The sequence below is a fragment of the Tachypleus tridentatus genome, chromosome 8, assembly GCF_004210375.1.
Source record: "Tachypleus tridentatus isolate NWPU-2018 chromosome 8, ASM421037v1, whole genome shotgun sequence".
Classification (NCBI taxonomy): Eukaryota; Metazoa; Arthropoda; class Merostomata; order Xiphosura; family Limulidae; genus Tachypleus; species Tachypleus tridentatus.
In genome coordinates, this window is record NC_134832.1 from 6,801,292 (window position 1) to 7,073,273 (window position 271,982).

Here is a 271,982-nt window from a genome sequence, read left to right on the forward strand (position 1 = left end):
GTTATGGTTTAAAATTGTTGCACTAAAGTGATATATAACATTTGAAGCACCGATCGTGTTCCTGAGAAATACGCACTCATTTCCACAATCAAACGCTCTCGAAAGTAAAAAATTTCGTTTGTATCAGTATGAAAGTATATCATATTGTGCTCTCCAGTGGCGCAGCGGTATGTTTGCGGTATTAAATTGGGTTTCGATAACTGTGGCGGGCAGAGCACAGATATCTATCTCACTGTATAGCTTTGTGCTTAATTACAAACAAACATTATATTGTACCTGTATTTTCCTGACATGAGTATTGTGAAGTTCATGTAGCTTAGTCTCTTGTTCTGTTTAATTCTTATTCTTGAAAAAAATATATTTATGGAATGTAATAATATTGCTTTAGAGAGCAGGCGTTATAAAAAACAACATATATTTCTTAAAAGCGAATTAAACGGTTTAAACTACCAGCAACATTATACAGTCAGCTACATCTTATTATTATTAGGACCAGATGCGAATCAGAAAAATCCAAGAATCGAGCTAAAGTGCTACTTAAAACACTCTGCACTGGCAGTATTTTCATGTAAAACCGATTCCCCATAAGTATCAGATAGGAGAACCCGTCAAATAACAGTAGCTTTTATAGAAAAAAAAGTGTTTTATAATAAACAGCTTGACTGAATTTTTATTAGAGTAAAATAACGAGTCCAGTAAAGTGTGAATAAAGCAACAAAATGTTTATTGTGTCAAACAAACAGAATGAGCACAATGTGCTTGACCCGTTATCCGAGGGTCGAGGATTCAAATCCTCGTCGCACCAAACATGCTCGTCCTTTCAGCCGTGGGGGCGTTATAATGTGTCGGCCAATCTCACTATTCGTTGGTAGCAAAAATGATTTCAATTAAGCTTAGCTACATAGCTTTCTATCCTTCAGGATTAATCCACAAGAATCTAGAATACAATGTTCTCAAAATATGTCCAGTGTTTCAACAGGATTGGCTAACTAAATAAACGTAATATAAATTCAACTGGTAAGTTCACTTTCTCTGGCAAGTCGACAACGTCATCTTGTTGCATACCTCCACAGCATTGGTCGAATGTTATGTTTTGTCAACATGACCCAGTCTAACAAAGAATATTACATTGTAAATCACTTCAACTCGGATGCTATATATTACTCCAGTAGCCTTTTTGGCAGAATTGATATTGCTCAGTATAGAGGACAAAAAAACAAAGCAGCTAGGACAACGTAATCATAACAACTGTCTAGAACACTTGTTCCCTTAGCAGCCTGGAAACTAAACAACCAAAAATGTCTTTAAGAATTCCAATGTAACTAAAGAAAGCAGAAAGCATACGATATGCTTATATATCACATTTTATTTCTTTTTTCAATTCCAGGAACCAGATAAACACAACTAGCAGTATTCACAAAGTTAACTAAACATAGAAAAGCACAACCTCAGATCTATATGAATGGAACACTCCTTCAGACTGCTACATCTGCAAAATTCTTAGGACTCACGTTTGACTCAAAACTTACGTGGGTAAACCACATAAATAACATCAGAACAAAAATTTGGCGAAGAACAAACTATGCTAGGAGTCTAACTTGCAGAAACAGTGGAGCTACGGCAGACAACATCGTAAAAATATATAAAACATATATTAGACCCGTCATTGATTATGCAGCCCCTGCATGGATAAATGTAAGCAAAAAACTACTTCAAACAAAACTACAAACAATTCAAAATACATTACTCACAACAGCTTATAAAGTACCCAGAACAATATTATTAGAATTCATGCATAAATACACACACATGGAAACAATAGCATACAGACTCCTACATATAAACTATTTAGACAAAAATTGGAGATAAAATGAACTAGTGAGCGAACTTGAGAGGTATTGTTTATATGGTGATGATAGACCTAAGCACCTTTCCCCAGTGAATATGTATTTTCTAAATGAATAAAATAAAAACTAAAAGGCCACCTATTAACTAGACTCCACATTAGATTAAGGATTAATTACAAAACATTTAAAGAGTTTTTTATGTAAAGTGCAAATAATCTATGAAACTATAAGAGAAATGTTTTATTTGCACCAAGTGTGTGTATAGATTGTGCATGGACATTGCCCTGAAAGGGACCTGAGTAAGTGCGGGTTACTCTGGTCGTCGTGTACCATATATAAATACACTTGACAGTTGTAAAACCAAAATTTGAAGGAAGGAGGAGGAGGTTAACGAAACCTGACCCTCCCGGGTAGATGAACATCAATACCCAAATACCCATACACAGAGAGAGGGGTAATAAGATTAAATATGTGATTCATACATTTTGTGTGAAATAATTACGGACAAAATTTGACAGTAATTTAAAGCTATTTTGTTTTAATTGAAATAATTTTTTTTTCATTAATGGAATGGCTGTATTTCATATAACAAAGAAAACTTAAGATCGAATTTAATAATTGAACATCAATATATATAAGTAAAAATTCCGAATACAAAACAGAAGAAAAAAGTTTGTTGGTTACCTTTTATTATAATTCTCTGGAGTAATATTTTGGAGTATGCAGCTATAATTAATTTTCTTTTCGTTTGTCCGCTGTTAAGTACAAAACTACAAAAGAAGCTATATATATTCTGTCCATCTAGGAACAACTAAATTTCAAAGAATTAAAAAAAGACTATGTAATAACTGGACCATTAACACAAAAAACGTATTTAAATCTGTCGTCTAAGTTTATAATAACAAACTCCGTAAGTTGCACATTTCTACTTCACATAAATTTTTCCTTTACTCCACATTTAATATTATTTCTTGATTAAATAAAAATAAAAAATAAAAATTCACGGTTTCCTATATCTTAACAGCGTTTAACAAAAACAGAATTATGACTTCAGTCTGAACTGTGTTATCTACTTGTTTATATGATTAGATTGGCGCCTGTTAAAAACAGAAGCTGTCTGCAATAGACATTTTACGCAAGACGCAGTAAATAACAATAGCCAATTGGCACTTCAGTTCCGATCGCGTGACAGACTTACCAGCCTTCATATATGAAAGTTTAGAGGCTATAGTGAAACAGAAAGAAACATGTTTTCGACGAAGAAACAAAATACTTTCCTCCAAGGTATAAAAAACACAATGGAAAAAATACACAACTTTCATAATTTTTAGTTAAAATCTGGCAGTTACACAATACCATTTCGTACATAGAATATACCGATTAAAAACTACTTTTGATATAGTTGAACAATTTGCAATCTTTTTAAACAAACGAAATAAGATGGTCAAAAAATTTCAAAGGTTGATAGTGAATTAAATATGTTGTTCCCACTTAGGTATCGAACCCCAATATTTAATAAAATAATTTGTAAAGTTACTGTTTAGTTACTTGAGTATTCAAAAGATGGCGCAAAAACTGTATTACTATAAACTGTAAAAAATAATATAACCAAATATTTTATAGGTGGCTTCAAAAATGTATTATGTTCTGTTATGTCGTACTTATAAGAAAGACTGCAATTCGCATTCGTAAGGCCTGCCATGTGTCCATTACAAGTTTCTTTATTTTGAATTCCGCGCAAAGCTACTCGAGGGTTATCTGCGGTAGCCGTTCCTAATTTTGTAGTGTAAGACTAGAGGGAAGGCAGGTAGTCATCACCACTCTTTTACCAACGAATAGTGGGACTGACCGTCACATTATAACGCCCCCACGGCTGAAAGGGCGAGCATGTGTGGTAGACATATGACAGATTTTATAGGTGGAATTACAGTCTTCTTTGTAATGGAGATGGCCAAGCATGTTAAGGCGTTCGACTCGTAATCCGAGGGTCGCGAATTCGAAGCCCGGTCGCACCAACATATCTCCACTATAACAAATGGATTAACACAAGTTTGGTTTCAGTTTTGCTCCCACATTATAGTATTGGTTGTGGGAGACGGGATTCGAGCCTGCAACCTTCAGAATACGAATCATCTGTTCTGATCACTTGGTCTAGCCTCGCGCTTCAAGGATAGTATTTAAATGGCACGTCAGTATTAGTTAGGCTTAGAAGTTTGATCACGTCTTCATTGCAACTGGGATTGCAATAGTTACGCGTATGACCCATCGCATGTTCAGTGCAAAAAAGACAGCAATTCCCATGCATTTTGATTAGATTTCAATATAAAACTGTTTTTAGTATCAGTTTGTTCCATCTTTTTATTCTTTCTACCTACGCTTAAGCACTGACGTATATATATATACATATAACTTTCAACTGAAGGGACGATGAAGCTTTTTATTGACAGACTCTATGCTAAGCCTTCTGTGTTATACAGTGTTACATACAACGTTTATCCTTCATTACCTGTCGAATGGAGCTTTTTTGTTGTTGTTGTTGTAAGGTGCTTCAGACAAAGATTCTCGTCCAGTATCAAAGTTTAATAAGCTAGTTTTAGTTGAAACACTGTGAATATTTATAATTTATGAAGTGTACCAGAAAAAAGATAAATGCTGTTAAAATTATCAACAATCTTACCGTGACATGACTGTCTTATTTTTTTTCTTTGCAGCGTACATATAGTGGGACATCCTAGACAGCGTTTTAAGAGGTCCATCTGACCCAACTTGTGGGAGGACCACTTGTGACATCTACCGAGAGAATTGATACTTTCTAGAATTAATACTTTCTGATGATACTCAGAACTAGAACACGTAAGAGCATTTGTGAAATACATAAAATTAATTCATTTGTTACAAAAAGCCTCTTAATACTCAATTACTACCCGTGTTTACTACGTAAACAGGACTGGCGTAGCAGTCTTTGGAGCCATATCCCGTTGAAATTTTACGAAAAACAACCGTAAGTATGATTTATTTTATATTTTAGTGCGTTATTTTATTTACATAAAATATAAGGGCTCTGCTGTGAGAAAAGGGTTAAGATATTTTTAAATTAGAGCCTTCAGAGGTAAGTACAGGAGAAGTTCATTTTAGCCAAAATAAATTGGCTAATACATTTGCTAGTAATCGATTGATTGACAACAACATGTAACAGGTTGACTAACTGAATGACTGAAATATTAACCAAGTGATTATAGTATATTATCACAATTTTTCTTTTTTTCAGTTTTTTAGAAAATTTATGGCGTCAAGTCAAATATGAAGACTCGGGAAATTTTTAGTGTCACACTTTATCGCTACGTCATGCTAAAACTCTAGATAGAGTTTTAGAGCTAACAAAATATAAAAAAGTACGTTTGAATACGAAAAGTACTACATTGATGTATTTGTAAAGAAACAACAACAAACAAATGGTTATTTTAGTTTGGTTTAATATTGTTAACAACGCATTCATTTTAATTTTTTAAATTATTTATCCAAATGCAAAAGATTAATTAATTAAAATTCAAATATGTTTAAAAGAAAATCCGAATAAAATGATATCCTTCTGAAGATAACTTTTTAAACTTTCTAAATTTCATTTCAACGAGTGAAAACTAAGATATACCAAGATTCAAAGTCACATCTCTGCTGAGAAGTTAGAAAGAATGTGGTTTTGAATATATCTCTCGGTATTATCTTCCCTCTCATTTCATTTACAAATGTAATACATAATTATCTGTATCTACCGGCCAAAACAAAATAAGAAGAAAAGAACGTGTCTGTTCTGTTGATGAAGTTTTTATTTACTAAACAAAATCAATATCAGGTCTACTGTCTATGATATACACGTAAAACTTCGATGTTTGAATGAATTATTTCATTCTTGATCATAAATGCACGAGTTATAAAATAGGGTGTTTGGTATTTTCAGCCTTAAACTTACTTTATACGAGGTAAACTACATAGTTTGTTTCAGAAGTACTAAGAATTCAGAAATAACTATTCCTAATTCAGAAACGCTGACCAGAGGGAGGGCAAACACTCAACACTACAAGCCGATTACGTGGCTGCTTTTAATGAAATACTTAGATTGCAGATCACGTTCAATAGCATATCCTAGCTCTATACTTCAACCTTGCACCCCGCAGCCTAGAACGTTAACTGCTAGACAACGCCCATCCTTATGTATGATATAACGAATTCTTTCAAAAGTACAAATGTGGTGTTAGTTTGACTAGTTCCTCGTGCATCAGTGATTGCCTAAAAATATCCCATTCTTCTAATGAATTAATTATTAAATATTTAAAATAACTGACTGATAATTGATCGCCATATCACGATTTATTTATATAGAGTGTCAGGAAATTGCGTTTACAAATATGTGCTAATATATCTGCTAACGTAATTTCCGCACACACTGAAAAGTGACATGTTAGTTTGAATCAATCGTGTTCAACCCCCTTTCCTTAAGCCTATACCACAGAAGAAACGCACTTCGTCCAGTATTAACAAAAAACTAGCAAATTATTTTACTTGTATTGAACGTTGACAATCTTTTAAAGATTTCAATTAAAAGTCACTAGATGTGAGAAACTGCACTGTTATGATTAAAATTATAATAAGTAAAACATCATTTTTTTATTCTTATACCAGTTGTTAAAACATATACATTGTTTGCATTGTGTTTTGAAATCTCTTTTAGCCACAAGCTTTGCATTTTTTAATTTTTAATGCATATTATTTGCTGTGGACTCTATACAGCTCATTTTAGTTTGAGAACCTATATATAAATGTAATAATTGAAAGTACAACTTTCTGCCGCATCTACACCTCCACCTGTCCGTTTTTATCTGAAGATAATATTATTTTATGAAATTAACAATCCAAAATTTAGTTTTGCTTAAACTGTCAAAGCTAACGATTTTTGATGGTTAACATGTCAAATATATAAAAGGTTGGTCTTGAATAAATGTTAAAAAACAATTTTTATGAAATCACCTAGGGTTTCATATGTAGTCGTGAGAAGAAAATTCACTTATGTTTTTAAAACTTAGTCGCAACGAGACATTTTTGTTCATCGCTTCGTCTTACAGGACATTAATTTTCAGCTCAAGTACAATCAGTATGTGATTAAAAAACACTGTAATTGAAGAATTCTAGTTTTTCCTTTATTTCTGTGAATGGAACATTAGAATCCAGCGACATCACGTGAGCTTGAGAAAGTGAAATATACAGAAGTTCTATATATAGACTTGTCTGAAGTCTACTTATGTTAGAAACTCGCTTGAACATTTGATTTTACTGACGATGTTCTGCCAGTGGATTAATCTTATAAATCACGAGGAACGATTTCCCGCACTAGCCCTGAATCGTAGAATATATAGAGTTTTTGTGTTTGTTGCTTTTCTGTTTTTATGCGCTTGTTTGACATTATAAAGTATGTAACCTTCTGCTAAAACCTATTTTAGCATAAAATTGTATAAAGTAATTCAAAGCCATCTGATTAAAATAATTAAAAAGCATTTCATTTGATCTTATTAACATTTGCGTATTTTTTCTAGATGCTAATTGCATACTCTGTCTTGTAGAAGTTAATAACTGACTCATTTAATTGATCCACCTTGTGGTACAGCAGTGGGTATGTCTCTGGACTTACAACACTAGAAATCGTGATTCGTGATGGGCAGAGCACAGGTAGTCTATTTGCACTGAATTAAACTCCTAGCAGGTTTAGAACTATAGCGTTACTGAGTGGTCTCTAGTTTATGAAGTACCAAACTGCTGAGCCACTGGGGGCTGACGCAGTTGTACCAAAGTCCTTACACATAAAGATATATTTATATTTACATTACTGCCATATTTTGCATTGTTCTTAGATTGTTTTCCTTTTTAAATAATTTGTTCAACTGATCCTTGTTTGCACCTCATCAGTTTTGCATAAGACGTATACCGAAAAAAGAAGAAGAAAAAAAAGAAAACAAACATTTACGTCCATAGATGTATAGTAGGGCACTTCTTTATTGTTTGTGTTAGATTTTCCGCTCATAGCTACACAAAAGGCTAAAGAGTATGAAGCTATTTTACAACGCCTATCGTCAACTCTTAGGCTAGTCTGATTTGAAGGTAAGACTTAACCATCACTTTTATAACGTACTCATTGCCTCAAAGTGCCAAGTGTAATTTGCAGTAATGAGACGCGTACCAAGGAACCCTACATTAATAGCACTGTTTCGATATTCAGTGGATATTGTGCTTTGAGCTCGAACAGTGAAAGTGACGTGTAACATCTTAGAAACAGCGGATTAGAGAGTCCAACACGGAACACAAAGCCGAAGTCAGATTGACATAGATAAGTTTTAGTAATTTAATTCTGAAAAACAAAAAGTTGTACAAATATGTTTACGGCAATAAACATTAGGCTTAGGAGCCGAATAATAGTTTCATTCTTCTGGAACATTCTTTAAGAAGACCTCCGATCTGTGTCTCATGTGGTAAAGAAGCTGACAATTAATCACTCTACAGGAATTATTCTTAAAATTAGTAAAAGTCAAACAGTATGAATACCATTGCGTAAGTATTTGGCACTATACAGTAAAGTCTGAATAAACGTTAGGGCCAACAACTCATTTTTAGGAGGACCTGAGATCCTGCAAGTAGAAAGACTTATCATAAACTTCACTGTTTTTACATCTTACTTGTTGGATCTAGAGGTGACAATGGGGCAGCTTTAAACTATTTTACACGAGTTATTTATACATCTAATAGTTACAATTTCCTTCTTCATATATGTCTATATAGCTAATCTTGTTTCGTTCTTAACTACTAAGTTGTGGTGTATATCAGTCCATGCAATTTTAATTTAAAAACTCATATATACAAGACTTATAAATTTCTCTATATACATCCACATCATTTTGTTCTTCTTTTCAATGTATAAGAGGTCTATCAGTGTTTTTATGCATTGCACTGTGGGGGAAAGAGATATTATTCTGTTAATTGTGCTCCAGCATGACCAGGAGGTTACGGCACTCCACTAGTAATAATGCTCGCCTTTTCAGCCACGGAGGCGTTATAATGTGACGGTCAATCCCACTATACGTTGGTAAAAAAGTTGGTGGTAGATGGTGATGATTAGCAGCCTTCCCTCTAGTCTTACACTGCTAAACTAGGGACGGCTGGTACAGATTGCTCTCGTGTATTTTTATGCGAAATTTAGAAAAAAATAAATGCTGTTAATTTTTATCTGTCAAATATTTCTAGATTTATTGTTCATCCTTTTAACTTAATAATTCCCAATTGCGAGACTGTGGTACCACTTTGGAGTGACGGCAGGCTCTGGTGGGTCGAAATTCATGTTTGAGCGGTTTGGAAATTTATGAAATGGAGTCGACCCTGTTTGGGAACCGCTAATTTAACTACTAATGTTATTTTTTTAGGTTTGATCACATAAAACCGAAGCACATTTTTTAGAAAAACCTGTATTTTGTATTCATAAGCTTTTACGAAGTATGACAATACAAAAGGCTCAGTATTAATAAATGAGTTATTAATAAAATGAAATTGCTTCAGGTGTTTAGTATAAAATTCTTTGCGCACTGCTATATATATATACGTATGCTACCACTAATGTGTAAATAAATGCCAGAAAAGTATGTTTTTTTTTTAATAGCAAAGCCACATCAGGCTGTCAGTTGTGTCCACCGAGGAGAATCGACTCCCCTGATGTTAGCGTTGTAAATCCAAATTACCACTGCTTCACTGGGTGGACACCACAAAAGACAAAAATTAAAGTAGTTTCACTCTTTACGAGCAACTATTGTGGTTCATCTGTTCGCGAATGTCTATCCGTTCAAATATTATACACTTGAAGTACTTCATGAAACTACAAGAGACCCAAATTGCTATTGGAATTACAAGTAATTCCCCCTCCCTCCAAAAATAATATTCTTAAGTGTCTTAGCTTTTTTTTGGATGGGGTGGAAATATTAGTTTAGAGTCCATTAATGTAGAATAAAGCCAGTATATATTAACTCAAGCAGAGTAAATTACACGGATTATCACATTTAACAACAATAGAGACTATTTCCGTTAATCCCCTAAGCGCCACACTTTGTTCAGTTCAATTACTTACCATTTGACATTTTAGTTTTCGAGCTATCACGGCGTAAGTATGAATGGTGTCTCTAACTTAGGCCCTGAAATAATAAACTGACAAAATTCCTTCTATCGACCGCCGTTGCGAGAGAGCAGAGCTTTATTTCCACTCTTGTAAAACTTACGCAACAAAATTCAAATTGTATATCATGTGAAGTATAAAGATCTAAAGAGCCTATGTAAGCTAACTACCATATTAATAATTTGCATACCGGTGACGTACATGTATTTTCTTTACTTAATACAACTCCAAACGAACAACTATGGCTTGTTCATTCCAAATGAAAATTTAGCAAATTTTCGCATAACCACTGTGCTCTCTACTCGTGACCGTTTATACATATAGTGTTCATTTTAGTATGATATTTGTTGATAATATCATATTGTTATTAATTATATTGTTGAACTATAAATAATAATTCTTATTTGATTCAAATTAGTCTTCAAACACAGTACTTCAACTTTTAAGACTATATACAATTGTAGTGGGGGATATGATTTGAATGGTTTGTAGGTTGTAGTCAGTTCCGGTGAAACAAAATGTCCAGAAATTTTAACATGATATTGGCTACGTAAGTCAGCAGTAACTGAGGAGTCCGTTTGAAAAATATTTGTTAAACCTCTTTTGTTCACCGTACATTTGCAGTTCAATGTTTTTTTCGTAAAGCAATGTGAATTGACTTGCTGGGTGATGAGCAATCTCGACATTCACTGTTAATACAATCTGTGGATACTCTTCTTGTCACCGATCACGCACGTCCTTTCAGCCGTGGGGGCGCTATAACGTACGGTCAGTCCTACTATTTGTTTGTAAAACAGTAATTCGTGACTTAGCGGTAGGTGATGTTGGCTATCTGTCCTCCCTCTAATCTGCCACAGAACGAAATTCAACAAAACAAACAAGTATATCTCATGTAATATTTATCTTTGTTTTATTTTTGTTCTTCAAATAAACTAAAACACATTTACTGTTGAATTAATCGCAATGAGGCCTGGCATGGCCAGGTGGATAAGGCACGCTGAGAGTCTTGGGTTCGAATCCCCGTCAACCAAACATTAGACCTTTCAGCCGTGAGGGCGTTATAGAGTTACGGTCAATCTCACTATTCGTTGATAAAAGTGTAGTTCAGCAGTTGGCGGTGGGTGGTGATGACTAGCTACCTTCCCTCTAATCTTACACTGTTGAATTAGGGACGGCTAGCGTAAACAGTCCTCGTGTAGCTTTGTGCGAAATTCAAAGCAAACCAAACTAATTGCAAAAAACAGACACAATAATTAAGTCTAAAAAGTCTGGAAACGAATTTCTTTTTCCACTATTTTGTCTTTTCTTATCAAGATAGTGTATTCCGAGTCCAGTTTGTTATATACTTATGGACTTTCGTTTATTATATAATTTGTTGTTTGCTTTTGAATTTCGCATAAAGCTACACAAGGGCTATCCGCGCAAGCTGCCCCTATATTTTTTTTTTGGTATGGGTATTAGCATTTTAATTAGAATAAAGTACAGAACAAAGTTTCGACCATCTTAAGTCATTAACCTGAAGATGATTTAAGAAGGTCGAAACGTTGTTCTGTACTTTATTTTAATTAAAGTTATAATACCCATACCAGCTGTCTTAAGAATACATTTTTACTTCATGTGGATTTCTCGCCATCACAGGTCTGTGACTAGCTAGCTATCACGATACCAATGTCATATATTCTGTTGTTGTTTTCCATGCCCTTCACTCACACACACAAATTGAAGTTGTATCCTGACATCTAGGTTTGACTGTGGTATAATATTAGTTCTGGTGACAATGATAGAATTGTGGCATTTATTATTATGGTGTTTTTTATCTTAAATCTTAATATACCATGATTTCTGTCTCTCTCCAGGAGCACTGAATTGTATTAAGTTATTCTACTGCTATTATACATTATTGAAATGATACATTCAAACGAATATGTTTCATTTTATATATTGGGGCATATTAGTTTCGCACAGGAAAGAACTTATGTACCCGAAAGAAAAATATTTTCTTTAAAGATGTTTTTGTGTATCTTTCGTGTTACTTTGTTACACAGTTACGTTTAGAGTGTACCAATTGTTTATTTTTTATATTCGTTTAAGCATACGTTGGAAGAGCAGATAACTGTACTAATGATAATTTAGTAAGAGCTGTTTTACTGTATGTTTCTGTATAAACGTAAGCCTAATCTGGTGCCTACTTTATCGCCATTTCTAAACTAAAAATTGGCACGCCTAGTATTGATTGGCTGCTGGAGAACATCTCTAAGAAAAACTGGTTTCGCTCTTAAAATTATTTATGTTACGCGTTCTTTATGTAACTTCTTCTTTTTCTTGACATACTTTCTCGCAAACGCCATCTTTCTTTTTCAACCTCCTCATTTCTTCAAAATTTATATTTTCTTTCGTAGTTTACAATTCTACATTTCATTTTTCTCTTTTGAGTTTTTACTTCTTAAAATCGTAGTGATTTATTCAATCAATGTCATGCTCAAACATTTTTTCTGACTTTAATTTCATATTTTTCTGCTCTTTCCTTAATTTTTTCACTCTCCTTTTACAGTTTTTATTTGGTATTTCCATTTAATATTTATTACATATCTTGTAATTTTATAAATCAAGCATCAGCTATAGCAACTATTCAGATTTGAAAGTTATGTTCCCTTTAAGTGGTTAATGTATTAGGAACCAGTACGGAGGTACGCCGGTTTTGTGGGCATGGCATGGAGTTAGTGGCATTGATCGTCATCACGGTGAGGCTATACAGCTACTGAAACTACAATTCTTTAAAACGCTTGATTAGAGCAGTTTGTTCAAGTAACTGCACGAAACATTTTGGCAAGAAACTAAAGATAAATGGGGAAAACATGCTTACCTTCTGTAGAATCTATGAGATGAAAATTCTCTTTTTTCTTTTTAGCTTTTGCGAACTACAAAAACTGCTCCACTCAACACCCCTGATGTCGGCTTCAGCCACCAACAGACGAGATCTGTTACAAGCCCTGCTTTTGAGAGGTACTAGGTTTTTATAAGAATAGCTATTGCCATCTAGGGGCATTGCTAATAACTTAAATTTGTAATGTGTATAATGATCGCAAGGTTTAATTTAGTATTGTACAAAGCGTGTTCTAGAATTAATAATATTTAAGAGAAATAACATAATTCGTTAACTAGTGAAAAATATCTATAAGATAACATCGATTCAAATAACATACATGTAACAATGACTGTTGAAATGGTTTGTTTCCATAGTAACATAAAGTTTTGAATCTTTGTTTGTTATTCTACTGTTATTGAATAGCAAGTATTAGGATCATGTATTGAAAATCATATATATTTATTGAAATACTTTTATATCTAGATAAGTCTTGATAAAAACGAAACGAATTATTATGCATCAAAAAGTTTACAGACTCTTATTTTAATAGAAAACAATAAAAGCGTACACAAAGAAATAATGTATTTCAACAGTTAGCAGCATCGTTGATTGCACATTAAACAAATAAATTTATTATATATATATCCCTATTTTTAATATCTTCAACTATTTTTCTCTTGCAGGAAAAATAATTATTTTTAGTCTGACAAAACTATCAACGGTATTTCTTATAATGGTTGTAATAATACAAGATCAATATACATAGCACATCTAAATTATACTGCGTTAAACATTGTCACGACAGCAATATTATAGAAGGAACAATCTAAGCCTTAAATGTTATTGCTTCCTTAAACTGTGCTGTTAAACTATCACGTACGGGTATAAAGAGTGTGCGCTTCCCGCTGATACAGCAGTAAGTCTACGGATTTACAACGCTAAAATCAGGGGTTTGATTCCCCTCGGTGTGCTCAGCAGATAGCCCCATGTGGCTTTGCTATAAGAAAACACACACAAATAAAGAATGTTATTATTTATTACTGTTTATTATTTTAAATTAAGTTTTGTGATGTAAACAGTCAATGGATATTTTAATAATGTTTGGACCGACTATTACCAATGGTTTCACTAAGTTTTATTGTTAATGTATATTGAAATGGGTTGTTGTTTTTTGTTATTAAGCACAAGGCTACAGAAAGGTCTGTCTGTGCTCTGCCCACCACGGGTATCGACACCAAGGTTATAACAGTGTAAGTCCGCATACATATTACTGTGCCATTAAGGGGCCCTCAAAGGGAACGATCCCCATTTTTTAGAATATTGAAAAAAAAATTTCAAAAGTTTGACTTCTTTTATTGTAAGCAATAAATATCAAGGCTGAAAGTTCTTAAAGTTCGCTAAAACTGGAAAAAGAACAGGTGGTTCCCAAAACTCTTGTACAGTTAGTGAATTTGTTTATATACTATCGTTTGTTTGCAAAACTAGATTGTAGTTTAGCAGCTTGATTCTGGACTTGGAAAACTTTGTAAGTTGTAACTTGTAATTTGTTTCAAAATTATTATGTTCTTTAAAGTTTTCAATTTGAACACAGAATTTAACTAGATTAATACTAACTTTCCTTGTTTTGAAATCGTGCGCGATGTGTATTCGCTAAGTGGCAATTAACTAGCTATCTTGTTGGGAAGGTGTCAAATGACATCCAGAAATAGAAAGTTGTATTTCCTGTCAACAAATCCAGTAAGGATCATGGCAATCGAGCTCTTAACCCTCAGAGAATACAAATTCTGAGTGTGATTTGCATTTTATGTACAAAATTGACTTTGTGTGTGTAATTAGAACCATCTTTTGCCCCTTAATACAAAGTTGAGGGAAATTATTGAAGGATTTTAAGACTTCAACAAAGGCATAGATTTTAACTTTTTTTACCACAAGATCTTCTTTAGTTGAACTAATCAATATAAATAGTTTTTGTGACTTAGATAATCATAACATTTGTTCATGGCAGTTTTTGATTTAACTCAAATCATGAGTTTAACTTGTGAGATTTCGTTAGAATAATTTGTATTGGTTAAGAAATTTTTATCTTGTTAGAGTCAAAGCTTAACATGGATTTCATGCTTTCTTGTTTTAAGTTTAACTTGGAGTTCCAAACGAAAGTGATGAGCTTCTCAATAAAGTTTTCATCCGCTTTTATCAGTTTTACACGTTTAAAGAGGCACTTGCTCTTATTTAGCTTTATTTTGCATTGCATTGTGACTGTGTTTTTGTAAATAAACATTTGTGAATTTATGAGACTATTAATGTCGAGTCTTTCACTTAAATAATTCCAATTATGTACTAAAAAAGCATAATACTTTGTAGTCTGATATTCTCAGAACCTGAACTTAGCAGACCTAGATAAATGTTCTGTGTAAAAACCATTTTACTTAAATACCACAGATTAGTTTAAGAAGTTTAAATTTTGAACAATGAATAACTGTATTCTGGAATGTTACACTTTTTCTGAGAAGTTTTAACAGTCATATTTGAGCACTAAATAGTCCTCGTGCAGATTTTGAACAGTAAGTAGTATTCATTCTTTGATAGATTATTTAGGCAGAGAATTCATGATAAAACTTTGTAGAATGGACGGCAATTGCCTGTTGTGGAGACACAAGTGTAGAGGACAACGTTCCAAAAGTCTTCCGCCTTTCGTCTTTCTCTACACTTGTGTCTCCACAACAGGTAGTTGCCGTCCATTCTACAAAGTTTCATCATGAATACTTTGCCTAAATACTCTATCAAAGAATGAATACTACTTACTGTTCAAAATCTGCACGAGTACTAATTAGTGCTCAAATATGACTGTTAAAACCTCTCAGAAAAAGTGTAACATTCCAGAATACAGTTATTCGTTATTCAAAATTTCATCAAGTAGTATTCATGTTTTGGTCGTTCTACATAGATACAATTTACTCTAAAGGACAAACGGTGTACAAATTGGAGGAAGATGAATGGCCAGAGCGAAGTTTACAGGAAGAGTAATAAGACCTGAGAGAAGTCTTCTCCTGAATTCTGGACTCTTAATCGTGATGTGAAAGTCCATGATACTCATTAATCTGCAGCTGAGAGCTTGGGAAAGAGAAAAATAACTTGCTGGGGCATTCAGAAAATCTTTTGAAACTCTCGCCTATAAATAAGCCCAGCAGCATGGAAAGCTGTGCAATTGAGAATTGTCATTGTAGACCAAGGCCACAGAAGACCAAGACTAAGTGAGGTTATCATAAGAGAATACGAGTTACTCATTGACAAGAGAAATATAACCCCAGCTCTGGTCGAGGCTACCTGTAAGTGAGAGACATGAAGCACGGTTGGTCGACAAGAATTATCAACCTAAGTTGTTTTGCTAGCAGGTGAAATGACTAACACTAATGGACGACTAAAAATATGGCAGGGAAACTTCTCAATGTTGAGAGGTGACCCATCGCTGAAGTGAAATTTAGAGGTATGATTTCATTTACTGGCTAAAACCATCATTGTGAGCTGTCTTGCCTGCAGGTGGGAAACTATCCCCGTGGACTGGTAATTATGAAAGTTGCCAACCAGCTTAAATGGTCCTGCCATGAAATGGGACAGCAACTCCTGTTTGTTGGTAAAAGCCTCTAACATGAGGTGTCCCGCCAAGAGAATAGAGTATTTATTCCCATTGATTGGCAAAAATATACCAGCGTGAACCATCTCATTCTCGTGTGGAACAAATAATTCCTGTTGGATAGTAAAAGCTACTATCATGTGTGCCAATTCCACCAGTAGGTGGGACAGCAATCCATAATGAGCGACAAGAAGAGCTGGACACAAGGTGAGATGGTTCCAAACTAAGAAACAAAGTGCCATTGATGGTTGGGAGCCAAGAACAGAAGTTGTTTTGTCAACAAACAGTTGAGGAGGCTTCTAGGAAGAAAGGCACAAGCTGTTTCAATGGCAAAGACAGAAGTGCAGTTCATGGACAATTTCCACCCAGTAGCTACATTGCCACCCAAAGATGCAGCACGCCTGTAGAAGAGAAGAGCATCATCATAAGGACAGAAAACTAGCTGCAGAGGCAGGAACAGTTCACGTGAAAATCCAAGAGCTTGTACGGTAAGTAGACAAGGTGTATCAAGCAGTGTGTGGGATTGCAATCGATGCTTGTTCCAGTCTATGGTTCCTGCAATCTGTGTACTTGATGGTTTCATCATTGCATCAGCTGTCCATTCTGAGGCAAACCATGAGTCTGATCTGGTTCAAGTCGAAATGCAGTAAGTGCCAATGAAAAGCAGGTATCTCTATAATCATAAAATAGAGTTGCCAAGGGAGACCTTGACTGCTTCGTAGAAAATTTCTGGCAAGTAACTGTTCGGAATCTCAAGTACTAGGAGAAGGTGATACAGTGCCTTAACTAGAGTATTGGTGATTCAGCACTTATAGCAATGGAATACCTAACAATGTGCAATAAGCTGACTGAAATAGTGTCATGGCCTATTTGCACCAATGCTTAGATCTGATAGACAAGCGAGATTTCCGTTGGGATGAATTAAATGCATTTAAGAGAGGTCTATCAGATAAATTTGGTACTTTAATCAATTATTTGTACCACATACAAAAGAAGGTATGCCCTGCAATTACAGCTGTAGATGACTAGGACACCCATGTAAATAAGTCTGTGTTTCATTTAAGGACTTTTGAGTGAGGAAATGTAGCATAATCTGGACACTGGATATTTTACCCTAATGTAACCTGCTTCTGGGGTGACCACCTTAATTCCTCTCATTGATTGCAGAAGAAGAAGAAATTGTCAGCTCTCACAGCTCTACAACTTACAAATTATCCTATCCAATTAGGTGTTTCTTTTTTTGTGACTGAGCTTGAGGCAACTCAGCCCTTCACCAATTCAGAGGGTACAGTCTAGTTGGTTACTAATGAACTGGCATAGCTAACAGGGTATTATAATAGTATTTGTACCACAACCAATGCAACAACAGTTTCCTCCTGATGTTTAGTTTGTGAAAAATGGCCAGAGCTATTGCTATAATTGTAGGTTATGAAGATATTCCTGTCTGAATTGTACTTATCTTATCAGGCAGCAAAACCAAAAGAAAATCATCATTCTTATCTAACTGCTTATAAGGTGTATGAGGGTCAGGACAGGAAGATTCTGCCATCACCACGACTCCAAAAAAACTAATGCAACTCGAGTGAGATCTCCACTCCAACCACTAAACACTGCACTAGCTTTGGTAAGTATTAGACTTCCTAGATGAAAGGAGAAGCATGTATCTGTCTATACTGGATCACATAAATTATAGAGTGAATATGGTGATATAAGATCTCAGTTCTAGTATTTACATACTGAATATCGATATATCGAGAAAACTCACATCAAACTTTGCCTATGTAACAAATGAATTGAGTGCTGGCCAGAATAAGCCTTGTAATAGTAGACCACTCAAGCGTATCTGCCAGAGAAAATAAGAGTACCATGGCACATGAGATAATAATTGTAACAGCAATCTAACTAGAATCCAACAGCTAAGTCTAAGCAGCCATAACACTGAGACCAGCAACTCATGTCTGATGAAACAACTTCTGTGCAGATTACCCTAGATATTATGGATATAGCCAGCACTGAGATAATGTGGATGTTGAAAGAGGTGTTATTCAGCCTTCAGAAAGTGCATGATCATTTCTAGTTATGATAACTAAAAAGCAATTTAGCAATAACAATTTTTGTACCAACTTGTCAGAATGGATCTTTTCAGTTTTAGAAGCATTCGGATATCTGAATACATTTAAAGGCATCCAGTTTTTTTAGTATGTTAGACCTGTCCACTTGTACTGTCAAACTGATATAGATGATAATAACAGGGTAAAAACTGATTTTAGCATTGAAATAGGGTTGTTTTTAATTTAGAATTATGTCAATTAGCCTGTTTGGTGCTCTAGTCACTCCTAGGAAGATGATGATGCTTAAACTAAAAGAGCTGCAAAGGAAGAAAGGCTATATATATGTGTGTGAACGATGTATTGATATTTGGCTTAAAATTAACTTAAGCTACAATGAAACAATTCCCAGTTTTGTAGTACATATGAGCAGCAGGATTAATGTTAAAAGTCGGGAAGTATGCACTCAGATATAACAAACATATCAATTGACCCTATGAAGATTACAGGAGCTCGAGATTGACTCAAACCCGTGATGAAGTTTGAAATTTCCTTGGGTTTGCATTGTAATGTTTTGACAACAGTACTTCACCTTTTTCCACTCTTAATAGAATTGATACCTTCCTAATTGACTGAGAAAGGAAAGAACATGTTTGAAATGGTGAAGAATGTTATAATGGGAGCATACATACTAGCATATTTAGAACAAAATAGTGAGCAGATCCTCTTGATATCAATGCCACTGACAGTAGAATTGAGACCATGGGTGCAAGACAGAAATGAATATGCACCATTGTTCACGAGCCATACACTGACAACTTCTGAAGGCAGATGTTGCATCAGAGAGAACTGCTTATAGTTGTAGTATTCAAGAACTATCTACACGGGAGAAAACTCACTCTGCAAATGAATCATGCATCTCTGAAGTAGCTCACAAACTTTACAGATCCAAATGATATGATTACATATTCATGAAATTACAGGAATATTATGTAATCAAACTTCATTATCTAGGAATGCGGTATGAAAATACAGACAGACTATCGTGCTCACAGTGAGGATACGTCTGTTCATTAAATGCCCTGATCTAGGTAAACCGTTTACGTAAGATAATTATTTAAATGATTTCAAATATTCTACAATTTGGCTGAAGTCTTTTTTTCCCTTCTTACTGTATTTCAGAACTTTGCTCTGAATAATTACTTATAGTGTTGGATAAGGCAATTCCAGTGTTTGGTATTCGATACAGCTTTATCAGTTGGAAGGTTATTTAGTATAATCAAAAAGCATTCTGTTAAACAGGCAGAAAAATGAGTATCTTGTGATTCACTATTCAACACATACACTCTGCGATTATTTCTAATTGAGTTTGATTTACATTATGTAGTACCTTTTTCCCATTCTTAAATGAACGGTGTTGCAGAATCGGCCAACTAAATGGTTCAACTAGATTTGGTAGTTACATAAGTAGTGTAGTCCATCAGCATTGTGTTGTAACTGTTGGCGTAATACGTTTAGACCAAATGAGTTCTCTTATTCAATATTTTTTAATAAATGGTGTATTTAGTTGGAATTAAAAAAGAAGTGTGGCTTGTCTAATCTTTGGATTTTCTCTTCTGTTTTCCAGATGATTTATTTTGTAATTGGTGTTACTTCTCAACTCATTGATTCGTTGTTCTACACCTTAGATGTTTTATATACTTTACCTTTGCCTTCATTGATTTTTTTTATGTTTTTCAGTCTTGCTGTATATCTTCAATAGTTTTGTCAATATTATCTGCATCCATATTTAATGCTGTTTTTTAATTCTTCTTTCAATATTACATCTCTTACCTGTTGGTTTTCTTTATTTATTTCTTATAAGTGTCTTCATTCGTTTGCTTTATTTTATATTTTATTATACTTGGTCTTCTTTTAATTTTCTGTCATTTCTGTTTGGTCTTCTTAAGATTTCTTTGTCTCTCTCATTTTGACCTTCTTTTATTTCATCAGCTTCAATAAACTTGCAATCTCATTTCATGAGGTCATCTTGAGAGTTAAAGATAACTTATTATTATGTCTTATTTTTCACTAAAATAGTCCCACTTCTAATATCAGACAACCTCAACTGGTTGCAGGCTCAACAGATGCCTTACCATAGTGAATAACAAGGTTTTATCTTCAATCAATACTTTCCTCACACCATGATTGATCTTCAGGGGAGAACTTAATCAGCCATTTTGGGTGCAAAAGATTCAAGAAGCTCTCCTTTATGAGTTTGTGACAGCCATAAGCAAAAGTCGTGAACCTTTAAATCATCATCTAAAGTCCAACATACGGGAAAGGACTTCTCTTAGATCCAATAACTCTCTTTGACAACCATCTTCCCTCACAAGCGACTTTTACTCTTGTTCATAAACACCATGAATTACATGGAGTTTAATTGGTTAATTAAAATTTGGGACTATGTTTAGTGAGGCAATATAGTAGTCAAATAAATTCAGTTATATTTACAAATTTTAAAATTGCATTATAGAACCGAAATTAATCTATACATAGAACTGCATTGATCAATTAAGCTATTGGACAGTACTAAGTCCATTCTCAGATGAGACATCACTGCTTCACCTAGGGATGGACTGGATACAGTCTAAAAGTTTGAATAACCGACTAAGCTCCATGCATTCTTGGTTTTATAATATCATTTTGCAGAAAAAGCACTATCTTACTCCTGTTGAAGGGTTTTGAGTGAACTGGGCATAGAATTGAGAGAAATATACTACATCTACATGGGCACACATATCATTGTATTTAGGAAGCAAACCAGCTTTAACACTAAGAACTTTTCAATGGTTGGCAAATCCTAACACACGAACTTACTACTACTCCTAACAACTTATCAGCTTCTCAGTGCCTTTGGAATTGTGAAAAATGCCATTTCTTCAAACACAAGGCCTTTATAAACTTAGCAACACAGTGTAAAGGTTTAAAATGAACATACCCCAACAATCATGGTTCAACAACAAAAACAGCTTATTCACATTAATAACACTTAGAAATAAATTCAACACTTACCAAAATAAAGTTGATAAACAAATGATAATCAGGATTTCAAACCAATATTGGTAAATAATTTAGCATAAATATCAATAATAATAACGAATCAGGAAATAACGAAATAAAAATTATGATAGTACAGCAAACAAAATATTCTAATAATACATTTTAATATCAATATTGAGTGTGACGGATTTACTATTATATATTTGTTTTGATGTCGATGTTTGTTTCAGTTAAGCATATGTATTTAGAAATGCATGTAATTCGTACCGTTGAATGTGTATTGCAAAATTCCCGTTCATTCGCTAAAAGTGCAGAAAATTCTCGTGTGTAAGAATCAACAATATGTGTAGTACGAAGCACTAGCGTGTGTCAGTATTGTTGTTTTAGCTGAAATTTCCATTTTGGTAACTTATGTTTTTCAGTTCATTTGTTTCACTTGTTTTCAATTTTGTTTTATTATTTTCACTTTATTTTTTGGCCTTGTATGACCAAAACCCTATATTGAACTCTATCTGCAGAAAGATGGATTCTGGTAGAATGTAACGTAATTATAATATTTCTTGGTTTGTTAGTGTATTACTTTTGGTTCATATATTTATAATGATTCACAAGTAATTTGACTATTTGGTTTTAACAAAAAATAGTGGTTTAGAAAATGGTAACAATACTAACATTATAGGTTTGAGATGAAAGAAAGTAAAAATTAATACATTATTGTGTATAAAACAAATCCAAAACGTCTAACAAATGCTTCTTGTTAAGTGTTATTACGTTTGTGTTTTGGTTTATACACAATAATGTATTAATTTTTACTTTCCTTCATTTCAAACCTATAATGTTACAAAACAAGTAGACAGTACTTTCTTATTACAACATAAATATATACATAAGTAAATAATTCGAATATGTACTCAAGGCTTGAGGCTAAAGTGGGATAGTTAAAAATAGGTTTCAATCTATTGAATAATGTATGTTATTTACTGACGGATAAAAGTTTTTATATATAATGTTTCTTTCATAAGAAGTTCATTATTATGTTTGGCTGTTGAAACAGTTTGTGAGAGAAATCGTATGTAATATTGTGTTGATCTGCGGCGTTGATTTTTTACACCCGATGGGGGGGGATGATTTTTGTGGACTGTTCAATTTGCAAATTGGTAATCTCTGATTATGTGAATCTTATAGCTGTAAACATGCAATCACAGAGTAATCTTGTTGCCATGATACTTGCATGTATACTTAGGCCTACTGACTGATACTTATAAACTATCGCTTAGATCGGAAAGTTTAGAAGCACGCCTATATTAAAGATGTACATTTCGGCTACTTAAAAGGCCTACATCTAGGCCTAATTATGTAATTTGATTGGTAAGAACATGAGAATCACAAGAACAAATACACAATTTGTAGATCTGTGATGCAATAAAACAATTCAACAGACCAAACTGTAGGGGGGATGATTGTATGCACCATACCCCCCACCTAAAATGAAGATGGGTATGTATACCCTCCATCTCCCCCAGGATTTATGCCCCTGGTGTTAATAGATAGCAGAATTGGGAGAGTTTGTAACTTTTCTTCCAGTATTTATTGTTCATACTTTGAGGTGAAGTCTAATAAGTGCTTCCTGTTGTTATGTTCATGTTTTATCATTAAGGTACATTTTGTGAAAAATGAGCCAATTATTGTGTTTGTATGTAATAGTACTAGTAGTAGCAAACCATACAAAGATCCCTAGAGAAGTAGCCACCGAGTCAATGTTACAAGCTTGTGGGCATTAGAAGATGCAAAACTTTATAGCATTATTCAGTTTAATTTTATTTGTTAGTTCATGCAAGTGAATGGAATTTAACATTTAGTTGGAGATAAAAGTTTTTCTCTGAAAAATCTTGTTACTTATGCAAAGAATTTTTGTATGATTTTGTATATTCATTCCTACCATGTTTCATTACTTCTTGACATTGCCATTCCAACATCATTCTTATTTTTAAAACATTTTTTATGACTTGTTTCTCTCCTCCTCTTTTTTTTTTTTAATAATATTAATGAATAGCAGTCACTATGAAGGCAGCAATTTTAATGGTAGTTGCCTTGATAAACATCGTGCATTCAAGTTGGTGAAATTCTATACTGGTTTTGCACTTCAAGTTAAAATGCAGCATGTTTGTTTTGGATTTTGCACAAAACTACATGAGTGTTATTTGTACAAGCTGCTCCTAATTTAGCAGTGTAAGACTACAGGGAAGGCAGCTAGTCATCACCACCTGCTGCCAAATCTTGGGGTACTCTTGTATCAATGAATAGTGGGATTGACCGTCACATTATAATGTCCACACGGTTGAAATGGTTTGGGGTAATGGATTCAAACCCATGACCATGAGATTACAAGTTGAGCAGCCTAATCACCTGGCCATGCCATGCCTTTTAGTGTACAAATCATCTACATTGATAAACTAATCCTTCTGATGCCACAATTAAAATAATCAGAAGAACATTTGACTTTTATGCTACTTGCAGGTTCTCTACCTTAGACATGTTTTTTGGCTGAATTAATAGTATTAACACTTTTTGAAAGTTCAAAAACCAATGTTAGGTTTTAAAAAGTCTCATAGATTGTTATAAGAGATTTGAGACTATGATGAGCAATACATAATATGCAACATACATTGTTTTCATAGTTCATTCCTACATACCAAGCACTGCTATACCTAGTGATAATACTATGGTGCCTTTACTTAAGCTATAATAGCAGTAAGAGTAGACTGTCTTCATTTCTTGGGATGTAAAATTTGTGATCACATTTATTTTATTGTCAGAAAGCTTGATAGATGTAGGAATGTGAATTTTTATGTTATAAAAAAAACATTTGCAATTAACCTGATCAATACTTAATGGTGTGTGTTTGTTCAAATTTCTTGGTAAAATGATTTTGAAGTCCTAAAAATGTCAGCTCTTACAACACTTTGACAAACAAAATTCTGTAATTTTAAAATTACCTTAGTTTTTCTGTAATTCTACTTACTAAGTTTTCTGAACATCTTCAATTTGAAAATACAGAGAGGACAATAATATCTCAATTTTTTTAAAACATATGAGAAATAAATCATTTATGGGTAAATCTTTTGACAAATAAAATTTGTTAATTTATTAATTGTTGGACTCTTTTAATCAATGACTTTCATGAGATTTCGTAATTGAAATAATTAGAAACTTTACATTTGATTTGTTGACTATCTTTATTATTTATGGTACTAATTGATTAAACCGAACAACCTTGAATTAATCAAGAATAATAAGGAATAATTGTAATGAAAATTTTGCAATTTCTTGAATAATTAAAGTAATTTGTAGTATTGTTTTTTGCTGTATAAGTAGTGCTTCTTTGATTTTGTGTTTGTTTTCCTATTTAGTATCTGGGTGTTTTCTATGGTTATGTTGTGTTTTTTGATTTGCAGTGTTCAAAAATGTGAAGGTGTTTTTCTTTGTGTTCTTTGAATCTGGTTTCCTGTAGTATTGTTTTTATAAGTTGATTATATTTTAGTGACAATTAACTTTTCCTTAATATATCTCATGTAATACTGATTGATGGAGTTGATATTAAATAATTCATTTCATTTACAAACAAGTTTTTATTTCAAAAATGTACACACAGTGTAGCAAGAAATATCTGCTAACTCATTTTCCATAAGAGGAGATTATTTCTGTATATAAAATATTCATAAATGTAGATATGGGAAGAAATAATCTTGTATTAGCTTATTATTTGTTGTTTTCTAATGAGCTGGCTTTCCTAGATTGAAATTTCCCATAAGTTATAGGTCAAGCATCCTAAACATAAAAAGAATTGAACTGAAAAATTAAAAGAAGATTGAAAAATACTGTTAGACATTAATGATCCAGGACTCAATTATAAGGAACATTCCTATATTCTCAGTTGTCTGGAAGACTGTACTGGTTGCCCAAAAGAAAGAAAATACATAGACCTTTAAAAAAAATTCCAATTACAACAATATTGATGTGCAAAGACCTAATTACAAAACGTTTGATGTTTTAATATTTTATTTATGTCCAAAAAGTACAGTTAATGTTTAGTTGGAAATTTTTCATTTTTATTCAACTTATTGTTGATCCTTTATTTTCTGGATAGTGTTGTAACATTGGAAAAAAAAAGCCTAAACCGTGCTAATTTCACATAGTATATTAAGGAAACAAACCTGTGAAACTTTTACACAGAACAGTGATTGAATTGGAGAGAGGCATATCTAGCCTTATTTTATTTATTATTATTCTGTTTCATACTGATCAGAACTTACATAAAATCTTATTTGCAACTATGCTCACCAGAAAAAATTAATGATGAATTAGACAAAATAAAACAATACTTCATCAACATCAATAAGTTCCCTCTAAAACCGTAGAAAACATTATACGCACACACCTAGACAGAAAGCAAAATCAACCAACAAAAATAAATATATCTCATGAATCAAAAATCATGAAACCATATACTGCCGCATACCATATATTCCCGACATCAGCAAACAAATAACCAACATTTGGCAAAAACTAGTAACAAAATATGACATTCCAGTTAATACCAAATTTATTCAAAAACCAGGCACAAAACTGAGGTCTATACTATGTAAAAATTACACTGACAAACACCACACCAACATTATTTATAAAATACAATGTGATAACTGCCAGGACTTCTATATTGGAGAAACAAGTAGAAAAATGGAAACCAGATTCAAAGAACATAAATAGTCACCTTCACACGTTTTCGAACACTGCAAGTCAAATAAACACAACATAACCATAGAAAACTCTCAAATACTAAATAAAGAAACAAACATAAACAAATGCAAAATTAAAGAAGCCTTACTTATACAACAACTTAAACCCAAAATAAACCAATATAAAGGAATGCCTTTATACCTATATTAAATATAATAAAATGAAATTATATATTCAAACATCTAACACTGCCCTCTACATTCTGACACTCAGTTACACAACCCCTTCCAAACATGTGGTCAGCTTCCGGTCAGTTACCTGTCTCTTTCTTTGTGAACCTGACGATGACCAAAGAAGGTCGAAACATTGTTCGCTCTTCTATGTAAAATATTTTCTCAACCCAAACGAGCCGTTTTTGCATATATACTTATTTGCAACTATCATTGTTATGTTCTATTGGGTTTTCTCGTGGTAGCAAGGCTTTCCATATTTCTTTGATTGATCATGTCTGTCTAAAGTTAGTCATAGGCCCATACATCTGTAATCAAAAGGGGTTCATTAACTGTGAGAGCCAGTGATGGAAATTCTACATTTGATTTGGTGATTTTAGTTTCTACCAAATGTTTATTGGTAAGGAAATGAGATAGCCATGCTAGTTTTATTGTGTCACTAAAAATATGTGTTATCTGTTTTCATTTTCATTGCACATTTCTGCCTGTCTATACATATGTTTACAAACATTGTGCAGAACAATGTGTCATAGGGTAAGTGATGGTGTTTTATATGCTGTACATAGCTATTCAGAACTAGTTGAGCTTCACACAGAATTTACAAGGATAAAGCAGCACAATGGAACGTTTAGTGACTAAAATAGCATTATTAGCCAATCACAAAAGCAAACTTTTCTTAACATTTTCAGTCTCTTTAGGTGCATTGTATGAACATCATTTCTATTGTGCAAATACAACCTTTTTAAAAAAAATAATTGTGGAGGTTCAAATTTTTAAGTTTGTAGTTTGGGAATTAACTGAGGATTTTGGTCAAAGATCAGATTCAACATTATGTGTTTAATATGGACATGGATAAGTGTACAGTAAACTACAATTCTGTTTTAAGTAATGGGTCTGTTTTAGGGTACTAGTGGTCTGCCACATGAGTTGAATTTAAATTGGTTGTTCATGGAAATTTTTAGTCATCTCAGACAACCATTAAATCAATCCCTGTTAGAGCAAATTAATTTTTAAAATACACATTCTTCTGAGCATTGCTACAAAATACAAAGAAAGGCTAATTACCTACCAACAGTTATTAACCTTTAAAAATTTGGAAAAGAATATTCTCCACTTTCTGTGAAACTTTGTTGATTACTAAAACACATTCGGAGATTTATTCACTTATTAGTCATCTGTTGCATACTGCCCTCTGTATGCGTAATTTTTCCTTGCCATTAACCTTAATACTTTCATCTACCCTCAAGTGTTTATACTTGATAGGAGTGTGAAACACCCTTCTAATGCAACTTACTCTATCTATACTTAGAACCTGTGTTTCTTTTTTTCCAAAGGTGTTTATAGAACAACTATTTTCATTGTTTCCAACTTATTAATTTCCTACTTTATGTTAACTTGGTACTGGAGGTTGATCTGATGATTCCCACACTCAATTTAAAATATGAACTTAGTTTCAAGTTACAACAATCAATACTGTTGATACTACTGCTACTGATCCTTTACCTGCAGTTTTCTAAGCTGATGGATCTACTATTTTTTGTGAGGATGTTTTGATCTCAGTTTGCCTTGAGTTGGGGCCAATCATGCTGCCTGCTGTGTTTCCTACCTTAATACCAAGCATACTATTTCTTGAAAAATATGACAAGGATTTGGATACCTTGTTTCTACCTTCTTTTTTGCTGTGCAATCCTGGGTCACATTTGTCACAGTCCCAGATTTTCTTCTGCTTATCTCATTATGGTGTTCCAAGTATGTTACCTTTTGCCTGTGTTTCCTGCATCTTATTATTTTTTCCCTTCTGCTTTCCAGTCCTTTCTCCTATTATCTCCTTTTGCCCCTCATCACCATTCTGCATTACCTCTTCCTCTATTCATCTATCTAAAGCTATCCATCATTCCACTAAGGAGTTTTTGATTGGATACTTCCCTACTCTTGTATTCCATGTTGATGTACTTTTAACTCATGTGCCTGTCCATTTCTTATTTGAATGATTTCTATATTGTTCCATTTTTACACCATGAAGACAAGGGACTGGCATCCTGTTAAAAATCTCTTCAGTCTTAACTGTTTCATGAACCTTCCTCATTTTCCCATGGATTCTTTCCTTACTCCAAGTTTTTTATATCAAAGTTGGACATCTAAGATGCTTACCTTCACAATGCTATATCCCTAACATTTAGATGTTACCATTGTTTTTACCACAAAGTTTGAGTGTATTAAGTTTGCACTCTTCCATTTGGTGTGGCTTTCACACCCTACATATTCTGTTTGCAGTTTCACTGTTATATGGACAATTGGCTGTTTTTATCACCATCCCAATAAACATCTTATACATATTTACCTCTCCAAGAAGCTGCTCAAGTTGGTTAACTAGTCATGCTGGAAGAATCTTATCCAATACCTCATCTGTTTAGTAGTGTTCTTGAATTCCTATTTCAATCTGGCCCAGCCTTCTCCTCTCCAGTTGAGATCATCATCATTGTATAGTTGTCCCCTCCTGATCAGAATACTGAATAGTGCCTGTTGCTGTGGTGTACTCCTTAATTTAACTGTGAGTGTGTAAGTCTTTTTCTATTTCTTTAGTTCCATTAGAGTGGAACATTTTACATGTTGGATCCTACTATGTTTTGAGTGGTGCCTGTTCAGGTATATTAATACATAAATTGGTGCTGTACAGAAATTAACTCTTTTCACAGCATGCTCGTGCAATTTGCAGAAATCGAGTTACAAATTTCACTTGTACAACAATACATGTGGAAGCTCTGGTATTTCATAACTTATCCTCTCAAGATCATATCTTGTACACAAATAATGACAGTTGTATAACTATTTTTACTAAAAATGTTATTTTCTACTCTAGTTACTCACATTCAAGCTATTAACAAATCAAGTACAAGATAATTTTCATTTTAAGTATAAAAACGTTTTTTCATATTTGTATAATTTCTAGAATTTTCTGAAGAAATGTCAAACTTTTTAGGGTAAATGTTTATATTTTTATTTTTCATTTTCTTTGCCCTATCACTGTCTCTTATCAATGTACAATGCAATGAAATAATTAAAGTTAGGAAATATGTAGAAAAATACATACCTTTTAATTGTTTGTATAATATTTTCTAAAAATTTTCCTTTTGTTAAATTCATAATTTCATCTCTTCTTTCTCATATTTAGTTAATTTTTATAGTTTTGTTTTCCTTTCTTGCGCTTCATCACACATTATTCTTGGTTCCCTCTAGGCATATTATGTTTTGTTTTGGGACACATGCACAACCCTTTGACAACATTTTCATTCAAAACATATCCTAAGCCTTGAAAAAGGAAGCAAAGTGTGGTGTACATTTATAAAAATGTTTAAACCTTTTAATTATGGAACTAATACAAAATTAACTAAAATTTAATAGTAAGATCTAAATACAATTGAAATTGTATCCAACTATAACATATTTAGATAAGAAACAATCAAAGTGCCATAGTCCATCAAGCAGCCATCAGTACTATAAGTTAATTGAATGTAATCCATGATGACATTTATGCACTAATTTCAAAATAACCATTGTTAGCTTATAATGTAAAATAACTTCCTTCTAATGACAAGACACATGTTATGTACACATCTACATGTAGACTGTAAATCTCAAACAGATGTTGAAGGTAGGTGCCATGGCAGCTGTCAAAAGTTGAAAAAATTATATTACTTGTTTCAACTGTATTCAATGAGTGAAATTTGAAATGAGTGAGCCAAAAGGTTACATAAGCAATTCACTGTCTGGACATACCTCTATTTAGCTACTGAAGTGAGAACCAAAGAAGAGAACTTTCAGAGCTCATTGGTAACATGAGAATACATCTAAAGTTATAAGTAGTTTTTTTAAGGGTTTATTTTAAAATAAAGGACTCAAAACTTGAATAAAATAAAACTTTAAATCACAACACACATTGTAATATTTATTTCATTCACATACATTGATATTTAAGACATTTAATTAAATTTTAAATGTATCATAGAGTGACTTGTGCAGAAAAGCATTTAAATGGATTCTCATTATGAAAGGGTTAAGGTCTATAATGCTTACTGTTGAGATGGGTTTTTCCACAAGACCACTAGAGGTTTCTTTATGGTGTTTTGCTTCATAATTGAAGTACATTCCAGATCTTACTAACTTCTGGACTGTCATGTGTAAAGCAATGTTGGGATAGCTGCCCATCCCACTGATCCTGGTTAAGTGAATCAAGACTGGCCTGCTTTTAGAAGTTAGGTTTTTGTTCCCCCATTGCACTTTCACCAGTTTTGTATTTCTCCAGACTTTTCTGTTGTTTCTAAGTGCAGGAATCCTTGTGACTTACCAGCTCTTTGCTTCTGGTGTGATGGACCATGGAGGCTTCCTCCTTGGTGTGTTCAGTTCCACTCAGTTAAGAGTAGGGTGACAGTGCTTGCTCTGTCAGTGTAGATGTGTGAACCTTCCTACTACTGTAGAACAAAGTATAAATTCCCCCCACTCTCTGATTTTGGACTGGAGATGATCAACCACATACAGTTCTCTCCCTCAGCTGGGATTCCTCATCTTGTTTTTGCCTAGATATCATTTCCTTGGTGGTATTGTGTTAACCAACCAACAAAGCCCTCACATGTGGCTGGTAAAGACCATCCTAATACCAATAAATTCCCAATGCCACCAGGTTTTGAACTGGTGTTGACCCACTATTTTGCATTCCTCCTTCCTATTGTTGCCCTTGCATTGGGTTCCTAGCTGGCATGGTGTTGATTGTGTGCTGGTTCTGCACAGGATGGCAGGACAAAATCTGATTTCTCTTGTGCTTCCTAGTATTGAGATGAAAATGATAGGAACCCTCCTCCTGCCTTGGACCAGATGATACAGCTACGACGGAAAGTGTTCGTACCCCTGCTTCCCGAGTGGTTTTTTGCTCATAACTTAAAAAGTATCATGATTAGGCTAATAGAACTATAATATATTATGAATATTATACTAACACACATCTACATAAATTTTTGTGTAAATTAAACAACAAATAAACTATAAACAAATAACCAAAAATAGGAGGAGCAGAAAGTGTTCGTACTGTTCAGAACGTGTGAAAAAACTGATATTCCTGTAAATCTTTTGTTTAGTTTGGCAAATAAATTAGATTATACCATTCCAGAACTAGACACTTGGTTCATAATTATTGGAATTTAGCCAGCAAAAGGTGTACTTCCGGCAATTTAGCACCGTCTCTGTCATTATCTGCTTGGTTATCATGATGAACAGGAAACAACTGTCCAGTGATTTAAAAACTGAATTATTGTAAAATACAAGTCTCATATGTCTCTTTTCTCTGGTATTGCTACACAACGTAATGTGCCAAAATCTACTGTTCAAAGAATAATTACCAAGTTTAATCTTACAGGATCAACTGCTAACCTCTCTTGTTCCAGACGCCCCACCAAAGTTCCAGAGATAACCAAAAGGAAAGTTCTCAGAGATGTTAATAGGATCCCTCGTTTAACACGTAATGACATACAGAAACTGATAAGGGAAACTGGGGTTGAAGTAAGTACCTCTACAGTTAAGAACATGTTACGATCTTCTGGGTTCAAAGCATGCCATCCTCGTAGGACTCTGTATTTAAAGCCTGTTCATTTAGAAGCACGATTGAGGTATGTAAGAAAGCATGTAGATAAACCCTTTACCTATTGAAAGAGTATTCTTTGGTCAGATGAGACTAAAATCAAGCTTTTCGGCCACAATGATGTTCGGTATATTTTCCGTAAGAAGGGGGAATGAAATCTTCCAAAGAATACCGTCCCTACAGTTAAACATGGAGGTGGCTTGATCATGCTATGGGGTTCCTTCAGCTCTTCTGGTGTAGACAGTCTTCACCGCATCAACGGAATCATGAAAAAAGAAGAGTGCATTGATATATTAGGCACTTATATCAAGAATGATGCTCGGAACTTGCGGCTTGGGCGTCGTTGGATCTTCCGGCACGACAATGACCCTAAGCACACATCGAAATATGTGCAATCCTGGTTGCAGAGGAACCATATAAGCGTTCTGGAGTGGCCATCGCAGTCACCCGATCTCAACCCAATTGAAAACGTTTGGCAGGAGTTGAAGACCAGGGTACATCAGCATCATCCGAAAAACTTGCAAGAGTTGGAGGCCTTCTGTAAAGAAGAATGGAAGAAAATACCAGTCGAGTACTGTCAAATGATCATGGAGGGCTATGAGGAGAGATTGCGCCAAGTAATTCACCTGAAAGGCTACACAAATGACCATTAAAGTAGATGTACGAACACTTTCTGCCCCTCCTATGTTTGAATATTTGTTTATAAACAGTTTATTTATATTTCAATTTACATAAAACTTTATGTAGATGTGTGTTAATATAATATTTATAATATACTGTACTTTCATTATCCTAATCATGATACTTTTTAAGTTTTGATGAAAAAAATACGATGCAGGGGTATGAACACTTTCTGTCGTAGCTGTAAATACCTGATGCTGCCTGATTTTGGATCATAGTTGACCCATTGAATAGTCTTACATGCCTTAGCCACTCTATAATATTTGATGCATCCAATTATGCATTGGGTATGTATCTTTTCTGCCTAATTTAGTGATACATATTTTTACAATGGCAAAGAATATACCTGGTAAAAATGTGGTGTATTCCCCTACAAATTTGTCTCTCAACATTGAGGTCTCAAATTTCATGAGCTTTCATGGGTGTTCATTTATGTAAATTTTGTACTGATTTCTCCATCAGTTCAGTGTGAGATAAGGCATCATATTAGAAGTTATAATTTTCCTATACTGAAAATGTTTGTTTTGATAAATATTTACTTCTTCTCATGCTTTCGATTCATCTTTTCCACTTCTGATACTTTTGTTTTTCTGCTTCCTCTTGAAGTGAAGATTGGGTTTTAAGTATAGAGGGAGATAGCTTTGCAAAGATGGCTGCTGGATGCTTATTTGCATGTTACAATGCAACCTCACCACTTGTAAACACATGGAGGTAGGTGGGAGTATCAGTGCTTGTAGCAAGCAAAAACTTTGTATTTACTGGGTAGTACCAAACAAGAAAAGCTGTTATGTGTTTAGAGGTAAATGTTTATCAGAAATGAATTTTAAGTGTTTTAGTTTTTTTTAGAAAACTATATCTTGCAAGGTTTGAAAACTGTTTGAGAATGAATGAGAAAAAGCTAGAAAATGTGATATTTTATGTTAGGGTAACAAAGAATATCTGCCACCACTCCTAAGTGTAAACTGCTGACCAATTAAAAGTGGGATTGCCTGTGACATTATAACATTCTCTATAGTTTAAAGTTGAGTATGTTGGCAGCGGATTTTGTTACTATGTCTTTTGGATATACACAATTCATAGGGAATCCAAATTTGATAAAATTACCACTGTTGACAAAGAATGGAAGCAAAAATGATTGTTCATATGAAATGATTTTACAAGTAAATCTTTTTGTTATTTCCAAGGATACCAGTTTTTGATAGGTAAGTGCTAAAAAACTTGTGAATTTCCTGTACTGCAGCCTAAACTGAATTAAATGAAATCACTCATTTAGGATGATCACATAGTTTTACAATACTGTATTATTGAAATAACAAAAAGATTTACTTGTAAAATCATTTCATATGAACAATCATTTTTGCTTCCATTCTTTGTCAATTCTTTTGGGGGATGATCACATAGTTTTACAATACAGTTTTTATTGAACTAACAAGATAAATGTTCCTATTGTCAGCTATATTTTTCAGTTTTCCAATTTTAAGATCTATTGCTCTAGTATTAGATGTCATATACACCAAAGTGTTTGCATATGGTACCCTGTCTTGCATATTTGTTTAGGTAGACATTACCTACATATAGGCTTGTTTCACTTTTTGAGCTCCTACTTTGTTTTATTTCTTATGCAGAGTTTTCATCTTGCTCTTGAGTGAATTTTATATGCTGTTACAGAGTCTCACCACTTGATATTTGAATTTTTATACATTAATGCAAAACCTGCTTATTTTTATTGGATTGGTATGGCTTCTGGGCATCAAATCTGTATAAAAGAATTGATATTAAGTTATTGTGAAAGATTCTTAATCATATATCTTAATGCAGACTAAATGGTATAAGATTTTCATATTTTCTGTTCCTCTAGCCTAAGAGGAATTTCCCAGCAACATCAGCCATGGGAAGATCAAGAATTACAGAACAGAATGGCCTACATCTACATAGGAATGGCTTAAGAATAAGGTCAGTGTAATTCAGATCTAGTTAGTCTTGTACAAATATTAACACGTGTGCCAAATGTATAAGTACTTTTGAAAAAAGCACTGTGAACATATAATGCTCAATTTCCAAATTAAACGAGAGAGAAATGTATTTTCTAAATACTGCACATCGTCTCTACCTTCAAGCTGTCCTTAACTTTAGCATTAAGTCCAGTGGAAGAAAAGAACAGATAGTTAAATCCATGAACCAATGTTTGTGGCAAGCGTACTTCACAGCACAACACTTCACAGAAGATGTAATGCATGAGAAACAAAATCCATTTACAGTGTTAATATACATATACATAAGAAAATACTCAATATAGAAACTAGAACTTCCAGAACAAGCTCTTTCATATTAAGGTATGTAAACATAGGAGAAAAGATGTATGAACATTGAGATGTAAATATACTTATGAGATAGACTGGTAAACTACTTATGTTTCAATTTTCATTTTCTTTGTATTGCATTTTATGAAAAGCTCATTGGTAAAACATTATTTTACAGGAGAACTTTTAGCAAGACTTATAATTCTATCATATACCATCATCATAGGTGAATTAGAAGCAATGTAAAAGCACACCATACTTTCCACAGGTGTGACATGCAAGTCTGTATACTTGAATTCACTGCTGGAAAGTAATTCACCTATTTACATATATTCTGGTTCTGCCAACTTAAACATACTTTCCATTAAGATTAGCGAAAATACTGAAGACAGTGTTTTTGTTTGGTTTTATTCTGTTTACACTAATATCAGCAGTGAAATATTTGTGAGCTCAAATGTCTAAGTCTTACAGAAACAAAACATATTCCCTTTATGTGTGGTAAAAGCTAATAGTCAAGTTCAACTTAATATAGCAACATTTCAATATTATAACACCAAGTTTTTTCTAGTACTTAATGATTTTGCTTTGCACATTTTTTATTCGTGCAAATAATGAAACACATGTAAACAAGGTTGTGATGTCATAATACATGTGCATATCCACACATGTATATCCATACACATTTATATCTATATCTATGTGTTACCTTATTGTTTGGGCCCAGCATGGCCAGCTAACCATGAGGCACTCAACTCGTAATCTGAGGGTCACAGGTGTGTTTGCCCTTTCATTCACATGGGCGTTATAATGTGACAGTCAATACCACTATTTGTTGGTAAAAGAGTAGCTCAAAAGTTGGCAGTGGGGGTGATAACTAGCTGCCTTCCCTGTAGTCTTACACTGCTAAATTAGGGACAGATAGCACATATAGCCCTCGTGCACAAAATTTAAAAACAAACAAATATTATTGTTTATACCTACTGCCTGCCAACTTACTTATGGATACCATACAACCTAAAGCATTTTTTCACTTGTGTTTCCTTATGGATGGACTAATATATACTGCCAACATCTTCTGCGTGAGCCTCACTGAGATTTGACAACAAAGTGTCCTTCAACCTTTGGTTCATAGTCCAACCAATTTATGAGAGCTCTATCATGCAGTTATAATGTGTCAAGGTGCTTTTATGTCCCACATAACCATTGTAACTTGTATTTTGATAGATTGAGGTATTTGTGTACCACTATTTCACACTTAACCTCCTGATTCAGATTTTTCTCCTTTAGTGCTGTCATAAGATAGTTGTTTGTTTTGCAGTATGGTGAGCTAACTCAACTCCTTACATATAAAGTCATGAGTGTCAACCAGTGCAGTTCTCAACCACTCCACATATTCCTGTAGAAATGTAAATCATTTTACAATGTTCTTTTTTTTTTCTTTTGTTATAATCAGGCTTCTATTTTTACTTGATTATATATATTTGTTACTTTGTTGTACTTGTAATGAAGTTTTATTCATTGCCCATTTAAACCATCTTCAGACTTTATTAAAGTGTATTTTGCACATTGCTGAATAATGAAATCGAATATTAAAAATTATTACTCAGGCAAACCTTTAGGGCAAATGTCTCCCTTTTTTCATTCAGAAGAGACTAGAGGGACTTGCTGGCTCTCCAAAGTCAGTGTTGGCATAGTGGTGGAAACATCCACGTCTCAACACATTGAATTCCTCTTGCATTCAAGGCATTAGGGATATACTTATTGAGATTACATCTCATGCTGCTTTGAATTCATCACGAGGAGGTATTGTTGAGAGTGATTTGAAGAGCATTCGAGTCAGGGATTCTTGCTTGTTTCTCTACTCAAGGAGTTTCAGTAGTGAGGCGTATCTCACAAAGATGGAATTCGATGCTGACCGATATCTTTGTTCTGACATTTACATCACCACATCCACCTGCCACCATCAAGGCAGGTTACCTTAATTGCAGAGTACGGCCATACATTCCAAACCCTCCCTGCTTCCAGTGTCAGCGGTTCTGTTACTCAAAGAGCGTCATGTCGTGGTCCCTTGACGTGTGCTTGTTGCAGTGGCAAGGACCATGATGCCTGTGAGTGTGAAAGCGGACCATCATTGTGTCAGTTGCTGTCCACCACTTCATCTGGACGTATGCTGCTGCACTGCTTCCACAACTGCAGTGGGGCGCAAACAGATCTCTCTGTGCCTTCAAAAAAACATTCTCAAACCAAATGAAAAGTCTTTTGATCTCCATGGCTAAAAGTTGATGAAACAGTTTCAACACCCATCTCTGTCCCTCACATACATTCCAACAAATCCCAAGATGCACTTCCATTGGTTGCAAGTACAGGCATTTCCTCTGATATACAACCCAAATGAGCCGTTTTGCATATATATTTCTCTACAAGTGGGTTTTCTCAACATCACTGATTATTATTTCCTCTGATACATCTTCTCCCACTCCAAGATGCAAAACAATCATTTGCTCACATCTTAAGTCACTGGAATCTTCTTCCAACAGCAGAGACCTGCTCAATTGACCCAGGGCAGGACTCATGGAGGTCGATAGACCTCCCTTGAATAAGGACAGTAAGGAAAAAAGGCGTGGTTTTAAACAGAAGGGTTCTCCTCCCAGTTCACCTACATGTAAATAAAATGACCACCTTGATACAATGGAAGTTTATGTTCTAATCTAGATGACATCAAAACACTGATTGCTTCCTACCATCCTGTATGTCTTTCCTTACAGGAAACAATTCTGAAACCTGCTGATACAGTTATCTTTCGATGGTTTTCTTTGTACAGAAATGACAACGGGCTGTGTGATGGATGTAAGTGCATGAGTGGGGTGGCACTGTTGGTGACTGATGATGGTGGTTTTGTACTTACTTGCATTAGTCTTCCCTGGTGAGCTATGATAATTACAATTATGCTACAGAAAGTCCTTTTAAAACTTGTATTATTGTAGTTTTTCTCTTAATGTTGTACACTAGATGTAAACATTGAATTTTATACAATTTATGTTTTTTTTAAACTTTATTTTGTTTTTACCTTAATTTCCTTTTATAAATTTTACTAAATTTACTTTAACTTTTTACTGGATGTTTGGTGCAGATAGCCTAGCTGCTTTGTGCCATAAAACACAAAATCAACTAACTAACCAACCAAAGTATTTATGAAATTTAGATTTGGTTACTTGTTAACTTTGTGTAAGTGCGTGTGTACACCAATAAATGATTTGGAGCAAATCGTTTACTGAGTAACTGGAGGATACAATAAAGAATTTCCTTGTCATTTGCAAGGTGGGAGTAGTACTAACTAAATATCATGAGCTCTTAAAAAAGATGAAGCACTTTGCTTTTCTGTCAAAATATTGCTCATAGAAATGTACTGGATGTGTGTTCTATTATGTCTGTATGGTTTGAAAAAGAAAACATTTTCTTCTGTCAGATACTGCCTTTCAGTAAGTTAACAAAGAAACTTCAAGTACACGCTGTGAAAATCTTTTTAAAAAGTTCAAACTTAATTTGGAAATGTAAAAAGGTTCCTGTCATTTTAACAACACTTTGCTCAAGGCAACATGAAAATAAAACAGGGAATATATTAACTTCAGTGTCAACTACAATCTAATGAACAAAGTATACAGTTGAGAAAACTGTAATCATAGAAAACTGCAATTTTTCTAGGCTTGTCTTGAATCAATAGTTTCCTCATTTTGAAAGTGAAATGAAAGTACTAGTGAAAGTACTGGGCTTTACTCAGGTTAATAAGTTGATATATTCTAGGTGGCTGTGTCAGTATGTATATTATAAATCCATTTTAGCGTAAAATTATGTCATTTATACCAGTGGTGCACAAACTTTTTGAGTCAGGGGCCACAGACTTCTCGTAACCGTTGGGGGCCACAAAAAAGTGAAGATTAAAATCGCCCCACAGTTGTTTCACACAAGATGGACATCACATTTAAGAACACACAAATAATGATTACATCAAAGAGTTTGCACATTATTCTAAGAAATTTTCTGATCGTCAACTGTCACAAAGACAGTGTAACGGGATGGTGCTACATGTCATCTACAAGCTTAAAGATGTCCGCTTGACATTTGACTTTGAAAGATGCAAGACTGCTTCAAGATGATCATCAGTCAGCTGATTGCGGTGTTGTTTTTGTTCAGTTTCATATGCGAGAAAGCCTGTTCACTGCAGTAGGTGCTGCCAAACATGCTGGTGTGGACAAGTGCGTTCTCTTTCAGATTAGCAAAGGTATCAGGCAATGTTTTGTAGAAGTCAAGCAAACTGTTTTCTCGGTAAATAGCACGCAGTTAATCAGATTCCTGGAGATCAGTAAGTTCGAGCTGATATTCTGCTGACAAGTCCTTCACTGACACACTGAACGGATCAGCAAAAGTTTCATCAGCAATTTGCATTGGTCAAAGTCATGAAACCGCGAGTTGAAGGATTGAATCAAGGTATCTAGCTTTCCAACATAAACTTGTGTGTCAATGTCCTGATTCTTCTGTAGCTGTGACTGAAAAGTGCATGAAGTTGCCTGATGCTACTTGCTGCCAGAACAACTGCAACTTTGTCCTGAAAGCTGAGATGTGATTTACAAGCTGACAGACAAGCTGAATTTTGCCTGCAACTTCAAATTCAGATCATTCAAGTGTTGTGTCATGTCAACCAGAAAGGTCAAATCAGCTTGCCATGCTGGATCAGTCATGGAAATCACTTCTGTGATTTGTTCTTGCTTCTGAGGAATTCTATCACCTCATCAATCAACTCCCAAAATATTCTGAGCATCTTCCCTCGACTCAGCCAGCGTACCTCACAGTAATACACAAGGTCACCATAGTCTGAATCTATTTCTTCAAGAAGACTTTGAAACTGACAGTGATTGAGCCCTCCTGATTTGATGAAATTAAAGGTTTTCGTCACTTATGCCATCAGTGCCTGAAAACCAAGTTCTTTACTGTACACGTTCTGTTGGTGAATAATACAGTGCAACTTCACCAACTCTCTGTTCTGCTTTCCTCAATGCTTCATCAACAGTGCTACCAGCCTGTGGTCATGGCTGGTGCTCAATCAGTTGTCACACTTACCAGTTTTGTGAAATCCAATGAAACACTACTACACAGTCGTACTGTCTCCTCGAATAGAGCAGACCCAGTTGTCTGACCCTTCATGGAACTCATGCCAATTAGTTCCTCTATGATATCAAACGATGACAACGCACCACAAACAAAAACTAGAAGCTGTGCTGTTGAACTGATGGCAGTCGACTCATCTGCTGCCAAAGAGAAGTAGACAAAGTTGGCTGCTTTATTTGTAAGCTGCCTTGTCACGTCTGCTGAGAGGTGTGAAATTATTCATTGAACTGTCATATGATTCAAAGCCACCATCTGTAGCTTGCGAGCTGCTTCTGGACACAACTTTTCTGATGCAGTAATCATTCATGGCTTGACAAAATCACCATCAGTGAACGGTCGGCCAGAATTTGCTATCATCATCGAAATTTCATAACTGACCTCACATGCTGCACCTATATCTGCTTACTGCTTTGAGAAAACGTTTGCTGGTGATTCAGCGACTGCTGCAGAGATTCAATTTGAGCTGTTTGTTCATCACTGACAACATTATGGAAATCTTTATGCTTCGACTCATAATGACGCTTTATATTGGATACCTTCGCCACTGCTACTGTCGAATGACACAGCAGACAAATCACAGTATTCTGTTGTTGAACAAAACAGTATTGTGCAGTCCAATCATTATGAAACTGCAGGTTTTTGTCGTCAACATTTCTTTTACAATTAGCTACCATTTTTGTTACGAAATAATATCAAAAGTAAGTAAATCTTGAAGAACAATTGGAACTCGTGAGATTTCATATTTATGGAAATATTACATCATTGCGCCAATGATTAAATGCCTATGCATTAACGAGATTTGCTTATTAAATTTTCTTTATTGCTCGAGACAAATATGGAACCATCTAGTATCTAATCTAATGCATATTCTTATATAGCACTTAATCTTCACACAGGCGCAAACTATCTATGTTTGACTTTCCCATTGACATTATGGGCCACTCGGCAACTTGCTTAGATGTTTGATTATATTTATTAATATAGGTATAAAGGTGATCCTTTGTATTGTTTTATTTTAGGCTTGAGTTGTTGTATAAGTAAGGCTTCTTTAATTTTGCATTTGTTTATGTTTGTTTCTTTATTAAGTGTTTGGGTGTTTTCTATGGTTATGTTGTGTTTATTTGATTTGTAGTGTTCGAAAACATGTGAAGGTGACTTTTTGTGTTCTTTGAATCTGGTTTCCATTTTTCTACTTGTTTCTCCAATATAGAAGTCGTGGCAATTATCGCATTGTATTTTATAAATAATGTTGGTGTGGTGTTTGTTAGTGTAGTTTTACATAGTATAGACCTCAGTTTTGAATAAATTTGGTATTAACTGGAATGTCATATTTTGTTACTAGTTTTTGCCAATTGTTGGTTATTTTTCTGCTGATGTCAAGAATGTATGGTATGCAGCAGTATATGGTTTTGTGATTTTTGATTCTTGGGATATATTTACTTTTGTTAGTTGATTTTGCTTTATGTCTAGGTGTGTGCATATGTTTTGTACAGTTTGTGGAGGAAACTTACTGATGTTGATGAAGTATTGTTTTATTTTGTCTAATTCATTGTTAATTTTATCTGGTGAGCATAGTTTTATGGCTGTGTTTATTTGGTTTCTTAATATGTTGAGTTTTGTTTTGTTTCATGTGCTGAGTCCCAAGGAATGTATAATCCAGTATGGGTGATTTTTTCGGTGGATTTCTGTTTTAAATTGTGTATCGGTTCTTGTAATTTTGAGGTTAAGAAATGATATTTGATTGCTTCCTTCTTGTTCACATGTGAAGTTGATGTTGGGATGTTTAGCATTAATGTGATTGAAAAAATTAAGTATGTGTTCTGTAGATCTGAATCCTGCAACCGTGTCATCTACATATCTGTACCAGTATAGTGATGGATGTAATGCTGTGTTAATTGCTTGTGTTTCAACTTGTGTCATAAAAATAGCAGCAAGAACTGGTGATACTGGGTTGCCCATGCTAAGGCCATTTGTTTGTCTATAGTTGTGGTTGTTGAACATGAAGTTTGTCCTCATCGTGGTGAAATCTATGAGGGTTGCTAATTGGTTGCTGGGAATGTCTAATGATATGCTATGTATTTACCAAGATTGTAATTAAACGATTCATATGTCAACATTATTGGTCATAATGGACAATCTGGTTTATGAGGTTTGGGGATGCTGCATATTTTTAGTGTGCATGAGACATTCATGTGTAGGTAGGAATAAAGTGTTTTTAGTATTATTTTGTTTAGTTGCATTTCATGTGTCTTTGTTGGATTTGTGTGTATTAGTTTAAATTTGTTTCTGTTTGATAGGATGTTTTTCATTTTTTGGATTATTTATTCATGTTCATTATGACTATAGCATTTTCTTTATCTGTTTTTAGAATTTAATGTTTTTGTCTTGTTTTAGGTTTTTAATGGAATTAATGTATTTTTTTGTAAGGTTGTATTTTAGTTTTCTGTTTTCTGAAATTATGTTGATGGTTTCGTGAGAAAATTCTTTGAAAAAATTGTTTAAGATGTTGTTTTAGGTGTTTCTGGAAAATATAAATTTGTAATTTTTCCTTGGAAGTTTGGCTGTTAGATGTCCATAGAAGTGTCAAAGTTGTCTTCCTTCTGTTGGTTGTTTTCGATTGTTTTTTGTTTTCTGTGGTAGTTATCACAAGTCTCCTGGCTAGGTCTTCCAAACATGCATTCATTTCTTAGGTTGGGATGTATCTAGGTGCTGTTGTGAAGTTGAGTCCTTTGTTAACTAGATGTATTTCATCTGTGTTTAATTGTCGGTTGGATCTGTTAATTATGAGGTTAGTCAATAGTTTATCGTGTTGGAGTCTTTCTGTTGATTGCATCTTAGTTTCTCCAGATTTTTGTTGTGGCAGATCTTTTTGTCCCTGTCGTTCCTAGTGTTGTTTTGGTTGATGTTATGTTGTTGGTTTAATGCAGTATGCCAGTTGATGGTCTAGGTTTATTTTTTGTTTTTGTAAGTCATGTAGTTCCTTGTATTTTGGGTTCAACATGGCTCTATGTAGTTTTTTCTGTAAATTTTGGATAATGTTTGTGCATTGATTAAAATTTTGTTGATCGTTTTATCTTTACAAAGTTAGGGGTTAGTTGTTTCTTTCTGCATTGTTGAATGAAATAGATGTCATTTTTCTGTTGAAAGTTTCTTAGTTTCTTTACGTCCGTATGAACGTGTACTGTTAATTGTGGTGTAATGTATGCTAGTTCAGACATAAAGGTTACGTGATAGGTACAAATACATAAAGAAAACACAAAGACTTGCACTTCTCGACAATCGCCGTGATGAAATAATAATCCATGATGATGAGAAAACCCACTTCTAGAGAAAATTTCAGGTTTCTAGTTACTTTCTTCATGGAGCTATGGGGTAACGTGCATAAAGGTACATGCTTTTGATTTCTATTCATAATACAGTAACATATTTAAGGTGGAATCACATGGACCAGTAAAATTCCTTGCTTAAGCAGATTTTCTGGCTTAGACAGTGAACGACATTTCCTTAATTATATATAATTTTTAGCAGAACGTTATACTTGCTTGACTCAAGGGAAGTAAGATGTGTATGAATAAAGTTATTATACTGTTTATGCTGTATTTATTAGAATAAAACAAAAATAGTCATTCAAAATATACATAAGTACACAAAATCATAATCAAATTTATTTGAAGAAAGTCTCCAGTTTCAACTGTTTCATTTTTTTAATGGGCTTTTCAGGCAGTTAAAAGAGAATGCCAATTCTACAGCCTTTTCACAAAGTTCATTTTCCCCTTTCATTTTGTATACAATTTGTTAGTGTTAATATAACTTGACATTTGTGATGTAGCAGGATTTCTATTTTCTCACTATCTTTTCCCAAACATGCTCGTCATTTCAGCTGTGGGGGTGTCATTATGTGAAAATCAATCTCACTATTCGTTGGTAAGAGAGTAGCTCAAGATTTGACAGTGGGTGGTGATGACTAGTTTTACACTGCTAAATTACGGATGGCTAATACAGATAGCCCTCACATAGCTTTGTGCGAAATTCAAAAGCCAACCAACCATTATCTTTTCCATTTTGTTCATCTTCAGAATCTCTCTCACTGTTACCATCTTGTGATTCTGTTATAGATTTTAAATCAATTTTATCAGTTTCTGTTAAAACATTTTTGTCAACATTCACAGAATCATCTGCATCAGTCTTCTCAATCAGAGTTTGGATTTCACTAGAATCATCATAAGAAACAACTTCTAGGAAAAGTAGAATATTTGTATTTTCTTGTTCCATTTTTTTGTTTAATTTGTTTAAAAATTCCTTGAATATAACACTTGTCATCCATGCTTTATTATCTACTTTCCATTCCATGGAAAGTTGATTCTTCCTTAAATTTTTGAAACAGCCTGTATTTTCACTTTTACCTATTACCTGTGGTTTCTCTAGTTTTCCATCAGCAAATGCAATCAAAAATACAGTTAATTGTTCTTTTGAATAGCAACTTCTGGAACAATTTTCTCTTTTAATTTGCAACATTTTATTGGAAAGAGCTTTGAAAAACAAAGCTGTTTCATCTGCATTTCCAATATCCTCTGGGTTGTAATGATGAATAGTTTGACCCTAACCTTAATGCTAAATTCATTAAAAGATTACATGCATATTTAATAGCTTTTTAAAAAGTAAATGAAGGTATTAAGTGATTTTTCCCTAAATTTTAAAATTATGGAAGTTATGGAATTTATTTTTTTTGTGAGAATCATTTAAAGAGTAGAATTTTGCACTTAAAAGACTAATATATTTCTACAAATTGTGAACCAAATTTAACTGCAAAAATAATGATGGGAGAAAAAGAACAGAATATGTTTAATCAATACTTACTGTAACAATATGTTCAAGAATTTATTAACATTTAAAGAAATTATTCACTGAATAAGAACTCAATATTTAATCCAAACATTTTTCTGCCTTACTCAGGTTCTAATTCTACTTGTTGATAGATGAGGTAAGTGAAAGATAGTTTTTTTGTCCGTTACTGCAGGTTTTGCCATATAGAGGGCCTTTTATTTTATAAGAGAAATCATAAGATAATACTGCAAAATTTTGATATTTCTGGTTTGTACAAGTTTCCTCCCTATGCAGATACTGGCTTAGACATGTTTTACTATATAAGGAACTACTGCTTTTCTATGTGCATTTTTGTTAGCATACCTCATTAAAATGATGCACACATACATATATACATACATGCATGCACAATTCACTTAGTATGGGCATAAAGTTTCAAGTTTCAAAGCTATGATGATCAGACTAAGATGTGCATGCACACACATGCATGTTTGTCTGTGATTTTTATTTGTAATATAAGGAACAACTTTTTTCTGTGTGTTTTTTTGTTGGCTTGCCTCATTGAAAAGACTCTTGTGTGCATGCTAATAGTCCAGTTGCACATCTTCAGAATTTACTTAGTATGGGTGCTAATGGAGTTATGGTGATCACATTTTTTTTCTGTGTGGTTTTTCAATTGCTTACCTCGGAAAAAGTGCACATGCACGAATAAGTAATAATATGCAGGTGTATAAGTCCTTATAACCTTAAGGTCCACTTAGTATATGTGAAAAATTTCAGGTTCTTAGGTTCCTTCCTGTTAGAGTTAGGGTGGTCACACATGTTGACATGTTATTTTGTTATTATAGCTGTTTGGAATAGATCCAGCAAACTGGGATAACATGTTACACCAGAAATATTGAGTGTTTACATTTACATAATAGAGCATCTTTTTGAGGCACTAAAATTGATAAATTTTGTTGAAGTTAAGATAAGCTCAGAAAGAAAAGAATTTAAGAGAATTGAGTCAAATTAAGAATCTCTGGGAGCATGTGCTTCTACACAGAATAAAATAATTTAAGGATGTTTGTATGCTGGTAGAAATAGTGCTCTGCATAGTGTCCAGTAATAGTGTTGTTGAGGCAGAGTGTAATTGCATTATCCACATCCTCACTGACCAAAGGATTAATTTTAAAAAAATGCAGTGGTTGGGAACTTGCTGTTGATTAAAATAAATGATATTATATGGACACATGAGAAAAAGAAACAAATATTAGAAGGAGCCCTGGAGAAGTTTATGGTAAAATGAGGAAAACAAAATTTGATAAAAATCCTTCTAATATGTGTATAGAATTTGCAGGCCAAGAAAAGAAAGTCAGACCTGTTCAATAAAATTGAAATTAATTGTGTTGATGCTTATGACAGTTATGGATATCACGAAGAGGATAATTATGATAATTGCATCTCAAATGATGAGTCTGAAACAGATGAAATTCTTTTTCAAGAACCAATTACATTGTTGATGTAGATGATTTTCAGGTACACAATATTTGGAAGGATAATGATTGACTATGCTCCACTAGCTAACAGTTAAACACAATAGGACAAAGGATCTTAGTGCAAATTAATACACAGAGTAGATTTACTTGAAATTAACTTGATTTTTTATGAGATATGTATTTATGTAAGTTTGTGACATTTCGTTTTGAAAAATATTGAAACTTGTATTTCATTTCCTAGTAAGAAATTTAAATACCATTTTACTCTTGTCTATAAGTTAAAAAGGGTAATTGTCATAGGATTCTAGGCTAGATGTTATGTTCCATACTTTAAGAAGATTATAACATTTGTGTCTAGTAAAACTGGAAGTAATATAAAATTTTATTGATTGTTACTTTGTTTATTTGTTAAACTAATGTACCAGATATTATATTGCCTCTTACCCTTACTTTGCCCTTGAAATGTGACCACAGGTGTGCATAATAGAAAAACAACACAAAACAAATTAACTTTGACTGTCCAGTTTTGTAAACAAAGAATAGAATTATGGCATCAACCCCATGTACTGTTCAGCAGAGACTGTTTGCAGCCTTGTGTTTTCTCAAACATCAAGGACTGGTATCCATTTCTTGAACATTTAAGTTAATAAATCTCAGTTAAACAATGTTTTCAATTTAATATCTTGTGGGTCAAAGTAACTTATTGGTGTTTAGATTCACTGATGTCTAATAAGTAACTGTAAAGATTCACAATAAAAGAAAGCTCAAAAAATATTTGCAAAGAATAAATATTGACAACAAAAGAAAATGCTCAAGCACATGTCAGAAACAAAAATCTACATTGGTTGACAAAATAAATTTGGTTACTGTTGATTTAAACAAACTAGATTTTATTCATAGGTAAATTAAACAGAAAGGTCAAATAAAGAATTAATGTGAAATAAGTATTAGATTAAAATATAAACTTAATAATAGTTAATAAATTAAAAATTATAAAAATGGAAAATAAATTAGACCTTTGTTCTAAAACAATGTTTTATACATATCTTTTGAATTGCATATTCTGAGTTTATAATCTACTTATATAACACTTGCTTTTACCTAAAATTTTCAGTGTAAAAGTGAAATATATTAAGTATGTTTTAACATTTAATGTTTTGGCATTAGGTCTAACGTAGATGAACATATAGATAATAAATCTCGGGACTTGTGATTGGAAAGGTGCGTAACAATATTTGAGAGCAACTGTCTATTGTAGTTTCTAATTACTGTCCATTTTCGATTTTACATTTTCATCTAATATTTCTTTATTTTAAATTAAATCTTTATTTAAAACTTCTATTTAATTTGCTTTTTTTCCTGCTTAAAATTCTAGATCCACCAGCAACTGCTAACATTATTTTTTGAGACTTCTAGCTGATGCTTTGCTAATAAACCATTGTTGATCACTAGATATTTCTCAGCTACTGTAAAAAAAAAAAAAAACAACAAAACATTATAAACTAACATGTGCTGATCGCTTGCTGGAACACCAATGTCAAAGAGCATGCGTTGATTGTTTATTTGTGATTTAGTGTTAATAAGCTTATATTGGTGTTTTGCCACTGTTGGCCAGCATATGTTAGAACTTGATACAGTATTGATCAGCATGTTTTGGTCACTTACTTCTGAATCTATATTGACCATCCTTTTTTGGTGACTTGTTGATGAGTCACTACTAGAGGACAAGTAAACCACTATATATTGTTTGCTTACTGGTGAGTCAGTATTAACAAACATGTTTTTATTAAATTAATTAATATAATTTGTTAGAGAGCCAGCATCAACCAGCATTTGTTTGTTGTATACTTGTGAATTGGTATTGACCAGCATATGCTGATCATTTATTAACGGAGAGCCAGCGTCAACTGGCATGTTTTGGTTGCTTGTTGGTGGATCAGAATTTATACTTTGTGTTATAATTTTAAAACTTGAAACATAAGAACAGAAACTTCTTAAAGTTATATGACTAATTAATATCAAACTAATATAAAAACATATGAAGTGATTAAGCATGCTATTAACTTCCACTGTAATTCAAAATAAACCGAGTATGTGATGGGATCACAACTTCTGTTGTTGCAAAGTAAATGTACTCAGAGATTGAAGAATTGTACTGCATTTTCTTTTCTTGAGTTCATTTATCAAACAAAATTGTATTTTCGTAGTCAAAATCAAAAAGGAACAAAATAAACACTTCTAGAACAGATATCCAATATTTCCATCACCAGTTTGTTTACTTTGGTTTTTAAAACCACACAAGTTTTCAGTATTTCATGTTTTTGCAGCAATAATTGCTAATTTATATAAATATTTTTTTCTTATTGGTATGAATTTGATGAAGAAAGATGAGTATTTATCAAAATGTAAAGGTGCTGCTTTGAAATGGCTTTCAAAATAACCTTTTTTTTGCCATTATTCACTGCTTAGGGTAGTAACTCTAAAAAGCAATAAGCAAGGTAAGTATAACAAATGATAGACTCTACTTTTAACACAAACACTTAGCAAATACATCTGGTGGATTCATACTTTATCTCTCTCAAATTTTACAATATATGCTAATCCAAGCACTAGCAGCATGAATCAGTGATCTCAGTGTGTATGTATTTTGATGAAACAGTTAAGTACATCTGTTTTAGTTCTAAATAAATATTTATTCTCCAAAAGCATTAAACTTCTAACACAATACCTTGCCTCCATACACAGAACAGCTTGATTCCTCAAGCCATCTGCCTGTGAGATTTGTATGTCATTAGCCTTGAGGTAATTCTCATTTAAAAATCACATGTCTAATGTGAACTGCACTAGTTCATGATGACATCATCATGTAACAATAGGCTTCCACCAGTAGGAGAGGGTGACAAAACCTCTGTGTAGTAACTCTCCCTAAGCAGTTGTGCTCAGAATAATTTATTTCTTTTCCTCGGCATTGTCTTGAATGTACATGCTTTTAAAATATTAGTTAAGTACGTGAGACTTGCAGTAGTTTATTAAATTTGGATTTCAACCAAATTTAAATGTTTGTTTACAAAAAAAACAAGGAAGATCTCTTGGCCAAGAACTCCATCAAGAGAGTATTAACCTTTACTCTGGAATATTACTTTCTTTTCTTTGTGGTTCCTAAAAAAACTGACGATGCATCTGGTTATAGGCCTTTGTATCTGAACTACTTTCTTGTTGTCCTGCAATTATGAAGGGATTTTTTTTCTTCTCCAGTGCTCTCTTTTCACCTGGATGACCAAGGTTAACATATTGAACAATTTTTTTATAGCTTCTTAAATACCTTGTCCTCTAGATATTTCCTGTGTTTTATTTATCAGGATTATGCATTCTAGTGCCATGCTCTTTTCTTTTTTTTTCTTCTGGCATTGCATGTGCACATTATCTTTTTAATTGAATCATTTGGCACTTGCCCATTTTCTTGTTGACAAGAACCCCACTTTAAATAAAATGTATCTCAGAATGGCTGGTGTGGATATTAACACTTTTATTGATAAGGAGAGAACAATGTTTCAACTTTCCTTTGCCATTTTCAGGTTAGGAAAAAGAGAGTTTGCAAGTGACATTGTTCTCTCCTTATCAATAAAAGTATTCTTACCCATACTAGCTGTTTTGAGATACACTTGCCCACTTTGTTGATGAATTGTGACCTAATGACAAGGATGAATGACTTTTTCTTACCCCTTCTCCATAAGACTCATTCTCTTCTACTTATAATCTTCTGCAGGAACTGTTTGACTTTATATCTCTGAACTATAGCGTAACATTAGAAGAGCATTAATTTCAAATCAACATACGCAAACTTCTAACAGTTTATTGGGCATGCTCCAATTTCCTTCCTTTTCTCATGGATAAGATGGTCATAATCCACTCTAACAATTCCATTGTCATACTTTATTTCAACAATCAGAGGCACCTCTTCCAGGGCTCTTTGCTTCCATGTTTTGGACCTACTACTTTGGGGTCATTCCCATTGGGTAAGTTTCAAAAATGGTGGCAGTTTGACTCTCTCTCAACTAGACCAGATTCTACCAACTGTGAATGGTCTTTTCAGAATCAAGTTTTTTGTTGGATTTGCTCTTAGATGGGAATACATATCCTTGATACCTTTGCTACTTCTCTCAATACCAAACCTCCACTCTTATTGTTTACAGTTCCTTATTCTTCAGTTCTGGCAATCATCACTGTCAGCCATAACTTTGGCTTGTATGAGTGATTTTCTCTGATTTATCTGCTGTTATTTATGCTTCTTCTTCTACTACCTTGTTTCCCATCTCACTTTCTCCAGTCTCATAGATCTCTATCACCCAAAGGGTGTTGTCCCTTTTTCTTCTTATGTACAATTTGTTCAGTCTTATCACCTCTAGGACAGGACTCCCTGATCATGTAGTCTTCTTCTTATCCCATTCCTGTCATCCAACAACTTAATCTATCAGTGGAATTGAGATTTTCAACAGTAATTCATCCACCAATCACTTTCCAGGCCATCCTGTGATAGCCCACCTTTTAGTTATTTTTAAATTGTTATTTGATCATGGATTGTCAATTTCTATCATAGCTGGCTATTGGGCAGCTCTGTAAACTACATTTTTCCTTTCCCATTACCACCATGTGTTATATTCTTCTGTTATCACTACTTTGTGTTTGATCCTTCCTTATTTATCAACCACCTCATCCAACTCCTATAACTGACTTAGACCTTGATGCACTTTTACATGTTCTCACATGTGCTACATTTGAGCTGTTTTATGTCATATTTTTTCTGAAGACATACATCCTTCTCACTTGTGGTTACAGTCATTCAGAGATAAAAATGACATTGGTGCTTCCTAGATTCTCTTTATCTCTTATCTTCCTTTCTGTCTCTCATATCTATGCTCATTTGGACCCCAGTCTTTTGTATCTGGTTCAAGATGTGTTAGCTTGTATGAATGTCACCTTTTTGGCACCTCTCTTTGTTTAGGGATCTGTTACCTTCTACTCTTACTGAACAGGTTCACCAACTTTTTCCATTTGAATTTGATGCTTACAAGCTCTTTCACATATTGTTACATAAAAATCATTACCTGTCTCACTCTCTTGCATTTTATTTTTGTTGACCCTTAAACTAGATTCTTCACACTGGAATCTGTTTAATTTTTACCACCCCTTGAACAAAATCCTTCAGGCTGATTTGTGAAAGAATCTGCAAATTCAGCTCCCATTATTTTCATCATCTGGTTAATTTGTTTACTGCAGGATTTGAATCTCTCAAGTTGCTCTTATTTGATGAAACTATGTACAATTTTTGAAAATGGTAAGTACATTTTCTTTTTTCTGCACCCTTTTCCATCATATAGGATCCTGATATCTCAAAACCCATTCCTTTGGCTGTGGTTTTGCTAGATAGTAGATAGGGACAGTGGGAATCTAGAATCTCATTAATCAATTCATGAGTATCACTAATTAGATGATGAGACATTTGGCTACCTTAAGAAAGTCATAGTTATGCAGAGGAGTTACTGCATAAGGAGGTTTTGTCACCCTTCTGTTAGTGGAAAGAGATCATCATACACTAGTTTAGTTCAACTTAAACATATAATTTTTACGTGGGAGGTAGCTGAAAGCTAGTAGCATGTAAATCACATAAGCAGATATGTAAGGAAACAAAATATTCTGTGTGTGAAGGTGTCTATCAGAAATATGCTTTCAGGTAAGGAAAATGCTAACATTCTGTAGATGAGCATATTTTGTTGCATGTTCAAAAGTTCCCTTTTTCCTTTGAAATTACATTAGGTGCTGAACTTATCAGAGAGATTCAAAACATTCCAGCCATTCTGATGGAAAAAAAGTTGTTTCGTGGAATAGGTGGAGAATTGATGCGCCATGCTGTTTGTGTACTAATTGAAAAATCATCACTTGCTGCTCTTCCTTTTCATGAATGCTGGGACATAATTGGTAAGAGAGTTTCTATTAAGAGTTTAAATAGAGGTACACTGAATTTTGAAGATCATTTTGTAACACAACTATTTAAAAAATTTGTGATTTTTAGCCTATGCAATTTTCAGATGTTGATGTGTTTCCGTAAGATGGATGATTAATATAAATAAATACGTACAGATTTTTAAAATATAAACAAACAATTCATTATATGCATTGATTTATTAATGTCCTCCTGTAGCTCAACTGAAAATATATTTTACATAGTTAAACTTCAGTCTCATTTTGTTGCAGAGTTATTACATAGAAAATATGATCCTTGTCATTTGTCACATTCTCTCTTTCAGAAATTACCAATGATTCTCTGTGACATTTAATATTATTTTATTTATAACTTAACCAATAAAAACAACAAGTTTTAACAAATTGTGTATTATGTCATGTTGCTTTCCGTACAGAGAATTGTTTGTTTCACTTGCAGCTCAAAATTTATTCCCTTGGGAATCACTTCAACAAGCTTTTGAATCTTTAAGGGCTCTTATTGCATAGTTGTAAAACAGAAAAATTGTGATAGGAATGGAACATTGTCTATTTTTGCATGTTTTTGTTCTTTGGTGCACTGTTTAAGAGATAAAAAAAATTTTAAAAATAGTATCATTCTAATAAACAAAGTTAGAGTTAATGACATTGACAGTTGACAAAAAAAAAGGCCTAGTTAAGTACTTCTTGTTTCTAATGGGTATTCTTTATTATTATAAAAGTAACTTAAAATTGTAAAAATAGAAACATTAGGTAAAATAAATAATTATAATAAAAACAGTTGAAAAATCTTTTTAAATTTAAATTTAAAGTATAGGAATGGGTGCACTAAAGAGTGAGGATATCAGTGTAGGAAGAGGCATGATGTTATAAAAATGTTTCTGTACAACCTTGCAAGAGGTTATGTTCTACATTATGTCTGTGCTTTATTTTTTTCTGTTCTATATACAGTAAGCAAGGTGAATTAAGCTTGTCAAACTTAAGTTATGCTTATTGTACAATAACTAGAAGTTCCTGTGAATTGAATTATTGGAAGCCATTCACATGCTGTAAAGTCTGTTAATATGACACCAAAAGAATGGATAGTTATGTGGACCCATAACCTGTATATTTTTTTCTTTGCAACTTTTGTTCCCCCTTTTGCAATGAGCAGGCAACAGGATTGTGTACATTAGCTATATAAATAATTAAAATACAAAGTTAAGAAATACTAAGAGTTTTCTATACATCAGCATTATGGATTTGTTACTGTTTATACAAAAGTAGAAGAATTATAAACCCACTTACATAATTATACTTTATATAATATCATTAACACAGAAAAGTGATGTAGTTATAGACTGGATGTTGGACATGTTCCCTTGTGAGGTTGTATAAAGAAAGTTTTATTATACTATGGGAATTTCTATTTTGTTTCCCTCCTTTGTGGTAAAACTATTTCTACACTTTTGATTTTTTAAAATATTTCTTCCACTTCACGCACTTTTTTCATACAAAGTGACATGATCGTGGGCATTGTATCTCAGAATGGCTGGTATGGGTATTATCACTTTTATTGATAAGCAGAGAACAATGTTTTGATTTTCCTAGGTCATCTTCAGGTTAAGAAAAAGTTTGAATGTGACCGTTTATGGACGTTTTAGGGACGAGAGTATAAACAGGTACGAGATTGTAGGGAGCATTGCAGGTGGATGTGCATTTATTAATTAGTATAGGTCTAAAGGTTTCCTTTATATTGGTTTAATTTTGGTTTTAGTTTCTGTATAAGTAAGGCTTCTTTTATTTTGCATTTGTTTATATTTGTTTCCCTACTTAACATCTTGGTGTTTTTCTGTGGTTATGTTATGTTTATTTGATTTACAGTGTTCAAAAACACGTGAAGGTGTGTTTTTGTGTTCTTGAATCTAGTTTCCATTTTTCTGCTTGTTTGTCCATTATAGAAGTTGTAGCAGTTGTTACATTGTATTTTATAAATTATGTTGGTGTTGTGTTTGTCAGTATAGATTTTACATAACATGGACTTTAGTTTGGTATCTGGTTTTTGAATAAATTTGATGTTTGCTGGAATGTTGTGTTTTGTTATAAGTTTTTTTCTAAATGTTGGTTATTTTTTGCTGATGTTGGGAACATAAGGTTTACAGCAATGTAAAGTTTTGTAGTTTGTTGTATCTTGGGATTTATTGTTGTTGGTTTAGGTGTGTGCGTATATTTTTTTCCATGATTTTTTGAGGAAATTTGTTGATGTTGATGATGTGTTGTTTTATTTTATTGATTTGATCATTACTTTTATCGGGTGAGCATGGTTTTGTGGCTGTGTTTATTTGGTTTCTTAATATGTTGAGTTTTTGTTTTGTTTCATGTGCTGAGTCCCAGGGAATGTATAATCCAGTATGGGTGATTTCTTTGTGGATTTCTGTTCTGAATTGTGTATCAGTTCTAGTGATTTTGAGGTTAAGAAATGCTATTTGGCTAGTTTCTTTCTTGTTCACAGGTGAACTTAATGTTGTGGTGTATTGAGTTAACATGATTGATAAAAACTACATGTGTGTTTTGTAGATGTGAATCCAGCAATTGTATCATCAACATACCTGTACCAGTATAGTGGTTGGTGTAAGGCTGAATTGATCGCTTGTGATTCAATCTGTCATAAAAATGTTGGCTAGAACTGGTGACATGGGATTTGCCATACTTAGGCCATTTATTTCTAGGTAGTTTTGGTTACTGAATGTAAAGTTAGTTTTGGTGGTAGTGAATTCTATAAAAGTTGCTAATTAGTTACTGGGGATGTGTATCAATGGGTTGGGGTCTTGGATATAAAGTTCTAAAGCTATCTTGCAGGCTTCAGTCACTAAGACTTCTGTGAAGTGGGAGATTACATGAAAACTGGCCATTAAGGCTCTATCATTTAGTTGATTAAGAATATATTTAAAGTTGAAAGTCTTTGAAAAAGAAGCCAGCTGATGTTACGTATTTAGAAAATGCTCGCACTCTATATTTTACAGAAGTTGTAGTTAAATGATTCGTAGGTTGGCATCATGAGTCTAATGGACATTCAGGTTTGTGAGGTTTGGGGGTGCTGTATAGTTGTGTTGTGCATGAGTCGGTCTTTCGTAGTTAAGAATAAATGTTTTCTGAGATTGTGTTGTTTTTTCATTTGTAGTAGTATTTTATTTAACTGGTTTTCATGTGTATTTGTTGAATTTGTGTTTAGTAGTTTAAATGCATTTGTATCTGACAAGATGTTCATTTTTTGTGTGTGTAAATAATGGTGTATGTGTTATGTGGATTCTCTTCACTTATAATGTGTCTACATATTGTGAGTGTGTACTTACACTTGTCAACATGATTGTTGACACTTATACTATGCAATTTTTTTGGATGATTTAGTGTGAATTGTAGTTGTGTGCATATACCAAGGGTTGATTATTTGATTAACTACTTCATGCTAACACTAACATGTTGCTCCTGTGCTATTTTCCTGTTTAATGCACTTATAAGTATAGTAAGTCTGTTTGTTGCACAGCTGAAAGTGGTAAACAATGTTAGACAGTCATTGAGATTGAGAAATTTGTGATGTTATTAATTTTTTTTTTTATCTGCTCACTTCCTCAAGTCGTTCTATAACTTGTGACTATGTATATGATTTATTTGTCACCTGAGAGTGTCTCAGATATTTTTCAAGATTCATTATGTTGTTGTTAAAGGGGTGTATGAATAAAGAGTTTGTATTGCATGTATTGTGTACCAACTTATTCTCACCATATGTACTATTGTACTTATGATAATAAGAATTTTTCATGAAGTGTGCTTGCAAACAACACAAGAGAAGCTTGTGCAATGTGGAATTCAATAAATTGATGTACAATATTTTTCATGGGGATATAAATTAGATACAGTTAAAGGGCAATAAAGCAATAAAATTTATATTCATATTACAGTTTAAGTCATTGTAGAAAGAAATAAGGTTAGATTTTTTTTCTCTCTTTTCATTCTTCTATTTGTGTGTATGGTTACATGGTTGGGCAAATTGGCCAATCTTGTGTAACGTTTTACTGAAAAAAGTGTTTTGAAATTTGAGATTTTTTCGATAAAGAAGATTATTTTTTATCTTAACATGATAATCACTTTGCACCTTGTATATTTGTTGAGAAATTTTTAATGAAAATATTTTATTAAAAATTCTGATTTTTATCTACAGATTACTCATAATACTTACTGAAAACTTGTGAAATTATGAGAAGATACACAAAACATATAAATTATATTATGGAAATTATGAAGGTCAATTTAAGGTTGTAAACTCGGCTGGTTTGACTGAGCCAGTAGCAAGAGAGTTAATCAAACTGTAAGATTTTGAGACTCGTGTTCCAGAATGTATGATGTGATATCTTTGACAAGAATCTTCCCAATCATCATTAACCCAATCTTTAAAAAAATATATTAAAAAAAACATTATCATTATTTTACATGAATTCAGTTTCTTGGATCTTATTAAATATGATTTCTCATAGTTGCAGTATATTCTGGCAAATCAGTGGAATATACCATCTGAACCACCTTCTTCTCTCCCCCTTGGTGTGGGTTCCTACATGTGGTGAGGGGACCTCCCAGAGAAAGTTCTGTTTTTCCAGTTTACCTTCTCTAGGATCGAAACATCCACCCATGTGTTTGCCTTGTATGATGACCCATGAAGGAAAGGAAGGGATCCTGGTGGTTGAGGGTTCCAATCCTAACACACCACTTTGGCCTTGAATTCCTGTAGATGGGCAGTCTTGGGGTGGCTCCCTAGGGTCAACCAAGTATCAATGTTGGATGACCTGCCCAATTGACTCAGGGCAGGATCATTGGTCTGTGGCTCTGCCAGGATCTTGACCTTGAAGATGCTGGACCCCATTCATCATCAGGGACTGCAACTCTGCACAGAACCTCCTCTACACCTTCACCGTTTGCAACTGTCTTTACTGTATGCTTCAGAACTTCAATCTTTACCACAGCACCCCACCTGGAGTTGTGTTATCTTTCGTCAGTGGGCCATGCATCTTCAGAATAGACGATTTGCTATTGCTCCTTTTGGCCTTCGTATCCAGGCACAGTTGGATGAATTGGTTCTGTCCTTGGATAACATTGCTATATCCACTGGTTAGCCCATCCCACCGTGGCATATTACAATCTCCAAATTTGACCTTTGTTTTAAGTCATTTGAGGAAAGCAGATACTCCCAATTGGAAGTACTATCTTTTATTTGCTGAACATCTTTCGAACCATTCTTTCATTCCCATTTATACAGATGGTTCAAAATCAGGTGACTCTGTGAGCTCTGCCATGGTTTGTTGTGGTCCAGTGGTTGTGCACAGAATCCCCTGTGCTGTTTCTGTGTTCATTGCTGAACTGTATGCCATTTCTCTTTCCCTGGATCACATAGAAGCTAAGCACTACTTGAATTGCACGATTTATACTGACTGGCCCTGGAATTGCTTCATGTTGTCCTCTCTGACATTCAAAATCAACTGGCCCATTTCTCATTAACATGCACTTCTATCCAGTTTCTCTGGATACCAGGCCATGTTAGTATTTGTGGGAGTGAACTCGCTGACACAGTAGCTAAGCCTGTCTGCTCTGCTATCACTGCTGTCTGTTCAATACATGACTATGGTCCTGTATTCAAGGCTTAGCTCCGTGCCATTTGGCAGTTGATTTGGAATGAGCAACTTGAGTGAGCATTTCCAAATAAAACCCTCTATTGGACTTTGGCTGTCTTGTTTCAGTAAGGATTGGAAGGAGGAAGTTGTCCTAACTAGACTAGGCATTGGTCACAATTTTTTAACTTATCATTTTCTTTTATCTGGAATTGATGCATGAATGAGTTGTCTGTGTGACACTCAGGTCATGATAAGCCACATTTTACTGTTTTGCCATGGTGCAGACTTTCAACAATGACACCATTTTAGACAGTTTTCTTCCAAGATTTATCCCTAACATTGGCAGTGTCACCATTGCCAATGACACCGTCTGTCTTACAAACGTTTTTAGTTTTTTAAAGGCTATTGACCTTTCTAATGCTATTCAAGTTTTTAATTCATAAATTAGACCTTTTCTTTTAATATGATTAGTTGTTACAACTAGTTAGATATGAAATTAGAAAATTGCTGTAATGTCAAATAACGCGAAACCAGGAGTGGAAAGGCCAACTTCAGGTGACTAACACTGATGTTTGAACTTACCCATTAGTCATCCTGGTGAGTTATGATAAAATTATGCATCAGAAAGTCCTTTAAAACCTGTATTACTGTTGTAAATTACATATAAAAACTGTATTTAACATTATTTAAGTTTTTAATTAAAAAATTAAACTTTGTTTTGTTTTACCTTGATTCCATTTTACAAATTTTAATAATTTTACTTTACTTTTAACTTTTTACCAGATGTTTGGCACAGATAGCCTAGTTACTTTGTGCCATAAAACACCAAACCAACCAACCAACCAATTCTTCTCTTATTTTTCCCTTTCTCTTCACTTCTCACAGTCCTTTTACTGAACCCTGTTGTGTTGGGTCACAGGCCAAAGGCCATGTCATTGCATTTGTTGATTTGCATTCAAAATTTCATTGAACTACCCTTTCGTGAATTTATGTCAATATGTTTGATATCAAGTTGTAGATTATAATTCAAATTTTAGTATTATATTAGGTTGTTCAAAAAATAATGGCAGAGTATAAATTTTAATTGTAAAAAGAAACAAGAAAATTAAAAAGCAACTTTATTAATCAAAACAGGAACCTGGTGAATCGATACACTCTTCCTAATGAGAAACAAGATTATTTAAGCCATGATGATAAAACTAAAGTACTAAAGTCATTCTCTGCTTCTCCTCTGTTGTTGAATCTTTTGCTCTGTAAAAAGTTGTTCAAATGGTTGAATAAAAGTGTTAGTTGGTGGGCAACAGGTCTTGGGAGTAAGGAGGATGAGACAGTGTTTCATCGCTCATTTCAATGAGCTTCTGCAGCGTCATTTGAGCAAGGTGTGGCCGACCATTATCATAAAGTAAGATTGGTCCTTTTCAGTTGACTAATGTTGTATTTTATCATGCCTACAGGCCTACAAATTGTGTGTTTGTTCTTGTGATTCTTCTGTTCTTACCAATCAAATTACATAATTAGACCTAGATGTAGGCTTTTTCAGTAGCCGAAATGTACATCTTTAATATAGGTGTGCTTCTAAGCTTTTTGATCTAAGTGATAGTTCGTAAGTATCAGTCAGTAGGCCTAAGTATACATACAAGGCTTGCAAGCACTATCACAGAATCTACCTACGTCTTGTACGTAGTGTAAGATTAAGTAAAATTTTCATCACAACAGATTGAACAGAGCATGAAATTCGAAAATATTACTCCCAAGTGAAAACTCCTGTGATCTAGATCTGGCAGGCCATTTGTAACTTGTAGCTGCATCAATCTTACGTATATATTGTGCGGTTTTCCTACTCCATTTGTTCTTATGCATGTCTCGCAGATTTTATTGTTGAATGCCTTACTCTCCTGAGCTGCTGAAGTCGCAGATCATAGTGTATGTTTAGTGTACAGTTAACGACAGGTTCAGGCTGCTCGGATCCAGATGCGCCCTACATCAACCTCCTCCACTTCCTTTAGTCTGAGCCTTGATTTTACAACAGGGCTCATCATACCTGTGTTTGTGGCCCTCATTAATCCATGAAATTTCAGAATATCACTGCCCTCTAATAAAGTGCTGGTGCTTTATGGAAAAAGAACAATATATTCTTTTATCATAGATATTAAAAATATTGTATTTTCTTGTATAATTAGAATGCAAAAGGAGTGATTTCAATGGCCTGAAGCCTCTACTCATTGTATTGCTAGTTTTTGTTTAGGTGTTTTTATTAAAAAGATGTGCTTTTAGACATTATATCACAACGTGTTTGCCTTTTGATGAGCTTTAACAGGAATATAATATATTTGTGATTGTTTAAGTATTTTTCGAGAAACTTGCAATTACTTGTGTTGTAACTAGCACGCATTATTGTTCCAGCGATGCCCAGACGGTCAGTCGGCTCGGTAGTCACTGTGAGGTTTGCACGTTCAACTTAAATACATTGTACAGTTCAGCCCTACTTCCATTCAATCTTTGTTCATTGTATGTTACAGTTTTTTAATAAAGACTGTATTTTAGCCTGTTGAGTCATCTGGGGAACAGATTCCAATTACAACAAGCAAGTGTCTGAAACTTTCCAATATTAGACAGTTCTGGAAGCCAGTTACTAGTATTACAAGTGACAATGCAGATGCAGATAATCCAACAACCTCAAGCAAAGGAATAGAAACTGCCATACAGAGGAAATACCATGTTCATCAGAGGACAAGTCTAAAAATGCTTGTGCAACTATTGCACATCATGAACCACCAGATAGTTGTGAAACAAGTTTGTGCAGTAACGAAAAATCTGACACTCCACAGATACAGTGTGGAAAGCCATATCATCCAGACGCACAACTAATATCATGACAGAAAGCAAAATCTTAAAAAACTTCCAGGGCAAGTTGTTTGATGAGTTCCCACGACTGCACTTCGACAATGAGACTCAAAAAGTCATATGCTTTCATTGTGTCAAGGCATAAAATAGAGGCCTTTTCACAGGGAAATTGGAGAGGCCAGTGGAGTATACCTTCATATCCACTGGTTTTTGCAACTGGAAAAAGGCAAAACAGAAATTCAACAAACACCAATCCTCCTCTCGGCACAGTTAAGTTGATTAATTTATTCTTACCTTGTGTGCGGTGAAGAAAAACAATAGTTTCTGACCACCCCTGGTTATTTTTCGTTCACCTTTGGGGAACGAAATTATAAATTAACCTAAATACCTATCAAGTATTTCCTTCCTTCCTTCCTACTTCCATTCTGTTCTATCTTCGTTTGTTGTACGTAAGAGTTTTTCAATAAAGACTGTATGTTCCTGTTGAGTCATCTGGGAAACAGATTCCAATTATAACAAGCAAGCATCTGAAACTTTTCGATATTAGACAGTTCTGCAAGCCAGTTACTAGTACTACAAGTGACAGTGCAGATGCAGATAATCCAACAACCTCAAGCAAAGGAATAGAAAGTTGCCATATAGGGAAATACCATGTTCATCAGAGGACGAGTCTGAAAATGCTTGTGCAACTATTGCACATCATGAACCACCAGATAGTTGTGAAACAAGTTTGTGCAGTAACGAAAAATCTGACACTCCACAGATACAGTGTGGAAAGCCATATCATCCAGATGCACAACTAATACCATGACAGAAAGCAAAATCTCAAAATATCAACTTCCAGGGCAAGTGGTTTGATGAGTTACCATGGCTGCACTTCGACAATCAGACTCAAAAAGTCATATGCTTTCATTGTGCCAATGCGGAAAATAGAGGCCTTTTTATAGGGAAATTGGAGAGGCCAGTGGAGTATACCTTCATATCCACGGTTTTGCAATTGGAAAAGGCAAAACAGAAATTCAACGAACACCAATCCTCCTCTCAGCACAGATTTGCTATATCTCCAGAAGGTTCACTTGATGTAACTCCAGTGACTGTCCAGTTACATGATGGAAAAAAGGAGCAGCAAGAAGAATGCAAAAGAAGTCTAGCCAAAATATTCAGAAGTTAACATTTCTTACTGCGTCAAAGTTTAGCATTACGTGGACGTACTGATACGGAGGAGAACGTCCTGCAGTTAATGAAGCTCCTGGAAGAGGAAGATCCTGAGTTGATGGCCTACTTGTCAAAGAAAACCACATTCACATCACCCCAGGCTCAGAATGAAATAATGGAGATGTTCAGCCATGAAATACTGAGGAACATAGCACACGAAGTGCAGCAAAGTAAAATCTTTGGTTGATGGTACTCAAGATGTTACAGGTGCCAAACAGGGAGCAATATGTTGTACGATACGTAGATGAGAACCTTGACATCCATGAGACATTTCTTGGTTTGTACAGAGTTTCCAATACAACTGGTAAAACAATATCCTCGACTATACTTGATGTACTGACGAGACTCAATTTACCACTGTCAGGATTAAGAGCACAAACTTATGATGGAGCCGCTAACATGAGTGGTGCATACAGTGGATGCTAGGCAAAAATAAAAGAGAAGTAACTGTCAACTTTGTTTTTTCACTGCGGAGCATACAAGACTAATTTAATAATGCATCATGCAGTTGAAGCTTGTGAATGTGTTCGAGATTCTATCCAGTGGGTACATGAACTTCGTGTCTTGCTTCAGAGGTCAGGAAAATACAAGACAATCTTTGAAAATATTGTATCGTCAGACAGCCACAATGGTCCAGTTAAATACATCCGCCCAGTGCGTTCAACACGCTGGTTGTGCCACCTATCTGCAATTACATGTGCTAATGATCACTACTGTGACATTGTTGATTCTTTGTCTGAATTAGCAAATGAAAAATCAGATGTAGCAGTGAAAGCACGAGGTCTGCTGGACAGATTTGACAAAGGAAAGACAGTTTTAGGATTGTTGATGGCTCAGCATCCATTAGCTGCATTAGAGGAACTAAACCGTGCATTCCAAGCAAAATCAGTGACAGTATCTGGCATGATTGAAGCATCTGCAATGACAGTTGAGCAATTGCGGGTATTGCGAACAGAGGAAAATTACAACAAAATATTTGATGAAGCTGAGAAAAAGGTAACTTCCCTAGATCTGGTGCTTATTGAACTACCACGCATTCGTAGACCCCCCAAGAAGGATCACAGGTGATGGCTCAGCACACCATTGTGCAACAGCTAGAGATTACTACAGAAGCCAATATTTTGAATTTGTGGACACAGTCATAGAACATCTGACCACTAGATTCAATGCAGACAACAGTGACTTGAGGCAATATCTGACATTTGATAACATGATCACATCTGGCAAGATTGACAACTCAGTTGTAAACTTCTATCCAGAAATCTCTGCACAACGGCTCGAGTTTCAGTTGCCCATGTTCAAAGGAACAACAAAAGTAGTATCTCTGAAAGGATGCTTACTGTAAAATGCATGAAACAAGCCAGCAGATGTTTAGTGAAGTGTTTTTTTTTCATGAAAATTTTGCTTGTATGTCCAGTATCCAGCTGTGAATGTGAACATAGCTTTTCTGCATTAAGATGGTTGAAGACGTGGTTTAGGTCAACTATGTCTCAGTGCCGCCTCAACCATGTGTCACACTCACAAAGATGAGGTTGACAAGATAAATATAGAAGAGGTTATGAAAGAATTCATAAACAGATCATCACAAAGGATGTCTACATTTGGGAACATGTAGACTAGAGGACTAAATGAATCTTACTTCAATGAAAAGTATGAATAAGTATGTGCTACATTGTATTGATGTGTAATTTTCAAGAGCTCACAAAAACATTTTAATTATTTTTTATCCAACAACGTGAACAGTTTTTCAGTAGATATAAACTTATTAAGGGTAATTTTATTAATATTTGAAAGCGTAATTCATGCAATGAAAGTTATTAGTAACCTTCTCAAGTATAATGGCCATCTTTTATACTGTGCAGTGTGCAGGAATAAATTCATGTGGCAGTTAATTTGTGACACATTTGTCTTTATTCTATTAATATTTTGAAAACTGTTTACAACACCTCACTTATACAAACCTACATGGAAACCTTGAAGTATCGTGGCAACAAGATTACTCTGACTGCATGTTTACAGCTTTCAGGTTCACGTAATCAGAGATTACCAATTTGCAAATTGAACATTCCACATAAGTGGTTGCAAAATCATCCCCCCTCCCATCGGGTGTAAAAAATCTATGCCCCTATCAAGAGATATGTAGAATATCACTAGTGACAATTAAGGAAAATACATGTATAAAGTAGAACATGTAAGATAAAATATAATAGCAGTAATTTGCAGTAATATGGCATACATAAGAGTTTCTAAGAATGTGAAGTTATTTGCTATCCAATAATATTTATAAAAATAATTGAACTTCACCAGTGAATAACTGAATACATCCTATTTATCTGGTATCTACTTTAATGCAGTGCATATCTGAGAAATATATTTGGAAAATGTATTGTTTATAGAGCTACCAAATTTACTCATTCAATATGATGTTAATAACTTTGGATCTGTTCAAAAGTTCATTTATTATTTAAAAAATCACAGATTTTTGTCAAATTAGCAGCTTCTTATAATGCATCTCTATACTATAGTTGATTTACTGTGTCCATGTTGCATTTAACATCATATTGATTCTAAAAATGTACCAGATAGTACCAATTGCTTCATTAATTAAAAAAAAACCTTATTTGATAACATGCTTTCAGATCCACATAGAAGGTGACCGTCTTCAGTTTTCAAACTTTTTTCTGTGTTCTAAAATTTTACTTTTTTGATAGTCTCATTCAAAACATTCCTAAAATTTCATAGCCCTGTTTTGTAAACCAACAACAACAAAAAAATCCTAGGAGCAGTGAAGAATAAAGGCCAAAGGTAATGATTAGCATGAGTGGCTTGACAAAATTGTATTAATAGTTTTGGTATTGTTTAGAATTGTGAATTTTCAGACTAGGGTATTTATTAATTACTAAGGAGATTGTGTTGTGCTACTTTGGTCAAGTATGGGCAATGTGTTAGTGTTTGTCATATGGTATAAATCTAAGAGCTTTACCAGGATAAATATCATGTGAGCACTTGAAGTAAAAGCTTACTGAGTAATGGGTTTTATTTAATGTAATAAGCAACATTTCACATTAACAAAATAGAAAAACTTGACACTTGAGTGATGCAATTCTATTTTGCAGTATCAGTATCAAACACATTTGCATAGAGTAAAATTATCACTTGTGTCAGTTTACTTATGAGTATTATTGTACATCGTTATAGCATAAGAGCAGTATAACTTTAAATATTGTGGATGTTTTATCAGTAGAACTGATTTTAGATATGCAATAACCTGTATGTATAATTAGAATTTACAGCTTAGGTATTTATTGGTGATCTTGTAAATGTGCAATACTCGAGTAAACCTGGAAATGGTTTTGGTGAATTGATTGATTGATAAATGTATGGTCAAATTAATTCAACAATTTCAATATTTTTAATATAGATAAAGAACTTGATATACAAAGTTTCAAAGTATGTTAAAAAAAACAATACACTAATGAATAATTTCATTAATATGTGCAGTTAGTTCATCAGAAATATGAGTTTACTGCAATATATTGTTAGCAGATAAAGGCTATATGCATGCATGAATATCAGAAAATAGTTTTACTGTATATTTCCCACATGAAAAACATACTCATTTAGGAATATTCCATTTTACAGCAGTCAGCATGTTCCTATTTTGTATTAAAAGTTGCAACACAATCATACAATTTCTAAAACTTGTGTTGTATATGCTGTTATAATGTTTTGTGATATAAGTTGAAATTTAAAAGTGTGATTGGTTTATGTTATCATAAATAGATATACGGTCTTTGTTATGTGCATCCTGATAAATTATGAATAATTCAAGAAGAGTTTGACATATATTGAATATTTGCCAAATGAAATTTAAGCATCAAACTGTCACTTTTCACATACAGCATGTGTTTTTTTATTAAACAATATGTAAATAATTTTTTTGCCATTTTAAATTTTATTATAGGTGGTAGTTCTAACTGAAAAGCTAGAACACTTTATTCTACCCAAGATATGGGAGCTGTTAACTGTACCTAAAATATCTATACACAGAAGTGTAATAATAATAATAAAAAAGTAATATCAATAATAATTTCTTTTTCTTGAATGGCTACAAAGTTTAATACCAAATGTAAATTAGTAGTGAAAAACTCACCAAATTAAAATAATTTTGTTAGTAAAACAAGAAAATGATGTTTCAGTCAACAGCCCTTCATCAGGTTATCAGTGGCAGTATAAAGGATAGGTTGAAAGAACAAATAAAGCATGACTTTAAGTCCTCAGAACATGTTTCTGAATCACAAATGAACAAAGGAAAATAACATATGAAAAATAATAAAAATAAACGTATAATAATGTGTAGATTCAGTTAATCTTAATAAATAAATTAAATAGAAATATGGAAATTTAGAACAAAATAACAGGCAACAATGTAAGAAAATGGACATGTGCATTGGGTAACATTGTTCAAAGGGATACAGCAATAAAAGGTATGTGAACTTAATTGGAGTGAAGAATGCTGGTGAAAAGAATATAAAAGTAACAAAAGGTGGTTAAAGTAAACATGCCAGAGAGGAAAAGAGTGCAAATCATGACTGAAAAGGTTGTAGACACCAAATGTCAGTGTGAGAAAGTATAGAAAAGTGTAGGGAGAGGAAATAGAATGGGTAAAGTTAAAGGAATGAGAACCCTTCATTCATTTCAAAGAGGTTAATAGTTCCTAATCTAAAAATCAAATGTTTTTCCAAGTGCTCTCTTTACATTACTGTGGATGGAGGAAATGTTGTGAGCCCAGATATAGAGAAGTTGGGCATACATTGTGGAGGTTATTAAAGTGTCAACTTGTGAATTTTGAAGTGTCATTATTTCTTATGTGATAGAGATATTCAAGTGAATGAATCCCTATTTGATCAGTGTATATCATGTTGCATTTTTGAAAGGATACACAATGTTTTAGGCTTGTTGAAATGCATATGAGGTTAACATATTGGCAGGTAGAATTCTGGATGACACTATGGGTTGAAATGTTTTTTTTATATTTTTTATTGTGCCTATTACTGACAAGAGGAGGTTCTTGCAATTGATTTTGGAAGTTATGGTGATTGCCAGTAAGTATGTTGAAGTTCTGTTTTGATAATTTGGACATCTTTAAAGGTATTTCAATGTTAAGTAAAACTTAATGATATTTGAGAGTTTGTAGACTTGGATTTAAGTGTTGGGGTGTATTATGTATCTGAAATTTGCCACTGGGGCCAGATATGAATGTTATGAGGTTACAGAATGTGTAAGTTTGATAGTGTGTTTTTTTCTAGTAAAGAAATGGGGTTGAAACAACTGATAAATAAATCTTTCATATCTTAGATTTCAACTCATCAGTTTGTTCACTGCAGAGTCTGTTCAGTCTTGAGAATTAGGAATATGGTAGACTGAAACATATGACAGGGATGGGAAGAGTCATAGTAGTGGTAAGAATGGGAATCACTGTGTTTGTAGTGTACTGAATTCGATAACTGACAATATTAAATAGAGATAAGAATGTATAAAATATGTGAACTATTTGAGGAAATTGTCCATATAAAGGTAACCACTGTGTGGAAGGAGGAAACAAAGTGTAAACAATGATTTAAGTGGGACAAAGGTTGTGCTAGTAGCACCAACAATGTCGTAAATATAATGTCTGTAAAGAGTAGGAAGTGTTCCTTGATAAATGGAGAAAATCTGATTCTCAATGTAACCAAGAAACAATGAATCACAAGAAAGACCCATTTTAGTACCTATAACAACTCTTTAAGTTTGTTGGTAAACTTTGCCATTAAAGGAGAAACTGTTCAGGGTTGATACAAGTTTGGTAAGATGTAAGATAGTGAAGTACTCATATCCAAGTAATGTTTGAGGGCTGTCATACCCTCATTGATGTATAAAATGATTTATGTTTATGGTAAATATATACTGTTCACTACTAAAGAATTAAAATGTTTGAAAGTTCAGAGTTCATGTGTCATGTCCTTTTATGTAACTAAGAATAAAGAGTCAATGAGCTTGAAAACATCATCAAGAAAATACAAAATTAATTCAGTGGGGTAGTTACAGAGGGAAATAATTCAGCAATCATGGTTCCCTAGTTTATGAATCTTAGGGAGTAAGTAAAATTCTTGGGTTCTGGGATAACCAACAATTAGATTAATAGCATCCAGTGATAACTTACCTCTATAAATCAAATCATTAATGTTTGTTTTAATATTCAAGTTAAACTATGTAATTGGGTCTGTAAAAGAACTGTAAAAATTGATGTCAGTAAGTTGTTTTCAGCTCCAGCAAGGTACAGATTTTTCATGATACTGCTGTAGCATCACCTTTATCAGCAGGTTTAATAATTATGTCTTGTTGCTTAGAAAGTGTTAGTAATGTTTGGTTTTCCTCAGGGATTAGGTTACTGTGTTTAAGTTCACTAAGTGAACCCAATTTATCTATATTATTATGACATTTTTGTACAAAATATTCTAAGCTAGTGAATGTTTCAGTGGGTGGAGGAGAGTAAACATGGGACAGTTTGGTGAAGTACAAGATCCAGGTAATGTTTGGGGGATTTCATACCATTATTGTGAGGAATTTATATATAAAGTGTTTTTATGTCCTGGGTAAATATATACTGTTCACCACTAGTGAATGTGCCACTTGAAATCACAGTGGAGGTCTTCATTAGGAGATGAAAAGATATATTGGAAATGTTGGTCCTGATATGTAGTGAACATTATATTGGAAGTTAAATGATTGTTGATATTGTCAAAGATAGTTACTTGGTGTTGGTGATCCACATCTGGAGGTTGGTTGTTATTGATGTCAAGATGAGTCTCTTCACAAGAAGGATTTATGTAAGACCTAAAAATGTGATTGTAGAAAGAGTCAGTTTTGAAAAATGAGCCTGTATTCTTAACCTGCTGTAAAATATTTCCAATTCTTTTCAAAGAGTGAACATATCAATAGATTTTCTTGTTGGAACAAAACTAAAACAACTGCTAATGAAGGGTTGTTGCCTGAAATATCATTTTCTTGTTTTAGTAATAAAGTTATTTTAATATGGAAAGTTTTTGCCACTGCTTTTCATTTTATTTTTCATTTTGTCATATCCCCATCTATGTAGTTATTTTATTGCTTGAATTAATCTACAAATCGTAAAAGACAGTTATGATTATATCTCCTGATATCCTCAACTATTAACCTTTTCACATGTGTGTGCATTTTAATTTTATTTCTAGTACATATGTAACAGGCAATTAACCATGTTGGGAGAACATGGTATGAATAACTGGTAAAGTTACAATCACTTGATGTAATTAGCTCAAGCTGGTCTAGTAAGATGTATTTTTTATTATCTAACTGAATGAATTTTTGATTTTTAAATTTAGTTATTTTTGTTAAAATATATATAACTACAGTTACAACAGAAAGTGGTTGTACCCTTGAGTCCTGAGTAGTTTTTTGCGTATAACTTAAAAAGTATCGTGATTAGGCTAATAGACATATAGTTCATTACAAATATTATAATAACACACATCTGCATAAATAAACTGTTTATAAACAAATAACCAAAAATAGGAGTAGCAGAAAGTGTTTATACATTTCAGAACTTGCAAGAAAACTTATATTCCCGTAAAAATTGTGTTTAATTTGGTGAATAAACTACTTTATACCATTCCAGAACGAGACACTAGGTTCATAATTATTGGAATTTAGCCAGCAACAAATGTACTTCCGGCAATTTAGCACCATCTTCATCATAATATGCTTGTTCATCATGGCGAACAGGAAACAACTGTCCAGTGATTTAAAAAACTGAATTATTGTAAAATACAAGTCTTGTGCATCTCTTTCCGGTATTGCTACACAACTTAATGTGCCAAAATCTACAGTTCAAAGCATAATTGCCAAGTTTAAGCTTACAGGATCAACTGCTAACCTCCCTCGTTCTGGATGCCCCACCAAAATTCCAGAGAGAACCAAGAGGAAGGTTCTCAGAGAAGTAAGTAGGAACCCTCGTTTAACACGTAATGACATACAGAAACTGGTAAGGGAAACTGGGGTTGACGTAAGCACCTCTACAGTTACGAACATGTTAAACTTTTCTGGGTTCAAAGCATGTCGTCCTTGTACAACTCCATATTTAAAGCCTGTTCATTTAGAAGCACGATTGAGGTATGCAAGAAAGCATGTAGATAAACCCTTTATCTATTGGAAGAGTATTCTTTGGTCAGACGAGACTAAAATCGAGCTTTTCAGCCACAGTGATGTTCGCAAATTTTCCATAAGAAGGGGGGAACGAAATCTTCCAAAGAACACCGGTCCTACAGTTAAACACGGAGGTGGCTCGATCATGCTATGGGGTTCCTTCAGCTCTTCTGGTGTAGGCAGCCTTCACCAAATCAACGGAATCATGAAAAAAGACGAGTACGTTGATATATTAGGCACTTGTATCAAGAATGATGCTCAGAATTTGCAGCTTGGACGTCGTCGGATCTTCCAGCATGACAACGACCCTAAGCACACATCTAAATATGTGCAATCCTGGTTGCAGAGGAACCATATAAGCGTTCTGGAGTGGCCATCGCAGTCACCCAGTCTCAACCCAATTGAAAACGTTTGGCATGAGTTGAAGACCAGGATTCATCAGCATCATCCGAAAAACTTGCAGGAGTTGGAGGCCTTCTGTGAAGAAGAATGGAAGAAAATAGCAGTCGAATACTGTCAAACGATCATGAAGGGCTATGAGAAGAGATTGTGCCAAGTAACCGCCTAAAAGGCTACACAACTGACCATTAAAGTAGACGCATGAACACTTTCTGCCCCTTCTATGTTTGGTTATTTGTTTATAAACAGTTTATTTGTCATTCAATTTACATAAAGAATTATGTAGATGTGTGTTAGTATAATATTTATAATATACCACACGTCTATTAGCCTAATCGTGATACTTTTTAAGTTATGAGCAAAAACTACTCGGGACACAGGGGTACGAACACTTTGTCATAACTTTATTTATGAATTTATACTCAAGAATATACTTCCTTAGTACTAGTTTTTTCATACTATATTGAAACTCTACAAAATTTTTGATGTTTCCTTCAAATGTGCATTTTGAAGCACAAAAAATATATTTAGCAATAAATTAAAATGTCCCAAATTTTTATAATTTAACTGGTTTACTAACTAAGCTATAAATAGGTTTTTAAAATTTTATTAGCTGCTGAGAGCAGAAAAATACTTGCATACAATGAAACTTTTGCTAAATATGTATTTAGGATACCAAAACAATGAGAAATATTGACATTTCTTAAAAGACAAAATGACATGGGAGGGATCTGTCATGAGCTGACACCTTTTTATAAATCAGTAAAGCAACAGTATTGGAGGTTCTTAGTTTATATTCTGTTTTTGCAATATCATAGTGTGTGGTTTTGCCATTCAGAAAATTATATAAGGGAAAAATAAAATTGGCAGTTTAAGCACCCACACATCATGTGACAGTGAAATGAAGAATGAGTTGTTGTTTTTTTATTTTGAAATTAATGTATTATAGCTTAAATGATATTAAGATTTAAATTATAAACTATATTTTTATACTCAGCTTATTGACATACACCTGACCCAGGAATGTGCATTTGTTCGGTTATGAGAAGTTGTGTGGGACTCAAAAACATTCAAGAAAGTGCTACTTATATTCTGTGTTATACTATAATCTTGTTCCAAACTATGTGTATTATTCTAAATTCTGCTTTTCATTACGAAAACTTATCTCACACTTTTGAACATATTCAGATATGAGAGTGGCATCGTAACATGTGTCTTCTAGATTTAAAGAAAGGTTGAAACATTTATTATTTTTTTAAGTATTCTTTGATAGGTACTTATTTGTGATTGTTCAGATGGTTTTAGTTCTGTATGTGCCATATTCCACTGATTTACTTTCAATAATAAAAACATTTTGAAAATATTTAGTGTACAGGTGTTTATTAACTTTTTTAAACTGTCAAAATAGCTACATTCTAAGAGTTTTTATTTTGGTAATATGAGCTGTTTGAATCTATATAAAGTTTTATTTCAGAGTTCATTTATCTTTTGTTTCAGATTTATGGCAAGATATATTAGAACAATGTTTACGATATGTTGAACCAGACATCCGAGCTTATGCTGTATCAGCTCTTTCAATGTTATGCACTGAATACTACTGTTCATGTAGACCTCGATACACTAAGCTGTTGGACAGTTGTCTGCTACATTTAAAGTCTACTCAGCAAGAAACTCGATGTGGCAATGCCTTAGCAATAGGTTTGTGTAAAAAATGCAGTCAGTTATTTAATAACGAGTTTTTGGTATTGCTTGTATGAGGTAAACCATCCTATGTTACCACATATATTTTTGGTTTTATTGACTCAATGAAAATATGAAACTTGTAATATTTTGTAAATTTTGAAAATTTCTATTATGCTGTTGGGGTATCCGTTTAGTGTAAATGCACTATTTCATTTGAGATTTAAAAAAAAAGATTAATTCATAAAATTTTTAGAGATTGATCATTTCATACATAAAGTATTTCTCAAGGCTTTATCATTGATGTACTATAGCAAAAGCGTGTCAACAAAGCTCTTGTTACATCTTGAAGATGAACAAGAATTTTAAGTGAACTTACAACTTCCTAAAATATGTATAGGAAAAATATACAAAAGTTTTCTTTTCTTTCTTTTAGGTTCTTTGCCTAAATTCACCTTTACAGGTTCAGTTGAGAAAGTTGTTGATGGTTTAGTTGAATGTGCCACTCTGAAAGAAAATGAATCAAAATGGGCTGAGTCTCGACGTGATGCAATTAAAGCTTTAAGTAGTGTATGTCAAACAATAGGAGGGGATCTTACTTTATCAGAAGATGGTCAGCACAGTAAAGAAAATATTGATCGGGTTTATGGATGTTTTTTAGCTGGTATGAAAGATTACACATTAAGTAATCGAGGTGATATTGGGGCAGTGGTTAGAGAAGCAGCAATGGTGGCAATTCAGGTAAATATTAGAGATGCATTGATCATTATACTGGTATTGGTATTGCCAATAGTGGCAATGTCACCAAATACTAATGGTTCTCACTATGGATACTGATAACAGAAAATAAATTAATCAGTTCTGAACATATTAAATATGTACATATTGTTTTTGGTATGTGAATTAAAATGGTACAGAAAATGAATAAATGAATTTTAAAAATAACAAGTTTGTCTCTTCATCATTGGTCAATAGCAGGTATTAGCTCTGTTAGCAGATAGTGTTATCGGAGCATGTGTAAACCTAATACATACACGTGTATTATTATTATGCAGTGTTTATGTTATGCATAGTAATCTTTGACTACATTTTCTGAATAAACTGGCATGTTCCTGGATGTGTAACTGTTAAAAATTATTTTACTCTCCCTTTCTTTACTGAGAAAGAACATAACTTCCAAACCTAGAAGAGCTATATACCCAAGTAAGTATACTGTAGAGAGTTTAGCTTCCATTGTATGAGCTGCCAGTGATTAAATAGCTTCCAGTGTTGTATCAGCTGACAGTGAGTAAATAGCTTCTTCCAGTGTTGTATCAGCTGACAGTGAGTAAATAGCTTCTTCCAGTGTTGTATCAGCTGACAGTGAGTAAATAGCTTCTTCCAGTGTTGTATCAGCTGACAGTAGGTAAATAGCTTCCAGTATTGTATCACATTTACTGAGGAAGAACACAACTTCTACACATACCCATGTAAATATACTGTAGAAAGTTTAGCAACTATTTTGCAGTTGGTACCATAAAACTGCTGCTGCTTAGCTAGATGTGGAATGATTTTTGAAAAACATGAGATGATTATTTCACTATAGAAAATTATTTAATCCTCTCACTAAAGATTAGCCAAAGGATTTGTTCCATGATTTTTGGCAAAATTTCATTATACTTTATTATCAATGTATATGAATGAAATTGACATCAAAACAGAGTTAATAAAACCAATTCTTAGTATGATATTAGTTTTATTTTGTAATTTTAGAATAAATTGTAAATGTTTATCACATCTCTTTCACATATTTGCAGTAATGCTCTTTAATATTTGCTGTTACATTATTTATAATCAATAAAAGTACAATTTTAATTTATTAAACAACATGTAATGCTAGTACAGTTTTTAATTATTTCACTTTTGCCAACTATATATTGGATAGCTGGTGCATTTATTTTAAGACACTTATGTCTTACTTAAAAATCCAGTTGTAATAGATGTAGGACATTGTTTGATTTGTGTGTGATTATTTTATGTCTTTGAAATAAATAAAAATTATTTAATGTATTAGCACTATCATTAGAAAAAATACTAGGCCTAAGTTTCATTGGAAGTTTTGATAACAGACAAGGTGGCAGACGTTCTTGCTCTTTTTGTACATTTTTTGTTATAAGTGTAACTAACATGTAAAAATTAGAAATGTAATGAGATTACGTAATGAAAATTATAATAAAATTTCTCAAAAAAGTATGATCATATATAGCTTTTGTGTTGTGTTATTCAGTACAGTAACTTGAGCTACATATTGTGTGATTTACATCTTGTAGCACAAAATTATTTAGCTAGACATAGTTCAAAAAGTAGCACAATCAAATAAAACAAATGTGGGTTCTTATGAACCTTAAGCTATTCAAGATAAATAAATGTAGTGTTTTGTTACAACCTGCAATCATACTAGAAAGTTTTTAATTTATTTTGAGTTTTTTTTTCTTTTTTGGTGAATACAAAGTTGATCAAATTAACCAAATCTGTATAGAGCTAGGGTGGAGAATACAGATAAAATATAAAGATTTGCTTTAAAAACATTTAACATTCATTTAGGGGATTTTAGAAGTTATAATTTTGATACTTTTATGTTTATCTCATGGCTACAAAGTCAAATGACCAAACCTGTGTCCAAAGAGTTTATACTTCTAAAAGTAAGAACTGCAGCACGATTCCAGAGGAGTTTTTGAACTCCTAACAACCATATCAAAACATGAAAACTATTGATTTTTTAGACACCAAGCATCCTAACTGTGAGATAAAGAAGCAGCTTTGTCCAATATTGTGTAGATATACCATATTAGATGCTACTTGGTAACTGAAAATAAAGGATACAATGCCCTTTTCAGTCTGTTTAATGCTGTAATTAATAAACTTTATAACTCTGTGATAATCAAGCAGCTATCATCTTTTATCTTTCAGAAATCTTGTAATAAAACATTGCTCAATAGCTCAGAGCTTAAGGGTCACAATTCTCTTTTAATCTCATTAATTTTTCAGGTTAAGAACTGAACTTTGTTATAATAAAGCAGATATCATCTGGTATTCTGCAGATATCTTATTATTTGTGTGTTTATAAATCAATACACTTGATCTGTTTGATGACCTAAAATTTGTTGTTTAATTTTATGGTGGATGTGATATTGAAGTTTATTAGAAATTGGTATTAAAACAGAAACAACAGCTGAAGCATGTGTAATATTGAGGTTTGAATTATTATGTGGTGAATTAATTTATTTTCTTACTTTTTGTTATAAAGATCACTTAATGGTTGATATTTTTTATTATACTTTATAATATTGAAAATCAGTTCTTAAATTAATGTGTTGTGTTTTGAAAAATTTTATCAGGTGTAAAAATTTTAAATTTTTAAAAGTACTTAAGATCCATTATCACTTTTCATTTGTAGTAATGTATATGTATGTATGTATGTATATTGGAAAATAATTCATATTGCTTGAAAAAGCTTAATTATATTGTGAATTTTCTACTTTTAATATTTCTTTCGTGTTTAACTAATTTTAGTAACTGAAACACTCTAGTTACTTGCAAAGTAATAATTTCTTCAGCTAATTTTCATGTCATAATATTTATCAGTATGTTTATGGTAATACTCTCTCTGAGTTCAAGAGTTCACAAAACTGTAGTGATGGATAATATTTGTATTGTTACATTTATCAGTATGTTTATAATAGTTTGATAATACTCTTTGGAACTTGAAACTATTATCAGTTCACAAAAAGTGCAGCTTTTGAAAATTCTTAGCTTTGCTGATTGTTCTGTGGATGTTGGATATAAGTTCATTGGTATGAAATACTATAATGTTTATTAAAAGAAATGTTACAGTTTCTCTATGATATATACATTTATATTTCTTACAGGAAGTAACTCTACAGACTAGTAAGTCAGATGTCTTGCTCATTACAAAGGAGATAAGTTCTCAGATTTTCTGTGCTTTGATTCAACAAAGTATGGAAAAAATTGACAAGATTCGTCTAGTTGCTGGAACAGCTTTTAGCACCCTTTTACACAGGCAAGATGCTCATTACTTCTTATTAGATGTTTTGTACTTTATTTTTTGTATGTTTTATTGGAGTTTCTTTCTGTTACTGTGCATATTTCTACACTCTTACTTGAACAGAAAACTATGGAATGCTATTTAAACAAGATATCATCAGGTACATTGTTTTCATATCTTTTTTATTTACCTTCCTTTTGCAACATAAATATCTTTCTTTGTGAATAATTTTGAAAACAACAGAAGTACTTGAAGTATATAAGCATAAATAAATGCATTTCAAGTATATAAGACCATCTCTTAAAACTAGAATTTAATTTGAAAAATTCTTCATTTCTTCAGAATGTGGTTAAAGCAAATCTTTTTTTGTTTTTTTACAGAAATAATTTAAATGAAAACTAACAATTTGAATAAAATTATAACAACTTTGAATTAATAGAAAAATCCTAAACTCCAGTAAGTCAACGTGTGTAGTAATCAAAGATGAATGGTAAAAACACTTACTAATATTTATTTAGGCATAATCGTTTATCCAGAAATCAGTACCTTTGTTGAGTTAGTACTTTATTTTGTTAGTTTAACTCTAGGACAACAATTTACTTAGTAAGTAGGTATGTAACTATAGTGAAAGTTCTTTATGAAAATAAGACCAGTTGATAAAGTAGTTTTATATTTGTCCTGAATGATCCCAAGATTATGTAGTTTTAGAAAAATAAGACATTTAATTTCTTTTACTATTTATAATAAAACATTTGTTATTTAATGCAGTTATTTGCACCTGGACTTGGCATGTGAACTATTCAATGTGATTTTCATTTTTAGTATAAAAATACTATTTATTATATAGAAATTCCATGTGCATAATCTCTAGAACCTGCTAAATGAATATCAAATGTATTTTAAAGTAAATATTTAGATTTTATTTTCTATTTACTCTAGATATTATCATTAATGTGTTGTGCAATGCAGTTATTAAATTTTAAAAAATGGAAATAGGTACATACCTTTAAACTATTCCTTGAGCACTTTTGTAATATTCCTTTTGTCACATGTTTAATTTTGCATCTTTTATTTTTCACTTATAGCTTATTTTTAATTTTCCATTTTTCTCTATGTTGGTATGCCAACTTGTTTCTGCAGTTATTTTAGGATAAAGGTCATCCACAAATTCTTTCACTAACATTTGCACATGCAAATGATGCCATCTTCTTTAGACATTTCCATAAGTCAAACTACATTACTTTAAATATATACAGTCATAAAATTTTCAAATATGCATTTATAAGTACAAATAATACATAATTAAAATATAAACATAAAATCTTAATGCAATTTAACTATTTAGCAAACTAATACATATAAGACGAGAAACACTTTCCAAGCGTTAGATACAACTGAAGAAAACAATGTACTAATCATCTTTTGTATCACTTGATACAACTCTAATACTGGTAGATATTTCTTCAGGATATAACTGAATAGTGTGAAATCTTTTTTATTGGTTGTAAGCATATCATTCATTGACTTCAAACTTTGCAAGTGAGCATGGATGACTTTTAGCTTATAAATATTAGAAATGTAAACCCCAATTGAGAAATTATTGGAAAGTTTTCAGACACTAATGAGAGACAGGTCTAACTTTGACTTTCTATGCCAACAGTGTTTATTCTGTTCTCACAGTATCATGTATAGTAGCTAGTAAAATTTAGACTTTTATCTCCAAGCAGATCACCTCACGTCAAAAACCTGTAGTTTTAATTGCTGTTTTCAATGCTTATTTTTAAAATAAGGGAATAAAACTTAGATAACATAAAATATTAAGTTTAATGTACTTGGTAATAGTAATTTCATTAAAATACATTCATATTAAAGTGGTTTAATTAAATTGTAAATGTAATTCAGTAACATGAACAGAGGTGGTTTAAAATACCATTGGTGAAACCCATGGTTATGAGGTTAAAAGTGCCAGACTTTCTCATAGAAACGTATTTCCATAAATATGCTTGATCTGGAATGAGAAAATTTAGAGACAAGTCTTCCATAATGCAAGATACCCATTAAACACAATTATTTAAGAGTTTACTTGCTTTAAATTTTGTTTTACCAAACAAATAATTGCTTGATGGATTTTTCTTTCTTTCCCATGAGCTGATTGTATTCACTAATTGGGATGTAAGTAAAACTAGTATGGTGAAATTACAAAGAATGTACCTTTTGATAGGTGTTGACACACAAAAGAGCCACTGTCTTGGTGTTAAAACTAAACATGTATCACCTTTTTTTGAATATACAAGGTAATATACAAATAGAATGAGAATATTATTGAAAATGTATTCTGAATAGTGTAACTCTATAACTTCTAATTACTATTTAAATAGTAGTGTTCTGAAAGTTTTTCTCTCTCTACTGTATTGAAGATCACTTTTAAAGGGTTTGTTTAACCCCTTCAAGATAGGTTTTGCTATGGATAGGGGTAAGAAGACGTCATCATATTTATAGACTAGCATTCAAAACTTTATTCAACTGCTATTTTAGGAATGTATGTCAATAAATTTGGTATCAAAGTGTATATTATAATTCAAAATATAGTATTATATATTAGTTAATTTCTAAATTGAAAAGTAAGTATTAAAAGAATTCCTAAATATCAATTTATGTGTGTCACTTTGTGAATTTAATGCAGCTTTGGTTCATATTATATGTTTGGGATGTCTAAATACAAAGTCTGTAGTTTCAAATTTGAAACTCAGAGTACCAATATTTAAAAACTAGAGTACAAAATAAAAACCTCCTGCCTTTTCTGTTTACTGTAATATTATTATATTTAGTGAATCAACCCAGGTGGCCCTGGCCATTCTGGAAATGCTTGCATAAACCTTCTTCACTCTATGAAGTGTATAACCAGTTAAAAACTCAGAATGTTCCCCACATGGTTTTCTCAGCTCTTGCAAAGCATTTACATAGAAAATTCTCTGTTTTTATGACTCAGACTATATTTTTTAGACCCAACTACAGCTCAGTTACTACAATTGATAAATTATAGTGAAATTCTATGGTATTGATACTGTAATTTATGATTTTTTCCTATTTCAAAATGCATCTATAAAAACCTTATGAAAAAAATTTTTTTTGTACATTCTCCATGCGCAAAATTTGACAAGGTTTAGCAAATTATGGCGAAATGGCCAGAAGCTAAAATATTTTTGTTTAGAAACACTAGCAATTGATATTTTTCAAAATATATTTAACTCTTCTTTTATAATTTTAAAATGTACAATATGACAGTAATGTTATTGTTTCAGTATAAAATTTGATTAAAAAAACTATTTTATAACATTTTAAAATAATTGAAAATTTGTCTTTTACATTTTCCATCCTCTTTATAATATTTATAATCTTAAAAAGACACAAATTGAATAAAAATAATTCTTATGTTATTCAAATGATATTGTATAGAGAAAATTCAAACATTGTGATTCTTTCGTTTATAAATTTCTTGTAATAATTGTATGTAGTAAGACAAATTTAGAGTGTAATTCAAGTAGAGAAAGTATCACTGATAAATGTCAGTGTAATTCAAATCTAATTTATTGGTCTGGCATGGCCAGGTGGGTTAAGCCTTTATGAAAAACTAGTTAGAGATGAGTCTTGTACCAATCTTTCACAGAATTTATAGAATCTGTCTATATTAAGTTTATGCTCTTCCAAGTGGACAACATATTTTTGATATTTTATGAAATGTATAAATAGAAAAACTTAAGAAACATTATTTTTTAAATTAAAATATCCTGTGAACTTCAAACCTTTGAGAGTTGATAATACGTAAAGGTTGATAACCATAGCAAGATAATTTGTTTTCTTCAAACACTTTTTTGAATATAGACAGTTACAACATTGTGATTACTTGCTTTTATACCATACAAAGCTTCATCAAGCAATAGCTTAGAAATTGTGACTGCTTATTAAATAAAAAACCATAGTGGCACAGTGGTTTGTCTGTAGACTTACAATGTTAGAAACTGTGTTTTGATATTCAAGGTGAACAGAGCATAGATAACCCACTGTGTAGATTTGTCCTTAACTTAAACAATTATCTTGCCTCCCAGAACTGAGTTTTGATACCTGTGGTTAGCAGAGCACAAATAGCCCATTGTGTAGTTGTGTGCTTAATTACAAACAAACCTTCTCAAATGATGGGACAGTGGTAAGTTTACAGACTTGCAGTGTTAAAATCTAGGTTGCATTCCCTGTGATGAAAACAGCAGACAGTCCAATGTGGCTTTACTAATACAAACAAAAGAAGTAAAAAGTACTTGTTTAAAGAAGATAACTAGAAATATTGTAATGATCAAAACAAAACACCATTACAACCAGGGTCAAACAAAAACAGTTTGTTTAATACAAGCTACAGTACTCATCCTCTGGACAGAAGTTATATAAATTCATGATTGATGAGGGTTATATTAGGACATGAAAGTTTGCTTTACCTATAAGTAACTGTAAAAAACACACATAAAAACTGTAAAGTACAAAATGTGAAACTGTCAATTTTGATGTATCTTTGCAATATAAAGTAATAACTAGTAATTATTCTTTCTAATTATTGTTCATAATTGTTCTTAATGTTGAGGAGTAATTGAATTTTGAAATGTGTTATTTTCTGTTGAACTGGGTGTTTTATTCTTCTGGTTCTTTTTCATAATTCATTTAAGATATATTGAAATTAATCACATTAAGATTTATTTTGTAGTTTTTATTAATGTTTTAGCCTAGTTGGTTGTAATTTTGTTCAGACTAATTCATTATGAACTCAAAATATTTTTGTTTTTTTCAGCTCTCCACCTGTTCCAAACATACCCCATAGAAATGAGCTTATTCAAGTGTTTCCACCAAATGTTTGCCACAAGGTCAACTGGGCAGCTCCTGCTGAAACTTTCCCTCTTTTTATGACACTTCTTTGTTTGAAAACATATACATATAGTCTTCTGCGTGGTGTCTGTGTTAGTGTTGGAGGACTCACTGAGTCCTTGGTGAGTAACATTCATTCTTTTCTCTAAACGTTTGGAAAAGATGCAATAATCAGTTCATTACTACAAGTAAATATAAAAAAGAATAATCATAGTATTTTCCAAAGGAATTGGTAAGTTGAGTTTTATATTCATTGTGTAATCTTTTTTATATGTGGATATTTTTCATTCAGCACTGTGCAATTTAAGGAAGAGAATTCTACATATTAACAATAAATATAATATTACTTTACAGAAATTATAACTTTTAGCATGGTTATATTATTTTAAGATATTGGTTTGAGCTCTTTGAGTGGGACGTTCATGATATGAGGTGATTGTATCTAAGCTATTCAGCCCTAACTTTCACTAATGGCTGCATTCTGTGTGGTAGCTTAGGTGATAGTCTTCTACTCTGCAGCACACATTTTGATGCAAGAGGCTTCTGTACAGTGCATTGAGATCAGTGTTTTTCCACTCCTCTCTGTTTACTTTCCAGAATCCTTCATATGATGACTTCTTGGGTCTCATTTTCCAATCCAAAGATACAGAAGTCCATGGGAGATGTTCACGAATGGTATAGTGTGAAATGCCTTTAGAACTTGTACCTTGTATATAAACTGGCATGTTGAATTGGAAGAGTGCCAAATTTTTTATGGAACCATACATTATTGGCAAATAGGACAACAACAAAAAATATTCTCACAGTACAGTAATATAGGCATTTGTACTTGTAGCTTGAGAAGAATCTGGCATGTCCACTTGAATGTGAGGCTAGATGCCTTGTCATGATAAACATTCAGTCCTATGACAAAAGTGATATATCCTTACAGTACATTAGTGTCAGCATTTGTAATTGCAGCTTGTGAAGAAATTGACTTGAGCATGTGGACAGGTAGATGCTTTGTCTTGATGGAGCCATATTTGATGAGATTTAGTCCGTACAGTGGTGTCAGCATATTAGTCTGGTAATATGCAGAATTTACCTTGGCATTTTGCTAAATTCCTTAAGTGTTAAACTTACCATTATACATGTAACCTACATCTACCAGAAATTTTTTTGGAAAATATTTGCAATATTCTTGGTAACATTTCAAAATGTTACCAGCAGGACGGTAATGATTTTCCTAGAGTTTTCCCAACATTAAAACATTCTTCCATTTGTCACATGCCAAATACCACTTATAATGGCCCTCAGTAGCTGGTCTTCCATTCGTCTGTGAGCTTTAGGAGAAACTTATGAACAAGACTGTTGTGTCATATGTGTAGACATAAATACATGCCAGTTAACAGCTTACAGTTTCAGGCAGTTTAAATTTCTTCACTTCTTCTGATGTGCAACTGAAAATTGATCATGGAGTAACCTGCTGGAATCACACTTTTCATTATCATCTTTATATATATATATATATACATAAACACCAACATGGATAACACAACAGATATCTTTTTCTTCAAAGTGGTTAAGAAATATTCAAGAAATATGAAAACTGTATGTTGAAAGTTCTGTAATGTAATTCTCCCAGAAGAGATCAAACATTGGCGCCACCTGCACTTCAACTTAATTGCAACTAAAAGATCAGTATTCTTACCTCTTACCATGTTAGTATCCTTTTCTGTGCTTGTCACAAGGTTTTATTGAGTTACATTCAAAATATAAATATATATATATGAATGATTTTAATGCCATGATTTAGAAATAATTCTGGCATCAAAACATGGCTAATAAATCAGATTTTAATATTATATAAGTCTTAAGTTCTCAGTTTTATAAGGAAATATTTATTAAAATCAGATTTTAATATAAATCTTAAGTTCTCAGTTTTATAAGGAAATATTTTTAAAAATCTTCAATCTCCCTTAGTATGAGAATTGTGATATTTACTCTCTTGTTCTTTCCTCTTCTCTAATTTATTAACCACCCCCCATGAAGGATGGAATTTAATGTAATATACTCATTATAATAAAAGTAATGTTCACAATACTATGCATAATTATTGTAGCTTTTACATGTATTTGGTTTCAGAACCATAAACTAGAAAATCAGATCTCTCTCACCTGTTAGAAATTGTCAATAGTTCTCTCTGAGATTTAGCACTATTATTTTTTTATAACCAACAGAAAGTCAAAGTTTTAATCTTTGAAATGACTTAGTATATTACATTGTTTTATTTCTGCACAGAGAATTATCAATTTTTACTTCCATTTCAAATTGTTTTGTCATGGGAAGTACATTGAGAGTCTTAGCTGAATTCTTAACAGCTTTTATCACTTAATAATGATAGTTATAGGATATTGTCAGCTTTTACATGTTATTATTCTGTGTACTTAGATGCATTATTCAATTAAATAACAATTATTTTCTGCAGTAGTACCACTAGTATAAAAAAGTAGGGTTAAGTTTCATCAACAGTTGACAGAAAAAAAAAAGAACTGTGTAAGTACCAAATTTCCTGTTTCTTTATGTGTATTATTTATTTATTATTATAAATGTACCTAAAGTGTAAAAATTAAAGACTTAGTATATTAGGTAAGTAAGGTTAGATTAGATAATTTTTTTTTCATGAGGTATGCTTGCATGTAGCACATGCATTATGTGATTTGATAGAGCAAAATGAATTACTCATTCACTAAGTGATGTGCAGCTTGTATGGTGATATTATAAGTTATACATGCTTCAAAGAGGAATAAAACAAATTCACGTAGAAACAGATATGTACTGTTATGAGTTTTAACTTGGTTAGGATAAACAAATGTAGTTTCATGTTTCAAACTGAAGTTATTTTAGAAAGAGAAAAGGGTAATTTAGATTTATTTCATTTATTTTTTATAGTTGGGCAAATTGACTGACTTCATAAAAGAGTTAGGTTAAAGAAAATAAAAAAAATCTAAATTTTTACTGAAAAGGGTTTGAAATTTTAGAGGTTTTAGATATTATGCAAATGAAATTTGAAATTTTCATCTTATTATTAAAACCACTTTCCACTAACTAGTCTACACTTTGATTCCATAATTCATGGAGAATGTTTTTGTAAAAATACTTCACCAAAAAGTAGTCTTGCAACAGGTGAAAATCCACAAACTCAAAGGTCAATGGCAAAAGCCATCCATGCATCACAGGGAAATGTATGCAATATAATTTAAAAGGAAAGATCTCCATTTGGAAATGGAAACAGGGTTAACAGAGTGTGGACCAATGTAATCTAAAGAGAGCTGATATGGGTATTAAGGTCACATAACTTGACAGAATGAAAGGCCACTGTCTGTGAGCGTTTAGGAGTATGTAGCACAACAATCCTAGCCATTCATACACATTCTGAAACCACAGATCACAATGTCTCATTTAACGATTTCTCTATCATCACCACAGGATCTTCAGAACTTGAACTCTACATTAAAGAAAGTTTCCTCATAGCTAAAGATCATTCATCCTTTAATGATTCACAAAGCTCTTTGGACCTAAAATTGTTCTAACTTTTCACACATTGTTTTATCCACCCACTTCTGCTTTTCCTAGTAACTAAATAAACCAATGATTATGTTATATTAGAATTGTAGTAATACTCATCTGTGTAACATAATTTTCAGATTTTACTAATAAGGGAATAAGATATTCCGAAACGTTAAAACTTATAAATGTTGTGTGTTTTGTCAATCATTTTCATCTTAACTTTTTACATTATTGTTACTTAGCATGATACTTGAACAAATAAATGCATAGTTTCAGAAAAACCTAACTAATGAGAAGAACAATCTGATAAATTTCCATATGTCAATCAATATTTATATTTTTAAGCTCACTAGCTTTCTCAGTTCTGTATAGTTATTAGAACAGTATTCTACTAACATAAACTGTAAAAAAAGCCTTTTTCTTATCCTTTGTATGACATATTCTAGTGACAGAAATTTAAAATAAAAATTAAAATATTGGATACAAAAATATGTGAATGATAATGTTTAATATTAATAGACCACATTAAGCGATATTTTTGCACTTTATAAGTAATTGTGCAGCATACTCCTACAGCCATCATTTCCTAGGTCTAAGTTACAGCAGAAAATTGAGTCTAAGATCCTCTGTAAGATGACTGATTTTTTAGTTGCATATGTTATTCATTCATTTTGGTATTTGCCTTAGAAATTCAGATAAATAATGTGTTGTCAGTTACTGTTGTTACTTGCTCAGTTGAAAACTAGAAAAGTTATATGTTATAAACAAAGGATAGTATGTATTTATTTATTATCAACATAAATCAATATTTGTACTTTCTTTTTTGTTGTAATTGTTTTTATTCTGAAGCTATATATTTATTAATGTTCTGAACAGTGTTCATTCCGGTAAATTGTGAGAATTTGATACTCTGATTTTGGAGTCAGTGGACCTAAATATAATGTACAGTATGGGTAGAAATGCCACATTTAATACTGAGCAATTTAATTTTAATATGTTTTCTTTCAAGTATGATTGTAGAATATTTAGTTTTACCTAAATTTTGTTACCTGTAGGTTTAAAGTATTTTGTTTTACCTATATGATGAAATTCGATATACAGCTTGTATTTAGCTCTCCCTATCTATGGCACAGTAGTAAATCTGAAAGCTTATAATCCTAAAAACCAGATTTTGATACCTGTGTGCAGTAGAATTTAAAAAAAAAAATGTATACAAATTTCAAAAGATCTTGAACAAAGTAGTATTTTATTATAGAAGTATGATTAATAAAACCATACAAACAGCATTCACTGGCAATAGCAACCACCAGTAAATTTATAAAGGTCACATGCATGAAAGTTGCAGTTACTTACAGTAACAAAAGAAGTTTAAAAATCTCACTTGCAATATCTTCATTTTTGAAACAATTTTTTTTCTTGTCTTAGTTCCCAGATGGGTCAGTGGTAGGTTTACAGACTTATAATGCTGAAATCTGTGATTCAGTTCTCATGCTTTAGACAGTCATTATATAGCTTTGTAGTAAAACAATCTCATGATTAGTAATTATTATGAAAATTGGTCCATTTATAATTCATAACAAAAAAGTAATGCATTTTTTTGAAGTTTAAGCTTTTAGGAAAGCTAAATTAACAATTTTAAAACCACGAGAAGTACACTATAACATTTACTGCTTTGTTTCAGTCTTTTGGCTGTGATTAGTCTTTGTTTAGTGTACAAATAATTCCAACTACTTGTGCAAAGAGTAATATTAATATAAGTGATGACTTTTTGTTTTACATATTGCTGTAGCTGTGTTATACAGCCCAGTTAGTTTTGGTTTATGTGCATTAAATTGTTTTTGGTTTATTATTATGATAATGGTCAAATATTATTTCAAAGTGAAACATTTTGTGTAATTGTCTAGAATATGAAGGCCTTCTGAGAGCAATTGTCATACAACTGTGTTGGTTGCATTTTTTTTCTGTAGAATTGATTTTGTAAAACACAATTCCAATTTTAGAACTCATACATAGAATATTATCATCATAAAAGTTTGCCATATGTTATGTATCTATATGTCTAAATTGTATTTTAATAAATTGAGGTAAGTATGTAAATAATGTACAAAAATGGCAAAAATAAAAGTTATCACAAATTGTATTAGATAATAAGATCATAATCTATAAGATAATTATTACATTAATTTCTTATACATTGATGGATTGAACTTGTGTCACCTTTTTCAAACAATCCTGGTTGTTCATTCAACTGTCACTAAGAAATCTTGCCATAACAAATGAGAGGCTTACGAGGGCTGTTCGAAAAATACGCGGACTGTTTGAATTGCACGGCTCCAGTTGGTTCCAGGGGAATCCGCTTGGTGTCGCTAGGTTCGCACAGATCAGCTGATTACGACGCCATTTTCCAATTGCAGATATCTTCATTCGTGTATTAGCTACGTGGTTTTAAGTGAAATGCGATTTTTTTCGTTTGGCGGATTTCAGAATGAATGACCTGAAGGAGCAACGACTTGCTGTGAAATTTTGTGTTAAACTTGGAAAATCTGTGACTGAATCTTTTGCTATGCTAAACACGGGCTTACGGTGATGTTGCTATGAAGCATATGGCATGTTTCAAGTGGCATGAACGTTTTAAGGATGGTCGACAGTCCATTGAAGATGATGAGTGTCCTGGACGTCCTTCCACATCAACTGACGACCCACACGTCGACAAAATCAACACCCTTGTGCGGGCAAATCGACGTCTGACTGTCAGGGAGCTTGCTGAAGAGTGTGGGATATCAGTTGGATCTTGTTACGAGATTTTGACCGAAAAATTGAAGATACACTGCGTTGCTGCGAAATTTGTGCCTCAGAACTCGTGAGTTTTTGGCCAAACACTCGATCACTGTTCTTTCCCACCCCCACCCCCCTACTCATTGACCTCGCTCCTTGCAATTTTTTCTTGTTCTCCAAACTCAAAAGACCCTTGAAAGGAAGAAGATTTGAGACGATTCCCGAGATTAAGGCAAATGCAACGAAGGAGCCGGAGGACATTACAAAAGAAGCGTACCAGGACTGTTTCAACAAGTGGAAACACCGTTGGGATAAGTGTGTACATTGGGGAGGAGAGTACTTTGAAGGGGTCCCAGACCTGTAACTTCCAAATAAAGTACATTTTGTTTTATGACGTCTGTCCGCGTATTTTTTGAACAGACCTCGATTAGTAATGTAACAGTTGCTTTTGTTTTCTCTTCATAAGATGCTTAAAATAAAGCATTAACACTGATTCTTATGTTGTAGGTAAAACATTCAAGGGCCTCATTACTGTTCTACCTGAATTCAGCCCAGAATGATATGGACACTTTCAACTGTATTTGTGACACTCTTTTGAAAGTATTTGAAAATAATTTGGGTAAGGACTATGTCACAATTCCTTTTCTGAAAACTGTAGATCACTTACTTGCTGCAGGTGTATTTACTATTTTCAGTAAATCAGTGAATCATTCCTTTCCACTGGAACTGTTAGATCTCTGCTGGAAGGAGGTTGCTAAGTCAAAAGATCCTCAAAAAATTATGGCTGCAATAGATGTGTTTTGTGGTTTACTACAATTTCCAGAAGTATGTGGAAAAAGGGCTTTGACAATTCTGGCTATCCAGCTTTGTCACCGCTATCCTCGTATTCGAAAAGTAACAGCTAATAAAATCTACGAAGCTTTAATATTTTACCCTGAAATTACAAGTGAGGACACGGCAGATGATGTTATGACCATTCTCAGTGACACTGAGTGGGATGTGAGTGTTGAGATGTTGAGACCAATTAGAAACAAACTGTGTGAGCTCTTGAGAATCCCAGTTCCAAAGAATGTGAAGTGATTATGAACATTTCGTTTACAAACATTTGCTATTCTTGAAAAGTTCAAACATTTTATTGTTTTACTTTGAGATAGCTAACCTGCTTACTGTCATTAAAGATGCTTTTTAACAATTTTTATAAATAAGAGCACATTACATAACTTACTTACCTAGTTTTAGCTTGCATTAAAGTAATATTAGCTAAGTGTACAATTATCGAAATGCTGACAACTGCTATGAATTGCAGCCATACCCCATAATAAAAATTGAAGTATGTACTGAAAATTGCCCCTTAGTGTGATAATGATCATTGCTTGAATAAAATATTTCATTTTATTGTGTATTTATTACTGTATAAATAGTAGTTTAACATATAAAAAAGTAAAGAAGTTACACCATCATGACTTCTTAGATATCTACTATATTTAACAAAGATTATTACTTTACTATAGTGAAAATACTAGAACTAGAAGAAAATCATACAGAATTTTATCACAGTACACAGTAGCAAAATACCTGTGATGTTTGAGTTTGTTGATTGAATGTGCTAACTTTCTTTTTGTTATTAATGAAATTATATTCCTCACTTCTGCTCATTAAAGATAAAAAGATGATAGAGTTTTAAAAATGGCACTTGATTAGCCAAACTGTTAATTTGAACTTTTTTTTTCAGTTACTGTCTCTTATTTAATTTACTTCAGTATTAAATATGGGTGTTTTATATATTGTTTTTTATCACTTGGCAAATTGAAATTGCTCAAGTCATAAAAATCATTAAATCAAACTAGTAACATCATGAGAAGTGGTAAGTTTTGTTTCTTTTCTTTTTTCTTATTAAATTTTTGTGTTTCAATATTCTTTTTAAATTTACTAGAGTTTTTTTGTTTATCTAAAGAAAATGGGTAATGTTTGGGTGTTGTGCTAAAGCTGACTGATTCATAATTTTTCATGAATTTCCAACTATAGGAGATTTTAATAGGTGTAGTACCTGGCTTAAATTGTGTGTAGAATATGGTTTTGTAAAACATCTTGTGCCAAGTAATAATGCTTTTCCAACCACTTTCTACACTGCACTAATGAACTATGCTGGCTGTTATACAAGGAATGAACTAAAGTTTCAGCAATTAACATATGTGATGAGAGAAGTGAGACAGGAAATCTTTATTTGAATAAAAGTGTATTGTCAAGAAAGCTGCGAGTTAAATAAAAAGTTTTGAAACAATGTACCATCCCCATATATTGGTCTTGTACTCATTCCAAGTAAGCATCACAGCTTCATTAAATAGGGTATCTGATTAAAAACACACATACACATAAATCAAAGGTGCACAGGTTTTGGTTGCACTGCATTTATCTCTGATGTTATTTTCATTACTGAGATCTTGAATTTGATCAGTTTCCTCCACAAATACATCTTACAAATTATTACTGTTACCAAAACTTCCATTGCCTTCTACAATGCCATATTAACATTTTTACAAACAAATTGTTGCTTTGATGAAAGAAAAATATACTTTACATGTGTTAACGTACTTTTAAAAGAACTGTAAACAATCAACTGCTCATCAGTTCTTTCTTTGAGACACTATGGATTTATATGGCATGCTGACCCCATTTTCATATTGCAAAATGGAGGGAAAGATACTCAAATTTGAAAGATTGATATAAATTAATGTGCAAAATTTCCCCTTCTAACAAATTAAGTTCACAAGAAGACCAAAGAGACATCAAACTAGAAGTCTTGCAACTGATAAAGTTTAAAGGAGCATGAAATATTGTTTAACCCCTTCATGTGGATTCCTGCACATAGTGAGGGGACCTCCCAGGGAAGGTTCTGTTCTTTCAGTTTACCTCCTCTGGGATTTAAACATCCACCCACATGTTTGCCATGGATCCTGGTGGTTGAGGGGTCCAACCTTGATACACCACTTTGGCCTTGAATTCCTGTAGACGGGCGGCCTTGGGTCAATCAACTGGTCCCCTCAGGCTAGGGTCAACCACATACCAGTGTTGAATGTTCTCAACAGGTGTTGTGGACAATGCATCTGATGCTGATGTCTGGGTATAGTGCTCACGAAACCCTGGCGTAGCTGTAGTGTCCTTGTTTGACATTGTAGTACATCCCTTAGTAGGGCTCAATGGTGGATGGGGTCAGTGGGCACCAAAATTTTCCTATTTTTATTATGGATAGTCCAATTACAAATCTTAATAGTGAAAAAAACAGTCTATAGGTAAACAACCACATCTTGAAGATTCTGAGCAGCATCCTCACCATCTGTACCACCTGTTGTACCTCATTTTCTTATATTGCATTCACTTTCAGACAAAACTTTAGGGCAAATGTCTCCCTTTTTCATTCAGAAGGGACTAGAGGGACTTGCTGGCTCTCCAAAGTCAATAAAGAAGCTTTGATCTGGTGACATGTCTCAACACAGTGAACTCCTTGTGATGAATTCAAAGTAGCATGAGGTGTAACCTCAAAAGATATATCCCCAATTGCCAATTGAAGAACATCCCAAAGTCAGAGATTCTTGCTGGTTTTTCCACCCAAGGAGTTTCTACAGTGAAGCATGATGGGATTATGGTGCTGACCAATGCCCTCATTCTCACATTTACGTCACCACGTCCTCCTGCCACCATCAAGGCAGGTTATCTTAATTTCAGAGTGCAGCCATACATTCCAAACCCTCTCTCTGTTTCTAGTGTCAGTGGATTGGTCACTCAAGACATCATGTCATGATTCCTTGACATGTGCTCATTGCAGTGGCAAGGACCATGATACCTACGAGTGTGAAACGGACCCTCATTGCATCAATTGCAATGGCTCTCACCCGTCCTACTTTTGTTCTTACCCTAAATGGTTGGAAGAAAAAGAGGTCCAGCATTTGTAAACAATTCATAACATTACTTATTCTGATGCTCGAAAATTGCTGTCTACCACCTCATCTCGGACATATGCTGCAGCACTTCAAAATAATCGTACTCCAAACAAATGAAAAGTCTTTTGACCTCGATGGTTAAAAGGTTTTTGAATCAAATTCAACACCCATCTCTGTCCCTAACATACATTTCAGAAAATTCCAAGATCCACTTCCTTTGGTTCTCGGTATGGGCATTTCCTCGGATACATTGTCTCCCACCCCAAGATACAAAACGATCATTTTTGTTCATGTCCTCAGTCACTGGAATCTTCTTCCAACAGCAAAGACCTGCCCAATTGACCCAGGGGCAGCATCCATGGAGGTCGATAGGCCTCCCTCGAATAAGGTAGTGAAGAAAAAAAGACATGGTCATAAAGAGAAGGGCTCTCTACCCAATTTGCCTACACAAAAATAAAAATGGAGACCCTGATATAATGGAACTGTCAAGGCTTACGTTCTAATCTGGATGACATCAAAACACTGATTGCTTCCTACAATCCTGTGTCTTTCCTTACAGGAAACATTTCTGAAACCTGTTGGTTCAGTCACCTTTTGGCAGTTTTCCTTGAACAGAAATGACAGGCTGTGTGATGGGGTGGCATTGTTGGTTGATCAGCATGTGCCCACCCTATCTTTGTCATGTAACACACCCTTTGAAGCCATAGCCATCCATATTTTCTTGGGTCATACCATCACTGTTTGTTCTCTCGATCTGTCTCCTGAAGAGACCTGTGATCAATCAGACCTTGATGCTCTCATTGAACAGTTGCTGTCTTCCTTTTTTTATCCTGGGGGACTTTAATGGACATCATCCCCTCTGGGGAAGTGCTCATATTGATTGGAGGGGTTCCTCTGTAGAACGTATGCTCTCTGATCACAACCTTTCTTTTTTCAATATTGGTTCTTCTATTTATTTCCATGCACCTAGTCAGTCCTTTACTTGCTATTGATCTCTCAGTTTGCTCCCCTTCATTATTCTCCCATTTTTTATGGAGTGTTTTCAATAAACCACAAGGCGGTAATCATTTTCCTATAATCTTGAGAGAGACTGGCCATGGTCAATGTCACCTGACCCGCGTGCCCTGGTGGAATCTGGATCAGGCAAACTTGCCCTCTTTCATTGCTGTTGCACTACTTGATCCTGCTATTGTCGATAAGCCGTCAATACACGACTGTGTGGCAGCAGTAACTGACTGTATTATACAAGCAGCTGCTCAATGTGTTTCTAAAACCTTGACACGTTTTCCACTATATCCTCATCCATGGTGCAATCCTGCCTGCCACATGGCACGGAAGGCTCAAAAATGGGCTTGATATACTTTTCATAGATATACCACATTCTTGAACCACATCACTTTCCAGTGGACCCATGCACATGCTCAATGAGTAAGATGTCAAAGCCAGAAGGAATCTTGGGTTAAGTTCACAACTAGCATATCTTCTACCACCAATTCCAAAGTCATATGGGACAAGATTCGAAAGGTCAGTGGGCAATATAATTCTGTCCCCCTCTCGATCTTGTTCTCTGATGGCCATGAAGTAGCTGATACCTGAAGCATTGCCAATACTCTAGGTGAAAGCTTTTGCCAGGTATCTAGCACTTCTGCTTCTTCTTCCATCTTCTTAGCCATCAAGACTCAGGCAGAGCAATCACCTCTTTCCTTTTGAGCTGATTATTTCTCTAACTATAATCGTCTCAAACCGTTGGTGGAACTCAAACCGGCCCTTCATCAGTCTGTCAGTACATTGGTTGGACCTGATTATATACACTATGAGATGCTGCACCATCTATCTCTTGCTTCTCTTGCTATTTTTCTGATTGTTTTTAACCAGATCTGGCAGGAGAATGTTTTTCCTGATGCCTGGCACCAGGCTATTGTCCTACTTTTCTCTAAGCCTTTGAAAGTTCCCAAGATTCCTTCAAACTACTGTCCAAGTGCTTTGACAAGCTGTCTCTGTAAGACCTTAAAGAGGATGGTTAATGCTCATCTTGTTTGGTTCCTCGAATCAAACAACCTTTTCTCACCCACCCACCCCCTCTCCAGTGTGGGTTCCGGCAACAGCTCTCCACCATGGACCACCTGATTCGACTAGAAACGTCAATCAGAGAAGCCTTTCTCAAATGATAACATCTTGTATCAATATTCTTTGACATTGAGAAGGCTTATGATACAGCATGGAGGTATGGCATTTTGTGAGACCTCCATATTTATGGAATATGTGGCAATTTGCCCAGTTTTATTAAAAAAAATTTTAATGGGCAGGATATTCCAAGTTTGACACTTTCTCATTCTTTTCAACAGGAAGTTGGAGTCCCTCAGGGTTGTGTTCTGAGTGTCACACTTTTCAGTATAAAAATTAATGCCATCACTGAACAATTTCCACTCACTGTTGCAAAAGGGCTCTGTGTTGATGATTTTCACATCACATGTTAGTCGTCGAACAAGAGGTATATCGAGTGACAGCTACAGACTGCCCTCAATCGTTTACTGAAGTGGACCACAGCAAACGGTTTAATTTCTCTCTCTCTCTAAATCCGTTTGCATGCACTTTTGCTGCCAACGGGGTATTCACCCTGATCCTGAACTCCATATTGGTGAAGTTGTGCTGCCTATGGTCCCTGAGACAAAGTTCTTGGGGCTTAGCTTTGACTGTAAGCTGACCTTTATACCACACATCAAACAGCTATGAGTCAAATGTACAAAAGCACTGAACATACTCTGTGTCTTCTCTTCCACCACCTGGGGAGCAGATTGACGTTCTGTGCTAAAGATATATCGTGCTCTTATTTGATCAAATCTTGACTGTGGATCACTGGTCTATGGCTCTGCCAGACAACTGGCCTTAAAGATTCTAGATCCTATTCATCACCAAGGACTTCGGCTCTGCACTGTGGCTTTCTGCATTTCCCCAGCTCAGAGCTTATCCATAGAGTCTCAAGAACCTTCTTTGCACTTCTGCCTTTTGCAACAGTCTTTACTATATGCTTCAAAACTTTGTTCCTTACCAAAGCATCCCATATGGGGTTGTCTTTTCCTTTCTCAGTGGGCCATACTTTTTCAGAACAGATGGTCTGCCATTGCTTCTTTTGGCTCTGGTATCCAGGCACAGTTGGATAAATTGGGTCTGTCCTTGAATAACATTGCTCTATCCACTGGTCAGCCCATCCCACCATGGCTTCTTACAGTCCCCAATTGTGACCTATCTTTAATTCATCTGAGAAAAGCAGACACCCCTGATTGGAAATACTGTCTGCTATTTGCTGAACATCTTTCAAACCATCCTTCCATTCCTATTTATACAGACGGTTTGAAATCAGATGACTGTGTGGGCTCTACCATGGTTTGTTGTGGTTCGGTGGTTGCACACAGAATCCCCTCTATAGCTTCTGTGTTCACTGCTGAACTGTTTACGCCATTTACCTTGCCCTGGATCACATTGAAGCTAAGCAGTACTCAAACTGCACTATTTATATTGGCTCACTTAGTTCTCTACTGGCCTTGGAATTGCTTCACGTTAGTTCACACCATGTTCTCACCAATATTCAAAACTGACTGGCCCATTTCTCTTCAACATCTACTTCTATTCAGTTTTTCTGTATACCAGGCCACATTGGTTGACACCACAACTAAATCTATCTGCTCTGGCACTATCACCGCTGTGTGTGTCCCATATATGAACTATGGTCCTGTATTCAAGGCTTGGCTCTGTGCCAGCTGCTAGTCAATTTGGAGTGAGCAATGCGAAAACAAGCTTTTCCAAATAAAACCCTATATTGGACTTTGGCCATCTTGCTTCCTTAAGGATTGGAAAGAGGAAGTTGTTATAACTTGACTACACATTGGTCACAGTTTTTTAACTCATCATTTTCTTTTATCTGGAACTGGTGCACCAGTGTGTAGTTTGTGTAACACTTAGATCACAATAAATCACATTTTATTTTCTTGTCGTTGTTATGACTCTCAACGACAGCACCATTTTAAACATGTTCTGTCCCTTGGTTTATCCATAACATTAGACAGTGTTATTGGTGATGATGACACTGTCCACCTTGGAAATGTTTTTAGTTTTTTGAAGGTCATTAATCTTTTTAATGCCATTAAGTTTTTTAATTCATGCATTAGACCTTTTTTTAATGTGATTCCCTTTTAAGAATCCATCTAGTTCGATTTGAAATTAGGAAATGGCTGTAAAATCAAATAACCAGTACTGGAAAGGCCAACTTCAGGTGACTAATGCTTCTGTTCGAACTACCTGTTAGTCATTCTGGCAAATTATTATTAATATTTTGCTACAAGTATTTTAAAAATTTTATTACTTTTTGAAAATAGCCATAACGTCAAATAATTCAGAACCAGAACTGTAAAGGCCAACTTCAGGTGACTGACGGTGGTTTTTGTACTTTCCTGTTAGTCTTCCTGACGAGTTCAGATAATTACAGTTATGCTACAGAAAGTCCTCTGCCACTTGTATTACTGTAATTTTTCTCTTAACGTTGTAGACTAGATATAAACGTTGGTTCTGTGCTATTTATGTGTTTTTTAGAACTTTGTTTTGTTTTACCTTAATTTCCTTGTATGAATTTTACTAAATTTACTTTTAACTTTTAACCGGATGTTTGTCGCAGATAGCCTAGCTGCTTTGTGCCATAAAACACTAAATCAACCAACCATTATTTGATTGAGTATTTATGATTGTGTGATCATATGTACAACATGAAGTGTGAAGTATCGGGTAGGATTAGCGTGTCCTTAATAAAGGAAAATCAATGGTCACCTGGTTTTAACATCTACAAGATGTGGCCACTATCAATTGATGCACAGTAGTGGTCTCATTTTGAGTCTCAGGTATGAGTGCATTTCTATTCTACTGTGTTTTGATTTTATTGTGACCTGGAGTGTATGTTGTTTTTATTGCATCCCCTACTGGAACAGTGGTAAGTCTTCATATTTATACTGCTAAAATCAGGGGTTTGATTCCCCTTGGTGGACACAGCAGATAGCCTAATGGCTTTTCTATGAAGAAAACAAACAAATATGTTTTTATTGCATCTTGAGAATGTATCTCGATGTAAAAATGAAATAGTTTACAAGAAAAGTAAGCCAAGAAAAGGAATTAACAGCATCAGGAACAGTTTCTGTTCTTGGTTCGTCTGGTGTTCATGAGTTATCTGATAACTGGCCTAGCTGCCTGACTACTAATAAAAAAAAAAAAATTATTGTTGCAGGAAGTACAATTGGCTGGATGTTAGAAATAATAAAATTGGTTGTATGCCATGCCATAAAGGATAATCAACAGTCAAATAACTTATTTTGGTAAGTGAACTGCAACAGCTTATGTCTTTGTAATAAAAACTTTTCAATCACAAAGAAACTGCAGAATGTAAAGCTGTGGTACAATTGTTAATTTAAACTGAAAAAGAGACCATTACAAATTGTGTTTCAAAACATTATCTTGCAAAAAAAGTTACTACCATAAAAAAATTCCCACAGCTTATATGTAAAAGAAAACCAATCATTTCATAACTTTGAATCTGAAATAGATTTACAAGAACTCAGTGGAATTGGCATAGGCCATATCCTTTACTCAGCAAACATATATATTAACATTGTGAACACACTAATGATGAAATGAACAAAAATACGAAGTAGTGTATTTACTAAATCAAAATGCCCCCCAGCAGCTACAAATCGGGTTTCGATACCCGTGGTGGGCAGAGCACAGATAGCCCATTGTGTAGCTTTGTGCTTAATTTAAAAAAAAAATCAAAAAGTAGAAATTCATTCATAATAAATGAGTGAACTTGTTTTAGTAAAAATGTACCTTAAAAGTCTATGTTCAAACTCATAGACCAGATAATAGAATGAACTCACTGGTAAATTTATATTTAGATTTGATCAAACTTTAAAATGTTACTTCAAAAGAAATTTTTTACTCTTTACTTGACTGTCTTCAGTCATATGGAATGAATGAAGACTACCTGAAAAGTTATTTACTTTGTGTGGCATATGATGGTGCAGTGTGATGTTGGGGAGTAAAAGTGAAGTTAAGAAATTGATGAAAGACAAATTTCATTCTGTAATTAGAACTGTCAGTTAGTTGTATTGTAAAATCATTCTCAAGGATCAGCAAATTTAAATCATTTATTGATAATATTTATGTCTTATATCACCCATTACTTAAAAATAGTAAAGAGCTGAAAATGTATGGGAACTTGCTATACATTAAACTTTAAAAATTGGCTGATTTTAAATACTCAATGGGTGGCATCTAGTTTCTGGTCAGTTTCTTCTGTTTGGGAAAAGTGTGAAACATTAGTGGAATATATTAAAGAAGCAAAGCATAATTCAACAAGAGACAAAAAAGAGTAATGTGCATATGAGGGCTTACAGTGAAAAATTAAAATTTTTTTTTTATTAAATTTCGTATTGACGTGAGATGCTTTCCAAGAATTATCGTGATTGAGTTTGGACTTACAAGAGTATGATGTAGACTTCTGGAGCTCATAAAATAGGTAACAAGGGGTAAAAGCAAATACAAAGTTAAGAATTCTTTTGAATTTGTGGAAAGAATTGAGCATATAATTTTAGATAAAAACATTTTGGTGGTGTGTCAACGTATACAAAAATGCATGTAGAAAAACTTGCATGTTTTGGAGGGGGGGAATGAAAGAAAATAATAACTGTTTTAGAAGTAATGGATATGGTTAACTTGATAGAAGTATGGTTGAAATTCTTTTTCTATCAAATTAACAACAAAGTTTATGAACAGAATGAAAGTTAAACTGTTGGTTCTCCTTTATCTTTGTTAGTATGTGATTTATTTATGATGAGTTCTTGAAAGTGAAGTGCTAGAACAAGCAGATAAAAACCTGAAGTATGTTTGAGGTATATAGATTACATTTTTTTATTTGGCAGCATGATGTAGATGAACTACTTAATTGATAATTCTGTAAGATTTAATTATGAAATTGATACAAATGGTTGTTTACTTTTGAATATTTTAGTGAGTAAAAATAAAGATGAATTGGAAACTACAATTTATCATAAACATTTTCTGTAATCATTCCACCACATCAAAAATCTTGTCACTAAGTCTCAAAAGCTAGTTTTTTTTACTCTTATGTGGATAGGATACTAAAATTATGTTGTAAACAGGATGGTATTAACATTGAGTTTCTTTTAACTAAGCACATAGTTGTAGAAAGAGGTTTTAGTCCTGATGTTGTTGACAGAACTGTTATGAAAGTAAAAAACACAAAAAACGGGAAGGTTTATTTATAGTTTAAACAAATCACAAAAAAAACTTTTTAATTAACATTATAGACCAATAGTAATCTTGATATTTGCCTAGAGACAAGTAGGGAGGAGTTTATGTTGGTTTGGTCGTTTAGAACTTTTTCTGAATTTGATTTTAGACTTTTTTTATTTCTAAAATTTCCAGGGTATCTAGTTATTTATCTTTTTAACACTTGTGTAACATTTTGACTATTCCTACAATATTATCTAAAAATTCAGATTTTTGCAAACTGTTGCATCTTTAGGGAAAACTTATCACCAACTATTACAAACTGTAATTGCTGCCAAATGGTAATGTCATATGCTACAAGTAAGCAGTGATTAATATGTGATTTTGGGATAAATATCCATGCGTGTTAGTATCCATGTGAAATAAATAATTTGACAGAGATAATAAGTCGTACTTATGTTTGGTAACTTAGAAAGAAAGTTTTAGATTTGGTATTAAATTCAAGTATTCATAATGTGTGAATTTCTGATAAGAAAGAGAAACATAAAACTGCAGTATTACTACACAAAAGGAGGCTCAGCATGGCTAGGTGGTTAAGGCATTTGACTTGTAATCTGAAGGTCACGAGTTCGAATCCCCGTCGCAGCAAAAATGCATGCCCTTTCAGCCGTAGGAGCATTATAATGTAACGGTCAATCCCATTATTCATTGATAAAAGAGCAGCCCAAGAGTTGACAGTGACTAGCTGCCTTTCTTCTAGTCTTTCACTGCTAAATTAGGGATGGTTAGTGCAGATATCCCTTTTATAGCTTTGTGCAAAATTCAAAACAAAACAAACAAACAAACAATACTGCACAAAAGAAGTTTTTAATACAGGTTAGAAAAGAAAAACAGTTATTTGACTTAACAATGACATTTTGAGAAACTATTGTGTGGTTCAAATGGAATGTGTTATTTTCTAATATTTAATGACTATTACATACATAGAATCATGTAGGTATTATTCATGAAAGATTTGCCCAATTATCTTTCCCACTATTTTCGACTTAGTTTATCATGAATCACACTTTACGATAAGCTTTATGTAGTTAACACTAGAGAGGAATGTTGAACTAAATTCATGTGATGTATGGTAGTATGATATTCTGTGAGCATATCATGTCATGTCACCTGTAAGACCACCACAGCTTCAGTTATATACCTCTTTTAAGCATAGTGATAAGCTGACTTTATGTGAGGATTTTCCATCAAACTTTCCATATCTTGCCTCAACTATGATTGCGTTTGATGTTCTTTGATGGGTAATTATCAACTGTTCAGCTTCACATATTCCAAGGCCAAATTTAGACTTGTCTCGAATTTTGTAGTTCACTGTGTTCAAGACTTATGATCCATGAGTGTTCTTCCAGCTGTTAGTTATTCAGAACATACTATTTTATTTGGATCTACTTCACTCAAGCCTTTGGATATAAATTTATTCTCAAGAAGTCCTGGTACGAGTACTTCACTTCTGGTAGCACAAATGTTGTTTTTTTGGCTGTTACCAAAAGCTCAACCTTTGATATAGTAATTATCGTAAAGTGCACTGGGCTTTCCTGGTCATAGATTTTAAAACTGTTTGAAAGTAGTCTGAACTCATATCCATGTCTCGACATTAAGTTAGTTTCTAATATACACTCTTTCTTGATGTCAGTTGTCTACACGACATGAGACACAGTGAAGATTCCTACAATACAAGTAAATTCAACTTTTTACTTGCTAAAAATTTATGTACACTTGCTGTTCACATCAGTTAATCTACTTTCATCATCCCAAGTGGAAACTTTACACCTCTCATTATCAAGCTCGGTCAAACAATTTTAGCAATAAAATCAATGCCAGTCAATATACTGAAGGTTTTCACATAAAAAAACCCATGGACTCATGAACTGTTTTCTTTAATTTATGAACTTCCTAGGACAGATACAGTATTTTCAGCTAGCTAGTTTTTGTTTTCTGAATTGTGGTTATTGCTTTGATTTGTTAACAACTGATGATTCTAAAGAATCTTGGTTATAATGGACATTTTTCTCTAGATTCATAACACCTTCCTTTTACTGACACCCTTTAGAAAGAGTTGTAACTCCTTATGTGCTTATGTTTGAAATTTTTGGAAATATATCTGGCAAATTTATTGTATTGTGGTATTTTACATCTATCCTGTGTAACTAGTTATCCAACTAGTCATTTCAGTTCTTCTAAACTATTATCAGAGTGTGTTGGTATTTCTACTATTCGTTTAGGTGGCACTGTTACTTCTAAATGGTGCCTTTAATTGTTTATCTGCAACATTAATGGAGTCAAGTTATGTTCCCAACTGGACAGCTTCCTTTAAAAATATACATCTATTTTTCTTCATTTTAGTTCTCTTATGGAAGCTATAAGCTGGTAATATGATAATGTAACCTTTTTTCACATGGAGAATTTCAGGTAAGATAGCTTTACAAGATTTTCCAAACCTACTATAAGTTCAATTAATGTATCTTCTTTCCTCCATACTCTGTCCCACAGTGTTTATCTGAATACTTATCCTTTGTGTGGCACTTCAAACCTATTGAATAAGGAATCTAACAGTATTTTCAAATGAAAGGTAGATAAATGTTGTTAAAACTAAAAATGGATCCTCTTAAACTGGCAGCAATAAAAATAGTTTGTTGTTCACAATTTCACTCATTAATTCTGGAAATTATTTTACACTGCTCCTATTATGCCTCCCATGACACATTTCCACAATTGTCAATTAGTGATCAGTGATGTCGAGAAAACCCACTTGTAGAGAAATATATATGCAAAAACGGCTTGTATGGATTGAGAAAATATTTTACGTAGAAGAGCAAACAATATCCACTGATGACATAGCAGTGTTGTTAAAAAGTGTAGTTCAAATAGGCTTTATTTCATATATTTAATAGTACATGGTGTTTTTGGTTTTAATTCTTGGGTACATCCATAATGAGAAAAATATAATAAAATTTTATCAATACAAGTAGGAATTGATATGTATATAACCTAGCTAGCTATAGCATTGTAGAAACTTTTAATTCTACAGCATGTATTCAAACAAAAAGTAAATACTACAAAATTTGAGTTACTTAAAATTAGAAAATAACCTATACATTAGCTAAGACTAACATGATTACAGTGATTTGCTGTTGTATATACAAAGTTGCTCAGTTTAAGAGTTATTATTTAATTTGTTTAGTGATTTAATATTTAAAGACTTTAATCTTTTAACATGAATGTTAGAAATTTAAGTATTTTAAAAGCGATTATTGTGACAAGTTTTATTATATAACTGAACGAGACATACGTTGTATGTGCAGCTTAATTGCTGTACTAGACTTTTATAATACTGTTGATGCCATATTACTCAAAGCTTCAAAGTTTTCTCATCATGTTTAATATTGTTCTTACTAGAGGGTTAGGATTTCTAGATTTTCTGTTGTATGTTATAAATAAATGCAGTAAGACTGAAGTTAAACTGTGTGTCATTTTATCCATAATAGGCAATTTGTAAAGTAAGTTTCACAGCTTGTATTATAATAACAGAGATAAAGGAAAATTAGTTGTCTTTTCTAAGGGTGTTTTAAAGTAATTAAACAGCTTCTTTAGACATTTGACTTAATAAAAGATAATTATTTAAACTTCTGGACACAATTGTGGTAATCAACAATTATAGTGGTTATTTCGGAGTGAATTTCACATCTTTTGGGCTGAGAAAACACTTTACATAGAAGAGCGAACAACGTTTCGACCTTCTTCGGTCATCGTCAGGTTCACTATAATGGTAACAGGTAACAGGTAAGTACAAATACACTGAGAAAAACACAAAAACTTACACTTCTCGTACAGTCGCCGCGATGAAACAATAATCAGTGATGACGAGAAACCCACTTGTTGAGAAACAAGTGGGTTTCTCGTCATCACTGAATTTCACATCTTGTATTGTAACAACAGAGACTAAGAAAATTTTATCTCAACAGTTGTGTTTTAAAGTAAGTGAACCGAATTGTATGGAAGTTTGATATAAAATAGAAATATTTCAAGCTCTGGATACAAGTATGATAACCCCAGGTGTAATTTAAGCGAATTTGTCACTGATTGTATTATGATAGTAGAGGAGAGAAGAAACTATTTGTTTTTTGATTATTTTTTGAAATTAATCAAACCAGCTTGTGTGTGTTTTTGACGACAAAAAGAATTATTTAAAACTCTCTATTCAATTATGGTAAACAATAACCTAATGAATTCCTGTGCATATGATTGACATGTTATGAATATATATTGTTTTAAAACAAATTGTGTGCTGTCTGTTTATTGATGAAATTTATTGCTAATTAGTCAAAGACATGACAGAAATGGAGAGAGTAGGAGCACTAATTGAAATCACCAAGCTTATCTAACAGAAAAACGAAGGATCCAGAAATGAGAATGGTGTCATGGCAAATCGACCCAAGTTGCCTATATTTTATTAACAGAAAGACGACTGGGTGCTTTCCTGAAGAAATGTGAAAGATTTGCTCAAAGTCAGAATGGGAACAAAGGCAATTGGATAGTTAGTCTCTTCCTACTTTTACCATAAGTGATAAGTGTATGTAGGCATGATGTTAGAAGATGCAATGGTATATTATAAGTTAAAAGTGATTTTACGGAAACACCATGAGCTTCCTGAAGGATATTTTTACTGGAACTGGTAAAGTCAAACCTGTCAAGGGATAAATTGTATTTCAGTTTATGACACATCTATGGAGATAACTTACAAGATGGAGTGACATGAACAAGTGTGAAAATAGTTTTGAAGGACTTGCTGATCATTGCTCAAATGTGAACAGTTCATGATCATTGCTCAAATGACATGTCACTTTTCCTAAAAGAGAGAGTAACAAGAAATGTGGATAAGGTGATCAAGGTGACTGAACAGTACAGGAAAGCCCAGAGAGGGACTATAACTGGCAAGTCCAAAAACAAGTAGTTAATGTTGAAACCATTGGTGGGTGACCAAAAACAAGATACCTATTAAGGTAATAAGAAGTTAAGAAGCAGAACGCAGAAGAGATGCTATATTTGCTACAAAATGGGACATATTATGAATGAGTTTAAGTCTGTCACCAACAAGCAACAGCAGAAATCTAAGCAGAAAGCAAATAGATGCTATGGCTGTTACGAAATGTGGCACACTGCGAGAAAGTACAAATCAGCCATCAACAAACAGTAGAATAATTCTCAACATAAAGCAGCAGGAGCTACCTAAAGAAATAGTCCTGGCAAGAAACAAGAAAAGAATGTCACCATAATGCTATTGCCAGGAGAAAGAGAATCAAGATAACTCATCATATTCAACACAGCAAGAAAGTATCTATGATTAAACAGTGTATAATTGATGGTTAGCTCAAGTTTTAAATGGTGTTGTTGCACCATTGGTGACTGGAGCATGTGACAAACAGGTGCCAACAAATCATAACATGTCAGTAGGTGAAGGCTATGTTGAGGACAAGAAAGTTAAAGTCATACGAGATACGGAGTGCAGAATTGCAGCAGTGAGAACCAGTTTATTACCTGATGATCAGATGACAAGCAAGATACGTCAGTGTGTGTTACTTAATAGGAGACTAAGAAAGCTTCCAATAGCAAAAATAAAGTAGGATATTTCATACTACATGGGATACCTTGAAGTCATGTGTTTGAAGGCACTAATTTATAGCTTGTTGATTGATGACTGATTTTCAGTCATCAGAATAGTTCAAGAAAAGAAGAGCAAATTTGTAGAAGAAAGACTGCAGAAACTTTGGGATAATGCCCGAGAGGATATCGAACACAAAACAAAGGAAAAATAGACCTACAAAATACAGGACTGGGAAGAAATATTTTGTCGAATCTATCAATGCAATTCAACTGGAGAAGCTAAACACATCTATGATAAGAAGGCCAAGGATCGACATTTCAAGGTTTTACAGAAAATCATAGTTCTGCTACTCACAGCCAACAACAAATTTACCCTACTAATTAAAGTTAGATTTACATTTTATTGTTTTATGGTTAAATGCTTTTAGTCATATTTTATATTGATGTGATTCAGTACGTTAGATACAATAGAGAGATATAGGAATTGTGCAATAACTAGAACTTGTCATTTTAAAATAAAATAAAATTATGTGATCTTACATGCTAAATCATAATATTTTATCGTGCAATGTGAAAATATTACAAAGATTAATAGATGATACACTAAATAGCTGTATTAGTAACATTAAACTTGCTTTGATTGTTATTTTTTTTATCTGCCCTGGAAATTTGTTACATGTTATAATATAGTGAAATTGACTATTACATTATAATGCTCCTATGGCTAAAACAGTAAACACATTTAGCAATATGAAGATTCAAATCCGCGACCCTCATATTTTAATGCAAGCGCCCTAACCACTTGGCCATACCACGCCTATACTAAATGGAGTCTAGAGACTGTAAACAATTACTATTTTATTTGCTTAGATGATAAGAAAAACGTTATACACCCAACGATGTCAAAGATCAGAAAACGTTGAAAATGATATGTATATGCAATCTAGTGCGTCACTGGAGTTGAAGACACAAAGTCCACTGAAAATGTTTGAAAAATTAGGCAGTATAGTGCATTTTGGAACATTTGAGAAGCAACAACTGACATGAGCTACCTTGTTGATCCAGGAAATTTGTGAATAAATAATGACGTCTTTCCCCAGAATATCTGGATGTATTTTCTAAATGATAAAATTTCACTTTGTTCGGATTTGTGTAACATTTTGGTAATTAATTATGTGAGACAAAAGCTGATCACAATTTTATAAGACTTAGGAGTTTTGCATACAGTAACTGGTACGAGTTTGACCATGTGTCAGTGTCTACGCCGTGAGATGGAGTAGACAAATCTCGAAGGGTGTCACAGATACTTGTACAAATGAGTACGAATTGTGATCGTCTTTTTGCGTATATGTTACCTGTAATAATTGTTGACGTATGTAATGTAAAGACTGAGATACCACACTAGATCTCTTGATTAGGCCTTAAAGTGCATCATAATATCATTTTTCTTCTTCTGTTTTAGTCCAGTCAGATGTAATTAACATTATTTTTAGTCTAAAAATTATATTGCTGATGAGTTCGAGTTCAACCTGAGTTTCAGTATTTTAATCGCCAATCTTCCTTTTATTCTGACATCTTGTTTCGCTGTTGAAAATATACACAATTGTAAAGTAGTTGTTTTGGTCAAATGTTTCGTCACATTTGTTACGCAAAAAGCGCAAAATCAGAATACACTCTGAAGAAAATATTTAAAATGTAGTTTTGTTAATCTGGAATATAGCTTTTATAATACCCTTTTTCTGCATTATACTGTAACTCTTGTCACAAAAAGCTTAAGTGATCAGATACCTCAAAATATTAAGGTGCAGCGTGAAACGAATTACCGGTGCTTCTATTTGAAGGATTTTAAAAGAAAGTTTCATTATTTTTCATCAAAACGTACTTCCAAATGAACACAAAATTTCGTATTGTTGAATTCGAAGACGTGAGTTTTTGTGTCTTAGCACGAAAATCTTATTTTCGTCAGATATAGGAATAATATATTTGCAATTATATTTCTAAGCGAATCCAAATGTTCTACAGAAAAACATAGTATTGTGAAAACTTGGGCTGTCTTAGCAAAAGTTGCACCTTTTGACAAAACATAAAAATACTGCATTCTGTAACGGATTTAATATTATTTTAACATCGATGTTTGTTTCAGTGTAACATATATTTAGAAATGTATGTAACTTATATTCTTAAATGTGTATTGCACAAGTCCTGCTTGTTCTCAAAATTTGTTGAGGATTCTTGAGTGTAAAAACCAATATATATATATATATGTCTTACGAAAGCACTAGCATATCTTCGAATATTGTTGCCAACCGAACTGTAATAAAAGTTTATAAATCTACGCGCCAAGAGACCGAAGTTGGATCATACAGTCGAGATGCTATAAACCTCGGTTATAACTGTGGCAAAACGCTTATTAACCGTAAAACAACAGATATAGGTTTCAAATATCACAAACTTAAGTTAATTAACTTCGGACGTTAGCATTTCTACGAGGACATCAGATATTTTCGTTGGAAAAAACTCGCGTGTGAAGAATAGAGGTAGCTAGAATTCCCGACAATTGAAATGTATCTGTGTATCAACATTAAATTGCTTCTCGTGACCCGATAGAAAGGATAGAAGACTGAATATTGTTTGTAAGTTTGTAAAACTCTTGTATATAAATTATTATTTATAATAACCATTATTACAAATTGTATTGTTGTTTGTGTATTTAAATGTATTAGTTTTTTTTAAGAAAGAAAATTGTGTGTATCAATACTGTTGGTAAATATAATAAATTTAGTACATTTTGACATTTAATTAACATCTAAATTAAAAATTGAAATCTACGGCTATTTGAAATCGTAATACGTAACGTACGTAACATAATAAATCGGAGACTTTTCCGAGATAAATTATAGTGCGTAAGAATGTTTATTTCACTTAGTTTGTAAAATGGAAAAAATATTTTTTTGAAAACGTTGCTTTTGTGGTGAAATTTGTCTGACGGAAGGTCATAGTATACTTATAAATTTCAAAACACACGTTTTTTTTTAAACTTCACCCAAAGTTACGCGAAGGTTATCTGCGCTAGCCGTCCCTAATTTAGCAGTGAAAAATCTTCGACTATTCTTTTATCAATGAATAGTGGGATTGACTGCACATTCTATTGCTCCAAAGGCTGAATGGACAAGCATATATGGTGATACAAGGATTCGAACTCGCGACCCTAAGATTACGAATCAAGCACCCTAATCACCTGGTCATGGCAGGCTTGAACGCATGCTATCCGATCATAGAGTTCCATTAAAAACACACCAAAAAAACATAAGATAGTAAGTGTTTCACATTTATTTTACTTAGTTAATTTATGCCATATAACAGAAAAAAACAGATTTAGAAGTATTACGTTTGTGATTGGAATTGTTCAGCAGAATATTATTCTTTGTTTCGCACAGTGGATATATAAAATGTATCGAAACCACAAATTGAATATAAATTAAAACTATGGTGCTGAATATCAACTTTATTTTTTTTAGCTTTTTAATTTTGCGCAAATCTATACTAGAGTAATCTGCGTTAGCCGTCACTAATTTAGCAGTGTAAGACTAGAAGGAAGGCGGCTAGTCATCACCACCCACCACCAACGTTTGAGCTACTATTTTACCAACAAACAGTTGGATTGAACTTAACATTATAACGTCCTCACGGCTGAAAGGGCAAGCATGTTTGGTACCATGGGGATTCGAAACCTCGACCCTCAGTGTAGGAGTCAAGCGCCCTAACCATCTGGCAATTCCGGGCCGTACGATGTTGTCTTTCGTTAGTGTGATGTAAATATTTTATGTGAATATTAAATATGAAAAGCAGTTATTTTCTTGACTGCATGGCTTAAATTGCAAGTTAAACTGGTATATAGATGATCATGTACAAAGATACAGATTTCAACATAACCACTGAAAAAAGTCATCTAACAGTATAATAAAAATACACGATTTTCACTGTAATTAGTAGTATGTATTCAACCTATCATATCAAAGTAGCTTGTGAACTGTAGAAAAGTAACACATAAGAAAGAACAAGACCATTTTATGGACTCCTGATAATTACTTTCTCACACCTAAGACAAGTCCTGTGATTTCCTGCTTTCTGAGGACATCATTGGATGGCATTTTTGTAAGCTACACTAGGCCCATATTTATTATCATTTTTATGTTAAAATAATTTATTTTGCTGTGTATTAATTGAATATACTTGCAATTTTAATTTAATAATTATGGGTAAGGTCAGTTTGATTCTTTATGCTATATTTATTATGTAATTATACTATAATACAACTTATGTATTGAATTAGTTTAAAGTTGTGAAAGGAATTGATCGTGTTGATACATCAACTTTTTCATACTTAGCAGTGATAACAATAAGACCTGGGGGGCACAAGTATAAATTTTGGCAGAGTAAGAGTCATTTTCAGCTAAGACAGTTTTATTTTTTCAAGAGGATGGTGATCTTTGGAATAGGTTGTCATCAGATGTTGTCGAGGAAGTAAATTTAAATGATTTTAAGAAAAATCTTGACAAGTATGTGAATAATAACGGCTAGTTTTAAGTTTTTTTCCTTTTTCAGTCAGTTTAGTTTAGAGTGTGAAACAGTCAAGATGGACCAATAGGTCCGATGTTGTTCTGAAACGTTAAATAAAAGTCACAGCTTAAATGTCGAAAGTTGGCGATATTCTTATGTAGTGAAATCAGACTGAGCTTTAATCTACTACTGTAAGATAACCTAGAGAATTTTATAGATCGAGCGTATAACCTGTAAACGAAACTCAAAATTACTGTAGATGTTTTTCTTCTTTCGGTATTCCTTTAAATATTTCCGATGCGTTTATAAATCAGTGGTTTATAAAAATAGCATTTCACACCAAAGTTTCCTTTTCCGGAGACAAAAAATGGGTCTGAATTGCTTTTCTTGCACATCCTTGGTTTTAAAAGTCATTGGGCAAATTTAGAGAAATGTGACAAAAAACAAACTGCAGTAACCTTTATTTTTATAATTTTTTTTTGTTAACCCTAGTTTTCAATAATTCTCCAGGTTTTCGTTGTTTAAACTGTAACTTGTTAAATGAAAATCTAAGCAAATGGAGCATTTTCCCCCAAAGTTTTGTCGGTGTTATACTGTTTTTGTCTTTATTCCAGCTAGCACTGCATAATTAAAATGGTCATTATGTTACAGATTTCTTTTCATTTCACTAAAACTTAAAAATATAATCTGTGGCATGGAGGCCTAAAATCGTAACGCATTCATTATTGAAGGCTTATCAGCGTAACTTGAGTCAGCTGAGAAAGAAATACAGTAAAGTCTCCTATAATAATATGTGTGTAACATTTATAGGATTTTAAAGTCATTTTTACTCGCTATATAGTATTTCTTCGTCAAAACTGCAGTCTACAGCAAAAATACAGTGAGTCAAAGAATGCGTCACATATTTTTAAGTTTTATTTTTGTGGTAAGAAATCCGTAAAAATATTATTAAAGACTTGATCGATTGTATGATACCAGAAAATAATATATCGACGTGCTTATTATTGTTCACACACCTAAATTAATTTAGGTTACTATGGTGAGTTTTAAATACAGAATGATATATTGTCACGTCATACAGTTTTTAGAGTTTGTGTTATTATGTGGCATTTGGTTTCTACTTTCCATAATTCTATTATTATTTTTTGTGTAGAACAATCCTTGATAAAACTTGAAGATGTTACGTTGCATAAATAGTTTTAATCTGGAATTTTACGGTTTTGTTTTTAATTGTAGTACCAAGCTTATGCTGTTGTTTACAAATAAGATTTTCAAAAGAATCGAAGCAACAATAGCTATCAATAATATTTGTTTACAATAATGTTTGAAGCAGTCATAATTTAGATATTTTTGTCCATTTTTGAAGCTTAGCAACAGGAATAATAGTTACAGGCTTTACGTTGTGTATGTAAGTTGGCAATAATATGATAAGCATTATATTTAGGGTTGTTGTATTTAATGTCTGTATTTTCAAAGTTTTAAATGCTCCTTTAAAGTCCGTTACAGAAACTTGTATGATTGAACGACAGGGAAAAAGTAATTCCTTGTGTTCCTCAATTGTTTCAAGCCTAGCATAAAATGACGTTTGTTATCAGTTTTGTATGGGGAAATTCTAGAGGTCAGATAGATTCTCGAACAATAGGGTTTTAATCTACCTTAACACTGGTGATTTAGTTTTGCGAAATTATTCAGCTGAGCTTACAGCGATTTATAAATGAAACTTAACTTACTTGTCAGATGAACCTAACAAGTACGAAAAACACGAAGCTTCGTTTTCTTACTTCATTCAAGGTAACTTGAGTAAGCTAGAAAGTAACACTTTAATAGTTTTTAGAGCACCACCCTGCCTAATCCAGTCTTTTCGTATCCGTTTTGTCGTACTACGCATGAATCAATTGGAATGCCGCTCAGGTTTTTCCTTGATACATAATAAGTTAGTAGGTGTTTTTACGACGGAATAATTCGCCAATGTTCCAGTTGATACATGCAAGTGACTTAAACGAGGCTAACTGAAACGCTTAATTTCTTAAAATTAAAAAAATAACTTATGCGTATAATGATTATACTTATCATATGTATATATGCTCCTTCTGTTTTCTATATTTATGTTTTAAAATGTATTCGCTAAAAGTATCTAATTTATATTACCAACTCAGGAGTATTAATTAATTTTCAAAGTTCTAGAGTATACGCCATTGACTACTGTATTTCCTAGAGTGTACTTCTTACTTTTTTCTTGAGTTTAAGTTCTCTCGTAAATTTAATAACCCTTATCTAAATAAACTTTCAGTTTGTATATACAAATTACTAGATAAATACTGTTTTTAAACACAACTCTTAATATCATCTCTGCATGGTATGGGTGTGAGTGTATGCAGAGAAGACCAACTGATAAAATGAGTTTTAAAATCATAATAATTCAATAATGCGATTTTCAGTTGCAAGTGGTTTTGTAAAATTATTAAAAAATCGTAACTTAAAAAGGTCTAGTGTGGTCCAGTGGTTAATGTGTTGGACTGTAGATACGAGGGTTTGTACTTTGTTATAGCGAAGTGAAAAAAAACGCAGCTCACACTTGGGGGCTATAGTTGCATTACAAGACTGATGCTCAAATCCCAATATTCTATTAGATTAGCCCAAAAGCTGGCGTAGGGTGAGATTGACCATTTACCTTTCTTCGAGTTTTTCACTTCAAAATTAGGGATGGTTAATAAATCTAGCTCTTGAATAGCTTTGCACGAAATTCGAACAAATTATTGATAAAAAATTGCTTCATATAATGTACAAAAGTAGTAGTAACCCTCATTGTTAGGCACCCACTGGGACAGAGGTAAGTCTACGGATTTAACACGCTAAAATCAGAGGTTCGATTTCCTTCAGTAGACACAGCAGATAACCAGATGTGACTTTGCTATACGAAAAAATAACTTATCGTGGAATATTTATGAAATAGAAGAAACTATGCTGTATTTTTTTTATTGTTAGCTTGCTAATACTTAAACAGGGCATGTAGTTGTGATGCTGGAGGATATTAAAGATTAGCAAACATGTTTTGTCAATGAATATTAGAAGGACTATCTTTCATCTAAACGCTAAAAATCGTTACTATTTTATGTTAACAGAACAATAGCTTTTATGCGTTTTGCAGTTTCTTTTATTTCGTTTTATTATGTATCACTTAATCTTTTGATGCAATTGTAAAAATTAAATTGATTTATGTTAAAAAATATAAGATTTATAATTTGTTCAACTATACATAACTAGTTTGTTGGTTTTTTTCTAGTGTACAGCGACCCAGAAAACAGCACGTGTCCTGGTGGCTTTACGTTCAAAGAAACTCTCTGCTGTAAGTGTAACACATATATACATATTATATATATATTTTGTTTTTATGGAACTTCGTTTTAGTTTGTATTTTCTTTCCGAGCTTTAGTTATTAATCATAATTTCGTATTTGTGTAACGATTTCGAACCTATGTAAATCATATATCGTAAATTGTGATTATAAAAATGTTCTTTTGATAGTTGAAGATGCATCTGTTTATATAAGTATTTTCACTTAAATGTTGTTAAGAAACAATTAAAATATAAAAAGTATAAATAAATAAGTAACAAATATGGTAAAAACATTGAAATCGCTATTTTTAAGTAGATTCATGACGACTGAAATCCCTATCTATATCTATTAATAAATGTTTATCATTTGCTCGTTTATCACGTTGCCAGAGCTTACAACAATGATAACTTTTAGTTCCTTGTCCTCTTGGTCAGTTCAAAATAACCAACAAAACGTGTCAGTCATGTTTTGTGAACTAATACAGTGATATTTTTGGAGCAGTGTCTTGTTTCATGTGTCCCAGGGATCATCCAGTTTCTAAAGCAGGATCTACCACGCAAGTGAGTTGTCAAAGTAGAAATTAATTATGTTTTATAAATGTTATAGAAATAAATTTAAGACGGAGTAATAAAATGTCCGACAAATATAATTTATATTACAAATTATAAAAATTATGTTATATTTGAAATATTGTAGCTAGAAGCTTTCAGCTCATCTACTGTGAAATTCTGATTTCTCATGAGCATTCTGAGTGATGGATTTATGGCAAATGTTTAGTTTTGTTTCACGGCATATTTCGTTTTTTCAGTACATTACTTACGGTTGATTTGAATACGAGTCAGTGGACAAAAATATTCTTGAGATTCATAATACTGGTACTGCATCTAGTAGCCGTGCATTTTTTAACGTCCTTGAGCGCCATTCTTTTGTTACAGATTGATACATTACCTGTCAGTGTTCTAATTTTAAAATATAAAATTTTTATGTATAGAGAGAGAATAAACAGGAACATTTTCAAAAATGTTGGTTAGCTCAATGAGTAACTGAATATACATTAACTTTTATTGTAAAATCACTAAAACAAACACTGAACTGTTTCATTCACCTATTCAGTAATTCATTAATTCTCTGAATAATAAGCTTACTAATTGGCATCATCATTATTCCTCGTTTTCTATTTACTGTACGAAACCTTGCGTCATCATCATAATTAGCCCAAACAAATACCAAATTTAATTATTAAAATATAGCTCACAGCAGTAGACTAAAATATTTCAGAACTAATTAATTTTTTTCATTGTGTATTTTTTGCAGACATTGACTTTTCAACCCATAGTGTTTATTACATTACTTGGATTAATTGTAATGACAGTACTCAGGTAAGTGTTCTTTTGTAGTACTGTCAGATGCTACAACACAAATTATTATATACTTTATTGTAAAGTTTAATTATTTGAAGGTACGATAGCTAAATCTCGCAAAGAAAGAAACATTTTAAAATAATTTAGATTGATTGCTGTCTTTCTTAAGTTTTTTTTTATATTTTTAAAATAAACTAGTTAATGAACACTAAGTAATATTTCACACAACTTCAAAATACTTTTAGTACTACGCATTGCTACATATTTTCCACCTTTTTTTTTTTTTTTTTTTTAGTTTTAAAGCTAAGTTCACAAAATTCTCTTCCTCTCTCTAATTCCTAAAGTTTCTAACTTTAACTTCGCTCAGATCTAACTGGCCTGGTTTAACTTTCGCTAATATAGCAGCGAAGTAATCACAATCCACCGCCAATGCTTGTACTACTATTTTACCAACGTAATGAGATGGACCGTCGTAACGAGAGAAAGGGCAAATATATTTGGTGGGACACGGATTCGAACTCGTGACCCTCAGATTGCCGAGCCAGTTAAGAGCTGCAAACGCCATTATAACGAAGATAATATAATAATTTTATCACAAGGAAATATGTTAATATTTATAATAAAATTGTATATTTACTTAGCCATGAGTTAATGAAGATTATGAGACTTTCTAATACTCTTGCAGGAACACCAACGCACTCTTTAATTAGCACCCAGATCATTTTTGTTGGCGGATTTGTCCATGATCTTCACTGCCCATTTGCATTTGTCAAGAAATCTAATGCAGACTTTCCACAAATTTTAGAGAAGATTTGATCTGTTAAAGCTTATCATGTTGCTCACTCCAAGTCGACTGAGAACTGGCGTGGAATGTGGTATCCCTTATCTTTCTTAATACTTATTTGTGATAATTTTCCACTCTCATCTTTTTTTTATATAGTTTACATTTTCAATTTAATTATTCTTAAATTCGTGTATTTATTTTACTTTATCATTACTTAATGTAGTTTTCTGCGATATTCTTTTCATTTTAGAACAAAACATCTCTACGCAGTTTGTCTAACATTCTAGTTTCCTGTAGTATTGAACAATGGAAAAGAGACACTTAAAGAAATAGACTAAAAACTATTCAAAAAACACTTCTGGATTGTTGTGGTGTTCTTCTATGACGTTATTCTACCTTTTCTCAATTTTTCCCATTTTGCTTATGAAGAGAAAAGGGCCACTTTTCAAAAGCGCTCGGACTATAGTGTGTTGCAATAAATAATAAGTAGTAGTAATTATAAGTAATGGTCAAACTACAAAAAAGTTTTTATTTCCGCTACACAGATCATCGATTGTGTACCTTCATTCTTGGTAATGTTTGTTGCCCATAACCCAATGTAATTCTAAATGCTAAAAAGGGCGAAAATTTCATTTCAGATTTGAAATTCAAGACCAACTTAACGTTTTTGAAAATCTCAAACTTCGTGTTAAAAAAAATTAACAAATAACGTGATATAAGCAACTTGTATTTGAAAACAGGTTATTTTTATTTCTAATGTTCTGATTCTCTATCTTTGCTTTTCGCAGCTCACCCTTCAAATTATAAAAAAAAAGAAAAAAAGAGTTTTCATCATTGTTACTGTTGCCTTGGAGTACGGAGGAAGTTGACATCCGACCAGTATAACTGTACAATGTGTAATAAAGGGATTCTCTTTCAAGTTTATCAGTTTAGTTTTACCCCTGGCACGTGCACTTGTTTTGGTTTCTACCATCCATCTAGGATCCAGTGATCTAACTAGTATATTTTGTACAATACTGATTGCGTCAAATTAGAAATACATTGATGGTGACTTACTACCATGTAATAGAATACATGCTTTTACACTCGTAAAATTTGCAACACACTGTATACGGAAATTCTTCTTAATTGTTACATACTGTTGCCTGGACCATGTGTACGCTTTCACCTATTATAAGATGTCGCATTCTAGTTACCGCAACTTTTATAAGTCTCTTCCTGGGTGGGTAATGCACTTCAAGTTTGGGCCTGGCATGGCATGGTGGATAGGACACTCAAATCGTTATCTGACGATCGCGAGTTCAAATCTCCATCGCGAAAAATGCTTGTTCTATATGGTTACTGTTTGTGCAAGTCACCTCGATATGAAAATTCTTGGTTTAAAAAACATTCTGGCCGACCCAAACTAGTGGAAATTAAAATCATTATGAAGAAAAGATAGCGATTATGCTACATGTTTATCCATATTTCTCTTTTCCAGTGTCATTAAGTACAAAGAATATTCCAGTCGTGGAAATTCTACATTATCTGACATATCTTTATGATTTGAATATTTTAACTGATAAGGGATGCTAAGCGGCATTAAAAACTTCCCAAAAGCGATTACTTTTCAGAGACGTCACACTAAAAATCAATATTAAAATGTAGTTTTATGCCATCCCATAACAGATTTATGTTTGTTGTAATTGTCGTGTGATTTCATTTACATACTGAGAAACGTTTTTTTACAACCTAATAAACCCTATGTATCAATTGATTCGGTATATTTTACAATGATAAAAGAGAAAAGTATGGAAAATTTCTACTACTTAACCTTTCTTTCTAAATAAAAATATCAAGACACATGGTAGTGTGCAGTGCGGTCAAAATAACCTGTTTTATCAACAGGAGTGAGAATTTAACAATTTTCCACTTTCTGCAACTCGGACTGTGGAAATCCAACCTATCATACAGTTTTAGTAAATGTGCTTTGTTGAACCCTTATTTCAAATGAAAAACTTCAGATAATTTCATCAAGAAATACACGAGATACAATATGTTTAATTTTGGTTGAATTTCTTATATTTCTCCTTCACACTAAAAACTGCAGAAATTTTTATTTGAAACATACTTACATGGAATTGTTTTCGTATTTGGTACATTGATAGATCTACGCTATATATGCAAAGTTATTCAACAAAATCTGCTCAATTCTGGCCAAACCTATTGCTCACGTCTGTGTAATAAGTCACACGAGTTACCGCTCTAAAAGTTTCACTACAGCTTCATCTGGTCTCTCTACATCTGTTTCAAGGGTTGTTTAGCTGATAACGCCTTAGCAGCTGTCAGTACAGAGGACCCTCATTTCATCTACATGAGGAAGGTGGTAGGTCTTGTCACTGATGATGCAAACCATCAGTAGTGGTCATGGTGTTGACAGAATAGGTGACCAATAGCTGATTGGTTTGTGTATAATGATGTAGTAGTGGTGGTGGTGGTTAGAATCACAGTGGCAGCTGTTGTTGTACATGGATCTATCACACCTTCGCTTATTAGAGATCTTGTCAACCTTCAAGTAGATCCCAGCTTCAGAAATTATTTTATTACGTTCAGGGATACACTGATGGCTTGATCACATTTGATGGGACATTTTATCAATGGGTCCCATTTCTGCTTGGCTGACATCCATGCTTTCTTAGGTAGTGCCAACAAAAGTAGTTAAGAAGTAGGTAGCTTATTTGGAGGCTCAGCTACTGCAGTGAACAAGGTGGTTGTCATCATCATTCTCCCAGCCTTTAGAAACTTCAGGACTAAATAAACAACAGATGGAACAAGTAATCCCATATTGATGCATTAGCCAACAACCCATTTTCATTTATAGGCTCTGCCTTGGTGAAAATCAGCTTCAAAGGCACAGTATACATACTATAATGTGGATGTATTCTATCTGTCATTGGATATGACTTGGGTAACATGACAACAACCCTTACTTTTGATTATGAGATTCATCTAAGATCTCACTTTCTTTCCTTTGGAAACTTCTTCCATTTAGATGTTTAGTACTAATACTAGCTTATAATGCAACTTACAAAGCTTTCACTAAGTAGGTGATGCTTTCCGTCTCACCTAGTACACTATCAGCTTGCATTTTATGAGTTATAACTGAAGCTTATCCAGAAATGACGTTGAGAAAACACTCATTATAACTATTTCAATATACATGATTGCATATAATCCATCACAACAAAAATATACACTCTGTACGTCAATTTTACATTTGTTTTGATATCTTAACTATTATTTACTGCTGATAATTTCACTTATGCAAATACTTCAGTTCTATCCAATCAAATTATCTTCCACTACCCTTCACGAAAAACAACCTTGTAAAACTGTGTTTTATCTCAGATGTAGTGAAAGTTGCTTAGTTACTTATTTCTTCTACGAAAATTTACTACCAGTAAAATATTTCAATATTAAAACATTCTTTTATTACCATTAATGAAAATAATAGGTCCATTTTATCTACAAATATCTTCTAGATCAATTATCACATTTAATCACATATCACAAGGTCTCAGTGTATCAGATCAAATCCTTTGTTTTGTTTACTGCTGTGTTGTTTGTGTAATTTTTATTACTTATAAATGACCTAATATAAGGTTCATATACATGTACAAGACCTGATATATATTTATTTATAAACATTATCTCATATTTCAGCAATTTATAACATTACTTCAACTCTCATATGGATCACTTTGGTAAGCTTTCCAGGCTACTTTCCAATTCTACAGATTGATGATTGCAATCCCATAATGTGCTGTTTTATAGGAGCCACCAAAAACAATTAGTTTTCTCTTCAGGCATCATAAAATAAACAATCACTGACAAAATTATACCAAACTAACACTTTTCAGTTAGGATTAATATTCTGGCTGTTACTTTATACCTCAAGCACACATTCAGAAGAAACACAACTCCCTCAGGGCATGCTTCTGCAGGTGTACTCAAGATAATCTAGCAAGTACCAGCCAGCATCTTCAACAGAGTTTTCACTATTCAACTAGATCAAGTAAGTGATTTAGTTGAAACATCTAACAATGCTTTGTATCAGAACATTAAGCTTGAGGCTTGGAAAGCAATAGTTGCAATGCTCTTTCACCCACTTATGTTTTAATCACATCATTGTTTAATTTATGAAGCAAATCATGTGGCTATTACAAAATTTAGTGTTTGCATTAGACTATAAAACACCATCCAACAGCTCAGTGTGAATGAAGTGCAATGTCTTTTCAACTGAATTTTTTTTCACTCATATCTATGATTTTAAGTTATGCAGATTGTTGAAGTATAGGCATTACATTTTCTAGCTACAGCTGTTTCATTTTATAATGGATAATTGTCACACAAAAGGCCAATATTAGCAGCTCATCCACTTGCCTAATCTGTTACTCCAGCATTTTTCATCTGGCTTGCCTTGAATACCAAGATAATTACCTTTAGCAGGTGAGTCAGTATGACATGAGATAGCATCTTCATTTGCTCCTGATTCATCTGTCTCAATCTCAGGCTCCTAGTAAAGCCAAGAAGTTTATCATTGATATATGGACACAGCTTACTGAAGAGTTTCATAAAGCTTCAAATGCTTTATATCTTCAATCCTATCTATTCAAGATCCTGCATGGACTGGAGATACTTCCCTGCTGTTGGAACAAACTGCAGCCCATGCATGACTAGTTTAAGAAATTACACACTACTCCATCCTGCAACAGTGGTAATTATTCTATAATTCCTGATGTTGGTGTTCTGTAAGAATTTGCTGTTCTTTTAATGAAATATTAGCACTACAGTTCCCATTAAGGCAAATTATAGTGACTAGAGCACTTAATAATATATTTTATATCATCCAAGGTGAATCTCAGATTTAGTGAGAGCAGACAATGGTTCTACCATGTTGATGTTAGCCATGAATCATTGGCAGTATCACACAAACCAACAAAACTGCAGACTTCCTGCTTGTTCACAGGTTGAGGATAGTCTCTTACCACCACTGTCTAAGCAGTGTCTGTAAAGTCTTCATCTATACTGACAATATGATAAAAAACTTCATTAGGATGTACTTTTTTGGTTTCAGTTTTAAGCTTGCTCTATTTTTCTCCTGGAATACTATTTTCAGGTTCTCAGCCACAAATTTGAACATGCAGCTAAACAACAAAATGTCATTGGCATAGACCAGGCATCTCTCCCATTGCACTTTTTCAGTGTGAGGTCTACTAGCATCTCAAAAGTGATAGGGACATTACACAAACAAAAAGATACAATACAGAACTCAAGAAAGACATCTATAAAAGCAATTTCATCACCCAGTTTGACTTGCCAGATGCCAAATCAAAAGTTGAATCAACTAGAATTTTCCATCATGTCTAAACATTCATTATTTTGTGGTAACGAAAAGACATCCATTCAAATTACAATGTTCATCCATCTCAACCCAACACAGAATCTTGGCATATCTTCATTTTTCTCAAGAATCAGTACTGAAAATGATCAAACACTCTTGAAAGACTGTATAATTTTGTTCTTCCATATTTGCTTTATTTTGGCACTGACCATGCCCCTAGTGCTACAGAGATGCAGTTCAGCAGTTGCTTTAATGAATGTTTATTGACTGTAGTTATGTTATGGCAAGTGACTATTGTTTGACCCAATAATAGGTCAACTGGTTTCACAAACACATCAGTATAGTCAACAAATGAGTCACTGAGTTACTTTCACTACATTGGCTCTAGACTGTTTGGATATTTTGGCAACAGTGCACTTGTTTTTGGCTGTAGGACAATGTAAATAACTCTAGCATTACCACCAGCCTTGGTTACTTCTGCTTTATTTACTGCATCTATTACAACTCCATCATTATTTGGATAATGATCAATGTGGTATGAAACCCTATCCTGAAATGAAGATTAATACAAGTTTACATATTGTTTACAAGAACACTAACTAAACATAAAAAAAGAATATGTGCACTGAAAAGTCTGGAAACTATATTTAAATATGTAAAAATATGACAGTTTCAACTGTCGCATTTCTAAAATAAGCATTGTATATATTACAAATTTAAGAAATACCATTTTTATAACCTGGGTAAATGTGAGTAGGGTTATATACTTTGTGATTTTGTGCCAGTTGTTTTCATTTAAAATAATGGTCAACACTGAATGTATGAAAGCATCTACTTACACACAGTTATACTTCCAATTTCATACATGCAGCCATCTAAATACATAGTAGTAGCCAGTGTATGTATTGCATGTACCTTCATCTTGCAGTAAATATTTACATCGGTTCAAATACAGTTTTTTCTGGTGTGCAAAACTTGTGACACTAGTTCTGTCAGATACTAGAATTTGATAAACTTTCCTCTGGAAAAAGCATATATTTATATACAAAAGACAGCAAATGCTCAGAAGTAGCAGAGAATAACTACACTAATGCAAAATAATGTTGGTTTTGATATTTATTTCTTGCATGGTAAAACCTATCAAGTAAGGATGATATCACAGACAGTACAAATACAAACTGTGCTATATTTTAACAATTATTCATAGTATATAAATAAAGATCAGGGATTTTATAACTAACAACAGAAACAAGTATTAAATTAAAAACAAGTGTTGTTCAATTTACCATTTGTGTTTTATTCATTTTCTAAGTCAATCTTTATTGAAATTACTGTACATCTAATGCTCTTCATCTCATCTCATACTGTTACACAAAGTTTCAGTAGTGATGTTATAAGAATTATGCAATTAATTTTTTTATTTGTGAATTTCTTTATTTATTTAAAGGTAGTTTGTGGTGTTAGTTTTTCAAAACATGGATCTTTAAATTAGTTACTCCACATCAGCTTTAAAACACTTTGAAATACATAATTAAATGACAGGTATCTAAAACAAACCATTCAAGAAGTTTTTTTTTAATGAAAGTTTGAATTGTGAAATGAAATGATTAGCTTAATGGTTTATGCAATCACATACTAACTACTGTGAAAAAAGTATTTAACAAAATAAAATATTACAGTGTAATAGCATAAGACATTTCATGCGAGTCTTCTTCTTTAAATGTTTCCAGAATGCTAATTAACTAGTTGGTGCTGAACAAATGTAAAATTTTGGAGTAATAATCAAGCTTCAGTTTTCTTTTACAGATTCATATCTGAAAATAATATAATAGTAATATTTTTTCTAAAGTTTAAAACAAATATTTTAACAATTGGTATTTGATACAGTACTCTTGTATAAAATCAGCCAAACTGGCATATTCAGTGTTTTAGTTAATATCCCACATTTGCAGTAAAGTGATTACTGAAATAAAAAAATTAACTTGTCACTACAATCTTTTTTCTGTACTTTTTTTTATAAAACTCAAATATCCATATAAATAATTTGTCTGTCCAAAATTTTTCTTACAAATTTCTTGAACAATGATATGAATCTCATATCATTAGAAGGGCCTTTGTCTGAGGAGTCCAGATTACATACTAGCTTTTCAATTCAGAATCACCTTACCTGTTTTTAGGTTAGTAAAACTTTTCAATGTAACAAGTATGGTGCCTAATAGAATATTGTCATTGTCATCATGTGAGGACTGGCTTCAACTTAAACTTTAGTCATTTTACTTCAAAGTATTTCATACAAACAATAAAATCTGCATGTAATTTCCTAAAAAAATTAACTATTACACTAAATACATTTTCTGTGGACTTTCTTAACTTAGTAAGTTTGCCTTCATTACAACTTTAGATTTGCTTTACTTTGCAATAATTTAGCTTTAGTATATTTCATAAATTGCAAACCTTTTAGATACTCTTTTTCTTTTCTGCAGGTTTAATTTTTTGTTTATATAAGTTTGTTTCAACTCGTAAAACTGTTTGAAGGCTCATAACCATTTCACAAATTGTTCGTGAAAAATAACATTAACATAAAAATATAATAATCAACATTCCATAATACAGAGATGCCAACTATTTCAAATGACTGAGCATAATGATTGTCGACAGAGCCCTTTATCATTTGTGGCTACTAGGCCTGACCAATGTCTCTAAGCTGTTTATTATTATATTATTATTATAACTATTATTATTTATTACTGCTATAGATTGCTCATTTTTGACTGTGTTTTGTGTATTTAATAAATAAATTTAAAAAAATTCTTTTGAAATTATGTCTTTTATTTAGTTCAGAGTAACAAACATACTGGTAAAACAACACTGAACATGCACAAACAGTAAGCAGAAAAAGCCTTTGTGTAAGGACTAGTTTATATCATGTTTATGACAATTATTGTAATAGTTTTGCAACTGTTGCAGCCTTTGCTTTCATGATGGTTGAGAGTTATCACAACATTGTCCATTTGACTGCATATACCTCTTGAGTGTTATAATACTGCTCAAAACTGAGGTGCTCAAGTTTGGTCTGAACTTGCTTTTGTTTTTAGTCACTAAACTAAATATCCTTTCACTGTCAGCATTAGAATGGAAGATTGTAAGAATTCCAAGCATAACCCCTACAGAGAATGTCATACTTCTGATTGCCATTTCCATCCTTAACTGTAGACAGCTGAACCCAAAACTTGTCAACATTCAACTGAAGGACAGTTTCTGAGAAAGTATCAATTTGATAGTTCAAATATTGCCCTTCCAACTTGTCAATAGTGTCATGCTCATGTGTATTAATAAGGACAGGATACCTGTCTGTGAAGAAGCATAGAGAAGAGAAATCTTTGCTGACTTTCAGTTTTGAATCAGCAACCTCATCATTTAGAGGGAAATGTTTCATCATGTAATTTGTAGCTGCAATATAGTATTTATTGACACTGGTGTAGAAGCTGATCAGGTCCAGGTCCTTTTCATATTTAACAATGTATTCCTTGGCAGCATTTCCTACAGAAACTGCCTCATCAAATTTGTGTAAGGATTCACTGTTGTAGTCAAGTTCAGTGATGTTGCCTTCAAGATATTTGGGCTTGATGTATCTGACAAGTATATTTTTAACTTGTGTAATCAGAATTCTATGCATAATGTGTATGCAAGGTTCTTCTCTTTGCAATATCAAATTGGCTTGCTCAAATATAGGAATTGCAGACTGAAGAAAAAAAACAAAATAACAAGTTCATTTTGTTGTCCAAGAAAACTGTTAACTTATCTAACTTGCTCTGCACATAACTTTTTTGGTTACTTTCTTGCTAGCCTTTGCTTTCTTCTCTTTTTTCATTGATTGTTTCTTCTTTAGTTCAAGGTCAGACTGCCTAAACATATATTGAGTTATATCAAATGTTTCTTTGTTTGCTTTTGAAGACTGTTGTCTTGTGTCCCTGTGTGGCTGGGAGGGTGTCTTGACTGTGTCCCTGTGTGGCTGAGAGGATATCCTGACTGTTAAAGTCTTGCTACCTGACTGAGCTGCACGTTTAGATCCTTTTGAATCTAGTTTTTCTTTTCACAGTGAAAATACTTCTTTAATGACTTCTACATGTCCAATATTCTGTTGAGGTACACCCCAAGTGATAGCCATCTTGTGTTAACAAGTTGTAGAATTTTTCTTGTTTCTTTGTCATACAATCCTTGAAACTCTTTGAAATTTTGTTTTCTGCTAGTACTATATTCAGAAAATAGTAGATATCTATCAATATATCAGAAACTGGGCAGGGGCAGGGCAGTTCTCTGGAAGCTTTCTGGGCAGCAATATTCATGAGGTGACAGGCACAGCCCATGAAGTAAATGCTAGGCTGTCGTCTCGAGATGTGTCCATCACACCTTTACCTATACCAGACATAACTGAGGCATTGTCTGAAGAACAACTAAGTCAGTTTTCCCATGGAATTTTGCGCTTTGTCAGTTCGTGGTCCAAAAGCTTGAAAATATTCTCTCCCATTGAAGCTTCTTTCGATTTCACCATTGTCAAAAGAGAACAAACAATTTTTCCAAGCAAAGGGTCAAGATATCATACAACCACTGGATACAGTTTTGACTCATCCATGCCTGTGGATCCATCTGTGGCTAAACTGTAAACACTGTTAGTAAGTATGCTTGAAATCATTTTGTCATCTTCACAACCCAACATTTGTACAATGACTGTAGTTTTGGTTCTAGCACAGCCATATTTTTTTGCAGTATCAGAGTCTGGGAACATTTTTCTGAATAGATGTCCTGCATGATCGGCTACAGCTATGGGTAAATTATGAGCAGTGATGAATTGCGTGAACATCACTTCTGCATTTATGATTTCATATTCTGAATTCTTACTCATAAATGTTGTTATCTGCATTGTTTTTGTCTTCGCCTCATCCTTTTGTTGGTGAGATGCCAATTTTGTATGTCTGGAACAATTGTTTACCCCGCCATGCACCACAGAAAAATTGATGTGACAAACTGTACAAAATGCATGACTATCACTAACTTTTGATGCAATGACCGAATATTTTGCACTATAATCTTTCCTAAATTTTTGATTCGCAGTTTTAGTCCTTTTAGATTTGTCAGAAACAAGACAATTTGGTGAATTAGGCCTCTTTTTTTTACATCTTGTGAACGATTGCATTGGTGTTTCTTTGCCGCTCAGAAAACGAGAAATACCCATCTACGTGAGTGCTGATTGGCTGACAAGCACTGATGATGTAACTATGGATTCCCCCACATACCCAGTATGGAGAAGCACTGCACTCAAATTATTGGTAGACGTCGGAGATACAAATATTTTTTATTATTTCAAGCACAAACATGATTATTGCAAGTAGCCATTTGGACTATGTCTTTTATTTACTATCAAAATTTATTTGTATCTCACTAGAAATTTTCTTTTCACCCCTTTCAAGCCCTGGGGGAACAATTTATCACTTTACTGTATAGGCCTATATAATATAAAATAATTTGGGAGTTGCAACAAGTTGTAATATTTGTCTATATGAGCATATAGTTGTAATGTATACACCAAAATCGTGATGATTACACTCAAACCATAATGGTTGGCATCTCTGCATAATATACAATTAAAATATTATTTAAAAACTGACCAATGGTTGTATAAAAGACACTGTACATATTTCAACATCATTGTCATCCTCAATAGTGCGAAAACAAATGCTGTGCAACATACAAATACAAAAATACCATGGTCATGCATCTACTAGCTAACACATTTAAAAAAGGATCATGCTATATACATATTTTCTGATTTTCTAATCCTTCATTCTTATTTAAGATGAAGTTATTTCTGTGGTCCCTAAGAAAAATAATGAAGTATCTTAAATATGAAAGAAGGGTTAGAACATCAGAAAGTAAATAGATGATGTGATCTTTTTAAAATATATAAACTAGTAGACATGAGACCGTGAATTTTTTGTATTTATATGTTGAACAGCATTTGTTTTTCACACTCCTGAGAATGACATCAACAAAGTCAAAACATGTGAAGTGCCCACTGATCAATTTTTAAGCAAAAAATAATAATATAATAGTATATTATACAACAGAGTATTTTAATATATTTCAAATATTTATACAGATTTCCTTGAATTTTATCAATCATTTGTTTACTTGTAGTTTTATTAAATAAAACTATGTAATAATTTCACTGAGAATGAGTGCAAAATCAATAAATCAACTGTATGAAAGTTTTATAACAACTGATGAATTGTTTGAAGTCTTAAGATTTAGGTGCTACAGTACATACTTAGACATTCAAACTGAATCTAAAATAATAAAAATTAAAATGTTACCATATGAAGCACTGCTAGATATTTGGATGCCTCGTATAATTATTTGTATTTGTAACAATAAGAAGTGAGATACAGGAAATAGTGAAGTATAAGTATACATGTTTATGTATAATCTATAAAGAACTGATGCTGTCAAGGACAATAACAGTTATTCAAGTTATGGATCAAGAGAAACCTGCTGAGAAATGTCCTCTATGTGTTTGGATTGGAACAAATAGATACTATCAAGGTTAAAAGGGGTTATCCATGCTAAAGACTGAAAGAAATCTGCTGAAAAATTGTCCACTGTATGTTTGGACCTAAATGAGCTGATGCTATCAAGATTAAAAGGAGTTATGCAAACTATAGAAGCTGCAATTAGCATGTGGAACTAGAAAGAACCTTTAATAGCTTGATGATGCTACATTATGGGCTATTGTTTTCAAGTGATTAATTAATTAATATGCTTTGGAGTTCGTAAACAGGAAGCCAGCTGGCACTTTGATGAAGCTGGCAATCCACTCTCTTCACTAGTATAAAAGGACTTGCAACAGACACCAAGTCAGAGAAAAAACGAACAGAGAAGAGGAGGAGGAGGGCAGGAATAGAAGATAGATAGTTATGACATAGAGTCAGCTCTCTTGCTATGAGAAGAAACCAGACCATTTCTCACCCAAGCTCTCTGTAAGTATTTCTAATGCCATTATTCCTTAACATTGGTCACCATTTTACTAGAATTAAATGATTATCTAGAATAAACACCGTTAGTGTTAAACTATACAGATGCTTGTAAATAATAAGTGTCTGAAAGCTCAAATAAAAAATGGTATTGGAAGTCTTAGTCTCAAATTCATTTGTTTTAACTGTAAGCCCTCAAGTTAGTACCTGTGTGCTCCGTTCACCCACTGCAACCTCATTTCAAATAAATATTTCATGTAACAGCAGGTGGTATTAGTTGACATTCCAACAGCTAAGCCAAAATAACCTCTTGGCCTACCTAAGCTGCTCTCCCAGCTTCTGTTACACATAAATTGTAATAGGTGTTAAGTGCAAAATTATGATATGAATTTCAAACAACATTTGTTAGTTTAATACTTACTTAAAGGACATGTTTCTAAATATAAAAAGTAGAAATGAAATTGATACCATAGTTCCATAGATCATCTAGCTCTATGGTTATTTCAGAAAAGTATATTTAGTTTAAACAGGAATCAATAGTACAGGCAGTACACGTTTTCTGTACAAATACTTACTCAGAAAGTTTCTTCCTCAGATCTTTAATTTGGTCATTTTTAGATCTTAAAATTTGCTTCATGTTTACATAAGCTGCAGTCTGACTAAACTTCTTCTCTAACTCCTGAAAGAGTGATGAAAATGATGTAATCAAATTAATTGTTTAAATTGAAACTCATTTGCAATAAATATATATCCTATTACATAATGTAAATGTAGAACATTATCTAAGCAGTTACGTTATTTTTATAGAACAGTTTTTGTTTCTTCACAGATCTGAGATCTGATTGCAGCACAGCTATTGAGGATTCCCTCTTGTTATGTGAAAAAAGGAAAGACTGTTTTACAAACAGCAAGATTGCATCTATGATAAATAAAACATATTTATAAAAATATATACTTAAAACCAAAAAATTGCACAACAAAACAAAGTTACCAGAGCACAGGCTATAATGTTGGGTTACAAAATGTGTCCTGAGCTTTGGAGGCAACTGTGAAAGTAGATCCCCATAGCAGTGAGAGGTGCACCATCTGACAGTCTTTACCTCCATTCACAAAGCCTCACATACAGAGAAAAAATAAGAAAGTAAAATACGAAAATAAAGATAAGAGTGCAAGACGCAAGTACTAAGGTCTCATATCCATATTACCCTTCACTGCCTTTAGACAGTTGTGGGGAGGTGAATCCTGTTAGAAAATAAGTAAAAAAATAAGAAAAAAAGAGATGGAAAACCCTACCATTTGGAGTGGTGAATACTGTGCAGTATTTTTGTTTGAAGCTTGTAATGTGTTATAAATTTATTAGAATATACATGCGTAGAAACTTGTTAAATAGATTCAACAAAAATAAAGGAATAAAACTGAGAAAGTATTATGTGATAAATATCCAAAACATTAAAAGTTTTTCTAACACCTTAAAAACGTAATTTGTTATAAAACATTTTCCTTTTCTGAGACAACTATATATCATTTAGCTACTTAAATAAATACAGTTCAGAATTTTTAAATCTTTATAGAAAAAAAGTTCATCAAACAAAAATTCCACGAACATCCAAAAGTAATTACTTTTCCTAAATAGTCATTGTGGTGTGCAACCTATTCATGAAGTAAGGTCTAATGGAAGTTTACAACTATTCACATTTTGTTCACCAAAAGTATTAACTAAGAGCAAAACATCTGCACAGAAAAAAAAGAAAGAGGGGAAAATATGCTTGGATAAAGTTGTATATCTATTCTACTTTTAAAAAGGAAAATGTAGCAGTTTTTAACTTCTACACTGTCAATCTTGTTAAAAATGAAAACATAACTCTACAGGCAATATGTTAAATTCTCAAAGTGCTTTAATGTTTGAGAATACACTATACATGCTCAGTTTAATACAGGTAATTAATTATCTGACGTATAAAGCATAATATTAGTTCTACTTAGTAACTGGATATACTTTATATACTATATACTTTGCACTTTTTTTCTTTTATTGAGAGTGAACTTAATATAGTTAACTATGCCAGACACTGTATTAGTTCCACTGTGGACATAGAAGTACTCGATAGAATATTACAAACATTCAGGTTTTTTTGTTTATTTATTAAAAGACTGAAATATGGTCATGACAACACATCACAAACCATTTTCTTGTTCCTTTATTACATGACAAACTGTTTGAAGATAAAATATTTGTATACATGTATTTTCCATAATATTATCAGTAAATCCTTAATTTTACACTGTTTATTTCTCTTTTGTACCAGAAAGAACTGAAAGAAATTGAATAAACTGAAATACTGAGTATGATTCATAAGTGTAGATAATTTTATGTCTTTAATCCTTTCCAGCCCAGTATCTCATATTTTTTATGGTGTATATGAGCAGATTCAATTTCGAAAATTTTATCCAATCTCCACCCTCAAACTACCTAAAAAATAAACCAATAATAATTGAAGTATTCAGATTTAGAATTTCGTTTTCATTACAATATTTTAAACTCGTGGTTTGTATAAAGTAATACAAAAAACTGCAAAAGGCCAATTTTCATTTCTGACACACAATCTAGATCTATATACATATATTTCTTCATCTATGCAAATAAAGCCTGTCATCATATGAAACATAGCAGCAAATCTTTGGTATTTATATTCTTATTTCTCTCTCAACCAGTTAGAAAACAGTGAATATCTAAAGTTACGTCAATAGTGTTAAAAGCAGTACAATCCAATTTACAAAAACTCCTGATGAAAATCTGAAACTAATAGAACCCTATGATATTTTACTCTAACATGAGCACATAGATTAGCAAGTGTTGTTTTTGAAACATGCCTCAATCTTCACCTTTGAAGGCTATATAAAAATACATATTTCTTCAGAACTTCATTTTCTTCAACTTATGTGCTGATCAATATCATCAAAAGGTTTCTCAGAATAACAGCATAAGGTTATAATAATTAAAAGTATTAATTGGAAACTTCCCTTTCAAGATGTCAATTTTTTCTAATGTAAAGATGAACTTTACATAAGAATAAAACATCAATCTTATTTTACAATGAATGTGTATGCAAACATCAATTAATTAATTTCATGTTAAATGTTATAAGAAGGTTGCATAATACTGCATATTTGAAGGATGTGTTATGCTTTTTTTCTCTCTAAAAACAATTAAAATACTTTAAAATAAGGAAGGCTGTAAATAGTAAGTAAACTCATGCTAATAGTGCAGTTGATTACCAAAACTTCTTTTATTTCTCAACAAGTAGCATTTACTGGTAGAACCTTTCAGATACTATAATTAGAATTATAAATGTTAAAAAGTAACTCAAATGTCAATAATATCTATTTATTGTGATCTCACATTGGTATTGTATTCTTCTATTCTAGTTGCTATCTAATAAAAGTAATTTCTAGTATTCAAGGAGTTCTGAATTTTTCTTTCAACATATACAAGACAAATACTATGAGCAGATGTTCTAGGTATTTTGAGTGATATTGTTTGTAACTATTCCTAAAATCAGCAGAAAACATCATTTTGTTTTCTTTCTTGTGTTTGATAAAATGTATAATTACAAGTCAACAAAGACCATCTATCAGGATTCTTTAATTTGTGTTTTTGACAGACATATGCTTTCTATTGTAGTTATTAAATAATTGATACTTCACAGTCAACTATACACATGGTTGAGCATACATGCACCTTTCCTTGTTCAAAATGGCAAAATAGTATGCTGTTGGATATATATTACTGAAAGATACATGCATGATCTCTCCTAAATTACTGTTTAATGTGTGATTTAAATAGATTGAATAGCTAAACATTAACATTCTAGTTATTAATTGTATTCAGTTGTTTTTCCTTTTTCTCTCTGTCATGAATCTTGGCTCTGCACTTCTTATCTTGAAAGGAGTTATTGATAGTATTTGAAAGAGAAAAACAAAACAGGAAGAGATGTACTGTGTATTCAAAATTTCTTGGACAGGATCACACTGGGCATATAAATTATTTTTATAGTGCGAGATTTCTACCACTCTGTAGCATAAAGCATTTTATTAAAAGTTCCGGACTAAATGCTGAAATCTGGCAAAACATTAGAAGCCAATAAATCTATCTTACTGTCAGTCATAGATAAATCAAGAGGAGTGTGGCAAAAATATGCACTTCACATAATTATGATTTCATTATTACTTCCAATGAGCAATCAGTTAGACTCAACATTCCAAACTTGCTACCAGCAAAATTGTATTGCAGATGCTGTATGGTCTGAGTCTAATAGCTGGCCCAAGACCAACTGTCTTAGCAACCAATCAAATGAATGGTAGTCTTGCTATCTATGTTTCCTTATTCTTGGTATGTTATGCAACTTAAATGAGGATTGCAAAATCAACATGGTTTCTGCAAGTTAAACAGTCATTTTATTAATCACAGCTACAATAACTTTTTATACTTAGAATACTGCAATATTAATGTCTTAAAATGTATGTATCATGGATGTATTGATACCTGACATTAAGAATCTGAAAATCTTCCTTTCCAAACAAGTACTAGCAATATTTTTTTAATGCCTTCCATGTTCTACCAAAGAGGTTGTATCAGTATTGAATATATATACATATATACCCAGATTCCAAAAGAAGCCTACAAATGTATTCTTGAATTCATTATCAAGGACTCAAAACACAAAATTTCCCCATTCTCATCAAACCTTCTAAACTTATTTTAACCTCACCACAAAATTCTGTTTTAAATTCAATGGCCCCATCTACTGTCAAATTAATTGCATCTATGGATGGAATACTATAAAATACACCAGCAAACACGTTTTAAATTCAACTGGAAAAAAACAGGCTTTAAACACATCCACCTTCCAGACTCTCATATTTGTTGAGATATGTCAATAATGTTTTCTCTAAAGAAAAAAAAGAAATGTTCTTAAACCAAATCAATAATATACATCCCAACATTTATTATACAATCAAAAATGAAGAGCATTTCTTCATAAACTTTTTAAACATCAATATCTTAAAAAACCATTATGATTTGGAACTAAAATTCATAGAAAAGCACCAAGTTCAGAATAATACCTTGATTAAAATTCGGCACAGAAACTAGTAACCTTGAAGTGTTTTATGCAAATATTTAATAAATGATCCAAACAATTTATGAAATTGTCATTAAAATAACAACTATCTGAAAGAAATTTTGAAAAATACCATATAAAAAATGCAAAAGCATAAACACAGAAATACAAATCTTACAGACAAAAACAAATGCTTTATAATTCCTTGTGTTGAGCACATTATGGAAAAACGTAATTGGATTATGGAAACAAATCAAAGAAATACAGCATTAAAATAAATATCATAATTATACAAAAATTAGGTATTAAAACTGAAAACATTATTATTAACAATAACTCTACTAAAAATAAAAACAATGGAATAATCTGTAAAATCAAATGCATTTTATGTAAATACTTTTATAATGGAAAAATTGAAAAATAGAAATGAATCGTAGACCTAGAGAATATCATAATGGGCCCTCATACATTAATGAATTTCTCAAAGAAACGAAACATATTGACACTGTAAAGAATGTTGAAACCACCCAATGAAAACCACATATCCACAAAAGAAAAATACACCTGAAGCATTAATGATAAATTCATCAAAGCTGATACTAAATAATTATCCAGGAACCCTCTTTATTTATATTAATATTTATCCACTTCATCTTACTAAGAAAAAGTTTATTTAATTAACTTCAACAAATTTGTTCTCACAATAATAAACCTGTAACATTCTCTGGAATTCAACTGTCTTTTTAATCTTACTACTACCACGTTTCTAGTCTGATTTCTCCAAGCCCGTTCCCTGTGGTTTTGCTAGATAGCAGATAGGGACAGTGGAAATCTCGTTAATCCATTCATGCACGTCACTAATTAGATGACGAGGCATTTGACTACCTTAAGAGAGTCATAGTTCAAATCTTTGTAATTATTAGAATCAGAGCTTGAAAACTGTAAAAGTTGTCATTATTGTATTTTGAATTAATTATTCAATTCAGTAAACTTCTCACTAAACATAATCTGTTAAATTTTCACTTCAGCTTTGACAACTGTATATATAACTAGAAAAAGTACAGGAATTTTATAATAAGATATAATAAAGATATACTACTTATTATTAGTATTATACAATAGTACTTAATGTGGGCAAGAAGAGAAAGCAGGATGGTTGGTGAAATTTTTGAAATTGAAAAAAAAATGGTAAGATGATTTATGAAATTCTTGAATTTAAAAAAAGAAAAGAATTCTAACTGGTTTGTGTATAATTTTAGATTATGCCCTCATGCATCAGCCTGAAAGAGCCATTGTATTTTTATAGTTTATTAACTAAACTTACAATAACTATAATCACACACTTATCTATAACGGTAAGACAAAAAGTCTATTCAAGATTTAGGTGTTTGTTTTCTTATCACGGTTACAAAATTTTAAGTAGCAGATCAACCAAGTTGATTAACATGAGACTTAAAAGCATTTCACTTTGTTCCAATAATGCTTTGTGTTGCCACTTGCAGACAGAGAGGGGAAGACACTTGGCATAATTTTACAATTGTAAAAGTATTGGAGCAGTTTAAAGTCTATTAAAAGGTTGTGGGATGGTTTGGGTTCTGTTGGAAAGAAGTTGGATAGAATCTCTTTTTCAAGCACTGGTCTTATATATTATTACCTTTTTCTCTTCGACAAAGAGAACTAGTACAATATATCATCAGGTCTGGGAACTATTTGTTATTAAAATGAATAATTTTAAATGAAATTTAAAATGAATGAAATGAATAAGATAACATAAGATCTCAGAAATCTAGAATACTCTTGAATCACAGCTGTGTGTATTCTGAAAAATAAGCATGTGTGAAACTTAGTTTTATGGTCAATGTTTATGAGCATTTTGTGTAACAGCACAGTATACAGCTATATCATGTACTGTATTTTACTTCTGATAAATTGCAGATTTCCCATAAAGTATAAATTGGGTTCAAAATAATATGACAGATGTCATGCTTTACGCTTGAAGTTCTTGTCTTTCAGATATTGTGTCACTTGTGATTTAACAATTTTATGCAAGCAAATACTAAAATTGTAATATATTATTTTCTGGTTGAAGCATTCAAGATTGTTAAAGGCTACACTGAAATAAATCTACCAATCATTTCTGATAATTTTTAAAGATAAAATGCACTATTAATCAACACACACAAACAGATAAGGTTTCTGTTCAAGTTTCTAACACAACATTGGACCAGTTGGTCCATATAAGCTGCCCCATCTTCTAAACTATTAATAAATAAATTGAAAAAGAAACAAACTTTAAGCCATTCCTTATTATTCATATACTTATTAGGCTTTCTCTTGAATTCACTTAAATTTACTGCCTCCACAACATCCAAAGACAACCCATTCCTAAAAACAACCATCCTGTCTTAGCTGAAGATGACTCCTACTCTGCCAAAACTTATATTTATGTCCTCTAGACCTGCTATTCTAATTGTTATGCAAGAGAAAAAGATGATGCATCAACATTAATTCCCTTTACAATCTTAAACACTTCAATTAGATTCCCTTTAACTCTTCTTTTTTTTAAAAAAACCCAACAACAACAAAAAACAATTTAAGAGATTTCACTCTCACTTCATACAACAACCCCTCCACCTAAGGTACCATTCTAGTAACCCTCCTCTAAATCTTTTCCAAAATTTCAATATCCTTCCCAGGATAAGAAGTCCCAAGATAGCATAATAATCCAAATGTGGCATAATCACTGACCTCTACAGTGAAATTATAACCTCTTTGAAACTTGTATGCAATATTTCTGTAGATACAACCTAAATTCCTATTTGCCCTATGACTAGTAACAGCTCACTGCTTGGATGACTTATGAGACTAATCAACCATTAAACCAAGATCCTTTATTTTTCATGACACTCCAAATTATACTTATAATTCAAATTATTTGCCTTTTAATTGCCCACCTCACTAAATGTAAATCATTTTTCAAATCAGCAGCATCCTCTTCACAAGCAACAACACCCTAGACCAGTGGTTCTTAACCTGGGTTCAATTGAACCCCAGGGGTTCGGTGAATCAATCTCAGGGGTTCGACAGAGGTCAAGAAAGACACACACTGTGTGCGTGTCCGTTCCATTCACCCCACTCATATGATTCATGATGTCATATTCCACTTGGCCATCATTGGCTGCGGCTAATTACATCACATCACTTGGCCTTAATATCTGTACTGCAGAGAACTTCGTGCGCTTAGCAGTCGACTTGTGATTGTAGTAATCGTGCGTCATTTGTGATTTTTTTCCTTATCTTTCAATCCATTCATACTAACTATGTCGAGCAAAAAACAGAAAGTGGTCAGATGAATATGTACAACATGGATTCACGTGTATTATGGAACATGATGGGAGTCAGCGTTCTCAATGCATGATTTGCAACAATAGGTTGAGCAATTCCAGTCTACCACCGGCAAAACTAAGAGAACCCTCCCTAAAGCTGCATGGAGATGGGAAATACAAGAACACAATGCTTGCTGAATTCAAGGTAAAGAGAGCCAGGTTCGATGAAAAGGCTACTTTGCCTATTCTCGGCGTTGTACCCATCTACAAACCGATCCTTACAGCATCGTATGTAGTTGCATACTTGATCGCAAAGCAGGGCAAACCACACACCATTGGTGAAGCACTGGTAAAACCAGCTGCATTGAAGATGTTGAATATCATGTTGGGAAAAGCTGCTGAAAATAAGTTATCCCAAATTCCTCTTTCAAATGACACCATCAACAGCAGAATAGATGACATGAGGAATGACATCTTGGTTCAAGTAGTTGCAGATCTGATTTCAAGCCCAGCAAAATTCAGCCTTCAACTCGACGAGACCACCGACATTTCCAATCTAAGCCAGCTTGTTGTATTCGTGAGCTATGTGAAGAATGAGATAAAAGAAGATTTTTTTATTTTGTAAGCCTCTTACAACAACAACTAAGGCAGCCGATGTGAAGAAACTTGTGGATGACTTCTTCAAAGACAACAATCTATCGTGGGATATGGTTTCTGCAGTTTGCTTGGATGGAGCTCCAGTCATGCTGGGACAAAACTCTGGTTTTGCTGCGCTGGTGAAAGCCAATGCACCACACATCATTGTAACGCACTGTGTTCTGCACAGGCATGCATTGGCAACAAAAACCTTGCCTTCAAAACTGGTAGGAGTATTAAAAATTGTAGTGGAATGTGTGAACTTTGTGCAAAATAGTGCCCTGAAGCACTGCATCTTCAAAGAGCTGTGTAATGAAATGGGCTCAGAATTCGAGATACTTCTATAACGTTCGGTGGTTATCCCGGGGAATGGTGCTGAATAGTGTTTTTGCCATGTGTGTGGAATTAGCCCTGTTTTTGCGAGAGCACCAACATTGTCATGCAGATTGTTTCAAAAAATCTGAGTTCATTCTCATTTTGGCGTACATGGCCGATATCTTCAATGCTCTCAATCAACAGATGCAGGGCGGTGGAGTCAACATCATCGAAGCGGAAGAAAACCTGAAGGCTTTTCAAAAAAAGCTACTGTTATGGAAATGACGAACAGAGAATGATAACTTCGCAAACTTCCCCCTGCTGGACTACTGTGTAAGTAAGATTGAAGATGTGTCTGAAATCAGAGACATTTCTGTATTCGGGGAACTGAAGCAAGCAATTTCCATGAACTTAGATGAGCTTGCAAAGTCTCTCGATGTCACCAAATTGTAGCATACCCTCTTATTGCTAAGAAAGCCCTTGAGATACTCATACCGTTTATTACAACGTATGTTTGTGAGCAATCCGTTTTAGAGGATGGTAGACATAAAAACGAAGAAAAGGAACAGACTTTGTTGCAAAAATGATATGAGAGTGGCATTTGCCAAGGTGAAGCCACGCATTTCTGAACTTGTCTCTGAAAGGCAACAGCAAAAGTCACATTGATTTGCAGTAAATACTCATTGAGTTATATTTTTGTTTTTGTGAGAAATTCATGTTTTGTTGGTTTTGTTCTTTGAACACAGTGATATTGTGTGCAACTGATGCATGGTTCATTTTGTGCACTAATAAAATATCTACTTATGTTTTGAATTTAAAAAAAATCATATTTTATTTTTCCAGTTACAAAGGGTTCAGTGAATGCAAGTACGAAACTTCCGGGGTTCAGTACCTCCAACAAAGTTAAGAACCACTGCCCTAGACCTTAATATCATCTTCTGGTTTAAGTAATTTACTGAACATTTCTTCACCTATGTCATTAATGTAAATAAAAAAGAGCAAAGGTCCTACGACTGAGCCATGAGGTACCCCAATTGTAACAATCCTCTGCTTTTGTCCATTCAGTCACTCATCTATACAATTTGCAAACTTAACCTCAAATACCTATAGAGATTTTTTTTATGAGCCTTTTATGTAGTATCTTCTCAAATGCTTTCTGAAAATTGAGGTATACCAAATATGCACTCATTATCTACATAAGTAGTAACCTTTTCAAGGAATGTCAACAGATTTGTAAGGCAAGATTTTCTCTTAGTGAAACCATGTTGACTACCCAGCAAAATTCTAAACTTTGTCAAATGGCTTTGCAAAGCATCTTTTATCAAACCTTTCAAAACATTTTACACAACGAATGTTAGATGAATGGGCATATAGTAACTGAGACAATTTTTATCACCTTCATTGAAAAGGGGAATGACATTAGCTAACTTTCAATCCTTTGGTACTTGCCAATATTCAATGACTGACAAAAAATAGTAACAACTGGCTCACATATACAAACTTTAACCTCATTTAAAACCCTTGGGGAAATGTTATCTGGTCTAGGAGCCTTATCATTTTTTAAACTTCCTAATTTTTTCTTAACAAGTTCAGAATTAATGCAACAATCTTATTTCCATCTATCACCTGTTCAAAATGGAGAATGCTGGTTAAATATTCATCAGTAAAAAATGGAAGAAATAGCAAAATTTAATAACCCAGCCATCTCATAATTATCAGATAAAGCCTTCCTTTATCATCTCTCAAGGGTCCTACTCTCATCCTAAGTTTTTATTACCCTTCAATGTTTTCAAAGATATTTTTACTGTTCACTTTTACATTTTCAACCAACTTTTTTCACAGATCCTTTTAGATGTCCTAATTTCCTGTTTCACCAACATTTTTATCTTCTAAATCTCCCATCATACCAGTAAATCTAAAGTTCTTAAATTTGTTATGCTTTTTTGTAATTTTATCTCTTATACTCTTTGTAAGTTAACTTAGATTCTTAGTTGCAGCTACCCTTTTCTTTATATGAGGCATATGTTTGACTTTAATATTTAAAAATTTAATTTTGAAAAACATTTCACATCTGATTAGTGTCTATAAATAACTCAGCTGCTCAATTCACAACAGATAATTCTTGTCGCATACCTTCAAAATTTGCAACTAATAATTCATTATTCTGGATCTCCATATGCTGTGAAACACTAAATCTCTTACAGCAATGATTACTTAAAACCAATGTTTCCTAACTTCCAACCTCTGATGCATTTCAATGTTTGAAATTAAAACTGGTATTTTCTACTAGGTCCTATCTTGAGCAGTCCAAAAACTTTTCTCCCTTTCACACATAATTATGATTTTGTTAATAACTAAAATCTTAATGTATTATAAAATTTCTCATTAATTTAATCAGTATCACCTGGAGGCCTGTAACAAATTCCCACTAAAATCCTTTCAACTTTATGTCCACTAACAGAAACTCAAATGGATTCAGTATCCTTGTTATTACCTATGATAGCTTCAACTTCAAGTGACCTACTTATAACTGCATCCCCACAGTTAATTCTGCAATATTAAGTTATGGGTTTTTCTTTAAGTGTCTATATTAACCTTTTGTACTTATTAATTAATTATTTAGCTCCTCTCACCTACACTTTCCTACATAAAAAAATGCATCTCTGCTACCCTCCACCTGTATCCCTGGGTAGCATAACCTAAATATTTTCCCCTTATTCACCCTACAGGCTTAACCTATTTAACATGCCTCATCAAGGAATTACCTATAACTATAAACCTCGTTAAGTGTATCATCCATGTCTTTCTCTGTTTTTCTTCCTTCCAATAGTTTCTCATCTGCAGAAGCCAAGGACTAAGTCTATTGCTCGACAGAATAAGCTCATTACAGATAAATCCGCTACTTTTAGCCCTAACAGCACTCTTTCTTACTTCCTGAAAGTCACTGTTAGTTGAGGTATTTTGTGCACGTAAACATTTAAGCTCCTCTTTAAATCCTGCTGCTATTTCCTACAATCTATATTTCTCTTTATCTATTGCCTCTACTTTAAACTGGATAGCCTCCAACTTCTCCTCCAGCTTACAAGCTTTGTGTACAAATTGTACATCTTCACTGCTACTAGCTTCCTGAAATTGCCAAATGAAACCTACTCATTGAACCTAGCACATCTAACAAACTGTAAATGCTTAATTCCAATACTTGTCTTAACCACTTTATTTATACTTAGAGCCTATTGTTGACACTGTTGAGTCTAATGTTTATATTATTTTTTATCACTACTTTGTTTTCATACTAAAGTAACTAAGTTTATCTTCAGTTATACTGAACATGGAAACAATTTTATTAAAAGTAACAATAACTAGTCTTTACTCTGATGTTAATAAAACAATGATTTACATTATAACCTACCTATAACAACAAGCTGAACTTAAACTAATGGATTTAAGTTTAAGTAAACAAATTAATCCTTCAAACATGAGGAAACAATAAACTAGTCTTCACAGTGTATTTATTTAATAAAACAATGTATTAACCTGTTTCAAGATTTACCAGTAATTGAATTATAGTTAAGCTTAAAGTATTGTTTCACTTAAAAACCTAATTTGACATTGTAGTTCAATTTACACCACTAAACTCTAAGTTAAAAGTCCAACCACCATAGTTTTATTTACCAATTTTACTAAATCTCCTTTTCTTTGATTATTTAATGCAAATTACTACAGATTATATCAATATTAAATAATTTTCAAAAATCTATAAGAGCTTAACTTTCTAATGACTTTTTTTTATGCAGCACCCTTTATTTTTGTGAAATGTAACTGAGGTGAATTTCTGTACCACACATTATACACATATTATTCCTCTTTATCTTACTAAAAAGTCATTTGTATGTATACGCACATGCATTAGAATATGATGTAACATTACAAATGTTTTAAATCAGAATATGTGAGGCAAGCCAAAAACAAACTTTCAACTCAATATCACTGTGGTCATTTTTGATCTTTAAAAGTATTGTAGAGGTAATGTTTCATATCACAGAAATTTAAAAATATTATTCACATAATTCATTCTACTATAAAATATATTACAGATGACATATATTTAATTACATGCACACACACAAATACCTATAAGTATTTATTTCATCTAAATTAATTTTTAAAAAAACCTTCAAAACTAGTTTCTCCTTTTACAAGAATTGCCTACTAAAAGATCACTGTAGAAAGGAATTCACTGTATTGAGAAATGTATCTAGAGTTACTGAAAGAAGAGTAAACTCTGGAGAAACTAGAGTTAACTTCAGTCTACTCTTTTAACAATAATACAAACTTGTTTGATTTTGGTGTGAAAGCCCTTTACTCATCAACAGGGAAGTAGAAAATCAAAGTATAAATTAAGCCTGTATGTCATCTTTATTTCACTGAAATTCACATTTTGGTGAGGGAAAAGAAATTTGCAAATAAATATAAATTCTTGGCAACATTTAGATTAAAGAATAAATCACTGGTTTAACTTCATCTACAAAATTTGAAAATGCATTAAATCTTTATCAATGGATTTTTAAGAATGAATTAAGAATCTCAAGTATAGGTCACAGTTTTTCACAAACTGCTTTACATTTAACCTAAAAATTTTAGGCCAGACCTACTTATTCAAAATTCTGCAGTGTAGGTCATTGATCCACCATACTGAATTTAAAATGACCCAGAAATCTATAGATATAGTTTATGATACTGATTCCTGGTCACTTCTTTTTTTTTTTTTTTACTTCAATACTTAATCTGTACCAAAAAGGAGCATCCTTTTCTCTTCACAACACTCATACATTATATCACAATAATCTTGAATGCCAATGTAATATTTATCCTAATAATGAACAAGCTTTCAACACCTGCTCTTTGATATTAAAAGTTCACTATTGTTTAAAGAAATATGACAAACTTTTTCACCTTTTCAGCAAGCTCTAATTGTGCTTGAACTTCTAGCAGTCTGTACTTTGTTGTGGATAAATCATTCTCCAAAGACTGTTGATTTTCTTCTTTTTGTTTTAAGTTCTATTGGGAACAAAGATACAAGAAACATTTCTTCATGATAAAAATACATGTGCGTTTACCTTTTCAATCACAGAACTAAACAACCAGATTAAAAGTCCTATTTTCTGAAATCAGGAATTTAAGTAAATTTGTTTTACACAAATATATTATTGTGCAATACATACACAAATGTTTATTTTTTTCTATTTTGCACAAAGCTACACAAGGGCTATCTGCACTAGCCCACCCTAACTTAACAGTGCAAGACTAGAGGGAAGGCAGCTAGTCATCACCCCTTCCCCTGTCAACTCTTGGGCTACTCTTTTACCAACAAATTGTGGGATTAACTGTCACATTATAATGCTTCCACAGATGAAAGTAAACATTATATAAAATAGTTAAATATTTTATGTGATAAAAAACATATAGTACAAAACTAAGATGTAGGCAATTTAGCTGAATTTTTTTTTTAAAATTACACACCTCTAAAGTCTCTAAAGGCATTTTAGTCTAAAGCCAAATTTAAAGTTCCTCAGATGCCAAGAGGTAGGTGTCTTTATACTACAATTTGTTGAATATTAAAAGTTAGTTCAACTTCAAAACTTCCAAAGAAAGTGGATTTGGATGTTTCTCTTTGAGACATGTTTCCTTTTGTTAATTGATAACTTTTCAAGTGAAATACTGCATCCTCAAGTACTAGCTAAAGTTTATCTGTTGGAGTAAATTCAGTATGTATCAAATGTCATATTCTCAGCATAATAAATTAGCAACTGCCAAAATTTTATGCTTCTGCTATCTCATTTTTATGTTTATGTTTTAAATGAGATACAAACAATTTCACCTGTGATTTTGCAGGAAAGGTTACAGAATCACAGTAATCAGTTGTGGGACAAGCAGACAGGAACTTTGAAAGCAGCTTCAGGCATCATACTTCACTTGGTTTGCTGCACAATATCTACCAAGGTGTTTCTAAATAGTTCCTAAATACCTGTGCATGCCATCTAGAGACTTCTAGGCTTCTTGTGCTTGGCTGTTAAGCATGTGATGCACTGATGGATTTCAAATCATTTTTCACAACACCATTGCTAAAAAACTGTGGGGAAATGCCTTCTTTTTAGCCAATGAAAACATCCAAAAATTTCAGTTCAAATGGAGAAAAATAAAACAGACTGGGTAGTACTTTTTCAACAAGATGTCTCCCATTGGCTCATAAGGGGCCTGTTAATTTAATGGTAGAATTTTATTATTCCTTACAAGCTCTTCAAGTCCTATAAAAATTATTTTTGTAGGATAATGAAATGTGTTGCTTAATTTTAAATTCTTTATATAGTGTACAGAAAATAATAGATTAAATATAAAGTATTTTCAAAACTTTATATTTGAAAATTTTCAGAATGGAAAAAAAGTATTTGTAATCATAATAGGAAGATCACTTTACACTCAGAGAAGTCAACATTCTGAACTATATCATTAAAGTTTTAGTGAAAAATATTAATTAAACATTTTTATTTTAAAATTTACTAAAAACTTGCCAAATTTTGCTATTCTCATAGCTTTATTATAAATTAATGTTTTCATAAAGTTCATTAATTTTTGTAACATTCTCAGTTCATGATATTGAAGCATTCACCTTATATAAATTCATATTTTTTGCAACTTTTTCATTTTGTTACAGTAATTTTATCTTTTGTAAATAAAACAAATTCAGAATTTTTAATGAAATGTTTCACTAAACATATGAAGTCAAAGTGTTGACTACACTGAGTGAAAGTGATTTTCATGTCAATTTTATCCTACAATAAACTAATGTTTTTATGTTTTGTTGTTGTTTTTATAATGTTCTCACTTTGGTATGGTTGATTTCTGTTAAAATAAATTAATATTATGATTCTCAGTTTGTCATGGTATTGATATACCCTTCTATTGTAAACCAACATCTTTTCCTCACATTCTCTGTTTCTCACAGCTGGATGCTTTCTCCTAATGCAAGCTTAATTTCTTTTCAGAAATTTGTCATTTGGTTATGGTATGAATGCTTTCTATTATGATATAAACATAATATATAATATGAGAGCTCTCTGTCTCTCATATTATGGATGATTTCCCCCTAAAAGTAAGTTAATATGTTTCATGAAGTTCTCAGTTTGTGGCATTAGATAGATTCTCCTAATATAAAGCTAATACGTTTTTGTAACTGTCTTAATTTTGCATGGTATAGGATTATTACTCATGTATTGATTGTAATGTATCTTTGTAAAATTGTTAGTTTCTGATGATATGAATGCTTACTCCTAATGCAAGTTAATGTGTTTTCTTAAATTTCTCATGGTGTACATACTTTGTCTTAGGGTAAGTCAGTGCATTTTTATAACTTTCCCAAGTTTGTTAATGTTTAGAAATTTTCTCTTAAGATACATAAATGTTATGCCAAAATTCTGTTTTTCACAGTATGGATGCTTTCTTATAACGTGTAAGTTACTGTGTTTTTGTCATGCTTTCAAATTATCACCAATTTGATTGTTTCTCCTGATGATAACTTAGTGTTTTTTTAGAAAGTTTTCAGATTTCAGTGGTATGAATGATTCGTCCTGATGTAAATTAATATGCTGTCCTAACGTTTCCACATTATTATGGTACAGAATAATTCTTTTCACCCTCACAATATGGGTTATTAAAGAGTTACACTCAAATTTAACCCAAACTACTTTATTATCATTGTATATTAATAAATGTGGCATTAAAATATAGTTAATTACTCAAATTATAATATTATACAAGTTTTAGGTTCTTAATTTTATAAGGAAATATTCAAAAATCCTCAATCTTCTCTACTATGAGAATTGTGGAATTTTCAGTGTCAGGACTATTAACTAGACACAGGTCAAAGAGTAATAAAACAATAAAATCTAAGTTGAAAAAAATATGTACTCTTATGTGCTTTAAGCTATTTGAGATAAATAATCATAGTTTCCTGTTATACTTCTCATTCTAAGAGGAAAAAGGATAATATAAATTTATTTCTTTATGTTTATTACAGGATCAGTCAAATCAGTCAAATTCATACAGTCAAAGTACAGAAAACCTCACATAATTGTGAATCTTGGTGTCTGTCTCAGTATTTGTCTATCTGCCATTTATGCTTGAAAAGCTATGCATGAATGCAACACTCAATATACACTTTTGAGATGACGAGAGAACAGAGAAGCTGGATATTTAACACCAAGTTGTTAGTAATTATTCACACTATCATTCAAGTATGACAAAGCAAAAAATTAAAATACAGATTTACCAAATGTAATTGTTGATTAACTCTTAGCATGATTGAAATGTTCAAAAATTACTTTTCACAGTGGCAGGTATGTAGAGATATTTTTTCCTACTGCAATGTGAAAAACATGATATTTACTAAAAGCTTGCCAAATGCCAATAAAACATTAAAAAATATAATATGGAAATTCTGATGGTTACTTTACAGTATGAATTCTTCCTCCTAACATAAGTTAATGTGTTTTTTAGAAAATTCTCAGCTTGTCATGAAGTGTCATTGTATGTTCAGAGAGTTGTCAGTTTTCTTTGGTATGAATGCTTTCTACTAATGCAAGTCAGTGTTTTTTCAAAGTTCTCAGTTTGTCATGATATTTATGTTCTATTACTTCTATTACCTCTCTTTCTATGAGCTCAGTCAATTTGGCCAACTTTGTGACCACAAACTGACCTTTAGTTTTCCTACTATAACTTTGAATACATTTTACATATCTTAATAAAACTTTGCAAGCCCTCAATAAAAATTGTCTTTTGTAGACAACAATAACAGAATTTTTAATAAAATATTTTTACTAAAACTTTCTCTGTGAATGTATGGGGTCCATGTGTTGCCTTCGCTCAAAAACTGTCATATTTCATTTTATAATCTCTAAAACCCCTTAAAAATTAAAAAAAAAATTTACAGTACTTTGCAAAAATGTTAGAACAGAGTAAAAAAATTGTATTTCAGGCTGTTTTCAAAGAACAATTGAGGGTAAATCATAAGTGAAACATCAAAATGTTATTAATCATCATATTTAGTAAAAGAGAAACTCAGTGAAATTATTTGAGTTCAGTTATGAGTTGATATTTCGTGTTTTGACCCTTTAAAGACTATCTGCAGGTCTTTCAGGCATTGTTGCAACATATTTAATCGAAGTGTCTTTTGGAATTTTACTCCAAATATCTGAAACACTCCCGTAAAGTGTATTTAGAATTAACTTTTGGTCTGTCCAGTTTTTAATCTATCAAATTCCAAGTCTGTTCAACTGGGTTGAAATCAGGACTCTGTGGGGGCATTACATCATTTGACATTTGAATGACACCAGCAGCTTCTTTCTTAACTAAGTAATTTCTGTATAGGTTGGATAAGTATTTGGGGTCATTATCTTCTTGGTAGTAGAATCCTTTACCAATAATGCAAACCACTGAATATACCATGATGGATCAGTATCTGATGGTACTTGCACTGGTCTATTATTCCATCTATTTTGCAAGTATTTCCTGTCACCTCAGTAGAAAAACACCCCAAAACCATCACACTGCCTCCCCACTGCTTCATGGTAGGTGCTATGCTTCTATTATTTAAACCAAATATTTCAAATTTGGACTCCTCCATCCATAACATCCTTTTCCAACCATCAACAGTCCACTTTTTGTATTTTCTGATTTCAGTCTCTTAACAATACTTGTAGATTGAAGTAAAGGTTTTTAAATTGCCACATGAACAAATATTCCACTCTCGTTGAGTCTTCTTGACACTGTAGATCTGGACACTTTTCAATCATGTGCTTGAGATCAGTGATGGTTTTCCTTCTGTTGCAAAGGTAGCATAAACGAAGAGACTTAATGTTAGTATAACTGTGTTTTAGGATTCTGCCTATTCCTTTTCTAATTTCAAATTTTTTGCACTATAACAGTTAAATTATGATTCATTCACGTATGAAAAGCAAATAATACTAACTGTACTAAATATTATTAAATCTTCATTTATTAATAAACATCTCAACTTTCAGAATGAAGATTTAATAATATAAAGTTAGTGTTGTTTCAAGACAACTTTGAGTTTTGATATAAATGAAATGTTCAACAGTGCATAAACAAACAAGTTAACTGATTTGTATTCAGTTCTTTCTGTGCTAGTTCTTTATCCTACACCTAAACTTCTTTGAGCTGGTGGCTTGTGTAATGTGAGTAAAGTCAAACCCTGCAACTTAGCCCATAAGTTTCTCACATGGCCATTAAAAAAGTAAGCTCTTTAGTTTCCTTGTTGCTTCCAAGAAGCAATTCTAATCTTCAGAGAATACATAGATGGTCTTTGCATTTCTGAAAATGAAAACAACCCTTAGGTAACCAAATGCTACTAGAATGTTATAGCATTCTCTGCTCCTACTAAGCATTTGTTTATAATCAGAAGCAAAATCTTCAGGCTTGATTGCTGCTTCCTCACTAACAAGACATTTGAGAGACTGACTTTCATAAAGAACAATGGATAATTATAATATCTGTAAGTATTCACACACTGGTTGTATGTTTTGTGTTTATTGGTGCAGAGCAATTATGCTGTGCCATGTGAAAAATATAAAAAGTAAAATTAGTATAAAATGTAAAAATAAAGTAAGGTAAAACAAAACAATGTATAAAATTTAGACAAAAGATCTAAATAGAATAAAAAGGCCAAAAAAAAAAACAAACAGAAGGAAGTTGGACAGAGTTACCAATGCTAATAACCATGTCCAACATAAGGGGTAAACTCAGAGGAAAGAAATGTCAAAAATAGTGCTACAGCTGACAGTTGTAGCAACAGCACAACAGTGAAACATGGGCTATCATGAATTGAATGTCACAAAGGCCACAAAAGTTAAAAAATTGTGACCAATGCATGGCCTAGTTAGGACAACTTCCTCCTTCCAATCCTTATGGAAACAATATGGCTAAAGAACAACAGAAAGTTTGATCTGGAAAGAGTTGTTATGATTTGCTAACTCCAAAGGCTTAAACTTAGAATGAAAATATTTGTGTATATAAGTAAAATTACTACAATATCTTATTCTCTACAAAAGAGAAGTTAATACTACTTTTCATGTATCTTTACGTTTAATATGATGCTCCCTGTACCAATAGTCATAATTAATGTGTTTAAGAAAAAACATGCTAATACACTGAATCACAAATAAATGCTTGTAAGTTTTCTTTGAATAATACCACTTTTATTATGTATGGTGTAAATTTGTTACTCACTTCTTCCATTTCCATTTTAACCTTTGACACTTGTTCTTCTAAGGCTTTCAAGTCTTGGTTACCTTCATCCACCTAGAAAAATAAAGTAATATTCTGTTACACTTTAATGACCGATAGAAACTAAAGAAATTACAAACAGTGCAACAGACAGTGAGGCTCAGCCATATTATTTATGCAAAAATGTACGGAACATAAGCCTTACAAGAAAAGTTCTTTTTGATAAACGAATTGCACGCATTTGGTAAAATGATATCTTACACATTTACCCACCAAAATAAACAACATTTTAGTTAGCAAAACACTTAAAATTTCATCCTACTTAATTAGAACTAATACAAATTTATAATGTCTCCTGAAAAAGTTTCATAGCAAACACCTAATAAAATTAGATATTTTTGTTGACTTTCATGCTACCTGTTGTTTAATACTTATATTCAATCATATTTGTAATATATAGCCTGAATATGACCTTCAACTTGTTCCAGCTTATCATAAAAATCAATGTTAACTCTTCAAAATACTGATCTTGCTATAGATCTAGTATTAAATACACTAAGATTATATTAATCCATCTCTACATGGGCTTTGCTGTTCTAGTCAACTATGTAATCATAAAATAATACATACCTTAACTTTTAATGTAATAAATGCATCTTTGAATACGTTTTAAGCTCTTTGCAAATGTTAGAGCCTTTTGTATATAAAAATTCAGATTTTTTAGATATAGTATTTGTACTAAAGATTTGTCTGTAAATTTGTGAAGTTACAGACTGACTCAATCTCTGACTATTCTGAATGCAAAGTGATTTTCATGATAAGATTAGAAATAAGTTTTTTTAACTTTTAGCTTTCAAATTTCAGTTGCATAACCTCTAAACATCCTATATGAATACCAAAATTTATTTCTTAGTAAAACTACATTCTATCTGTTATCTTCTCTACCTTAAACTATGCAATATCTGTCCATTTTACTGACCTTTTAACCACTATAAAAGTAAAGAAATAAATATTCTAAACAAATATCAAAAGCTTTTTTTGTGAGCAAAACTTTATATTTCACCTATTATGATAATGAGTACAAAGTGTAAGAGAAATTACAATTATTTATTCTACACCACTTCAAGCTCATAATATTTTACATACGTTTTTATGTTTTCTTATTCAACGTAATAAATAACTACATTTTAGGTATTTCATTACATTAAATAAAAAAATACATAAAAAACAAGAATTTCACAATTTCAGTACTTATGTATGGTCTTGTAGTATTTTACAGTTAAAGTATCAAACTTTCAGTAAAAGCTAATTTTAATTTCGAGCAGGCTTTTTCAATAAGCTAAAAGTGCTTTAAAATACTTCCCCATACTTGGTCGAGATGAACTTGGTAATAATAACTTTGAATGTGTAGGATGAATAATTCAAAAGCTGTCACCAGCATGAACTAAACTATAACTGACATTTTTGAAAGGCCACACATAACAGAAGCATATGACACACGAGTTTGACCTTGTAGTTTATATTCTTGTTTATCAAAGGGATTGAAAGCTATTAAGTTATGCCTTAACAAAATATATATACATTTATTTTTTAGATGATTTAATTAGTATAAATAATCCTGAAATAAATAATGTTATTAATACTATTTATCCAGTAGAATTAGAAAATGACAATACAGAAGCACATTATTAAGATTTAGAAATTAAAATATTGATAAAAATATCAATGTAAATACTTTTGATAAAATAAAATATTCTGCCTTTCCAATATGTGGTTTACCCTCTTTCAACAGTAATGTATCATACCCTTTTGTTATAAGCATTGTAACATTGCAAGTATTCTGATATGTACAATTTGTAATAAATTACAATATTTTATCAGTAATATTGAAATACTGATACAAAAATTAATAGTTAATGGATTTAATAAAGAAAGTTTAAATAAAAATAAAATTCTAATAATTATTTTTAGTTATGAGTAAGGCAGTTAACAACTTGGCACTGCTTTAGGTGGATGTACAACTTGTTTAGAGCACGATAGTTACAGTAAACTTAATGGGTGGTGCTGGGAGTTACTAGTTAATTTAGATAACTGGATGGGACCCTTCATACTAGTATAATTTGTTTACTGAGCGACTAATTAGTGCATTTCTACCATAATAGGGGCTGGAATGCTAACTTCAAGAGGTAAGTTTATTTAAGTTACTTACCTCCAAATGATACTATCTTATTTTTATTTTTTACATTATTTTTCTTCTTCTTTACTTTGGAGAGCAGTTGCTTTCCCACAACTGTCTGCAGACAGTGAAGGGCAATATAGATGTGGGAGTTTGTGGGCTTAAGCATCCACACCTCGCTCTCCTAATTTCTATTACTATATCTATTATTTTAATTTATATTGTTATTCCTTTACTTTACTTTATTTCTTTATGTGAGACTAGTGAATGAAGGTTAAAACTGATAGATGGTGTAATCCCACTGCAGTGTGGGTCCTACTTTTTCAGTCACCTCCAAAACCTGGGATACATTTTATATCCCATGTTACTGCTTGTGCCCTGGGATCCTTTCAATTAGTGCAGCTTTTTTTTTGTTTCAGATTGTTTTTAGTTATAACACACTAATAAATACATGTACACACACACACACAGACTACAGGTTTTTAATCTGTATTAAAACTCAGAAGCTCAAATAGAGGTGGAAAATATCTAAACTGATCAATTTAGAGCTAACAAATACCACATGATACACAAGTGAAAAGATGAGAATTTATTTAAATATATCCTTTTGAAACTAGGAAATTGAGACACATACACAACACTCAAAATTTGATTTATTAACTGCATTTTATTGTCAAGTTTCTTAATATACAATGATAATAAAGTAGTTCAACTAAATTTGAAAGTAATTCTATAAAATGTCATGACATGTACAATTTTACCTACCTGCATCCTAAGGGTTAACAATGACTGACATTTCTATTACTTTGTTCATTTATATGGGCATAACTAAATGAACTAAATGATGATCTACAACTACTAATAATTATATTTGTGCAACACATATTCAAAGAGAACTTAAAAACTTCTCAGTTACTATGTCTGGCATTTAAACTACCTCTACAAAGAATGTGCACCAAAATTATGTTATAAAATTAAAAAAAACTATGCTATGACTACAATCAGGCATCTGTAACTCAATTTCAAAATCTATAACAAATATACTAAAAACTAATTTTAACAAGGTTAAGGTGACATTAATTGACTACTTAGGGTTCTAAATTTTGATGGCAAGAAATTAAAAAGTAATTAAAAAAATAGTTTGTAAATGCCAAAATTGAAAAAGATTTGCAATTTTTAAATAACTTCAAATATAATCAAAAACTAAATTATTTTCATTGATTATGTATCGAGGATTTCACTTGTCTGCCTCATTATGTTTTGGCTGTTTAGAAACTTGAATAAGTAAAAATGTTATTAAACTGATGAATCATAGTTTTTGATTGCAAAAAGTTAGTTCATAAGAGAACTGAATAATTCATAACAGTTTTTCAAGGCAAAAAACTTTTCAGAATATACTACTTTATTATAGGGATAACAAAATCATCACTGTTGAGTTTTCATTTCAATTATTTGTTTTTTATTTAACAATACAAAACATTATGATGAAATTAACCCTTTAACTACAGAAGCAGTATTTATTCCCTGTTTAGAACTTTTGTTTTTGAGTAATTTTATTATAATATTGCAACTTTGCTACACATTTCAACATGGCTTATACAGGTTGTTTATGATTTCATTATGGATTCTGTTACTTTGTGACATCATATTTATTCATCCTTTTGCAGCACTCAAAAATAACTTTAGTGACATTTTTAGGCCTACTACAATCAGTTACATAATATATTTATCATAATATATACATGTACTTGCTTTATTACTTTACAGACATCCTGTGTTCTAAATTTATTTGGCATACATCTTCAGGCTTTTCCAACATTCACTTTGATTTTTATGGATTAATAAGGTGGGAAACAAATTGTGGAAAGTGAAAATATAATTGATCCTTTTGTTTTTCAAGTTTATAACAGTTAAACGACATTATCTAGTTGTACAAGTAAAGCTATGAACGTTGAAGAAGCTCAGGTAATTATCTCCAAACTTCTGTGAAAGCATAATATCCTGCTAAACATACATGATAGTTGCATGACTTTTATCTTGTGATACACACAATATGTAACATTAGAAACTTGTGAATGTATTATACATACATCTGGGAAAGATCAGTATGGAAAGAAGGCAAGTAAATTATAAAGAACACACAAAGTAACTCCATAAAATAATCATGTTAGTGTAATGTAGCCTTTTCAAAGTAGTGAAAGTTTCTCAATGGGCATTACATATAAACAATGTAAATTATAAAAAGTTTAGAATGTGCCCAGGGTATTAATTTTTGTTTTGAACTATGAGATGATTCATGTTGCATAAAGTCAGGACTAACTTTACATATCCTTATTCAGTATAATGATATCAGCTACCAAATTACATTTAAAACATTTATTTTGCTAAAACGTAGTAGTTAAACATTGAGTTTTAAAAAAATATTTGAAAGAGCAACCTACTCTCTGTAAAATACACGATGGAAAAATATAGGTAAAGAAAAACTTTATGTACATAAATTTACCTTTTGTTTTCTTGTTTCTTTCAACTGTGACTGAGTTTCCAATAGGTTTTCCTGTAGTTTAGACTTTTCCTCTAGTATTTCATAGGCCTAAAAGTAGTAGTAGCACATTGTATAAAGCAACATTGATTAATGGCAAAATGACAATTATCTAAAATGTTTATTAAATAACATAAATTTTATTTTGTCTGAATATACAAAGCAGTTAAGTTGCAGCTTATTAAATTAGTAAAAATTAACCCCACCCAAAAACCAGAACAAACAAAAAACATCAACTTATGATTAGATTTTAAAATTAATAAGCTGTGATATCACAGACATCTTAAACTTATTACTGGAATGACTTTAAACATTTTAAATTCTAGCTTATTCTTGTATTCATAAGTACAACCATACCTTTTCTTATTCCTAAATACTTTCACACATTAAAACACGATAAAATAGTACCAATCAGTATTTGTGAAGTATTTATTTAAATGTAAATTATGTAAATTTGTCATATAAATCACATTTATCTACAGCTGGCAGCTCACTCACTCAGGCTAGACCAAACAGATTAGACTAAATGAAACTACAGTTCTCATACTTAGTACTGACTCATAATTTGAGTTATATTTTTAATTTGAATTCTAATCATTACCTTGGATTCAAGATTTTTGACACGCAAATTCAATTTCTCATTTTCTCCACTCAAACGGTCAATCTCCTATGGAAAAAAGAATAAGTATACAGTAGCTCTGAAGTTACAAAATTTACTATCCAAGTCTGATTCAACAATTAGATTTCCTTATGTCAGGTAAAAAGACTAGTTAATACTCTGTTACATTTTTACCTGTATATTTTAGCATGTTTAAGAACCATTATGTACTTCAGTTGATATCATGAAAAATTGGTGCATGGTTACCTGAAATTCAGGTTATTGTTTTCTTTGATGGTTAATAATCCTGATATCTGAAAAATTTTAACAGCTAATTGTCCTCCAAGTTGTATAAAGTGTATTTTGCCTCATCACCAAAGTCTGATGGTATACTATAATGGATAATACAACTATCAACCAACTAGGATGAGCACTTACCACACATTATGAAAACATGGAGAATAATTAAACAGGTGTTTCCAGGCTGTTGCCAAATATTATGCTTGGTGCGAAATCATTGATATGATTTATAGTCCTGTTCCTAAATTCAACATCCCACAATGTTTACAGAACCATGCAAATCGGTTAATGTCTGCATTAGTCATTATGCACAAGTTTACCCTCTAACAACCAGAAAAAAACACCAAATGTCATAAGAAATGTCATAGCAAGACTGTAAAGAAACAGATATACCAGTTTGGAAATTGTGTCTGGCTGTGTATATGTCAAAAACACAGAAACAGCTAGGATCCAACTACACAGATTCATACCTTGAGCTCTAGCAGACTGTTCTATAACATACAAGTTACAACAGAGAAGAGCCATGACAAAGCATTTACACATTTACTTAGATGTTGATAAGCTACATCTGTATGTCAGAAATAAGCCTTGTGTGCAATGGTTGGTTTTACAAAGATTCTGAGGTTGAAACAAACAAGTCTGAAGAGGATAAGGTTAACATAGACTCATACTGATCCACCTGATGTGAAAAAAGAAATCTAAAAGTACTCATATGGTTACACCTAACAAGCTGAAAAGGAAATGCCAGAGTCAGAGGTAAAAGACAACACTACAAACCTAGACTAATATATGTGGAACTAACTAATCATTGCAAAATAAGGACAGTCACTCGGTATGGGACTAATGACTGAAAGGAAGTTGTAACCATTGCTTTTCAAGCTCTAAATTAAGTAATGTTCACAGTACAACAAAAATACTGAATTATCTTTTTCCACTTAATTATCACAAAGTTTAGATGTTTTTTTTTATGCTTGAAAGTTGAATGGGACCAAAAGGGCTTAACAACCTTTATACTCAGAGATGTTGAGCAGAGTTCTATTATAAGAAATATTTGAAAAAAAACACCTGATGATAAACTGCTCAATTGACATTTAGGTTGGCTGGTGTTGATAAAACATCTCTCAAATGTGCTCATCATTCAGAGTTGAAACTACGACGTAATAGTAAAATGTGGGCTATTGTAGTCCGTGATGACGAGAAAACCCACTTGTAGAGAAAAATATATATGTGAAAACGGGTGGTATGGGTAGAGAAAGCTCTATGTAGAGGAGCAAACAATGTTTCGACCTACTTAGGTCATTGTCAGGTGGGTTATTGTAACTTGAGTGTTACACAGACTATACATTGGTGCATCAGTCCCAGATAAAAGAAAACTGTGATCAACGTGTAGTCTAGTTAGGACAACTTCCTCTTTCTGATCCTAACGGAAACAAGATGGCCAAAGTTTAATAGATGGTTTTTATCTAAAAAAGCTTGTTATCACATTGCTCACTCCAAGTCAACTGCTGACTGTACATGTATAAAACAGGCAAAGCAGTGATAGCATCAGAGCAGACAGACTTAGCTGCAGCATCAATGAGCTTGTTCCTATAAATACCAATGTAGCCTGGTATCTAAATGAACTGGATAGAAGTTGATGTTAAAGATAAATGGGCCAGTCAGTTTTGAATATCAGTGAAAACAGGGTAAGAACTAACGTGAAGAAATTCCAGGGCCAGTAGAGGGCTAAGTGAGTCAGCATAAATAGTACAATTTGAATACTGCTTAGCTTCTATGTCATCCAGGACAAGAGAAATGGCATACAATTCAGAAGTGAACACAGAAATAGTAGGGTAGATTCTGTGTACAACCACTGAACCACAACAAATCATGGCACAGCCTACAAAGTCACCTGATTTCGAACCATCTGTGTAAATAGGAATGGAAGGATGGTTTGAAAGATGTTTGGTGAATAAAAGATGGTACTTCCAATGGGATGAATCAATCTTCAGATGACTCAAAGGAAGGTCACACTATGGGATGGTAATAAGCCATGGTGAGATGGGCTGACCAATGGATACAGCCATTCATCCAACTGTGCCTGGATACGAAGGGCAAAAGAAACAATGGCAGATCATCTGTTCTGAAAAAGTATGGCCCACTGAGGAAAAAAAAAACACAACCCCAAGTAAGATGCTGTGGTAAGGATCAAAGTTTTGAAGCATACAGTAAAGATAGTTGCAAACTGTGGAGTAGAAATATACTGCCCATTGACCTTCTAAATCTTATTCCATATGACTTTGAAAATGGTAGTGGAAGAGATGCTGGTTGTGGATTTAATCCAAGGTTCCTTCTCGCTTTGATGTTTTATCTGCCAATCATGATGTGCATGGGCCCACTGAAAAGTGATGTGGTTCAAAAATGTGAGATACCTACTAAAGGTATCCCAGGCCCATTTTTGAGCCTTCCATGCCATACGGCAGGCAGGATTCCACCATGGACAAAAGTACCATGGAAAACATGTCAAGGTTTTAGGAATACATTATACAACTGCTTGGATAATACAGTCAGTCACTGTTGCCACATAGTCATCTATTGATGGCTAAAAGATGATGGCTGGATCAAGTTCCAAGAGAGAAGTCCCCCAGGTAGAAAGAACAAATAGTGATTGTATGACACAAGGAAACATGGTGGGTAAAAGACTCTTGAGGTGATTAGAAAATGACTCTGCTGGAGGCACTGAGAGATCTGTAGCAATGGAATGGAGTGTAACAACATACAATCATGTGAAAAAAGTAAGGACACCCTATGAAAGCCTGTGTATTTTTGTAACATTTTTGGATATATAGATATTTAATCTCAATTTTAACAATACTGAGAGATTATAGGAATATAACTAAACAATTAAAACTGAAAAAAAGACTTTTCAAGATCTTCTGTAAATGTAATTCTACAAACATGCATATTCTAACTGAGGAAAAAGTTAGGACACCCTATTCCCTAATAGATAGTGTTACCCCCTTTGGCTGAAACAACTGCAGTGAGATGCTTCTTGTAGCCATCTACCAGTCTCTGACATTGGTCTGAAAAAAGTTTGCCCCACTCCTCAATGCAGAATTCTTTCAGGTGTGAGATGTTTGAGGGGTTTCTTGCACGTACAGCCCGTTTCAAGTCACCCCACAGCATTTCAATGGGATTAAGATCTGGGCTTTGACTCGGCCATTCCAGGACTCTCCATTTCTTAGTTTTCAGCCAGTCCTTGGTGGATTTACTGGTATGTATTGGGCCATTGTCGTGTTGCAGGGTCCAGTTCTGCTTCAGCTTTAATTTTCATACAGATGGTCTCACATGATCCTCAAGCACCCTCTGATACACAGTAGAATTCATGGTGGATTCTATGATTGTGAGCTGTCCAGGTCCTGCTGCAGCAAAGCAGCCCAAAACCATCACACTTCCACCTCCATGCTTCACAGTTGGTATGAGGTTCTTTACTTGGAATGCTGTATTTGGTTTATGCCAAACATGTCTTTTGTTCTGGTGTCCAAATAATTCAAATTTGGATTCATCTGTCCAAAGAACATTATTCCAGAAGTCCTGGTCTTTGTCTACATTCTCTCTGGCGAACTTCAGCCTGGCCTTGATGTTTCTCTTAAAGAGCAAAGGTTTCCTCCTTGCACACCTCCCATGCAAGTTAAACTTGTGCAGTCTCGTTCTGATTGTAGAGGCATGCACTTTCACATCAACAGTAGCCAGAGCCTGCTGTAGGTCCCGTGATGACATGTTAGGGTGTTTGGAGACCTCTTTTAGCATCTTGCGGTTTGCTCTTGGGGTGAACTTGCTTGGACGACCAGACCTGGGCATGTTGGCAGTTGTTTTGAAAGCCCTCCACTTGTTGACTATTTTCCAGAAAGTGGAATGGCTGATTTCAAAATCTTTTGGGAAACTCAATTTTCTACAATTTTCTTTCTGAAGGCCTCAGACAGCTCTTTTGCTCTCACCATAGTGCTCGCTCTCACTTCAACAGTCAGGAGCACACCAAACTAAATTTTAACAAACTTAATTGTTAAAATTGAGATTAAATATCTATATATCCAAAAATGTTACAAAATTAAACAGGCTTTCATAGGGTGTCCTAACTTTTTAACATGACTGTATGTCCGAGGTGGAGTGGGGGACAATCATTTCTGTGAATCTAAATAAGAGATATTATTTACAGTCTTCAAACATTGTACCTCTTTCTCTTCCACCTGCTTAGGGCTAGAACAGAAGTATGAGGGGTGTGAACCACTACAGCTGACAAGTTGACATAGTGTGGTTCAAGTTTGCATTCGTAAGTGCCATGGTCTTTACTACCACAACAAGCACATGTTAAAGATCTATGACACGAGGTCTTAGAATGTCTGAATTTATGGCAATGGCCTAACCTTACAATTTATGTATCCTGCTTTGATAGAGGCAGGTGCACGAGGCAATGTGTACATCAAAATAATTACATCTGTAGGTAGCATTATTCCATCTTTGCAAGTGGGAATTTGCCACACTGCAGAAATGACTTGACTGGAGAAACCAGTGAGTATCTCCAACTTGGAAATGTTCTCAACGATAACTCCTCTGGAAGACTTCAAAGTTGCATGGGGAGTAACTTAGAGGGGCATATTCCTGATGATCTTTAAATTCAGGAGTTTATTATGTTGTGATAAAGATGTTCTTACTAAAATGTCTCAAAATCATAACTTGCTTACTGACTTAGGGGAAGCCAGCAAGCTCCTCTAATGCCTTTTGAATAAAAAAGGGAAACATTTCCCTAAGGATTTCTGGTATAAGGAATACACGATTAGAAATTGAGGTACAGAATCTAACTGTAATGGTGAATGTACAACAGAAATATTCATGCTGGGTAGTTTTCCTATTATCTATTTTTCTCAATTTTTTCATTTTTTATTTTTTTCATGGATAGGGGTACCATGATAATGGGAATACATACTGTGCCCACTGTCCTCATCCACCATGGAGCCCTACAAGGGGATGAACTACAATGCCAAACAAGGACACTGCAGCAATGCCAGAGTTTATTGAGCATTATACCCAAACATCAGCATCAGGCACAATGTCAACAATACTTGTTGAGAACATCCAACACTGGTACTCGGTTGACCCTAGCCTAAGTGGACCAGCCAACTGACTCTGGGAGGGCCACCCCAAGAATGTCTGTTTACAGGAATTCAAGATCAAACTGGTATGTAATGGTTGAACCTCTCAACCACCAGGATCCTCTCTTCCCTTTCATGGGTTGCCACACATGGAAAACATGTGGATAGATGTTTAGATCTCATAGAAGATAAACTGAAAGTATAGAACCTTCTCTGGTAGGTCCCCTCACCACATACAGGAATCAACATCAAGGGAAGCATATATTGAAGCTACAGTAATCACAATATATGCTCAAAAGGCAGAAGTCTCTATCACTGCTTGAAGAATCAACCCACATTCCCCATTTCACCTAGAAAACGTGTGGTCATTCTTCATGCAGTGATAAAGATTTATACCTGCTGAGCATATACCACAGCTACAGTAATCACAATTACAATATTAATCATGGCTGAAAAGTCTTAGTCTGACTGAATCATGTCATTAATTACTTTGTGATGCCATTCAAGTAAACAGAGTTGAATTTGATGACTCCTAGACAGCAACACATTACATACCACAGCTACCAAGTGATACCTTCAGAAAATAACCAGAGAAGGCTGCCAGAAGTAATCTGTGGAGGATTCAAAGACAGTGTGTTATAAACTACAATAATATGCAACAATGTGCAATTATGATACATTTATATGAATAAGTGTATGTTTGTGGGCCTACACTTGCATACAAACATTATTTGAAGACACTGAAGAGTGTTAAATAACATAAATGAGCAAATAATAAATGTATCACAACAGTAAGCAATGTGTGTATGTAGAAACAATGGATCTGATCAATGTGTTAAGACTTTGTGATGAAGTTAATTGTGGTTGGTTGGTTGATTTAGTATTTTGTGGCACAAAGCAGCTAGGCTATCTGTGCCAAACATCTGGTAAAAGTTAAAAGTAAATTTAGTAAAATTCATAAAAGGAAATTAAGGTAAAACAAAGTTAAAAACAACAACACATAAATAGCATAAAACCAGTGTTTACATCTAGTCTACAATGTTAAGAGAAAAACTACAGTAATTTATGTTGCAAAGGACTTTCTGTAGCATAACTGTAATTATCATAACTCGCCAGGAAGACTAACAAGTAAGTACAAAAAGCACTGTCAGTCATCTGAGGTTGGCCTTTCCAGTCCTGGTTCCGAGTTATTTGATGTTATGGCCATTTTCAAAAAAGTAAAGTAACAAAAAAGTTTTAAAGGACGTGTAGCAAAATTATAATAATAATTCACCAGGATGACTAATGGGTAGTTCAAACAGCAGCATTAGTCACATGAAGGTGGCCTTTCCAGTCCTGGTTCAAGTTATTTAATGTTATGGCTGGTTTCTAATTTCAAATCGAACTAGATGAACTGTAATTTTTAAAAGGGTGCCACATTAAAAAAGGTGTAATGTATAAACTAAAAACTTAAATGGCATTAAAAAGATGAATGGCCTTTAAAAAACTAAAAACATTACCAAGGTTGGCAGTGTCACCATCACCAATAACACTGTTTAACATTATAAACAAACCTTGGGACAGAACATGTTTAAGATGGTGCTGTCGTTGAGAATTGTAACGACGGCAAGAGAGTAAAATGTGGCTTATTGTGATCTGAGTGTTACACAAACTACACGCTGGTGCATCAGTTCTAGATAAAAGAAAACTATGAGTTAAAAAAGTGTCACCAATACATAGTCTAGTTAAAACAACTTCCTCTTTCCAATCCTTACGGAAGCAAGACGGCCAAAGTCCAATATAGGGTTTTATTTGACAAAGCATGTTTTTTTTCGCATTGCTCACTCCAACTCGACTGCCAGCTGGCATGGAGCCGAGCCTTGAAATCAGGACCATAGTCCATGTATGGAACAGACACAGCAGTGATAGTGCCAGAGCAGATAAATTTAGTTGTGGTGTCGACCAACGTGGCCCGGTATCCAGAAAAACTGGATAGAAGTAGATGTTGAAGAGAAATGGGCCAGTCGGTTTTGAATATTGGCGAGAACAGGGTGTGAACCAATGTGAAGCGATTCCAGGGCCAGTAGAGAAGTAAGCAAGTCAGTATAAATAGTGCAGTTTGAGTACTGCTTAGCTTCTATGTGATACAGGGCAAGAGAAATGGTGTACAGTTCAGCAGTGAACACACAAGCTGTAGAGGGGAGTCTGCGCACAACCACCAAATCACAAACAAACCATGGCAGAGCCCACACAGTCAACTGATTTAAAACCATCAATATAAATAGGAATGGAAGGATGGATCAAAAGATGTTCAGTAAATAGCAGACAGTATTTCCAATCGGGGAGTGTCTACTTTTCTCAGATTACTCAATGATAGGTCACAATTGGGGACTGTAAGAAGTTATGGTGGGATGTGCTGACTAGTGGTTACAGCAATGTTATCCAAAGATAGGCCCAGTTCATTCAACTGTGCCTGGATACAAAGGTCAAAAGGAGCAATGGCAGACCGTCTGTTCTGAAAAAGTATGGCTCACCAGGGAAGGAAAACACAACCCCAGGCGGGATGCTTTGGTGAGAAAAGAAGTTTCAAAGCATATAGTAAAGACAGTTGCAAATGGCAGAGGTGCAAAAAAGGTCCATGAGACTATGTATAAGCTGTGAACTTGGGAAGTGCAGAAAGCCCCAGTGCAGAGCCAAAGTCCTTGATGATGAATAGGGTCCAGCAACTTTAAGGCCATGGGGGTCTGGCAGAGCCATAGACCAGTGATCCATAGTAGAGTTTTGATCAAATAAAAGCATGATATATCTTTAGCACAGAACACTGATCCGCTCCCCAAGTGGTGGAAGAGAGGACATGGAGAATATTCAGTGCTCTTGTGCAATTGACTTGTAGCTAAGATAAGCCCCAAGAACTTTGTCTCAGGGTCCACAGGCAGCACAACTTCACTGATACAGAGTTCAGAATCAGGATGAATACCCTGTTGGCAGCAAAAGTGCATGCAAACGGTTTTTAGAAAGAGAAAAGTTAAAGCCATTTGCTGTGGTCCACTTCAGTAAATGATTGAGGGCAGTCTTTAGCTGCCGCTCAATATACCTCATGTTCAACGACTGACATGAGATGTGAAAGTCGTCAACACAGAGCTCTTCTACAACAGTGAGAGGGAGTTGTTCAGTGATGGCATTAATTTTTATACTGAAAAGTATGACACTCAGAACACAGCTCTGAGGGACTCCAAATTACTGTAGAAAAGAACAAGAAAGTGTCTAACCCACAGGATCATGGAATCTCCTGTTCATTAAAAAATTTTTAATAAAAATGGGCAAATAGTCACGTAACCCACATATACGGAGGTCTTACAAAATGCCATACCTTCATACTGTATCATAAGCCTTCTCAATGTAAAAGAATATTTATACAAGATGTTTTTGTTTGAGAAAGGTTTCTCTGATTGACATTTCAAGTCAAATCAGGTGGTCCATGATGGAGTGCTGTCATCAGAACCAACAATGGGTGGGCAAGAGGAGGTTGTTTGATTGGAGGAACCAAACAAGTGTATCATTAACAATCCTCTCTAAGGTCTTACAGAAACGGTTTGTCAAAGCAACTGGATGGTAGTTTGAAGGAATCTTAGGATCCTTCCAAGGCTTAGAGAAAGGTAGGACAATAGTCTGGTGCTAGGCATAAGGAAAAACATTATCCTGCCAAATCCAGTTAGAAACAATCAGAAAAACAGCAAGAGAAGCATGAAATAGATAGTGCAGCATGTCATAGTGTACATCATCAGGTCCAACTGATGTGCTACCAGACTGATGAAGGGCCAGTTTGAGCTCCACCAGGGTAAATAGATGATTACATTCATAGAGACAATCAGCTCGAAAGGAAAGGGGTGATTACTCTGCCCAAGGCTTGATGGCTAAAAAGCAGAAGTGCTAGATATCTGGCAAAAGCTTTCACCTAGATTATCAATGATGCTCTGGGTATCAGCTACTTTTTGGCCATCAGAGAGCAACATCGAGAGGGGGGCAGAATTATATTGCCCACTGACCTTTCAAATCTTGTCCTATATGACTTTGAAACTGGTGGAAGAAGATATGCCAGTTGTGAACTTAATCCAAGATTCTTTCTGGCTTTGACATCTCACCCACCGAGCATGTGCACGGTCTTGCTGTAATGCAATGAAGTTCGAGGGTGTTGGATATCTATGGAATGTGTCGCAGGCTTGTTTTTAAGCCTTCCATTCATGTGGCAGGCAGGATACCACCTTGGATGAGGATATAGTGGAAAATGTGTCGAGGGTTTAGGAATACATTCAGCAGTTGCTTGTATAATATTGTCAGTTACTGTTGCCACACAGTCGTCTATTGATGGCTTACAGATGATGAGAGGAAAAAGTTCTGCAAGAGCAGTGAAAGAGCACCAGTTTGCGTGATCCAGCTTCCACCAGGGTAGGCGGTTCAGGTGGCATTGACCATGGCCAGTCTATCTCAAAATTATAGGAAAATAATCACTGCCTCGTGGATTATTATCAACCCTCCATGAAAAATGGGAGAATAATGAAGGGGAGCAAATTGAGAGATCAATAGCAGTAAAGGACTGACTACGTGCCTGAATATAAGTAAAAGAACCAGTTTTGAAAAGAGAAAGGTTGTAATCAGAGAGCATACACTCTACAGAGTGACCCCTCCTAGCAATATCAGCACTTTCCCAGAGAGGATGATGTCCATTAAAGTCCCCCAGGATGAAAAAGGGAGACGGCAATTGTACAATGAGAGCATCAAGGTCTGACTGATCATACATCTTTCCAAGTGACAGGTAGAGAGAACAAGCAGTGATAGTACAACCCAAGAAAACATGGATGGCTATGGCTTCAAAGGGTGTGACAAGTGGCAAAGACAGGGTGGACACATGCTAATCAAGCAACAGTGCCACCCTTCCATGCACTTGTCCATCACCCAGTCTGTCATTCCTGTACAAAAAAACTGCCGAAAGGTGACTGTATCAGCAGGTTTCAGAAATGTTTCCTTTAAAAAAAGACATACAGGATGGTAGAAGGCTATCAGTGTTTTGATGTTATCCAGATTAGAAAGTAAACCTCAACAGTTCCATTGTATCAGGGTGGTAATTTTTATTCATGTGTAGGCAATTTGGGTGGAGAACCCTTCTGTTTATGACCATGTCTGTTTTTCCTTACTGGAAACATCGGAAAGGGTTTGGAATGTATGGCCATACTCTGCAATTAAGATAACCTGCCATGATGGTGGCAGGTGGATGTGGTGATGTAAATGTCAAAATGTAGACAGTGGTCGACATGATAATTCCATCTATGCGAGTAGAGATACATCTCACTGCCGAAACTACTTAGGTGGAGAAACCAGTGAGAATCTCTGACTCTGGGATGTTCTTCAAATCCCTCTCAACAATAACTCCTTGTGAAATTCAAAGTAGCATGAGGTGTAAGCTCAATAGGTGTATCCCCAATTGTCTTTGAATGCAAGAGGAGTTCACTCTGTTGATATGTGGATGTTTCCATCAATATGTCACCAGATTAAAGCTTCTTTACTGACTTTGGAGAGCCAGCACATCCCTCTAGTCCCTTCTGGGTGAAAAAGGGAGACATCTGCCCTAAAGGTTTGTCTGAAAGTGAATGCAATATAAGAAAATGAGATACAACATGTGGTACAGATGGTGAGGATTGCTGCTCAGAATCTTCAAAATGTGGTTGTTTACCTATAGGTTGTTTTTTCACTATTTTATTAAGATTTTTACTTGAAGTATCCATAATAAAGAAAGAGAAATTTCAGTGCTCACTGACTCCATCCACCATGGAGCCCTATGAGGGAATGCACTACAATGCCAAACAAGGACACTGCAGCAATACCAGGGTTTTGTGAGCACTATACCCAAACACTAGCATCAGATAAGATGTCCACAACACCTGCTGAGAACATCCAACACTGGTACTTGGTTGACCCTAGCCTGAGTGGGCCAGCCGATTGATCCTAGGCTGCCCATCTACAGGAATTAAAGTTCAAAGTAGTATGTTAGGGTTGGACCCCTCAACCATCAGGATCCTCTCCTCCCCTTCACGGGTTGCCATGCACGGCAAACATGTGGGTGGATGTTTATATCCCAGAGCAGGTAAACTGAAAAAAAGAGAACCATCCCTGGGAGGTCCCTTCACCACGTACAGGAATCCACACCAAGGGGAGGTAATTGTGATTACAGACTGAAAATGGTCGGTTTGAATATACAATGTACCTCATGTTTTCATTAATCATGCTGAATGTTTCAATTTTAACATTGAAATATTGGGCAGCTCACTTGAAGGATAGATTTGAATAAAGGAAAAACACACACACATGTTTTAATTGTGTAAAAAATATTAATTGGATAAAGTTAAAATATCTTAGAGTAGGTAAAACTCTAGGTAGTAAATGAAATTCATACATATTAGCTATAACAAACATAGCCTTGGGCAAACCCAGTGTTTTTTTGGTTGTGACAGAATACTTTAGGTCAGACAGATTAAAATATTTTATATGCAAACAGCTTTTTAAAAGTCTTCTTGACACTGTTTTAGTATAAAGTGATTAATAATGCATGAAAATGCAACCTGTGAATGGTGGAAAGTAACAAAAAATAGACTGACCCAAGACAGTTACTAAACCAGCAACTAAAAAAAAGTCCCTAAGGAGAGACATTGTACATGTTAGTATGATTTAATGATGAAAGGTAAGAACTGACATATTCTAAGCTGAGTCAGATTGTATGTGTAGGAGTTAGTTTTGTAGTCTATTCCAGTCTTTCCTATTGAACAGGCTCTATCCATATTATAACAAGATGGTATGGAGAGGAATGAGAGTAATTTGTGCAACAAGGATGACAGTGAATTTCTCAACTAAAAGTGTTGGTCAAGCAGAGATCATATGAAGTCTGGGTATCAGGAAATTCTCCATCAGATAGCCTACGCATGAGGAAGCATTGCTTGCTATTGCATCAGACAAAAAGAGTTCATCATGTCTGTCATTTTTCCATTTGGCATAAAAGCATTAAACTTAAATATTCCAGATCTAAAGTGATTTGGTTAAATGGAATACATCTTGAGGACAAAAAGCTTGTCTAATCAACTAATAAATCCTGTGCAATGCAACACTGAAGTATTCTTAAGAAAGTACACACATACACCATGTTTGATCTATGAATGAATAATGTTTTCATTGTATGTGTTATACATTAAGTGCAGTCTATTTCTTTGCATCAAATCAGTTTTAGCTAAACTCAGCAATACTCTAATATATAGTAGACCTAATATCCTGAAGAAATCCATTTCATTTGAAAATATCAGTAGTAAGTTTTCTAAATGGCAAGACATGTATCATGTTTAACAATTATCAGTACAAATCTGAGAAGTATTAGTGTATGCCATATATCTTTATAAGCTGATAATTAGTCGCTAGTTGTGTGTGTCTGGTATCTGTTTCTACACAAATCTTGAATTTTATAAATGCCTTTGGTACAAATGAAATTTGTGCTGTACATGATAATGCCAGTATGTGCACAAGTAACAGGATATTCCAGATAAATAATATTATAACCTTTTGAGGTTGTACTTAAGATTTAGACTTCTCTGTTACTCACTGGAATTCTTTGAGGATGTACTTGTATTTCAAGATGTACTTTATTTTCTCAACTTTAAAAAAAAAAAAAATGTTATTTTTATTTCTGTTAAAATATTGAAGGTAAAACAATATTTTTATATCAAATTTTACTGGAGAACTATTAAAAATTGTATATTTTCAGTATTATACTCACAGTTTGAAGAAGTTTTGCTGGGCCTTGTACCTCACTTAAAGGCTCAAGCTTATTTGATTTTTTTGGAGAAAATTGATCTTTCTTGTTGGAAGGTCCAATAGCAAGTTCCTGGTCTTCAAAGTTTCGGATTTTTTCTAAGAGTTCCCTAATAAACACAAATAACGAAGCATATTGTTTAATGTTTGCTAAGAGTTACCTAAGAAACACAAGTAATGAAGCATATTGTTTAATGCTTACTAAGATTTCCTTAATGAGTAAAAGTAATGAAGCTTCTTATTTAATTTTTATATGGGTTCCCTAATAAAAACAAGTAATGAGGCATACCGTTGAAGTTTCAATTTTCATTTTAAAATTCTCTATAAAGCCTAAGTGATATTACAGGGTGTTCAGAAAGTCACTGTGCACTTATATATTTATTAACAGACATGTTTCAATATAGAATACAGGAGGTAAATATGAATGACAATTATAAATAATGTTGAAAGTGGCCCCCGTTGGCATCAATACAGGCCTGGATCCTTCTTATTTTGTATCTAAACACTGCTATCAGTTGCTGGCTTGAAACAGACTGAATAAAATATGATTACAAAACTGCACAGTGACTTTCTGAACACCCTGTATATAAGCTACAGATAAACTAAATGCAAGATTAAAAGTAAGTATTAATATTAGACCAACTTAAAAACAAAATTACTTTAGGAAAATTGAATATGTCTTGTTTAAAGTGTGTTTTACATTAGTAATCAATTAGGATATGCTGAGATGTTTATTTTTGAATATCAAAACCCACAAAATTATTTGTTAAATTCTTATAGTATGTACAAAATATTTCAAAGCATTCAAAAATTAAGTTTTACAGACCAACGTAATAGTTTACAGTTGGTTACAATAAAATTGCTTAACACTTTCTAAATAAGAATATAAATTGACACTTCCTTTTTAGAAATACTGATTATTTTAAATACAATACTCTAGATTTTGAGCCATTCATTCTGCTTCATATCAAGAACTATGCAAGTTTAGCACCAAATTGTAATGGAATAACAATTTCATAGAATATATTAGCCATTCTGAAGCTAATAATACTTCAGTCATCTTACATATAAGCCTGTACTTAAATAATAGTTACTATCTTTTGAATTTTTGCATGCTGAAAATCACCCTCTTGGTTATAATGAGAAGAGTATGTTATAGAAAAAAAAAAAAGGTTTAATTTTTTTCCAAGTTGCTAGTTTGTTTTGAATTTTGCACAAGGGCTATTTGCACTAGCCACTCTTAAATTTAGCAGTAAAAAACAATAGTAAAGGCAATTTGTCATCACCACTCACAGCCAACTTTGGGCTACTCTCTTCTTCTACCAACACATAGTGGGATTGACCATCACATTATTTCATACCCATGACTTAAAGAGCAAGGAATTTTGGCATAATGAGATTTGAAACTGTGGCCCTAACCACCTGACCATGCCATTCCTAAATTTTTTAAAAACTCACTCCTGAAAGAAACAACAAACAGTATATACCATGATACATAAATAACAATTAGGTTAAGTTAGATGTGTAACACTATATGGAAATTAAAATTACCTACCAAACAAGGCAAGTAAAAAAATTAAATGTCCCAAAAAGTGTTTCAAAGAACTATAAAAGCACTAAAACAATGTAAATAACATAAAGGAATAGTAAAAGAAAATTAAACAACAGCTTACCATATCCAAAAACACTGTTCAAGTTAAAAGTTGTATTAAAGAAAAATATTTTAAATACTGTGGCCCTTGAAAGAAAAAGCATTGACAGTAAAATATGAGCCAAGTTGTCAAATGTTCTGATTTCAGTACCTTGGCTCAAAAGTGAAGATTAGAAAGGTTTAAAATTCAAAAAATGTATGTGAAAGTACATAAATGCAGTATATAACTTACTGCAAATATAAGATATTCGTATATTTTTAAATTAATGATTTTGAAATTGAAATGTATGCCTAGGAGTTGTATAAATTGTTCTTGCATTGTTCACTGGTACTTGTGAGTTCTGTAATTCTTATTCTTCAAGAACAATTTTGCCAATACTAGTTTTTCTCTTACTTATTTCAATTACATGATTTTCATGTACCACTTATAAAACTGACCATTTTATATGAAGTATCATATTGACCAGAATGCCTTCTAAGTATTTTTTAGATAGAGTCTTTCATAAGGCTTGTCTATTTCTCTAATAATTTTCTAAACTAGCAAATTATTTTCTGGTTATGTATTACACTGCCTCTGCTTGGCTACATATTTCTTATAGTCTAGGTTATTATGCTTCTTCCCTGTAGCTTATATTTTCCTTTTACGTTCATCTATTCCCACTTCCTTTACAATGTGGATATTGTGATTTCAAGGATTGAAGAAGTAAGTCTACCTGACTTGAGTTTTACAATTTTAAAATTAAAATGATTTTAGAACAAGTAATTATCTCTGAGATACCTTTCTCCAACCTCCCCACAACTGAAATTCCATCACAGCTATGACTTTCAATACAATCTACATTTTGGAGATAAAGCAGAAATTAAGCAAGATCCTTTGATACTTGCTCAATAAATTGCAAGGAAAGAGTGTTCATTGTGTCTAAAGGACTAGCAGAAGTTTATGATTATTCACATCCTGTTTATAATGATTTTAACTAAAAATACCTGCATAAAAGTTTTTTGCAGAATCCATAAAACTTGTAAGTCATGTTACAATGTTTAAATATATGTATTTCATTCTTTGTGCAGAAAATACCATAAGCTTTTGTGCAGAAATAACTGATCAATATGTTGATCTGTTGAAGTTCATACATGTATGTGACACACATTGTAATACTGGGTTTCACACTTACAAAAGTGAAATATATATTTTTGATATATTTATGCAATTTATTAAAATTAAACCAAATATGTTTATGGCTTAAAAGTTTATGGTCATAATATAATTAATCAGATGTTGGGATTTGCTGTTTTTTAATGCAGTCGTTCCTCATGATTTTGTTTACTTATTTAACTTCATTTAAATGTAATTATATAATTTCATTATATATATATACCTCTTGTATTGAAGCCTTGGTCCAGTCAGTGGATAGTGCAGAATACCCTGCAGTGCATGAAGAACATCTGGAAATTTTGAGTTACATTTTGTTGATAGCATAAGTTCAAACTCAGCAGAGAAAAGCTTAAAGTATTTCAGAGGTAAATCTACCCAATTTGAAACTTCTGTTTCAGATATTTTCATTCCGTTATAATCGTAAAAAAAAAAAAAAAAAAAAAAAAAAGTATAAAAATGATAGCTAAATAACTATACAATAGAGATTATGCTCTATTAAAAGTTTAATCTAATTGTACCCAAGGCTTGGTTTACCTCAATATCTAAATTGGAAAGCAATGCCCACAGTTCCATACAATACCTACCACATACAAGACATATATGACCACTATGTTTCAAAAGGTTTTGAAGGTCCATGAAGTCTAAAAGGTATATGAAATGAAAATGTCAAGAACTTTGCAGAGAATTTAAACTATGAATTGAAGCTTTATTTTTAATCACAGTCTTGTATTCATTGGGATTATACGGTTATGGTCCCTCTGCTTAACCCATGGATAGTGTCTTATAAAAATTCCAGTGAACCCCTATGCTATCAAGACTGTATAAACAAATACTGCCTATAAAAAGTTTCTTCTGAATTAGCAGAGAATGCTACAAAAAACTAGTCTATAAATTTTTTATAAAATTAAATGCTTTACAATTACCTGTTAAACTAAAAGCTTTTGAGAAACACAGAAAAGAAATGCTAATCTCATCTGATTCAATACTTTTGTGATAGTATTACTTAAGAGCAGTTACTGGAAGAAAGATAAGTGAAACTCTGACAAAGAAAAATACTTAAGTTTATTTATTTATATGAAGTAGAAACAACAAGACACCAAAACTCCTCAGAGTACTTTTACCTCACAAGCATACCCAGTATATACATAACAATTTATAGTGTAAGAAACAGATGGTTCATTAATCACAAGCCAGATTACAAGTATAATACAGGGGGAATACATGGTGAAAAACGTATTTTGAAAGTTACTACATCTATGAAACATTTAAATACAAACAATTGTATGTGTAAAAACGGCTGATATGGATAGAGAAAGCACTATGTAGAGGAGCGAACAATGTTTCAACCTTTTTGGTCAGGTTCGCTCCTCTACATAGTGCTTTCTCTATCCATATCAGCCGTTTTTACATATATAATTTTCTCTACAAGTGGGTTTTCTCATCATCATGGATTAAATACAGGCAGTTTTTAACTATTTTTTTTAATACAAGAAAAAGCTAATTTTCTCAAATTTACAAGAACACTGTACACTACATTTCCAGTTTACTTAAACAGGTTAGGAATAAACATCTTTTTGTTAAGTCACTCAGAGAAAGCATGCAGAATAAACAATCAGAATGCATATAGTTCAATTATCTCATTGATTTTAGGTTTAGATTATCAGAAATTAAGTTCAACTTTTATTCTGTTTACTTTGGTTAGGCAACTGTATCCAGAGGAGTTAGTTTATTTATCCAATCTTTCATAATTACTGAAAAAGGTAAAACTTATAACATACTTTGCATGAAATATTATGGAAAAATGAAACTAAACACAAAGCACAACTACATGTCTTAAACTGTTAAAATAGTTTGATAATTTGGGACACCTTAAATACAAATGAATTCTGGGAACATTCCAATAGTCACACTATTTAAATGTGAAACAAAACAATACAAACACTAACTGATTGCATAAATAAGTAATTTTTATATCACATGATTTAGTGACATAATATTATACAATTTTTATAATTCAAGTAGAACTGTGAAAAATTAAGTAATATTATTCAAATACTTAAAAAAAAACAAGAAATATTAGTAGTATTCAAATTCTTAGAAACAATTTTTTCTTTCAAATGTGTTAAATTTACATTAAGAAATGATACTGTCTCTAAGAAGAATAATTACTAAATTATTATTTTAAAAACTGCCAAGTCTATGACCATAAAAAAACAAAACAAAAAACTGAATGACAGTTTGGGGTCAGATCTGACCAGTCATTCAAGGTTAATTTCTTAGAAACACTGGTTACACAACAAATCTGGCATTTCAGTAATGTTAAAAGTACACTGAAATAATGATTTAACATGCATTATTATTCTTAAAGTATGTTCACTTTCCAATTATAACATATATATATATACGAATTGCACAAAAACAACTAAATAGTTGCTAAGTTAAAGTTCTGATAACAGTTTCAAAAGCTTTCTAGTTATTTCTGTATATCAAAGAACATATTTTTATATAAAAGGAAAAAGCTATATTTCTCAGTACCTTAGAAGTATTATACATAAAAAATTACAAGATTTTCCACAATAAACAACAATATTAGGTGATAAGTATTAATTATTAGCTTGGGAAATATGGCTTTACATCTAAAAATATTTATTTTACAGATTCAAGGATGATATATAAATAGAGCAACAAAAAACAAGAGAGCACAAAATATGCTGTAATTAACACAGGACAAGCATTACTGAATAGTTTAACTTTGTTAACCTTTTATAGCTTCTATTCTCATCGTTATAAGAGTACAAATAGCAATTCATAAATGAAATCATGATTTTTTTTTTTATAAAAATTGTCATGAACACTTTTCTAAATCTATATGATTTGGCCTGACAATGGATCCTAGCGCCTATCTTTTGTGTCCTGTTGGTGCAAATAAATAAGAAAACATTGTGCTCCATAGTTTGGGAGCAATGGATTCATCATGGGTGGCATAGACTAGTTGCCTTCTCTCTAGCCTATCACTTCAAATTAGGATGGACAGCACAGACAGCTTTCAATTAGCTTTGAGTGAAATACAAACAACCATACAAAGCATTTTTAATCTGTTAATTTATTATTGCTAAATAATAAATATTTTCAAAATTAATGGAAATATAAACAATTCTATATATAAAAATAATTTTTCACACCATTTAAAATAAAAGAAAGATGTTAAACGTTTTAATTAAAGAAACAACTGAATGACTTTGTGCAAGTGATTTCTATAACACAGTTACTTGATGTAATAAATATATATTGTACTGTTTTGTAACACCCTGATACTCAAATGAACAATTAGCAACCAAATATCCATAGGGTTAGTCAAATACAGGTTAACCTGATGATGACCGAAGCAGGTTGAAACACTGTCATTCTGTAATTTATTTTAATTGAAGTTTTATACTCATACAAGGTGTCTTGAGAATTGGGAGCTGTTATTGTTCTATTAACAGCATAAAATTTGAGAAAACAATCAAACTTGCTTTGTTGCAACAGGCAATTCTTGGGGGGTGTCACAGGTGTAATTGCACCACCCTCCTCCACTGAGGTTGCACCCTCTTTTCTTGGATTATACCTCCTCTTTAATAACATGAATCAATACATGTACATGCATTGTTAAAATTTGTTAAATACAAAAATCTCTGATACAAGAAGTAAACTTCATAATAACTATGAAAACTTAGATTGGTTGACTGTCATTCAGTGATAGTGATGTCAAGACAAAAATTTACCTACTAAAATATTCTGCTGAAAATGATTATTTCTAGATGCAACAGATTAGAATACATGGTCGCATGGCAAAAACACTAAAACAAAATAAACTATCAATAGCCATAGGATGATGATATCTACTTAGGATGATGCAGATAATAAATGTAGCTAACGCTACACAAATTCAATAAATCTATTGTTACATAACATTATCTACTATATGTCTACTAAGCTACCTTATAAATGGCCACCTCCATGGTGGAAAAACCATAAAAGATTGTTACAGCAAATTTCATCACAGGTAGACTAGATCTCTAGGGCTAGTTCTAGTATGAAACCTCCTACACCTGAGAATACAGCTTATAAATATCTAATACTAGGCTAGATTATCTAGATCTAGGCTGACTAGATCTAGATATAGGCCTAGGATATATCTACTAGAATCCAATCTAGGCAGCCTAGCTAAATCTAGCCTAATACAGGGTACTCCAAATAAAATGTTAACACTTCCGAGAATTCTTTTCTTTCCCTTGTAGTTGACTTGAATGGCAACAAGATTGACTATGGAGCAAAGAATAAAGGTTGCTGCATGGTTGGATATCTTTCAGTCATCCATGGTGGTTCACAACAAATACAGAGAGCATATCAACTGCAATCCACCCTTGAGATTGACCATTTATCAAGTTTATAAGAAGTTCATCAAAACCAGCTCAGTTGCTTATAATTTTAAAAGGACCAATGGTTGACCACAAGCAGGCTGATCCCCTGCAAATATAGCTGTTGCACAAAAAGGTTTCTTACATAGGCCAGGGATATCAACCAAATGATTCAGTATCAAATGTGGTTTTCCCTTGTCAATCACATAAAGAATCTTGAACAAAGACCAGGAAATGCAGCCATATCATTTGCAGATTGTGCAAGCCTTATGTCCTGCAGATGAAGCTGCTTATGTTGAAGCTTGCAAAATTTTCTTAGAGATGAAGAATTTGGAACTTAACATTCACAGGCTAGTGGTATTCAGCAAACACAAGAACAAACAAAACAAAACAGTGTATTCTGGGGTACTAAGAATCCTCATGCTGTGTGTGAGCATGAACAAGACAGTCCCAAAATGAATGTCTGGTGTGCAACAAGACTGGTAGGGCTGTATATTTTTGAAAACACCAAAATCAACAGTGGCGATTTCTTTCACATGATGGAGAGTTACACAGAGGTCAACCTGCCACTACAAATCTGGCCTACCAGATACTTTCAGTTGGATGGTGCTTCACCCCACTTTGCTTTGAATGTTCACACTCACCTCAGTAGAAAATTTGAGCAGAAATGGATTGACAGAGGGGTCCAGTGAAATGGCAAGCATGTTTGCCAGATTTCATGCCTTATTATTTGTGGCTGTGGGGTATGGTAAATGAATGTGTTTACGTTACCAAGCCACACGACATGCGTATCTCCAACAGAACACTTAAAATGCAATAACACCACCACCACAAGAAATATGCCTCTGGGTTCTGGAGACCACCTGGAGAAGATTCCAGGCAGGTGTTGACAGTGATTGCAAACAAGTGGAAAATCTGACTTTTTTAATTTATTAACATACATTTGTTATCATGTTACAGTGTATCATCCATTTGTTTTCCATTAAAAATGATAGTCTCATATAAGTGTTAACATTTTTTGAAGCACCCTGTATACCTACTTTCTTCAGTCTAATTTGGATTGTATTTGCCAAATGGCTAGCCCAAAATAGACTGAGTATATGTTGTTTTCTTAACAGTGCTAGTGTTTTACAAGACTCTTCAACTACTATTCTACAACCACCCCTTTCAATAAGTAACAGCCTTCCATTGACAGCTACAGGCAACATGGCTCAAAATACTTTTAGATCAACTCCTTCCCATGCAGGAGGCTCAGCTTTGCCAACACTTTTCAGCTTCCATTACAGATGACATTATAACACAAGATGAACCATTTTCAATAATTCCAACTACTAAATAGGTTTTTTTAATGACACTGAACCTATTTTGAACAGTACATTTACAGGATTAGAATTTTACAAAGCTGTAGAAAACCTTTCTTCACCTTAGAAATACAACTTGGTAGCAAATCATTTTAAGTCATCTCCAAAATATTGTTTACCTCGAACCCAGATGCATGGTTCTCACCAATCACTTTCTTTTAATAGTTTAAAGAAATATGAACAGTTTGTATACAACCATCACTTAGATGGCCTTTTCTGCATACACTGTATACTCTTCACAAAAAGCAGAGGAAAGCTCGGTATAACTATCAATGCTTCATTCATAAAGTGATGTAAGCTTCAAGAGAAATCAAGAGAGCATGCTTCCAATACACATCACTCTCTGGCAATACAACACAGTAAGGGGCGTAGATCCTGGGGCATACAATCATCCCCCCCTACAGTTTGGTCTTTGGTCTGTTGAATTATTTTATTGCAACACAGGCCTACAATTGCGTGTTTGTTCTTGTGATTCTAGTGTTCTTACCAATCGAATTACATAATTAGGCCTAGATGTAGGCTTTTTCAATAGCCGAAATGTACATCTTCAATACAGGCATACTTCTAAGCTTTTCGATCTAAGCAATAGTTCGTAAGTATCAGTCAGTAGGCCTAAGTATACATGCAAGGCTTGCAAGCACTATCACAGAATCTACCTACATCTTGTACGTAGTGTAAGATTAAGTAAAATTTTCATCACAACAGATTGAACAGAGCATGAAATTCGAAAATATTACTCCCAAGCATAAACTCCTGTGATCTAGATCTGGCAGGCCATTTGTAGCTTGTAGCTGCATCAATCTTATGTGTATATTGTGCAGTTTTCCTACGGCATTTGTTCTTATGCATGTCTCGCCAATTTTATTGTCGAACGCTTTACTCTCCTCAGCTGCCAAAGCCATTGACCATAGTGTACCTTTAGTGTACAGTTAACGATAAGTTCAGGCCACTTGGATCCAGACACGCACTACATCACCCCCTCTGCTCCCTCTCCTCCTCGATTTTACAACAGAGCTCATTGGCCCTGTGTTTGTGGCCCTCATTAATCCATGAAATTTCAGATTATCACCACCCCCCTAATAAAGTGCTGGTGCTTTACGGTAAAAGAACAATATATTCTCTTATCATAGATTGTAAAAATATTGTATTTTCTTGTATAATTAGAACACAAAAGGAGCAATTTCAATGGCCTGAAGCCTCTACTCGAATTGTATTGCTAGTTTTTGTTTAGGTGTTTTTATTTAATAGACGTGCTTATAGACATTATATCACAACGTGTTTGCCTTTTGATGAGCTTTAACAAGAATATAATATATTTGTGATTGTTTAAGTATTTTTCGAGAAACTTGCAATTACTTGTGTTGTAACTAGCACACATTATTTTCCCAGCGATGCCCAGGGGGTCAGTCGGCTCGGTCGTCAGGGTGAGATTTGCGCGTTCGAATTAAATACATTGTACAGTTCAGTCCTACTTCCATTCTGTTCTATCTTTGTTCATTGTACGTTAGAGTTTTTCAATAAAGACTGTATTTTAGCCTGTTGAATCATCTGGGAAACAGATTCCTATTATGACAAACAAGCATCTGAAACTTTCAGATATTAGACAGTTCTGCAAGCCAGTTACTAGTACTACAAGTGACAATGCAGATAATCCAACAACTTCAAGCAAAGGAATAGAAACTTGCCATACAGAGAAAATACCATGTTCATCAGAGGACGAGTCTGAAAATGCTTGTGCAACTATTGCACATCATGAACCACCAGATAGTTGTGAAACAAGTTTGTGCAGTAATGAAAAATCTGACACTCCACAGATACAGTGTGGAAAGCCATACCATCCAGACGCACAACTAATACCATGACAGAAAGCAAACAGTGGATGCCAGGCAAAAAATAAAAGAGAAGCAACTGTCAGCTTTGTTTTTCACTGCAGAGCACACAAGGCTAATTTAGTAATGCAACATGCAGTTGAAGCTTGTGAATGTGTTCAAGATTCTGTAAAGTGGGTACATGAACTTAGTGTCTTGCTTTAGAGGTCAGGCATATACAAGACAATCTTTGAAAATATTGTATCATCAGACAGCCACAATGGTCCAGTTAAATACATCCGCCCACTGTGTCCAACACACTGGTTGTGCTGCCTATCTGCAATTACATGTGCTAATGATCACTACAGTGACATTGTTGATTCTTTGTCTGAATTAGCAAATGAAAAATCAGATGTAGCAGTGAAAGCATGAGGTCTTTTGGACAGATTTGACAAAGGAAAGACAGTTTTAGGATTGTTGATGGCTCAGCATCCATTAGAGGAACTAAACTGTGCATTCCGAGCAAAATCAGCAACAGTATCTGGCATGATTGAAGCATCTACAATGACAGTTGAGCAATTGCAGGTATTGCAAACAGAGGAAAATTACAACAAGATATTTGATGAAGCTAAGAAAAAGGTAACTTCCCTAGATCTGGTGCCTATTGAACTACCACACATTCGCAGACCCCCCAGAAGGATCACAGGTGATGGGCTCAGCACACCATTCTGCAACAGCTAGAGATTACTACAGAAGCCAATATTTTGAATTTGTGGACACAATCATAGAACATCTGACCACTAGATTCAATGCAGACAACAATGACTTGAGGCAATATCTGGCACTTGAAAACATGATCACATCTGGCAAGATTGACAACTCTGTTTCAAACTTCTATCCAGAAATCTCTGCACAATGGCTCGAGTTTCAGATGCCAATGTTCAAAGGAACAACAAAAGCAGTATCTCTGAAAGGTGCGAAGGATGCTTACTGTAAAATGCATGAAACAAGCCAGCAGATGTTTAATAAAGTGTTTCTTCTCATGAAAATTTTGCTTGTATGTCCAGTATCCAGCTGTGAATGTGAATGCAGCTTTTCTGCATTAAGACGGTTGAAGACATGGTTAAGGTCAACTTTGTCTCAGTACTGCCTCAACCATGTGGCAGTTTGTCACACTCACAAAGATGAGGTCGACAAGATAAATATAGAAGAGCTTATGAAAGAATTCATAAACAGCTCATCACAAAGGAGGTCTACATTTGGGAACATGTAGACTAGAGGACTAAATGAATCTTACTTCAATGAAAAGTATGAATAATTATGTGCTACATTGTATTGATGTGTAATTTTCAAGAGTTCGCAAAGACATTTTAATTATTTTTATCAAACAGCATGAACAGTTTTTTAGTAGATATAAACTTATCAAGGGTAATTACTAATTCTATTAATATTTGAAAACGTAATTCATGCAATGAAAGTTATTGGTAACTGTCAAGTATAATGGCCATCTTTTATAGTGTGCAGGAATAAATTCATGTGGCAGTTAATTTGTGACACATTTGTCTTTATTCTATTAATATTTTGAAAACTGTTCACAACACCTCACTCACACAAACCTACATGAAAACCTTGAAGTATCGTGGCAACAAGATTACTCTGTGACTGCATGTTTGCAGCTTTCAAGTTCAGGTAATCAGAGATTACCAATTTGCAAATTGAACAGTCCACATAAGTGGTTGCAAAAATCATTTGTAGCATGAAATAGGGAAGAAGCTTAGTCCATTGTTCTCTTGAAGTGTACCTAATGTTTGGCAAGTGTTTTTTGTTTCATACATGTCCGTCTGCATTTAGGTTTTAGGCTTATATTTTAATTATGTATTATTTATACTTATAAATACATATTTGAAAATTTTATAGCTGTATACATTTAACTTAATGTAGTTTGACTTGTGCAAATTTCTAAGCAATATGGGGTTATTCACATGTGCAAGAGTTAGTAAATGACCTTTGCCTTGTAATAACCAAAACAACTATGGGGTCACATTGGCAGAAACAGGGTGTCATAAGTGCATGAGGAATAAAGCACAAAGAATTGGAAAGGAAAATAAAAAATAAATTAGTGAAAATATAAAGATGTGAAATTACACATATGAGAAACAAAGAAGATTACAAAACAATCTATAAACATTTAAAAGGTATGTAAGTATTTCCATTTCCTGGGAACTGTTCTGAATTTGAGTGCATATTACTAATTACATTAAACAATGACTGTTTTATTATAAACAGTAGAAAAAATGTCTTACTTTTCTAAAACTACAATCTTAGGATTGTGCAAGACAATTTTAAAATTATTTCATGAACTGGTTTCATTTTTATAAAGAGCTTTCATGAGAGGTGCATACCTACTCACAATGTAAGTACTACGTGGTCATGGCAGACAAAGTGAACATGCAGAATAAGGAGTAGATGCCAGTTTGTATTCAATATGAAACTGAAACTTTTAATGTTTGTGAAGGCAGTTTTTTAGTTTTGTAAGTCTACAAAGAATAACTGGAGCATATATAAAGAACAATAACTGTTAAAACATCTGAAAATATCACTAGATGGGATGAGAAAACATAGAAACATAAATGGGGCACAAAACATGAGAAGCAGTATAGTTAGTGTCCAAGTAGTGGTTAGAAATCATGCACCAAAATCAGCCTACACCAGACGTATCAGTCAAGCACTCAATCTTGTCATTGGTCATTCATGCCAGCCACCATAGATCCAAAACACTTTGGATTAAATGAAAGCAGTGAATGTTTTCTTCAATTACAGTCCAAAGAAGGAAGGTTTGTTGAAAACTATCATTCAGATGCAGAGAAGAGAAAATTGCTGCTTGATCTGAGTTCACAAGATGGGCAACAATAAATGATGTGGACAAGCATGTCTATCACAAATACTTCTTTATTTGATTATAGCTTTAGAGTATATGATCTATGACACAGGTATTGAGATCTAAACTCATTTTTCCAGTGGGACAGCCACATTAAAAGAGAAGCAAGTGAATTCTTGATTTAATATTAACATTCTTGGTTGCCTACATGTGCCTCTTAGCTATCATCTGCAGGAAACATCTCTAGATGTTTACAATGCTTATGAAAAGGTAAGTTCAAAGTGACTTCTATAAATTTAAATCACATCTTGTCTAGGTTGTCTGTCTACTGCTTAACATAGCATGTCATGACTTGTTGCTGTGCTTGTCCACGATTTTGAAATAATAATTAATCTTGTTTGTCAGAGGTGTTCTAACTATCTAATTATAGATATATGGTAATATCTCTTATAAGTAGACACATTTAAGTGCCTTACACATGTACTTATTCTTACTTTGTATAAGTGAATACTTCTTTCTCAACAAGGATGTCTACTTATTATGCGGGATTAGTTTATATAATAATGATACATATACATTATTCTCTATTTGACTATGTAAATATAATCACACAAATATATTCATAACCACTATATCTAAATTTATCCTTTAGGTGTCTACAGTTAAGGAACACTATCAGAGTTCACAGCAGATAGATGCAAGGCTTGGAGCTTGTTCATGTATGCCAAATCAACTGTAAACCAGTTGTTAAAAATAGCAAGACACTTTAGGTATCTTGTATTGCTATACTGACTCAATAGTCAGTACTTTAATGACTTTAAAAATTTATAAGATACAGTATAAATATGTATTATTACTCTGTTGACTTTATGTTTGACATTGGTGGAGACCACTAGTTTCAGAATTGCAAAGCAATAGCAACATGATACTGAATGTCTGCTTGTGTGAGAGCCCATGATGTGACCACAGCATCCAAAAATACTACCTTGTGAACTTGGCTAATCCTTCTCTGGACCAACTCTTAAGTGACCTTGAAGAGCTGTTCTTTCTTTTCAAATATATTATTAATTTCTTTCATGCCGTACTTAAATCATAAACAATAGACATATACCCCACAAAAGAAAATATTACAATGATCTCAGGTTTACAGTATTAATTTAAATATTTTCCACCAAAAATAAAATATTTCTGTACAAAACCTGCATAGAATACCATATAGATTTATTACATATGCACCTGTTCCTGAAGATACAGAAACAGTTTATAACAAAATTACTGATGAACTGAGTTTGTATATTTAGCAGAAATTTTAAATGTATGTAAAATACATGTATTAAACAAAATGCAATTTGAATTTTATTAGTTTTATTTCCTGTATTTTATATAATTTATTTTTAGTTTGATATAGTGTGGAATTAAGCAATAAATACATATGCAAGTAAACTGCATTCAACAAGTGGTGGCAGTGATTACTGTCCTGCTGATTTCTCTTCTTTCAGTAGCTTTGGTTCCAGTAGATATACCTTGGTTTCATAACATTAGCACTTTTTGGACATTCAGCTTTTCTTTGTCCAGTCTTGTATATGAAATCTGCGTTTTGTTTTTTATTTAATTTTTGGTACCAATAATAGTGCTGGTAGTACAGTAGTAACTATTTAAATAGTAGCAGCAGCAGTTTACCCACCATAAATACAGATGTCATACATATATGTATGTTTGTTATTTTACAGTAATTTGGATAAGAGAGGGAGAAATTTTCTTGAAGTCACAAGTGATTTTGTTACAGTAATATTTTCACAGTTTCACAATCATACCTAATAAATATAAATAGGCACTCATATCTTTAATTAAATAGAATTTCTGACAAGTAATAAGAGGAATAACTTCAATTACATTTAATATAATTTTAGTAAACCTTTTCAAGGTTACTTCATTATAAATTGATTTTTTATATTATAAGATAAAATAGTAAAAATAAAGAATGAAAGTGTTGGAAATCAATTTATCAAAACTGTCTTTAAAATGTAGTCCAGTTACTATAATTTATACAGATAAATGTATTTAACACTTGTTGAGAAAAATTTTCTTTTCCTCTGGTTCTAGCATTAGATGTCCCATGCACCATGTTGCTAGGCCTGGTGCAAGATTGCTAAAGGAAGCTGTAGACATTTATGACAACGAGAAACCCACTTGAAGTAAAAAATATATCTCCAGAAGGCTGATATGGGTATTAACACTTACTAATAAAGCAGAGACCTAAGGTCAAAACATTGTTTTCTGCTTTATTAGTAAAAGTAATAATACCCATACCAGCCGTCCTGAGATATGTGTAAACACATGTTGAAGACCTGCCACAAGCTGAGCTATTGTATGCAAAATGGAAGGACAGTTTTAAAAAATATGTCATTGGAAGATCTCCCTGACACTTTTGTTAAAAGTATTAAAAGTTGTGATAAAATATTAATTTAAATTTATTGCCTATGCAACATTCAAAGCTAACCCTTTCCAGAGTCCAACCACCCTGTTGGAAAAATAAAATTGTATTAGTTGAATATGACTCCTACCTTGTCAAAAATTTGTATGTCAAATAGTCCCACTGTCCCCACATAACCTAGTCCCACTGTTCTCACAAACAAACATGAAAAACGATGAGGCATCAACACTATCAAATCTCTTGACAACAGAAATCTCAATCTAGGAACCATTCTAGTAACCCTTTCCAATAATTCAATGTCTTATCTAAGGTAAAGAACCCAAAGACTGAACACAATATTCCACATGTCCTAAACAATGACCTATACAACAAAATTATGACTTCATTAGACTTGTATTTAATACTTCTGTATATACAGTCTAAAATCCTACCTGCCTTATTACCAGTAACAGTACACTGTTTAAACAGCTCAACAGACTAATCAACCATTACACCATGTTCTCTTTCTTTCATGACACTGTTAAGATTATTTTCATCCAAATTATACTTACAATTCAAATTACACTATGTAATAAATATTTTGTTCCTGGATAGTATGTATTATTTCTTATGTTATAAAAGTACAGAAAATGACCATTATTCCCTTCAATCTTTGCTTTTGTGACCTGGATAATGAAATTTAGAAATTAACCTATTTTATATGTAAAAATGGAAAAATTTGCACATTTTTATTTATATAAGGTACAATTAAAACAATATATGAATCAAGATTTACATGTATTTATACTAAAGTTATACAAAAATGCTTAGAAGTGAGTAGTTTTTCAAAACTTGCGATTGTAATGTAAATCACTTTCACGTATCAGCCCCCAAATATAGTCTCCCATCATGTTTTTGTTATACGCTCCTTGGTAGTGGCATTCAAAGTCCATTATATCTTGGTGGAAGCACTCGCCTTACTTCACTCAGTATGCTCCCATGTTCTCCTTGAATCTAGCAAGATGAGTGTCAAGGATATGGACTTTCAGAGACATCCTGCAGTCCATTTTGCTGTAGTTCTTCACCAGAGCCTCAACCAGTTCCACATATTTTTTGGCCTTGTGATTGCCCAAGAAGCCCTAAACAGCAGCAAAAAAGCTGCCCCAAGCTTTTTTCTCTTCCTACTGAGCTTTTTGGGGAATTCTGGATCTTCTTTATTTGTGGTCCAATGACAATACCAGCTTTGACCTTTGCTTTAGACAGCTTAGGTAAGAAGTCTTGAAGGCTGCAGACTCCTTATCAAGAGCTGTAACGAATTGTTTCACAAGACCAAATTTTATGTGCCCTGATGGGAACAACACCTGGAGGTCTACTAGTGGCTTACACTTTACATTGTGCCTCCCCACAGAAAACTTGGTCTGTTGTGGCCAGTGCTTTCTGTTGTAGTGTCCCTACTGTCCCAAAGGCAAAGATAACAGGGAAACTTGGTAAAGCCTTCTCAAGACCCATCAGGAATGCCATCATTTTGAAGTATCCGATAACCTCCCAGCCATACTCATCATACTTTAAGGTTTCTAGCAAGGCCTTGATGCTGTAGTATTCCTTTTTAAGGTGCACGGAAAGATATTTAAATTTTAGAAGGTCTAAAATTTATATAATACAAAATCTTACTATTCAAGCAAGGAAAAATTGTCTGTCTTACCTTCTAGAGTGTTTTTGCACTGCTTGTAGGTAAAATGAGGTACCCAGGGTTTGTCTTGATCCCAACAAGTATGCAGAAATATGCCTTGCAGGCTTCACACATTTAAGCAGATGTTGTCACAGAGTAAGTTTTTGCTCTTGTCTTGATAAATTGGCCACATACACAGCAGAATGCTTGCAGCTTCTTGATGCCATCTCTGATAACATCAAATAGGTCTGTGTTCACTTAGGCTGCTAGAACTAAACTGAAGTGGCGAGTCCCTGTACATATATATTATTATGAAAAGTTCTAGAAAATTCTTGAAAACTCTCTATCAGCTACTCAGCACTGAATCTACCTGGAATGTTCTGGAAAATGGGTAAATTTGAAAATTTCATTACCCAGATTACAAAACTAAAGTTTGAAGAGAAAAATAGGTCTTTTTCCATTTATTTTAGGCATAAGCAATTGGGAAATAACACTTTCTGCCCAGGAACAAGAAAAGGTAAAAATTTTGTTAGATAGTGTTATGATAACCCACATGCACATTGTAATTAAAACACATCTTTCATTTACTGGCACAACCCACTAAATCTAAATCATTTTGTAAAGCAGTAGCATCCTTTTTACAGTCACTAACATTCAAAACCTTAATATTAGCAAATTTAAGTAATTTATTGAGTATTCCTTCAACTATGCACTGATGTAACTAAAAAAAGCAAAAGTCCTCAGACTGAGTCCTGACATTAGTGACATTAGTCCAGTATGATTGAACCCAATTTATAACAACCCTCTGCTTTCTCCCATAGGGTAGAACAGTGGCTACCCTATCAGCAAATTATTCCCCATACCTAAAGAGATGATTTTTTTTTTTTTACAAACCTTTTAAATAGCACCTTGTCAGAGGTTTTATGATAATCCAAATACACCAAATTTACATCATTACTTTCATTTACATTAGCTGTAACTTTTTCAAAGAATGTCAAAAAGATGTGTAAGGCAAGATTTTCTTCAAAACTTGCTTTTTTTAAATTTGTAACCAAAATATCATTATTTCTGCTCTTCATATGCAGTAAAACAAACCTAATACAGCAGTGATCACCTGTGTCTAAATGTTCCCTAATTTTCACCCTCTCAACAATTTCTGTATTAGAAGTTAACAACAAATCTCAAATAGCATTGTTTCTAGCAGGCTTCTTGAACAACCAGTGAAGAAAACTAGCTGGAACAGATTCAAAAGACATTTTCTCCCTGACGGTTTAACTCTAGCATTTCAAAATTTATATACTTGAAGTTAAAATCACCCATAATTATGACATCATTAACAGCTGAAATTTTAATCTTACTGTGATGTTTCTCACTCTGTCCCCCAACCATCCATGCATAGTGTTAAAACTAAATAACAATGATCACTATTTACCTCTTGTTTCTTTCTCTTGTTCAGGTTTCTGTGAATAATTTGACCTCTTGTAAAAGAGTAAAAATGCTCTTACATCTTCACTATCCTAAAACCTTGGCTATTTTCACCAATTCCCATCTTAAAATGTGTAATGATGATGAACCTAGCCAGTTAAAGGTTGTAGACCAGGGCATGTACTATGAAACAAAAACAGATACTGAAGTGTGACTGAAATAGGCTTGTTAATCGTACTTAGACTAATATTAGTTGTACTTTCAATAAGTTACCTTCTTTTGTACTATTTAATGGAAAGAATTATATCTAATTTGTTTATACACGAATATTGATGTTCACCATATGAAAACTTAAAATGACTTTGATAACCATAAATTTCATATTTAACTAAAATATACTATATTGTACACTTCTGCCTCATAACATCCCTTTTAAATCATCAAACAGAAATACAAGTGATTTATGTGGTCTTCAAGTATAATATACATAAGATGTGCATGTGTGTGTCTACATATATATATGAAAAATGAAAATAAATCTGATATGAATAATAAATGCATTTAATTAAACAGTGGATACTTCCTTATTCAAAGTGGTGTTTATTTTATAATTCTCTCATTTCTTCTGTAACATACATGCCTGACATAATCAAATGAGGGTCACCTTCATATCAGTATTAATATTTTCCCCTGGTTGAAGATACCCAGATATGTATGAAAACAAAGTTTGAAATTAGGAACATATGCCAGTCCAAAAATAGCCAAAAGTGAAGAATACAATAGTAGCCTAAGACTTGATAATATGCTATAGAAGCCTTTGGCAAAAACAAATTTTACAGCAAAGCTCTATAGTTTCAAAGATTATTTTATATTTCGATCAGGTAAAGTTTCACAGCCTTTAAAAGAATAACTTTCTTTATTCTATACTTCTTCTCACTAAAAGTCTCAGAAATATTTTGAAAAAGACAGGAGTTTAAACAGAAAATACTATGCAAAGTTAAATGGTATTTCTCAACTTTTGGTTGAGCTATAACAAACAAAAACAACATGGAAAATCATGAGACAACCTTTATATAACAAACATAACAATGAAAGTGATGGTATTCAATTAAGATGGTACCTTAAGGTAGCCAAATGACTCATCTTATAATTAGAGATGCATATGAATGAACTAATGAGATTCCCACTTTTCCTATCTAATATCTAGTGAAACTACAGCCAAAGGAATGGGCTTGGAGAAATTGTATGCACAAAATAATAATGTTATTCTTCTTAGGATGCATGTGTTACACTTTTTTTCTTTTTTTTTTTTGCTGTTAGTCATTCTCATCCTCAAGGTATCAACTACCTGCCAATGGAAAAAACTGTTCACTTCTACATGCATAGTATATTAAATTTGAAGAAATACTTTTCCACAACAAAGTGCACAAGATAAAAGTAAATTAATCAGACAATAGGCAGCTAGGGCATTAAGAATATGGCTACTTTCTTGACTGATATCCTGTAATAAAATTACATGCACCTGCATGAATGAAAACTTTAAAAAATCTTACATTATGTATGTAAAAGGGTATAAAATGCATAATACATTAGAAAAATTATTGACTGACAAATGCTGTTGCAACAAAGGACAAGACTGAATGGCAGAAATACAAAATTTCAAACAATAATGAAGTTCCAAGAATAAAAAATGTAAAAGCTAAGTCTTAATAATAGTGCTGGTACAATTTGTAACTATGTACTAAAAAAAGGATTAGCATATTATAAAATCAATCAATGAAAAAAATCAATAAACTAAAGAACTCTATACCAGAAATATTCTTTGAAGTATTTTGGAAATCAGCAAACCAACCAGCTCTCTGCTTGGACCATGCTCTACAGTACTATATAAACCCATAACAACAACAAAAAACTCTCCAGACAGGATGAAGTTTAAAATATTGCCACAAAAAACAGGGCATGGGTAGTCCATAAAGACCTTCCTTGGATATCAACACCACTAACAAAAGTTATTTTCAAAGAAGAGCTGTGCAACATATTAAGCCAATTTACTAAATGGAAAATAAGCTTTAAATTATCTCAAAATATTAACTTGTGGCCCTCAAAAAGTTGATTTATTACATAAGCTATAAACAAATATTGCACTATTCAAATGATAAAATACTATATTTAGAATTACAATAGTAGCTTCATCATATAAATAATCCATTACCCACACAAATCAGTTTCACATACAGTACCCCAATGTGAAAAGCAATGGACTCCATTGAATTAAACCATGACAAAAAATTAATATACAACTCAAATATATTAGTTTCATAAATACAAAAATTCATGGGCTCTATAGCAAATGTTAAAAGGCCAAAAAGTTTCTTTTTAAGTTATTTAAAATAGTTATGCTCTCATACATCTTTCCATTGCTAGTTTTTTAATGCACAAACAGTTTCTCAATCTCCACATTGAGCAGCCAACTTAAACTGTGTACAAGCACCAAACAAGAATTACATCACTATTCAATAACACTAAACTGTTTGTTCAAATATATAAATCTGTGTTTATCTTGATGTTTTCCTCAATGAACATAACATTTAGATACATTAACTTAGGACTTCTAGTTATAAAAGATTCAGTAGAAGTAAGTGAGGGAATCCCGATATTTTCAAAAGATTTTCAAAATGTACAGATCAGTTTTTTAAACTTTAACTGCTTAAAAGGCCAGTTCCTGTCTAATAGCAAATGTTTTGGTTTCCTGTATGTGACTAAGGTTAGGCTCATGTTCACATTCTTATACATTTCCACCAACTTGTATGGCAATAAATAACTACTACATAGTTTGTTTCACAAATGGCTGCAAACCAGATAGTTTATAAACGAATGAAAAACCTTTATACAGTGAAACAAAATGTGAATTACTTGAATACAAAAATATTAAGTTTAATATTCAACTTAATTTCATAAAAAGGTATAAAAAATTATCACATGATCTTCATTTGGTAACTCAAATATAGGTCAGTCTAAGAATCAGACACAGAAAGCTAATATAATATAAACTATTAAATCCTGAGGTTGGTTATAAACTAGTTAAATAAATCAAGCTTAGAGAAATGATGAACTTAAAAAAGTCAGGCTAACATTTACCACAAAATATTCCATTCTTTCTTTAAAATAACTTTTCCATTTACAGGAACCTTTCAGTGAATGTTATATTTTACTTACTAAAAAGAGCAAAATACCTATATTTTAGTTTTTAATTTCTATTATAAAGAAAACTTATAACATGCTCCTTATTCTTATATTTTAGGTAATTTTATAACAAAGATTTACATAAAAACCAGAAATTTAGTTTTTACTTTGAAAATCTTACCTTCTTAAAGACTTTGTACTCATATAATCCAAGTCAATATCAAAGTAATTATATGGTCTTGAAATTTTGTTTAAGAATTCAAATATTCAGTTTAGTATATTAAATATGTTAATGTATGGAAAATGTCACAACACTATCTTGCTTTCTAATTACGATATACATTGCTCAGACTAATTCCTATACAAGGTCAAGCTACGCTCCAATAGTGGTAGGAAAAGAAAATGACACCAAAATCTTCACTTATGCTTAGTCAAAGGTTTTTAGATCCTGTACCTGACGTTTAAGTGAAATTTTCACTTTATAATGGGTTACAGACAAATGTCAGAGAATTCATAATGATTTTTGAAAGCAGGACACTCTGGGGGATGTGGCACTATCTTTATTGCTTATATATGAATGAAAAAGCTTTCTCCCTCTAAACTGACACTTAGCTTGAGATATGTACAGTATAAGTATAAAATTCCATGGAAGACCATACAGGGGCAGCAGAAAATGTAGAAATGGACAGTTCAGAGTAAAGAAGAGTTAAGTGATACAAAAAGTTACAATTGCACATATATATAAATATTCTTTTTAAAATTTAAGAAATTAAAACTTGCAAGATATTAAAAAAATTTGAAATATAAACTATGTTTTGATGTCAATTTATTGACATACTTTGATAATAAGATACAGTACTTAAAAATTGAATATAAATGTGTAATGTGGCTGTGATGTGTAATTTGACCCACCCCTACTAGTAGAATTAAAATGTATTTCACTTTCATTACAGAAATGGTGCTCTTATTGGTGAAAAATTGGCTACAAACTGTCAAAATCTAGAAAACTGAAGATATAGTTTCATCACTTCTTAATCAGGTCTGTCGAGAATCCATTACTCTCAACTACATGAGAGGAACTTCACCTCTGTTTGCATTAATGAAATACTTGCTGGGTTTCAGCATCAGATCTGTATTTTGCAAGTTGTGGAATTTCATCCTCAAGTTCTTAAATGCTGCCTCAAAAGTGAAGCCAAACACCAAAATGTATTGACAGACTAATCATCTCTCTTATTGCAATCCTTTGAGTGTTAGCTCCACAAACCATTTAAAAAGGGCTGTGTATTATGTAGACAAAAGAGTGGAGGTTAAATCTAAAATGTTGAACCAACAGAAGCCTTCTAATCATTCATATGTCCATGGTAATAGAATAGGACCTTTTTGCCAGTCACTACTGGAGATAAGCATCCTTCAAAGGATGATCTCCCTGTCCCTGATACTCCAAGAAAGTTGGTATAGTGGTTGTTTTATCTGTGACATATAATGTCAAGCTATTACAGATTAGCACAGTGAACCATCAGAATCCATAAACACATCAGCATACTTATCCATCAAGTTACCAAAATACTCTCACTGTATTAAGTTTATATTGTCAGCACAATCATCAGCCTATATCCTCAAGTGTCTTTATATTCCACTGTTTGCTGCTGGTCACATCAAAACAAAATAAGACACCAGCATTTCTAACATCTGCAATTTCCACTCAACTTTCCATACCAGTGTAATCAATTATCAAGCCTGTTGATTAGTTGATTATCAAATCCAGAACATAACACATGAAGATTGCAGGCTCAAGCAACATGCTCACAATACATACACTTAGATCATACACAACTTTTCAGTAAATGCTTCTTTAAAACGTATGTCAGTTATTGTGGGGTAAAAAACAGGTGACTAGCAAATATTCTTTGGAACAGCAATTTATTGTAAAATGTCCTGAAGCTACATCTAGTAGATGTTCCAAAATGAATATAACAAGGTCAGATTGAGGTCACTAGTAATGCTTCATACAACTGCTGCTGAAGTACTAAATACGAGTTTTCCTTTTATTTCACCAGCTACATCCTTTGTAGTAAACAATTTTTATGCCAAAAATAAATGTTGACGTTTTTCGTTTTCATTTCCTCAAACAAGGCAAAGAAATGACTACATGTTTACACTATACAAATGTAAATAAGTGCTGACATGGATTACTTGATTACTGAATCAACAACCTGAACAACATGCAATTAGCTTATCCATAAAAGCAATGGTGGTTTGGTTTTTAAATCCATAGGTAAACTAGTTTTTGGTTTTTTTAATTTGCATTCTCAAGAAAGGAATGAATGTTAATAGCATTTCTGAATATTAAAAATCTGTTCTCAACAACAGAGCTAATGTACAATAAAAGTTTGTAATCTGCCAGGCCATCATTTAGTTGTATTTTTTCATGGTATGTAATAAATTTGTTTGACAAAGAAGATGCTGGTCAACTGCCAATTACTAGAACATCAATTCAGTGGAGATTTCCCCATTAAGTGACAGTGAAACCCCCTTGTTTCAAATTCTAGAAGATTTTAAAGACTGTTCTGGAGACACAGTTAACAAACAATCTATGCATTTATTAAGACTAAGTCTATCCTTTCATTTTAATAGTATTTTAAACAAAAATAGGTATTATCGAAAACTAGCCAATAAAACTTCATGGTTAAATTAGAAACACGAGGAAAAAAAATTGTTAAGAAAAACATGCCAGATAGTAAGGGCAAATTCCTATGTTTAAGAGAACACATCTGGGTTTTCAGTAAGTTATTTATACTAGGCCAGGTTGTTTTCTTTAAGGTCTGAAATTTTGAAATTTATTGTTTTAATGTAATCTTTCTTTTAAAGTCCTCAGTTTTGGTTTTGGTTTTACATGTATGTTTGGTCAAAATATGAATTTTTAAACGTACTTATTGTAACAAATAAGTTTATTTTATATAATACTTATTGTAACATCATAAATAGCACTATACATTTTTGTCAATATGAAAACATGTTGACTATATTTTTGTTGTTCTTTTTGCAATTCCAAGAAAGTGAAAAAATGTTCTTAATGGGTGAGGGTGAAATGAAAACTAATTTGAAAAGCATTGCATGGAAACTTAAGTCTAGAAAGAAAAACTTGACATAACATCATTGATGACCTTTTAACCTTTTTGCATCAGGTTGGTCAAAATGCCTGTGTCACAATTTTAATGAGTTATATTCAAAACTGAATAACATTACTTTATCACCATTCTATAGAAATAGATTTGGCACCAAACTGTAAGAAATAAATCAAATTGTAATGTTGTATAAATTTTAAGTTCTTAATTTTATAAGGAACTTTCTAAAAGAAATCTTCAATTTCCCCTAATATGAAAACTGACATTTGCTCTGTAGGTCTTCCCTCTTCTCTAATTTACTAACAGCCCTCTTAGAAGTATGGAACATAAATTACTCATTATAAAATGGTTATTACTCAGGTGAACCATCTTCTCTTTCACAAATTGCCAGAGAGAACTACTGGCAATTGATACTATAAATTATCTGTAACCAGTAGAATGCCAAAGTTTTAATCTATCAGCTAACACAGTCAGCACATAACTGCAGGGTGTCTTTTAACATGTGCTCAAGCTTGTGAATTACATGACATTTTATATTACTAAAGTGTCATTAGACAAAGATGACAAGTTTCTAGTTTTTTTACATTTTAAAAATACATTACAATAAATAAAACATCCATATGTAGTAATTACTGCATATTTGAGCTTATTTGCCTTATTGATTCAAATTAATTTGAGTGTGCAAAAAGTAATTCATGTTTAGCTTTCAAATATGTATTTTATAACACAAACAACATATTCTTTGATAGAAAGAAAGAAATGATCAGAAAGTTACCTCCACTACCACCATACCTACAACATTTCAGTGAAAAACTCAAATGCATAGCCAAGAAATCAACAAGGAAGTCCAATGGAAATCCTACTATACTTTAAGGTCCATTTTGGTAAAAAAAACAAACAGTGACCTACCAAAGAGAAGCTCAAAAATGTCATCTATGAAATTCCGTGTTCCTGCAACGATGCATACATTGGAGACACAGGACAAGAATAAAAACACAAAGATAGTACAAGACTCATGAAAACACTAAATTCAGCATTGCAGAGCATGCCACATCAACTGGACATAGAACAAACTGGGATAAAACTAGAATCATCAACACGGACAAAACTAAGAATCATTTTATATTAATACTATTAAACTTTCGCTAAACAGAGATTCCGGATTAGAGGCGAATAACCTGTGGCTGCCATTGGTTGAATCTATAGGAAATCTCTCCTCCAATCAGAAACAGTGATAATCCAGTATGGAATTTAAGAAGGCAAGTTTTTGTGGTTATTTATTATAAGTTTGCAAACATAACACACTCTCCACAATCCACTAGGACACTATAAAAAGACCAACAACACATACACACACTGACCTGAAGATGAAAGGCAGAAGACTTTTGAAATGTTATTCTCTACACTTGTGTCTCCACAAAGGCAGTTGCTGTCCATTCTACAAAGTTTCAACAAACAACGTATCTGTCAACACAATATCCCAACAGCACTTTAGCCTTTTTGCTACACGTTCACATAACTTGCAACAGCTCAAATTGAGAAGAATATTTATGCAACATTATATACAGTAACTCTGAGATATCCTCACCAAACCTGGTAAGATTTTGTTAAAGATTGCAAGTACCTATTACACAAAAAAATGACATTTTAACTAAGATTTCCTACTAAATGTTATATATCTAAAATAGTTATTTGCACTAAAAGTCAAAGTAGTTTGAATGCAAGATGATTTTCATTTTAAGCATACAAATACTTTTAGATATTGAAGCTAGCACAATAACTCAGGAACCAGGTGTGCCTCCCTTAATTTCACTACTGTTTGTTTTGGAAAATGCATATTTATTGGGTTGAGGAATAATTCGTGAGCGTTTTTTCAAGTTAAACAAATATATTCATAAATGAAACGCTTTCTCAAAATATTTCATGTCATTTGGTAGATAATTTTTTTGCTCTAATAGATGGTGTGTTTGATTTTCATGTCTTTAATTTTTGCTTTCATTTTCAGCTCATTAAATGGACTGTCAAGTGGACAAAAATCGAGCATTTTCGACACCATCTACTTTTCGCATTTAATTTCTTGCAATTTCGTTTAAAACAATGCATACTATATACCTAGGTATTACATGAAATAAAGTATCATAATAAATGTTTTGGATGTAATGTGTTCATGCATTGAAGTATTGTATAGTCTTGCATGTAATGCTTGAATGAAATTATTTAAAAATGCTCATGAATTATTCCTTAACCTAATATTTACTTTCACAGTAATGAGTACATGCTAATGATCACATGGTATCAACAACCACTTGATAATATTGCCTGAACTAAGTGCTTTTGGTCACATCTGAGTGTAAACACAAACACTGATTGACTGAATTTAAAGAATGAAGAGAAACAAAATGCAAAATTGGAAACTGCAACCAGTGTTTCATTCTTGAAAAAAACATCAAAAAGTGCTGAATCAGACAAAATCCTAGAAACAAAGTTCAATTTAAAACTTAATAAAGAAAACAGTTCTAGACTTCCAAGAATCCAGAACTGCTATAGTTCTATTCAGCCCTATGCATGAATAAAACAAAAGAAAATATAAGGCTACACAATGAAATTTTTAGTTGTTATGGTGACCTGGCACCTGGAATTTACCAAGGCCTTTAGTAAACAGTCTTTATACCCTGGATGTGAAATGAAGGACTACTCTTCAACAAATCTACTGAAATACTGTGTCAACTTTAAATGCAAGATATAAATACTCTTAAATTAAACTATGCTATATATAGTACAGGACAATTCACAGAAAAATGACAATAAAAATGTAACAATCAAAGTTGGTAATTAACAAAGTTTTTATCAATAATATGTTTGTAATAAGAAAATTCAAATTATTAGGTGAATAAAGTTTGTATGAGATTAGATAAAGTGCAAATGATAGATGGTAAATCAAAAGGAGGAAATTAAAATGAACAAGAACATGTTTGTTCCTAGTTTAAATCAAAAGAATTAGCTGATTATTATAGTAAGTATGGAATTTAAAAAGGCAAGTTTTTGTGGTTATTTATTATAAGTTTGCAAACATAAATACCATGGAACTGCAATGACCTTTTTTAAAATACCCTATAACAAAGTTATGCTTTATCCCACCCTCATTTCACAGTTCAATTAAAATATGCAGACTAGGAGTGAGGTCACAATGCAATACTTTTATTGATATGCTGTAAAGTCTCATTTCTACTTACCAGTTTTGAGTATTAATACCACAAAATGAAATCTACATAAATGAGTGTTTTTCTTACACGTTGCATTATTAATAAATAGTACTTTGTTGTACTTATGTACTATTAAGCCTCATACTAACAGTGATCTATGCACAAAATTCATAGATTTCTTGAAGATTATCTTTCTCAAAAATGGAAGTGATAGAACAGATCTAAAATGTGGTTGTTTAAGTAACAGGAAAACAGATCTATATTATAAATGTTTAATCCTCTTGCCAAAACAGTAAACAGATATTCTAAATCTCTTTTTTGTTATCTATTTTACAGGATCTTAAGACATTACAATAATAGTATTTATACACGTGTATGATTCTGAACTTGGTAAATATTCTTGTAACTACTGATTGACTTAAGTGTCCTATAAGATAATCAATTAAAATTATCATTAAATATAGTTGTCAGAAAAATAAACAACAAATCAAAAAATAATGTTTCTAGTTATTGTCATAATTACTCAAATTATTCAACTAATTACAATATTGTCATTATGAATTATGATTATTTTCAATTAATTTAAGGTTGTTCAGCTTAATCAATTAGTGTCATACCTCATTAAAATAATCAACTAATAAAATTACTTTATAATTATTACTATTTTTAATTATTCCAGATTTACAAGTCTCATGTTAGAATAATCAATTAGTTCAAGGTAAGTGATAAATAAATTCCACTAACAGTCCAGCTCTAGTAAACTATGATAACTAACAAAAAACTGAAAAGAACATGAGATGCTGAATAAGTTTAATGCATTGTAAAATGAGTTTTAATATATAAAATATTTGCTATAGTTTGAAAAATTATAAATGATTGAAAGTCAAGACTGTGTGTTCTCTTGGAAAGCTTTACTGTTCTTTGCATAATTTCCATGTTGTATTTTAATCCTTGACTTTGTAATTTTATTTAGTTATATGAAACATTAAACCAACTTTAAATTAAACTGCACATACAACAAAGGGAAGGCTTCAAGCAGTATTTCAGTCTATCATGACAAGAAAAAACAATACAGAGGCATTCATAATACATTGTAATTATCAGCTTAAAATTCCATTTCCACCTAAATAGAATTCTGTGTTGTATTGTTTCATAAAATATCACAATGCATTAGTATCTGATGAATTGTAGCACCACTAATACAGATGAGTCTCTGCTTTTTCAGACATACATTCAAGCAAAATTTTATATTAAAGAATCTTAGTTTAACAACCAATCAAAAACAATTAAAATGTTTCAAAATAAATCTCAAGCCATCTACAGAACATAACACAAATTCCTATGAATGCATTTTCTTGTATAATAAAAATAATTTTCTGATAAAGTTCTAATCAGTCATCTTAATTTATTGCAATATTGAAAAAATGAACCTATTTTCCAGTTCAGAAACATCTGCTTCTAGACTAAGATGCCACTTTTCAGCTTGGGAGCAGAGCTGTCTCAACAAGAGTACATTCATATGCGCAGAATTTATCAATTCTGTTTCCACTTCTCCTTTAACAATGGTCAAGAGGTCATCAAGAAGTTCCCAAACTTCATCATTTGTATAGGTAACTTCAAGCAATCTAAAACAAGGTATGACTTTAAAAGGTATCAAACAAAAATGTATCAGAATATTACCTTAAACTAGCAGAAAATATTAAAATTTTAGGACATGCCACTCATTGTACAACAGATGTACTACAATCTGCTTGATTGTTTTGCATAACAAGTTTCTTAATACACTTGCAACTTAGGATACACGTGCTTATGGTACCAGGAATTTAAAAAAATCTTTAATTGATTTCATATTTATTTAAACATGGTATTTGGTATTTCTCAACAAGCACAAAAACAATAAAAACTTTATATTTGTTTCTACAAGTAAATTTATGTTTGGAAATTAAACAAGTGAACCTTTGCATCACTGTCACAAAACAATTAGTAACAGTACCCTAAACAAAACATTTTTTTTCCAAAATCACACTTAACATGTTTTCATTTAATTACATTTTATAGAAAAGAAAAAGAATTTGTTCCAAAACATAATGAATATAACATTTTTATTTTAAACTTTTAGTGTATTTTTAAAAGTTCTGATAAACATCAGGTAAACCATACATGTGTTTTTCACCTTCCTGTTAATTTGTCCTCTAACTTTAAATCCAAAAGGGGATCATTTACATGTCAGTGTAAATACAGCAGCTGACTACCAACCTTGCAACCACCATGTAACCATAAAACTATAGACATTATAACTTAATGTAGCAAGTGGTTCATAACAAAATTTGGCAAGCTGTCAGTACACAAGTCTTCTGCATACAAAATATCAGTTTTTTAATTATGTATTTTTACTATAGATTCATCTGTAAATTAATGGAATTAGATTGTGACTGACTGATTAATTTGAGTATAAGGTGCTTCCATATTGAGATTAAAAACACATTTTCCATTTTATAGTTTTAAATATGCATTTGCACAACCTCTAGAACCCTCTAGATAAATATTTTTTTTTCTCAGTAAAACATATTTTCTCTATCCAAATACTATATATAGGCCTAGCCCATTTTACCAACCTTGTAGCCACTACAAAAATATAAATGTAAATTACCCTTTCTTCTTTCTAGAATGATTGCCTATTGTTACAGACAATATCTATTCTTCCAGACACAGCTAGTACAATTCAAAATTTTTAGTCATCTAGAATTATTACATTACTGTCATCTAGATTAGTTCCAAAGTAAATTATCATACCAGAGAAGCATTATGTAAATACAGTTCCAAGCTAACAGCACACTGTCAAGGTACATGTTGTGTTCACTCGATATGCCCATGCTATTAATTACATATTACAATTTCTTTCTTTAAATTTTTCTCATCTAACATTATAAAATTCTAATCCTTATGTTTTTGTTTCTTCTATAAGAACACATATTAAGAAAAACACTTATCCTTAAATCAAAAAGCTATGTAGGGTTGGCTACTGAACTTGAAAAACAAGAACCAAAGAAGGTAGAAATGGGAGTGGACATATCACTTGGTCAGCTAATGACATTATAACAGATTATGCTGTGTTGACTGTACATCAGGAATAAAATCCCCATTTTTCTTTATACATGTTTGTTTACTTTTTATTTTATACAATGGCATACATGGGTTATTTGGTTATAATGTATTCTACAACTTATAAATTTTGCTTACAATAATAATAAAAGAAGTAATCAAATATTTTGAAGAATGTTATCCTGTATCAAATTATAACATTATTACTGTTAGAACTGGGTAGATGCTAGGCCTGTTTAAGATAATGACAAACAAAAATAGGAAATCTCAGTTTTGGTTGTTTGCCAGTTTTTAACTTTTTAATGCTCTGAATAGCCAAAACCATTATGTACACAAGAGACAAAGCAACTATACAAAGATAGTTCTTCATATCTAGCTTCTGAGGGCTTGTATGTGCATTGTTTCTTGTTTTATTATTTCATCAATTCAAACATAATATGGGGGTTGGCTTTTCAAAATATCAATTGTACAGTGCCTAAGGCACCAAGCATTCTACGTGATACAGTTATCTAATGTTTTTCCATTATTAGCTGGTAATTCCTCTTTTGCCCTGTACTTAAGCTTTTTAAATGAGCACCAGGTTTATATCAAAAAGCTAACTTCAAGGGATAATAACATCATTTATACTAAAATTATGATTTTTATCTTTTTTGTAATATTACAAAAAATAATAATACAACAGGTAGTCAAAGATTATGAATGTTGTTTCACTTTCTCAAATGATGATAAACCTGTAACTACTAGAACTAAACAAACACTAGGCCTATTAACTCTTTTGCTGTATTTTACAACTAAAGTCGCCTAAAATTTTTATTCTCTTTAAGAGTAAGTTAACAAAAGTCAACAAAGAAGAAATTTGTCCAGTATCACGAGATGGTTTACATAAAGCAACTGTTGTAGATTACTGCAGTGAAGTGGCAAATTTCTTCCTCGTGGACTTTTATCAACTTATGTACTTAAAGGGAAGAAAAATTTCATGCAACTTTAATCACAAATTGCAGCAAAAGGGTTAAAAAAAGATGATAAGCAAAAATAAGAAATTTTGGTTTAGGTTATTTGCCACTTTTTGACTTTTGAACACTTTTGATAACTGAAAAGTGGCATATGCAATGGAGATAGAGCAACATATCTAGCTTCTACTGCCCATGCAGAAAAGAAAGTCTACATGATGTACTGATTTAATATGGGCACCTTTGCCATTCATGCATAGAGTGCTAGCACACTCTCCAATAAATAAAATACATACATAAAAACAAGACATTTAGTACTTACATGTGTACCTTCTTTTTACTCTCACAGTCTCAATGAAAGTTATATTTTTTGTTCAGCATTAATGTTACATGTTCTTAGTGGCATAGTGAAAATAAATAAAGGTTAACTGAAATAGTACTGACTCAAAACTAATTGTAAGAATGAATCCACTTTGGAGTGAAAAGATGCAAAATAAATTAAAAGCTTCTCTTTCTGTTGTTTGTAAATAACCTATTAAAAAAGGTCAGAGAATTATTCACATTTTTTAACATCTTGGCTCCCAAGCCTATTTTGCTAATACTTTTCAGAGTCCCACTAGTGGCCCTTTAAAAAGAACATAGAGTACAACTCACCAGTGGGTCATACTGAAAGACTATCGTGACCCACTGGTTGGCCATGTAGGAACCAACATGTTAAAGATAGTATGTGCTAAGAGAGGCATGATATGCAAGATTAAGTTTATAGCATGAAACTCATTAAAACAAGAAGAATAAATGCTATAAGTTTTCATTTCAGCTCAGGAGTACCTAATGTATAAATGTGTAAATTCTTGGAACTTGAAAAATAATATAGGGTGGAAAACATCCAAAATGGCCAATTTGGTGAAATGAAGGATCACACGATACATAAAAGTGAAACTAAGTATTTATTGAAATTTGTTTTTGAAATACACACATTAAAACTTATATTAAAAACTATGCTTTCATGCCAAGTTTATTGATATATGTTGATAGTGAAGTAGTTTAATTAAATTTTGAATGTAGCTCAGTGAGAGTTGTTACAAGTCCATTTTGACCTAGAGGATTAGGAGGAATGTTGAAAAACATTCTGCAGTTTATATGATTTTTATCACAACTTTTAGACCTACTGGTTTTTACAACTTCACCAGTTATTGGCAATTAAGCCATAACTTTTCAAACATTATACTGCATGTCACAGCCATCAAATGCTCATTTACTATTGGCAGGTAATTACTGTTTTGTCTTGTACTTTGGCAAATCTGATATATAGTATTTCAGGGAATCTTTTATTTCACATTGTCCACATAAAAGGTGTGTGTTCTGGTATTAAATGAAGTGTCTCTCCAGCAGTGACTCATAGAAGAAAAGTAATAAAAGTTCAGATTTTCCTTATCTGGAATTGTATTTCTTACAGATACTTGCCTTGACACACAGAATAGCTATCTTCCTTGTGCATCTGCCTACAAAATTTACATGCCACTATACTTAAGGCAGCTCCCACCTAATTTCATCTTTCTTTAAAGTAAACTTTGCTAGTGCATGATGATATTATTTGACAGAAGTCCCTCAACAATAGAAGGGCAAGACAACTTTCATGCACGGTAGCTCCTCCCTTGCACTTCACACGTAACTTTATTCTTTGACAGGGCAAGACAAAAGAAAAAGTGCAACAAAAATGGGAATGTGAAGAAGTTCTTATCTATCAGAAGTACATTCTCAGGTAAGGGAAATGTACAATTTCAAAACAATAACTCACATCTACACACAGAATACCTAGAATTCCACATCAAATTGGTGGAGAGGTCAGTGCAAACTTTACCATAGGGGCACAGCAATGAAAGACCACATTTTGTCTTGTTTAGAATACACCCTTCATTTGTAATATAAAGGGGAAACCCTCATGTGTCACAGGCAGAATGAAAATGTGATTGTTTGAGTAACTTTACACAAGTGATCAGAAAGTCAATATTAATAGCTACAGGAGGAGGGTACTTTAGTTCCATATTACATTGTCTATACAATGTATTTTTACTTCAACTTTCTGAATAAACTTTGGTTGGAAAAGGAGGGTTCAAAAGATATGTGATTAGGTGTTGAGTGGTTAACTTGTACTACACTGACACTGTTATCACCATCCCACTTCTCACTGAATTGTGCTAAGTCCTTATGATGAGGATTCTCCATGGTCTACCTCCCCAATAGCTAGGAACTAATAAGTGGTAAGGGTTTCCAATACTCTATTTGAAGAAAAGAATAAAAGAATAATCACCACAACAAGTCCTTGAGAAGTTCACAAATTGGGATAATGGAACCTGAGAAAGAATCCTTTTAATCCACAAAGTCTCTGAGGAAACCCAAGTGTGTTTGTGCACCAAAGAAATAATGGGCTCCAAGGAAGCCAGAACCCACAAAAGCAAAAGAACCTTTTACACAGGATAAGAAAGACAAACAAAAATACTGATGACCACACATACCAGGGGTCTCAGAACTACGACCCAAATCTACATCCAGCCTGTCAACAGTTTATTAAAGTAATAATATAATTTTTTAATATTATAAAAATAAAAAAATGTAATTGCAACTAGATTGGCTTTTGCTCAATACAGTCTACCAACAGTTCAATAAAGTATTAAAATGTATAATGATTGGAATACAATACATAATGTCAAGTGCAGATCATCTGGGCAGGAAACACCTTTCATAATAGATTTCATACAATATTGTGTATATAATACATAGCATAACAGTGATACATAAAATCAACAAGTTTGGTCCACCTGGATAAAATCCTTCAGAAAAAAACCCTTGATATACAATAGATAATGTCAAGTGCAGTTTAACTGGGCAGGAAACAATCAACAAAAGCACGTTGCCTGATAGATTTTACACCACACTGTATATAATATGCACCATAACAATAACAATCCTCTTATCAAGTGAGTACATATTGCTTTGAGACTATTATTGTACAAAACCTACTCATGAGGAAACCTCCACAGTCTTCTTGTCACTTGCTTTAGTTGAAAATAGAGGGGGGAGAAAAGGAATGATTTACTGGAGACAGTGCAGTAGGTATTTGCTTTTCTCTATTTTGAAAAACAAATTCCCAGATTATAGAAATCATGAATCAGTATAGATAGGAAAAAGCCCCTATCTGCTTTACTCATGAAGTCCATCAGTAATAGTTCTCAGGACACACGACCAGAAAAATGTCCAGTGGCCTTGCATAAAACACTATGTCCACAGTGAGCATTGGAGAAGTATACAGATATAGTGTTAAAATATAAATTTCACCAACCTGACCAGGCAGCACCCATCACATGGAGGGATCTTGAAATGTGATGTATAAATGACAATAAAAGATAATGAAATAATAATATAATGACCTGCTCCAGTTACAGGTGAGTATAACTCTGTAGAACTAACACAGAAGGAAGACTATCTGCCCAAGGGAAACAGGCAATGTTTGGCAGAGAAAGAGTGACAGAAGTTGTCCCCATATCAGCAGCTACAGAAAGAGTTAGATGACAAATTAAGTGTGAACAAAGAATATGCAGATGGTAACTGGCCACAGACTCATCCAAATATATCAATTATAGGAGTTGAAAAACCCAACCACTGAGCATAATTTGAGGAAATAATAAAACAGAAACGAGAACAATAAAAGGAGACAGTACAAGCCAAATAACACAGCAGAGAACGAGCTAGACAAAGGAGATGATTCAAAAATGAATGGGAATACAGGTGAGGAAGGAAAGGAAAAAAGGAGAAAAGGCAAAACGACTTACCCAGATCTGGATAACGAAAAACACAAGAGAAATGGTAAAGATTGCCATAAAAACTGGAAGAAAAAAAAGATTGCATGTCAGGAGAGAGAAGACTGAGGTTATAAGAGAAATATCTTACAAGAAATAAACTGCAATGGGTTCAAAGGGATAACTGAACAGGATAAGAACAACAACATGGAACTCCCAATCCAGCAGAACAAAGGAAATGTATTTCATGGACCACATGAAATAAACAGAACAACCCAAAGAAGATATACTTTTCTGGAAGAGGGAAAAAGTAGAGAGTTTGATGACAGATCTGTAAAAAGCAAGAATTTAAACAGACAAATCCTGAACAAATAACCAGATGAAAAGCTGGAACAGGTGAGTAACAAGAGTAATGGAGGGGCAGAAGCCTTGGAAACACCAGAGGTTGAAGCAAGACTTATAACTGATATAAAGAAAAAGAAAAGGCAAAAGGTATAGGCAATGAGAGATACAATATGAGAGAAGTCCCTGAAGCTGTGACACAATACTGGACAAAAGACACAAAAAGATAGGGCACTGTAACATCTGGAAAGAAAACAACTGACTGCAGTGGACAGAGGAGTGAACAGAAAAAAGAAAGAGGTAGAGTGTGTTGCTCCATGAATGTCCAAAGAGGAGGAAATTATGTCAGATTAGGCCAGTCCAGAACAAGGGGGAGGAGGTCCAGAAAAGGAGGCATCTGAATGGAAGGTAGACATGTCAGGGCAAGCCCCTGTGAAAAGACATTTGACAGGACAAAAGTCTTTCTGAAAGAAGGAGAATTGGATGCAAAATGAAAATTGCAAAATCAAGGATGACTAGGAAACAGAAAGGGTAGATAAAATAAGGTGTGTTGCTCCAACAAGGTCGAGAGTAAAGGGAACCACATGTAAGTGGCCAATATAGAAGAACCAGCACAGCACAAGGTTTGGCCTGGATAAGGGAAGAGACCCAGAATATGAGTCAAATTGGAGGGAAGAAATACAATTCAAAAACCCTCCAGTTTTGACTGAAAGCACCTATCTCTACAGGTAAATGGAGGGGAACTGAAGACTGATTGACAGAAAGTGTGACATAAGAGTGAATGAGAAACACATACAAACCAACAGCAAAATGTGAGGATGAAGACACCACTCTGTAAAGAAGTTCATTTGCCTGACACATGAACTCCAGAGTCTGTCCAGACAGAGATTGGTACATTATTCCTTCTTTCTAAATGATAAAAGCTGACAATAGTGGATTACCAGGGTACCAGGATCTAGATATGGAGAATAGTCTCCTCAACTGATTACTGGTCCAAAAAATCAGAGGGCATCAAGAAAGGTGGATGGTCCAAGGGATCAAGAGGGAAGTTATATTGGACAAGAAGTATCCAATGAAGGGAATGCACATGTCCAATCCAGGGAAATTAGCACTTCCAAGGAAGACCACATCCCAAAAGCTTGAAAACCTCAGCCACAGACAGAGAAGCAGAGATGGTAAACATAATGGTTTGCTTGATGTTCTGCAACCAAAGTGAAGAAGGTTGGGCTTAACAATAAAATGAAGAAGAGAATTCCCAAATTGATAAAATATTATGAGGGGGTAGTAAAACACTTCTCCAACCAGAAGAGAAACCCACATGAGGAGTGGATGTGAATAACTGACTGAGCAATGGAAGAGGCAAGCAGAAGCCTGTCATCAAGGAAATGCAAGTCTGAAGACCCAATGAGTGAAGTCAACATGCAAAAATACACCTCTTTTCAAAACACAGATAAAGCTGAAGAAAGTTTGAGAGCCCAGAATAAAAACACAACACTCACCTAGAGAAGCCAAAGAAAAGAATAAAACAATGGGGCATAGAAACCCACCAAAGTGAGAAGTAGGAGTCCAAGGTGAAGCAAGGCAACTGCAGGTATATTAGAAGTCAGGGCAGATCAAGAAAGAAACTTTTACCTATCACATACAGGGATACAAAGAAAGAGAGAAAACTCTTGGTTGAGTGGTCTTCACACATTAGATATCTCCATTCTATTGTATGACACAAACAGATTGAGCAAAACAATCAAATGAGGTACAATCCTGAAGAGAAGTGTGTAGAGGGTGAGCAAAACTGAAATCATATAGCTTCATACAGAAGCCATACAAAGAACTACTGTTTTTTCTGGAAAATTACACAAGTTAAAAAACAAATTGTATTTGTTAAAACATCTTGGTGTACTGGTATGGTATTGAAACACAAGATTTTTTTTGCTACACCAAAGCAGGTTTAAAAATAAATTTTAGTTGTTTGGTGTAACCAACTTATGTTGAACATAAGTTGAATAGGTTGTTCAAAATTTAAATTTACGAAAATATGCATGTGAGCTTGAATTTCAAAAAGGTATAAAAACCCAACTGGTCCCCATATCTGAATACTTTAAATAAGGTTGTATAGCTAAAACATGTTTAGGATCATATGTTTATGCCAAAAATGTGTTCAAATTAGCCCCATGCAACAGTTTATTTTACAATATAAAACTACTTTAAAAAATTTATTACATGAAACAGTCCATAACATTTTAGAATTTAAATTAGTCAGAAAAATGTTGGAAGTCACTGATCTAAGCAGTGTACTCAATTTTGACTTCAGTAACTTAAAGCTCCTTAGTTCATTTCAGTTATAATGAGCTTCAAATAAAAATTGCATCTTTTCACATCATTTACTTATCAAGAACAAAACAAATATTTATAAGTATATGATTAAGAGTATTTCTAACACAGAATAATATACTTGCCTAGAACTTTTTAAATCTTCAAAACAGCATTCAATGACTCTCAGTTTTTGGTTTCTTTGGTATCTTGCAAAGCGTAGGAAACTCACAATAGCATTTTGATGATGGTCACTAAGGCCCAATTCACCTGCCTGTATTTGGGGAAAAAGCATGTTCAAATTACCAATCAAACTCCCAATGTGACAGAATAAAGTGCAGTAATTGGTTCATAAAAAATATATTTCAATAGTTTAAAAAACGTATAATATAAAGTGAGCTGCAAGAAGGTATTCAAGCCTGTAGAATCCTATCTATCACTCCTAAAACAACCAACAAAGAAATAAAAACCAAAAACATAAATGATTGTGAGGCTTTCTAAAAACTTGAAATTCTTTAAAATAGCATAGTACCAGTCAGGAAATATTTCAATTACTATAAATGAACAATATAAAACGTTGGATCTTTACTTCTGATTTAACATCCAATTTGCATATTTTGTTTTTCTCCAGACTATTTTTTTTTGTAGTGTTAAAAGTTTTCATACCTGATAAAAAGTATCATTTCTGATAGATGCTGACCTCTTTAAAGAACCAAAATCTATTACCTCACACCACTGCTGAAAAGATACTTACACCTACACTAAGATTTAAAGGAGGTTCCTACCTTCACACACATTACTACCTGTACTCTACCAGTTGATGGTAATGAAGTCAAACATCCTTCATTTACAATATGTACTTTGAGCACATTGTGTTCATCAAAGGCTCATTCTTAATGAAGCAAAAGACCAACCAGAACTGTGGAGAAAGGATTAGTATTTCTGTGGAGAAGTGAGTATCTGAAATACATTTTCAGGTAAGGAAAATATTAACTTCTGAAATGCTACTCAGCTCTCCAAAGAACTAAGAGCTAGAGACCCTTACAGATAAGATAAGGCCAAGGGAAACAAACTCTCAAAAGTAGAGCATCCTGACCCAACAAATTCCAGAGTCAAAGATACCAACTTAACTAAACACCACAGAATAAGAAATAAAAATCAAGGTGGAAAACAGACAAGTATGAATGACCTTAGTGAAAGTGTCAGGTCCTTAAGGTAGAGCCTGAGAAAGAAGGCAAGGCATGGACAAAATAGCAAACAGGCTGAAAATGAGGAAGATGAAGAAAAGTAAGTTAACAAAGAGAAAGAGACAATGCAAGAGATCTCCAAGTTACAAGATATGATTCAAAGGAATTAAGTTCAAGAAAAGAAAAAGAACTATTTACCAAGGCAAATTATATAACTTAAGTTAGAATCATAAGAATAGTTTGCACACTTTTAAGTCTGAATAATGATATTTACACAGTTTTAACTTATGTAAAGAGAGAAAAAAATTTCAGAAAAATAGCATAAATCTGTCCCATCTGTACAATTCTCCCAAACTATTTAATTATGATCTGAGTTACATTTTCTTGTATTCCTTTTTTCAATTCTATTTTATATACTGGTTATTGTCAAAACATAAAACTCAACTAACTTCTAATAATTGCAATGACAGATTATAATTTTTGAAAGAAGGGCTTTTATCATTGAACAGTACTGTGTATGTATTTTCTGACAAATTTAACCAAAAAATTGGAAATGCAACCCATCAAAAAATAAACACAACATATTAACATGCAAAAAAAAACATTTAATTCAACTGTACAACTTAGTTGCATTTCTTTGATACTGCTTTATAACACTAATACACTGATATGTAGTTGCCTTACTAATTGTCTGCGAATCCTGTATGTGCATCACTACTGTGCTATCTTTATTATTTCCATTAACGTACATACACAAATAAATTGCAACAAAGTATGTAACTATACACTGGTGTAATTAAATGCCTAAAACCTTATCTTACATATGGAAAAATCTACAGATTAAACATAAAAATAACGTATAACCTCAATCTTTTTAAGCACACATATATATAACAATAAAGGACTAGTCATCTCAATCAAGTTTCAGTTCCATTAGCCCTGGAGAATTTGAACTACAGAGGGGAGAAGAAAATGATACAATGCTAAGATCATCCAACTCCTTTCTCTGTTTTGTAAGTAACATTCATGTCTTCCTCAACAATAATGGTGTTCGAATCATACATTATCAAACTTCTCTAATTGGTGCTTCTGTGTTTTGGTCTAACTGATATTTCAAATTGAAACTTCAATCACGAACATGAATCATTTGAAGATTTTTTTTAAAGTGGGACATATACATGTATTTAAAGAGAGATTTTCTAAAAATAAGTAACAATGTTTCACTGCATAACTGATCATAATAAATTCATAATACAGAATGGTGAACTACCATGTTCTAAAAAGTCAGGCTATTACACTTAACTTCATAAAGATTGACCTGGTGAAAGGGTGGTGGTTGGGAGCTATACTAGTTTGTTTGGATAGCTGGAGGGGACACTTATGCTGGTATAGTTCATTTGCTGTACTGTCAATTAGTGCCTTTCTATTGGGGGATAGAATGCTAACTTCAAGAGGTAAGTTTTCAACTTACCCCCAAATGGTAGTACCTAATTTCCTTATTTTATTTCAATTATTTTTATTTGTTCTTTACTTGGGAGACCAGTCACCTTCCCACAACTGTCTGCAGGCAGTGAAGGATGATATAGGTGTGAGATGTTGCTGGCTTGAGCACCCACATCTCACTCTCCTAATTTTTATTTTTATATCTATTTCTACTCTTATTTCTTACATAAGATTGGTGAATGAAGGTTAAGACTGATAGATGGTATATCCCCACTGTAATGTGGGTTTTACTCCAAAACCTAGGGTACATTTTAAAATCCCACATTATAACTGTGGGATTATAATTTTCAAGAAGTGCAGCATTTTTTTTGTTTATTTTTGTTTTGGCTTGTTTTTAAGTTATAACAAGTTAATATAATTAGTCAGAGGTTTGGATTTGCTGTTTTTAATGAAGCCCTTCCTTACAATTTTTCTTATTTAAACTTAATGTATATTCATTTTCACTAAAGTATACAAAATACAGTATTGAACAAAAGGACATAAGGCTGAAGATAGCTTAAGGCTGAATAAAAGTATTTTTTAATTTGTTTTTAAATTATAGTTTTTAATTTTCCAATACACACACACACTATGGTTGAGGTGCATTATTTATAAAATGAAGTATTTTCTATTATCACCAAATAAAATGAAAATTGTCATCAAATAAGTTTAAACAAGTATACTGTTTAGTTAGTATGATAGGTGAATACAAAATATTTTGATGAATCAAATATTTTTTGAATATCATTTTTGTGTTTATCATATTCAAACATTTTACACAACTAAATTGCCTAACTAGCCAACTTAATTATTTGTAACTGCAGTCATATGCTCCAAACAAAAACATTATTACAATAACAAGTAATAGTGAAATATGTTTTCCTCTCATAACATGTTTTCATTACTTAATTATCAATATTAGCATTTCCCTTACCTGAAAATGTATTTCAGACAAATACTTACCTCTCTGTACCACAAACAGCTATCACCTTGTGAAAATTCCTGCTCATACCACAGGCCTTGAAAAAAACTCCCACCCCTACTTGTGTCTACATATATTGTGCCAGCCTATGACAATCATTATAATGCTGTAACTTTCCACCAATAGGAGGGCAACACGACCTACACATTTTGACAAGGCATTCTTGGAAATGCACCATCAGTAGGGAGGAAAGTTGGGAAGGTGGTGCAGAAAAGTATCTACCAATTTTAAATACGTCTTCAGGCAAGGAAAATGTTAACTTCAGAAAAGCAATTTACTACCCTGAATCATTAAGATCTAGAATCCCACATGAAAACAAGTTCTTTTTTGAAACTACAATTAACAAATAATATCAATCTAGCACAACTAACTGATTAGGTATCTGGACACTTGGATACAAGCAATAATCATTGTAATACCTAAAAAAAACTAATCACTAGATCAAAACAAGACATTTTTTGCCCCATTATTTTGGTAAGCTAATGGAAAAACACTGAATAAACTCCTCTACTTCTGTAAAACAAATAATTTGCTATCAGACATCTAAAAACACATCAAGGAGAAACAGGTAAACAATAAATCACCTCAGATGACTAACAAAATCAGTCTACAAATCATTTAATAATCAAACTATAATAAGTGTATTTTTAGATGTTAAAAATGCATTTGACTGTGTGTGACATAATGCAATAAAATATAAACTAAAACATATAAAAATTAATAAAACTATAATTAGATGAGCATCAAACTTTCTAGCCATTAGAGTAGTTAAAGTTTAAGTTATCAAAATGTTAATAGCATTTAATGTTACTGCAGGAGTGTCTCGAGGATTTGTCCTTTCACTATTCCTATAAATCATATTTATTAATGACATCCCATTGCCCAACATAACACTCTCAATATGCCTACCATATAGAATCTGTAGCATACCTAGAAACCCACTCATAGCAATAACCCATGTCCAAAAATCAATGAATTTAACTAGCAAGTGATACTACATCTGACTATAACACAAGCAAAACCCTTCTTCAAAAAACCATGGAAAAACATGAAACCTCTCAAGAAAACCAAAATTACGTTAATAGGTATGCAGAGAAAAACAAATAACATCAAATTCTTTTGTATCATCTTTAACACTTGTTTTAACGTGGAATAAACATTCAGAACATACAAGCCATGATTAGAAAATGTATCAACTACACAAAGTTCACTGCAGGCAAGAACATAAGCTGCACATCTGCAACCTCCCTAAAATATACAAAATGAATAGAAAATGCCCACTTATGAAATACAGATGTCAAATAACCTATAATGAGTAAGACACAAACCTTATAAAACTACAAATACAACAGAACAGAGTAATACAATTAGCCTTAAGGCTTGCAGTATTTACCCCAGTAAATTACATGCATAAAATCACCAAACCAGCCCTTAAAAAAACAAAAAGGCTAACTGAGCTAGCTTCTAAATATTATAAGTTAGTAGAAAAAAAGAAATAAATTGATAGATGCACTACACAAACTTCCTTGTCACCCTACCAAAAACATATTTCATCATACAATCTGTTTTATGAACAGGAAAACAAATAATAAAACACACACAAAGTGCTGAACAACATTAAAATGTTAACCACTGTGTTTAATTTTACAGCCATGGCACAAAATAGATAGATTATTCAGCACCTGTCCTGTGAAAATGGGTTTTCTCCAAGCACTCCACCCCCTCCTCACAACAAAATTCACATAGGTGTTGGATCACTACCCCCAGACAAGGAACTCAAATCCAATTCTTTTACATTAAACCTGATTCAATATAGTTTATTTAAAAATTAAATTAGTTCTCCATTCAAAAAGTTTAAAACTAATATTAGAATAATTCCACTGCTTAAATCAACAGACATGATTTAAATTTAATACTTTAAATGCATGTTTGGATCTGTCTCTTTCCTCATCATCATCAACTGCTGGAAAAGACCTTCATCTTGCCTTCTCCTACCTACTTCACACTTTCTCTCATAAAACTTCATGTCAATGTTTCTAAACATCATTATAGTCACTGAAGCTAAATTCTCTCACAGGAGAATGAATGGGAAAATGTTCCTAAGCATCCCTGTTGGGAGAGCAAGTAAATATCATTGTTTCCTCTTCCTTTCAACAAGTTCCTGTCACAATTAGTTTTTTTTTCTAAATTAAGCTATTTTCTGTTATATGACAAATATTTTAATAAGACAAGCCTCTTTAATCAATGGAGACTAAATTAAGAATTCAACTTTTTCTTCCAGTTTTTTTTTTGTCTAATCATTTAATCTTTTAGTAGGTATGCTAACAACAATATCAGGTCCCCTGGAAGGAAGCTTTGTAAATTCACTATTAATGAAAAATTATATTAGGATATTAAAAAAGTTGCTTCCCTTATATGTAATTGTACAAAATTCAGAAATTTTAAACACAAAAAGCAAAACTGCAAATCTGCACGTATCTTCTCATGGATCAAACAAACCTTCATGCCAAATTTGGTGAAGATCCATGAACAGGGAGCAAAGTAGTGGTAAAAACTTCAAAAATGCTGATAAAACACCAAAAGCATAAAACAGAAAAATTGTATGTACTCCCTATGGACCTAATGAACTTTCATATCAATTTTAGTAAAGATCAATTATCCACAACATGCAATGTACTTACACTGACATATGACAGACAGCATGATTATATTTATACAGATACTTTTGTCACAAAGCATGACATAACAGCCATTGTCAGAAAGTAGTATTACCAAAATGCACTAGCTTTTCCACATGTTAAAATGAGTTAGGTTAACAACTATCAATAACTGCTCAATGAATATACCACAAATTTATTTCATGAATTATCCTATTTTTGATTGGCTCACAAGTGAATATGGACATTTTGAGTGTCTCAACTACAATTTTTTTTCTTCTTTGTTGATCAAGCTCGGATTTGCAAAACATTTTTTTTTCAGCTAGTTATGAAAAGTGATATGGAGGTTATACTACAGGGTGTAAGAGGTAGAACTTGCCCCACTGTTTGACAGTTTCTATTTAATAATCATTGCGAGAGCCTTCAAGAATCCTCCTCTCTACCAGCTTTTCTCAGGGAATTGACCTCTTTGAGGAGGCTAAAGTTTTTATCTGTTTTAGTCTTCTTGAGGCTTTCATCAGCTGATGAAAGAATTTGGTTAAGGTCAGACTCAAGTCTGATCTTGTGTTTGAGCTCTGCCACTTTCAATTCAGTTTCTTGAACATTTCTCTTGTTACCTTTCTGTGGATGCTGCTTTCTGGACTTCTGAAGTACTTCCTATACCTTTTTCATGCACTTCAAACAAAAGTAAGCATTTTGTCGTTATGTTTACATTCATGATACCTCCAGTATGCCTAATGTAATCAATTATGGCTCTCTTACCATCAAGGGGAATCTTTGTTGTATTTTGTAACAGCTTCTTCCAACACTGCCTTCCCCATGAAACAAAGGTTTCCAAGCCCTCCAAGTTGAAAGTCTAGCAAGTGTTTATCACTACTTGTTGAGGCCCTCTTTAAGTCATTATCAACTTTCTTCGTAATGAAACAAGTATCAATTTTGGAAGGTTCTTTCATAATATTTTTGTCTGTCAAATCCAGACTTAAAACATCTTGTGGTCCAGTTAGGTTTTCCAGTCATTCTGAAATAAGTATTTCCAACAATCCCCTGACTAAACCACAGAGATCTGAACCTTAAAAGACAATATTTAATTTATCATCCTAGAACTGCTAGAGAAAAAGTTGACAACTTTAGCAATTGAGAGAAAAAACTGTGGTTTAGAGATGAAAAGATGGGAATTATTAGCTTCAAATATGCTGCCATAAATATAATTTTAGTAGGTTTTTCCCAACAACCAGATATTTTAAGATGAGGTAACATAGAAGAGCAGATTTCCACAATACTGATGTTCAATAATTATCAGTGCTTACTGAACTCTGGAGGAAAGGTACAAATATATAGTCTCATTTTTGAAATCATCATCTCTTGCTGGAAAATCTTTGAAAAAGAAATTGTCAGAGTTTCTAAAAGCATAGTGAAACGTATGTAAACCTCAAGTTCCAACTTGGAATATGTGTATTTTTTTTTTAAAGAATTGACAACATTTAAAGTAATTTCCAATTAATATTGGGGCTGTCCATACATATCTGCAATAAATTCTTAAAATGAAGACAGACAACTTGTCAAATAGATTAGTAGCATATTCTAAAAACTCTGATTTGACAAATTTTATTTGGACATTTTTTTCATCCCAAAACAATATTATAATGCTGTTTCATCTTTGGAGACTTGTTCAAGCTCTCAAACAAAAGAATATACCCCTTCCATTTCTGGATCTTCTATTTCAACATGGAAGTGCAATATTGAGATGCAAGGCTAATTCTTCTAGACACAAAAACCACTGAGCAATATCACCATCAGGGAACACTCTTTAAAAGTTCTGTAAGTCTTTCATTTGAATGAAATATGCCTTAAGATAAGTAGTTCTCAAAGTCCATAAAACCTGTCATCTTAAGACATATTACTAGATGCTGTAAATCAAACTCATAGAAGTTATAGTGGTAGTTTTATTTTTAAATGGGTGGGTAGTTTGAAGAATAGGCAGTTAGTACTCCTGTTATCTGATATTTCCATCAATGCCTATATTTTCTGAATGTTTCTTGCTTGTTATATATATCTGTGCAGAACTCCTTTTACCGAGTTGCTATGTCAAATGTATTTGTCTAGACTGTGGATCTCTTAATAACTGGTACTTTTTATTTGAAAACCAACTACTTTTAGAACTACACTGGTGCAGCATTTTGTAAACCTGCTGGAAGATGGAAATAAAAACTAAATTCACAATACAAAAAAATGCTTTCTTTGATTAATTTATTAGTTTTTTAACATTGTACTCACTACTCAAATATAACACAAAACACTATTAACTTGTTAAATTTGTTAGAGTTCATTACACAATATTTATCTAAAATTTCTATTGAAATTTATTTTATTATGTATTGCTACTTATTCACTAAGAATACTTTTTATTATAATATACATGTATTACCATACATTATAATTTTACTATTATTGTTTCAATATGTGAAGTCTGTTTTAGCAGTATTTCTAGAATTTCATAAAGAATTCCTTGTTACAAACAAATAGATCTAGACAGTTTTCACTAATTGTAGGTGATGGTTTACGTGGTTATATATATAACAAGATGTGTGCGCCACATATGCACTGGTGCACAAAAACCTGATTTTTCAATAAATGAAGATGTCATTATATTTTTAACATCTCATAAAGTTAAAGATTTTAGCTATACTGTAAATTTAATAAAATATTAAACCAAAAATTTACTGGAGTGACTTGTATTACTTCAACAAATATTGGATTCACATTTTTTTATTTTTTTTTACTGTTTTCTTTCCATAAGCAATGTAAACAGACAGAAGTATAATGAGACAATATTAGCATGATTTAGACCTAAACATAGGGGTAACAAATGCCAATATTCGTATGCAAGAAGTGTAGATAAATATTTAACAAAAAAAAGCACAATTTATTATTAGATCTATATCTGAATCCTGCAAATACAACTCAGCAAAGACTTCAAGTCAAAATAAAATTTCTTTGCTTATGTTATTTACACATGCTTGTAGACAAGTTAACCAACAGGAAAATGGGCTATTTCATTAAAAATAAATGGCAATAATAGATCTTTAGATCCAATATTACTTAAAGTTTTAGAAAACTTGATTAATATTAGATTTAACTTGTACATTTATAACTTGATTTGCTTCCAAGTTTTTTTGATCTACATGAACAGTTAGGTTTAGGTCTTTTATTAGCCAATTAGACCTTTAGCATTAAATGTTAAGCCTATATTTACCTGTTCAAGACTTGATTCAGTGCTTGTAATCATACTGATTTAATAACTTTTACTATGTTATAATGTATACCTAGATCTATATCTAATTAATATATTAAGCCTACGTATGAACCTTTAACATGTTAGCTGCTAATGTTAGTCATCTTAGTGTTTGATTCATAGATACGATTTAAAATCTAATCTGTAGAAATGTGTCTAGAAGCCCTGTAGATTATATTATGCAAAACTCTAACCTCCTAGTACAAATATTTCTATTACCTTATAGCCGCACCTGCAAAATACATATAAAAAAAAACCAGAAAAACAGCTACTTACCAAGTTAAATCACAGTATCAACAGATCAATTAAAATACAGTGATCATGTTCCTGGACCTGTACAGCACATCATAACATGCATGTGGCACATAGCAAGACAATCCATTTAATTGGTAACTGATTTTTACAATGTTACTCATTGTCACACTTAACTAAAAGTTTTGGGTCAACTTGTCTAAATTTCAAAAAATTTTCAAAACCTTTCAAAATATTCCCAGAAAAATGGCATTCAAAAATTTAAAAACCTTTCAAGAATTTCTTAAACCATTGAAAGTCTAATAAGAAAACAGTATATATTCTAGTGATCACCCAGACAGAGCCCAAGTAACGAAATGCATGCACACGATTGAGAAGGATAAAAGCTACAAGGAAAGTAAGTCTCCAAAGACAAAAGAGAAGTGACTTGGATACCAAAATCTCCATAGCATAAGTGGGCAAAGAGGGAAGGTTAAGTCCACCCCACATAGAAGTTTATGATAACTCCCAGGTGCACAAGAAACTGAATAAGAGTGAAAATATATTTGGAATTTAGACCAGTTAGCTCAGGAAAGATGCCTCCTGAAGAACAGTATAACAATCAATAACTCCCATTAAGATGGAACAAGGAGAACCAGAAAACAATATAATACTGTAAATGGAGGCCCATAAGATGCATGCACTAAGCAAAGAAACACTTGATCTAGTTAAAAGTATAAAGAGCTGTAGCTAGGTCAAAGGGAAAGACATGTCCATAGAAAACAAAATGAAGGAATGATTGAAATGTGAAGGAAGGTAACAAACATTTACCTTGATTAAACAGATCCTTGAAGAGACAGCCCAACACTGACCAAGAAAATAATCCACCTGGAATCATGGAACAGAAGATTAATGACACGAAAGGGAAAAATGATAAAGAACAGATCATGTATGAAAGATGAAGGAGAAAGAGTGTACAGAACCCCAGGAAAACTGCAGAAAAAAGGTGACAGGAGAATAAAGTGGTAACAGAGCCTGTGGTTCCACAGAAGTCATTACTGAAAGCCACAACAGTCAGCCAGGACAGAGGGAGGAACAATAAATAGAAGTGAAAGAACAAGGACTAGGAAAGGGGTAGTCTGATGTGATTACTTAGAACATGCAGCAGACAGAGACACCAGTAAGTTCAAAAATCAAGAAAACTACAGAAGATTGTAGGTGAGCAGCCTAAACTAGAATTCCAAGGAGTTAGGATCATTCTAAGAAACCATATATGTAAACAGATAAGGTTAGACAAGTTTTGGACTTAAAACTCAAAAACAAAGACACCAGGTCAAAACATAGATAGGAGAGGAAGAAATGAAAACCAAAATGGCATATAAAAAAATACTGTCTCTGCCAAAACTACAGAGGTCGTAAGTGAAAGTCTGTGTGAGAAGGTGAAGAGTACAGAAACAATAAAGAAGGAAAATAAAGATAGACAAAAATAAACATACAGATGTAAAGGAGAAAGAGGGAAACACCAAGCAGAAAGAAAAGAAGACTGAGGATCAAAACCCAATGTTAAAGTGAAGCAGTCACAAAGATGAGTATAATGTGAAATAGATTAGTAAAACAACCAAAAAGACATTATACTACACAAATAAAAAAAAATACAGTATATCACATACGTATTTTATGAACATGGTAAAAAAAAGAGAGAGAGATAAAGTACTTGTTTTTCATTAGAGAGATAACAGCTAGAAAGGCAGTGGTGAAAGTGCTGGCCAAAATCACATACAGGCAAAGCAGGCTTCACAGAAGGCAAAGAATCAAAACAACTGTTGACCTACACTGGAGAAAAAATACAGGGGAAACAACCACCCAATACATAAAAGCAAGTACATCATCAGTTAACTTGTTGGTAACCATAGCTTGTCACAGTTCAATGAAGTTGTGGAAAGGTTAGGTCCATGAACAGATGAATTACCTCTACTTGCCAGTAAGTCAACTGGAGAAAATGCCCAAAAAGAAATGTATAGAAGACAGGTCATTGTAAATAGTACAAATGTTATAAATTACAAAAAAATGTATAGATGATGGAATCAGTGCTTTATAACACTGACAAAAGTTGGTACAAATTATCCAACACAGGAACGTGTATAATGAAATTATAACCTAAAAGAGGAAAGAAAATTGTTCATTACCACGTCATTATGTGTAAATGCTAAGAAATAATGAACTACAACAAAATAGTACTGTCTACGAATGACTTGTCAAGGAGTGATGGATGAAGACTAAACACTATCATCCATGGGTACAAATTATACAGTAAAAAGTAAAATAAACATGAATAGGCATGTTAAGGAGCATCTTTCTTAAGTGTTGCAAATTAAAAAACAATAACAATATTATCTCCTGTGTGTACATATTACAGGGTAATGATAGAGAACCCTACTGAAGAATCATTATTTTGTGTGTGCATATTAAGGAGTAATCTGAATGAACAGAACTTGCTAAGAGTACAAGTTAAGGAATTATGAACTACGATGAAATATTCCCCAAGTGAAAAATGTAGTGAGGAACTTTGGCTAAATATTCTGTGTGTCATAAATGAAGAAGTTATGTACAATGTAAAAAAGAACATTTAAGTATAAGTATTAAAAAGTAGCTGTCAAATCTTCATATGTTTGCATACATAAAAAGAAACAATGAATCATGGCCAAACATGACATTGTAAGTGAGACTTGTAAAGCAGGAAACAACTATGCCTAAACATGTGTACTTACATGTACATATAAAGGAATAATAAACTAAGATGAAACATTAACCCCAATTAGTTACACATTAAGTAGTAATGAATGGTTTGAAAACATTTTTTTTTTATGAAGACATGCTAACGCATAAAAATTAGGATTAAACCTTACAAAGAATGTGTACATGGCAATGAATAATTAATCAAGACTATGAATTATCTTCCATGTATACCTGAAAAGAAATGAACAAAAATTGACATTAACTTAAGTGTACATATTAAAGATTAAGAACTAGAATCAAACATTAATAGCTATATATACATGGCAAGGTATAATCTACTAAAACTAATCATTATCTATCAAGAGCACAAATAATGAAATAATGAATAAGATGTAAACATTATAATTTATTTGGATGTATTAAGGAGTATTCAACCAGAACAAAGTCTCAGTGACTGCATGTGATGTATGAAAGAGCAATTAACTATAACTAAACATTACTATTATCTTTATGCAGTATAAAGTTTGTTTGTTTTTTAATTTCACGCAAAGCTACTCGAGGGCTATCTACACACACAGAATAAAGAATAAATGAATATGACCAACAATTAGTGTCTGTGTGTGTGTACATGTGAAAGACAGACAAACTATGACTAAGCACAATATACTAAGTGGTAAGTGTTAAGGAGTAATAAAACTAGACCTAAATAGTATATATGGACATATTAAAAAGTAATAAATAATGTTTAAACACAAGTCCTATAAATAATGTGCTAATGAAGAATAAATTATATCTAAATAATAGCTTCTTTATGTCACCTGGTAAAGCAAGAAGGACGAGGCATAAAATATTGGGATCAAATCCAAATCCAAAGTAAGAGCTTGGTGAAGCACCAACATGGGAAAATAAAGGAAACAATACGTAGAAAGTATGGGTAAGGCAGGAAAAAGTCAAGAAATATTCAGTACATAGAGATGTATTAGGTGGAAAACTCACACAATTTTATCCTATTCAACTTCAGCTTCAAATTATGAGAAGAAATGTGTGGCAGGAATGGAAAAAGACAGCAACAATACTGGCCCCACCAAATAATGGATGATGCTAGCACAATATCAAAAGGCAAAGAACACCGAAATCATTGGTAATATTTGTACTCGCATCAGAAAAATAAATTCAAGCTAATCTGGAAATTCATAGTGAAAGATTTAAAATACAAAGTTGTTGAAGTAAATATTTAAACAAACCATAACATAAAAATAAGCACTTGTTAGCATAACTGTACAAATGAAGAAAATGAGGATTTTTCTCTCTTATTGGTGGAAGTCTTTGCTGTATGATATGTTATCATACAGTAGTGGCAAGTTGTGTTTTCACATAAATTTGGTGGGAATTTCACAAGACTGGTAACATGCAAATCTCTAAGGCAGAATAGTACAACTTTAAGAGGAAAAACAGATATGTGCATTGAAATAAGTCAATGTAACAGATATCCTTACTACTAATATTTTTGTAACAAACATCTGTTTCTTTGTGTACGACACACTTCTATATTTGACTAAAAGCTTGCCATATTTCATGAAGATAAATTTAGTAATTTTGGATTATAGTCAAAATTCATTTTTCAATACTGGGCTAGTCCAATGGACTGTCTCTCTATATTAAATTAATAACCCAGACATAACATAATTGTAACTTACTCCCATCTTGAAATTTAACTTACCCTAAATTTATTTAAGTACAAAAATCCTTAATTATAATATACGTTTTAAGCCAGACTTTTCTCATATGCCATTTCTAATTTCTTAATGTCTTCTTTTCCCAATTTTATCAGTCTTCTTTAATCCTTGTTATAGCAAATAGTTTAAATATTAAAAATTAATGCTTTCTTTAATTTTGTCAGTCAACCTAGTTTTGAATAGCAAGTACTGTTGTTTTTTGTTTTTTTTTATCAATAAGATACATGATTATTTTGAATATAATTTATTTTTTAAATTTTCCACATTTGACTACATCCCCAGTCATTTCAGTCTGCTGACTCACAAATATTTCTTCTCACATCCATTCAAAACCCGTTTTGCTTTTTTTATTTGTAACAAAAAATCATGATATTCTGAAAGCTATAGCAGAGAGTATATTTTTACATTTGAAGATGTGAAACACATTACTAAACAAACTTTGTACCTTAAAAGTACTAACATTTATAATTTGCCAATGACATTAGCTTAACTGCTAGTTTTTATTTTACAGAAAGGACACATAAATGAAAAAATTATCTGACAAACATTCTAAAATGCCATATAAAACAATCACATTTCTGTATTTTAAGACATCCCTCAGGAGCCAAAGAGTGTCTTTACATTCCAGTTTGTTGAATTTTAAACATCTAAGTAAATGGAAGTAAATTCAGTATATAGTCACATTCTCACCATCATTAGGTAACTGCTCTCACCATCATTAATTAAGTAACTGCTAACATTTTTTGCTTCTGATACCAACTTATGTTTATCTTTCAATTCAGATGCAAAAAATTTTCCTTGCAGTTCAATAGAGAAGGTCAAAGCATAACAACTCTCAGTTGTAGGATGAGTAGACAGGAAAACTTTGAAAGCAGCTACATAAATTATATTTTACTCAGTTTGCTGCACAATATCTACTGAGGTGGTTCTAAACAGTTCCTGAATACTTGAAGTATACTTTCTGGCATTTTAATTGGCTAAAAAACAAGCACTTTACAAACACGTTTAATAAAACAGTGTAGTTTTTTCAACAAAAATATCCCCCACTACTTCATTAATGAAAAATGTATATTATTGATATATACATATAGTTGATAGGAGGTATGATGCTCATATAGCTACATGCGGTAATCTTGCATTGTAACAATGCTACTGCATATTATTAAAAGAGTTGCAGTTAGTTTAATAAAAAAAAAAACACCTTTATTTATTGGATCACATTCCAAACAGGTTTCCTTGCAGTGGTACAGCTGTATGTCTTCAGACTTGCAATGCTCAAAAACAGGATTTGATAACCATGGTAGGCAGAGCACAGATAGCCCATCATGTGGCTTTGTGCTTAATTACAAACAAACAAATAAATCCAAACAGGTTTACAATCAGATTTTTTTAACATAAAACTGTTGATTAATTAAACATACCTCAAATATAATAATGAATAAAATGCAAAACATAAAGTAACATATCACTAAAGCTTAATTAAAAAATAAATACAGACATCCATATTACTTGTGCCTTAGGCATTCAGTACATTTTACTGAAGCATTACAGCACTAAAAATTCCTCCCTCTGCTTCTACATAATTGGCTGTTCTAATGCACAGAAAGAGCTACTACATATAATTTTTGTTGTTGTACGTAAATGTATGTTTTGTACACAGTAACTCTTATTCACTACTAAGAATTATAGAGGAGGTTAAGTTTTTCATTTTAAACAGTTTCTGTTAAAAATATAAAAAAAGAAGCATGACCATTTGAATATAGTCTGATGAGCCTATGAAAGTTAAGAACTATTTTTAAATTCTTAGCCAACAAACAAAGATTTGAATTTTAAACCTTCAAACAAGGCTTAATTATTCTTCATCTCCATATATATATAGCAAAACAAACCTAACTGAGCAATGATCATTTGCATCAGATTTCTTCAATCTCTACATCCTCAATTACTTTTATACAACAAGCTAACAATCAATCAAAACATATTGTACTGTGCCATGTGGCCAAAACAACCTGCAGGACACTGCATGTTATTGACAGGGGCAATTAGCAATTTTTCACTTTGTGTAGTTCAGCTTGTGGTAATTAATTATCACATTTTCAGTGGATGTGCTCTACTGGACCACTACTCCAGAAACCAACTTTCAAGGCATTCCATTAAGAAATACACAAGATATAAAATCTTCAATTCTGATTAAATTTCTTTTTCTTCTTTGCACTCACTTTATGGAAACTTTATTTGATAGAAAACATTGTTAACATTCAGGAATTTTTCAAACTTGTACACTGATAGATCTTCACAACCTACAGTTAGGTGTCAGGTTTATAGTTATTATTCATTGCCAATGTTTAAGCACAAATTTGCTAAAATTTATAAAATTTTCCAAATTAAAGCTAATTTAACAATCACATGATATTAGCTTTAGGAATTAGCATAAATAATGATGTTTGAATCAGTTGTACCAAGTGCATACAGGTGTTGACAAAAAACTGTCAATCTAGTTTAGACAGCATTACCATAAAGGAAATTATTAACACCATTTTAGAGAGGAAAACTATAAACATCTATTTTATAGAGGCTGGTTGATTCAATGAACTATAGGTCTTTTCAGAGTAATAGGGTTACAATTTTAAAACTAATACTGGTTACTATCGAGTGCCACTTTCTTACTTGCCGTACTTTGTTGGTGTGTACTGACAAATTTTCATAATATCTCATCAAAAACAGCATGTGTGAAAGAAAAAGTTCTGCCAAAAAAAAGGACCGAGTATAAGATTACATGAATAAAATCATAATTGGTGGTCAAACTGGTAGCTACACTTATAGCATTAATAACAATTTTACAACAAATGTTCATTCATAAGCTAGCTAAGCCATGTATTTTGTTTCACTCACCGTCAAGATGAACAAAAATTCTATCTAACTAACTATTTAATGAATATTTGCTGTAAAATTCTGTAATTCCTTTAAATGCAGTAAGTGTTGCTACTGGTTTGATCACCAATTATGATTTTATTCTTTTAATTGCATGCTCAATTCTTTTTGACAGCACTTTTTTATTTCTACATTTGATTAGATCTAAAATAGCATCAATTGGTAAAGAAAACAATTGTAAGTAGTTTCTAAAAAAAACAAAAACAAAAAAAAACTGTCTCTTTTATGGTTTGACTCTTAAATATTCACAATCCATATGCCTATAATAGATGCATTTACACAGGGTCTTCAAAATAGTTGTTTCAAGAGTAAATGAAGCTAAAATTAAGAGTAAAAAAATATTTTTGTCTTGCTTTTGAAGTTCTTATGTCATACTTTGTTTGTAATCTGTAGAGTGCATTATTCTTTTTGTGATTTATGGCATGTGTACATTTTATGAACATCACAACAGTGCAGATTATAATGTTAATCATCCCTTATGAGATGTCATTTTAGTGTACACTGACTGACTTAGAGACAATATGCTACTCTATATTGGTGTAAGTGGTTGAAACAGGTGATGCCTTAAGGCATCCTTCAACTCACTCTCAGGAAAATTAGAATCCCCCCCCATAATTATGACTTGATTAACAGCTAACATCTGGCTCTCATTGTATTTTCCCATTAACTGCATTAGTTTCAACTAGTGATATGTAACAAATCCCAGTGAAAAGCCCCTCCCCCAATATATAAACTAACAGAAATTCAGACAGTTTCAATGTCTTTGCTATTATCTTCTATATCCCAGTTTCAACAAGATATAATTTGCATTTTTACATGCATAAGCACTCTTCCCCCTATTCTTAGTACTTTATCCCTATTAAACAACCCATAACCTTGTATTTGAATGAAACTTCTGTCATCTGCTTTCTCTACATTTAACCAAGGTTCCCATTACATCAAAATTTTCTTTTGTGGCTATTGCTCTGAATTAATCTGTTTCTTATAAATATAGCATTATAATACTAGCAATTTAACATACTCTTAATGTTATAATTTTCCTAAACTGAAAATGTATTTCTAATAGATACTTCTCTCCTCATATGATTACCTTTTCCTGTTTCGTGCTGCCTTATATACACAAACTTTTTTATAATGCATGCTACAAGACTTCTGCACCCTCTGCTATTGGCATAAAAAATTATAACATCTCTCACCCAGTAGGAAAATACCACCATCACATGCATCATGTGACTCCCTCTATGTACCAATATTGAATTATCACTTCAAAGTTTTACAGAAGTAAGCATCCAGAAGATTGTAGGGTGTAAGAAGTAGGAGAGGAAGAAATTACCTATAGGAAATACATTTTCAGTTTATAAAAATTATAACTTTTGATACGGTACTTTCCTCTTCTCATTAGAATTCATAGGTTCTTAACCTGGGAGTCATTTCAAGTTTCTCATGGGGGTCACGGAAGGTTTGGGAATTATTGGGGAAATCATGGAGCAGTTTGTAGTTTTTGTGGCAAGTGCCTATAACTGCCCACCAATGAGAAATACGCTGAAATGCGGCAGTTTAACCACGTTGAGATGCTTGTTGCACAACCACCTGTCTAATTTTGAGTAAAAATTTTCATATATTATAAAGTTTTGAATTGCCTAAATTTTTTTAACAAAATAATATTAATACATCGAACTTAAAATTTAAATATCAAAGTTTCCATCGCATTTAGTATATTTTCTCATTATATATATAATTATATCAACCCTCACACTGAGTGAATAAGTAGGTTGATGTCTGATGTTCAGTAATTCCATGGATTTTGCATTTGTTTAGCACTTGTAGCATTTCTCAAGGTCATTTATTTGTAGCATTTTCAATAAATTAGGATCTTTATATAGTTTTGTTTTATTCTACCTTTACGCAAAGTTCACCACTACAAAAATTATTATAGGGGTCATGCTAATACCCTGGAGAGTCTCAGGGGGTAATATGATGAAAAAGGTTAAGAACCACTGCATTAGATTATCTAGAATGCTGTACTGAAAAGGAGGAAGAACTGGTGCAAGGGAAGAACAAACATTCCCTGAAAAGCACCCAAATGATACTTCTGTATGGAAGAGAAATAGATCAGATGATCTTAGGAAGGGCACAACACCACTTCTGAACTGGGTATCTTCTTAGAGTGAACAGGCATGAACAAACATGACAGAAAAGGAAGGAAGCACATAAAAATGGGAGAGGATAAGTCAAAAAAGTGATCCCAATCAGATATATAAATAAATAAATCCCACAGAGGGAAAGTGAGTAAAGAAGATGCATCACATGATGGTTGGGGTAAGGCAGACAGTACTCAGCAAGTCAACTACATCCAAAACCTCTTTGCTGGGTACCGACATCCAGGTAAGGGTAAAATAAGAATCATACCATTTTCAGCTCAATTCCTAACATTGTGGATGTGAGAAAATGACCAACTCCAGAGCATAACACAAGAGTGACAGTGAGCCAGGGTAGTAGGAATGTCTCATCTGATACCCAGAAGAAGTTCAAATCATGCAATCAAATAATGCAACTGGGAGATTGATTTGAAACATCCAAAGATCAATAATATCACCATTACAAATGATGTAATGCCCAGGACAGAAACAGAAGTAACTCATTTAAACATTCCATAACCCACGACACAGAGGGAAGAGTTGAGGGAGGAGGATGAACAACCTCAAACTTGTGTGAAAAGTTGTGTTGATTGAAACACTCTATATTCAAAACCAGCCCACCAGTTACCAACACCTGTGCAAAGGTAATATTATGGTGCCCAATAGAAGAGACAATTGCACTGAGATGTTTCACTCTGTTTTATGTGTCATTAAATCCTGAAAATGGTGTGTCCCCTACATCAGCAGTACACCATTGTCCTACTCAAACCTGAATGGTTATAGCAATCTAAGTGGAACCCATCCAGTAAGATACCTCCATGATCAACCATCAAAGAGTTGGGAACTGGTAAGTGGTAAGACAGCTCCCATACTCAAGTGGAAGAAGGTAAAGGAGAAAGAGCATTGAAGAGTCTGGAAGAACTGCTACATCCAAGACAGTGTAATGGATAATAACTAAACAATTTTGAAAAGCATACCATATCAATTTATTCAATGTAGGTATGACAGGTATCCCTTTCTGCTTTACCCATGCCATATGCAGGTGGTACAGTCCAGGACAGGCCTATTTATGAAGCACATATCATGACATTATTAACCTTCCAGTGATCTTGTGAAACATCCTATCTCAAACATCAGTATACAGAGGCAAGGAAAGAGCATGAGAATACAGTGTGGATTTATGTAGGGAACTCCTCATGACAGAGCGGGATCCAAGAGATTAGATTCAAAGCAAGGCCTCAGAAGAAAAAAACAACAAAAAACTATTAATAAAGACTTACCCAGTGTCATAGCTTCACCAAAGTTTGAAGTATGGACTTAAGCGGTAGATAATACCCTGAAGAAGATGTACAAACTGTGATGCGATGAAACTAACGGGAGCTGAACATCCTATGGTTGGTACACATGCCTGACTGCAGAATCACCTCCAAAACACAACAAAGATGAGAATCAAGGGAAAATATGAGGTGGCAGATTTGATGGGAGTAACACAGTATGTTGCAAGGGGGACAAAGAGGACTAAGCCAACTGGATAAAATAAACCCATTTGGTAAGGGTAAAGAGAAAATGACCACAAACGAAAAAAAGGTTGGCAGAGGATAAATAGGTTGAAAAGGGAATCCCTAAAAAGAGCATGTGGACAATATAAACATTCAAGAGCAAGTACTGGGTATAGAAGTCTATCAGGATCAGGTCAAAGAAAACAAGAAATAAGAGGAGGGGAAAAGTTACCCTCATGAGCTGGTGAGGTCTGGGGAAGGAAGAACAGAACAGTTTGGACAAAGGCAGACATATTGGGTGATACAGTGTGCAGGTGATGTCCAAAGGGAACATAGTCAACCAATGACATCCACAGGCCAAGAGAAAAATGGATAGGTGAAACAAAAAAAATGAGGTGATGGGCTCAAACAGATGTAAAATTTGATTGATTGATTGATTTAGTGTTTTATGGAACAAAGCAGCGAGGCTATCTGCGCCAGACATTCGGTAAAAATGTAAAAAAATAAAATAAAAATAAATAAAAAAATAAATAAATGTAGTAATAGACATAAATGGAAATGAAGGTAAAACAAAAAAGTATAAAACCAATGTTGACACCTAGTCTACAATGTTAAGACTATTAAGACAATGGCAGAGTGTAAGAAGTTGTAAGGTATTTACTCTAGCAAAAAGGTAATGATCACAACCCACCAGAAAGACTAACAGGTAAGTTCAAGAACCACCGTCAGTCACCTGAAGTTGGTCTTTCCAGTCCTGGTTCCGGGTTATGTGTCATAGCAACCAGTATCAAAATGTAAAAGAATAGAAGTTTTAAAAGATACATAGCAAAATTGTAACAATGAGTAGCCAAATGTCCAGTAAAAAGATAAAGTCAAGTAAATGGAGTAAAATTTGTAAAAGTAAATGAAGGTAAAAACAAAACAGCAATTAAAACAGAAAATAGTGTAAAAACCAATGGTGACATCCAGTCTTCAAAGTTGTAAGGTATTTACTCTAGCAAAAAGGTAATGATCACAACCCGCCAGAAAGACTAACAGGTAAGTTCAAGAACCACCGTCAGTCACTTAAAGTTGGCCTTTCCAGTCCTGGTTCCGGGTTATGTGTCATAGCAGCTATTATCAAAATGTAAAAGAATAAAAGTTTTAAAAGACACTCCGCAAAATCGTAATAATGAGTAGCCAAATGTCCAGTAAAAAGATAAAAGTCAAGTAAATGGAGTAAAATTTGTAGAAGTAATTGAAGATAAAAGCAAAACGGCAATTAAAACAGAAAATGACGTAAAAACCAATGTTGACATCCAGTCAACAAAGTTGTAAAGAACTACCTGTAGCAGAATGGTAATGATCATAACCCGCCAGAAAGACTAACAGGTAAGTATAAAAACCACCGTCAGTCACCTGAAGTTGGTCTTTCCAGTCCTGGTTCGGGTTATGAGTCAATATGGCCAGTACTAAAAGTTAAGTAGTAAAGTGTGAAATGATATGCAGCAAAAGTATAATAACAACTCGCCAGGATGACTAACGAGTAGTTCAAACAGTAGCGTTAGTCACCTGAAGTTGGCCTTTCCAGTCTTGGTGTCGAGTTATTTAATGTTCTGGCCATTGTCCAATGTCAAATTGAAGGAGAGAGATTAAAACTGTAAAAAAGGAACCACAATTAAAAGGTGTAATGAATAAATATGCAACACTTAAATGAGATTAAAAGATTAATGGCCATTAAAAATTAAAAACATTATCAAGGTGGACAGAGTCACCATCACCAATAACTCTGTCCAATGTTACAGACTGACCCTGGGAAAAAATATGTTTAAAATATTGCCGTCGTTGAGAATTGTAACGATGGCAAGAAAGTAAAACGTGGCCGATAGTGATTTGAGTGTTACACAAACTACACATTGGTGCATCAGTTCCAGATAAAAGAAAATGATGAGTTAAAAAACTGTGACCAATGCGTAGCCTAGTGAGAACAACTTCCTCCTTCCGAACTTTACGGAAGCTAGATGACCAAAGTCCAATTTTGGGTTTGATTTGAAAAAGTTTGTTGTCACGTTGCTCACTCCAAGTGGACTGCCAGCTGGCACGAAGTCGAGCCTTGAAAACAACACCATAGTCCATGTACGGAATAGGCATAGGAGTGATGGTGCTGAAGCAGACATATTTAGCTGCCATGTCTGCAAGCTCGTTCCCGCCAATACCAACATGGCCTGGTATCCAGAAAACTGGATTGAAGTAGCTGCTAATGAGAAATGGGCCAGTCGGTTTCGAATATCAGCGAGAATAGGATGTGAGCTAATGTGTAGCAATTCCAAGGCAAGTATAGAACTAAGTGAATCAGTATAAATAGTGCAGTTGGAGTACTGCTCAGCAGCAATATGATCCAGGGCAAGAGATATGGCATACAGTTCAGCAGCAAACACAGAAGCTGTAGAAGGGATTCTGCGTGCAACTACTGACCCATAGCAAACCATAGCAGAGCCCACTGAATTACCTGATTTGGAACCATCTGTATAAATGGGAACTGAATGATTGTTTGAAAGATATTCATTGAATAAAAGACAGTACTTCCAATCTGGAGTATCTGCCTTTTTTAGGTGACTGAAAGAAAGGTCACATTTGGGGGCTGTAATAAGCCATGGTGGGATGGGCCAACTTGTGGAATCTGCAATGTTATCCAAGGACAGACCAAATTCATCCAATTGCGACCAGATGTGAAGGCCAAACGGAGCAATGACAGATCGTCTGTTCTGAAAAAGTACTGCCCACCGAGGAAGGAAAACACATTTCCAGGTGGGATGCTTTGGTAAGGAATGAAGTTTCGAAGTATATTGTAAAAATAGTTGCAAACGGTGAAGGTGTAGAGAAGGTTCATGAGATTCAATGTATATACTTTGAACTGGAGAGGTACGGAAAGCCCCAGTGCAAAGTCGAAGTCCTTGGTGATGAATGGTCCAGCATCTTTAAGGCCGAGGGTCTGGCAGAGCCATAGACCATTGATTCATAATCGAGTTTCGTTCTAATAAGAGCGCGATATACCTTTAACATTGAACAGTGATCTGCCCCCCAACTGGTAGAAGAGAGAACACGGAGGATGTTCAGTGCTCTTGTGTATTTGACCCGAAGTTGCTTTAAGTGTGGTATAAAGGTCAGTTTACGATCAAAGATAAGCCCCAAGAACTTGGCCTCCGGGACCACTGGCAGCAAAACTTCACCGATATGAAGTTCAGGATCAGGGTGAATACACCGTCGATGGCAAAAGTGCATGCATACAGTTTTGGAGAGAGAGAAATTAAAGCCGTTCACCAGAGTCCACTTCCGTACACAATTGAGGGCGGTTTGTAGTTGCCGCTCAATATATCTCATGTTTGACGACTGACATGAATGTGAAAGTCGTCGACATACAGCCCATTCACAACAGTGAGAGGGAGTTGTTCAGTGATGGCATTTATCTTTATACTGAAGAGTGTAACACTCAATACACAGCCTTGAGGTACTCCAAGTTCCTGTACAAAAAACGGGAAAGTGTCGAACCCACACGAACTTGGAATCTCCTGTCCATTAAAAATTTTTTAATAAACATGGGTAGATGGCCACGTAACCCATATGTATGGAGGTCTCGCAAAATGCCATACCTCCATGTTGTGTCGTAAGCCTTCTCTATGTCAAAGAATATTGATACAAGATGTTGGCGGTTGAGAAAGGCTTCTCTGGTAGATGTTTCAAGACGAATTAGGTGGTCTGTGGTGGAGTGCTCTCGACGGAACCCACACTGGGTGGGCGAGAGGAGTTTGTTTGATTCAAGGAACCAAACAAGACGAGCATTAACCATCCTTTCTAATTAATGTCTTGCAGAGACAGCTCGTCAAAGCAATTGGACGGTAGTTTGAAGGAATCTTGGGATCATTCCCTGGCTTAGAGAAAGGTAAAATAATAGCCTAGTGCCAGGCATCAGGAAAAACATTCTCCTGCCAGATCCGATTGAAAACAATCAGAAGGACATCAAGAGAAGCAGGAGATAGATGGTGCAGCATGACATAATGAATATCATCAGGTCCAACAGACGTACTGGCAGACCGATGAAGGGCCATTTTTAGTTCCACCAGGGTAAAGGGACAATTATAGTCAAAGAAACAGTCAGTTCGAAAGGAAAGAGGTGATCGCTCTGCCCGAGTCTTGATGGCCAGAAAGGTGGAGGAACAAGCAGAAGTGCTAGATACCCGGCAAAAGCTTTCACCTAGAGTGTTAGCGATGTTCCGAACATCAGTCACCTCCTGACCATCAGAGAGTAAGATCGAGAGGCGGACAGAATTGTAATGCCCATTAACCTTTCGAATCCTGTCCCATATGATCTTGGAACTGGTGGTAGAAGATATGCTGGTTGTGAACTTAATCCAAGATTCCTTCTGGCTTTGACGTCTTACCCACCTAGCATGCGCACAGGCCCGTTGGAAAGCAACAAGGTTTGAAAGTGTGGGATATCTACGAAAAGTATCCCAGGCCCGCTTTTGAGCCTTCCGTGCTAAGTGGCAAGCAGGATTCCACCACGGACGAGGATATCGTGAAAAACGTGTCGAGGTTTTACGAATACACTGAGCAGCTGCATGTGTAATACAGTCAGTTACCACTGCTACACAGTCGTCTATTGATGGCTGATTTATGATGGCAGGATCAAGTTCTGTGAGAGCAGTGAAAGTGGACCAGTCTGCCTGATCCAGCTTCCACCGGGGCACACGGTTAGGGTGGCATCGACCACGGCCAGTCTCTCTCAAAAGGATTGGAAAATGATCACTGCCTAGTGGATTACTGTCAACCCTCCATGAAAAATGAGAGAATAATGAAGGGTAGCAAACTGAGAGATCAATAGCGGTAAAGGACTGACTAGGTGCATGAAAGTAAGTGGAAGAACCAGTATTGAAAAAGAGAAAGATTGTGATTAGAGAGCATCCGCTCTACAGATCGGCCCCTCCCATCAATAATGGCACTTCCCCAGAGGGGATGATTCCCATTAAAATCCCCTAGGATTAGAAATGGAGATGGCAATTGTTCAACGAGAGCATCAAGATCTGATTGATCTTTTGTCTCTCCAGGGGCAGGTACAGAGAACAAACAGTGATGGTATGACCCAAGGAAACACGGATGGCTACAGCCTCCAAAGGTGTGTTGAGTGACAAAGACAGGGTGGGCACGTGTTGATCAACCAACAGTGCCACCCCTCCATGTACTCAACCATCACACAACCTGTCATTACTGTACAGAGAAAACTGCCGAATGGAGACAGTATCAGCAGTTTTGAGAAATGTTTCTTGTAAAGAAAGACAAACAGGATGGTAGGAAGCAATCAGCGTTTTGATATCATCCAGATTAGAACGTAAACCTCGACAGTTCCATTGTATCAAGGTGGCCATTTTTAAGAACGGGTAGGTGAAGTGGCTGGAGAACCTTCGGTTTACGACTACGTCTTTTTTCTTTACTGTCTTTAGTCGGAGGAGGTCTATCAACCTCCATGGATCCTGCTCTGGGTCGGGTGGGCAGGTTTTTGTTATTGGAAGGGGAATCCAGTGACTGAGGACGCGAACGAATAATTGTTTTGTCTCTTGTGGTGGGAGAAAAAGATGTATCAGAAGAAATGCCTGCATTTGAAACTGAAGAACGTGGATCTTGAGGTTTGTTGGAAGGTATGGGAGGAACAGAGATGGGTGTGGAAGTCGATTCATCAACCTTTTTACCACGGAGGTCAAAAGGATTTTCATTTGTTTTGAAAACGATTCTCTTGGAAGCACAGAGAGATCTGTCTGCACTCCCACTGTAGTCGTGGAATGAAGTGCAGCAGCATATGTCCTAGATGGAGTTGTGGACAGCAATTTCCGAGCCTCAGGATAACTAATGTTATGTGTCGTTTTTAAACGCTGCACCTCTTTTCTTCCAACCATTTTGGGCAAGAATGAAAGTAAGAGGGTGAGAACCATTGCAATTTACGCAATGTGGGTTCATGTGACAGTCATAGGCATCGTGGTCCTTGCCTCCACAACGAGCACATGTCAGGGAACCACGACAAGATGTCTTTGAGTGGCGAATCTCTGACATTGGAAACATCAAGAGGGTTTGGTATGTATGGCGAACCCTGCAAATGAGATAACCTGCCTTGATGGTGGCAGGTGCACGTGGTGAAGTAAATGTTGAAACGAGGGTATTTGTTGGCAGTGTAACTCCATCTTTGCGAGTGGAGATGCCTCACTGCAGAAACTCCTTGAGTGGAGAGACCAGCGAGAATCTCTGACTGGGAACGCTCTTCAAATCCCTTTCAACTATAACTCGTGAAGAATTCAAGGTAGCATGGGGTGTAACCTCAATAGGTATATCCCCAATTGCCTTTGAATTCAAGAGGAGTTCACTGTGTTAGGATGTGGATGTTTCAACCAATATGTCACCAGATCGAAGTTTCTTTACTGACTTTGAAGAGCCAGCAAGTCCCTCTAGTCCCTTTTGAATAAAAAAAAGGGGACATTTGCCCTAAAGGTTTTTCCGAAAGAGAATGTAATATAAGAAAATGAGGTACGTGTGTTACTGATGTTGAAGATTGCTGTTCCGAGTATTCAAGATGTGGTCGCTTACCCATTGACTTTTTTTACAATTTTATTTAAATTTTTTAGAGGATCCATAGGAAAAAGAAAAAATTTTGGTACCCACTGACCCCACCCACCATGGAGCCCTACAAGAGGACGCACTACAAAGTCACACAAGGACAATGCAGCAACGCCAGGGTTTCGTGAGCACTATACCCAAACACCAGCATCAGGCACAATGTCCACAACACCCGTTGAGGACTTCCAACACTGGTACTTGGTTGACTCTAGCCCAAGTGGACCAGCCGATTGACCCAAGGGGGGCCACTCAAAGGGCTCCCGTCTACAGGAATTCGAGGCCAAAGTGGTGTGTTAGGGTTGGACCCCTCAACCACCAGGATCCTCTCCTCCCCTTATGGGGTCGCCACGCACGGCAAACACGTGGGTGGATGTTTAGATCCCAGAGAAGGTAACCAGATAGAACAGAACCTTCCCTGGGATGTCCCCTCACCACGTACAGGAATCCACACCGAGGGGCAGATGTAAAGTAAGGGAATAAAGTACACCATTAATGTCCCAATCCAGAAGTACCAGAAGCCTTGGCAGCCTATATATTCAGAAAGAATGGATCAAAAGGGTAAGGAAATATAAAAGGTAACAAGAAAAATTATTGAGACCAAAGGCTCCCTTCTTAAAAAGCCACAAAGGACTCAGAAACACCAGTAACCATTGGATGAGAAACTAAGCCAAAGTTTATATGCAAAAAAAACATTCCATTTCCACTGATGCACATGAATGAAGAATGAATGGAAAAATCTAAATGAAATGCCACCTGCCATGAGAAATAGATCTACCTGTCAGGCATGAACATGGAGAATCTGAAGTGCAGAATGCAGAACCAGCAACTATAGTTGACAGAAGAGGTCAGGGAATAAGAGGAGAGGGGCTAAACAGAACAATAAGTGAAGTAAGCAAGGAAACCATAGTTGAGCACACCAGTAAGAAGCAATCAGAAGGACTTGGCACTGACTTATGGATGAGGAAGACTACTTGATGAAGTAATCAGATAGGAGGATAACATAAAGAAACTTGCTGGACCAATCTTGGCTAAAGACATCTACAGCTAAAGCTTGGGGATAAAGAATAGGGGACTAAAATAATTGTAACTGGCAACTGAGAAAGGTGGCAAATGCATCAATAAGAGGAATACCCCACCAATCACAAAGCCACTGAAAAACAAGGAGATGAATGGCCCACTCTGTCGGGTAAAGCAAGTCTGGTCAAGAAAGACAATCCACCACAAGATTGAAAGCATCTGGTACATGACACGCCATCAAAAAAAATGTGATGATGATTGGGCCAAAAAGAGTAGACCCAAGGTGAGAAAATACCTGGATATCAACTGGGTTTCACCTTTGTGGTTGATACAAGCCATTACTGTTGAAATGTAGGAGTGAATCATAACCAAACAATCTCTGGAAAATGATCCAAAGCCCAACAAACAGCAAGGAATTCAAGGAAAGCAATGTGAAAAGAATAGTTTTCCATAAACCAATAACCTAAAGCCACAAAGAAAAAGATCTATGAAACTACAGCAGATGCACAACACTTTTTACGAGAAAATGCAACTAAGTTCATGAAAAGTTCAGATATCTTAAAATGCCAGTGTTAAAATTAAGATTTGAAATATTTGAACAGATCTCAATAAATGCATTCTTAAAACATAGTTTTAAATATTTTTCTCTTATCTAATAAAAGATACTAGTTAAACATTTTCGAGGGTACCACTTTCTTTTTTTGTCCAGCCCCTGTACTTGTTTTTGCTACACAGTACAAGCATCCATAATGCTTTGATAATAGACTAAACATAGTTGGAGTGCAACAACTGATTCATATTGTATACCTCCTCCTAAATACTTTTAACTGTAACAAATATAGTTATCTATAGTTATTTGAATTTGTGAAGAGCATGTGTTCTTATAACTCTTAAGTTTAAGCACATTAATATAAACACATGTAATAGTTTAAATCTATGTACACATCATATTGCTTTATAAATTATGCAAACAGAATATTAATAATATTCTAACACTTTCCTAGTTGGCCTCTAATAATCTAATGGGCTCATTCGAATTAAAGAGAGTAAGCTCTCTGTGGATGACATGTTGCTCCTTTTTTTTGCTTCTTCCTCAAGTCATCAGATCAACCAACATTCATGAAGTTACTACTTGAAAAGTGTGATCTACCTTCACATGAAGAAAACTTTCCTCGTGACTCACATTAATCTGAAAAATACCATTACTGGTTCTCCAACAACCAGTAATATGTACCCATCAAAAATTAACAGAGGCAAGAAGATACAATTGCTTCTAGCCTGTAGTGCAGAGTGGAAATGAGAATCATTCAAAGATGACAGTCCAAACGGATGAGGGATTTCATCTAAGGAAAACATGTGTCCCATCCAGCTAGCAGGTGTCACACTCCATTTGGATTTTCCTAACCCCCTTTTTTTTTTTATTTATTCTCAATATTGTTGCCAAAATTATTGAAGAAACAAATAGGTTTGCACACCATCATTAGGAACACCTAAATATAAATGCCAGAAAGAAAAATGTTAAAATACAATGGTGTTACTCCCAAAGAATCCATACACTAAATTTGTAGTAATTGTCTGATTAGTGTATAACTTTATAGTCAGCATATAAGCTCTTCAGAGTTTGGTTTTTGAACTACTGAACTGCACTTAGTTGTTCATCTCCAGATGGATGTTTGGTAACAATGTTGAACTACAATTTCATTTATTTTTGCATTCTACTTACGGTTTGTATAAAACTGTATATAAAGTTTTTAATGCATAGTTTAACAGTCTGTTTAAGTTATGATTATTTTCCAAAATCAGATAGCTGATAGATTTTTAATTTGGTAACAACATTGAACAGCAGTGCTATTTCTTTTTTTCATTCTACTCATGACTTGTACTACCTGCGTAAAGTACATTTATTTACAAAACTGGTTTATTCATTTATGCCATTTACACTTCACAGTGTTACTAATAAGTTTTTATAGTCATCACTAATGCTCCTGTTTTGTTTATGCATCTTGATTTGTAACAAGTGTATATGATCTTTGTAATTTCATTTTCTGTTTTTATAACTTTTTGTGAGACATCAAATTAGATTGTTTTTCTCTATTAGTTTAAATTTTAATTTGAATAAAACAAAAAGTAAGAACCTTACACTGCAGAGAATAAAGACGGAAAGATGGAAAAAGAAAAAATTAGTTCTAGCAATGTTACGAGCACCCTATCTAACATAATACTAGTAATACTTTACAACATTCACAAGCTCACCTTTCTAAATAGTGAATTATATTTTGGTTATGAACTATATATAAGAAATAAGCTAAATTATTTTTAGTTGTACTCATTAAATACAAAAGGATATACAAATCACAATAGCTTCTTTTAGTGCAAAGGGTTAAGTTTAATTCACTTCTTACTCTTGCACTTGGACACTGAAGAATTTAAATTCTTATCAGCCTAACACTTGTAATTCAATATTCTTTCACAGAAATATTTATTGCCAACACTATAATTTACTGATTAAAATAGATATATAAATGAAATAGCATTATTTTAATATATTTTAAATAAAGTCATGTAACTTCTTGTGGAGTCCATTCAAAAACATTTATTTTAATTTATTGTAAACCAACATCTTTCTCTTAACTGCCTCATCATGTTTTAAAGTAAAGCATGCATTCTGTAGACCATTTTAAAAAAAACAAAAAAACTCATTACATGCTTAGTCTATGATTTCGGAAATATGAGATGTATATTTTTTATTTAAGATCATGACCATACGAGATAAAAACTGGTTAAAATGTTCAAAACTCAGCTTGAAAAACCCAAGAGCATTGATGTATAAACCAAACTATTGAAAAAAGTTAGAATATTAATAACAATTGGTGTACTTTGCAGTAATTATGGCAGGGAAAGCTTTGAAAAATATCCACATCTTAGACTATTTGCAGTTCAAAATATATTTTGAATTTTCTTTATACTTACTTAAATAAAACAATTTAATAGAAGCAATTATATAATATAGTATGATGTAAAAGAATAAAATGTGGAACTATACATTAAATAACACATCTGTACTTTGATTAAATCACTGATGCAATTTTCTTTGCTCTTAAGCAGCAGTAAAACTCAAATTTACTACTTCTACCACATAGCAAAATTAATACTAGTAGCAACTAGGAAAAATTGATTTTTAACTCACTTCAAAGGCCAACCACCCAATTAGAAAAATAAAATTATCTTAATTGAAGAAGACTTCAATCCTACCAAAATTTATATTTCTATTCCCTTGTTCTATCATCCCCACCATCAAGTATACGAGGCACTGAAACTATCAATTCCATTAAGAATTGAAAATATCTCAATCAAATCCATTTTATCATGTATAACTAACTTTTTTCAAGACAAAACAATTCAGAAACTTTTAGTCCCAGGTATTATCCTACTCTGAATCATTTCCATAAATTCATTATTCTTCTTAAGATTAAAATTCCCAAATATAACACAATATTTCAAACATGGCAATTTGCAATAAGTGATAATCCACAAACAATGTACAGTTAAAAACCCCTCCAACTGACCAAGACAACAGTACAGAATTAAAACTATCTGGAAAAATGACACATAACATGCATATACAAGCTGCTTCCATGAGCTATCATTCAACAATTATGTACCAAAATCAGTTGGAGAATGAAATGAGTATTCATACTATTCATAGGTAGACAAACTAATCAAGTTCACAAACTTTATCCTTTGAAGTTTTGTTTGATCATACTGTTAAAACACAGGAAACTAGGGTACTCCACAATTTTTCTGCTACTCAATCACTCTACAATCAATTTTTCCCAATCTCTACCAATATGATTTTTAACTTGTTGTTTGTGCAGCACTTTATCAAAAGTTTTTTATATACTCTATAATAATAATAATAGCATATTAATAATAATTATAAAAATTAACATCTCTCACACTAGCATACACTCTTTCTCACTTACATTACAATTCAATGCAAAGGTAAGAACTAGCTTATATTAATAGTTCTCATAACTCTTATCATCCAGTTTTCAAGCAAGAATATCATTATCAACTCTCCAATCCTAAGGCACCTGCTTGCTGTGTTTTGATCTACAAAATAATAAAAGATGGAGGCTCTCATATATGATCTTTGGCCTTCTTTAAAACTATGGCTCTGGAGCTTTATCTGTTTCTAATATATAAATTTCAGTACTTAACACAAATGAGCCAGATCAACGTTATCTGCACTATTTCCTACAGAAATCAGAACGCTCAAAACAGTGAAGCTCAAAATTTTATTAACAGTAATAGTAATATTAAATAGCATAGTTAGGAACGCCATTACACATTACCTTTTTTTAGTTACAGAAGGCTTACAATTTAAAAATTACGCTTACGATCCATTGAGAAAACAAACTTGAAATTCAACTATCAGTAAGTATACATTTATGACATATAATATTACTACAATAATAGTAGTAATAGTGTTAGTATTAGTAATATTTATGAAATCCTACAATTAAAAAAACTTAAAGTAAAATCTTCCTTACCATGTCATAAGAAAAATTGTCTCTGGTTGTTTCCAGTCTTGACTTTATAGTAAACAATATATTCAAGTTGTTAACAGTTTCTACCACTAGTCGTACAAATTTCACTACACAAATTGAAAAATAATTCGTACACAACTATTAAGCTATAGTAGGAGTGATTTTAAGTATAAAGGATTGTGGCATCATCGTTTTGCCCTCTAGTAGCGAGATAATACTTCATAAATTTTTAACTAAGATGAAAATCAATGGCATGAGAGTTTGTTCACTTGTTTTAATGCAAAGCCACATTAAGCTAAATGTCCTTTGTTCACCACAAAGAATCGACATAATTCTGTATAATTCTTTATAATTCTGTAACCTTACAGCTGATTTATTAATTGATTAATCAGGTGACAAAATTATATCTTATTCGTCATGAAAAATATATAAAGGAAAAAACCGAGACTTTCTCTACGTTGATTTCTGTAAGCAGTAGTTTAAGAGAATGTTTTATTTATTCAGTGGCCCCCGGTAGCACAGTATTTAAATAAACAAAGTGAACAGAAACCGTCTAAATACGAATGATGCAAAATTCGGATCTTTAGTTATCATTCATTGTCAGGATTAACATAGATGTGCATGTTTCTGTGGGAAACTAGAATGATACATAAGCATATAGTGTTTAGTGCATTTGGTGTACTTGACAAAGGTGGAAGTAGATATGCTGGAAACACTTGTTTTGTTTTTTAAATAAAAACTCGTTCTCTTAACGTGGATGGCTTGGCATAGTGTGAATGTTTTGTAATTATTAAATTTGAATGTAGTTTTATGTAAACAAACTTAGTTCTTTATAATAATCTCCATTGCTTTCGTTAGTGACCAGACTTGCATTCATGATTACTTTTATACCTTTGAGAGTGATGAGACCTCACTTGAAATTCTGGTACATCTATAGATATAGTTCCTTTCCTATTTCAAAATGTTGAAAATGTGCAAACACCGATAGCTAGAATAATGATTGGCATAAGTTATTGTTCTAGTTTATAATTTAATATTCTAACTTAAATGTTGGTACTGTTCACTACAAAGGAAGATATAGCACAATATAAAGAGCAAGCAACTGTTATAAAGTTTGAAAAATGATTTTCAGACCATAGCAACGCCAGATAGGCTAGAGTAACGTTATTTGTCGGTTTGATTATTGAGTTAGGGATTGTGTTGTTGTTATTTGGTGTTTTGTGACACAAAGCAACTAGGCTATCTACACCAAACAACCGGTAAAAACTAAAATAAAAGTGAAAGTATTATAAAGTGTAAAGGGAAATTAAGTTAAAACAAAAAGAGTGGCCGAATGTTGGATAAAGACTTAAATAGAATTAAAAAGACCAATGATTCTTAAATATTAAAAAGTTTTGTAAGGTGAAAATTGCCACCATCGCTAATAACACTATTCAACGTCAGGAATAAACCCAATGAAAATATGTCTAAAATGGAACAGTCACTCACAGTTATAATGATGGCACGATAAAATGTGGCCTATTATGACTTGAGTGTCACATAGAATACACATTAGTGCACCAGTCCCAGAGAAAAGAAAACTATGAGTTAAAAACTGTGACCAATGCACAGCCTAGATAAGACATCTTCCTCTGACCAATTACTGCTAGACCAATGAAGAGTAAATTTGAGTTCCACTAGTGTAAAGGGGCAATTATAGTAATAGAGAAGATCAGCCTGAAAGAAAAGAGGTGATCACCTTGTCCGAGTATTGATGGTTAAGACGTGGGAGGGGATCAGAAGTACTAAATGCTCATGAAAAGCTTTTGCTGAGAGTATCAGAGACGCTCTGGGCGTTGGCAACTTCCTGGCCATCAGAGAGCAAGATCGAAAGAAGGATAGAATTATACTGTCTACTGACCTTCCGAATCTTGTCCCATATGACTTTGAAACTGGTGGTAGAAGAGATGCTAGTTTTGTACTTCATCCAATGACATATGACCTGCTGAGCATGTGCACTGGCCCGCTGAAAACCAGTGAAATTTAAAAGTTGTTCCAGACCCGTTTTTGAGCCTTCTGTGCCATGTCACAGGCTGGATTTCACCAAGGACGAATATACTGTGGGAAACGTGTCGAGGTTTTAGGAATACACTGAGCAGCTGTCTGGGCAATACAGTCAGTCACTGCTGTCTATCGATGGCTTACAGAGAACAGTGGGATCAAGTTCCGAGAGAGTAGTGAAAGAGGGGCAGTTGGTCTGGTCCAGCTTCCACTGGGGCTAGCATTGACCACAGTCAATCTTTCTCAAAATGACAGGAAAATGATAATTGCCCCTTAGGTTACCGTGAACCCTACAAAAGAGTAAGAGAAAAGTGAAGGGGTAGATAGAGAGATCAACAGCAGTGAAAGAGTGACAAGGTGCAATAAAATAAGTATAAGAACTAGTATTGAAGAAAGAAAAATTGTGATCCGATCCGAGAGCATATGCTCTATGGAACAACCCCTCCCATCAATATCAGTACCTTCCCAGAGGGGATTAAAAAGGGAGACAATAACTGTTCAATGAGGACATCAATGTCTGACTCATCGTAGATATCTCCTGGAGACAGGTAGAGAGGACAAATAGTTTATTTGATATCTTCTGTCGTCCATCACACAACCTGTCATTTCTGTACAAAGAAAACTGTTGGAAGGTAACTGCTTCGGCAGGTTTCAGAAATGTTTCTTGTAAGAAAAGACACACAGGATGACAAATATCAATCAAATCCTTAATTTCATCTACATTCGAATGAAAACTCTGATAGTTTAAATGTATCAAAGTGGTCATTTTTATTTGTGCGGAAGAGAGTGGGGCGGGGATCCCTTTTGTTTTCAGTCGCGTTTTTTTTCTCTTTATTGGACACAGGTTTATTGCTCTTCATGTATTCTGCCCTGAACTAAGATTGTAGCAACTGAGGGTGTGAATGAATAATCGTTTTTTACTTCCAGACTGAAGAAGAAAATAGACCCGAGGAATATACAAACCTAAAACAAAATAAAGTGGATCTGGGTAGCCACTAAGATGAGTGGCGAGGACAGATGGGAGTAGACGTAAACTTGTCAACTCTTTTAACCCCGAAGAGCAAAGGACTCTTCAAATACTTTGCAAACGACTCTGCTGGGGGGACAGAGATATCTGCCTGCACTCCATCTGTGACATTGGAATAGAGTGCATCAGCATATGTCCGAAATGGAGTGGGAGACAATAACTTTCAAGCCTCTGGATAGGAGACAATTTTCACAGTTTTAAAGCGTTGCACCTCTTTCTCTTCCACCCACTTAGGGCAAGACCTAGACTAAGAATGATGTGAACTATTAAAGTTAACATTGTGGTTCCTGTTCACAATCATAGGTGTCGTGGTCTATTTAAGCACATGTTAAAGAACCACAACATGATGTCTTCGAGTGATCGAGTAGCTGACACTAGAAATATCTTAGAGGACTGGGAATGTATAACCATACCTTACAGTTCAAATAACCTGCCTTGACTATGGCAGTTTAAATGTAGTGATGTAAATGTATCAGAACATCAGTAGGCATCATAATTCTGTCTTTGCTATTGGATATTCGGTGCACCGCAAAAACACCTTGGCTGGAAAAATCAGCGAGAATCTCCGACTCGGGAATGTCCTTCTAGTCCCTCCGAATAATAACTCCTCTTGAATAATTTAGGGTAGCATGGGGGAGTAACCTTTGTATTCAGGAGTACTTTGGTGTCTTGTTGTGAAGGTGTCTCCACCAAGATATATCTTGAGTGCAGCTTCCTTACTGAGTCAGTAAGCCCCTCTAATCTCTTTTGAACGAAAAAGGGAACATCTACCCTAAATATTCTCAGACAATGAATCCAGAGTGAGAATTCGAGGTGTTGAGTTCAGCTTTTATGGTAGCTGTTTAATAGAGTCGTCCATACGTGGTCGTTTATCTATAATCTGCTTTTTTCATATTTTTTCATGAATGGGAGTTTGCATAATAAGATAAGAAAATTTCAGCATCCACTGTCCCCACTTACCAGACGGGACGCACTGCAATGCCATACAAGAACATTGCGTTCGTGAGCACTATGCCTAAACACCAACATCAGATACAATGCTCACAACACCTGTTAAGAAACATCCATTTTCTACCCTCTTAGTTTACTTTATATTATTATTTTCACTATTTAAAGTGTATTCAGTTTCCATATACCTGTGATTAATGAAGTAATTAAAATTACTTCGTTTTAGCTACCTTTACTTCTATCATTTTCTTGGAGATAACACTTTGTTTGCGCGTAGAAATATAGCTGTAAAGCCATTTTTCGTGCATAAATATTGACAGCAACGTCCTTTAACTGGTAGGTCAAATTATAACCCGAAATTACATTCTCCGTTGTATTTGAACGAAAACGTATAATCATATTTTTAGTACTAGTTACACTAGATAAGTCTTGTCTACCAATTCAACTAAATAACATGAGATTCATATCGTCTGAAACATCATATTAATTGAATTGGCAAGTTTCAAAATAAGTCTTGAGAGATTAAAGCCAGTCTATTTAATTCAATTTTAATTAAAGCTGAATTTCCAGCCTCCAACACAAGAACACACACTGTGTTTGTGGTTTTGATTATAATGGAAATTGTTTTCATTGTGTATCACACTGTGCATTCAATCCATTTATTTCTTATCACACATGCAGTTTTCACATAAGACGGTTTTACATTACAATTATCTTATAAAACATTCCATTATATAGCATATCTACCTAATTTACTCGTTACAGGAAAGTACTACAGTAATAAGTAAAAGGCAAAGAAGGAAGTTGTAGAAAAATAAGAAAAAAGAGACAAGAACTGAACATAATTACTAAAAGAATGCGATTGGGTTTCCAAAAGAATAACAGATATTTGTTTCAAGGATATGATCGAAAAATCCACAAGAAATGTACGCTACTATAGCAACAAAACTGAAGATTATGAAATAATATAAATAAAGTACAAAGAGATCATAACGAAATCAAAGAAACTTAAAAAGACACCTGCGAAGTTCAGAAACATACCAGTGAAATACATTACGATCATAACAACGAGATCAATGTCGGAATAATACAACCAGAATACGAACCGGTACAAGAAAGGATAAAAAGTACTTATTTGGTCTACACCTGTTACCAAAATTGCAAACTTTTCTGGAACACTACAACTGACTCACTATCTCGAATTACAGAATTAAGCAGGTCAGTTCAACGACACTGTCTTGTTGAGAAATCAACAGACTGTGTGAGGTATGTTAGATACTGTTCAAATAGAAAAATAACCAACTATATTGGAACGCTCTAGACTAATGAAACAAGATAACGTTGTTTGATAGGTGAATAGTATTGATGAATGCTCTAATAATGAAAATATTCAGAGTGATGCAATGTATAATGTGGACCAAATGTATTGTAATAATGAGTTCCAGCACCCAACAAGATCAAAGGAACAACCACTAAGACCTAATCATTAATGAGAAAATGAGAATTGGCTATTAAAGTAACAAATTTAAGCAAAGAATATCTTATCTACCCTAGTCGAGATGACGGCTCATTATTTGAAAATCAGTTCACAAGTTAATGTATTTATTGATGGAGAGTCTTGCAATGTGTTCATTGACACTAGTTTTACAACTAACATTGTTTAACTCAATGTGGAAATAAAAGATCGGAAATGTTTCTTTGACGATGAAACAATAGATTGATGCAAAAAATTAAGTGGACATAAAAATTAAAGAAAAAGCAAGCTAGAAATCGCCTTGACTCTTTCACAGAATATGAAGATGAGCAAATAACATAGAGGAAGATTACATGTTTGGCATAGACTTCATACAGAAACGTGGATTTGAGACTAGCTTTATTTCAAACAGCATGAAATCAGTGTACTACACAATTACAATATCAGATTTTAAACTTTCAATGATAATAAAGAAGCCAGTTATTATATCACAAAAATAAAATACTCATACCAGGACTTATCAAGTACAACTTTACATTTAGTAATTGGGACATTCTTGTTTATCTTGAAGGATAATTTTTAAAAGAACTTTTTCGCGGGTTCGCATCCGCGTCGCGCTAAACATGCTCGCCCTTTCTGCCGTGGGGGCGCTATAATATGATGGTCAATCCCACTATTCGTTGGTAAAAAGAGTAGCCCAAGAGTTGGCGGTGAGTGGTGATGACTAGCTGCCTTCCCTCTAGTCTTACACTGCTAAATTAGGGACGGCTAACACAGATAGCCCTCGAGTAGCTTTGTGCGAAATTCAAAAACAAACAAACAAACAAGAACTCTTATTTATCTGAATAGTAGAATGCCATTCTTAAAAAATGTGAGCACAGCAAATCATGAATGTGAAATTCTAGATGTAGTACTTCCACACAGAAATCATCAGTATTTATTGCATAGAAACTTCAGAACCTGAGGTGATGTAGCACCCTTACATTTACATGTAAATTATATTATTATATTATCTGGATGTCTAGCTAAGCACCCCACTTTGCAACTCATTCCTATAACATTGCTTTAGACCAGTGGTTCTTAACCTGGGTTCAATCGAACCCTAAGGGTTCGTTGAGTCAGTCTTAGGGATTCAGCGGAGGTCAAGCAAGACACACACTGTGTGCGTGTCCTTTCCTTTCACCCCACTCGTATGATTCATGACGTCATGCTCCACTTGGCCATCATTGGCTGCGGCTAAATACGTCACATAACTTGGCCTCAATATTTGTACTGCAGGGAACTTCGTGCGCTTAGCAGTCGACTTGTGATCGTGCGTCATTTGTGATTTTTTCCTAATCTTTCAATCAGACGAATCAGTCAGACGAATACGTACAATATGGATTTAGGTGTATAATGGAACATGATGGGAGTCAGCGTCCTCAATGCATGATTTGCAATGCCAAGTTGAGCAATTCTAATCTATCACTTGCAAAACTAAGAGAACACTCCCTAAAGCTGCTTGGAGATGGGAAATACAAGAACACAACGCTTGCTGAATTCAAGGTAAAGAGAGCCAGGTTCGATGAAAAGGCTACTTTGCCTGTTCTCGGCTTTGTACCCATCGTCAAACCGATCCTCATAGCATCGCACGAAGTTACGTACTTGATCGCAAAGCAGAGCAAACCACACACTCATACAACCAGCTGCGTTGAAGATGGCGAATATCATGCTGAGAAAATCTGCTGAAAATAAATTATCCCAAATTCCTCTTTAAAATGACACCATCAGCAGCAAAATAGATTACATGAGCGATGACATCTTGGCTTAAGTAGTTGCAGATCTGATTTCAAGCTCAGCAAAATTCAGCCTTCAACTCGACGAGACCACCGACGTTTCCAATCTAAGCCAGCTTGTTGTATTCGTGCGCTAGGTGAAGAACAACGAGATAAAATACGATTTTGTATTTTGTAAGCCTCCTACAACAACAACTAAGGCTGGATAACTTTTTCAGAGACAACGATCTATCGTGGGATATGGTTTCTGCAGTTTGTTCGGATGGAGCTCCAGTCATGCTGGGACGAAACTCTGGTTTTGCTGCGCTGGTGAAAACCGATGCACCACACATCATTGTAACGCACTGTGTTCTTCACAGGCATGCATTGGCAACAAAAACCTTGCCTTCAAAACTGGCAGAAGTATTAAAAATTGTAGTGGAATGTGTGAACTTTGTGCGAAATAGTGCCCTGAAGCACCGCATCTTCAGAGAGCTGTGTAATGAAATGGGCTCTGAATTCGAGGTACTTCAATACCATCCTAACGTTCGGTGGTTATCCCGGGAAAAGGTGCTGAATCGTATTTTTGCCATGCGTGTGGAATTAGCCCTGTTTTTGCGAGAGCACCGACATTGTCATGCAGATTGCTTCAAAACATCTGAGTTCATTCTCATTTTGGCGTACATCGCCGATATCTTCAGTGCTCTCAATCATCTCAATCAACAGATGCAGGGCGGTGGAGTCAACATCATCGAAGCGGAAGAAAACCTGAAGGCTTTTCAGAAAAAGCTACCGTTATGGAAACGACGAACAGAGAATGATAAGTACGCAAACTTCCCCCTGTTGGACGACTGTGTAAGTAAGATCGAAGATTTGTCTGAAATCGGAGACATTTCTGTACCCGGGGAACTGAAGCAAGCAATTGCCGTGCACTAAGATGAGCTCGCAAAGTCTCTCGACGGATACTTCCCTACCAGAGAGTCATATCCAGCATGGGTGAGACAGCCGTTCACGTTTAATGTTGCGACAGCAGATGTCAATGATGAAATCATTGAACTTCAGCAGAGCCAAGTTCAACAGCAACTTTTCAATGCTCTCAACGTTTTGGTGTCACCAAATCGTAGCGTACCCTCTTATTGCTAAGAAAGCCCTGGAGATACTCGTACCGTTTGTTACAAAGCAATCCTTTTCGAGGATGGTAAACATAAAAACGAAGAAAAGGAACAAACTTTGTTGCGAAAATGATATGAGAGTGGCACTTGCCAAGGTGAAGCAGCGCATTTCTGAACTTGTCTCTGAAAGGCAACAGCAAAAGTCACATTGATTTGCAGTAAATATTTATTGAGTTATGTTTTTGTTCTTTGAACACAGTGATATTGTGTGCAACTGATGCATGGTTCATTTTGTGCACTTATGAAATATCTACTTATGTTTTGAATTTGAAAAAATCATATTTTATTTTTCCAGTTACGAAGGGTTCAGTGAATGCAAGTATGAATCTTCCTGGGTTCAGTACCTTCACCAAGGTAAAGAACCATTGCTTTAGACACATGCCAGATGACGTCTAATGACAATTCTTCAAAAATGAAGAAGTTTTTCACTACATTTGCAGGAAATGCATGACTGGAATTGTAGAGAACTTACAACTGACCAGTGGCATGGATTATATTACCTGTTCACAGAATAACAAAATATCTTCTCCAATAGACCTCATGACCGTGACCAAAAGATATATGTCCTTTATATGATTGATAATGAAGATACATTCCCAATATGTCACTTGCAAAATAGTAAAAGAAAGTTCAGGATATTTGAGGATTCAAATAAATAAATGAATTAAAATATAATAGAACTTAGTACTTAATCCTCGGGCATCACCTTTTGTATATTTGAAGAAATATTGATACACAAGATTGTGTGAACTGGAGTAAAATATATTAATTCACAAAAATTGATGCCTTATTAACTACAAAAAAATTGACTCTACATTGGAATCTTTATCTAAATGAAGATAAGATTCCCATACTGGATCTGAAGAGTGAGTTTTCGAGTGTAACCTGACAAATAAAACAGAAAAGATAACCTTTACTACATGAAGACAGTTGTGGTAGCTCTTGTTACCATTTGGATTATGCAATTCATCTGCTACATTTCAACAACTACTTTCTCTTTAGAACACTTTAAAATGCTGTACTCGTCAACTTAAATGACAATCACATGTGGAAAGACCTTTAATGATAACTTATTATGGGCTAATAAAATTAGTAACACATCCAATATTATTGGTTGAGGATTGTGCAGGTAACGTGAATTTAATGCAGTAACAGCAATTCAGTAAATTGTAGCTTCAATATGATATGGAGATGTATTTGTGGATCAGATTACTAGCTGGGTAGAACAATAATAATCATAAACAACATAGATAAATGTGATGCATGTCCAATTAAACAACCACACCATAAACTTCCCTGGAACTCCAGGAATGTTACCCACAACGATATTCAGCAATTGGTGATTGCGAGAAACTCACTTTAAGTAAAAAATGTATTTTTAAGACGGCTGGTATAGGTATTAAAGCTTAACTAAAACAAAGTACAGAACAACGTTTCGACCTTCTTAGGTCATCTTCAGGTTAACTCTCTTTGATTGAAGGTTCTGAATGCAAGTACTCTACAACAAAGAAGAAACTGTTGACAGTTATTCACATCTTTAAACATTATCATCACTACAACACATCACTGAAAAACATTAAAGTAACAGCATTGTAGGACAATCATTTGGTAATACAGCATTATCACAAAAATGATAATGGATTATGTCATTGTATGGGAACCCTGTCCATTAACTACATGTCTTTATTCTGAACACAATGTGGGAGTTGGAACCATTTCTCATATGGATGAGTCAAAAAATGCACAAGAAAATGTTACTAGAGGACGGATACTACAATTAAAATTTTGGGAGCTTGTTGAAGAACAGCTGAAGTACTCATATCTAACTATATGTGTTAATTGCAATATAGCAAGATGAAACTTGGCTAGCACAGACTCACAAAACCTGTGGTACTTGTATAAGCAGTGAGCAATCACGAGTGAAGAAAGGTGTGCTATATCATCGCTTTCAACCAATAGGCTTTCGATTTTTATTTTGTATTGCAGCTAATGGTCCATACAGAACTATAACAAAAGAAGGTAAACCCTGGAAGAGAATCCGTGGTTTTAGTTTCATATAGTATAGCCCTGGGGAAAACTCTTCAATACCACATAAAACAAATTCATGAGCAAGGAATGCCTGTGTCTTATGGAAGAAGCTATGGTACTCCACGTACACAAGTTTTGTGCTGTTGTTTAATACAAACAAAACATAATATTCTGACACTACATAGCATGACTGATGAACCAATACCTAAAACACAATGTTTTCTATCCATAAAGCAAGTAGCATTAGCTACTTATTATTTAAAATTATTTCCCAATATTATTATGTAATTATGGGCAATTAGCAAACTGTTTTTCTACTGAACTGATCATTGGAATGGAAAGCAAATGAAGGTGTCCAGTACTAGTAGGAATGCTGATGTTGTTTCTATTGCGCCATATCTCAAAATAAGTATTTAGTTACAACTGCACTTGATGTTAGTCGGGGATTATTCAAACAAAACTTACCTTTACACAGTCTATTTGAGTTCACTACTAGCTGTTAATGTTTTTTACAACCAAAATTGTCAAGGGACAAAATCATATGCAGTGATTTTTAATCAATAAATAAATTTAATTTACAACTTTGATGACTACACGTTACACAAGTTTTACACCAAACTCACGTGCAAGGCATATGAAAATATTTTAATTACTGATTACTGATCTCAGCTTTCAAAGAACTTTTCAGTCATGTGATTGTTCATTGTATTGGACCTTTACCAAAACCTCGATTAAAGTACCAGTATTTGTAGACTATGATGTGCATATCCACTTGATTCCCTGAAGTTCTCCCTTTAAGAGACATTTCAGCGAAAAAAAATCTAAGGCTTTGATTAATTTCTTTACTTTTGTTGGCTTTCCCAAATAAATTCAGTCTGATCAGGGATCAAAGGTTGTTTCAACAAATTGTTTATCAGCTCATTGCTAAACAGAACAAATCTAGTGTTTTCATCCAGAATAGTAAGGTGTTCTTGAGAGAATCCATTTTACCTTGAAAAAATTTGAGGCTGGTTTACTATCTCGATAACGAGAACGACTGGGATGGAGAAGTTAATTTATTATTATACGCTGTTCGAAAGTCGATCCAGAAATCATTAGGGTTTAGCCTATTTGAGTTGGTGCTTGGTCATTTAGTGCATGGTTTTTTAAAGTTACTGAAAGAACAAGCTTTCGAAAATTATCAAAAAAAATCCACTAACTGGATTACATTTCCAGATTTCGGTCCGGATTCGAACTTGCTTTTGAACTGGATAGGAGAAATTTGAAGTCATTCCAAAACAAGATGAAAAGTTTTATTACTTCAAGGCTGAAGATTGTAAATTTGGCCCTGGTGACGTGGTTTTAGTATTGTACCCACTATGGAACATTCACTCAAAGCAAGATATCATGTGCCTTATAAGATTTGTTGGAAAGTTAATGACATGGACTTTGTTGTAAAAACACCTGATCGTTGAAGGACTACCCCTCTGTGTCATGTTAATGTGTTGAAGCTATATCAAGTCCAAGATGCATCCACAAATATTTTAGCCATTGAGTGTTCTTTTAATACTGATGGCATTTGCTTTGACTCAGACATCCGCAAACTGGAAAATATTGGAGATGAATACAACATCAAATTGAGTTTTCAGATATTCTAGCTAATGTTGATTCAAAACTCGATCACTTATCTTTTGTGAATAAAATCAACTTGCTAGTTGATTGATTAAATACAAATGTATATTTCCAGACATTCCTAACCAAACCGACACCGCTGTTCATAATGTAGATGTAGGTGATGCTTCTTCTGTGAAATAATATTTCTGTCACGTGAATCCAATCAAGGCCGATATAATGCGTAAAAAAATATTTTATATGCGGGAAAACAGCATTATATAGTCCAATAAAAGTGACGGGCCTTTTGGTTTGGTTAGATCCTGTACACACTTACGAAAAGTAACTGTTTTGGCATAAAAAGATTCCTATATCATTCGAAGAATGGAGGATTGCTTTGATAAAATTGAAAAAGACAGATATATCACAAAATGTGACCTATTATGAGGATACTGGGCTGTTCTTCTAGCTGACAAGGCAAAAGGAATCTGCGTTTATTACTCTTGATGGGTTATATCAGTACAATGAAATGCCTTTTGGGATGAAAAATTCTTAAGCAATTTTTCAGCAAATTATGAATAAATGTTTCAACAATTTGTCAGATGTTGGGATTTATGTTGATGATATGATGACTTTCAGTGATATTCTTGAAAAAAATATTTATGTTGATTACATTATGTTTTTGACAAGTTAAAGAAACCTAATCTCACTACAAATTTGGCAAAAAATGATTTTTGTAAGGCCAAAGTTGTTTAGGTCTTCTAGTAAGCCACAACCAAGTTTTTACAGATCAAAACCCGTTTATGTTTTTGAATCAAATGAAAGGTTAAAACAAAATACTGTTAAATTAGAGTTTATCATTACAAAAGTATGAAAGAGGTTGATAGCATTTGTACCGATGCACTTTCACGTGCTATGTAAATTTATGATTATAATGTTATTTGTACTGATTGTGTCATGTACTGCCACGATTATATTTAATGTATTGTTGTGGATGTATATATATATACATTATCTTAATTAAAAACTGTATAGCTCCAATTTTTAATTCTCTAAGAGGAAGTTTGTTTGTTTGTAATTAAGCCCAAGGCTACATAAGGGTCTATCGAAATTCGTATTCTAGCCGTTTGATTTCTACAGACATTCCACTGTGAAAGTGTTACGGATTTGTTTGTTTGTTTTTTTAATTTCGCGCAAAGCTACTCGAGGGCTATCTGTGTTAGCCGTCCCTAATTTAGCAGTGTAAGACTAGAGGGAAGGCAGCTAGTCATCACCACCCACCGCCAACTCTTGGGCTACTATTTTACCAACGAATAGTGGGATTGACCGTCACATTATAACGCCCCCATGGCTGAAAAGGCGAGCATGTTTTGCTGCGACCGGGATTCGAACCCGCGACCCTCGAATTACGAGTCGAACGCCTTAACACACTTGGCCATGCCGGGCCGTTACGGATTTACTATCATATATATAATTATGTTAATATCAATGATTGATTAAGTTAAATTTATATTTACAAATATACATAAATTATACTGTTAAATCTGTATTGCAAAGTTCCTGTCTATTTAGTAAAATTGTAGAAAATTCTCAAGTGTAAGTATCAACAATAAACCAGTATGTGTAAATATTGGTGAGGCCCGGCATGGCCAGGTGGTTAAGGCGCTCGACTCGTAATCTCAGAGTCGCTGGTTTGAATTCCCGTCACGCTAAACATGTTTGCCCTATCAGCCATGGGGATGTTATAAAGCGACGATCAATCCCATTATTCGTTGGTAACAGAGTAGACCAAGAGTTGGCGGTGGGTCGAGATGACTACCTGCCCTCACTCTAGTCTAATACTGCTAAATTAGGGACTGTTAGCGCAGATAGCCAAATTTTCAAAAATCTTTCCTCACATCCATAATTATAACCTATACCACGCACCAAAAGACAGTATAGGTAACTAGTTTGCTATAATTGGTGTGTTACGAACCTCAGAAAGAATAACCGTAATTGTTATAACTTATAATGCTCATTAATCGCGAACTTCAGATATTTGAGCAGCAACGTTTACACATTTAGAACATTACAAACCATTCAACTTCAGTGAATTCACATTGGACATTAATATTTTTACGAAAACATTATATGACTTAGGTAGTGTAAAACTTAACGTGTAGCTGGTGAAGAACACAGAGTTTGCTGCTTGGTGTTAAGTATTTGTCTTTTTTTTACAGCACAGACACATTGGGCCATCTGTTGTATTTACCGAGGAGAGTCGAACCACTAATTTTAGCATTGTAAATTCGAAAACTTATCGCTGTACTATCGGAGGGCCAACGGGGAAGTCAGTTATACCTCCATCAAATATAAATATAAATATAAATCAAGGGAGTTCCTTAACAGATAGAACACTCAATATTGTTTGTAAATTTATATTTTTGTAAATAAATCATTATTTATAAATAATAACCGTTATTGTAAATGGTACTATTGTTAGTATATTAAAATACAGTAAAACCTTGTCTAAGACGGAATCGCACGGGACCGAGTAAAATTTCCGGCTCAGACATAGCGAGCATGTATTTCTTTGATTATGTATACAATTTTTAGCGGAACGTTATACTTGCTTGACTCAAGTGAAGTAAGACTTTGTGAATAAAGTTATTATACTGTTCATGCTATATTTATAAGAATAATAACAAAAATAGACATTCAAAATATACATAAGTACACAAAGTCCAATTTCAACTGTTTCGTATTTTTAATGGGCTTTCTCATGCGGTTAAACGAGAACACCAATTCTACGGCCATTTTATGAAGTTCATTTTCCCCCTTCATTTTTGTGTACAATTTGATAGCATTAATATAACTCAACATTTGCGATGAAATAGGAATTTCTATTTCCTCACTATCCTTTCCATTTTATTCATCTTCTTAATCTCTCACATTGTTACCATCTTATGATTCTGTTATAGATTTTAAACCAATTTCCTCAGTTTCTATATATGTAAAAACGGCTCGTTTGGGTTGAGAAAATTTTTTTACGTAGAGTGAACAACGTTTCGACTTTCTTCGGTCATCGTCAGGTTCACAAAGAAAGAGAGAGGTAACTGACCGGAAGCTGACCACATGTTTGAAAGGGGTTGTGTAATGAGTGTCGGAATGTAGAGGTCGGGCTTAGATGTTGAATATACAATTTTATATTATTTATTTTATTATTTTTAATATAGGTATAAAGGTGTTGATTTTATATTGTATTGATTTATTTTGGGTTTAAGTTGTTGTATAAGTAAGGCTTCTTTAAATTTGCGTTTGTTTATGTTTGTTTCTTTGTTTAGTATTTAAGTGTTTTCTATGTTTATGTTGTGTTTATTTGACTTACAGTGTTCGAAAACGTGTGAAGGTGACTTTTTATGTTCTTTAAATCTGGTTTCCATTTTTCTACTTGTTTCTCCAATATAGAAGTCGCGGCAGTTATCACATTGTATTTTATAAATAATGTGGGTGTGATGTTTGTCAATGTAGTTTTTTACATAATATAGACCTCAGTTTTGTGCCTGGTTTTTGAATAAATTTGGTATTAACTGGAATGTCATATTTTGTTACTAGTTTTTGCCAAATGTTGGTTATTTTTCTGCTGATGTCGGGAATATATGGTATGCAGCAGTATATGGTTTCGTGATTTTTTGATTCGTGAGATATATTTACTTTTGTTGGTTGATTTTGTTTTATGTCTAGGTGTGTGCGTATAATGTTTTCTACGGTTTGTAGAGGAAACTTATTGATGTTGATGAAGTATTGTCTTATTTTGTCTAATTCATCGTTAATTTTATCTGGTGAGCATAGTTTTATGGCTGTGTTTATTTGGTTTCTTAGTATGTTGAGTTTTTGTTTTGTTTCATGTGCTGAGTCCCAAGGAATGTATAATCCAGTATGGGTGATTTTTTGGTGGATTTCTGTTTTAAATTGTGTATCGGTTCTTGTAATTTTGAGGTTAAAAAATGATATTTGATTGCTTCCTTCCTGTTCACATGTAAAGTTGATGTTGGGATGTACAGCGTTAATGTGATTGAAAAAATTAAGTGTGTGTTCTGTAGATGTGAATCCGCAATCGTGTCGTCTACATATCTGTACCAGTATAGTGGTGGATGTAATGCTGTGTTAATTGCTTGTGTTTCAATTTGTGTCATAAAAATATTGGCTAAAACTGGTGATACTGGGTTGCCCATACTTAGGCCATTTGTTTGTATGATGGTTGCTGGGAATGTCTATAGATGGGTTAGGGTCTCGGATATAGAGTTCTAAGGCTATATTGCAGGCTTTAGCGGTTGGAACTTCTGTAAAGAGGGATATAACATCGAAACTGGCCATTAAGGCTTTATGATTAAGTTGATTAAGATTAGACTTGAAATTAAAAGAGTCTTTGATGAATGAGCTGGCTGATGTCACATATTTGGAGAATGCCCATCCTATGTATTTACCAAGATTGTGATTAAACGATTCATATGTGGACATTATTGGTCGTAATGGACAATCTGGTTTATGAGGTTTGGGGATGCCGTACATTTGTGGTGTGCGTGAGTCGATTTTGCTTAGGTAGGACTAAAAGTGTTTGTGAAATTGTGTTGGCTTTTTTCATTTTTTAGTAGTATTTTGTTTAGTTGCGTTTCGTGTGTCTTTGTTAGATTTGTGTGTACTGGTTTAAATTTGTTAGTGTCTGATAGGATGTTCTTCATTTTTTGAATGTATTCATTCATATTCATTATGACTATAGCGTTACCTTTATCTGCTTTTATAATTTTTATGTTTTTGTCTTGTTTTAGGTTTTTAATGGAATTAATGTCTCTTTTTGTAAGATTATTTTTTAACTTTCTGTTTTGTGAAATTATGTTGATGGTTTTGTGAGAAAATTCTTTGAAAAAAATCGTTTAAGATATTGTTTTTAGGTGTTTCTGGGAAATATAAATTTTTAATTTTACCTGGGAAGTTTGGCTGTTGGATGTCAATAAAATTGTCTAAGTTGTCTTCCTTCTGTTGGTTGTTTTCGTTGTTTTCTTGTTTTTGTTTTCTGTGGAAAGTATCACAAGTCTCCTGGCTAGATCTTCTAAACATGTTTTTATTTCTAAGGTTGGAATGTACCTAGGTGCAATTGCGAAGTTGAGTCCTTTGTTAAGTAAATGTATCTCGTCTGTGTTTAATTATCGGTCGGATCTGTTAATTATGAGGTTAGTCAACGGTTTGTCATGTTGATGTATTTTCTGTTGTTTGCATCTTAGTTTTTCTAGTTTTTTTGTTGTGGCAGATCTTTTTGTCTCTGTCATTCCTAGTGTTGATTTGGTTTATGTTTCGTTGTATAAGTCCGTAAATCTCTGGTTTGATGCAGCATGCCAGTTGATGGTCTAGGTTCATTTTTTGTTTTTGTAAGTCATGTAGTTCTTTGTATTTCGTGTTCAACATGGCTTTAAGTAGTTTTTTCTGTAAATTTTGGATAATGTTTGTGTATGTATTAAAATTTGTTGATAGTTTTACATTTACACAATTATGGGTTAGTTGTTCTTTTCTACATTGTCAGTTACCTCTCTCTTTCTTTATTGAGCCATTTTTACCTCAATAATCTTAAACTCTTCTGACTCTTCTCCATCTTTTAGAGAAAACAAGTTTAAAAATTTTCCTCTCCCCACATGGGACAATCCTACCATCCAAAGTGTCATCCTAGTAGCTTTTCTCTGAACCTTCTCCAACAATTCGAGGTTCTTCTTGAGGAAGGGAACTTAAAACTGTACACAGTACTCTAAATGAGGCCTTATAAGTTATCTATACAATGAAACAATAATATCCATTGTATTGTATTCAGTGTTTCTATATATGCTACCAAAAATCCTATAAGTTCTATTGCTAGCTGCTAGTTAGGTAACTTAAATGATTTTTCAATCACAATATCAATCTTTTTATTCCACCACAGTATTCAATAAACTACAATTTAGAATATTTTGCATCAGTCTTCTCAATCAGAGTTTGGATTTCACTAGAATTGTCATAGCAAACAACTTTTAAAAAAAATTAGGATATTTAGTAGCTTTTTTTTTAAATGAGGGTATTAAGTAAATTTTCCCTAAATTTTAAAATTAGGAAAGATATGAATTTATTTTTTGTGTGAGAATTATTTAAAGAGTAGAATTTTGCACATAAAAACAAACATATTTCTACAAATCGTGAATCTAATTTAACTGCAAGAATAATGATGGCAGAAAAAGGAACAGAATATGTGTAATCAATAGTTTAAATCAATATTTAAACATATTATTAATTAAACAATAAATTATTAATTAAATAAGAAATCAGTATTTAATCAAAAACATTTTTTCTGCCTTACTCAGGTTCTAATCCTACTTGTTGATAGATGAGGTAGGTAAAAGATAGTTTTCCATCTGAGTTCTGCAGGTTCCACTATACAGAGGGCCTTTTATAAGAGCAGTCTTAAGATAATGTTGCAAAATTTTGATATTTCTGGCTTATACAAGTTTCTGCCCTATGCATTATCTGGCTTAGACAGGTTCTACTGCATTAAATGTCTTATATACACAAATATGTGCTACAGAAATTAAATTATTCTAAACATAATCAAAAAAGTTTTTAACATCACAAGTTACTGTTATGATTAAAACTGTGAAACCTTCTGTTCATTTTACCAACTAATCAGCAGCTTGTGAAAGTGAAACATTCTGAATGTCAGATAAAAGCTTATTAGATTATAAATACAATATGAATCTTACAGAAATTATTTTCTGAAAGTTTATGAATACCATTGAAAAAGATAATCAGGTAAAAACCTGTTAGGTTTATTTAATTCTAAGATATTTTGGAAAAAAAGTTTTAATTATGGCCTGCTTTCTATATGAGTAGTAATTGGATAAAGCAGTATTGTGTATTTTCTGACATGCAGATATATTTTTAATGACAAGGTTATGGATGCCATCTATACCACTGGCAGAGCATTTTTAATTTTGTTTGATATGGAATTTTATTTCAGTTTTGGAACTGGAGCAAGTGGTAGCATCAGCTTGTGGGGAGATAAAGGATATATATACATGAGGAATGGTTGATTATACATAGGTGCTCATTCAAAATATATATGTTAACTTTGTTAAAATTATCTACACCAAAGGCATTTACATTAACTAGCAAAAATATTGGCATTTTTCTTGGTAATCATTACAATTACTTTATGATGAATCATGATAATTACTCATAATAGGAATTGCACAACCCTAATAGAATATTTGGGCAAAAAGAACCTTATACAATAAAGATTCGATTCAAACAATACTTCAAAACAATTACTATTGAGTGCTGAGACTGTTCATATGCACATAGAAAAGTTCAAGAAAACACGTTTAACTTACAAGGTGAATAAAACCTGATAAAAGTGGCCTGTTTGTACTTCTTGTTATTAGTATCTTGCCAACTTCGCAATCTCTTCAATATGGTATGTTACCTTTATTCACACATAGCTATTTTCATTTGCTTCTGTTCTCTATTTACAAACTTTTTTGTATGTTACAAGCTTTGAAACTTACATCTACACTATGATCCACAGGTTTAACACTGTCTTCACATGTAAATCATCATGTAACAACTCTCCATCGATAGGAATGAGTATGACACAGTCTCCTGATGCATATGATTCCCTGTATTTGATTTTACCTAAGTATCAATTTTCATTAGGCAGTTATTGAGGGCAGACATGTTTAGCATTGTGTTATTTCTCATTCTGTGTTTATGTTAATGTTTTTTTTATTCTGTTTGTACAGTTTATTCAGTGTAGTTTTTTATCACATCTATTTCATTTCATTTCAGATTGCTACAGTTCATGTTACAACTTCCACACACTATTACCAATGCTTTGCAGATAATTCTTTTTCTTTTCATGTTTATTTTAGTTATTTGTCCATGGCATGGTAAACTTTTTTTTTCTGTTTACTACTTTCCTTTCAGTGGAATGTCCCTTTTAGGTCTAGGTTCCTGCTCAGTGGTGGGCATTGCCTGTCCAGTTATGCTATGTATGTAACCAGATTTCACACTGGACACATCAGAGTATATTATCTCCCACCTCGTGACTTATTTGCTTCAACCCTCTGGTGGATCTCAAGGGTTGATGTTGTGTGGTCCAAGTATAATTACCCAGCAGACTATGGCTACATAGGATGAGCTGCTGGTGATACATGCACTCCAATTTCTGTGTGGTGATATTCAGGGATTATGTTGAACAGGTTACTCACAACTACTCCTGATGCTTCACCCCAGTGTGGTTGGGCACTACTAGGTTGATTTTGCATGGGGTTACTTGATAATGATTGTATGAGATGTCCTGCAAAAGTTATTTTTGAGGATGGCTGATCTCAACGATCTTTATGTATACACAGGACCTATAATGCACACTGTTGAGATAGACTTTTCCACAATATTGCTTGTAGGTCATCCTCAGGATATATTTGCCTCATACATATGTCCATTCCTGACCATACTAACCTATGGACTTTTGTAGGTAAAGCAGGAGGGGATAGTTGCCTATTCCTGCCATCCCTTAAACTGAAAACATCAGGAGCAGTCTACTTATCAAAATGGTGCCAGCATTACTGTAAACTCTCTACTGCATTCTGCCACATATATTCTTCTGGTTGAGTATGAGAGTCCTTGCTGCTTTTCAGTTCTGAGACACTGGGGAGAACAACCCTAGAAATGCCCTTCTGAATGATCACCTCCATTCAGTAGAGAGTAGAGCATTGGTGTTCTACTGGTGTATATAGCATTGAACTTCCAGTCATGCACTCCATCCCTAATTGGAATTCTTTGTGTTACCATCATCTGGATGTTGGTTTTCAATTTTGGATTAGAGTTGGGTCAATCAACATTTCTCCTAAGACACATGTTGGTTGTTATTCCTTACCCTACTTCAGTTTAGAGTTTTTGGCATAAGCACTCCTCCTCTGTGCTGTGGGTTTTGGAGGTTGATATTACACTCTGGCTTTTGTACATTCCTGTAAGAAGAATGTGATTGTGCATATGTTAAGAAAGCAATCCACTTCTATGCAGTGAGTCTTGGAGATTGAAGTTTTGCTCCAGCTCCTGTATAGTCCTATCCTGAGGATATTGTTGTACTTCTTTATAACATGCATTCCACCTCTGTGTGGTCCCACAGGTTGAAGTTACATATTTTATTTAGCCTCCATATCTTAACTACTAATGAGAGTTTAAAAAACGTCATTGGAATCATTTTTTGAGAATGTGGTTGTGAATTTCTGATGTTAGTTTGATAATTTCCTTGATTTAAGATTACACTTTATTGTGTGGGTGGGAATGAAACTGTTAATAGCTTCAGAAACAGAAAAAAACATAATTCTCTGTGTCATCAGCTGAGGGAGTGCAAGTACAGATGTTTAAGGGAAATTGATCAACATTAGTTTCAAAAGATTCCCAGTCATCATTAGTAAAGTCAAAAACTAAGAGGAAAAAAAAATGAAATATTACTTTTAGTGTTTTGAAAAAAGATTCAATTAGATGGAGTTATAATACTTTTTTTATATCTTCATTAGCTTGAAAATTTGAAAAATGAGATAACAAAGATGTACAGTTAGGTCAAGGATATCTTGTGAAACATTTAGATGTGTGTGGGTAGGAGTATAGTTATTTAAGATAGAAAGGTTATTATTTTCATTAAGTATGTGTAATGGTGCTATTACAGTTAGTAGAAAAGCAGTTGAAATCTGTGTGTTTGGGTGATTTTGGGTGATTACCAATTGAAGAAAAGTTCTGTCTGGAGTGATGAAAGGTGAAATGTGTATAATAATGAGTAAAACAGCTGGAAAGTTTGGAAGATAAATAAAATGCAGAATTGTTAGGGAAGATTATGTTTATATCTTTTTTGTATAATAATATGATATTTCTGTTATCTGGGATTGTAGGCTTTGACAGAATATTGTACTTAAAATGTTGAAAGCTTCTGTAATCTTTTAAATTGTTGTGTTTATGGCCTTAATATCAGCCTTTAGGATACTGCATAGTTCAGTTAATTCAAACTTCTTATGACTGTAGGTCAAAGGTATATTTATGGATTGACAGTATTAATATGTGGTTTAATTTCTCATAGTAGATAGAGTTCATATAGCCTAATAGGAAGCTTTGCATTAAAAAAAACACCACCTTATGATGTAAACCATTTTATATGTTTATGTGTAACAGTTTCAACATTTACCGGGAAAAATCACTCTGGGCTGGCACCATAAAATGTAATCATTGAACCAAACAGAATCAGAGTCCATGAAGTTGAAATTAAAGGAGGAAGTTCAACACTTCTTTCAGTACTTGTGGCATGAACACATATATTTTCTTTGTGGGCTATCAAAATGATATCTGTAACAAAGATAATGAACTATTTGAAGGTGAAATATTTAGGAGGTTGGGAGACTTCCAGAGGTGGCCTGGTTAGCAGTGGAGATCATCTAGTTAGAACTGAAATGTAAGGCTGTATCCAAGAAATTTCCTGCTTTGGTTGTGTTGGTTACTTGGCTATAGTGAATGTGAATTGCAGTATTTTGCCAGCTGCTGTTTGAAGGGATGACCGGTTTCAGACTTTTTTGCACGTTTGTATGCTTTAACTCATCTTTCGTTTGTTTCAGGTCCAGATGCAGAATTTGTATGAAGGGATGAAATTTCCAGTCTGAAATGATTTGAGCTTGGGCTATAGATGGCAGTGGGGTAGTCTTGGCTGGAGATTTTATTTGTTTAGTGTTTGTTTGTTATTAAGCATAAACTGCACATTGGTTGTACCACAACCACCTGTATCAAAAGTGAGTATTTAGCATTATAAGTCCTCAGAATTACCATTGACCCACTCTCTTGTTTTTGTGGGATGATGTTATGGAGGATTATTTTGGTGACTGATGTCTTTTTTTTTTGTTTTGCTAATGGAGTCAACAGGTAAACAGATGGCAAAATGTTGTTCTGTACATTATTTTAATTAAAGTTCTAATACCCACAACAATACATTTAAACTTCAAAGTCACCTTTTGGGTGCTGATTAATGTAGTTTACACAGTTCATGGCAGGACTGCTTTGTGGGATTTTGTGGCATTTATAAACAATGATTACAGTATTTACTGTGAATGTGAGCAAGGTTAGGAATGAATAAGCTGTGTTTGCTACCACTTATTGTAGATATAATAGTTTATAATAGGGCTATTATAATATGACACAGTTAGTTTCTAATTAGCGATCCCTTTGCAGTTTGTAACACCCTTGGGACATTAATTAGAGGCAATGTGATAATTTTCATTTGAACCAATTTTATTTTATTTGAACTTGTAATACTTTTTAATTCATAGCTTTACAAGCATACAAGATTTAAAACAGGAGTAAAAAGGGGTTTATAATGCAATTCCTTTATCATACAAAATTACAAGCATTAAAAATGTATTAAAATGGGTTTCTCGTCATCATGAATGCAAGTGTTATATAAGCTTATAAATTGAAACTAGAATGAACAACTAAGATATTCTCAATGTTTTCAGGTAATAATTTTGTTCTTCAGGGAGTTGTTCTAAAAATAGAAAATAGCCTTTCTTCAGTGACTTGTATCACTGGAACAGCATGCATAACTATAACCAATTAGTACAAGTCTTTGTGGTTTATCTTCATTGCATTGCACCAAGAAATTAGACTGCTGTCTGCTGGAAATTTTGCAGTGTTTGCAAAGTCCTTCAGAGCCGAACCAATGGTCTTTTTTGGAGTACTCGAGTTTTTCTTTCTTTGAGCAGTCACTCTAAGCATGTTTTCCAACTCATCTTCTGATGTACTGGATGTCATCTGCCTTTCAGGTTCTGAAGTTACTTAAAGTTCAAATTTGGGGTTCATTACACATAATTTGCCATTAAGTTCAATCAAATGATTTCTGGCTTGTTCCTGTTCTGCTTCAAATAACATAATGCGAAGTCTGGGATCTAGATATAATGATGCTCATGTTATTTCAATTTTATGAAGTTTTTTTCCCTCATGGAGCAGCATGGCCAAGTGGGTTAAGGCGTTCGACTTGTAATCTGAGGGTCGCAGGTTCGAATCCCTGTTGCACCAAACATGCTTGCCCTTTCGGCCATGGGGGCATTATAATGGTCAATCCCATTATTCGTTGATAAAAGAGTAGCCCAAAAGTTGGCAGTGGGTGGTAATGACTAGCTGCCTTCCCTCTAGTCTTACACTACTAAATTAGGGATGGCTAGAGCAGATAACCCTCGTGTAGCTTTGCGCGAAATTCAAAAACAAAGAAACAATCTTAGTCCCTCGTATTCGTTGTTCTATGAAGTTGTGAACTAGCAGACAATGATTTTGGATATTTCACGTTTACAAACAAACCACACCTTGTAGCAGTTCCCCATAGTTAAATTTTCTTCTTGTAACCGTACTGTAGAATTTTTAGTTGGTTCTAATACTTGCATAATTTCTTGAATTATTTCCCAAGATTAAAGAGAAAGTTTTAAGTCCATTCCAATTATTTCAATAAACGGTCGGAACTCCACTACATGGGAGATAATATCGTATGTTGAGCACCATCGTGGCACCACGTCTATGATAGGTATATGATATTTATTCCTTGTCTTTTATAGTATTCATCATAGTTGGAGTTCACAGTTTTTTAGACGTTTTCGAGCCTGAGTCCTCCATTTTTAAAGCATCTTTTACTGCAAGTTGCAAAGTGTGAGCAACACATTTAACAGAAAAAACACTGTCTAGTTTATTATTATCTAGTTTGCTTATATCATTTTCATCATTAGCAGTCTCATTTTCTTTATCGGAAATCAATTCCACAGCTTTAAACATATTTTTAGCATTATTATTAGTGATATATAATACACTTGCTTTATACACAACTTGTATTTCGATAATATACAACTGTTTCTATAATGATCAGTGATCTCGAGAAAACCCACTCGTAGAGAAAAATATATATGTAAAAATGGCTCGTTTTGGTTGAGAAAATATTTTACGTAGAGGTCATCGTTAGGTCGAAGAAGGTCGAAACGTTGTTCGCTCCTCTACGTATGTATTTCTATGATGTTTTCACCCCAATGAGCTAAAGAGAAGTTTGTAACAACTAACATATTTATTTGAAGGTAGTCTCTATTAATGAGGGCCCGACATGGCCAAGCGTGTTAAGGCGTGCGACTCGTAATCTGAGAGTCGCGGGTTCGCATCCCCATCGCGCCAAACATGCTCGCCCTTTCAGCCGTGGGGGCGTTATAATGTACGATCAATCCCACTATTCGTTGGTAAAAGAGTAGCCCAAGAGTTGGTGGTGGGTGGTGATGACTAGTTGCCTTCCCTCTAGTCTTGCACTGCTAAATTAGGGACGGCTAGCACAGATAGTCCTGGAGTAGCTTTGTGCGAAATTCAAAAAACAAAACAAACAATTAATGACTTGGCTAGCACAGATCTGTCTAGACGAGATGCGATGTCAATTTTCAGTGAAAACATTTTGTTTTGCAGCTCTTCATATATTTGCTTATGTATCTTTTTCATTAATTAAATTCGAAATTTTCTTCCGAGCTATTGTTGTGTTAAGCGCCTTTTTAATTGCAACGATTATTTTACATAAATCACTGCCCTCTACTGCAAAATAAGGTCTCCCATCATAGCATTATTAAACGATTTGATGTCCATTTAAATACTTTTTGTTTGACAAAAAAACTCGTGAAATGTTTTGTGCACTTGTTGTCACTGTGATCTTGAGTTTTCACATCTTGCGGCGGAAGTGATCTTTTCATCATTGAAGTTTTGTGTCTTCTTATTCAATTTTCAAGTTCTGCTCTATGGTGTTTCTTGAGATACTTTGTGAGATAAGTAGCACAAGAATACTTCAAAACCATAGTGCAACCAGTTACGCAGCAAATTGCTCTTGCGTGTTAGCGAGAACCAGCAATTCTGAAATATGAATACACTTCTTTAGTTTTCTAACACCCCATATTATAAAAAGGGTAAAAAAACAAAAAAAAACTTAAATAATAACGACCAGACAAAATATACAAAGGAAAGATCTTCCTCGATATGATGCAAATAGATTAAGTAATGTTCACAACAGATTGAGCGCTAAAGAGACTATATTCAGCCCAGTCTACAGATTTTGACAGCCCGCTAAATATGGGCGGAGCTGAGTGACGTCAAATGCGTCCCCTCAGTTGGGCTCTCTTAACAAAATTGCCCTTGATAGTTTGTGTCATATTATACCACAAAAATGTTACAGAGGAAAATATTTTAAGTATCAGTTGTTTTATAACAAGACAAAAGAAATAGCCAACATGCTAAGTAATTGTGCTGTATATGGATGTTTGAATAATAATAAAACAACAAATGAAAACGTAGCTTTGTTACTTTCGGTTTCCTAAGGGAGGGAAAGACATACAAACGCAGTGGATTCGTTTATGCAGACTTAGGGAACATATCAATATCAATAATGCTCTCAACATTTCACAAAGAATAGTTATGCTGACGATAAAAAGGATGTAATGCCATCTCTATTCTTATGCAATACAACGTTGGTGTTTAATTTAAATGTATTAATTTGTTGAATAAATAAATAACATCATGAATATTTTTTTGTAACGAATCGATATAATGGTATATTTCTTGACTAGCCACCTTTACATTTCTAACATGTAATGGATGTTAATCCAAGAAATAAGACACTGACAAAAATATCAACAAAGTTTGTCTGAATACTGTAAATAAAGTAATTATGAAATTTATAAGTGAGGGGAGAAATGCTTGGCCTTCGTGGATTACGAGATCGAACATGTGGAAAAAAAAAATTGAAAATTTTCTTGAAATACCCAAAAATTTCAATCTAGATTTTAAAAAAACTGGTTACTGTGATATCAAACGGTGCTTCCGCCATGACTGGGGCGAACTTAGGATTTGTTTCTCTTTTGAAGCAGCATTTAATCGAAAATAATGTGAAGTCCACGCTGCTATCTATCCATTGCATTTTGCATCAGGAAAATTGATGTGCCCAGATGTCTAAAAGTGATGAATTGAAAAATTTCATGGGAATTGTTGTAAAAATTATGAATTATACAGTAAAACCTGTCTGAGCTAGAAACCGCATAGGGCGGAAACCTGCACAAGCATGAAATATCAACATTTTGTAGCATTATCTTAAGGCCCTCTATATAGCGGAACCTGCATAACTTGGACAGAAAAATATCTTTTACTTACCTCATCTATCAATAATTGGGATTAGAACCTAAGTAAGGTAAAAAAATGTTTTTGATTAAATATTAATTTCTTATTTAATTAATAATTTCTTTAAATATTAATAAATTCTTGTTTACTTAATAATTTGTTCAAGTATTAATAAATTCTCGGGAATGTTGTTACAGTAAGTATTGGTTAAATATATTCTCTTCTTTTTTCTGCCCTCATTATTTTTGTAGTTAAACAAAAGAATGAAACTAGAAAATAGAAATATTTTACTTTTCCTAGATAATGCAATTTGTCACCCAAAATTTCAAATTTCAAATATTCGTTTAGTCTTTCTACCTCCATGTACAACCATTAGATAATGGAATTATACAGTGTATAAAATTGAAATACAGAAAATTGATGCTTCAGCATATTATTGCAAACATGGAGGACTGTAAGAGACCATCTGATATAACCATGAAAATTGACGTGTTAGATGCAATTGCATTTTAAAGTCATTCAATCAAATGCGTAATAAAGAGCTTTCGAAACTGTGGATTTATTTTTGATAACGGCGGAGATTTTGGAGAAATTGTTTGTTATGACGATTCTAGTGAAATCCAAGCTCTGATTGAGAAGATTGATGCAGATGATTCTGTGAACGTAGAAAGTTTAGTGAATGCTAAGAAGAATGTTTCAAAAGAAACTGATGAAATTGGTTTAGAAACTATATTAGAATCGCAAGATGGTAATATTGTGAGAGATCCAAAAGATGAACAAAATGGAAAAGATACATTATAGAAATTCCTATTGCATCGCAAGTGTTCAGTTATATTAATGCTTATAATTGTTTGCAAAAATAAAGGGAGAAAATGAACTTCATGAAATGGCCGTAAAATTGGCATTCTCTTTTAACTGCAGGAGAAAGCCCATTAAAAAACGAAACATTTGAAATCGGACACTTTCTTCAAGGAAATTTGATTAAGATTTTGTGTACTTGTGCTTATTTTGAGTGTCTGTTTTTGTTATTATTCTAATAAATATAGCACAAACAGTATAATAACAAATAACTTTATTCACAAACGTCTTACTTCCCTTGAGTCAAGTAAGTATAATGTTCCGCTCAAAAATTATATATAATTAAGGAAATGCATATTCATCATGTCTAAGCCGCAAATTTTACTCGGTCCCATGCGATTCCGCCTTAGTCATATTTTACTGTATTAGAAGTGGAGGTTCTCTCATCCATCGACAGTTTGTTGAATCTTAGAAGAAAAGCAGTGAATGTACGTTTGATGATCCTACTGATTTTGCAAAAGATGGTTAAGTAGAGGAAAATTTTTGGAACGATTTACATCCTTATTTCCTCATATAAAAGAGTATCTTGTTGAAAAAAGTAAGATCAAAAATCTCCCTGAAATTGAAACTTTATCATGGCAGTGCGAATTGCACTTTCTGTGCAACATAATGGAGGCTCGGCATGGCCAGGTGGGTTAAGGCGTTCGGCTCTAGTCTTACATTGCTAAATTAGGGACGGCTAGCGCAGATAGCCCTCGAGTAGCTTTGCGTGAAATTCAAAAAACAATCAAGCAACATAATGGCTCACTTGAATAATTTGAATACGAAGCTTCAGGGGAGGGGTAAATTAATAAGCAAGCAATCAGAATCTATTCATGAATTTCAGTTAAAACTAAAACTTCTTGCGAAACAATTACAGAAGAATGATTTGACACATTTTGCAAAGTTGAATAGTTTTCTAGAAAATAATAATGACTTATTTTTCTGTTGCTAAAGGTGATCTCTATGTAAACTGTATCAAAGATCTATCTCAAAAATTTGAATCACGTTTCTCCGAATTTAAAATTTTGAAATTAATATTTGAATTTTCGCATGATCCATTTCAATTTGACTTAGGAAATTTCTGTAAGGAAATTACATCCTTTTTGTCTTTAGATAAGTTTGGAATTGAAGATGAGATGCTCACCCTGCAAAGTGTAGAACACATGAAAGGTAAACAAAAATGTTTTATCAGAGAGATGTGGCTCACTATTCTGATAAATGAGAGTCTTCCAAGTTTAAATATAGCAATTTCAAAATTATTTTCCATGTCTGGATCAATATGGATGTGCGATTCAACATTTTCTACGCTAGATTTTCTCAAGTCTAGATGCAGATGTCAGCTTACTGATATAAAATTAGAGGCAGAGCTAAGATGTTCAATGAGCATAGATATTAAACCAATGTTCATGACACTTGTTGATGAAAACCCCCATCAATTTTCACATTGAAGGTTAGTTAAAATACAATTATTTTGATTAAATTAATAACATTCAATTGTTTTTTAATAGTGTGGCCAATATTGTTTTCATTTGCCACAGTTGTGTTTGTTTGTTTGTCTTTTGAATTTTGCACAAAGCTACTCGAGGGTTATCTGTGCTAACCGTTCCTAATTTAGCAGTGTAAGACTAGAGGAAAAGCAGCTAGTCATCACCACCCACTGCCAACTCTTGGGCTACTCTTTTACCAACGAATAGTGGGATTGACCGTCACATTATAATGGCCCCACGGCTGAAAGGGCGAGCATGTTTGGCGCGACGGGGATGCGAACCCACAACCCTCAGATTACGAGTCACACGCCTGGCCATGCCGGGCCCTCCACAGTTGTGGCCACTATGAAAAATAAGTTGTCCACCCCTGGTCTAGCTGTTTACGAAGTCATTTAAACAAAAGTTCTTTTAATTGACTAGATAGTTCAAGCAATTATCACAAAATGTTAGCCCGTGTATGGGTTGTATTATTCTGTCCTTCAATATTTACCCAGTTTTAGCATTGGCAATACTTCTGATGCTGCAAGGAAGCCTGCACATTTTTATTAGACTCATGTTGCTTGTGTTTGTGATTATTGTTTGATCCAAATGAATATATTAGCAAGCATCCATAGCAATTCACTGAATGCACATTTTTGTATTGAGTTCAGATTGTTTGCATCATTCTCAGCTAAAGACTTCTGATGCTCTGGAGGATGCTCATTCATTCATAGGCATGACACAGTAACTTTTTGATTTGTTTGTATTTTTAATGAGATAAATTTTCATGCTGGTGTTCATTTGTTATCTAAACATTAAATCTTTGCAAACTTGTACTAATTTTTTTTACTCAGATAAAGCTTACATACACCATCACTTGGTTTTTTGTTTGTTGTATTTTGTGAAAAGCTATACAAACTGATTGAACATCCCAGAACTTAACAGAAGTGGTCTGTGGGTCATCAAAGAATTCTTTAACAGTTTAAGTTATTTGTGGGGATGAATAATGGCATGAGACTTAATTGCAAAATGCTGTGACACTACATTGCAAGTGAATGGATCTTGGAATTGTTCAGAAGCCTTGCAGATTAGTAATGCACACTGAAAATAAACTAAACAACATCCATTGAATGAAGTCAACATGTAGCCTTATGCATCATATCATTACAATGATACTCAGTTAAAACACTGTCATGTTGTCCTAGATTAGACTTTGCTCAGTGATCTCACATTAATCAGGAAGTAAAAACTCACCAGACTCTGAAGTAGATTATTCATGAAGACCATGTCTGGCAGTTGACTTCAATGCAGAATGTGATAACCATGCCTTCCCTCATATATGTCATTATTATGATGATGTGCAATTAAGCATCAGCTTCTGTTCAATACTTTTCCCAAGGATGCTACATTTGTAACAGTGTAAGTGTATATATAGGTAATGATTCAGTAAACATGTAGCTGAGAAGCCATTAACATTCAATGGTGTCTTTCATTTTTTTCAAGAGCCCAGAGGTATACACTTACACTGTTCAATACTTTTCCCAAGGATGCTACATTTGTAACAGTGTATACCTCTGGGCTCTTGAAAGAAATGAAAGACACCATTGAATGTTAATGGCTTCTCAGCTACATGTTTACTGAATCATTACCTACATGTGGTTGTGACGTGATGCAAATGATCCCTCCAGTGTTCAGGAATCTGGACCAATTGGATATCATAGATTACTTGGACAAATAGCAGCTAGATTACTGTGATAGAGTTGTCAACAAGTTGCACCACTAATTCGACCTTGTTGAGAATGAAACAATCTATAGAGCAAAATTTAAACTTCAAAGGGGATGGTCCGATAAAAACTTACTACCTTATGTGGATAGTTAAAGGGAGGGCATTCTCAACTGTGTCTACAATAGAATGTAATGAGATACTTATCAACAGTTTCAGTCAGTAGCTACTGAGCAAACCAATGTAATATCAGATAGGACTGAGATAATTCTATCATGGAGCCAATTTCTGTAGTGACATGGTTTGAAGTGATCACATGAAACTGTGACTTGAAGCATAAGACACCAGAAGCAGTAGTACTGAAGCTATAAAGTTGGTTCTGAAACAACCTCCAGTGTTTGTGATGACCCTAAAACTCAAAAGAAATGGCAATCATCAATTCTTGTGCAGAAAATACCACAATGCACATGAGACACTGCTTTCTACTTGTAGGCTTCACTAGCTTAAAAACTCTTCTAACTGAGCAAAGGCATTGCACCCAGTACTGTTCTATGTCTATAAACATTCAGCTTTCAATTGAAACAGTTATTGGTATAACAAATACAAAAGTGACAAGCTAAATATATTTTAAGCTAGTTATAAATAGGTGATATTCCTGATTACTTTAATCACTACAACTATAAATACTCATGCTAAAAGAAGTTAAAAATGAAATAATGGTCTCATACTAGTTTTCATAGACCAGTTGAATTGTTATTATAGTGATCATACTACACTTTTAGTATTTTAAAAATTGTGGTACCATCTTAAAAACATGTTATTTGCTAAAAGTTCATAAAATTAAAAATACCTAATTAAAGAAACAATTAAAAAATTTTTACTCTTTTTACAAAGAAGGATAATAATAACAATAGTGTAAACAAGATGTTCCTCAGTTGAAAGTTGTAACCCCATGAGAGTTTATGAGAAGGTTCAATGAGGGGTTGCAAAGAAGTTGGAAAGATGAAACAAATTTATTTGGTGTTTTTAAATAGTAGTATTTTCAAATCGTGTTCCACAATCTTCTCAAATTCCTACTCTTGTCTGGCTGAATATTGACACTTGACTGTCACTTTTATGGTACACTCTCAAATCCAAAGTATAAAGTGTATTTTTGCAGTAGTGAAATATGAACCATAAATCCTATATTCACCCATAACAAGTATAGTAACCACAAGCCATATCTTGTGGTTCTTTTTTAGTATTTCAGATGTTTCATGATGGAAACTCTTAGTCATGGAATAATTTAAAAATAAACTGTATGCAAAGAACTGTACTATTCTACTGTTGTTGTTCTTTTTTTTTTTGTAGTTATTCTCTGTTCATAGATACCTTACAAACAAGGAGACTTGAATGCTTACAAACTAGGTCCTGGGTTTAAAATATTTGAGAACCCCTGGTATATACCCAGTTTCATTTCATTTTTTCATAGCAATAGTAATACCATATGGTCTTGTTTCACCATTAAATGAATTTGCTAGAGCTTATCATTGCAGATGTAACTATATAACAAAACAGAGAGTCTTCCTGCAGATGTTACCACATCTGAAGATCTTCACTCATAAGAAGTTATGTAGAAGTTTTCAGATAGGAGAAATGTGGAAGTGGTAATGGTATTTTCAGTTATTTGTAATGGTAAATTTGTGTTACCACATATGCATACACATTAGTATAACAAAATGGATAGTTAAAGTCTTTGTTAGTCAAATCTATGTGTGTTCAACTTTTATTCCAACTGCATAAACAGGAAAATACCAAGATCTGATATCATTTTACACTGTGGAATTTCAGAGTGAGTTGTTTCTCCATATCATGCTAGAGTACTGATGTGGTTGTAAGTGCAGTAATGGTTCTGTTGAAAGAGGTGAGAAACTTATACAGTAGTCAACTGTCCTAGAACTTTGCACAGTGGTACTGATTTGCAGAGGCTGTTTGAGCTGTGGGAGAATGTAAGGAAACAACTGCTTGGTAAAGAGCATTAGGCAAGTATAATCTCATGATAGTCAAGTAAATTCTTAATGTTTGTATGTAAATACAGTTTCTATTTTCACAAGTGTTAGAATGTCATCTTTGTAGAAGAATTTTTAAAAATTTAGGTTTTAAGACTTCGGTCAAATATCACCATTCATGTTAGAAGGGTCATTTAGCACTTTATTGGCAGGCTTCAGCTTGAATTACAGCCAATGAAAAATATGGCTTTTTTTTTCTTCTGCAGGTGTGAGAAGTATGACTTGGTACTGAACTTTCTCTTATTTATGACTAAGATGA

At 33.4% G+C, this 271,982-nt stretch overlaps 2 protein-coding genes and 1 long non-coding RNA gene across 9 annotated transcripts; 2 read left to right on the forward strand and 1 right to left on the reverse strand.

Moving 5' to 3' along the window:
• The first annotated feature begins 50,571 nt into the window (after positions 1–50,571).
• On the forward strand, positions 50,572–90,244 carry LOC143223864 (tubulin-specific chaperone D-like). Its single transcript, XM_076452340.1, has 7 exons — positions 50,572–50,692; positions 52,434–52,652; positions 72,491–72,691; positions 73,110–73,414; positions 76,582–76,733; positions 81,553–81,748; positions 88,458–90,244. Exons 1-7 carry the CDS (start codon positions 50,572–50,574, stop codon positions 89,028–89,030), a joined length of 1,767 nt encoding a protein of 588 aa, XP_076308455.1. The 3' UTR covers positions 89,031–90,244.
• A 20,577-nt stretch (positions 90,245–110,821) lies between these two features.
• On the forward strand, positions 110,822–115,803 carry LOC143258473 (uncharacterized). 3 transcript variants are annotated; one of them, XR_013032305.1, is made up of 6 exons: positions 110,822–111,190; positions 112,683–112,745; positions 113,238–113,296; positions 114,051–114,115; positions 114,783–114,972; positions 115,670–115,803. It is a non-coding gene; the product is annotated as an uncharacterized LOC143258473 (long non-coding RNA). The 3 variants fall into 3 exon arrangements; XR_013032303.1 differs by lacking the exon at positions 114,051–114,115; XR_013032304.1 differs by lacking the exons at positions 114,051–114,115; positions 115,670–115,803 and having other exon boundaries at positions 114,783–115,525.
• Positions 115,804–116,919: 1,116 nt separating this feature from the next.
• Positions 116,920–238,590, reverse strand: LOC143258474 (leucine zipper transcription factor-like protein 1). Of its 5 annotated transcripts, XR_013032307.1 has the most exons (11): positions 238,404–238,589; positions 205,470–205,597; positions 196,256–196,450; positions 166,522–166,666; positions 153,304–153,369; positions 152,667–152,753; positions 147,991–148,062; positions 141,643–141,747; positions 127,868–127,971; positions 121,104–121,285; positions 116,920–120,814 (listed from the first exon to the last, which is right to left on the reverse strand). XR_013032307.1 is itself a non-coding variant. In XM_076517496.1 (10 exons), exons 1-10 carry the CDS (start codon positions 238,404–238,406, stop codon positions 120,763–120,765), a joined length of 957 nt encoding a protein of 318 aa, XP_076373611.1. In that variant the 5' UTR covers positions 238,407–238,590; the 3' UTR covers positions 116,920–120,762. The 5 variants fall into 5 exon arrangements, 4 of the variants coding, with proteins under 4 accessions (XP_076373611.1, XP_076373613.1, XP_076373612.1 ...); XM_076517496.1 differs by lacking the exon at positions 121,104–121,285 and having other exon boundaries at positions 238,404–238,590; XM_076517498.1 differs by lacking the exon at positions 116,920–120,814 and having other exon boundaries at positions 120,892–121,285.
• Between the last annotated feature and the right edge of the window lie 33,392 nt (positions 238,591–271,982).

Coding starts and splice junctions, on each gene's coding strand:
- LOC143223864 (XM_076452340.1), top strand. CDS start 50,572: ATGGTCATAATCCACTCTAACAATTCCATTGTCATACTTTATTTCAAC. Junction 50,693..52,433: donor TTTGGGGTCATTCCCATTGG/GTAAGTTTCAAA, acceptor AACATTCTGTAG/ATGAGCATATTTTGTTGCAT. Junction 81,749..88,457: donor GAGGACTCACTGAGTCCTTG/GTGAGTAACATT, acceptor CTTATGTTGTAG/GTAAAACATTCAAGGGCCTC.
- LOC143258474 (XM_076517496.1), bottom strand. Junction 152,754..153,303: donor TCAAAAATCTTGAATCCAAG/GTAATGATTAGA, acceptor TACTACTTTTAG/GCCTATGAAATACTAGAGGA. Junction 148,063..152,666: donor AAGAAACAAGAAAACAAAAG/GTAAATTTATGT, acceptor TTATTTTTCTAG/GTGGATGAAGGTAACCAAGA.